Below are 288358 nucleotides of genomic sequence, written 5' to 3'. Positions count from 1 at the left end.
CTAAAGCAAAAAACTAAAATCCAAAACTGACATCTAACCTAGAATTATAGAAGTAACAGAACAAACTGTTAATTTGTATTTGTATTTATGGATGTACACTTCCCCAGGTCAAACAGTAACCAGAGGGGGGAGAACCCATAGATTGATAATTTCTGACACAGTAAAAGATACAATCCATAACTACTAACACAGCACCACTTTAACCTCAAAACAAAGTATTGTATTGTAATTAAATATTGTAGTGATAAAGTGTGTTTAATGGGCCCATATTGCCCAAGCACATGGGCCCACTCCAGTTTTTGAAGTCATTTGAAGTTGCAATACCAGTAATTGCCCACAAGCAGCAGCAGGAATCACAGTTATGTATTGGTGAATTCAGAATGCACCAATATAGTTTCAAAGTCCTCCGAACTTGACTTGAAGCCAAGAAGGGAGCAAATAACCCCCCCCCCCAAACCTGCAAAGTACTTTTAATAAAATAGATTAGGGGAAATGGCATCACTAATGACGTAAAGCATACTTAACTCAACCAGCCTCCTGCCATCCCTCAGATATGTTTTATTCCCAAGATAAATAACAATACATTTCAATATATCTTACATTAGATATGTTAGATATAGTTAAATAATTTAGATTATCCATACAGCGAAAACCCTTGAATCCATTCCATTCGCTGGGATGTCTGGGACGAAAACATTAATAACATTGAAATATTTCAAATTCCGTGAACAAACAAATATCTAACTAAATATCTACCATGTATTTGTGCTCTACATGAGCAAATTGCCCATTAATATTGCTATGCAGACTTGTGAGTTTAATTAAAAGTTGCTTGTTATCTACAGCTTGGTCACCATGCACTCAAGATGTCAAAATGTGGCTTTTTCTTTGGGAACATGGAAACATTAAAAAGTTTACAGTAAACATTAAGTGTACTTGCCTCGAATACATTTCCAACTATTTTCCCTTTCTTATGAGCTGCAGTCCTGGGCTAGTTGTACTAAAATTAGCATTGCGTGGTTGCTCAGCTGGCTGTTCTATTAATTATGAGGTCATGCTCTAAGGTTAGTGAGATAAAGAGAGAGTGCCGGAAAGAGAACAGATGGTAGGACCACCACACTTCGAGTAAGTGATGAAGTCTCAGGCAGTGGACTTCGGCCCGCTGTGCTGACCTTACAATGTTCCACAGGGTCAAAACTTCTGGTTAAACTTCCCTGACAAGGCTTCAATTAAAATGTAAGATGTAGAATATAAAGTTCCGAAGTTTTCGGTTCTGTCTCTTTGATACTTTGTAGTAACACAGCCCTTATAAATCTGTTCTCCAAAGCCAACGCATCCCTTACTACTTTTTTTTTTTTTTTTTTTGTCATTCCTCTATCTTCGTTTCTTCTTGACTCAGTCTGACCACTCGTTCTCTTCCAGCTCAGAGTCTTCATCAGATTCGCTGTACTCCACAGCAATGCGACGTGATAGTATGGTGGCCACGTCGTTCCCTACTGGCTCCTTTTTTGCTTCCTGCTCCCTCTGTTCCTGCACTTTACGCAGCTGGATCCCTATAAGAAAGAATATAAACACAGACAGATTTGCCTGAGCATTAATAAGAAAACTAAACTTGTTTTAATTGTTTTTGAATGTAGTTAATTTCTCTTACCCCGTTGGCAAATAGTTTTATTTTTCTTGTTTGAAGCTTAAACCTCTAATTTACCCACTAAATGTTCTTAGATTTCTCTGACAAGACCTAAAATCCTGGCCTTATTTAAGAGCATTTGCGCTAAGCACAGCACTACACTTGAAGTCATACATGCAAAGTCAATGGGCATGGCCATGAAGTTTTGGTATTTTCATGCAAGCCTGTGCTAAGTCCAGGCCCAAGTGGGTTTGGTGAAATTGTGCGCACAAAGCGCTAATGGGCTGGATCAAGTGATTTTTAATTCTGAGGTTCTTCTCCGGTTATTCCACCATCTGCGTCCAATTATATAATCCATTCCCTGTCAAGCGCCAGTGATATAAACAAAGACAGCACATTCATAAGAAGATGGCAGTGTAAATGGACTGTATGCAGTGAATTAGAAGAATAGAAATATGGACTTATGTTCTTTTGTGCATTTACTGCGTACTTGTATGATAGTGACACAGTGACAGAGATTGAGGATTTAGGTGTACGCTCCGTTAGATTATAGAGAATGTAGGTATTATTAATCATATTGATCAAGTGACACACAAATCATGGCTAGTATTATTATTGATTGTATCAGCCTTCCAGTTCAGGCTGTGGATCGATACATTTAAAAATGTAAAAAATGTAATTCATTTATTGAAACACAAAAAACCTAAACCAAAAAAAAAGTTCTACATTCAAATTACTCCTCAAAATAATGAAGTGGTCAAGAAAATAATTTATAACATCCTCCCAAATTCAAAAGGTTATGAATACAATTGTAAATATAAACATAATAATAATAAAAAATAATAATAATAATAATTGAAAAATAAACCATGAATTCTAGACAGTTTAACACAAATCTCATAAATTTTTGTTTCATAAAATGGCTACAACTCTGATTGTCAGGGACATAATTTGATGTTTCACTATATTTTCAGAGTTTGGACATTAACTTTATTACCACCTGCTGGTGGAATCTCCAAACTGCAAATGCAGGAACTGAATTTTGACATTGTGCTGAAATTAGACGTTCTTCCCAATGTCTTAGCGTAATAACCTATATTCAGAAAAATAGCTTTGCGCCACTTCATTAGCATACAAAACCCATAGTTTGTGCGCACAGACCCACATATAGCACAAACACTCCCACCCATGGCCACTTGTGCTGGCACAAAAATTTAACTAAGAATTAGCAATCTCAAAAAAAGGATAAGACGTATGGCAGGGTGGTTGTACGTAGCGCTGCGCTTAGCCCGGCCATGAAAAAAAGAACCCCTTATGCTAATTTCCTTCTCAAGGTTTTTGTTTTGTTAATGCCATGTCAGCTTCTATGGCCTTTTCATAATGAAATCCAGTTTAAAATATATACATTTTGTAAAACAACTAAAAATCCATAAAACCCACAAGATGTTTAAAAACCATTAAAAAACGTATTCTAGGCTGACTTTGTTAAAAACCTTTTTCTTCATTATCGAAATTAAATGTGTCTTGTTTTAAGGATGTTTAGATATTTTCCTGAAAAACAGTAAAAAAAAAAAAAAAGAATAAATAATACTAAGACATTGATTTAAAAAAAAAAAAACATTTTTTTTTTGCAGTGTGGGGTGATGTAACCTGGACATGTTTTTGTGAGATTCAACCTATAAGAGGATGAATACAAAAATATACATTTGTAATTCAGAACACAAAGAACCCCAATTTATGTGTGAACTCTGACCTCGTCTGATGGCAGCCAGCAGGTCGCTGCGAGCATCGCTCATTGGGATCAGGGGTACCTGGCCCTTCCTGGGGACAACCGGTGCTTCTGCCATAGCCGTGGGCATGGTGTGTGTATGAGGGTATGCATGAGGATGTGTGGGTGGTCCAGGTGGAGGTGGAGGGGGGGCTGCAGTGGGTGGATGGGTCGGAGAAGGGGTGTAGGAAGCAGGAAGGGCAGGAGTGGGTGGACAGGGGTTGTAGGATTGGGTGAGGGATGGCACAGCACTGGCTGGGGCAGAGGAGGGGCCAGTGGGGCTGTCGAAAGCTGTCTGGGCAGAAGGAATGAGAGGAGGAGGTGGAGGAGGTGCAGGAGGTACAAAATACTCTCGATGCTGAGACTGCTGACCACTGAAATAGAGAGAGAGAGAGAGAGAGAGAGAGAGAGAGAGAGAGAGAGAGAGAGAGAGAGAGAGATTATTCAGACACATAACCTTATACAGTATAAGATCAGGCCCACACAGAATCTGTGGTCGCAGAACTCTAGAGAAAAGCTCTGCGATTTCCACAGAATTGGAATGCCTGCCATTTATAAAATTCTACAAATCCTCCACCCCATGTGTGAATATTTATTAAAAATGTTGGCTAATATGATTATGCTTTCATCTCCATTTAGCACATTTTACCAGGCTTACATCCATTCTGCACAAAATTTCCACACAAAATCACAAAAATAGAAAAAGGTGAAAAGGTCTGGGTCTACATATGAGGCCATGCTGAGATTAATATACAGTAACATCCTATATATAGAATATAAAGAGTAACATCCTATGTGGTAGGGGTAACAATAAAGTACACATCGGACCAGTTTCAATCTCTCTTGCGTCTCATAGAACCGGCTCTGACCGCAAAGAAATGAGTTTGTGCTTATTTAGACAACCTGCTTCTTTAATAATTGAATTGTAGGAAATTATATGAACAAACATAAATAAATAACAAATGAAATAAATAAATAAATATAAATATTTGGATGTAAAGCATTTAGGCAATATTTTTAGAAAAGGAATTGTGATGATATATCGGCACAGCCATACTGCTTGGTATTTTACAGTTTACATTATTCAGACTAAATACATGAATAAATTGAGCTGCATACTGTAGAGTACATGCTCAATTACCATGACACCATTTTCACAATTTAGATCAGGGTTTCCCAAGTGGGAGTTTGTGATGGAACTGGAGGTGGTTTGTGTTATTATGATAGAAATGCAAATGTCAAATTTGTGATGCATGATTAAAAACGATTAATCTAATATTTCACTATTTATACAGTATATATATATATATATATATATATATATATATATACTGTATAACAGGATCAGAAATTAACTTTTCCATTAAGGGGCAATATTAGCCCACTGGTTTTTATTTTCAGGGGCATTCTGTACCTTTAAAGGTCTTTTTATTTCTATCCAAATAAAAAATAGACAGTGTCACACTTTTTTGTCAAATACTTACATTTAAAGAATCATAATTTTTGTCCCCATATTTTGAATTTTTGGGACATTTTTGTTACTTTCATTGGCATTTTTGCCAGGAGCCTCCCTTTAATTTCAGACCCTGATATACACCGATCAGCCACAACATTAAAACCACCTGCCTAATATTGTGTAGGTCCTCCTCATGCCGCCAAAACAGTGCCAAACCGCATCACAGAATAGCATTCTGAGATGCTATTCTTCTCACCACAATTGTACAGAGTAGTTATCTGAGTTACCGTAGACTTTGTCAGTTCGAATCAGTCTGGCCATTCTCTGTTGACCTCTCTCATCAAGGCATTTCCATCCACAGAACTGCCGCTCAATGGATGTTTTTTAGTTTTTGGCACCATTTGGAGTAAATTCTAGAGACTGTTGTGTGTCAAAATCCCAGGAGATCAGCAGTTACAGAAATACTCAAACCAGCCCATCTGGCACCAACAATCATCCATGCGATTATCTAATCAGCCAATCATGTGGCAGCAGTGCAGTACTTAAAATCATGCAGATCTGGGTCAGAAGTTTCAGTTAATTTTCACATCAACCATCAGAATGGGGAAAAAATGTGATCTCAGTGATTTTGACCATGGCATGATTGTTGGTGCCAGATGGGCTGGCTTGAGTATTTCTGTAACTGCTGATCTCCTGGGATTTTCACACACAACAGTCTCTAGAATTTACTCAGAATGGTGCCAAAAACAAAAATACCCAGTGAGTGGCAGTTCTGTGGACAGAAACGCCTTATAGATGAGAGTGGTCAACAGAGAATGCCCAGACTGGTTCGAACTGACAAAGTCTACGGTAACTCAGATAACCTCTCTGTACAATTGTGGTGAGAAGAATATCATCTCAGAATGCTATTCTGAGATGCGGGTTGGCGCGTTTTTGGTGGCACGGGGGGGACCTACACAATATTATCCAGGTGGTTTTAATGTTGTGGCTGATTGGTGTATATATACAGTTGAAGTCAGAAGTTTACATACACTTAGGCTGAAGTCATTAAAACTTGTTATTAGTAATATTAGTAATCTATGGTTTTTGCAAGTCGTTTAGGACATCTACTTTGTGCATGACACAAGTAATTTTTCCAACAATTGTTTACAGACAGACTGTTTCACTTTTAACTGACTATATCAAAATTCCAGTGGGTCGGAAGTTTACATACACTAAGTTAACTGTGCATTTAAGCAGCTTGGAAAATTCCAGAAAATTATGTCAAGCCTTTTGACAATTAAGTAGCTTCTGATTGGAGGTGTACTGAATTGGAGGTGTACCTGTGGATATATTTTAAGGACTACCTTCAAACTCAGTGCCTCTTTGCTTGACATCATGGGAAAATCAAAAGAAATCAGCCAAGACCTCAGAAAAAAAATTGTGGACCTCCACAAGTCTGGTTCATCCTTTAGAGCAATTTCCAAACACCTGAAGGTACCATGTTCATCTGTAAAAACAATAGTACGCAAGTATAAACACTATGGGACCACGCAGCCATCATACTGCTCAGGAAGGAGACGCATTCTGTCTCCTAGAGGTGAACGTAGTTTGGTTCAAAAAGTGCAAATCAATCCCAGAACAACAGCAAAGGAAACAGGTAGACAAGTATCTATATCCACAGTAAAACAAGTCCAATATGGACATAACCTGAAAGGAAGCAAGGAAGAAGCCACCGCTCCAAAACCACCATAAAAAAGCCAGACTACAGTTTGTAAGTGCACATGGGGACAAAGATCTTACTTTTTAGAAGAAATGTCCTCTGGTCTAATGAAACAAAAATTGAACTGTTTGGCCATAATGCCCATCGTTATGTTTGAAGGAAAAAGGGTGAGCCTTGCAAGCCAAAGAACACCATCCCAACTGTGAAGCATGGGGGTGGCAGCATCATGTTGTGGGGGTGCTTTGCTGCAGGAGGGACTGGTGCACTTCACAAAATAGATGGCATCATGACGAAGGAAAATTATATGGATATATTGAAGCAACATCTCAAGACATCAGCCAGGAAGTTAAAGCTCGGTCGCAGATGGGTCTTCCAAATGGACAATGACCCCAAGCATACCTCCAAAGTTGTGGCAAAATGGCTTAAAGACAGCAAAGTCAAGGTATTGAAGTGGCCATCACAAAGCCCTGACCTTAATCCGATAGAAAATGTGTGGGCAGAACTGAAAAAAGCATGTGCAAGCAAGGAGGCCTACAAACATGAATCAGTTACACCAGTTCTGACTGGAGGAATGGTCCAAAATTCCAGCAACTTATTGTGAGAAGCTTGTGGAAGGCTACCCAAAATGTTTGACCAAAGTTAAACCATTTAAAGGCAATGCTACCAAATACTAACAAAGTTATTGTAAACTTCTGACCCACTGGGAATGTGATGAAAGAAATAAAAGCTGAAATAAATAATTCTCTCTACTATTATTCTAACATTTAGTTAGAACATTTCTTGAAATCTCAGGTGGTACATAAATAGTTTAGGTCATAGGAGCTCAGCTTACAAAACAGTTTGGGAAAGTTAGGATTTACAAAAAAAAAAAAAAAAGAATCACCTGTAGTCTTTAGCCTGCAGTGGGCGTGGTCCATTGAGGGCAGGGTCTGTGATTGGTTGTCCGTGGGAGGTCTGAACCCTGCCAGTGGTCTGTCTCCCAGTGGGAGCAGAGGAGGAAGGAGCCGGGCGGTAACCACGGTCCAACGACTGGGTCTGGACATGAGAGGGGGCCATGAGGTGATCTTTGCCGTCGGAGGTGGAGTAGGCACTGGTCATGGCCATCTGCTGACCCAGGTGACTTGGGCTTCCTGGGTAAGAGTGTTCACCCATGTCTGAGGCAACAGACCTGACGAAGAAAACATTATTGCAAATATTTTCAAAAAAGTAAAAAAAAAGTTAAGCTCTAGGAAAAGCATCTGTGGCATACCATTGATTACCATAATAATTCTGAGTGCTTGTAAAACATCATGTTTTCAATATTGAACATATAATGGAAGTCTATCAGCAGCTGCTGAAAGAGCTTAACTTGTCTTGAACATTCCTTTTCCCATCTGGATTTCTATCCAAATACTCTATCCTTGTCCAATACTTTTAAGAATCTCAACCAATATCAGACTAAGATATGAACAGATGTAAAGCTTTAGGTTGGCAGGTGGTGCTGAATGTCTTTATGAACACAAAAAGATGTTGTCGCAACAAAGTGTCAACAGATTGCAGCAGTTAGCTTTCCTATGACAGCCGGACTAGCCCACTTTCATGTTCACGTGTTGCCATGGAGATCAGGCAGAGTGAAAAAGATCAGCAACCTGTTGTCAGGTGAAAGGGAGCCCTCTGATGACATGCCGTGGTATGGAGAGGGTGTGAATCGTGCATCAGGGCGGAACTCCTTGTCATACGCCATAACGTTCCACTCCTGCCTGCGATTACGGGCTTTACGGACCTTTTTTACTTCACGACTGGGATCCTCCACCTGCTTCTGCTGCTCCTGAGTGAAAGAGACAAAGAGAATGCCAGAGAGAAGGAGAGAGAGAGAGAGAATGGGTGGGTGTGACATGGGAGGTCCAAGATTTCATCCATAGTTTGTGAGAGATTTGCAGTGGAAGCGGAGAAGGTAGTGAAGTTGCATGATTTTGTCTAGAGCAAAGACAATTTGTTTTTTTACACTCTGGAGTGTCGTGTTCTCTTGCTTGAAAATCACCGCTCTAGCAAAACAATGCAATCGCATATGTGCATAAATTCACTGTGTATTAAACAGTGTTATTACACTGCTCTCTGGAATACTTGATTCTGACTAGTCGCACTTCCAGGCACAAATGTTTTCACCGATCATCTGGGTATTGCGGGTAATATTTCCTATTGACATGATTTGCTCCTGTCCTCGTATCACTCTGCGATCTCTATGAGTAATCTGGAGACTCTGCAGTCTCTTTCTTCTTAGATAACAACATAATTTCAATGCAAATCAATATTTCATGTCCATGTATTCATCAATTTGCTAAGTAGAACTGTACTAAGTGGGATAATGTACAATAATACAAATGTTTAGTGAAAATTAATGACTGAGAGGGCAAATGTGAGTGAACTGTAAAGAAAACCAAAGATTTGTTGTGGAATTTAAAAAGATGTGTCGAGAAAACAAAACAGATAGTCTCTATCTATGTGTTATCTCTGTTCAAAATTTCACTAAATCTTATCATCATACTAAGACCATGTCCACTCTAATCTGTTTACATTTGAAAACTCAGTTTTCAGTTTCCTAACATCATTCATTTTCTTAAAGGGATAGTTCACCCAAAAATGAAAATTCTCTCATCATATACTCAGCCTTACGCCATCCCAGATGTGTATGACTTTCTTTCTTCTGCAAAAGGCAGCATAAAAGTAATCCATAAGACTCCAGTGGTTAAATCCATATCTTCAGAAGCGATATGATAGGTGTGGGTGAGAAACAGAACAATATTTAAATCTACACTTTCACAGTCACTTCCACATTTTGGTGTGGAAGTAACTTTCACTTTCACATTCAGCCACCTACTGTTTGGAGCTGGTCAAAGGTGGAGATTGATGGTAAAAAAGGACTTAAATATTGATCTGTTTCTCACCCACACCTATTATATTGCTTCAGAAGATATAGATTTACCCATTGGAGTCAAATTGATTACTTTTATGCCTCCTTTGTGTCATTTATTGACCTTATGAGCTCTGGTCACCATTCACTTGTATTCTATGGACCTACAGAGTTGAAATATTCTTCTAAAATCTTCATTTACTGTATCTTCTGCAGAAGAAAGAAAGTCATACACATCTGGGATAGCATGAGGGAGAGTAATGTTGAGAGAATTTTCATTTTTGGGTGAACTATCCCTTTAAGTATGTGGTTATGGACATCGTTTAGAAAGTCTCAGTCTTCGGTGGAGAAAAACGTCACTATATTGTGGATGAGAGGGGTAAACATAGCAAAATTGAATCGTGTGGACGTGGCTTAAAGCATCGCCTTTGTGATTGTATGGAAATTGCTCAAACATGACTTCATACAATACATCTTGTGCCCAGGCGTTCATGACATCCAAAAAAATAACTTTAGACAATGCAGTGATATTTAAAAAAAAAACTTTATAATGATTAAAAAAAAAAAAACTATATAAAACTTTACAGCAGAGCAGTATTTGGGTGCAAATTTATGGAGAGAATTTGGGGTAAGGAAAATAGAATATCCAGAGTTAAGCTGGAGTGGAATGATTACAGAATGCTTAAAGTGAGGTAGTGAAATAGCTGTCTCTCCAATTCGCTCACATACTCTGGTTTCATCACAAATCACGTTTTGTGAAAGAAAGTTTTAGACAGTCAAATTAAAAGAAGTAAAGCTGCACACATACACACTATAGTATCCACATCTTTCAAAGTGCTGTAAAGAAGATTTTCTATGTGATTCAGGAAATGCATTCAACATTCTCACACACACACACACACACACACACACACACACACACACACACACACACACACACACACACACACACACACACACTGCTCAGTAGAGAGGTTAGTGAAGAGACTGGAGGGAAAGTAAGTAAATGACTGAACAGGTGTCAGCACTGAGAGGTAGTGGATGAATAAAAAGACTGACGGAAATGCAGGTCTCTTACGGAGGACAGAAGGGGGCTTCTGAGAAGGGCCTGCCTGGAGTGGGACTTAGTCTGGTCTGTATGAGTCTGGCCTGAGCCGCTGGTCTGGAGAGAAGGGGCAGAGTCTGGGGGGGTTAGAGCTCTCATTCATGCAGACACATGCTTCTGATTTGCAGATACATTAAATCTGCGACATTAGTCTTACTGGAGACCAATAACTGCTGAGGGGTGGGGGATTCCAGCTCTTGATGATGTCATGAGTCAGTCTTACAGTCTTACTTATGTTAGTTAGTACATGATAAACACAACAATCAGAGCACCATTATAGGCACGCAAAGTGCTAACATATAGACACACACACACACACACACACACACACCTTCTGTCTCTTTTTCTCCTTTCTTTTGTCCTCTGTGGCTTGTAGCATTTTCTCCCTCCACAAGTTAAAAAAGTAGGAGGGATCTGTGTAGAACTTCAGCGCATCCTTCTTATCATCTCTAGACAGACAGATAGATGATAGATAGATAGATAGATAGATAAATAGATAGATAGGGTTAATGTTGTAGCATTTGAAGTGTTTATATAACACGATATGTAATCTTTCCCCTGGTGTGATGTGAACTGATATGAAATGTGCAATAATACAGAAGTCAGGTTGATGATGGTGAACATCTCACCTGTAAGTGCTGAGTATATTGAGTGGTGGAGGTTTGTCTCCACGATGGTAGAGTTCAAGGACAGGATTAGGAATTGAATTCCTGGAAACCACCTGCTGATCTTGAATGGTGGAGCTCTTGAAGGCCTTTCGCATGTTGATATCTTGCAGAGAGACTGCAGATGGGGAGAGAGAGAGAGAGAGAGAGAGAGAGAGAGAGAGAGAGAGAGAGAGAGAGAGAGTTCAGATGTCATGCATACATTTTCAACCATTGCTGGACAATAAAGTAAACTAAGCCAACCTAAAACATTCCATTATCCAGACTCGCTTTTCTGTAAGGGAAAATGAGCATCTCTGTAGAGAATCTAAGGTTAATTCTTATTTGTCTATTCTATTCCAGGTGTACACTCCTGGGCAAAAAAAATGGGCCAAACCCAACATGGCAAAACATTAAGCTTTTTATGGTCTTAACCACAAATCATTGTTCAGGAAATTAGCAAGAATGGAACAAATACTTAGTATTGTCAGGATTCTGGTTTGATTCCCATTTTTCTTTGTGCTCAGTTCCCTCTAATGTTTGATTTTTTTTTTCTGTTACCTCGTGACTCACACCTGTTCCTCCTCTCCCTCTTGATTTTTTCCCCTATTTATTCTCTCTCTGTCTGTCATCCTCTGCATGATTGTCTTGTGCCATTGCCTTGTCACTCTAGCTCTCTAGTCTTGTTTGTTTTTGTCCTGTTATCTCCAGCACTCTGCCCAGTCTTGGTCTGCCCCTCGCGTGCTGATCAGCATCCTGCTCCTGCCCCACCCTGTGATCCTCTCTGCTTGGTTCCTGACTTCCTGCCTGTTCTCCCTCCCTGAGCTCGCCTAGCCCTCTGCCTTGGTTGCCTTATTGGACTGTTGCCCCAGACTTTTATTGCTTGTTTTTCCCTTTTCGTTTTTACTTTTTCATTAAAACCCTTCCCTTCAGCTCTGCTTCTGGGTCCTCTGTTACTCGTGCCTGACAAGTATGGGATAGTTTTCCCCTTCGATTTCTGCAATATTTTCCTGTACTCCATAGCATTAATTGACTTTTCACAGTGACGCAGCTAACCAGTACCAGCAGCTGAAAAGGCTCCCCACACCATGACACCTCTTCCTCCATGCTTCACTGTGGTAGAGATGCATTCATTATTGTATTTCTCACCAGATCTTTAAAGAAACCTCTCTGGAGCATCACCATGCAACACAAATCATGACTGATCACTCCAAATAGCTTGGCTGAACCACACTGATCTAAACTTTCCATATTCTGCCAAAAACTTAATTCTGTCTTTGATGCTTTTCTGAGACCACAGAAAACACATCTTCTAGACACAAAACCTGCATTAGATAACCTTCTGGTTATTGTTTTTATTGAAAGAGTCTTGTTTTCTGAGGTCTTGAATTCTGCTGACCATTTTTGTAGGCTTCTTTTGTCCTGTCTTTGAGAACTGTACATTTCAGCAGGTGGTCATCCCTTCATGAAGAGGCTTTGGGCTTTCCAGATCCTTTCTTTCTGGCAACATCACCTGTGGTTTCAAAGTGTTGACCTATTCTCTTAATAGCTGATAGAGAAATAGGGATTTTCTCTGCCTTTAGGGTCTTGTAAATTTCAGAATAGCTACAGTTGGTCTGATACAGACCAGCTTTGCAGTTTCTGACAGAAACCCCTGCATGATATACAGTATAGCTTTGGTTTTTTTTTTTTTGGAGAAGATTTTCTCACTCCTTTACCTTGGGACTCACAACACTGCATATTGTAGGCTAGTAAAAATGACTTTGGAACACCACTAGCCACTCAGAAATTTCACTGTAAATGAAACTGGAGAGTGTAACTGCATGCATTTGTTTGGAAATTTTATTTGAATGAGAGTGATATGACTTTAGCAGGACACAGGCCTAATGAATTAAGTCACCTCTTAGAATTTCTCAAGGCAAACAAGGCCAGTCAGAACAGGAGTAGGATAGAACAGGAGGAAAACTTGTCAATAATTTGTCCAAAATTCTTGGAAGCTCATACTTTAGACTTATTCATTCTAAATTGTACTTGCCCTTATGAAAGTTCACCACTGTTCTTCCTTTGTTTAACAGTGGCATTTGTTATACAAAGGGAATTACCACAGGTAAGAAGGTTAATGAAGTGTTTCTAAAAAATAAACTAGTTTTTGTTCTGAAAAAAACTAATAGTCTAAACACTTTTAACTACAACTTTCACTGTGGTGATACATTTTTTGTTTTTGTTTTAAGTCTAATAGATTTGCCATAATAGATTATACATGAATCTATACCAGTTCGTGTTACTGCAGTAAAATGTTTGATCAACTTCAGTAAGGGTGATGTGTAATTTAAAATGCCTTTTAATTTACAGTATTTTGATGCATGGCACAGTGTTGTTTCCTCTTTACCTCATCAGTGCAATAAATAATGTTGGGGCTGTCTAGCAGTTTGAGAGGTTTGATTTCCTCAATAGCACTTTAAAGTAGAACATTCTCTGTAGGAATCAAATGGCTCACATAAGGTTTGTTGTCACCACAGCCATTTGACTCACACAAGTTAATCTTTGCGCTATCCTAGAGCTCTGGCTATCTTATCTCTGGAGCACGCTGGTGTTTGTGTTGTGGTGGTTTGTGCTAAACCACGCTTCGTTTGCAATGCACAGTTGTGCATGTCAGATATGAGAGACATATTTAGTGTTTATAAAGTGCTGAATGTGAGATTAATAAAGTAAAATTTGCCATTGGCCTGACATTCAGATAATTTTCAATGCAGGAAAAACCCTGCAAACATCACCCGCCAAAGTGGCTAGTAAGAGTGACAGAGTTGCCGGCCACTGCCATGATCTAAATGCAATTGACGAGTGGACAGGTGTTAATGTCAAGCCCAGCTTGTAGGGTATGTTGAGTGCATTGGGCCATATGATAGCAGTTATCAGTCACACTTGGAGGTCTGGATAAGGATAAGGCAATACTTTTAGTCATTAACCATTATACTGATCTGACATCAGTTTAATGTCTTTTCTAAGATGATTAAGATTTAGGTTTGACTAAGAAAAGCTGTCCCTCGATCAGCATTAAGAGTTAAGGGCTTAAATCAGAGCTGTGTAAAATCCCTGCTTAAGTCTCATGTGTGTTTGTAGAGAGAGAGAGAGAGAGAGAGAGAGAGAGAGAGAGAGAGAGAGAGAGAGAGAGAGAGAGAGAGAGAGAGAGAGAGAGGACAGTGCTGTCCAGGACACAACAGATGGTCATTCTCAAGTTCACACACTCTGCCTCTCACCCAGGACTAATCCAGAATGGCACAAACACAGACAATCAGTGATGTGACCTCAGACTTCCCTGATGTGTAAATCTAGCTAGGCTCACACTGCCATGGACCTTTTCCAGTAGATTGAATTGTAAGTCAGTGACTTTATTTCTTTTAGATGTACTTAATATATCCAATATCATCCAAATGAAAACAAAGGCAAAGATCTATACTCAGTGCACACTACACAAGTTGCTAACAAAAAGTAGCTAACTATACTACAGCTATTTAAAGGTGCAGTATGTAAGATTCAGAAACCCTTGCTATTAATGACACCTGTGGCCGTTAAGTGAACTGCAGCCAGCTACCTGTTGCTCGTGCTCGCGCTCGTGCACACGGTCCATAGGGACGTCAGCGAGCGAGCATCGGCCAAAACAATGACGTAACATACAAAGAGACAACGTGATTCACCGGCATAATACTGACAGATGAGGTAGCATAATTAAAATTACACAGTTATGATTGTTTTACTACAAATTTTGAGACTAAACTAAAACTACTTATCAGCTAACATAGCATACTGATACACACATACAGCTACATACTACCGAACTATACCAGACAGTTACTGTTACACTGCACTGTTATGTTGCACTATTGTATGTTTTGTATGTCATATGTTGTACTACGATCAAGAAACCAGCATATTTGCTTAAATTTATCCTGTATACCTGACTTTTAGTATAAAGAGAATATCATTGAAATTATTTGAAAGTTATGAAGCAAGGTAGCTTGCAATCCGTCAGCGTTAGCAGGCAAGATCAAGTCAGCTAAAATTACACAGATCAATCTTTATGGCAGTATATTTCACATGCTTTGCAGTTATGTAAGCTTACCTGTCCAATAAGAAGAATGCCAATTCAAATTTCAGTTCAAAATTTGTTTCAAGTTTAAGTTTGTTTTTGAAAGTCACTAGTAAGTTATGGATCACAAAAGCAAAAAACAGTTACAGCAAAAGTTCTTTAATTATTAATCTCCTCCAATAGAATAAGCATTCCTCTATGAAAGTGAAGTGGCTAGTCATTTAGTTGAGATAAAAATTACAATTTTGTACCTCTCAAATCTTATCCACACTTGTGAACATTCTAACCTTTTAAAGGGGTTATGACATGGCATTTGTATTATTTTAATATGTTCCTTGAGGCTCACTTATAGTATTAGTTAAGATTTTTTGTACAAAAATATATATTTGTAAAACATGATAATTTTCCACCCTCGTTCTGACCCTCTGTCAGAAATGCTCTGTTTTGGTGCTGTTTCTCCTTTAAGACTTGACAGTAAACGCCCACTGTTATGATTGGCTCTTTGCTCATGACTGACCTGCTCTCTCCATGCCATCTCACTGCTCACTGCTGCTGGGCGGGGTTACAAAAGTAATAAGGTAAATTAGAGGTTGATTTGTTGTTGTTGAGGTGGTCAGTGTCTTCCACAGTGTGACATCACAATGTAGAGGAAGTAGGAAACGAGTCATTTTGGCAACTTGGTTTAGAGAAATGCTCTTTTTGCAGTAAGGTGGAAGTTTTGAGTTCAGAAACTTTCAGTGTGTTTTTACAGTACAAAGACCTTTTATATGTTAAAAGAAGGAAAGAAGGAAAATTTGATTCCTTATACAGTATCATGACCCCTTTAACATTCTGGGCCCTATTTTAAGAGCGCTGAGCAAAAAGGTGCATCCCAAACCGCACACTTCTGCACTATTCTACGCCATTTTGTAGTGTAAGTAGTGCGAGTAGTACGTTTACACTGAAAATGCAGCAAAAACAAGTGTACTTTAAGTACCTGGATGATGCACTTTTTCATCCGTCGGAACGGAGTGTGGAATGTTGGACACTTCATGCACTCAGCGCACGCGGCTTGCCATACATAGCGAAAAGGGGCAGAGTTACCTGGCTGCACTGCTGGTCTGACAAAACAATTGTAAATAATGAAGAATGTAGCAGCTGGCGAAGCTTCAGTGGATACAGCACTTTACAAATGTGAGTTGAATGCTTTACCATCACCCCAAGCTGTGTGGATATGTATGTATGTTGTTTAAGATACAAGCAGAGGTGTATAGTAACGAAGTACAAATACTTTGTTACTGTACTTAAGTACAGTTTTTTTCTCCAGACCCTTTTGACTGAACACCGCAAAATTTTTTTAATAAAACAATAACAGCTGTATGTGCAAAAATGCATGCAGATCGGGGATAGTGATGTGTGATTCGTTGAAAGAATCATGAGTCAAATCTTTTAAATTTGATTCCTTTGAACAAAAAGATTCAAAAAGTGGTCTGAATGATTCATTTAGCGAATCATGAATCTGAATCAAAATGACAAGCAAAGCACGTGCCAGATTATGTGTTCCGTCGTCTATCTCCACTGGGGAAGACAATTAATTTGATACGTTTACGCTTAAACATTATGAAAGCTGCTAAATAATAAAGTTATGTGCGATCAGTGTGCCTTTCCTGTTCATATAAAAGTCAATCACATGCGTTTACATTTTACATTTAAACAAGGTGCGATGTGTATGAATAATTACCAGCGCTTATGAAAATGTCCAACAATATTTAATTTAATATTTTATGAAGATGGATGAATGGTCTTTGCCTGAGCAAAACTAGTTTTCTGGTGGTTGCTAAAGTGTTATATTTGCTTTGTAGCACATTTATGCTACAGTATGTGGTAACTAGGGTTTTCTGGATTGCTAGTGCATGCTATGCAGTTGTCAAGGTGATCTCTGCTGTGTGTTTGGCGCATTGCTACTGTATGTGGTTGCCAGGTTGTTACTATGCTGTTGCTAAGTTGTTTTGTGTTTTTAGCACATTGCCATGCAGTTGCTAGTGTGTTCTGGGTGATTGCTTATTGGCAGGGTTGGGAGGGTTACTTTTTAAATGTACACCACTACAGATTACAGAATACATGCTGTAAAATGTAATTTGTAACGTATTTCGTTAGATTACTTAAGGTCAGTAACATATTCTAAATACTTTGGATTACTTCTTCAGCACTGGTAGATTTTTTTCACTTGTTTTGACTATAAAAACTCTGCCAGTACAGTAAGACAAAATACACATGTTAAAAAAACATTCTCTGAAAAACCTAAATATCTTATGCAGTGTTGTTTCTAAAACAAGATCAATCAAATTGATCTTGTTTTAAGGATTTTTAGATATTTTTACAGGAAAACAATACAAAAACTATTATCAAGAATAAGATTTTTGCCCTAATATCAAAGGTCTTACTAGAAAAAAAGAAATTATGATCCAATGTGAATTTTCTTGATAAAAAAATATGATCGTGTCTGGTAACACGTGCATGTAAAATGGCTAGAAATAGCATTTTAGCTTAGTGTAAAGCTAACAATTTACACAAGGATTATTTCTATTTCTTCTGCTCCAAACTTACTTCAAACTTACTTCTTTGTCTGCTCGTATGAATGTAACACATCATAAGAAAGTGTTTCACCGCTGTTCAAATGCACTTTGGATCGCATCATTTATATGTATAAATGTTTTCCATCTGAAAGGACTAAATATTAAATGAAACAAATGACAATAAAATGCAAAGTAATCTCTTCAGTATTCAAAATACTTTTTGAATGTAACTGTATTCTAATTACCAATGATTTAAATTGTAACTGTAGTGGAATACACTTACTTATATTTTGTATTTTAAATTTGTAATCCCGTTACATGTATTTTGTTACTCTCCAACCCTGCTTATTGGCCCAAATGAAAATAGCCCACCCCCACAAGTCTCTGTTCTGGTCACTAATATGACTCAACTCCCCCCTTCAATGTTCCAGTTTTTATGGACTGTGGTGATCATTTACACTCATCCCATAAATATGATAATTCTGATGTGACTTGAATGTGCCATTAAAGGGATAGTTTGTTTAAAAATGAAAATTCTCTCATAATTTTTTCCCCCTCATTCGATCCAAGATGTGTATGACTTTCATTTTGTTTCTGCAGAACACAAACAAAAAAAAAGATTTTCAGAAGAATATCGCTGTTATGTATGTCAGTTCAATGTAAGTGAATGGTAGCCAGAACTTTGAAGCTCAAAAAAGCACATAAATGTAGCATAAGAGTAATCCATAAGACTCCAGTGGTTTCAACCAATGTCTTCTGAACAGATCCAATTGGTTTTGGATGAGAATAGACCAAAATATAACTCGTTTTTCGACCATAAATCTTGACATTAGCAGTCTCCTTGGCGATCAGGATTTCAAGCTCGATTACACCTCCTATAGTGCCATCTAAGGCTCTGCACATGTGTCAAGCACTAGAAAATGAAATCAAGCTTGAAATCCTGATCATGCCTAGAGATTGTAATGGCAAGATATTCAGTGAAAATGAATTACAATTTGGTTTGTTCTCACCCAAAACCAACTGAATCCCTTCAGAGGACATGTTTAACCACTGTAGTAGTTTGGATAACTTTATGCTCCCTTAATGTGCTTTTTGTAGCTTGAAATGTCTGGCCACCATTCACTTGCATTGAATTGACCTATAGAGCTGAAATATTCTTCTTAAAATCTTTGCATGTGTTCTGCAGATGAAAGTCATAAACATCTGGGATTGTGTGAATGTGAGTAAATGATGAGCATCACCAATCAAATTAGTTGCCATGGGTTTAATTAGCTGTTCCGTAATTTATGCAGTTTACTTGTACTTTTGATACTTATGTAAATTTAATATCAGTTACTTTAATACTTTTACTTAAGTCATTTTCTCATGAGCTACTTTAACTTTTACTTGAGTCAGTTTCCATGAAAGTAACTTTACTTTTACTCAAGTATGACAAATGGATATTTTATACAACACTGGATGCAAGTGTTGAACTGATGTTGGCTAACCTGCTAAAGCTAGTGGCAACACATCATGTGCCTTTGAAACGTCACTTCCGTCAGCTGTTAAACAGCGAATGCTTCCATGTAAAACCGTTAAGTGTTCCATTTGGGATGATACTACATTTTGAAAATTCATACACTACATGGCTGAGTGCATAGTATATTTTAAAAGTGCACATTTTACAGTGTGTCATTTGGGACACAGCTAAAGTCTTTCTAGCACTGTTGGCCATCTTTGGAATGCTCTCGGGAGACTATTTCCAGTCATACCAGTGCAGCTCCTATCTACTTGAATGGAAAAAAAGACCAACATCTCAAATACGGTTGGTCAAGACTACGATCAAAGAACATTTCAAATCAGCAATAAAATCTGACAATACTAGTATCATAAATTGTGCTTCTATACCTCATATTACGCAAAAAAAAAAAAAAAATTCCCAGCTTGTATAGCTAATGCGCATGCACGTTCTAGAGTTGATTGACAGGTGATGTCCGTATCTAAAAGATGATTGGCTCTTTTAACTGTAAGGCAGGACATCCTTTCTACAGCCATTGACCGTTGGGCGCTTAGAACTCCTTGATTGAGCATTCCAATTTCTCCCATTCATTTAAATAGAAATGTCCCATCTCTGCTAAATAATCTCCAGCTAAGCGCAGCACTATGCAATGCATCATACACGCAAAGTCAATGGGCATGACCATGAAGTTATATAGTCCATTCAATCAAGCACCAGCGATATAAACAAAGACAGCACATTCCTAAGAAGTTGGTAGTGTAAATGGACTGTATGCAGTTAAACAGAAGAATAGAAAAATGGACTTGCGTTCTTTTGTACATTAACTGCATCCTTGTTGAATGTCAGTTATAGTTCAAGTGACACACTCCTTTTATACGCATGAAAAATGTGGTTCTCTTGAATGCATCTCCATTAAATTATAGAGAATGTAAAGTATTATTAATTCAGTTGATCTACTGACACACAAATCATGGCTAGTATTAACAGTGATTGTATCGGCCTTCCAGGTTAGACTGCATGTAGATCAAGGGATCTTTTTTTCTACCGGTCAATTTTGCTTTAAAAAATTAAATTCATTTATTGAAACACGAAAAAACTTAAACCAAAAATATTCTAAATTCGAATTTCAAACTAAATGAAAATATCATTAAAATAACAAAGTGGTCAAAAAAAGACTTCTTTCACTGGCCACTTTGACGTAAAAATCACTCTACTACAACAGATGGAAAAATACCTACAGTATAATAAATTATATCATAAATCCAATTGTAAATATAAACATAATAATAATAATTGAAAAATAAACCATGACCTCAGGAAAGTTTATATATTTATATTATAAGTTTATTGACATGATTTGATATTCCACTATATTTTCAGAGTTTGGACATTAACTTAATTACCACCTGCTGGTGGAATCTCCACATTGCAAAAGCAGGAACTGAATTTAGACTTTGCGTCGAGTGTACACAAGCTCCTGAAACTTCTTAGCACAATGTCCTATTTGTCAGGAAAATAGCAAATTGTTCTTTGTGGCACTTCATTTACATACAATACACACATAGGCTGTGTCTCATTTGGAAGGCTGCATCCTCCGGAGGTTGCATTTCTCGGCTACATACATAATCGAGGCTGTCTAGTTTCAGAAAAGTGAGTAGGACACTTCGAATGCAGCCTTCGAATGCGACCTTCTTTCACGGGAATTCGAAGGATGCATGAGGTGTATCCTTCGTCGGCACTCACAACCCACAACTCTTTGCTTCAACAGAAATGTCTAAAAACAAATAACAGCAATTTGCCCGTAAATATGATGTTCAAAGGCAAGTAATGTTAATTCCCAGGTTGAAGTACCTCAGTAGATGGGTGCGGAGTATATAATGTGTATAATTATATTAATATATAATTAAAATAAAGTATTAGACTAAAAGTACACCTGTAAAATCCATTTTCTTTTCTCTTTACATCATTATAACTCTCCTAAAATTTACCTCACACATTCCCTTCTAAAGTGACTTTGTTCCCTTCTCACTCGAAGCGCTTGCGCTTGTTAAAGAGTGGCGTGCTTTCATAGCAACCATGTTACGTTCCGTTTCCGTTTGTCCTACGAAGGCCGTCTCGTTTAAATGAGATTTGTTTAAAGGAGGACGCTCGGTATACTGCAGCCTTCAAAGGATGTGTCCTATCTAGCACGCAGCCTTTGAAATGAGACACAGCCATAGTTTGCGCACATACACCCACAGCCACTTGCATTTTGCGCTGGCACAAATATTGCACTTAGAATTACTTTATTAGCTATGGACCAGTGAAAAAACCTGATGTACTGAATAATTTATTAGGGTTTCCTTCATTAGGCGTGTCTGGTGCCTGTTTGTCATTGAGGGGGAGGAGTCTGTTTTGATGCAGAGAATGACTGACTGCCTCATAATCACTCTCTAATTATGTAAGCCACTGGAGAACACTCACAATATTAAAGCACTGACTGCACTGCAGGGGCCACTGTACTGTTTTATTGAGCATTAATAATGTAAGGCTGAGCAAACCGGCTGATCTGATAGCAGAAATGGGGTATTTCAGGTCAAACCTGGGACAGCTCATAAAAGGAGGTTCTGTTTTTCAGAAATTTAGTATGAGCAATGACCCACAATGCAATGCTGCTGTAATGGAACAAAATAACCTGTTTTTTATTTTTCCATTTGTTCAAATAAATAGACATACTCTCAAAAACATTAATGATGCAGCTCTCAGGACACCAACAAAGATAATGTTTGTTTTAAATGACAGACACCATTGAAAAGCTTAGTTAAAACTTAGGTTACAGTCCAGGACTACGCTTAATCTCTGCCTGGGGTGTCAATGGTGGATATTTATTCTTGCGCTTAAAATCATCCTCTTCCATTCAGAAGTGATTTGTGTCAAATTTACCCGCAATCAGGATGATGTTACTGATCCCAAAATGGCTGCTCAGAGACACAACTGAGCCATATTGAAAGCCATGGAGAGGCTACCCTCTGATACATGGCTCTACACACATCACATATCGACTATAGGCTTCATTTTATTCCTTTTACCCCCCCTTTAATTTATCATTCATGTCCATAAATACCCCCTTTGTCCTTGTGTATGGAGTGTGTCTGAGACCAAAAGAAGCTTAGTATTAAGTCTATATGGCTGGTTATAAATTAATAATTAGTACAGACGATAGGAGGGGGGATGGGGTGAGTTTTGGATCAGACCCAGCCATGAATGCCAGCAAACCCCATTATCCTCTGATCTTTCTTTCTGTGAGATGTATCAATATTCAGAGACCATCTCATTCTCTGTCCTGTTTCTTCCTCCTCCCCCTCCCCTTCTCCATTATTCACACAGCGTACATAAACTCCAGATCACCATCAAGTCAGGCAGTCACACACATTAGAGAGCTATAAACACATGCACGCAGAACAGAAACCACACACCGTGAATTCCCAGCAGGCCTTGCTCTCAGCACGGGTGTGGTTGAGAGGTCATTGCTCATTCTAAAGAGAACCAGGTGATAATGGAAAACTTGGACTATAAAAGAAATGTCGATGTTTCTTCTCCCTCAGTGAGGATTCATGAGGGAGAACCCTCTTTATTGGCTCTCCAGTTAATCGATTGTTGCTGGGCTCAATCTTTTAAATAGATGAAGATATCCTGGCTACGTTCACAAACCAGAAGAATATAGCTGTCAGTCCTGTTTTAGGATGTTTGCAGGCCAGTTTTTTGTTTGATTTGTTCTGAAACAGGAGCTAAAAATGTTACAATGTTGCAGTTTCTCCTAATGCGTTAACGCTTGCTGTGTGTCCAGCAGGAACATTAAAAATCAAATCAAATCAAATCACTTTTATTGTCACACAGCCTTATACACAAGTGCAATGGTGTGTGAAATGCAGTTCCGATCAACATAGCAGTCGTGACAGTGATGAGTGACAGATATTGTCAATTTACAATAACATCAAATTAACACAACACAATTTAAAGTCTAATATACACATAATCACACACAACACAATATACAAATAATAACATACACTGTACAGTACAATACACACAATATAGATACACATTATTCAATAAAAAAAAGTATATATAGTATATATAGAATGTACAGTAGGTTGTATTGTACTGTATTGACATTCAGGCTGTCGGTTGATAGTAAGTTGTTAAGAGAGAATATAATATAATAATAATATAATTTATGACAGTCTGGTGTGAGATATAAGAGTAATAAAGTGCAGTGCTGATGTATTTGATCATGGGAGATCAAGAGTTCAAAAGTCTGATTGCTTGGGGGAAGAAGCTATCATGGAGTCGGCTGGTGCGGGTCCTGATGCTGCGATACCACCTGCCTGATGGTAGCAGTGAGAACAGCCCATGGCTCGGGTGGCTGGAGTCTCTGATGATCCTCCGAGCTTTTTTCACACACCGCCTGGTATATATGTCCTGGAGGGAGGGAAGCTCACCTCCGATGATGCGTCTGGCAGTTCGCACCACCCTTTGCAGTGCTTTGAGGTTGTGGACTTTGCTATTGCCGTACCAGGCGGAGATGCAGCCAGTCAGGATGCTCTCTACAGTGCAGGTGTAGAACCGTGTGAGGATGTGGCGGTTCATTCCAAACTTCCTCAGCCGTCTCAGGAAGAAGAGGCGCTGATGAGCCTTCTTCACAACGATTTCAGTGTGGATGGACCATGTGAGTTCCTCAGTGATGTGGAGACCCAGGAACTTGAAGCTGCTGACTCTCTCCACTGGTGCTCCATTGATAGTGATGGGACTGTGTTCTCTGTCTTTTCTTCTGAAGTCCACCACAAGCTCATTTGTTCACTTACTGACGTTGAGGGAGAGGGTGTGTTCTCCTGACACCAGTGTGTCAGAGTGTGCACCTCCTCTCTGTAGGCTGTTTCATCATTGTTAGTGATCAGACCGTCGTGTCGTCGTGTCATCAGCAAACTTAATGATGGCATTGGAGCTATGTGTTGCCACACAGTCATGCGTGTTCAAGTAATACAAGAGTGGGCTGAGAACACAGCCCTGTGGGGCTCCAGTGTTGAGGGTCAGTGATAAGGAGATGTTGCTGCCTATTCTAACCACCAGGCATCTGCTTGACAGGAAGTCCAGGATCCAGCTGCACAGCGAGCTGTTTAAGCCCAGAGCCTGGAGTTTCTCATCTAGCTTGGAGGGCACTATGGTGTTGAATGCTGAGCTGTAGTCTACAAACAACATTCTCACATAAGTGTTCTTTTTTTCCAGGTGGGAGAGAGCAGTGTGTATTGTAGATGCAATAGCATCATCAGTGGAGCGGTTGTTGCGGTAAGCAAACTGCAATGGGTCTAGAGAGAGAGGCAGCACAGAGCAGATGTAATTTCTGATTAGTCTCTCAGAGCATTTGCTGATGATGGGGGTCAGAGCAACAGGATGCCAGTCATTTAAGCAAGTGATTTTTGATTGCTTTGGAACAGGCACAATGGTGGATGTTTTAAAGCATGTGGGGACTACAGACAAAGAGAGGGAAAGGTTGAAAATGTCCGTAAAAACACCAGCCAGCTGGTTCACGCACACTCTGATGACGCGGCCCGGAATGCCGTCTGGGCCCGCTGCTTTGCGGATATTCACCCGTCGGAAGGATCGGGTTACATCTGCTACAGAGACGGAGAGTGAACTAACCTCTGTAGCTTCAGCCGCGAGAGCTCTCTCCGCGAGGGCGGTGTTATTTCCCTCAAAACGAGCATAAAAAGTATTTAGCTCATCCGGGAGAGAGGCAGCAGTGTTCATGGAGGAGTTTTTATTCCCTTTAAAGTCCGTGATGATATTAATTCCCTGCCACATGCTTCTAGAGTTGGTGGTGTTAAACTGTCCTTCAATCTTGCTCCTATACTGGCATTTTGCTGTTCTGAGTAGTTTTTCGGAGGGCATAACTGGCTTGTTTATGCTCCACCGCATTCCCGGAATTAAAAGCGGAGGTCTGCACATTAAGTGCCGTGCGAACATCGCTATTAATCCATGGCTTCTGGTTCGGATAGATCCGTGTTGTTCTGGTCGGAACGACGTCCTCTACACATTTTCTGATGAAACACATTATGCTATCAGCATAAAGCTCGATGTCATCATCAGAGGCGGACCGAAACATCTCTCAGTCTGTGTGATCAAAACAGTCCTGTAGCGTAGAGTCTGATTGGTTCGACCAGCACTGGATCGTTCTGACAGTGGGTGCTTCCTGTTTCAGTTTCTGCCTGTAAGTGGGCAGAAGCAGAATGGAAGAGTGGTCCAATTTGCCAAATGGTGGGCGGGGGAGGGATTTGTAGCCATCCCAGAAGGGAGAGTAGCAATGGTCCAAAACCCGGTCCCCTCGTGTGTTGAAACTAATGTGCTGGTGGTATTTTGGTGCGACTGATTTGAAACTGGCTTTATTAAAGTCCCCAGTCACAATGAACGCGGCCTCAGGGTGCGCGGTTTCCTGCTTGCTTATAATCCCATACAGTTCCTTGAGTGCCCGGTCTGTGTCGGCTTGTGGGGGGGATGTACACAGCAGTGATAATGACCGCTGTGAATTCCCTCGGTAGCCAGAATGGTCGACACAGAAGCATGAGAAATTCCAGATCAGGAGAACAGAAAGACTTGATGGAATGTACGTTCCTCTGATCACACCAGGATTTGTTGATCATAAAACATACACCACCACCTCTGCTTTTACCTGAGAGGTCTTTCGCTCTCTCCGCTCGGTGCACGGAGAACCCCGCGGGTTCAATGGCTGAGTCTGGAATTTCCGCAGACGTCCAAGTTTCCGTAAGGCAGATAATGCAGCAGTCCCTCGTCTCTCGTTGGAAAGAGATCCGCGCTTTCAGCTCGCAGAGCTTGTTATCCAGAGACTGAACATTTGCCAGTAGAATACTGGGTAGCGGGGGTCAATTTGCGCGGCGTCTTTCTCTGATGAGAACGGCGGCTCTGTTTCCCCTTTTCCTCCTGCGATTCCGCGGCCGTGCAGCACAGACAAAGGGCTTCGCTTGCGTGTTTGTAAACAGCAGGTCGGCATTGAGGAATTTGAAGTCCGGTTTATGGTGTGTAATTGCTGAACCAATGTCCAAAAGTGTTTGTCTGTCGTAGAAAATAAGGCATACAGCATCCAAGACAAAAAACATAAGAACTGTAAACAAAACAAACAAAACACTACCTAGTGTTCTAGTGTGTACACTAGTATACACACTAGAAAAGAAACACACAACAGTGATTCTGTGCCGCAGAAAGGTCCTCTTATAAAACAAATACTGATGGGACTTGTGACAAAAGTTAAGTTCTTCACGTCTTTTGTAAGTCAGCATTTAACCACATAAGCATGTCAGTTTTTACAAGCCTGCGGCTCAGCTTGTTCTCCTGTGGAGGGGTCTGTTGATGCTCTGCTCAAGTTATAACATAATTTCAACTTTGCACCAGAGCTTCTGAAGCGTCAGCTAATGATTACCAGACAATTAGGATTAATTATATTTCCATTGGCAGTGCCAGCGCTAACAGCAGACCAAGACACACTTTTCATATGGAGTTCAACGTGGCGCTTGCTGCCCTGAAACAAATCATGTGGATTCCATATTCAAAGTGAAAAGGCAGCCCGATGACGAAAAATATTGTGGAGGATGAGGGTTTAAGAAATTTAATGTGCATTGCAATGAATAGTAGCTCTATCAATCAGTCAACATCCCACTTAAACTTTGGTAAATGTTTAATGTTGAATTGTGGAATTATTTTTGTGAATTTCTGTCTTTGTACTGTGGAGTTTGGAAAATGTTAATAAAGCATTATTGTTACATGTTGTTTTGTTCTGTTGTGTTGTTCTTTCCAAAGAAGGAAATAAATGCATTTTGACAGGAAATAAATATATACAGAGTAAAATTTCAGCACTTTTAAAATCTGAGATTAAAATCGCGATTAAATGTGCACTCAGTAATTCTAATCCAGTACACATTTTGTCAAATTCTGCAAATATCTCCTCACAGTCTGCTAGCTGCTAGAGGTTGTTGGTAATACCCAAAAATCTTTGTGCTTGAATAATTTAAGCATGCTTGTTTGGTCAAAAGGGACTTATTGGGGCATTTAATTAGTTGTTGTTAAGCATTCATAGAGATTTTAGCTATTGATGTTGTTTTACTGTAAATAGTTGTTTCATGTAAAGTCACCATTAGGGTACCGTAATTAGTGTTCCATAAGTGGTCATCTTGGATCCTGTTCAATCCATGTAATTTTTCCTTGTGCATGTGAACACGCAAAGCTGATGTGCAGCTTTATCTACTCAAATTTAATGACTGATCTCAGTTTTTATTTTCTTTAGAGCCAATATATTAAGAAGAAACAGTGATATAAATGTTAATTTGAAACAGCTTGCTTTTAGTTACTAAATCTTATTTGTGTGACATACATTTTTAGTAAATAAAGTTGAATAACTGTTACATTTGTGTATACTGTATCTAACAAAGGTTTTGTAGTTGTGCTGACTACCGTAAGCTCTTGTATGAAAATGACACATTTTGAATGAACATATTGTATGAACATGTATGTGTATGAAAATACATGTATGAACATAATTTTGACATTCACACCTGTTAGTAAAATAAGGTTGTCAACCCCAAGCACTGACTGTGTGAATGTGGCCCCTTGATAATAGCCCCTTGATTCTGAGTATGTAACATAATCTTGATTATATGCATATCATGGACAGGACGTTTACAGATGAAAATCTTTTCTACAAGGGGCATCAAACACGGCCTAACATCAGAGAGTCATGCTGAGCTCTGCTATCAATTTCATATATTAAGACAAGAAAGGGTGCCACCAGCCACTGCATTCTTGTATTGCACAGAAAGAAAAGCAAAAAAGAGAAAGAAAGAGATGAGGAACAGAGAAAAAAAGAGATAAGGGAGATTAGAGGAAAAGGAAGCATAGGGAGGAGTAAAGTGATACAGTCTGATGTCTCTCTCTCTCTCTCTCTCTCTCTCTCTTTCACAGCAATACAGGACAGCACTGTCGGCAAACTGTTTCTGTACCTCCATCATACTCTTTCCAGCTGCTACCTGCTTCAGCTAAATATCGGACAAAATCTAGAGATGATTTAGAAATTAGGCGTAATGCTTGTTGTTACCCTCTTCCACGGTGGAGTCCAACTGGGTGACTTTGATAGCCAGCAGGTCCACCCTCTCCTGCAGGTTATTCATACGCAGGTAGAAATTGTTGGCTTCATTAAACAGCTCCCCGAAGATGTCCTCCGCATGACGACCTGTAAGACAGACAGCGAGAAAAACAGAGATTACCCTGCTGTATGCCTGGGTGGTATGATGGGACAGTATATACAGTATCATGTGACAGCAGTAATGGTGTAAACTAGCAAAGACTTTGCTGTACCATTATATAATGTGGTGGTTGTATTTGTACGGTTTTCAGTGGGCACTGCTTTGCATAATTTAGACATGAGACCAACGAACAAGAATCATGGAAGAATCTCTACACTATAGAGATCACACTACACTATGTGCTCCATTCACACGTATTCAAACACATCCGAATGCTTTCCAAAAGAAGTGAAAGTCACACATTGACCTCTTGGCTCAATACAAAGAATTAATATTGTTTCTATTGTTGCAGGTGGCTATTATCTAATGTTTTTATTGTTGCAGGAAAGTGAGTAGATGGTATATTTGATTGTGTTGAATATAATATTATTTGTTATTTGTGATTTTTTATTTACTAAAAGTAGAAGCGCTTGAGCTTGACATCTTATCCTGTCCACTGCAGTGTCGGAAATTATTTAGTACGCTTAAAGTGTAGTATGAACACGGCATTATATAGAATTCAAATGATGTGCGGTACCAGATGCGTGTCAAAATAAGCAACAATCCATGAAGGGCCAAGTGTTACAGGGATTTTATCACAGGTAAGAGGTGCTCCTAAACAAGACGCAGAGCGAAGATGTTTAATTAATTGGTTTATCCAAAAATAGGCATTATAGCTTGGTTACTTCATATAAAGCATTTCTTAAGCAAAATGAACTATACTGACTTTCTATACAAAAGTTCAGCCAAGCAACCCTATGTGGCACAAGCTGATAGGTTCTTAGAGCTTATTATCTGTTAGCCAATGGGCTCGCTCAAGGCAAGGCAAGTTTATTTATACAGCACATTTCATACACATTGGCAAATCAAAGTGCTTTACATATAAATGATAAAGAAAATACAAGATAAAATAAAATTTAAAACCAATTAAGAACAAGAAATGAAAATAAAAAGTAATAAAATTAATTTAAAAAATAAGTAAAAAACTGAAAAGAGTACAGAAATAAAATGGTGCAGTGCAATCAGCACAGTGCTATGTCAATAAATGCACAGTTAAACAGATGTGTTTTCAGTATGGATTTGAATGTGGCTACTGTTGGAGCACATCTGACCTCTTTTGGAAGCCGGTTCCAGCTGCGGGTGGCATAATAGCTAAACGCTGTCTCACCTTGTTTTGAGCGAACCCTCTCTATGGGTATGTCTAACTGACTTGATCCTAATGATCTGAGAGGTCTGTTAGGTTTATATTCAACACGTATGTCTGAAATGTATTTAGGTCCTAGGCTATTGAGCGATTTATAAACGAGTAATAGTACTTTAAAATCAATTCTAAATGTAACTGGAAGCCAGTGTAAAGACCTGAGGACTGGAGTAATGTGACATGTTAAGCCAATCAGCTCACATGATGTAAGCTTATTGGTCCTTTGACATGAAATCGGGAAGGATACAGAAAGGAATAAGCAATTTATTAAAAGAAAACAGAAAATAAATACAGAATGCCACTGACTCAGGCTGCCCAGCTGTTTGATGATGGCCGCCAGGGTGCTGTTGGTGACGCACTCCAGCTCACTGGGCACTCCATCAGGCAGAGCTCCTCTGCACAGGTGCTTGGGCTCGATACTCCTCTTAACCAGCGGCATGACTGACTACTGCTGAAAGAGAGAGAGATCAAACTACTGCAAACCACTTCAGGCACAAAACAAACACCTAATGAACTAAACTGAATTCCAAATGAAGAAGAACCTTCAAGAGCAATACATTTCAAGGGGTATAAAATGAAATCCATTCAAACTGAGTGGAAAATGTATCCAGAATCATACAATATGGCAATTAGATGCAAGCTGTACACACTGAATAATAAAAAGAGAAACATCCACTATAAGTTCACTGATATGAAAACGGCTACACTTGTACACTTGTTTATCCCCAAATATTGTTTTTGTATTTATTTATTGATTGTTTACAGTGGAGTAATAGTACTGTTTAGAGTGTCTGTAGCTTTCACAGACCCACATTGTGTGCATGGTACAAGAATATCCAGCTAGAATAACAATAAACTTGACTTAACTTTTCTTTTTACCTTTTTTGGGGGAACAAATGAAAGGCACTCTTGAGAGTATGTCGAGTTTACTATTATGTCAAGTGCAAGAAAATAATAAAATATAGGCTAGTTTCACCCGAAACTACAGTGTTGGTATCTCGGAAAATGAAAATAAATAAATAAATAAATAAAAATCAGTTCTATGAATAATTACACAATGCCTTTTCTGCTGAACTAACATGTCCTAAGTGTTTTGAGTGTAATAGCCTAATCGTTTGTTTGTATTTAATTCCACAGGCTTCTGACAAAACTAGATCTTTCTTTCTGAAGTGGGACCTACTGCGATCTGCGCCTGTTTACAGACCACCACTGTCCACAGACGAACATTAATAAAGACATTCACTGGCATGTCACACACATACGCATGCAGGCGAAATGGTTCAGTGACCCGAGTACACAGATGGCATCACCTGGCAACTAAAGTGTACTAGTATGATGCTTATGAGACATGAAAAAGAGCACTGTTACAGCCTAGTGGAACAGCAGACATTGTGTGTGTGTTCCTGCTGACTAGTTATTGTTGTGGTCTATATGTGAATAAAAACTTTATGGATAATAAATGTAAGAAAATCTATTGAACTTATCAAACAATTGTGTATGTTAGGGCTGGGTATCCCCAACCACCTCACAATACATTACATATTGCGATACATAAGCCATGTTTCAATATATAAAGATACATCACAATATCATGCATTGGATTGCAATTTAAATTGTGGCAAACGTATGAGAGAGACTCGTGAGAGAAATGAGTGAATCTGTGGGTTCAGTTTCAATTGCTCTCATGTCTCATAAGCAGCTCTGATATCACTGAGAAAAAGTATAACGATATACCTGTGTATGATTTTAGCGAAACAGCTCTTGTCTGTGTGTGTTGTGCTCAACCAATTTAAATATTTTTAATGGCCGATGCCGATATCTAGAGAGGGGAGTGGCCAATGGCTGATTATTAAAAATATTTGATAAAAGAAATTGTTAATAATCCTTTGACAAGACTGTTGGTAGATTTTGGAACTGATTTAAAGAATAGCCAACATAGCCAATAGTGCATAGTTAGTGGCCAATGTCGATCTTAAAGAAATATTCCAGGTTACAACACAAGTTAAGCTCAATCGACAACATTTGTGGCATAATGTTGATTACCACAAAAATTCATTTTGACTCGTCCCTCCTTTTCTTAAAAAAAAAAACAAACAAACATCTAGGTGTCTGTGAGGCACTTACAATGGAAGTGAATGGGGCCAATTTTTGAATGGTAAAATACACTTTCAAAAGTATAGCCACAAGACATAAACAATGTGTGTCTAAACATGATTTTAGTGTGATAAAATCACTTACTAATTTTTCTGTGTAGTTACATCCAATTTTACAAATTTGTTGCCATGACGATGTAATGTCAACAAACCCTACAACAACTATAAAAATTAAAATTTAAACAACTTATCAGCTCAAATATTACATGAGTTTTAACAGAAGAATTAATGCAAGTGCTTTTATAAAATTATAAGCTTCACATTTCTTCCTTTAAACCCTCCAAAAATTGGCCACAGTCACTTAGTTGTGCTCAAAAGTTTGCATACCCTTTGAGAATTGGTAATATGTACCATTTTTAAAGAAAACATGAGTGAGCAGGCAAAACACATTTCTTTATTTCTTATGGGATTCATATTAAACTGCAGGTTATAACAGAATGGCACAATCATAAAACAAACATGGCAACAAAGAATAAAATGAAATGACCCCTGTTCAAAAGTCTGCATACCCTTAGTTCTTAATACTGTTTATTGGCACCTTTAGCATCAATGACAGCGTGCAGTCTTTTGTAATAGTTGTCTCTTGCAGGTGGTATAGCTGCCCATTCATCTTGGCAAAATGCCTCCAGGTTATGCAAAGTCTTTGGTCATCTTGCATGAACCGCACATTTGAGATCTCCCCAGAAGAAGCAGTGCATACCCCTGGAATGGAAAAGGGCAGTGGCCATCTTTATACCCAAAGAAATGAATGCTCTACTGAATGTGGAGGGAAAGATTTTCTTTTTGTTGGTAGCAAGGAGGATGTCTGATTACCTCCTGAAGAATGGATACATAGACACAAGCTGCCAGAAGGCAGGCGTACCAGGTTTTCCTGGATATGTGGAGCATGTGTCAGTAATATGGGAGCTTTTGCCATGGGCCAGGATGAAGATCATGCCAGCAAAGTCAAATAGCCTTTCTATTCGTAAGGGGATTAGAAACTACCATATATCGTTTGAGGTGAATGCTGAAAGAATCTGTCAGATAAAGAGAATACACAGCAGATCTGTCAGATAAACACATGGCAGGGTTGGTTCAGAAGAAGCTGAAAGAGGGCTTGGATAAGATTCAATTTTCATCTCCCAGGCAAATACAAGGTCTGGTGTTACTAATTTACATTGTATCATTGCCTGATGTGGCCGCTAAAAATGTGTCAGATCACTGAAGCGGCAAGGATGGACACTAAGGCCAACAGTTACATCAGGAAATGGATGGGCTTGCCGCGTTGTCTTTCAGATGTAGCGCTGTTTGGAAGAAATGCCTTACAACTGCCACTAAAGTCCATTACCCTGGGTTACAAGCAGGAGAAGACCAGGCTGTTCTTAGAACTAAGGGAATCAACAGATCAGTCAGTGAGGGCTTGTCAAGCCCAGGTCTGAACAGGCCATGCCTGGAAGGTAGGTTAGGTTGTAAACAGGGTGGTTTTAAGACTGAAGCAACAAAAGATTTTTGGAAGAACCCAATCAGGAAGAGCAGGCATTGGATGGGGGATGGCTCCCAAACTGTGGTCAGCAGCCTCTAAGAAACAGAAGAAAGTGATGGTAGTGACAGAAGTAACTATGATGGAAGAGGAAGGGTATATGATTCAAGCAGTCAGCCAGCAGCAGCAACGGCACTGCACAGTATGGGAATGTGCATCTAACCTCTGGAAGATACCCTAGGACGGGCTAAGTTTTCTAATGCACCTATGACACTCTTCCAAGCCCTGGAAATTTGTCTCTGTGGTATGGTAAAGAGGAGAGTTGTCCTCTCTGCAAGGCCCCAAGACCAAATCTGCAGCACTTGTTGGCTGGGTGCAAGATCGTCTTGGCACAAGGATGGTACAGGTGGCGGCATGAAGAGGTTCAGTGAAAGCTGGCAGAGATCCTAGAGGTGTGTAGAATAAAGGTGAACAAAGGCCATCATTCTCCTCAGAGGAAGTACACTGAGTTTGTTAAAAAGGGAGGTAACACTCAAGGCACGGCACGGAAGGAGGAAAGGTCAATCCTGTCACATGGAAGTGACTGGTCAATGGTGGTCGACCTTGGCCAGCAGCTAATTTGTATTGAACCCTGGTTGTATGGAATGTCTCGACGAGAAAGGAGGAATGTCTTGATGGGAGAGCAAGAACGAAAGCCAATAGAAAGGATCCGGTGTCCAGCTGCAAGGGGTGGCAGGGAGATGTCCCTGACCACTACCCCACCACCAGAAGATGTTCTGGGATTAATGGGGCGAAACATCTGTGATAGGTGGCTCCACATAGCTGGACAACTGAAGACACCATTGGAGGTGGGGCAGGCAGTAATGCCCAGCAGGTTTAGACATCTACTTGTGCATCTAAACTCAGAATGGGTAGATCTGTGTGTTTTGGGGGGTCAGTAAAGACACATGGAACCTCAAAATAATCAGAAGCTGGACAGTTCATCATGGCTGTGTCAGACCTTGTGAGCTGCCTTCCTATATTAATATTTATGCATTTGGGATATTATCCAATGTGAATTTCAATGCATTCAAGGTATGCTTGTTACCTGCACGGCTTAATCATAGCAGCACAAGGACAGAGCAGGAGCGGAAACTCGCTGGAGTGGAACAAAATATGATGCTAACATTATACAACAAGACAATACAAGAACTGACAAGGAATGAATAGAACTGGAGGGTATTTATACACAAAGGTGCTGATAAGGGAACGGAGAACAGGTGAGGAGGATTGGGAACAGTTGGCAGTGATGAGGAAAGTGCATTATGGGAAGTGTAGTCCAGGGGAAACTAAGGATGACACAAAAACCATATCAAAATAAGAGTCCACAGAACAGAACGGTGAATAACTGTGACAGCCTTCAGAAATTCCAAGACATGACTGTAGTTCAATTAGTAGGAGCCTGGTGAAAGGAATCTGTAAAGATGACCCAACTTATTCACTGTCAGAATATTTCAATTTAGCCATATAAAAATTAGGTGTTTTTTTCCACAGATGTCACTGTTGTTAATATCATAATTTTCATCTGCATCCCAACCTCAAAATCAGTGCTGTACTGTCAAATTTGTACAATGCACATAAAATAAAGCAGGTGCTAGTGCCACATTTTCAAAGGGCCCTTTGAGGGCACAAATAAACCCTGATGTGACCCAGGCTGAAATTTGAGTTTTACACCCTTGTTTTAATCTATTCTTTGACCAATATGCACTAATGCGGGTCCGGCGATGCAGGCTTGTGGACGTGTGCACAGCACCGCTGCTGAAGAAGCATTAATTCATTACAGAAAGTGTTTCATAAAATTACTGGCAGTTCACACTTTCTCCTTATTTGTTGTCTTCATGAAACAACTGGCTTGAACCCCTAAACACAAGCTGTCAAAATATGTGATGGTGAGAGAGAGAGAGAGAGAGAGAGAGAGAGAGAGAGAGAGAGAGAGACCCAAAAAGAGTGCCACCTTGCCAGTAGGGGCCTTGGAGTTGTTGCCATGGCAACAACACTAAGGAGACCATTTCTGAAAAAGACTGAATTACTGAGAGGGACACAGAGAGAGAGAGAGAAAGCGAGGAATGGAGAAAGACAGAGGAGAGAAAAATTCTTGCAGAGAAACTGTTCCCAGATTATACAGTTCACCCCAAAAGCATGTGTTCAAAATTAAAAAACAAACAAACATCAGATTTATTTCTACCTCCTTTCTCTTATATTCTCTGCATTCCAGCAACAGTGTTTAGGAGGAAAGTATGTTTTGAAGGTTTAATCAAAAGGAACAGCCGAGCTGCATTTGCAGGTCGATCTGATGAGCAGACGCGTGTTTATGCTGCTCAGATTCCAGAGTCCCTGATTCCTCTCCACCCCCCTTTTCCACATGGGTTCCCCTCACCCCTTTAATGTCAGGATCAACGCTGTGAGCCCTCTGGGAATCATGCTGATAAACCCCAACACCATGAAAAAAAAGAAAAAGAAATGTGATTGGCTTCTCTGTTCCCTTGTCCAAATTCAGACCGGTTTGGAATACAGAATAAGAGCACCATTAAAATGGAGGAAGTGTTGCCATGGTTTCCTTTCATGCCTTCAGATTGTGATTTTTGCATGATAAAAAAAAAACAAAAAAAAAAAAAAACACAACAACAAAAGAGCAGAAGCCAAACACAGACAAATATGTAGGGAGACAGACAGATGTTTTTCTGCAAATCCAGAAGTTTCTTGTCCTGGATAATACAGTTGTACACTAAGATGATGCAATTTGGCACAATTCTTTTAGATCAAGGTTTAGGAAAAGCTCTTTTCTTACTTCTGAATTAAAATAAGAATACATTTATTAGGACAGACCTGAATGGGATTGACAGAGAGTTAATAATTATCTCTCTCTTTCTATTTCTCTCCCATGAACTCTTCTCACTCTGTCACACACAATTATTCAGTGCATTCAGCACAATCAGAAAAAATCAGCCAGGCGCCCATGTGACCTGGAGTCCTAGCTCCCCAGTGCACCCACCCCGTGGCAGGGCAAGGCCAAGGGCAAATGGGGTCACTCCTGGAGCTATGCATGTACTCCGTGGCCTGTTCTGATCTGGGACTTGTTTTGTTTATGGAGTTCCATTAGCTGAGGGTGAAATGAAGATGAATAAGAGAATAAGAGTTAGAGAATAAGACTACAAAGGACTAGTCAACTAATATTATATATATTTGGGCAGGAAAATTTAACGCGTTCATTTCTGTGATTAATATTTTTTGCTAAACATGCAAAAAATTAACAATTAATGCAGTATCTGTTTTGTTTTTTGCTTTTCCTGAAACTTCACTCGATTGGAAAAAGGTGTCCTGAGTTGTTCCTGGCAGGCTACTCAGCCACAGGTTCCATATGGGATGAAGATGTTCTCATTATTTACCCTCATGATATCCCCGGTGTGTATGACTTTGTTTCTTCACCAGAACACATTTGAAGAAAAATAGAACAATTTCTTAGCTCAGTAGATCCTTAAAATGCAAGTGAATGGCAATTTCTCTTTTGAAGCTCCAAAAATCACAGACAGTCAGCATAAACTTTATCCATACAACATCAGCTGTTAAATTAATGTCTTCTAAAGCGACACGATCACTTTTGGTGTGAAAAAGATAAATATTTAAGTACTTTTTTAAACTCTAAATCATGCTTCCGGTCGGCAGCGTTACGCGTGTGTGACGTAATCGCATTGGCATTTGAAACACGTGAGAACTGACGCATGAGTGCCACAGCTGGAAGAGCAGTTTGGAGGGCCAAATAACCTTTTATTTCTTTAAGCGTAATGTGTACAGAGGTTACATGTAAAGACGAATTTCATGTAAAGACGACATAACATGTGTACGTGTTGTTAGGGTTGCACGGTATACCGGTACTACGGTAGTATCACGATACCAAAGCTTCAAAATACTGCCGGTGCCACGGTATTTTTTAAACGGTAGTACAGCTAATACGGTAGTACCATAAGTTATGTTGTATGTGCGCTAGTAAATTTTATTTTCGCTAAAACCCTTACTTGAATCAGACCTATGTTTGCAATAAAATAAAAAAAATATAGTCTTTTCGAGTGGCGTCCCCTTCACGCAGTACCCTTTAAGAGCGCAAAATGTTGTTTAGAATTTGCCCCTTATATGGTATTGTTTATTTTTCAATAAGTGTTTTTCCCATGCTTCAAACACACACACACACATACACCTCTGAAACCCAGCATCTTAATTTGGTGGTCGTGTCTCCTAATGGATAATATGGATTTAAATAAAACTTGTGAGAGTGAAAAGCTTTTTAAAAAACACAATTCACGTAACAAAATTTGGAATTAGTATTGGGTTTGTCTGATTAGGCCAGGAAAACTCATCTGCTGTGAATGCCTACAAAGATTTCAAGCCAAAGGGGGAAACACCAGCAACCTTATTAAACACCTTTGGACACATCCCACTGCTTCTGCAGAATACACACGGGTTAGTGCCACTTCATTTAATCTAACTGCTTTATCTTAACATTTACAGATTTACAGTTTCTCTGTAAAATCGAATGTTGCACTTTTTTTTTTTTTTTACAATTACAAATGCATGGTGGTGGTAACTTCGCACTTATGATCAGGGCTGCTTTTCCCAAACGCATCATAAGCCTAAGTAGATCGTAGAAACCATTGCCGCCAATGGTCTCTACGATCAACTTAAGCTTGCGATGCTTTTGGGAAACACGGCCCAGGTTTGATCATGTCCCCAAGCCGTGCGATCAAACCAGTGTGTGTGAATCTGCATTCACGCTGCTGTATACGAGGAGAGAGGGGCTGAAGCGGTTGTAACAATGAAACAGCTGTTCAAACTTTTCAATGTTACAATATCTTTATTTTTATGTTACCAACATTCAAATAATTACAGAATAATGGAATAAAAGTTTAAAGCCGTTGCCGTTTGAACAGGCTGTTTTGATGCGGTGACGTTTTTTTTTTTTTTAACATCAAACTAAGAATGTATTAGGTAACAAGTTGGTCCATTTGAGACTTCTCCCTGTTCATCCATTGGTTATTTTCACCACTTCCGGAGCAATAAATGGAATGGCTAGTTTCTAAGAACCACTATGACATATATGTATGTATGTATGTATATATATATATATATATATATATATATATATATATATATATATATATATATATATATGTATGTATGTATGTATGTATGTATGTATATATATATATATATACACACATGTATATATATATATGTGTGTGTGTGTGTGTGTGTTAAAAAACGTCTCGGTTACGTACGTAACTTCGGTTCCCTGAGATGAAGGGAACGAGACATTGCGTTTATTAACGCATATGGGGAGTGCCCTCTTACACGACCTAGTTGAAACCTCTCTACAATAATGCCAATATTCTAATATTGGCTATGGTGTTTGAGCCCCGCCTGTTTTGGCGCAAAACTGTCCGCTATAAAAACAGGTGCACAAACACCATATACTCAGAACTCTGAATCTTGTAGTGTGGCTAGTGTTCGCAATGTCTCGTTCCCTTTTTCTCAGGGAACTGAGGTTACGTAAGTAACCGAGACATTCCCTTATGGCTCAGTACACTTGACATTGCGTTTATTAATGCATATGGGGAACAGAATCCCATCATGCCACACTAAACGACATAACCTCCCCGGAAGGAAGCATGATGTCGCAGTCTTGTGGGACGGCGACCGACAAGAGTATGCCACAGTGAGTGCCCCTCGTGTTGGGCCAGGAATTAAGAATTAACTCCTTCACGAACCCAGTCGGGAAGGGAGTTTATTTATAATGTAAGTGCTTGTGACTTAAGGTAAATTACAACGGCCTAATGCAGGCGGTTGTGTAAAAGATGGGGAGCTTGTCCTAAAAGGGAGGAGCATAAATATATATATTTGGCCAATGGACAGCAAGCGCTCTAAACAGAGAGGACTTGTGAAGAGAGAGACGTTACGTCTAGGTTGTAAAACCTTGCGAATGTGTTTTGAGAGGACCATCCTGCTGCAAAATATATGTCCTGTAAGGACACACCATTTGTCCATGCCCATGAGGAGGCCATGCCTCAAGTTGAGTGTGCTTTAACACCAATTGGGCAAGTCTTAACCTGCGACTAAACCAGGGCAATTGCATCGATAATCCAGTGAGAAAGATTTTGCTTGAAGATGGACATTCATTTCTGCATCCTCCATAGCATATAAAGAGCTGATCACACAGTCTGAACTGGTGTGTACGCTCAATGTATGCATGTAGTGCCCTCACAGGGCATAACAATTGCAATTACTGTTCCTCATCCGAATTAATGGAAGAGGGAAGAAGGCCTGAAGGGGAACCACCTGCGCTCTGAAGGGCGTGGTTAAGACCTTAGGCACATAGCCTTTTCTGGGTTTGACAGTGGCTCTTGAAAGACGGAGCCAAACTCCAGACATAAATTGTTGATTGCTAGTGCATGTAAGTCACTGACCCGTTTTACTTTACATAAATTACGTTTAAAGGATGCCGTCGCCATAAATCCCAATGCTTTCTGAAACAGCTTTAATGGAAGTGTTCTTCCCCGTTTGAATGGAGACATACACTGTAGAATGGCCTGAATGCGCTCGCTCGAGTTGCGCGCGCCCGTTCATGGAGTCGAGGCGGACTCCCAAAAAGGAGATAAGATCTGTTTCTGAGTAATCATTTTGAATGGCTGCTTTGTGAGTACACGATTTAAATGTCTCAGATCCAGGATCAGTCGAAGTCCGCCGTCTTTCTTTGGAACAAGAAAATAATGGCTGTAAAACCCTTTTTGTGCTAGACAATTTGGCACAATCTCTATCGTGTTTTTCATGATGAGATTGTGTATTCCGGCTCATAACACTGGCGCGTCTTTGGGTGAAACCGTGGAAGGCAGAACACCGTTGAAACGGGGTGGCCAGCATGCAAATTGGATCATATAACCACGTTCGATCATTTTTTGCACCCATTCTGAAATACCCGTTAGGGCTCGCACGCGTCCGAGTAATGGGACAGAGGGCAATTTGGTTTGTTTACCATATGATATAATGCGTCACTCACGATAGGGAAGTGGTTGCGCATAATGTGTGTGCTTTGAAGAGGAAAAGGGGCTCTTTATTGAGAATGTGTGAGCATCTTGTGCATTTGCAACAAATGCTGCATTTTGAACAATATTGTGAAAAACAATATTCCTTTCCTGGCAAACAGTAGTGGGGAGATGGGGAACAATGTTTTGTGTCTCCAACCAAGCCTTTTTTGGAGCAGACATGGAGGGAACCGTGGGCTCTGCTTTCTGCTTCAAAGGGTTGTGCCCGTCAGGAGCGCTTTTGCTGCATGTGCTGATATGCAGGTGCCGGTGAGGCAGCAGGTATGGGGCTTTTAGTCAGGCACTGGCTCGAAACAGAGTGAGGGCGAACCGGCTGTTATGTACTCCATTTGGGCATAAAGTGTCTCATAGCCTGTGACTGCTGCTGAATCGCAATGTAACACCCAGCAAACTTACTCACAGAGCCACTAAAATGGCTGGCTGGAGACACTGGAGCATCCAACAGAGTGGCTTTTTCCTTATCACTCATTTCTGTGAGGGTCAGCCATACAGTTGGAAGTCAGACGTTTACATATACCTTGGCCAAATACATTTAAACTCGGTTTTTCACAATTCCTGACATTTAATCATAGAAAACATTCCATGTCTTAGGTCAGTTAGGATCACTATATTTTAAGAATGTGAAATGTCAGAATAATAGTAGAGAGAATGATTTATTTCAGCTTTTATTTCTTTCATCACATTCCCAGTGGGTCAGAAGTGTACATACACTTTGTTAGTATTTGGTAGCATTGCCTTTAAATTGTATAACTTGGGTCAAACATTTTGGGTAGCCTTCTACAAGCTTTTCACAATAAGTTGCTGGAATTTCGGCCCATTCCTCCAGACAGAACTGGTGTAACTGAGTCAGGTTTGTTGGCCTCCTTGCTCGCACACACTTTTTCAGTTCTGCCAACAAATTTTCTATTGGATTGAGGTCAGGGCTTTGTGATGGCCACTCCAATACACTGACTTTGTTGTCCTTAAGCCATTTTGCCACAAATTTGGAGGTATGCTTGGGGTCATTGTCCATTTGGAAGACCCACTTGCGACCGAGCTTTAACTTCCTGGCTGATGTCTTGAGATGTTGTTTCAATATATCCACATCATTTTCCTTCCTCATGAAGCCATCTATTTTGTGAAGTGCACCAGTCCCTCCTGCAGCTAAGCACCCCCACAACATGATGCTTCCACCCCCATGCTTCACGGTTGGGATGGTGTTCTTCGTCTCGCAAGCCTCACCCTTTTTCCTCCAAACATAACGATGGTCATTATGGCCAAAAAGTTCAATTTTTGTTTCATTAGACCAGAGGACATTTATATATGCTTTACCAAAAAGTAAGCACATTTGTCCCCATGTGCACTTGCAAACTGTAGTCTGGCTTTTTTATGGCGGTTTTGGAGCAGTGGCTTCTTCCTTGCTGAGCAGCCTTTCAGGTTATGTCGATATAGGACTGGTTTTTACTGTGGTTATAGATACTTATCTACCTGTTTCCTACAACATCTTCACAAGGTCCTTCTCTAGGAGACAGAATGCGTCTCCTTCCTGAGCGGTATGATGTCTGCATGGTCCCATGGTGTTTATACTTGCGTACAATTGTTTGTACAGATGAACGTGGTACCTTCAGGCATTTGGAAATTGCTCCCAAGGATGAACCAGACTTGTGGAGGTCTGCAGTTTTTTTATTTTTTTTTAGGTCTTGGCTGATTTCTTTTGATTTTCCCATGATGTCAAGCAAAGAGGCACTGAGTTTGACTGTATGCCTTAAAATACCTCCACAGGTACACCTCCAATTCAGTACACCTCCTATCAGAAGCTAATTGGCTAATTGTCTAAAGGCTTGACATCATTTTATGGAATTTTCCAAGCTGCTTAAATAAGGCACAGTTAACTTAGTGTATGTAAACTTCTGACCCACTGGAATTGTGATATAGTCAATTAAAAGTGAAACAATCTGTCTGTAAACAATTGTTGGAAAAATTACTCATGTTTTGCACAAAGTAGATGTCCTAAACGACTTGCCAAAACTATAGTTTGCTAATATTAATGGAGTTGCCGATGGCCTGCGCAGTGACTTTTGTGCCATGCAGCGCTAAGTCTGTAGCAGTGGACCTCTTTGAATGTCTCTGGATCGAAGCCGTGCACATCTATTTGCCTGAGGAGCTTGACTTGAAATACCTGGAGCACCGCCATTGCGTGGAGTGCTAATCCAGCTTGTCCTGCCACTGAGTAAGCTTTTTCCACCAGTGCAGGCTTTGTTGACATGGTTTGGAAGGATAAATGGGCCGTGATTTCCACGGCCTGTTATTTGCTGGGCAGAGGTGTGCCGCTACTACCTCCTCCACAGGGGGTAGTTGGGCATAACTGTTCTTATCTTCACATCTTCCCTGTGATCCACATTAGAGAGGATGGTGTCACTGCGCGAGTGCACCGAGAAGGGTGCATGCGAGGACTTAGACAGTTTGTTATGAACTTTTGGGAGGAATGGGGCAGATTTGCGAGATGCTGCCTTTTGACGGCGTCTGAACTGCAGGAACCAATCATTGAGGCAAGACAGTTCAGGTTCCTCTGGGGTAGACCACTCAAGTTTAAGCACTTCGACTGCCCTTGTAAGGATGCAGAGCATCTCCATCAGTGGCACATGCACGTTCCTCGCCCTCGCTGGCGGGAGGGGCAGCAGCATCATCCACTGACCACTCGCCTGATGCAGCAAGAGACATGACATCATCATTATTATCCCCAGCGTCAGAACCGCTGAACGAGATGAGGCTGCCCACTCTCCCAGAAGGTCAGAGCTCGTCTCGCACACAGTGTATCGGAAAACATGCACTTCGTAGAGATTGCGGACCTGTGGGGCGTATGCCGCCACGAGGACCACCTCAAAGTCATCCTGCTTGACCTCACGGCCCCACAGTGCCTCCTCGTGTGAATCCTTGGGTATCACAGAAGAGGTGGGTGGGAGGGTGCGTGAGGCTGAATCGTCCCTCAGAACGAGGGCCATTCGCGAGTGAAGCATCTTGAGACTCATGCCCTCACAGTGAGGACAGTCTGTCTCCATGAGAGCTGACTCTGCATGGGCGCGGCCCAGACAGTAAACGCAGCTCTCATGCTGATCTAATGGCGGGATGTGCCTCTCGCACAAGTAACACTTACAGAAAAACATCTTTAAAAAGACACGTACACGTAAGTGACTCTTTTAGATATATCAATATATAAATAAATATATATTTATATCACACAAAATACAATACACAATATACAATTGCTTTGTAAGGATCCACAAAGCGCTGTGGGGAAACAGGGTGCTGAGGCCTGTTCACCAGCGAAGCGTCAAGCAGCGAGGTAGTGTGATGTTCGCCGGAGCGCTGCAGGGGAGCGAAAGTCTTCCCGTGCAAATTCCGCCCACTGGGCTTCTAGACAAGAGATGATCGCTGTCTTGAAGGAAGAAATTCTGAGGAAATGGTGTTTGTGCACCTGTTTTTATAGCAGACAGTTTTGCGCAAACACCATAGCCAATATTAGAATATTGCCATTATTGTAGAGAGGTTTCAAATGATTGAACAAAACATTAAATAAATGTCCCTTGTATTTAAATTTAGCACTAGGCTATTTCGCGTCCATTTTATTTTTTAGGCTTACATTTATGGATGAGCTTCGTGTCTTCATTATTTAACAGACACTTATCTAAAGCAACTTACAAATGAGGAATAGAATATAAAGGTCAGTTTAAGGCTGTTGCTACACAAACATAGATTTTGTTCATAGCTTGCTTATTTGTTGGTAACCTAAAACTAAGGTCTGTAAATTATTTCTTGCAAATTGTAACATTTTGTTCCCCTGAAGTATTTCAAAGACAAGATACATAGACTTGTTCCCTTCGATCCAAATTCTTCACAATCTCATCAGGGTATAAATGTCCGACTTCAACTGGCCCCTGAATTTGGAAAAAAGTAAAAAAATTTGAATCATGGGTGGTATTGTGACCTTAATTACCCCATAGAGAGACCAAGAATACTGATAAATGTGTTTTGATCTTAAAACATAGGCCTTAATTGACTTGCTATCTTTCTGAATGTTGTCCATGTCATGATCAAAATGTAAAATATTAACATTTTAGGCCCCGGGGCCTGGGTAGCTCAGCGAATATTGATGCTGACTACCACCCCTGTAGTCGCGAGTTCGAATCTAGCGTGTGCTGAGTGACTCAAGCCAGGTCTCCTAAGCAACCAAATTGGCCCGGTTGCTAGGGAGGGTAGAGTCACATGGGGTAACCCTCCTCATGGTGTCGCCATTAGTGGTTCTCGCTCTCAATGGGGCGCGTGGTAAGCTGTGCGTGGATCGCGGAGAGTAGCATGAGCCTCCACATGCGGAATCTCCGCGCCGTCATGCACAACAAGCCACGTGATAAGATGCACAGTTTGAGGGTCTCAGAAACAGAGGCAACTGAGACTTGTCATCCGCCACCTGGATTGAGGTAACCACGCTACCATGAGGACCTATTAAGTAGTGGGAATTGGGCATTCCAAACTGGGAGATGCACCATGTTTGTTTATGTCTGAGGTAAAAAAAAAAAAATTTAAAAATAATGTTAGGCCCCAATGCATGACGTAGAGTACAGTTTATAGAAATGTTTTACTGTATTCCAACTGTAGGGTCCAATCTGTAAAGAAAAAAGGGAGGAAAAAAATTCCACGAGGAGACTCTGAAGCATGTGGATTGGAAGGGAACAAATGTATCTACCAATTTGTATGAGGCCAGCAATCATAAATCTTGAGATATCATTCAAGATGTTTTGGCCTGAGAGAAATAAATAATTCAGAGAGCTGAAAAAGATATGAAAATGTACATGAAATATTTTACGGTTCCAAACAACACATAAACAAAATATGTACAAAATCAAGTTGATGCAGCAAACACTTCTTTAATTTTGTCTGATTTCACAAGAATTAGAGTTAGCATTAATAGGACAGATCAATATTTTGCCTTCTTGAATTTTAACTATTTGATACACAGCTCATGAAAAAAAAAGATCACATCATCTAGTATGAACTGATAGTTCTTGCAAATGTTTCAACACCTTGTTTGTTTCAAGAGTTTGGATTTTCATTTGAAGTCTGTAGTAAAAGTACATTCATATGGAAGACAAAATTACTCGAAATTAAATATTTAAATAAATCATCAAATACATAATGAATTAATAAAATGCATAATTAAATATTTAAATAAATAAATCATTAAATACATATAGTGAATTAATTACGTGACATTATATAATTAACTATATAATTAAATATATAATAAAATTGTAAAAACAAAACTAGAAAAATATTAAATGATTGAACAAAACATTAAATAAATGTCCCTTGTATTTAAATTTAGCACTAGGCTATTTCGCGTCCATTTTATTTTTTAGGCTTACATTTACGGATGAGCTTCGTGTCTTTTTATTTTCAAGGTTATGGTTATCAGCATGTCGCTCAGCTACAGTGGGTGTCAATTTTAAAATTGATTTCTTTGGACCTTCTGGTTAGTTTAGGCATGCTTTTCTCACAACACAATTATGGCTGGGCTTGGTACAATCAAAGATTCTTACTGACTCTTGCAGATGAAGTTGCTAACCAAAATGCTGATAATGACAGCTTCTGTCTCTTCTTCACTCTTTATCAACTTTGGACTGCTGACATTCTGAGCCAATGAGAAAATCTCAAAGGAGTGCTGATTACACCCACCTGCTTTGATTGGCATGTTGCTAATTCTCTTGCTTAAATGAAGATCCCAAAGCAAGCTCTTAAATGAAAATGAATGAAGGCAGAGAGCTATTGTTTAAATGAAATTGATTCAAAGCCAGTGCTGAAATGAAATACATGGGAGATAATAATTTATAATTTAATAATTTCTATAATGATACATTTAATTAATTCATTATGTATTTATTGATTTATTTAAATATTTAATTGTTTAATTATGTATTTAATCAATTCAATATGTATTTAAATATTTATTTAAATATGTAATGATTTATTTAATGATGCATTTAATGATTTATTTAAATATTTTTATTTTTATTTAATGATTTAATTTTGAGTAATTTAGACCTCCATACATTCAAACCTCATGTTTTATTTTAGCAATGTTTCTTTTTATTTTATTACAAACATCATTTTAACAATGGACATTTCATAATATTTAAACAAAAATTTTAATCAGAGAATTTTTACAATCAATTCAATGTGTAACATTTGGTAGAAAGCAGCATGTAAAAGTCAGTTTGCAAAATGTATAGAGTAACTTTAATTCCAGTGTTTCCCCTAGGATTTTTTTCAGCAGCGTTGCTGTTGTGGGTGCGTCCACAAGCCCACAATGCTGGACCCGTATTAACGAGTGTTGGTCAAAGAATAGATTAAAACAGTGATGTCAAACTCAATTTCAGCCTAGGCCACATCAGTGTTTATTTGTGCCCTCAAAGGGCTCATTGAAAATGGGCACCAGCACCTGCTTTGGTAGCACCCATGCAATTATCAATAATATTACATGTTATGTGCATTGTAATGCACATTTGACAGTACAGCATTGGTTTTGAGGTTGGGATGAAAATGAAAATTATGATATTAACAACAGCAACATCTGTGGAAAAACGAACACCTAATTTGTATATGGCTAAATTGAAATATTCTGACAGTGTGAATAAGTTGGGTCATCTTTACAGATTCCTTTCATCAGGCTCATACTAACTGAACTACAGTCATGTCTTGGAATTTCTGAAGGCAAACAAAACAAATTACATTTTCCTACAATCAGAGAGCATTACAGGAGTACAGATTTTACACAGATGGAAAACTGATAGCTTGGTCAATAATTATGAAAATTCACCATACAGTCCATCCGCAAAGTATTCACTTTTTCCACATTTTGTTATGTTACAGCCTTATTCCAAAATTGATTAAATTCATTATTTTCCTCAAAATTCTACAAACAATACCCCATAATGACAACATGAAAGAAGTTTGTTTGAAATCTTTGCAAATGTATTAAAAAATATATATATATAAAAAAACAAAAAATCACATGTACATAAGTATTCACAGCCTTTGCCATGACACTCAAAATTGAGCTCAGGTGCATCCTGTTTCCACTGATCATCCTTGAGATGTTTCTACAACTTGATTAGAGTCCACATGTGGTAAATTCAGTTGATTGGACATGATTTGGAAAGGCACACACCTGTCTATATAAGGTCCCACAGTTAACAGTGCATGTCAGAGCACAAACCAAGCCATGAAGTCCAAGGAATTGTCTGTAGACCTCAGTGTCAGGATTGTATCGAGGCACAGATCTGGGGAAGGGTACAGAAAAATTTCTGCAGCATTGAAGGTCCCAATGAGCACAGTGGCCTCCATCATCCATAAATGGAAGAAGTTTGGAACCACTAGGACTCTTCCTAGAGCTGGCCGCCTGGCCAAACTGAGCGATCGGGGGAGAAGAGCCTTAGTCAGGGAGGTGACCAAGAACCCGATGGTCACTCTGACAGAGCTCCAGCATTTCTCTGTGGAGAGAGTTGAACTTTCCAGAAGAACAACCATCTCTGTAGCACTCCACCAATCAGGCCTGTATGGTAGAGTGGCCAGACGGAAGCCACTCCTCAGTAAAAGGCACATGACAGCCTGCCTGGAGTTTGCCAAAAGGCACCTGAAGGACTCTCAGACCATGAGAAACAAAGATTAAACTCTTTGGCCTGAATGGCAAGTGTCATATCTGGAGGAAACCAGGCACCGCTCATCACCTGGCTAATACCATCCCTACAGTGAAGCATGGTGGTGGCAGCAACATGCTGTGGGGATGTTTTTCAGTGGCAGGAACTGGGAGACTAGTCAGGATTGAGGGAAAGATGAATGCAGCAATGTACAGAGACATCTTTGATGAAAACCTGCTTCAGAGCGCTCTGGACCTCAGACTGGGGCGAAGGTTCAGCTTCCAACAGGACAACGACCCTAAGCACACAGCCAAGATAACAAAGGAGTGGCTCCGGGACAACTCTGTGAATGTCCTTGAGTGGCCCAGCCAGAGCCCAGATTTGAACCAGATTGAACATCTCTGGAGAGATCTGAAAAATGGCTGTGCACCGACACTCCCCATCCAACCTGATGGAGCTTGAGAGGTCCTGCAAAGAATGGGAGAAACTGCCCAAAAATAGGTGTGCCAAGCTTGTAGCATCATTCTCAAAAAGACTTGAGGCTGTAATTGGTGCCAAAGGTGCTTCAACAAAGTATTGAGCAAAGGCTGTGAATACTTATGTACATGTGATTTTTTTTTTTTTTAATAAATTTGCAAAGATTTCAAACAAACTTCTTTCACATTGTCATTATGGGGTATTGTTTGTAGAATTTTGAGGAAAATAATGAATTTAATCCATTTTGGAATAAGGCTGTAACATAACAAAATGTGGAAAAAGTGAAGTGCTGTAAATACTTTCTGGATGCACTGTAGTTCTAACATAGTATCGATAGTTTTAACAATGATATTTGTAATAGTTCATGGCAAAGGTAAAACCATGCATGGCTCCTCACTACCATGGTTAGTAACTATAGTTTCTGTGTAAAGAACTATGGCATTTTTGTAATGAAAAACAGCAGTCTAAATACATTCAGAAAGATTTTCTACCACAACTACCATAGGTAATACAGTACAGTTAGTGCTTCTACATTAAATCCATGGTAAAGTTTTGTAAGCATTGTGATCTGTGAATTGAAAAGCCTTCAAATTTATGTTTTCTCCTGTTTTCTTTGTCAGTGCCGTTTAGAATGTTGAGGCTGTTTGTTTTAAACTAGTTTCATCACCGAGACATGAGTTTTGCAACAGACAAGTCCGTACCGCATTCAAACGGGTTTCGCAATCCCCGCCGCGCATTTCACTGGTTCACAAGTGCATTTAAAATAGTCTGTTGTTCGGCTGAGATCAGTCTGCATATTACTGCACCTGCTCTGCCCTCGTGCTGCTATGATTAAACCGTGTTGATCACTGACCTGTGTAACGCTGTTTTATTCTGCTTTTGAAGTGAGCAAAATGCGCTCTAAAACATACAGATGACAAGGGAAGGCTCATTTATATTAATGAGGAAAGCGCTATCTGATTATTCAGTGAGATGTTGCAATCCCCTGCCATCCTACGTTTCAGAAATGAGCTTGCAGGCCACTTGAAATGAAGCGAGTTTTACACGTGTTGTTATGCAGTGACATCATTATGAGTATGAGTATGTGTATTTGTGTGTGTGTGTGTATGGTGGGGTCCCTTTCGCAGTTTATAAAGTGCACAGCTGACTGGGGCTGGCATGCATTATGTTGCATAAATAATATTAATTTAACCATTTGAAATTCCAACAGCAGCGCTCATAATTCAGCAGTAGTGCAGCGCCGCTGCAAAATGCATATAGGGGAAACACTTTATTCTATGAGACCAGGCTGCAGCTCACTCAAGGGATGTGGCTGTTTTTATTGACATTATGCTAACAGCCCACAAGGTGGCGGTATTGCATTGCTTTTTATTCAAGGACCAGTGAAATACATGAGTTTAGCATTAGAAAGCGGCTTGTCTATAAAAGAATCTGTGAAACCAAAGAGTACAATTTCATCGAGATGAGTCTAGAACACTGAACATTCCTATTGCTTGCTTGTTACAAAGTGAACACAATGAACATACGGGAACATATTACAAACTATACAATTTATATTTATGTCTCTCTTTTTTATAAATTTTTGCAAATAGCAAACTTCTGGAAAATTATGTAATGTTTAAGATATATATGTTCTTTAAATCTTATTTTGGATTTGATATTTCTGGGGTAATTATAATGTAATATAATATTAGCAATGACAACATATGTTATTCTTGCTGCTGTCTTTTAGTAAAAGAGCATACATCATATTGTTTTTAAAGACAATTTATTCTTACCAATTGAAGTTTCCACAGGACCAAAAGAGGGCACATTGTTATACTGATATTCGCCAATAATTCAAAACTGCTTGTGAGAACCAGAAGGAATTCTGGGTTAAATAATTTAAGTATAAATGTGTGGCGAGCAGGGCGGGGCAGAGCGGCGTCTGGGCAGAGGGAGGCTGGGAGATAAGTGGTGAATGAGGTCCTCCTGTGTGCCACACCGGTCTCGCGTTCCAGTGAGGGGCAGCGGGAGTATTTAAGGAGAGGAGACGCACGAAGCTGTCTGTATGTGTGTGTGTCTTTGTGTCAGTGCGGTGGATGCTGAAAAGTAAACCTTTTGTGTACTTCTGAAAAGCAGTGTCTTATTGTGTGTGACTGAAAAGTGCAACAATAAATGTCTACATGTTTTGTCAAGCCGGCTCCAGCTTCCTCCATTCCTTAATTGTTACAAATGGGTAATTATATTAACATTACATTTTTTGATCCTTAAAAAATAAATTTGATCAATGTAAACATGATCAATGTTCTATGAAGATTAAGTTAGATTTGTGTGATCGTGAGAAGTAGAACAGTACAAAACAAAATAAAATTAAAAAGAAAACTATCAAACCTTATAAATCATCAATAAGTAATTGATTGAACTGTGTCCTGTCTTGCACATGACAGGATTCTCAGGATTCTCTTGTGTTTAGCAGCTACTGAAAAATCCCAATGCCATGTTCACATTGCCGCTGGTATTTTGAAATTCTTTCTTCCTGGTTGTATTACAGCATCTTCATCACGTGACCCTTGCACATCCATGATGTATGACGGAAAGCTCAATGACATAGGACTCCATGGGAAGACATGTTGATTTAACGTGTATTATTCATGAATTACTCATGGTTTTGTGGGTGTTTAGATCACCAATATATGTTTAATAAATTTTATGCAAATGTTTTCTAGCTCACCACTGTCTAAAATATGGAAGCCTCTCCACAAAATTTCATGTTTAGACGCAATTACACGTACACAAGTTATGTTGTCTGTGCACGTTACACCTAAACAAATAAATGGTTATGTGGCCTTTCACAGAGCAGCGCTGTTTACAAGTGAGAAGGAGGAACGCTGTATAGTAGCTTGGTTGATTTTGGTTTAGATCTGTTATTATCTGTTTCTTTACTCACAATGGTGCGTTTGTGTGCTTGTCCTGGATGTCTCAACCGAGTGGAGAACGTGAGATTACGTCCATATAATGGCAACGGAATATGTAACACGAGAGACCGCTTGGACTCCACCCTCTCCTGAAGCATTGGATTACAGTTAAAAAGTACTTAAATACTTTTTGTGCACCAAAAGTGATTGTATCGCTTTAGAAGACATTAATTTAACCGCTGGAGTCGTATCGATGATGTTTATGCTGACTGTCTGTGATTTTTGGAGCTTTAAAAGAGAAATTACCATTCACTTGCCATTCATTTTAAGGACCTACTGGGCTAAGAAATGTTTCTGTTTTTCTTCAAATGTGTTCTGGTGAAGAAAGAAAGTCATACACACCTGGGATATCATAAGGGTGAGTAAATATGAGAGAATTTTCATTTTTGGGTGAACTATCATTTTAGGTGGGGGCGGGGTTAGGGCATCTGCTGCCTGCTAGGAACAAACCCAGCACCTTTGTACAATGGGCGAAACTTCACTAATGTTTTCCCCCACTTTCTGTGGCTAATGGCATTTATAAATGTTCAGGAGCTACATGTTCAACTCAGCTGCCCATCCAAGAACTGAAACTGATTGTGTGGAGCAGCGCACGCTTATTCATTACATGCGACGCAAGCAGTGAACCAGGCATGTGAGAGATATTGCAGCATTGCCAGAAAACGCTCCCTGACTTTCATCTGAACCACTGTCAAAAGCGAAAATGACTGTGTGACTGATAGCCCTTTTCCACTGAAATTTCAATGGTTCTCATGCTAAGCCTGTGCTCCGCTGGTTCATGGCCGGGGCAATCTGGAGCCTATCGTAAACCGGCCGCACTTTTCCACTGACCTGAGAGCCGAACGGTTACATAGTGGGTTACTGTCTACGTGCTAGTTTCACATGACTACCTCAAATATAAACAAACATGGTGCATCACAGCTATTCCTCTTGTTTTTGATAACATATTTAAACATACGGATTAATGCATTCCATCGTTATTACAATGCTCAACAATATTGTCAGAGACAACAGCTACACAAAGATGACGGGTAATGTAATTACATTATATTGTATAAACTATGGCTTAACTTGCTAAGTTCTGTAAACTGTTACAGTGGAATCAGTATTAACAATGGTGTAGCAGATGGTTGTATTTGGATTTTTGCCATAGCATATAATATTATTGATTGAGAATCCCACCGTTTTACTTAACAGATAGCCACGATCTTCCAAACTTAGTGAGTAGCTGGTCAAAAATCCCCTTACAGAACAAAACAATGCACAAAATAAGATGATAACAGTGTAAGAAAAGCTAACAAAGTTGGCAAATATAAAAGCTTACTGAGATCAGCTGCAGAGGACACTGGCGATTCACTGTTTATCACAAGTGTTACTGGATGAATTCAATGCACCGGTTAGTTAGCAGCCAGAGCCAGAGCAAATTATAATTTTGAGATTTTAAACTTCAGCAAATTAAACTTCAGCATTCAATGTTTTATATCTGTATGTATAGTATCTAATAATGCACTGGCAATGTTCACTTAAGTTTCTCTTGCCAAAAGTTTTAATATGAATTGAATCTGCCCATGTGAACCTATTATTTAAAAAAGTCCACTGTTTAATCGTCGTTTCAAAGGGGTTCTATGGTTCAATAACTGGTCTAACTCATAGCCTGTCTGAGTCCAACTTGTTCATTTCGAACTCTCAGGACTCGTCATTTTAGAATGTTGTTGCTTATACATAAGTTAATGAAATTCTGATTTCTTGAAAATGCCCATCACAGTTAGCTACAGAATTCATTAAGTCTAATTAAAAAAATACAAACAACTAGAAAACATATTATTAATAATCTGTATTAGTAACGTCGAGTAAAATTGCCAATGTCATTCTCGAGACCTTAATTTGCAAATATTTTTTAAATAATTGAAAAATAACACAGAAAGAAACATCTTTAGGTTTATAAATGTTTTCGGCTACTGCCATTAACATCTCAACACATAGCAAGTTCTCGGTAATCCTCTGCAAACTTCGACAGTTCGTGTGACTGGCTCATTTGGTTCTTTTTGAGTCGGACACGAATGAAAACGCTGACATCCAAATTAGCGTGTAAGTTCAAGTCGTTCATTTCGAGCAGGTTCTTTGGTTCAATAACCGGTCTAGTAACTTATAATAGCTGCCTAGTCTGTATGAGGCCAACTCATTCATATGGAACTCGGTCTCAGGCTACTAGTTGTCTGCATTTAGCGTCATTTTGGTATGCTGTTGCTGATACATAAGTTAATGAAATTCAGCTTTCTTTAAAATATCTATCACATCTAGCTACACATTTCATTAAGTCTAATTAAAAAATACAAACACAACTAGAAAACAAATATATTATTAATCATTTGTTTTAACATCATCGAAAAATGCCTCCTTAAGTCTCGAGACCTTCATCTGCAACACTGTGACAGCACTCAGTGTCTGTTATGAAGTAGCCTACATAGTTTAAAGGGTAGGTTTAGTTTGCAGAGCATCCGAGTAGAACAACAACTTTCATGCTGTTCTGGAATCTATTCTTCTCTAGATTTTTATTGACCATAAACATAAACTAAGATTTCAGATAAACTCTAAAACCTCAAAAGATCCCAGGCACCATCCAGGCACAGTGGCGAGTTTTTTAATACCAGGCTGAGATTGATGACATGGGACAGTGGATTGGTTTACAACATCGATAATCACCGCAGTGACACCCATGTAGAGTTATTGCCATGGCAACATAGCATTGATCACACCCTATTGCTAAGTCAACTTGCTGGCAGTTTGTGTTTATGTGCGTTTTTGTGCTTGGTGCAGCCAGAACCAAAAGTCTCACTGCAGTAACTACTCATCAGCTGTTGACAATTTAAGTGAATGAAAGACAAAATGAGAGAGACAGGGAGTGAGAGAGCAAGACAGAGAGGCATAGTTTAGTCTTGTTGTCTAGTATCCTGATTTGTAGTGTGACCTGGATAGGCCTTTCAATGTCTCAATAGGCCATGCTTGCATTTCCTTTTTTGGTGGGAGACAACAAAAGGCAAATGCCACACAAAAAAATAGCAGCTAACAGCACTTTTACACAGACATTACCTTTCATTTGCTCACAAACAAAATGGAGGGGAGAGATGGCCTGCTATAAAAGACAAAACAATATGCTAAACAGGTAACACTTTACAATTAGTTGTAGTTAACTGAGTTTCTAGAGATTTTTATTTTTTACAGCATTTATTAATCTTTTTCCGATATCAGAATCGGATCGGAAGAGAAAAAGTGGTATCGGTGCATCCCTAGTTCTAACTGTAGAATCCTCCACTGTGTGCCTCAGAGGAACATCAGCAACTATCTGCATTGATTTTTGCAGATATCCGATAGTTCCAAAAAGCAACTATAGGGCACTGATTAATCAGAATAACCAATATATAGATCTACCTCTAGTATATTGATGTTTCCAAATGCTACTTATAACTGAAAAAGTAGATCCGCACACTGTTGTTTTATTCCCTTTTACTGATTATCAATAAAAGGGAATAAAATAACAGTGTTCGGATTTACTTCTTCAGTTATATTTTAATGCTTTTTGCCTTGATCCAGCACCTGTTGAAGAAGTGTTGAATGTGCGTGCATTTTTCCTCTTCCAAATGTTACTTAACCAGCCAGCAAAGGTCAAGGCAGTGAGGGACCCATAGAAGCACACAAAACATAAATACAACCCTGGAAAACTCATAATAGAGAATAGCGCTCCAACTACACAATGGGGTGGAGATTCCAAATTCAACATTGTACAGGGCTAACTGGTCAACAACATGACTCAACTAAGCATGTTGACATTACAAGGCCAACCTACTACACTCCTAAATTTTCTGGGCTTGGTTGCAGCCAATAGCCTATAGGCCCTATATTTGCATGAAATTAGATGAAAATGTCAGTTCCTATTTAAGCAGAATCCAGAACTGTACAAGAATACCACTGCACAACCCCACTCAACCTTTAAACATTGTACTTGAGAACACACACACTGACTCCACACTGACTTTCCACAGTATAGCTATGTTTACTCCCAGCTTATTCCATCCTATTACTACACATTTTACAAACCATCACTGTGTTGTGTGTACAATCAGTCCACTGGAAACTGTAAAATGATTCTGGGAGCCAAGCATATTGCATATTATTTGCACATCACCTATGAATATTGTGTATATTTTGAAAACATTCTATACAGTCATCATTACTGACATTCCAATTGTAACTGTTTAACATTGCACATGTATTCTATGTATTAAGTGTATATTGTGTGTTTTGTACATGCATGTTTATTACATGCTCCTTTGCACGACTTCAGTGTTGTGGACCATGCATGCACACACCCAAGAATTTCACCCATCATTACATTTGTGTACAGTATATGGTGAACTGACTCCTGAAAAATGACCTTTTGAACACTTAAAACCATTCAGCAAATACAAACTGTCATTATCACTTACTGTGCAGAACCGACCATTTACTTAACAAATATTGTTATCTGCTCAATTTAGTTTTGGAGAACAATTCATAGTTTACAGCGTTTAAAACCACAGGCCTGTCTATCATCACTAGCATGGGAGTCAATGAGTAACTCATTGCCATACTGATAACATGGGTTCACTGACATCATGGGGAAACTGAAATTTCCCTCCTTTGTCTTGCCACTTCTTTGTTGTGCTTGGTGTTTGGGACGCGTGGACGAGGGTGAGGCTTTCCGTTCCGTCCCACTCAAGGTGAGGGTTGTAATGCAAAGTGCGGGTGCAGAGTTTGTTGACATTCTCAAATACAAATGTACCTTTTTAAATGATCATGAGCACGGAAAAAATAAAATCCTATTGCACTTTCACGATGAATGAAGAGTCTATGTGAAATGTAAGTGTCCACAAAATTCTACTGAACTAATTTACAAATGCATGCCACTGAGTTCAAAGGGTTCATTTAGCAAATAATGTGAATTCAAAATGTTTCTAAGTAATCAAAAACACTTAAACGTAAATTTTATAATATAATACAAATAATGACATTCAAAGCATTACTTAAAGATACTTACATAACATATCTTTGTTACACTAAAATGTCCAATCATCATCCAGGGGTTGGTGATCTCAACTTATATCAAGGCAGATGGCTGCACTACATGACTGAGCATAAACAGAATACTATTCGGAATACTAACAGATTTCTTTTATCAGTAAGTTAAAGGTGTAAACAGATCGATTCCGTCTCGCGCTCGGGAACATCAAAGCGCGGACAGCGTCACAATCAAATGTGACGTTTTAAAGTTGGCAAGCACGCGGCGGTGGATGCACAGAAATAATTTCGATAAAATTAGCATTAAAAGGTTTAAAACAGTTGAATAATCAATTCCTATATAAACACTGAACAATGAAATACATTTTCAAGTGTCGTGAACCAAATATTTTGCTTGGTAAGAACTGTACACTCGACCCACAGTACAAAACGTTGTTAAAAGCCCGTAATGTTTACTAAAATGCCAACTGGTATATTGTCATTTCACGTTATACTTATGTTAGCAGACGCTTTCTCACCAAAATAAGTTACAATACAACTGCACGGTGATTATATTAGGACAAAATTGCCATGATTCTTAATTAATTACAGCTACAGTCAAAATAACGTGCGCACGATGTTAGCGTTAGCAACTCAGCTTTGTCCAAGCCCCTGACAGATGCAAAACCGATCAAAATAAAAGACCGTTCGCTTTACCTGTGTTGGCTGGCGCTTCGTGTCGATCTCGGTCCTTCTATTGCACTCTCTGACTGTATGCTTTTACATCGCACGCCTTGCTCACTTGTAGCGGATTTTTTACACCGCCTAATGTAAATAACACCGCGCGAGACAGGCTCAGTTGTTTATAAATCTCAGAACGATGCGCATAGCGTGCGCGTTTCCTTGACAGCGTCGAGTCTTCTGCGAGAGCGCAGTGGTAAACGCTGCCCTGAGCGCATGCGCACACTGAAGTCCAGACCACCTCCCACCAAAATAACGGTTGACTGGAGCGGCAAAGGTACTAAGGTTAAGGTGGAAAAATAGCACCCCAGAAATCAGAAGTAAGTGCAGATGATGGCCAAGTAAGACTGTCTATATTATCAATTTTTCCATTATCTGTTGTAGTTAGATAAATGACAGAGTTACTTGTAATGCCATCGTTAGCAGCACAAACAGACGAGAAACGAGACAAACGGAAATTTTTGCGATGATGTTGGAGTAGGATTCTATGCAAATTCCAGTTTATGAAACACATGCCTTGTTTATTAATGCAAGGCTTAGAGGCCATGTTACTGTATGTATTTTTGTGTCCTATTTCGTATTTCTGTCAGTAGATGGCAGTATCGTTTCAGGCTTGGTCAAAAATAGGGAGGGCGCGCCTACAGATAAAATACACTATGTCTTTATAAATCTATAAGACTTATATATATATATATATATATATATATATATATATATATATATATATATATATATATATATATATATATAATGCATAATATTATTTCCATAGTAGCCAACATATCAATGTAATAATTTTTAGAGTAAAAAACAAAACAAAAAGAAATGCATGTGTCATTAGTTTAAACTGATTCCAGACTTTCTTTCTTCTTGCGCACACAAATTAAGATTTTTATAAGAATATCTCAGCTCTGTAGGTCCATTCAATGCAAGTGAATGCTGACCAGAACTTTGAAACTCCAAAAAGCACATAAAGGCAGTATAAAAATAATCTATACGACTCCCGTGGTCCATGTCTTCATAAGTGATATGATAGATTTTAGGTGAGAACAGATCATGATCACGATTTCAGGCTGGATTACACTTTCTAGTGCTTGACGCATGCGCAGAGCGCTAGATGGTGCTAGGAAGGGTAATCGAGCTTAAAATCATGATCACCAAAGAAACTGCCGATGTCAAAATTTAGTTATTGATTACATTTAGTGATGTTAAAAGGATTTATATTTTGGTCTGTTCTTAGCCAAAATCAATTAGATCACTTCAGAAGACATGCATTAAACAACTGGAGTCTTTTGGATTACTTTTATGCTGCCTTTATGTGCTTTTTGGAGCTTTAAAAATTTGGTCACCATTCACTTGCATTGTATGGACAAACATAGATATTCTTCTAAAAAATCTCCATTGGTGTTTGGCAGAAGAAAGAAAGTCATACACTTCTGGGATGGCATGAGGGTGAGCACATTTTCAATGAAGAGAGAATTTTCATTTTTTGGGTGAACCATTCCTTTAACATGTGGTGTAAATAAATTGTTTGGTCTATTCATTATTTAAATGAAGAAAAAATCTAAATACAATGAAAAGATGGTGTTCTTAAGACAGTTCCTGGCCACCACCTAGCTGACACTGTCCATGGTCCTGAATCCTTAAAGCAATTTGATTCCATTCCAAGTAAATATCTTATATTCAGTTTATAATAATATATACAAACTCTTTAGAATTCACTTTACAGCACAAATATCACTGACCACCAGAACAACGCATACTTCAGAATAAATGATAACTGTCTTTTATTTAAATAAATAGCAGCTTCACAAAATGATAACATTGTGAGTAGGATGGGTTTTAACAACAACAACAACAAAAATCTGGTAAAACATTCACAGGCTATGGTGAAAGTGGCAGTTTGAACATAGGCAGGTGATACAGGAGAATTTCTAAGGTTCTACACATAAAAAGAGCAAAAATGTACAGCTTTATACATTAAATGTTCCTGGACATTCTGAAATGAATATTTTCAGTCTTACAGACCAACATCTATTGTCATGGACAGTCCGTCCATATAAAGTAAACGGTGTAGTACTCTTGTGCAATGTTGCTTCTTCCCTCACTCATTCATAACCACTAGATGAGGCATCTCACAACTAATCCAACATTCAGGAGAGAATGTTCTCCGTATTTAGAAGCTGTTACTTCAAATTAGAGGAGGGGAAAAAACATTCTGACAAAATCCTAAAGAAGCAATTTGGACTTTTCAGAATTGACTGAATGAAACCCTTCTCACTTGAGATTCAATACTCAAGCCACATTTGTTGTGTCTTAAGATTTAAGATGTACACCAAAATCAGTGATAGGATTTTTTGTTGGGTTTGAATTTCACCTCATTCTGCTGTTTGGTCCAGTTTGCTATGCCACTGTGAGAAGTGGTAAGGAGAGAACTGGTGTTTTGTAGTAATTTCCACCACACTGTAAGGCCAGGAAAATAAAATATGGTTTCTTACCATGCTATTGTGTTTCTACAACTCCCAAAGAATCCAACATATATTACTGAAGATGTTTACAAGCTACACATACAATAATCCGACTTGCAAGTGTATTTAGACAGTATAACTTCATCCATATTTTAATGCAAATAGCTTGGATGAGAGTAAATTTATTTTTCATGTTTTTGGGTTTGCACTGCGTCTTTTGTATTTACTCACCTGACCACAAGAGGATGCTGTGACCCTACCTGTCAGACTTTGCTGCACATATAGTGAATTGCAGTCTTAAGGTATCGGTAATGCTCATATTGTCCAATGCTGCTTTAGTTAGAGACTGGGCACTCATGCAATACTCATTGGCATTCAGGCATCTGAACATGTTCACAAACACCCATACTCTGCATTGACATTCTCTTTCCCTTTCCCAGCACTGACACAATGTCTCCTGACCTTGGTCAGTTTATTGTTTCTGTCAATAACTCAATAACAATAACTGTGATACAGCTGAGGTTGTGGAGACAGCCAATCACAGTGCTGTTATGAGTTATTTTAGGTGTGACATCTCCTTGAGACATATTTAGGCAGATCACTTGGAGTACAGTCACACCCCGTCCTAGTCTCCACGTCAGATTCAAAGATACTTTTCAGACACTGCTGGTGTGTTCTGTTTGACTATGGCTGCTGTTGATGGAAAGCTCTGATATTCCTGGTTTCAGTTCCAGTCCGGGGTCAGTGTCCGTGTCATGAGGCTCCAGATTCCGGATTCCATTCCCATCCCCATTTCGGCAGTTACTATTACGATCAACAGCAACTTTTTGGCAGATTAGGATGGGCGTGACTGCCGCAAGGGATGGACAAGGAACATGTATAGGGATGGGTTTAAGCCCCACCTGTCTATACTGGCAGTGCATGTAACTTGAAAACGCCCGTCGGTAGGTCTTGTTAAACAATGTGTACACTAAAGGGTTAACCCCTGATGAAATGTACCCCACCCATACAAACACATTCAACAGTTCTGTTAGTAGTGGCTCATTACATGCTCCATGGCAGAGGACATATAGAACATTGGTGATGAAAAAGGGACACCACATGATAAGGAAGAGGAAGAACACCACACCCAACACCTTGGATGCCCGCCGTTCATTCTTGATGGCCTGCATCATGCCACGCCGCCCGCGGGCTCCACCCGGGTCCCGCCCAGCGGGTGAATTCAGCTGTGAGGGAGCTTCTGAACTTGGGATTATTGAGATGGTGTCCGAGGGCGTGGTCAGACCGAGGGTGTTTCCATCACTGTTGCTGATCCGAAGATAGTTCAGGCTGCTGCGACGGGATGGAGCAGAAGTTGTAGCGAGCTGGGAAGTGGGCGGAGCCGGTGACTGCAAAGGCTGCTGAGAAGAGGCTTTACCCTCGTGGAGGAAGACCGTGGCCTGACGCTGAAGCACTTGGACAGTAAGACAATATGTGACCACCATGATGACCAGAGGAATGAAGAAGGCAACAAAAGAGCCGACCAGTATGAAGCGTTCCTCGTTCAGAGCACAGTTGCCATTTATAAAAACCTTCTCTCTATTACGCAGTCCGATCACTGGGATAGGCATTGAGATACCTGCAAGAGAGCAAGAGAGAAGGGATGGGGTTTAGGGAGAGTGAGTATATTCAATAAACTAAATGATCTATCTACAAAAGCAGAACAAGCCTTGCAACCCAGCAATATTATTTTCCACTGACAGGAGAAGAGCAGGGAGCGAGACTGACAGAGAGCGAAACAAAGAGAGAGGTGCAAATACAGGAGTGTGTCAATGGAGCAACAAACAGAATTTTAAACCAAAGGATAAGTCAGACTGACAAATGAGAGAGAAAACTGAAAAAAAAGATGTTGGAGACAAAAGCAAAAAACAAACGGGCCCAGTAAAACAGACTCAGAGGTCTCTTTCTGAGACAAATACATTTTCTTATCCAACCAGATCAGTATTCCTGATGGTTGAGAGAGGGGATATTTTATTTAATTAGAGCAGATGAATCAGACTGTCAAGGCAGATGGAGCCTTAGTACTGATTTGGATCCAGGTAAGAATCAAATAAACATTGGGCTCACATTTAAATGGGAGAGAGGTTAGATGTGTGAACTTTCTGTCATATGCACTGTCATTACTAAGTATTTTTAATATTAGCAAATGAGACAAGATCCCTCTATGGAGAAAGAGAAAGAGAGATGAAACATAAGATATGAAGAGATATCTAGAGGAGGGAAAAGAAGCAAACTGTGCTTTCTTGTTTAGTAACTTCTCCTGGTGGTACTGTCATTAGTTTGTTTTTGTGCTGTATGCATGTGTGTATTATGTATATGTACTTTAAATACATACAGTACAGCATGTGTGACCATGTCTGAATACACTTGCATCCATTGCTATGAGCAGGGTAAGAAAGTAAATGAGGCTTTTTATCTTTCTTACCTTGGACAATGAAAGGCAGAGAGAGGGGGGAAGAGGAGAGAGTGAGGTTAGTGGCAGAATGAGATTCTCCGTTTTTTTTTTTTTTTTTTCTATACTAAAATAATTAAACCTTCAAGCACAACTGCCAGTGATATCAATCAATACAGACTGTAATTTCACTTATCTCTCTGCTGTTAAAACAGATCAGTCATGGTCACTCTATATTGAACATCACAAGTCTGACTATAGAGGGCGCTAATGCAATAGTGCGCCAAGCCCTTAGAATTCCATACAAATTACAGTATGTGAAAAGTTGACTTTCTGTGGTTTACTTTGAACAGTAGGTGCCGATCGTTAATACAGATAAATGATTTCTGGAATAATCTTCAACATTTAATTACTCAATGCAAGAACAAGCTCTTGGAGAGCTGCTTTCATTGATGGAGAAAATCACAGAACAAATTGTAAACATTTTCATTTAAAATATTTTTATTATTGCTCTATTGAGTGGTCTCTAAAACACAGTTTGAGGCTCTTGTTTTAACCTTGAGAAAACCCACAAAATAACTCAGAATAAGTTCTCAGGGGCCCTGTGAAATACTAACAGATTCCAATGAATTCAAAAGGACAATTGGTTGCAGTGGACAGAAATTGACTTTACTGGGTATGAATGATTTAAAAGAACTGTTTGATCAAAAGGCTTACATGACTTTGTAAATTAATGGTGTTTGTCCCTTTTTCTGAACTTAGGCTACAAGGTATTTTCCAGCATTTCCTGTATGCTGGTAATTTGGGGTTGCTGCATCATTCCCATTCAACCTCATGATCATAATCGAAGGAAATACAACATTTTATTCAGTTTACCAGATAATTGGATGTCTTTTAAATGTTTCTCTGACCTATTGAAATGGTCCAGACTGCAGCGATCTTCAACATGGCCTTGGTGCGGGAGTTGAACCGGCTGTGCTCGATTGGATTGCGTATGGCCACGTAGCGATCGAGAGAAATGGCACACAGGTGCATGATGGAAGCAGTGGAGAAGAGCACATCCAGATATATCCAAATAGGACAAAGAGCACTGGGCAACGGCCAAGCATAATCTAGAGAGAACAAAAGGGAGATTTCTTTGTAAACATTCTAAATTAAACAGTCATACCAATGAATAATTACATTAAAAAAAGAAAGAAAGAAAGCAGAGAGAAGATGACAGACATAAATAGAAGGTAAAATGGTCATACATAATGCAGCTAAAAAAGGCTGTGTTGTGTCAGAAGACTTGAAATAACCAACATTAAGTCCCAGTCAGGTTATGTAAAAAGCAAGTCATTTAAAATTGTGTAGGTTCAAGGATGAGAGAGAGAGACAGTGAGAGAAATACAGAAAGAGAGACAGTCATACTGGGTCTACAGTGATAAAGCCTGGAATCATCTAATATAGTGGTTTGCTTAGCAACACACAGAGAATAAACTAGATTTTTACATTTTCTGAAGAAAATTTGAGTGGTGCTTGCCTGTGCAAAGTTACCAGGATGCTAGGCTATTGTGGGGGGTGCAAGTTATTGCTTAGAAAAGTAATGGCACTCCTCTTCTCAACAAACTGTATGAGATACCATTTGAGGTACCATTCATGTCCACAACACAAACATTTACATTTACATTTATGCATTTGGAAGACAAACAATGCAAGACAAGTTTAATACTTAGGGTTGAGGGTTTGTTCAAATCCCTGTCACCAATTATGAGTAATCAACATGATCACACAGGCTGCTTCCAAAAATGAATTCAACCCTAACCCTGAAATCAACCCCATTAAGCAGAATTACTGACTATCAGCCCCTCAGAGACATTTCTGCATCAATTTAAGAGTGAACACATTGAGCATGTTGCATGAGCAGCCTCAGAGACACAGGTTCTGGTCCCGTGGGAAGTAATTATATGCACATTAACAACAGTTAGTGCAATTTGGAGGTTGCATTTTCAGTCTGAAATAACATTTTAGCCCACTAATGGTTAGGTTTAGGGGTTGGGGTTTGGGTTAGGGAGTAGAGTTAATAAAATATGCATTCCTGTTGACTGTATTACATTATTTACAACAAACAATACAACTCACTTTTGGCTTCACTCTGTGGACATTTTACTGGAAACTGGAGCTCACATGTTCAACAACACTTCCAGCTTTGGCCATTGAGGGCCGGTGATTCAAATTTAGGCAAGCACAGACCGATTTCAGCAGCAAAACTACCTACTGTTGCTGAATTCATAGTGTGATCGAACTGTAGCAAAAGTTTTAATGATGTTTGCTCTTAGCAAACAGCACTAAAAATATTGAAAGTTTCTAAGGACCAACATTCAACTTTTGCTAACTTTTAGTTCAGAAAACATTGAACTTAACAGATGGGGACAAGAGATGGTACCTCTAATACAAAATTTCAGCCTTAAATTGATAGGCTTTTAGAGGACAGAAGTGGCAAAATGAAAACTTCTCTTGGAGAGTACACACTCTAATGCAGGTCAGGTACTTTTAAAGAAAGGTCTACAGGTCTAGAGGGGCATGTATGAGGGTTGGGATGACATTAGCACCACACAAGATGTGATTCACTGTCAATTTAATGTTTTATTGGAGCCAAGGGCAAGTGAAGGCACTCCAGTCATGGGCAGAATTAAACTGGACCAAATCCAGACATCACTGTGGAGCTCAGGACACCTGGTCTGGAGATTTGAAGGCAAGTTAGTGAAATTAATGATAACACAGTTTCTTCGCCAGCATGAGAATGGCAAGTGTTTTGACACAGATGGTGAGAGAGGGGTTTTCCTTTCCTCGTTTATTTGTCCATATCTCTCCAGGTGGTCCCATTCATACTCTGCTGTCCACTAAAATAGCCCACAGCATATGTGATTACACTTCCCCTAAATGAGAAAAAATGACTGCAGCAAGTCCAAAAGGTTACAGATTACGTGGTTAAATAAGAAGCGAGAGTAAGTGATAGATTGGCATATAGAGGTGTTGGAGGTGTGGTGGATGGTGGAAAGCAGGGGCCAGGAGATTAGGTCAGTTCAAGCCCCAAATTAAGGTTTAATTCCCTCTTAGCCAGTGGTGTAATAGTGTCTGAAGAGGTGGGCATACTGTGTTTTGAGATGCTATTCCTGTCACCACAATTGTACAGAGTGGTTATCTGAGTTACCATAGACTTTGTCAGTTCGAACCAGTCTGGCTATTCTCTGTTGACCTCTCTCATTAACAAGGTATTTCCGTCCACAGAACTGCCACTCACTGGATGTTTTTTGTTTTTGGCATCATTCTGAGTAATGGATGGAAATGCCTTGTTGATGAGAGAGGTCAATGGGAATGGCCAGACTGGTTCGAACTGACAAAGTCTACGGTAACTCAGATAACCGCTCTGTACAATTGTGGTGAGAAGAATATAATCTCAGAATGCTATTCTGAGATGAGGGTTGGCGCTGTTTTGGTGGCACGAGGGGGACCTACACAATATTAGGCAGGTGGTGTTAATGTTGTGGCTGATCTGTGTATATATATATATATATATATATATATATATATATATATATATATATATATATATATATATATATAATCTCTACACTGCTAAGATGGTAACTTGATTGTTAATACTTTAGAATTGATGCTTTTGCATCAGCATTAGATGCTGGAAATGTCCTGCCCCTTACTGAAACTGAAAATATGATTGGTTAGCAAACATCTAGTCGCATCTGAAATGAATGTTCTGATTGGTAGATCAGCTTAATCCGACTGTCTGTCTTGTCCATGCCATCAGTTGCGCTCCCACCTCCCGCTGCTCCATGCGCATTTAGAGAGAATCTCTGTACACTTAAAAAACACACACACACACACACACACACACACACACACACACACACACACACACACACACACACACACACACACACACACACACACAATTCACTCAATGGTGCTGCGGCATCGAGTTAGTAGTTTGAAAAAGTTCTGGGTCAAAAGCCTACTTGTTGTTCTTGCGGCCATACTTATCATCACTTATTTTAGGTGGGTATATGCAAAATCCTAAGAAAGATAGGTGGGCATATGCCATATGCCTGCATATACCCTAGACTACAGTACTGCTCTTAGCTCTCAAATGGCTGCACATTTTAACAGGAAAAAGGAACAGAGTATCCCCCTTGTATCCAAACAGTGTTGCAATATTTAGAGTGTTGCAATATTTCTACTTGTAGACATAAAGACTTGTGTGTTTACTAGAGTTGGGGTACTCGATGCATTTTTACTCGGACTTGACTCGGACTCAAGCCTTTGGGACTCAGGAGTCCAGCCAAGTCCATGGCATTTGAATTGTGATGCAATGAACAAAATAAATAAATAAAAATAATGAAACAGAAATAAATGGACACTCTGTCTGCAAGCAATTGTAGAACCCCCTGATGTCGTAGACGTAGTCAGAGTTTGTTTCACCATGTTGAGCAAACACACCTGCAGAGCGGCACACTCAGTCAACCAATACGCTTGAATGTTACTACAGAGACTGCTATACAACATCGATTACCAAGGTGGCTGGCACGACGAACACATAGAGACAGGTATGTAGCCAATGTACTAGAAACTACAAGGCAGTTTTGCATGGCACGGGACCTGACAACTGGTTAATTGAACTGGTAAAAAACACAGCATTTGTGCAGCCAAGACGGTGCTCGCCTCACGGTTTTGTCACCCACATCATGTCTCTCTCAGTTTACTAAAACAACATATAAAAATTAAAATTCTGAAAAATATTATTATTATTGAGCTATTAAAGCTACACTATGTAACTTTGTTAAAAAATAAAACTGCATGCATCTTGCGGAACAACATTGTTTTGGTTGTGCTTCGGCTCTGCTCGTCTGCGCAGATGAATGTGGTTCGAGGCACCACTGTACACCTGGATACAGGGCATCTTATCAGAGTGAATGGAAAAATAAATAACGAAAGAAAGGAAAAGACGGATATCTGAAAACATATCATCTGAGCAAGTAAGTGGCATGTCTTATGCTGTTGTTTTGACTTATTGGAAACACTGATGTTTTGAAATAAATGACGTTACAAAAGTTAGTTCATTAATGTTCATTAACATTAGACACAATGATTGATAGTCTGATAAGGTCAAACACTGTAAAGTTTTTATAACAGCAGGATATTCTGGCCAAATAGACCACGGTATTAACTAATTTATAGATTGTCATTGTTACCAACCAGTGGTCAACATAATTTCAAGACTCACATGTGCTTGGCAAGCCTGGGACTAAAGGATTTATTTATATAAATTATTGCCGTTATACAGAAAATTCACACGTGCTAGCAAGTGAAAATTTCTGCACAGATTACAGTATAATTATTGTATTTCACTACACACACAGACGTGAGTGTAGTGAACTATACATAAACCATATCAATAAAATATCTTACCTGTTGAGTAAGAAAAAAGCCATCTCTGGGTCGCTTTTAAATCCTTTCAGTTATCGCCACCTCTGAAATCCAAGCTGATGTTGATTCGGGTTTAATTGCGGACTCTGTTGCTTTCCCTTTTTGCTTGTAGACTCTGCTCTGTTCGGGGTTTCTTTGTTTTTACAAAGTGATTCCCTGGAGGTTTGTTGTTTTGAATGATCCATGGTAAATTTTTCTTGTTCGTTGTGACAACAAACTTTCACTCCCTACAGTAACCGGAGCTTATTTTCTCTGTGTACGGATATGACGTGAACATGTGAACACGCACGGGTGAATGACGTATGCATGCAGCTCTTAAATATAAATCATTGTTATAGGTTTATCAAAGTGTATTTGGGTAAAATAAGATGGATGGTTGCACTCATTACTCATCTCATTAATAACATTTTGTTATTTTTTAACAAAAATAAAAGTGACAGTGTAGCTTTATGTCTTTTTACCCATGTAGGCATCTGTAGTCTCTTGTAGTCCACGCAGTGTTGTCAACTTAAACTGGTCCTTGATGAATTAACTGTAACTTTTTAAATGGTCGGAAAATTTTTTTATTGCTAAAGCAGACTGCAACTAATAACCAGCACCTATTTATTGTTTTTCTATTTTAAAAGCATTGACAAGCTGCTTAAAATATGTTCTTTTACAGTTTTTTCCACAATTAAATGCACAATGAAATATGAAGTTATTTTGGGCAGCGAAATGTTTTGTTTATAATTTAATTATAGATTGGGTGACCAGACGTCCCGGTTTATTACACAGGACAGTCCCGGTGTTTGGTAGGGTCACTGATTTTTTTTCTTCTTTAATTAAATATCCTCATTGTCCTTCTCGCTATTGTCTCTGGTAACGTTTGCAGAGAAGAAATGGGTCTGGTTACCATGGCAATGACGTCATGCGCTCTATGTTGTCCTGTCAGTCAGCGCAAATGCCCAAAATAATGCAAAAATGCATTTTCAACAATGAGCTGAAAGAAGCTGACCCATGTCTTCGTGCATGTGAAAATGTAAGTGGTGTGTTTTCTGAATTTTCATTTTAGCCGCAAGCATGGAAGTAAATCAGACAAGTGTCACATTCAGACAGATACACTGTAATTTTTACATAGTACATACATCGTCCCTCCTTTTCTTAAAAAAAAGAAGCAAAAATCGAGGTTCCAGTGAGACACTTACAATGGAAGTTAATGGGGCCAATTTTTGAATGTTAAAATAATCACTGTTTCAAAAGTATTACCATAAAACACAAACAATATGCGTGTTAACATGACTTTAGTGGGATAAAATCGCTTGCTGAACTTTTCTGTGTGAAGTTATAGCCAATTTTACTACATCGTCATGGCAAAGAAGTTATGTCAACAAACCCTAAAATGACTGTAAAAATGACTATTTAAACAACTTTACAGCTCAAATAATACATGTGTTTTAACAGAAGAATTAATGCAAGTGCTATTATAAAATTATAAGCTTCACATTTCTTTGTTTAAACCCTCCAAAAATTGGCCACATTCACTTTTATTTTCCCCATTCACTTCCATTGTAAGTGCCTCGCCTCAACTCGATTTCTGCTTTTTTTAAGAAAAGGAGGGACGAGTCAAAATTAATTTTTGTGATAATCAATATTATGCCACAAATGCTGTTGATTGAGCTTAACTTGTTGTTAAATGTTGAGATGTGGGGATTGCATTTTGAATTTTAGTTTCCAGTGTTGTGAAATTTGCGTTAAAATGTGTACCTGACATGACAAGTCTACTCATAATTACACATGCAATATGAAATTATATGGATAGAATAGGCTACATGGAATTTGTAAATAAAAATAAAAAAGCTAAAATGTGGTTAAATAGTGAAAAACAAAATATAAAATAAAATAAACATTTTCACAAACTATATATTGCAGAAGTTTGCATACCCCTTTTGTTTTAGGCCTATACGTTTTCACACCCCTTTCAGAATGTATGCAAATATAAGAGATAAAAGACTATATGTTTTATGTAGTACTTTTCTTTCAAAAGCTACATTACACAAAATGTACTGTAATCATCCTGTTCAAAAGTTTTCATCCCCTTGGTTCTTGTGTTTCCTTCTTGAGCATCAATGAATGTTTTGCAGCTTTTGTAATAATTGTGTGTGAGTCCATCAATTGTCTTAAGTGTCAAAAGATTGATGTCTATATCATTTAGCCACTGTTGGGAAGAACTCAAATGTGCAGAAGATGCTGGGAAACCAAAGAATGTGCAGTATTTTTCTTAAGAAAAGTGGGCATCTTCACTGCTCAGAATTATTACACAAACAGTCATTAATCATAGAGAAAGCAACACACCATATTAAAGGGTTTGCTATCGTGCCAGTAGCTCTAAAGCTCACGTGAAGTCAGTCTCATGAACGTGCACAGGAGATCAATGGTCGGTGAAGAGTTTCACTTAATAATACATCGGATTTCGGTTTGTTTCTCACCAAACCTTATCATATTCCTTCAGAACATGACGAGTCGCATATAATAATTTGTTAGACTTCTGAATTATACTTTTGCGTCCTTTTGAAGCTTGAAGAAGTGGTCACTATAAACTGCCATTGTATGACATCACTGAGCACAATTGTTTCTTTTTTTGTTTTTTTCACAATTTCTCCCTTTGTGTTAAGAAAAAGAAAGAAAATCATATGGTGTTATAACACCACAAGGGTGAGTAAACAATGATTGAATTTTCATTTTTGGGTGAACTAATCCTTTTAGAATCAAGGGAATGTAAACTTTTGAACTGGATCATTTGTTTAAATTCAGTTACTATTTTTGTCTTGTGGAATTTATGAGAGTATCTGTTGTCAAATAGCGTCTTCAAGGCAGTACTAAATACATTTTTATGATACCTCTTATTTTTTTTAAATGATAACACACGGACACATCAGGGTTTTAGGTGCACAAGCAGTGCATAGAACTGCCCCAAGTTTTCCACAAATTAACAATCATGTCCGTGTTAAATGGCCCTATTATTAGCAGTGGGCTTTACCAGTGTTTTCAGATGTAGCATTTGCAGTCAAGTCGTGAGATGTAACATCTCAGCGAGTGCTAATTACTACTGTGTTGACTCATTATTTTCCTAAACTAGTCGGCAGATAGAGACAAAAAAGAAATCTCAAAATATATTATTTCTTTAGATAGGGATCATTTTAGATAAAACTAAACTAAATTGAAAGGACAAATTGAAAATGAAGTAGCAATAAAAAAAACACAATTTAAATTCAAAACAATAATAACTCTGGTTTTAATGACTGATGCAGCTTTCAATTTCTTTAGTCTATGTTTGAGTGGAGGGGAAAAGCAACAAATAACTGAAATGTCAACAGAGCACAATAAGAAGTGTGCTGAAGGACAGTTCCCTACCTGTCACTCACTCAACGTTGTGTCGATGTAGTGACACTAGGAGTCACTCTTGGGAGCCCGAGACACCTCTGGTCTTTGATAAAAGGCCAATGAAAATTGGTGAGTGGTATTTGCATGCCACTCCCCCGGACATACGGCTCTCGTTATCTCTCGCCTTCTGACGGTCACGATCACTGTCTTTTGTGTCTGGGCACTGCTCACGCGGAGACAGCGTTCGTGGATGGGTCATGTACTCATTGCGAGAACATATCCATGGCAACGATGCAGTCGTGGCTTACCTTTGTAAGAAAACAAGCCACCCCAGAGGCTCCCCGCCTCGGTCCTTCTACCCACGGGTATGAGGCCAGTGCGGTTAGCACTGGGGGTGATTTGGGGACCCCAATGGGACCGCCTCCGCCGGGTATCCCCCCGTGGACCTCCCATTCCCCAGCATGCTCGTCTGCCCCAATCGGGCTTCCGGATGAGTCCGCCGGCTCGTCTCACGGCAAGTTCGACCTCTTATTCGGAGCCCTCGAAAGTGATGAGCTCTCGAGTGCAGCATCGGAGAACGGGCTCGTCCAGTCAGACGCGGAAGCCTCAGCTGGGCTCCTCCCTTTGGGTGTGGTCGCCCAGTCACAGGCTGACACGGAGATGACGACATTTCCCGGGCAGCCGCGAGCATCGGGCTAGAGTGGAACCCTCCGCTCTCCCCTGAACCCTCGCGGCTCGATGATTGGTACCTGGGCTCGCGGCGCAGCTCAAAGCCATGCCCCGCCCCGTTCCTTTCTTACCGGAAGTGCATAAAGAGCTAACAAGGTCATGGTAGGCACTTTTTACTGCTCAGTCCCGATCTTTCAGCTTCCCTGCCCTCACTACCCTCGATGGTGGGGCGGCCAAGGGCTATTCGGCAATCCCCCCGGTGGAAAAAGGCGCTCGCAGTGCACCTATGCCCACAGAGCGCCGCCACCTGGTGCGGGCACCCAAAGCTCCCATCCAAGGCCTGTAGGTTTATGTGGTCTCTGACGGCCAAGGCCTACAGTGCCGCTGGACAAGCCACCTCCGCCCTGCATGCCATGGCTCTCCTGCAAGTCCACCGAGGTGCTAAAGGAACTGGGCTGGGAAGTTCCCCCTGCGGTGACTGCACCGGCTCCGCCGCAGCCCACCCCTGCGGCCCGGCCCCGGCGTGGAGTCCATCACAGGAAGCAGACGCCACCCGTCTCGCGGCCACCAAGAAAGGCTTCGAAGCGACCCTGAGACGGGCGACCCAGGGATGATGAAACCCGCTGCTCTGGAGCTGGTAAGCAGACCACTCCATCCCCCAGTCGAGGGCCGGGAGGAGAATCTTTTGTTACCTTTGCATTTAATTGTGCTGCATGCCCAAGTGGCTGCAGTACTCAAGAGTTCAGCAAGAGCGGTTTACTTGTTCCCTGGGTCACATATCCGATGTGTATGGCCGTCATCACGACCACCGTCCACCACTCTATTTGGCAGGTTTGGCGCTCCAGCGGCGGTCTCCCCACCCCTGAGCACCCAGCTGTGGCACAAATCCATCCCCGATGTGACAGTCTCCATGGGTAATGAGGGCAGGCCTCTTCCTCCCCTGTCCCAGGCTGCTCCGGGGGTGGTCACAAGGAGCCATGTAGGTACTTCGATGTCCCTGAACTCAGCACGGCCACGACATGGTGTGGCACTTCGAGCTCTGCCCCGCTGTGAGGCCCCACCCACCGGTACATCCGACGAGATTGTCCCTTTGGTCACCCTCTCACGGAGCTTGGATGCGTGGCTTGCACTTTCCAATCTGTCGTGATGGCTGATCCGGACCGTCCAACTTGGCTATGCGATTCAGTTCGCCAGGCATCCGCCCAGGTTCAGCGGTCTCCACTTCACCTTAGTGAAGGACGAAAACGCTGCTACCTTGCGTGTGGAGATCGCTACCCTCCTATATAAGGGTGCGATAGAACCTGTCCCTCCGGCCGAGATGAAGAAGGGCTTTTACAGCCCCTACTTCATCGTACCGAAAAAAGGCAGTGGGTTGCGGCCAATCTTGGACCTGCGAGTACTGAACCGGGCTTTACACAGACTCCCGTTCAAGATTCTGATGCAAAAATCCATTCTGGCGAGCGTCCGGCATCAAGATTGGTTCGCGGCGGTAGACCTGAAGGACGCGTACTTTCACGTCTCGATTCTACCTCGACACAGACCCTTCCTGCGGTTTGCATTCGAAGGTTGGGCGTATCAGTACAAGGTCCTCCCTTTAGGTCTGTCCTTGTCCCCTCGCATCTTCATGAAGGTCACAGAGGCAGCTCTTGACCCGGTAAGGGAGGTGGGCATTCGCATCCTCAACTATCTCGATGATTGGCTAATCCTAGCTCACTCTCGGGACATGTTGTGTGCACACAGGGACTTGGAAAAAGAGCAAGCTCCTCCTGGTTCAGAGCATCCCTTTTCTTGGTTTGGAGTTGGACTCAGTCTTGTTGACAGCGCGCCTCACAAATGAGCGTGCACAGTCGGTGCTGGCCTGTTTGAAGGCGTTCAAACAGAAAACAGCGGTTCCACTGAAATTCTTTCAGAGGCTCCTGGAGCATATGGTATCCTCAGCAGTGGCCACCCCGTTCAGGTTGATACATATGAGACCGCTTCAGCACTGGCTTCAGACTCGAGTCCCGAGATGGGCATGGCACCGCAGGACACATTGCGTGGTCATCAAGCCGGTCTGTCACCGTCTCTTCAGCCCTTGGACCGACCTCATGTTTCTACAGGCATGCATTCCCCTAGAGCAGGTCTCCAGGCACTTTGTGGTCACGACAGACACCTCCAAGACGGGCTGGGGCGCCGTTTGCAACGGGCATGCAGCCGCTGCTTGTGGACGGGCCCGCAGCTGCGTTGGCACATCAACTGCCTCGAGTTGCTGGCAATTCTGCTCACCCTGCGGAGGTTCCGGCCGTTGATCCAGGGCAAGCACGTGTTAGTTTGGACAGACAACATGGCAACGGTAGCATATGTCAACTGCCAAGGCGGTCTGCACTCTCGTTGTATGTCACAACTCGCCCGCCGTCTCCTCTGGAGGCAGCAGCACCTCAAGTCGCTGCGACCCACTCACATCCCGAGCGACCACAACACTGCAGCGGACGCGCTGTCACGGCAGGTTACCCTCAGGGGAGAGTGGAGGCTCCACCATCAGGTGGTCCAGCTGATCTGGAGTCGATTCGGACAGGCACAGGTAGACCTGTTCACCTCTCAAGAATCCTCCCACTGCCCGCTCTGGTATGCCCTGACCGAGGCACCTCTCGGCATAGACGCGCTGGCACACAGCTGGCCCCCTGGCCTGTGCAAATATGCATTTCCCCCAGTGAGCCTACTTGCACAGACTCTGTGCAAGGTCAGGGAGGATGAGGAGCAGGTCGTCCTGGTAGCACCCTACTGGCCCACCCAGATGTGGTTCTCGGACCTCACGCTCCTCGCGACAGCCCCCCCGGCGAATTCTTCTTTCTCAGGGACGGGGCACCATCTGGCACCCATGACCAGACCTCTGGAATCTCCATGTCTGGCCCCTGGACGGGACATGGAAGACCTAAGCGGTCTACCACCTGCGGTGGTAGACATGATCACTCAGGCTAGGGCCCCCTCTACAAGGTGCCTGTATGCCTTTAAGTGGCGTCTGTTCGCTAAGTGGTGTTCTTCCCGATGGGAAGACCCCCAGAGATGTGCAGTTAGATCGGTGCTTTCCTTCCTGCAGGAGAGGTTGTAAGGGCGGCTGTCCCCTTCCACCTTGAAGGTGTACGTTGCTGCTATAGCAGCACACCATGACACAGTGGACGGTAAGTCCTTAGGGAAGCATGACCTGATCATCAGGTTCCTGAGAGGCGCCAGGAGGCTGAACCCCTCCAGACCGCACCTCATTCCCTCATGGGACCTCTCTGTAGTTCTTCAGGGTCTATAGAGAGCCCCCTTTGAGCCTTTGCAGTCAGCCGAGCTTAAGGCACTCTCCTTGAAGACTGCTTTCCTGACTGCGCTCACTTCCATCAAGAGAGTAGGAGACCTGCAAGCATTCTCTGTCAGCGAAACATGCCTGGAGTTCGGTCCGGGCTACTCTCACGTGATCTTGAGACCCCGACCGGGCAATGTGCCCAAGGTTCCCACAACCCCTTTTAGGGACCAGGTGGTGAACCTGTGAGCGCTGCCCCAGGAGGAGGCAGACCCAGCCCTGTCATTGCTGTGTCCGGTGCGTGCTTTACACATCTATTTGGATCACACGCAGAGCTTTAGGATCTCTGAGCAGCTCTCTGTCTGCTTTGGTGCACAGTGAAAAGGAAGCGCTGTCTCCAAGCAGAGGATCGCCCACTGGCTCATTGACGCCATAGATTTGACATATCATGCCCAGGACATGCCGCCCCCGGTAGGTCTACGAGCCCATTCTACCAGGGGTGTAGCGGCCTCCTGGGCCCTGGCCAGGGGTGCCTCTCTAACAGACATTTGCAGAGCAGCGGGCTGGGCAACACCCAACACCTTGTGAGGTTCTACAATCTCCGGGTGGAACCGGTTTCGTCTCGGGTAGTGGCACGCAATACAAGTGGATAGGCCCGGGATAGCCGGCCGGGTGTATCGCTTGCACATAGCGCCTTTCACCTCCTCTGAGCTGAAGACATGCGCCATTAAATCCCAGTAGTGTTCACAAACAATGTTCCCTGGTTGACTTCCTCCGAGCCCTGTGGCAGTCGAGTTTTCAGAGAGACTCGCTGCCGGCCCAGTACACATGCTAACTAAGAGCCCTGTTCTGGGGTAGTGGCTCCGCATGTGGCAGTTCCCTGTAAGGTAACCCCATGTGATGTATATCTTCCGCTAATTCGTTTCTCTGTTGGCAAACTGCATCTTCCTTGGGCAGAGCCCCCTCTGCCACAGTCTCCATGTTTGTAGTAACTCCTCCCCCATTGGGTTGGATCTACCATGAGACTTCTCTACATGATTGGCAAGACCATGTGACGTATTTTCCACTTAAATATCCCCCCCCTCCCTCTGGGCGAGGTGTGTCCTCCGTGAGGGACACCCCCCGACTAGACCTGGTCGACCCAGTCAGATAACCCCCTTTTTTTTAGGGAGTGAAAAAAAAGAAGGGGAAAAGAGGCCACGACTGGGCTAGCCTGTCTCTATCTTTTGGGTAGTCGACTTGTCCCCAAAGGGCCATTTGACACTCATAACTATGTTGGGGGAGGTTACATGTCGGCCTGGTGCGCTGGCTATGAGGCACACAGTTGTCTGCCCGTCACACACCACCAGTTCACGTAACACAGTTCAGCCAGTTGCGGCGTTTTGTATAGGGAACCCTAGTGTCACAACATCGACACAACGTTGAGTGAGTGACAGATAGGGAACGTCATGGTTACTTGCGTAACCTCCATTACCTGATGGAGGGAACGAGACTTTGTGTCCCTCCTGCCACAACACTGAACTACCCGCTGAAATGGCCGGACCTTGTCTCGGTTCCTCAGCATAAAACCTGAATGAGTGGTTGCATACCAGCTCCTTTTATACCTGTATGTCCGGGGGAGTGGCATGCAAATACCACTCGCCAATTTTCATTGGCCTTTTATCAAAGACCAGAGGTGTCTTGGACTCCCAAGAGTGACCCCTAGTGTCACTACATCAACACAACATCTCGTTCTCTCCATCAGGGAACGGAGGTTACGCAAGTAACCATGATGTTTTGTCTTCATACACCAAAAGCATATGCTTTCATTCTGAAACCACTTTGTAGTTTGTTCAGCAGGAAACTAATCATAAAATATAGAGGTGTTTTTGTTACATTTATATTGACAATTGTGTTTTCTTAGTTATGAAATTTAAAATAAGTTTAAAATACTGATGTTGAGTTTACGGACTCGATTTGGCCTGTTATGGACTCGGTCTTGAGCTGACTCGGCCCCTTTTGAATTCGGACTCAACACGGACTCGATTGTATAAAGACTCGGACTTGACTCAGACTTGACTAAGGTGGACTCGAACCCAACACTAGTGTTTACTGGTCTCTAAGTCAAGCCTCAAGTCAATTTTGTGACTCGAATCAAAGTCTCATATTCAGTTTTCCATCTCTGAGCAAAAGTGCTTGATTCTAAATGTGACTGGAAGCCAGTGTGAAGACCTGAGGATTGTGGTGATATGCTGTTTTTCTCGGTCCTAGTTAGGATCCAGGCAGCAGCATTCTGTATGAGCTGAGGCTGTCTAATGGTTTTTTGGAAAGGCCAGTGAGGAGCCCATTGCAGTAGTGCATCTTGCTGGTGATGAATGTGTGAAGAAGTTAATGTAAGTCACCTAGGCACCTAATTATTGCTATATTTTTTAGATGATAGTAGGCTGGTTTAGTTATTTATTTATTTTATTTTTTTGGTATGACTACTGCGACTAAGATCTGATTCAAAACTTACCTCAAGATTCCTGACAGATTTTTAGTCTTTAGATCCCTGGAGTAAAGGTAGGTGTTGAAAATGTAGTCTATGATGACTTCTGTTTTGTCTTTGTTTAATTGAAGGAAGTTAAGGCACATCTGACTGTTAATTTCATCATCAGTGGACATGCTGTAATATTCTGAACTGTGGCACTGTGGCTGTGCAAGGGAGGAGACATGAACTGAGACAAGAAGGGGTGAAACATAATTAACATGGCATGGGGTGTTATACCCTCTCATGTCACATGTGACTTAATCAGCCTGTTGATGATAGAAAACACACACACACATTCTAATTGAACTGCCTTTCATTGCTTGATTGGTCCAGCTGCCTACAGCCCTTTGTATCTTGCTTTGATTAATTGAAACAACTGATTAATTTCTTTCTCAGTGCAGACAGAAATAGAGAGTGTGTTGAAACATTATAGAGAAACTAACAATTTTCTCTTTCTTTTTATGCATCACTGATTGAACTGACCGAAAGGCAATTAACTCATTGAGCTCTGACTTTCAACATTTTAAGACGTCTGCGATAAACAGATTGGCTCATGGCTTTGTTTATAACTGACACACACTGCCCACAAACAGACACTCACGCACTTTCACTCAGTGAGCGTGTTTACATGCTCGTTTATGGTCATGTTAATGCATTAAAAGGCATTTCTTTAAAAAAGTTAGACAAACTAATCCAAAAGCAGCAGTCATAACTAATGGTCTTAATCAACATACATCGCACTGTCACGTGGAACTAGACAGGGTTGCCCACTTTCACTCCTTTTCACAATTGCCCAGTCGCTCTCTGATGCCTGTCCACAATGGGACTCAGTTCCCTCCGCCTCTCGTGTGACGTAAGCACATTGGGATGTTCACGCGAGAACTGACATGATACAACTGGAAGTGCAGCTCAATTTGTTTACAAGAGAATACTGTTCACAAGCTTAATTAGAAAGTCCCATTCAATAATCTCACAATAAATTACACATTAATTAAAATGAAACCCAGTAATGTAACGACAGGAACGCTGCCCATTGTAATGAAGTAAAAGGAAATTTTTTTCATTAGAAATAGCACCCACTTTTAAACCTACTCTAAAAGTAAACATTTTTCCAAAAGTTATTCAATTAAATGTAACGTAGCGCGTTACTACCCACCTCTGATAATACTGCTGGCATTGTGAAATTCCCATGATTTTTTGAATTGGGCCCCATAATTCCCTGGAGTGTGTTATAATAGGATTACATGCCTCATCCCATTTGTACCACCAATGTGAAAGAACCTCAAGAGGTTCAAATGCTTGTGTTAGTTCCTTCTCTGTTACTACCCAATTCAGATCTGTGTCTGACACCAATATCTGGAAAGTTTTGCTATGTCAAAAGAGTAATTGTACAATTTCACATCTGGAAGACTGAGACCCCCTTTATCTTTCACATTTTTTTTTTACTCAGCCCCATTCCATCCCAGATGTGTATGACTTTCTTTCTTCAGCAGAACACAAACGAAGATTTTTAGAAGAATATTTCAGATCTGTAGGTCCATAAAATGCAAGTGGATGGTGATCAGTACTTTAAAGCTCCATAAAGCACAGATAGTCATAGTAAACACAATCCATACGACTCCAGTGGTTAAATTAATGTCTTGTAAAGCGATATGATCGCTTTGGGGGAGAAACAGATCAATATTTAAGTCCTTTTCACTATAACTGTTTACTTTCGGTCGCTCTCCATTGCCTGTCCACAATGGGACTCGGTTCCCTCCAACTCTCACGTGACGTAAGCACTTGCATGTTCAAATGAAAGCAACGGAAGTTCACAGCTGCGGGCACTGTCACAGATTGGCACTCAAGCCAAGTCCATCGCTGCTGCAGCATCGAGCTCTTCTAACTAAGTGAAACACTTCGCTCCGCACAGTGAAAAAAGAATAGTTTCATCATGCAATGCCTTCATTTTACACCAAGACAAGTGGATATTTCAAGATTAAAATTTAAGCTCAAATTTATGGCAGCACTCTGAGGTAAGCTGCGGCTCTAATGATAATGCGGGCTTTTCTGTGTAATGAGATTTCCATTTTCAGGGTGATTCTGTAAATATGGGCTCTTGAGACATCAGTTTTTAAGTGTACATTTTTAAATCAGTGCAGCGATATATCAGTGCATTTTGTCCCGCATCCCGCATGTCATGAGCAGTATTTACGCATTTACCCAGTGCCCTCGCAGGGATACTGGCAACTATCGTAGCCACTTCAGGCTGATTAATTATATAAATCCACGTAAACAACCAAGTTAAGTTTAAATATGCCTTTTGCTCTGCCGTTTTTGTAATTGACAACTGGAGTGTGAACAGACAGCATTTCTGTGAGTGCACAGCGAGGTGCGCGGGGTGTGAGGTGCGCACGAGAGATGTGCCGCCGCGAGGCGATCGTATGGCGAAGAGAGTGGCTGTGCCCAAAATCGTTCACTCATTCACTATTTCCTATATAGTAAATGGAAGTGAGTGCACTATATTTCAGCAGTGAGTGAATTAAATGAGTGAGTGAATTTGGAGCTCTGGGGCTGTCGCAGAAACAACGTCACATATGAACTTTTAAAATACTTGGGGCTTACTTGTTATTCTTATTAAATAATATGTTAATACAATAAATCTTCATTCTGTTTGTCATTTTTGAAATATATGTTAATATAAAGAAGAAACACATTTTATCAAATGTACATTATTGTATGTATTTGTTATACTTTAGTATCTTTAAACTCAAATACAAGCTGGGTATTGTTTCTGGGTATCTTCTCATCCGAACAAATTATCATAACCTACACGTTATAACCAAATATATAAATCATCCACAGTATTATCATTTCCACTGTGTGCAGTCTCCTGAGTTAAAATAATATCCCCTCAGTGAATTATTTAGTAAATAAAGAATTCTTCAGCTTAATGGCAAAATTCTGTATAAATATTAATAAAGAGTGCATTTTAAAATGTATCTGTATGTTTTGCCTCTCTGTTTGTTATTATGATATTTTAATCAAGTAATGATTTGTCAAAAAGCAATTTAATAGTTTCAGCATGAAATAAAACATTGCAGGAGTGAATGAAGCAGTAAACTGGCGTCTCTCTCTCTCGCCCGCTCGTGCTCACGCTTTCACCATAATAATTACTAGAAAGGTTTACAAACCTCTCTTCTTACTGACAAATTCATTCCGATCTGACAAGCACCCTTAAAGGGCTAGTTCACCCAAAAATGTAAATTCTCATTATTTACTCACCCTCATGCCGTCTGCTGAATACAAATGAAGATTTTTAGAAGAATTTCTCAGCTCTTTTGGTCTATACAATTATGCAAGTGAATGGGTTCCAACATTTTAAAGCTAAAAAAAACATCACATAAGTCAGCATAAAAGTAATCCATAAGACTCCAGTGGTTAAATTAATATCTTCAGAAGTGATGTGATTGGTGTGGATGAAAAACAGATTACTTTCACATTCTTCTTCTTTTGTTTTTGGTGATTCACCAAAGATTCACCAACAAGAATGTCTAGCAAAAAATGACAAAAATGTATCTGCTTCTCACCAACACCTACCATATCACTTCTGAAGATATTGATTTAACTACTGGAGTCTTATTGATTACTTTTATGCTGCCTTTATATGCTTTTTGGAGCAGCAAAATTTTGGCACCCATTCACTTGCATTGTACTGACCTACAGAGGTGAAATATTCTTCTAAAAATCATATTTTGTGTTCTGCAGAAGGAAGTCATACACATCTGGGATGGCATGAGGGTGAGTAAATGATGAGAGAAATTTCCCTTTAAAGTGATAGCTCAGCCATAATTTAATATTCTGAAATAATTTCCCTATCCTCATCTTGTTCCAAACCCGTGTGACCTTCTGTATTCTGTGGAACACAAAAGATGTTAGACCGAATGTTAGAGACTGACAGTCTCAGTCACCATTCACTTTCAAAGTATGGAGAAAAAAAAAATTCACTGAAAGTAAACAGTGACTCAAGCTAACATTCTGTCTAATATCTACTTATTGTGTTGCATGGAAGAAAGAAAGTATACGGGTTTGGAAAAACATGATGGTGAATGATGACAGAATTTCCATTAATAATAATAATAATAATAATAAAAATAATTCTGTAATACAAGTTAAATGTGTATTATGTAATGGAATATAGGGGAGTAAACATCTATTTTACATGTGAAAGTAACGAGTTACTCACTAATTGAGTATTCTTTTAATTGGATAGTTTCTTACTCTTACTCAAGTAATTATTTATGTTAGTACTTTTACTTCTACTTGAGTAATTTATTATTATTATTTTTTTAAGTAATTGTACTTTTACGTGAGTACAGTTTTTGGCTACTCTACCAACCTCTGAGTACTATGTTTCACTCTGGTACAACCGTAAAATATCTATTTGGAAAAATCAGTATGCTGAAAAGAATAGAACAGTTCTGGAATTCATACAATTGGTGATTTATTTCATTATGTGGTCTTAATAGCCTTTTCAGTCTTACTCAAAAAGTATAACCTTAGGAATAAAGGAAACGTTTGGAAATATCATCAAATTAGAGATTGTTTAACCACTAGATATAAAGTGAATAATCATGATAATCAGTAATGTAATTTTTACAGGCTTCCTCCTGAATGTCATAAAGCAGCAGTGTGTTACAGAAATTTTAATGGGACCTTAAGGAATCCCTGCAGCAATCTTATACTTGTATGGCAGACAGATCTTGATTGTGAGTTAGAGGAGGGAGTGTGGCGACAAATGGTTACAAATAGGGTGGTACATAAGAGATGCAAGAGGAAAGTTTACTCAGTACAAAACCTTGCACAGGTATTATCTGACTCCTGAAAAGCTGTGCAGAATGGGTCTAAGCAAAAGTGAGGAATGTTGGAAGGGGTGTACAGAAAAAGGACATACAGTGCATTCAGAAAGTATTCAGACCCCTTCATTTTCTCACATTTTGTTATGTTGCAGCCTTATGCTAAAAGGCTTTAAATTATTTTTTAATTAAGTATTCAGACCCTTTGCTATGACACTGGAAATTTAGCTCAGATGCCTCCCATTTATCTGGATCATCTTTGAGATGTTTGTACACATTGATTGGAGTCCACCTTTGGCAAATTCAATTGATTGGACATGATTTGGAAATGAACACACCTGTCTATATAAGGTCTCACAGCTGAAAATGCATATCAGAGCAAAAACCAAGCCATGAGGTCAAAGAAACTGCCTATAGAGCTGAGAGACAGGATTGTGTCAAGGCACAGATCTGGGGAAGGCTTCAAAAAAATTTCGGCTGCACTGAAGGTTCCCAAGAGCACAGTGGCCTCCATAATTCTTACATTGAAGAAGTTTGGAACAACCAGGAGTCTTCTTAGAGCTGAGCAATCAGGGGAGGAGGGCCTTGTTAAGAGAGGTGACCTAGAACCCAATGGTCACTCTGGTTGAGCTCCAGAGATCGTATTTGGAAATGGGAGAAACTTGTGGAGGGACAACCATCACTGCAACACTCCACCGATCTGGGCTTTATGGCAGAGTGGCCAGACAGAAGCCTCTCCTCAGTGCAAGACACATGAAAGCTGGCTTGGAATTTGTAAAAAAAAAAAGTATCTAAAGGACTCTCAGACTGTGAGAAACAAGATTTTCTGGTCTGATGAAACGAAGATTGAACAGTTTGGTCTCAATTCCAAGCGTTATGTCTGGATAAAACCAGGCACTGCTCATCACCTGCGCAATACCATCCCAACAGTGAAGCATCCTTTTATACCCGTATGTCCAGGAGAGTGGCATGCAAATACATCATGCTGTGGGGGTGTTTTTCAGCAGCAATCAATGGTAGAAAGGAAAATGTATGGCACAAGATTTTGAACATGACTACAATTTGTACATTGTATTTGTGTGTGTGTGCTTTGTTTTCTGTTATTACTTGTTGTTTTTTTGGTAAATCTGTGAAAAATTTTGTAAAACATATGAATTCTAAATGCCGTTCCTTTATTAGTGTAAGGTTATAAACAGCGTAAGAATAAACCAATCAACACAGGTATATGTTTGCTCATTATGATTTTTGGGAGTAATCAGCGTATTGGTGTGCATGTAAAAGGGCTCAATGATAAATGTGGGTTCTCTAATTCCCTTTTCCTCCAAAATGGCGATGAGGGAACCCCTCTCAGAACCTCTCTCAGAACAGCTTTTAAGATAAGCCAGCTTTCCCAGTGACTTAAAAGTCAAACTATAATGTAACTGACTATAAAATTATGTAGCCTGCTCACAGACAACTACAGTGCATCACTGTCTTTGTTTTCAAGTCTTATAGTTTGATATTAGTTTGAGATAACATATTTTAACCTCCAAAGAAATTTAATTCAGACACAAACAGGAAAGAGGTGTGTCACATCACAACACGTTGCATCAGATGCTACTGGTTTAGAAAGTTGACTAAAATGGGAGCCATCCAGTTTTGTTTGCATCAGTCTAAAGGCCTTTGCATACCAAACACACATTTATAAATCGAAACAATGGATTCCTACGAAACCATTTACAACTGGAGTGAATATTTGCACGGCAACAAAGCAAGTTTTTTTTTTTTTTTTTTTTGCTGCCACGTTATTAAGTAAATGAGTCCAATCGAGGCACGAGTTCATCCATCAGATCATAATTAACTGACAGTGGCTTTGAATGCTTTTTAACAGTGTGCAGAGTGCAGCTTTTGTGTTGCACAGCTCTGGTGGGAGACAGCGGTTGGGTCTTCAGATGATACAGCTTATTTCTTCATGTCCATGAGTTAACGAAACCCAACATAAAATACATGAGACACACTCGTGTACAGTGTAGCATGGCTCTCACTGTACATGACATAACTAACAATTAGTTCTCCAGTGCGGTTCTGTTCACACAGCACAGGTTGCGGTTGTGAGACCTGAAAATTTGCGGGTGTCAGTTCAGTTATAGAATGCGGTTGTCACTCTCGTATATAAACAAACTGTGTGTGAACGTTACCGTATTAAGCACTCAAAACAGGTCTGACAACCGTATTCTGCTGCTGTGTGAACGTGGCCATGCAGTGTTCTAATTGAGGCAGAGCTCTATGGGGGTCCTTACAATGATAACCCCACCCCCCACCATCATCCAGCTAATAATTGTAACCTTTGTAATAATGGACTGATAGTATCTTTATCACACTATCACACTTTATCTCCTTTATCTTGGATTTCTCTTACAAAACAACAGGGCACCACATGTTTACCTGACCACAAACATCACATTCATAGTTTAACTGATTCAGCTGAGATTTTGTTCTGGAGAACCCCAACGCTTGAAATAGTTTCTCTGCTAAATTGTCTCTGCTCCATTCTCTCTGACCATGTCACTGCATTGGCACTCAGCAACTCTAATGGATCAATAGCATTAATGCTGGGAAAGATGACGGTATCGTGGTAGAAAAGAGTTCAGGGTGGCAGAAAAAAATTTGATAGCCGCTAAAGCACAAGACTGCTTACCTTGTTTGAACTGAATAATTACACGACGCACAGATGAGAGTCAGAGTCCATATGTGAATACCTACCAAAACTTCACAGAATAATTTTATAAATTTATTACAATTAGTAAATGTTTTATATTTTAATGAGTTATAAGATTAAGCTCAATAATATACAATAATGTTTTCTATTTAAATTGGTCACCGTGGCTGAGATGTATAATGCATTGCTGAGTTATAAATAAGATGTAGATCCACAGTAATTATTGTAATAATCTAATTGAACTGTTTTCTCTGATCATTATCATTTATAAGTATGGCTTATGCATTTAAAGATATTGAGGGAGAGAACCACTGGTCACAGGCACAACATATTAAATAGACTAAGATATTTCTCAACATCGCATCCATGTGGTAACTTTACAAGTGTCTGATAGTAAGCTAGCATGTAGTGTTAGATAAAACTTACCAGCAAATCTATGCGCATATTAACTGCATTCATATTAATTAACCTCTAGCAATGGTTTAATTCTAAGATAAAAGATTATTTAATGTTAGTAATTTAGAAGTACCAACAATCATGTATCAAAGGAGACATATATCTTACAATTATTGTGAGATGAAAATGATGATTTACTCTGCCAGTGTCAGTCTGTCATCATCTGTAAGTTCCTTCAGAATACTCAGATATGTAATGAATTTTACGACAATTTCCGTAAAAAGTCTTATTTGAATTATTTATGAAACTGGGACAGATAATGGACAATGTTGCATTGTGTCACAGTAAAAAAAAAAAAAATATATATATATATATAATTTATTTTTTTTTTTTCTAGTTTTCTAGTTTTGATTAAACACCAGGGGACTGCCCAGGTTACATTATTTTGGCCTTATGAGGGGTCCCTTAACTCTTATCGGGGGGCCGGGACCCCCCAAACCCTCCCTCAATTCAAACACTGATCACAGGCCCCTGAATCGAATCGTATCGAACTCACATCGCAGCAAGCTTTGAGGTAACAGCAAACATCGTGTCGCTGGCTAAGAGAATCAATATAAGATCGTATCATGATAAAACTTGAGATTTACACCCCTAATGTGTATTTCATTTGCATCATATGTCTTCAAAACTGAAACATATTTTCTCATATGGGTTCTCTTAACATGTTAATTATATTGCTACATACACTGCCTTGCATCCCTTTAAAAAACTCTCTGATCTTATGTGGATTCTCTTCATAATTTGTTCCATCTTGCTGCATTGTTTGCCTTTGCATTTAATCTTGCATGAGTTCTCTTATATCATAAGAGAATCATAATTTCATATAATACAGTATATTGCAGCATATTTACCTTTGTATCGCTTTTTTTAATAAACAACTTTACGGATTTTATGTGTTTTTCTTCGTCAAGTAAATGAATAATTTTAATACTATTGCTGTGAGTTGCAGTGCACTCTGTATGCCTTTGTATAAGAAAAACTATATTTTCCCAAATTGAAAATATAATCACTCTAATGCTTTTCTATGATCTTATTCTCATCACCCTATCTGACTCCATCCTTGTCCCTGTTTCTCTGTCTCTCTCTCTCTGATCCACAAAGATATTCCTCCAGTCAGTAATACGTATGAACAAGCCATGCCTCTCCATCATAAACCCCAAATCTCACCCTCTTTTTTCAACTCTTTTTGGTATGATACACTGGAACTCAAAACCCGACTCACACACAGATTAAACTGACTGAATCAACCTCCAAGGTCAGATGGCTGTTTCTTATGAAAGTCTCATGCCAGCTCAATCACAATGTCTGTCCCCCCCCCCCCCCAACACACACACACACTATTAGACATTGTAAATGAAATGAGGAGAGTGAAATCCATCATTGTCGCATCCACTGCAGTGGAAAATAATCTTTATGTCAGTTTGTGTGTGTGTGTGTGGGCGGGTTTGGGTGGTTTACGGGGACTTTTTTTAGGTTACAAACTGGTAATTACAAGGGTATTATGCTGCAAATGTGGTTTATGAGGACATTTCTAGTGCCCATAATTCAAATAGCTTAAAAAACATACTAAACTATGTTTTTTGAAAATGTAAAAATGCAGAAAGTTTTTTGTGAGGGTTAGGTGTGTGTGTGTGTGTGTTTGTGTAAGGGTAGGCATTCCTGAGTGTATGAGCATGAAAGCATTCATTCACGTGTGTATGAGAATGTGTGCATATGCATGTGGGTAAGTGTACACTTTCACACAATCCAACAGTTGATGATATTTTGCTCTGACAGCTTGCCTGTAATGGCCATCACAGACTTTCTGCTTATGACAACAAGCAGACATGCAGCAGAGTTCCTCCACTCCATCTTTATCTGTTCAATCAGTGCGTGCATGTGTGTGTGTGTGTGTCAGTGTATCTTTCTCCTGTGGTTGTAAAAAGCCAAAACCCAAGAAGCCCATGGGTACGACACAAAAAGTTTACTATTATTATGTATATGTACAGTGGGGTCCAAAAGTCTGAGGCCACACTGAAAATCTGCATTTTTTAATTTATTTTTTATTTATTTAAACCTGGACACAAACAAAGTTTTGGCATTTCGAAAACATTTAAACAAATAAAAGTTAATACAGTAAATTAAGAATTAATACAGTAAATGAAGAATAAATATCAAAGACTCTGCACTCTTTCTTTAGACTGTCACTAATAATTTTAAGCAAATTTGTGACATTTACAATGTTAATTCCTTTTTATAAAAGATTATGTTGCTTCCCTTGAAGCACAGTTTGGCACATTCTCAGATTTTACTGGGATATGCATGGTCATGCATGTGGATCAGGTTTTGCACAAACTTGTGAAGTGCATGCTGTCATTAACCCAAAAGAGGGGCATACCAAATACTTAGAAATTCTGAAAGAAAATAAATTGTGTTAACTTTTCACAAAATTGCTGATAATCTAATTTGTAATGTCTGTTTGTATGTTGAATGCATATTTACATTTATGAATAGATGCGTCTACTATATGAGGTATGTGTGTGTGCACATGTGTCTGTATGTATGCCGGTGTGTTCTCTCTTGCCTCTAAATTGCTTTCCAATGTTCTCTTTGCTCGAAGGGTCTGCGGGCTGTTGAATTGATCAATATTTCTCTCTGCTAATCAATAATGTCGTCTCCTCTCAAACTGACAAATGCAAGCTCATCATGTGCACTATCTACAGCTGACATCAAGCTATGATCATTTAAAGCTAGGACATTTTCCACAATCAATACGGAAGGGAGTCTGAGAGAGTTTGCCTAACCCACTCGGTCCAGAGATTGGCGAGACAGAGGGTAAACAATGCATCCTAAAAGTACCCCCCATGATTGGGGAGAGGTGGACATTGTGGCCCCCTCTATAGAATGCAAGATCCAGAAATACTCTGAAGCAGACAGCTCAGTTGCTAAGAGGCGGCTGGACCATATGCGGTATTTCTGTGGGCTTCTAAGCAAAGCAATGCCAAACAAGCTTCTGTCTCTCTCAGTGTGCCCCCCACAGCCTCTCTCTCTCTCTTTCTCTCTCTCTCTATGTCTCTACAGTAATTCTGTCTCTCTCTCAACCTGTAAAGAGAGATTTATGTAATACTATACATAGCTATAAAGCCATTAAGTCTTGCCACCTCTGGCACTTTGCTTTTCTAACTTTGCCGGTACCATACACAATTAAATTCATGTAAAATCTCCACACAAAATCAACCTTCTTTTCTTTGTAAAAAAAAAAAAAAAAGAAAAAAGAAAAGCAGTTAAGGGTATCATCTGTTGAGTTTTGAGACCAATTAAATGTGTTATTTAAACGGGGTAGATTATGTCCTGTCATTTGTACAATGAGCCATGTTATTTGGAAGAGAAGGGCTGCCTTGCACAAGTGAAAAGCCCCTGGGTCTTAATGGGAAATGCCACTCCGGATGTTACATCATGGAAAAAGTGGCTTTTAGAAATGCAAAACTTGATAGGAGATAAAAAACGTCCTAGCGGGATGCATTATTTTAAAGTTTGCATCCCATTTGCTTTATTATACTAGTTAAGAAGCAGTTCCTCATAGGTCTATGCACAAACCTAAAATATTTAGTAACATCTACCCACAATGCAGTGATGATGTCAACCAGAGTGAATGTGAATTGTGTGCTTACCATACAGGATGTTAATGAGCGAGATGGGCATGACCAAGATGCCCACCAGCATGTCCGCCACTGCGAGTGAGCGCAGGAAGAAGTTTGTTGCATTCTGCAGCTTTTTTTCCAGCGAAACGGCCAAAATAACTAAGATATTCCCTCCTATCGTCAAGAAGATAATCACCAGTATCAATAGGGCTGGCCAGTTCTTTTCCTTCATCTCCTCCCTTTCCACCCCATGAGGCGAGGATGAAGAGGAGGAGGATGCGGAGAGATTGAAGCTGTAGTCAGTCCCGAAGAAGCTCTGGTTCAGACTCACGGTGGTATTACCAGGCCAGACCATCCAGCCGACGAGGTCTAGGGAGGATGTTGTAGAACCGAATCCACCCAGAACTGGCCTGCCAGGTGCCCCCATACTCTGAGTGTGGCTCCTTTCTCTCTCCTTTGTCCCCGCTGTATCAGTCTGAACTCTTTCCAGTCATGGCCGTTGATGGCCACTTACAAAAAAAGAAGTTTAGAAGTTGTGTACAAAAAGGGCGAAGCAATCCACTCAAAATGCTATGTGAAGGAGAAATCTACTGCGTAAAGGATATCCATCGCATTTCCTGTTTCTAGTTTGAGCCTCAGGATCTTGTTCAAAGAGACCATATCTGAAAAACACAGATATTGACATAGAATGATGAATACAAAAATATATACTTTGAGGTTACAGACACACTATACAGAAACTATAACTTTGATACAGTTATAGTTTCTATAACTGTATCACTGACAGATGCTAGTATGAAATATTAGTAGGAAGCAGAGCCCCACAAAATAAAGGGCTGTGATGAGCAGTGTTGTCGCTTTAGGTTATGCATACAGGGTGACCGACAAGCACATTTGACTCGGCTTTCAGAATTCATTTTCAGTTGTCACAGTAAGGATATCTCCATCGTAATATTGAAAGAGACACAGATGATCAGTTACGGTAAGATCCATCTCTTTTGGAAACAAATGGCGCCCTGCCCTCAGGGTAATAGAGGCTAATTGAGTTTGCAAGTTAAAATTATATGCTACGATCCAGGTCTCCGCTAACCTGTCGCACTTCACTACAATGGCCTAATGAGAGCCATAATTTACTAAATCTGAGGTTACTCCTCATTAAATTAGCAAGTCTTAATAACTTAAGACATCTGTCAAAGGTAATGTGATGTAATTATGATGTAATGTTATTATTATTGTGATGGACAAGTGGATAATTGTCACTACGTACAGCCAGTCACTTTGCGCTTGAACCGAACGGCATGTCTAATAAGCTTCAGTAATTGCAGTGCTCACCCAGTCGGTTAGCCTGTGCATTATAGTGGCCGGAGACTGATGGCATGTTACGCGCATGGGAATAACAAGCACCCACAGTGTTCTGTGGGCCACATCAAACCATACATACTTTAATTAACAGAACACAACCAAAAGAGATTAGGGTTGGAAATGGGCTACGAGATGAATCTCGCCCTGTGCAGTACGGCTGTGTCTGAAATTTGAAAAATCCTTAACAGGCTGTATATAGTGGTAGGAAGGCATCAAGGCACATCAGAATCCAATGTTAGTGTCACATACTAACAAGGGTGTCATTTACGGGTGGAATGGGTGGACACTTTTTGCCTTTGGTAATTTTGTCCCCACCACTTTTTGAAATAGCAGGAAAGTATTTAATGAGGAAGAAATATCTCCAGTTTTTAAGCAGGAGTTTCCATTTCGTTTGTGTGTATTATAATAATTGACAATTCAGCACTGGAGTTTGTTATAATGAGTGCTAGTTGCAGCTGTTATCAATGATGTTGATTGACAGCTGGCAATGTTCTCCTGCACCAATTCGTGTGCTCAACTTGCTCCGCTGCAGCTCGCGCTCCTTTACAGTTAAATTGCAAAGCAAAATGCAAACAGAAGTGTCCCCACTAAGGGCAGAGCGCGTGTATGCCTCCCCTGGCAACATGATCACACGGGAAGTCGGCATGCTGTTTCTGAAATTTCCAGTACCCCAGGATCGGCAACAGTATGCCGACTCACTGACATGCCTTATCTCCCATCGGACATATTTGGAACGGCTCAACAACAATTGCTTTCCCTCATGGCACGACTGTTAGCGCATTGCGTAAGTTGCATGGGAAACCACGTTTCAATCCCCATTCAAACGAAGAAGTAATCATGTTTGTATAAACAATCAAGAGCATGATAAGGAGATTGCATTTTTATCCCTAACATTGCATTTTGTCTCTATTAATGGTTAGGGTTAGATTTGGGTTTTGCTTGGGGAGTAGATTAAATAAAATAAGCATTTCTCTTCACTGTTTTACACCCTGTTCAGCTGAAAAAAATTCTTTTTACAACTGGCTTCTGGCAAACTCTGTTTATATGCTCTGAAACACTTATCGCTTTAGCCTCTGGAGGCAGTGTTTTCAAATTCGGTCAACGTATACCGATTTCGGCTAAAGAAAAATCGGCACACACTTGCCAAATTTTATGTGAGATCAGGCTGCCCCTGGCAGGGGCATAGGGCTGCTAGGATCACCGTGACAACCGCCCAACAGCGGTGGTGGAGTGCCACCAGCGATGAAGTGCATGTGAACGTAACATCTTATTAAACCTAGGAAAACGTCCTGGTTACATTCATAACCTCCGTTCCCTGATGGAGGGAACGAGATGTTGTGTCGATGTATTGACACTAGGGGTCACCCTTGGGAGCCCTGAACACCTCTGATCTTTGAAAAAAGGCCAGTGGGAATTGGCGAGTGGAATTTGCATACCACTCCCCTGGACATTCGGGTATAAATGGAGCTGGCTTGCAACCACTCATTCAGGTTTTGTACTGAGGAGTCAAGACATGGTCCAGGCCATTTCAGCGGGTAGTTCAGTGTTGTGGCAAGAGGGACACAACGTCTCATTCCCTCCATCAGGACAAACCGCTGTGTGCCTCGTAGCCAGTGCACCAGGCCGTCACGTAACCTCCCCCGATGCTCCTACGAGCGTCGAATGGTCCCCTGTACTTCGGGGATAAGTCGGCTGCCCAAAAAATGGGGAAAGGCTAGCCCAGCCATGGCCTCTTCTCCTCTTTTTTCTCCCCAAAAAGAGTGGAAATCGTTTGCTGACTGGGGGCCATAAGTGTCTGTGTCGGGGGGGTGTCACTCCCAAGGGGAAGACACCACAGAGACCACATCCTGCCCGGAGTGGGGTGGGGGGGGGTATTTGAGTGGAAATACAACACATGGTCTTACCGAGTTTTGTCAGAAGTATGTCATGTGGAGAAGTCCCGTGGTAGGTCCTACCCGAGGGGGGAGGAGCTCTACAGACACGGTGACCAGGGGCAGAGGAACCTCTGCCCAAGGAAGACCAATAGGGAAACCATTTCGCGGAAGATACATCACACGGGGTTACCTCGGGGAACCAGCGCATGTGGAGCACCTACCCCAGTACAGGGCCTAGTTAGCACACGTACTGGGCTGGCAGCGAATTTCTCTGCCAACTCGCCTGCCACAGGGCTAAGCGGTACACCTGGCCAGCTCTCCCAGAACCTACCTGTTCGTACCTGAAAACACACGGGGCGAAACCGGCTCAACCTGGAGATTATAGAATCTTGCAAAGGTGCTGGGTGTTGCCCAGCCTGCCACTCTGCAGATGTCTGCTTAAGCGGTGCCATTGGTCAGAGCCCAGGAGGCCACCACACTCCTAGTAGAGTGGGCTCATAGCCCCAAGGGGGGCGGCATGTCCTGGGTGTGATATGCCATAGCAATGGTGTCAATGACCCAGTGGGTGATCCTCTGTTTGGAGACAGTGCTCCCTTTCTGCTGTCCACCAAAGCAGACAAAGAGCTGCTCAGAGCATCTAGAGCTCTGCGTGTGATCCCAATAGATGCGCAAAGCATGCATCGGACACAGCAATGACAACGCTGGGTCTGCCTCCACCCGGGGCAGCTTCGCTTGCAGGTTCACCACCTGATCCCTAAATGGGGTCTTGGGAACCTGGGGCACATTGCCCGGTCGGGGTCTCAAGATCACATGAGAGTGACCCGGACCGAACTCCAGGCACATTTCGCTGACAGAGAACGCCTACAGGTCCCCTACCCTCTTGATGGAGGTGAGCACCATCAGGAGGGCAGTCTTCAAAGAGAATGCCTTTAGCTCAGCTGACTCTAGGGGCTCAAATGGAGCTCCCCGTAGGCCCTGAAGGACCACGGAGAGGTCTCACGAGGGGATGAGACGTGATCTGGGGGGTTTTAACCTCCTAGTGCCTCTCAGGAACCTGACGATCAATTCGTGCTTCCCCAAATACTTACTGTCTACTGCATTGTGATGTGCCGATATAGCGGCTACATACGCCTTCAAGGTGGAGGGGGACAGCCGCCCCTCCAGCCCCTCCTGCAGGAAAGAAAGCACTGATCCAACTGCACAACATGAGAAAGAAGGTCCTTGCTCAGGGGAATTTGCCGGGGGGAGGGGGGGCTGTCGCGAGGAGTGTGAGGTCTGAGAACCAGGTCTGGGTAGGCCAGTAGGGCGCCACTATGATGACCTGCTCCTTGTCCTCCCTGACCTTGCACAACGTCTGTGCAAGTAGGCTCACTGTGGGGAACGCATACTTGCATAGCCCCAGGGGCCAGCTGCGTGCCAGTGCATCTGTGCTGAGGGGAGCCTTGGTCAGGAAATACCAGAGCGGGCAGTGGGAGGATTCCCGGGAAGCGAACAGGTCCAAGTGCGCTTGACCAAATCAACTCCAGATCAGTTGTCCTTCCGGACCAACACGTGCTTGCCCTGGATCAACGGCAAAAGCCTCCGCAGGGCGAGCAATACTACTAGCAACTCGAGGCAGTTGATGTGCCAATGCAGTCACGGAGCAGTCCAAGGATCGGCGATTGCGCACCCATTGGACACGGTGACCCAGTCACGCTTGGATGCATCCATCGTAACCACGACGTGCCTGGAGACCTGCTCTAGAGGAACCCATGCCCATAGAAATGGCAGGTTGGTCCAAGGGCTGAACAGACGGCGGCAGACCGTTAACGGGGCAAGGGCTGCCTCTGCGACCTTCGTGAAGGCGTGAGGTGACAGGGACAGACCGAAGGGGAGGACCATGTACTGGTACGCCTGGCCCTCGAAAGCAAACCGCAGCAAGAGTCTGTGTCGAGGTAGAACCGAGACGTGGAAGTACGCATCCTTCAGGTCTACCGCCGTGAACCAATCTTGATGCTGGACACTCGCCAAAATGTGCTTTTGCGTGAGCATCTTGAACGGGAGTCTGTGCAAGGCCCGGTTCAGAACTCGCAGGTCCAAGATTGGCTGCAACCCACTGCCTTTTATGGGTACGATGAAGTAGGGGATGTAAAAGCCCTTCTTCATCTCGGCTGGAGGAACAGGCGCGCAAGGCAGCAGCGGTCTCGCCTTTCACCGCAGTGAAGCGGACGCCGTTGAACCTGGGTGGGCGCCTGATGAACTGAATCACGTAGCTGAGTTGAACGGTCCTGATCAACCACTGTGATGGGTTGGGGAGTGCAAGCCATGCCCCCAAGCTCCGAGCGAGGGGGATGAAGGGGATAATCGCGTCAGACATACCGGTGGGTGGGGCCTCGTGACGGGGTGGAGCCTGAGGTGCCACGTTGAGGGGGCTGGAGCCCCGACTTCGTGGCCGTGCTGAGTGTGGGAACATCTATGCACTTACCTGGCTCCAGATACCCACCATAGGGCTAGTCAGGGAGGGGGGAGGAGGAAAGTCGTCCCTGCAGTCCGTCAGAACCGGCCTGGTGTGGGCATGTTTGTGCCACAGCTGGGCATGTAGTGGCAGTGGTGCCGCCCTTGGAGCGCCATACCTGCCATAAAGTTTTAAAGCTAAGGCAGCTGGCTTAATGCCACCCTACAGGCGCTGGACGGGGGTCTCAGGCGGCCCCGCCAGGTGGCGGCGTTTTGCGGGCACAGCTGCACTGCATCCGCCTTATCCACCTGGGGAATCACCGAGTATCCCCTGGCAGCCCCACCATAGAGGGTAGTGAGAGTGGAGGAGCTCAGAGACTGGGTCTGGGCAGTGAAAGGTGCCCACCACGACCTCGTGAGCTCCTCATGCACCACCGGGAAGAAAGGGACCGGGGCGGGGCGCAGCCGTGAGCGGCGCTCCGGGCCCAGGAACCAATCGTCAGGCTGCGAGGGTTCGGGGGGGTGGAGGGTTCCACTCCAGCCTGACACATGCAGCCGCCCAGGCAAGCATGGCTGCCAGCTGCGCGTCAGGCTGCGACTGGGTGACCGCACCCGAAGGTGGGAGCCCAGTCAAGTCCTCAGCGTCAGACTGGACAACCCTCTCTCCGATGCTGCAATCGAGAGCTCATCCACTTCGCGAGTGCCGAAACAAGATCGCGAACTCGCCCTGAGAAGAGCTGGCGGTCTAATCCCAGCGGGGCAAACAAGCGTACTGGGGAATGGGAGGTCCGTGGGGAGTTACCCGGCGGAGTGGCTCCAATTGGGGTCCCCAAATCGCCCCCAGTGCTAACCGACGCGGCCTCAAACCCGTAGGTAGGAGGACCGAGGCGGGGAGCCGCTGGGGTGGTCTTTCCCTCTAACAAAGGTAAAACCACGACCACAAAGTTGCCATGGTCACGCTCTCGCCATGAGAACATGACCTGTCCATGAGCGCTGTCTCCGCATGGGCAGCGCCCAAGCACGTAAGACCGCGATCGTGGCCATCGGAAGCGGAGAGGTAACGACCGCAACCAGGAAATACAAACAAACGGAGAGTCATTTTTTAAAAAGACGCTCTTTTAGAAGGGAAAATATACTCTTTCAGTAGGAAGAATATACTCTTTTAGCTGCTGAATCACCCAGGGGCATCTCTGCACTTCACCAGTGCAAGAAGGGGAGAAGCCACTGTAATGCATCATAAATCCAACAGCTTTTCGAGGTGAATGGATTGGCAGAGTAATTCAGCTCGCTGAACACAACTGCTCGGACCTTGTCTCGGCTCCTCAGCACAAAACCTGAATGAGTGGTTGCGAGCCAGCTCCTTTTATACCCGTATGTCCGGGGGAGTGGCATGCAAATTCCACTCGCCATTTCCCATTGGCCTTTTTTCAAAGATCAGAGGTGTTCGGGGCTCCCAAGGGCGACCCCTAATGTCACTACATCGACACAGCTTCCAGTGAGTGACAGATAGGGAACATTGTTCTCTCATGTCAGACTCTAAATGAACCAAGAACTGTTACTGTGTTATGTGTACATAAGGCTTATAAGTCTTCAATAAGTGTATTTACTGGATAGTTGTTGCTATGACAATGTGTAATTAAAGGTATACATATTCAGTTTTGTTTTAATTAGTGGTATTTTATACCTGGGACTAAAAACTATATGTTTTTCATTTCATTTTTTTCTGAGCAAAAACGGTACCATTCTTTTCCAAATGGTAACCAGTTAGAACAAAATAAAAGAACGTTTAATAACGTTCTTTTAAAAATGACAATAGTCTGTGCTATGGGTGGGTGAAATACCAATAGCAGTGTTGCCAGATCTTGCAAGAAAAACAAGCAACCTGGTCTGGAAAAACAAGCCCAAAATAAGCCATTTGCCTCACCAAAATAAGCGAAAATAAGCAATTACATTTTTCCTATGTAGTGGATTTATCAGCATAGAAATCATAACAAACAAACTGTTAATTAACAGTTAAATATAATTTTAATTACAGATCTACTTCTCAGTCAAAACCCGGAGCATCAAATCTGTATTAATGCATCATATCTAACAATAATTCAGTGAAAACTTGGAAACAACTGAGAAATATACTTTTTACATCAAATAATGTTTTCATTGTATCTGGATTAGCCGTGCATGTACAGTATAAGTAGTAATTATACATAGTTGTTAAAAAAAAAATTCATACACAGAATGGAACATCCACAATGGGCAATTAGGCAAAGAAATGTGTGATGCAGCAGTTTCCTTCAAGATCAAAGCACGTTTCATTTTTTTGGGCAACATGAAGTGGTGTAGTTCCAAAAAATGACTGTAATAAACCCTTTGGCCTTTGGTTTCATGAAAAAATTATTGGAACAGAAAATTTAAATTGAACAATTTTTTGATCCCATTTTTGTTTACGTTCTGCAAATAATTTAATTCGTTTTCAGTTTTCGCTTTCGTTCCTTGAGCCATTTTTAGTGGAATTACTACAAATTCATGAATTAACAAAATATCTTAATTAAAAAGTCTGAGTACACATCTTTTGCACAAATCTGTTATTTATAATTGTGCATATTAAATCATCTCATCATTTGAACAGTAAATCCAATAAGAACTGCATTTCCAAATATTTCTTCCTCAAAAGTACTAAAAAAATATTTAATGGAACCGTTAAGGATACGGAAATGTTAAGAGGAATCAAAATCAGAAACATTTCTTACAATTCCCATCCTTACTTGAAAGGATTTCTGAAACCAGCGTCCTCACGAGGGGCCTTCATATGCAAAACGCTACCTGTGAAGTCATTGACTGACTGTGTAGTGAGGCATTAAGCCAGCTGCCTTAGCTTTAAAACATTAGGTTGTTGAAACCTTTTCCCACTCCTCCATGAGTGAAAGGTCAATGGGGTTATAACATAAATGAGTCTATGAGATTATCAGGTTTTTTTTCTCCATAAAATGAAAATACTGATTGGTTGCCTCTTGCAGTTTGTTACAAGTAAAGTGAAAAGAAGAACAAAACAACCAGTCTAAGTAAACCAAGGTGACTCAAAACCATTTCTCTCTTAACTGCAGAGATTGTCTCTTATAAACAGAAAATGTGAGTTATGCAGAGAAATATGACACAACCTGACCTGGTTTCCCTCTACAAAGCTAAGAAATAGGTTTATTCACTGCAGGAGACAGCAGTTTTCTGATATGCAGACATGTTCCCCAGCTTCTGAAGAGAGAATAAAATTGCAATGTTCCTCAGACGCAGCAGAGTCCTCGGTAGTTCACCTTCTCTCTGGAGATCAGAGATAATGCAAACACCAGCAAAAAGTAAAATGGCCCTACAATAAATAAATTACCATATACTCACCCCCCACCACCACCCCACTCACACACAAACACAAGACACACATAAGAGCATCCTAAATTAAAGAATATACAGGTATAAAGGAAGTGCATAAAAACCACAAGACTTCAAATTCACAGTCAGCCCTGAATCTTAATGCTGCACTTCAGGTCCCATTATAAAATAATAAAGGATCCTTTTTGGAAGACATGCTGCTGGGTGCAGAGGAATAATGAACACCATGGGGTGCATTATGGGCTCAACAGATGGTCAGTATTAAGGGCCTCTAAAACTTTAAGTAGAAATCAGAAACATTGTGCAGCCACATGCGTGAATGCAATACCTTCTAACTATGCAAGCATGATTTCACATAACGCGCCTTGCAAAACGTTTCAGAATGCAATTTGTAACAAGTAAATGGCTTTGCCTGTCTTCTTCTATGGCTAGTTTTTTTTTAGGCCAGTTTGAAGACAATCCCTACATCCGACTTCGCATACTTCCCCACTATATAGTATGCCAAAAGCAGTATGTCAAAAGAGAAGGGTGTCCGAATCCTCAGTATTCATAATTATTCAATAAAGGCAAAAAATACTCGGATGAACTTGTATTCTGAAGTGCGCATCCACTGTACTATCTGAGAAGAAATCATATTCAAACAACAGAAAATGGCAGAGGACTGCGAGTCAGGCAGCACCTTTTTAACTGTAATTCCTGTTTATACCAAGACAGTTGTTCCTTGAGGTTAAATTTGACTTGTCTGACAAAATCAGAGTAGATTATTTTCACAATTTTTGCTATTAGAGTATACCGTCATAGATTCGGGTCATGGGACAATGTCCACGTTCCAAGATGAAGTACATTATGTCTGGGAATGCACTCTACTAGTCACCTGCATACTTAAAGAATGTACTTCATTAATAGCAAAGAAGTACGGTCTTCATCAGATGCAATTCAAAATCTGACAGTGCGTGAATTCGGACACAACTAAACTTGCTGATTAAGTTAGATCTTATAAACATGATAATGACTCCTTGTCTCCACTCCATTTGAATAGAACAGCAATTGAAAATGCTTGGCAACAAAGCAGTTTCTCTAAATTCTGACAAAGACATTGATAAAAAAAAAAAAAAAAAAAAAAAAAAAAAGATGGCCACAACTTTAGGACAGATTTGAAGGTAACTCTATCCCCCTTTAAAGTACTGAGGCTTGTTACAGCCACAGAAATATGCAAGAATGCTAAGTAACAGGACCATATACCTGCAATGTCTTGACCAAACATTCATGTCTGTGTTTGTGTACTTGTGAAGAGCATGTTTCTGTCTTTTTCTCTCACTGTATGTGTCCCTGAAACTGATCTGAACTAGAGCTGATGTGCAAAAAAAGCAAAAAGCAGTAAGCTTATTAGAGAGGACACTGAAATATGAACTCAGGTAAATGATGCTGATTATGACTCTAAATAACACCTAATGAGAATCCTAATCTTGGTCTCTCTCTCCCTCTCTTTTTCCCTTCAGACATGTCTTCATCTTCTATTAATGAAGTGGATGAGAGTGCACTCACACAAACTAAGCGAGATTCTGCATTCCAACAGTGGGTAATTAGCCCAAGCAGAAACCAATCAAGAAACTGTAAATTGGGTTAAGTTAGCATGAAATAGAAAGGCTAAAGGAAACAGTGACAAATGCACACACACCTTTCAGCAATTCAAGCATTTAATCTTGTAACGACCAGTGTTCAGCTAGAAGTTGAAGACAGGGTTGGCATTTGGGTTCAGGTAAGGCTATCTCATCCTAATGCAATCCCAGATGTGTATGACTTTCTTTCTTCTGCTGAACACAAACAAAGACTCTCTCAAATCTCTTAATTTATTGTTCTGTTTAACTCAGCATTGAATTTCATAGCTGAGAATATCATTCTTGTCCACAAAGCTAAATTATGGCATAAAGATTAAGAATGTAACCAGCAGGCTTGAAAAGCCATTTGCTCACAGCCGTTCAATGCAGCACATTAATGGAACAGAAAATAAATTCCAGTCTCAATGTATCCTTGTAGGGTAAATTGTGGCATAAGAACTGAAAATTCATCTTTGTGGAAGTCGTTGGATTCAAATTTCAGGGGGACTACATTATGAACTGCATCTCAAAACACTTGAAAAAGACGATAAAACAAAACCAAACAATAAACAGCTGAAGCCAAACTGCTCCACTTACGGTTGCCCACGACAATTTCTCTTCAGTTCTGTTCTCTTAGCTTGCTGTTATCAGGTGAAATAGTTACTTTGTGAGAGTAAAGGCCTTCTTAACACAACCACAAATACTTACTCTATCAATATATATATATATATAGATAGATAGATATAGATATTGTTAAAAAAATATGTAATCACAGTCAAATATTTGTAATGATACCCTGATTGATCTCTAGCACCGCTAGTGTAACATTTTATCTAACAGATCTGTCTCTACATCAACAATCTGCTTTTTCAAGTTCAGAAAGCCATACATATCAGTCCATTTCTCCCTGTCCTTCATCAGGAGAAGGTCAGGCAACTAATAACTCAGCTAATGTAGGAGGTTTCTTACAGGAGCTGTAGCTGTACAAAAGCTGGTCATAATTTTCAAAAAGTCTTCTGTGGCCGTATTACTGAAACATTCTAACTTTAGAATCCTACAGTATCTTATCTGTTATTACCCATGGCGAATTCAGTTAGGATGCATATAAGTTCTCATTAACTTCTAAGATCTTAAAGGAATATTCCAGGTTCAATACAAGTTGGCCATGTTCACACAGCAGCAGAATGCGGTTGTCAGTCCTGTTTTGAGTGCTTAATATGGTTACATTCCCACACAGTTCGGTCATTTACGAGAGTGACAAGGATACACCTGTAAGTAAATACGGTTGTCAATCCCAAATACTGAATGTGTGAACGTAGCCGTTAAGCTCAATTGAGAGCATTTGTGGCATAATATTTATTTACCACAAAAATTCATTTTGACTTGCCCCACCTTTTCTTTAAAAAAAGAAAATCTCTAGGTCACAGTGAGACACTCACAATGGAAGTGAACGGGGGCCAATTTTTGAACGTTAAAATACTCACTGTTTCAAAAGTTTAGGCACAAGACACAAACAATAAGCATGTTAACATGATTTATGTGATAAAATCACTTACTAACCTTTTATGTGTAAAGTTATAGCCAATTTTACAACTTCATTGCCATGACGATATAATGTCATCAGAACCTAAAACCCTAAAATGACTGTAAAAATGACAATTTAAACAACTTTACAGCTCAAATAATACATGAGTTTTAACAGAAGAATTAATGAAAGTGCTTTTATAAAATTATAAGCTTCACATTTCGACCCTCCAGAAATTGGCCCCCATTCACTTCCATTGTAAGTGCCTCACTGTAACCTCGATTTTTCCTTTTTTTAAAGAAATGGAGGGACGATTCAAAATTAATTTTTGTGGTAATCCGCATTATGCCACAAATGCTGTCGATTGAGCTTAACTTGTATTGAACCCGGAATATTAATTTAACTTTAGACTTCAGATAGTTGTGAGGGACTTGACATGGAGGCGAAGGTAGAATCCAAATGCAGGAAGTTTATTTACAATCAGCATACAAATCCAAAACACAAGGTAGAGACATAGTCGTGAAGCAGGCAAAGTAGTTGTTAACAGGTAATCAGTCCAATCAGGCAAACAGAGCAAAACAGTAATCCAAAATCAGTAATCCAATAAAGCAGGCACAATGGTCATAACAAGCAGGCAATGAAACAGACAATGAGAATAACGCTTGGTAAGGCAGTGAAACTGGCAATACTTCACGAGGTCACAATGGCAAGGCATGGCTATTTAAACAGGAAGTCACCATAGAAGAAACGGTTCAGTGTCAGTATTCGGGATAGGGCTCCCTCTGGCGGTCAGCTGAAGGGGTACCAGCCTCATTCGTTACAAAAGTACGTTTCAGTAATACGGATTGGTTCCTAAACTCTAAAGTGTGATAAGAACACCAGTCCCATTCATTTGATGTCTTGCCTCAATGGATAAATGCAAGGACAAGTAATCTTATCTAAGAAACAAGGTACCATCAACAACAACAACAAAACACTTTAAAAGCACAGCTCCATTTTAGCATCACTGGTGTCATTACTGGAAGTTCTCTTTTATATGCGGATCCCAGACCAACATTCTCAGACTCAAAATCTGTCCTTGTGCCTATTGCAAAATAGATGTAATATAAGAAAGAATTCAAGCAAAATCTCACCAAATACCAAACAAGAAACAGCCCATTGCATTTTGGGACTTTTTTTTTGTGTGTGTGTCCTTTTTAGCATTCCATTTCGAACTCTGCATTTTTTCTATTTCTTTTGTGGTGAAGTCACAATGGCCATCAGCATGCCTCTGAGCGGCACATCTGTTGCTCTATGAATTATCTTAATTTACCTACCAAAACAAGTAAAATACTGTAAGTCCTCTGTAAATTTATGTATGAGTTCAGGTTGGATCTCTGACGTAAGCCACTCGTGATCAGCGATTTGAGGGTGAGGTGCAGAGACTGAAACTTCTCTTGGAGGAAAACATTTGTGTGTCTTGTCACAATGTGAAGAGTAAGCTTTAAGTGTTAACTTATCTTGTCACTGTCCGGTTACCTTGTCAAGTTGAGGTTCTACCTGACAGGACCGTGGCAGTATCGGCCTGCCTCTGTGTTTTGTGTTCCCCCTTTGTGTGAGCGCACGTGTCTGGTTGTTTGGGACCGTTGTGCGCGTTACCGCTGTGTGCTCTCTGGTGATGTCATGGCCCTATCAACCAGTCAGGTTGGGCTTTGTCTGACGAGGACCAGGACATCATTGTCCCCTGTCTGTCTTGTGTTTCATGTTCGTGTTTTTGCCCTCCAGTGATGTCACAGTCCTCCACAGTGCGTGTTAGCCTGTGGAGGACTGTGGCATCATCGCCCCTTGTCTGTTTCTGTCAAAGCATGTTTACGTTTTGCCCTTATGTGTTTCAGAGGTTGCTGGCATGCTGAATCAGCATTTCCATGGCATGGGAACCCTGATTGTTTCCATGGGAACGCTGATCATTACAACCTTCAGCTGCGAGCGACACCTGCCCTGTGTTTGTTTCTCTTATTTAAACCCCGCGTGTGTCATGTCTGATGTCGGATCATTGTTTACTGCCACTGTGTGTGTTTACTGTTACTGTGGTGTCTGTAATTGTTATTGTTGTGTTTAACTGTGCTCTCATGCAGTAGGAGCTGGCTGCGGTTAGTTCCATAAGAGGAGTTACCTTCTGTGCTCGTTGGCTGCTGCCTTCGCCAGTTCGGTGCCCAGTTGTTGAGGAGGAGGATTCCTCAGATCTCTGCCCATGTCTCGGGGGAGGATCAAGTTTGCCTGGGCTTGTTTGATTTGAGTTTGAACATATCTATACTTTGGAGCAGGGACTAAAAAACAAAACGTTTTTCATTTCGGTTCGTTCTGAGCAAAAACTGTATTTTTTTCGTTCCGGTGTCTCTTTCTAAATTTGTAATCGGTTAGAACGATGTAAAAGTATGGTTAATAATTCTTTTTTTATTTGTATTTATTTTTTTATTTTTTTTATGACAGTACTCTGTGCTAAGCGTAGGTGAAATACCAGTTTCAGTGTTGGCGGATCTCATAAGAAAAACAATCGACATGGTCTGGAAAAAATAAATAAGCAATTAAATTTTTTCCTATGTGCAGAAATTAGCAGTATAGAAATCATGAAAAGCATAACATACAGTAGCCAATGTAAAATCACATCTTTTCAATAAATGAATTGTTAATATTAAATATGTCCCAAAAATATTAAATTTCAAATATAAATCTAGCCATCTTAAATAAATTAATAGTCTAAATCACTTGTACACACTATGTGGGGACTAAACGTCACCTTATGCTTACACACACACACACACACACATATACACAGGTGCTGGTCATATAATTAGAATATCATCAAAAAGTTGATTTATTTCACTAATTCCATTCAAAAAGTGAAACTTGTATATTATATTCATTCATTACACACAGACTGATATATTTCAAATGTTTATTTCTTTTAATTTTGATGATTATAACTGACAACTAAGGAAAATCCCAAATTCAGTATCTCAGAAAATTAGAATATTACTTAAGACCAATACAAAGAAAGGATTTTTAGAAATCTTGGCCAACTGAAAAGTATGAACATGAAAAGTATAAGCATGTACAGCACTCAATACTTAGTTGGGGCTCCTTTTGCCTGAATTACTGCAGCAATGCGGCGTGGCATGGAGTCGATCAGTCTGTGGCACTGCTCAGGTGTTATGAGAGCCCAGGTTGCTCTGATAGTGGCCTTCAGCTCTTCTGCATTGTTGGGTCTGGCATATCGCATCTTCCTCTTCACAATACCCCATAGATTTTCTATGGGGTTAAGGTCAGGCGAGTTTGCTGGCCAATTAAGAACAGGGATACCATGGTCCTTAAACCAGATACTGGTTGCTTTGGCACTGTGTGCAGGTGCCAAGTCCTGTTGGAAAATGAAATCTGCATCTCCATAAAGTTGGTCAGCAGCAGGAAGTATGAAGTGCTCTAAAACTTCCTGGTATACGGCTGCGTTGACCTTGGACCTCAGAAAACACAGTGGACCAACACCAACAGATGACATGGTACCCCAAACCATCACTGACTGTGGAAACTTTACACTGGACCTCAAGCAAAGTGGATTGTGTGCCTCTCCTCTCTTCCTCCAGACTCTGGGACGCTGATTTCCAAAGGAAATGCAAAATTTACTTTCATCAGAGAACATAACTTTGGACCACTCAGCAGCAGTCCAGTCCTTTTTGTCTTTAGCCCAGGCGAGACGCTTCAGACGCTGTCTGTTGTTCAAGAGTGGCTTGACACAAGGAATGCGACAGCTGAAACCCATGTCTTGCATACGTCTGTGCGTAGTGGTTCTCCCCCACATTTTTGAATGGGTTTTGTTTCACAATCCTCTCCAGGGTGCGGTTATCCCTATTGCTTGTACACTTTTTTCGACCACATCTTTTCCTTCCCTTCGCCTCTCTATTAATGTGCTTGGACACAGAGCTCTGTGAACAGCCAGCCTCTTTTGCAATGACCTTTTGTGTCTTGCCCTCCTTGTGCAACGTGTCAATGGTCGTCTTTTGGACAACTGTCAAGTCAGCAGTCTTCCCCATGATTGTGTAGCGTACAGAACTAGACTGAGAGACCATTTAAAGGCCTTTGCAGCTGTTTTGAGTTAATTAGCTGATTAGAGTGTGGCACCAGGTGTCTTCAATATTGAACCTTTTCACAATATTCTAATTTTCTGAGATACTGAATTTGGGATTTTCCTTAGTTGTCAGTTATACTCATCAAAATTAAAAGAAATAAACATTTGAAATATATCAGTCTGTGTGTAATGAATGAATATAATATACAAGTTTCACTTTTTGAATGGAATTAGTGAAATAAATCAACTTTTTGATGATATTCTAATTATATGACCAGCACCTGTATATATATATATATATATATATATATATATATATATATATATATACACACACACACACACACACACACACACACACAAAGGTGTATGGTAAATAAGGTTGTCGGAGGTGATAAAAATTAGAAATATTTTAAAAAGCTGGTTTAAAACACGTGTCAAGTTCCTAGACATGTAATCTTTTAGTTCATGTTGTTTTTACAAATTGTTTTGAAAAACATTTATTGCATTTTGTACCAAAAAATTGATTTAATGACTTTAAAAATGTAATGTGGTGCAACCATCAAGTAAAAGGTATTAAAATAGTTAAAATAGTTTCCTTGCACCTTGAATTCATGCGAGTATACACAACTTCATCATTAATTAAAAAAAAAAATAATAATAATTTTATATATATATATATTTCTTTATTTTATCTTTATACTTATATAAATAGAAGGGAGCACACACCCATTGATCTTGGCTCTTTAGCTGTAAAAACCAATATTAAACTGAACAGTATCACAAAGTAAGGCCTAAATAAAAAAAATATTATAAATAAACTGTATGGATAATTTAATTTTAATTAAAGTTCTGCTTCTCATTTAAAACCCAGAAGCATCAAAACTGTATTAATGCATCATATTTAACAATAATTCTGTGAAGACTTGAAAACAACTGAGAAATTAACTTTTTACCTATAGTATTTTTCCTTGGATATATTTTCCGGATTAAACATGCATGTATAAACTGTATAGTTATAGTTTATAAAATCTTTAGCATGTCATGGAAGGCTTCATCCACAATGTGCAATTAGGCAAAGAAATGTGTGATGCATCAGTTTTACTTCAGGATCAAAGCACATTTTTAATGGTTATTAATCGGTTACCAGCATATAAAAATAATGTTATCACTCCGCAACAAGTGAAAGGCACTTCATTCCCATTTTAGGTTATGTTCTGCAAAAAATTCTGTTTGTCTTTGGTTTTTATTCTTTAAACCATTTTTAATCCCTGCTTTGGAGACAAAATCCCCAGAAGTTAGCTAAATCTGTCAAAATCTACCTTTGGGCACATCAAAGGTAAAATTATTCATAAATAATATGTGTTTTTAAATGGATTGTGGAGACTTTAAATTAAGGCTCTTTTTGAATGTGGAAATAAAACAATGTCTAGAGACTGTGGAATGTGACGACATTACACTGAGTAGAATTCTACTTAACTTTTAACTCAGGTATCTCCAATATTACTCTCTTTTTCTCAGTTTAGTGCATTATTAGTTTTTGCCTATTCTTGATATCACTTAATGAGTCATGAGCCAATTCATCCAATTCAATTCATCATTATTTTTGCAGGTCTCAGGGGGATGTTTATGTAGGTATCCAGGGAGACATCATATTCTTTTTAATCTTTCACTCTTTCATACTTTTCAATTCGCAATCTCACCTCCGCATTTCAGGAACATTTGGTGAAGTGCTCTAGTGCTCTATGCCCTTGACTGAGCACATCACAGTAATTTCAGCCCCATCGCTCCCCACCCTCCAAGTATCATTCCCCTCCCTCTCCCTTCCCTTTTCTCCTTCCATCAAACAGAGAAACACTTTTTGCTTCTTCTGTGGGACAGCACTCTCTTACGTCCTTTACTTTTTTCATGATTTTACTCAATTTATTTGCCAGCCTGTTTATATAACACGTTTTTATCTCAAAATAGCAAACACACACATACTTTGGCAAGAACATTATTGGTTGACAGAGTCTTTTGGACTACGTGGCTGATTGTTCCTCTCATCTCAGTTTCATTAGCAGAGTTAGTCTTTTACATCATACACAAACATGTACTATATACCCTCCTGAAGCTGCTCCACCTGCCTCTCTATCCTCTTAGACTCCCACTCAACACTTCTGATAATTGCAACTCTTGTTTGCAAGTAACATTCGGATAAACAAACTTGCGTGCCATGATACTTAAATATTTTGTTCTGGGTGATCTGTAATCTGTTTTTAGTGCTTCAGAATAACAAAACACGATCAAAGACAAATAACATAACAACTTTACTTGTCCAAAAATCAGCACTTTAATTCCTTCACTTCCTCCCCATGACCCCCAGCTCAGTGATGAAGTGATGCATTTTACTATCCTTCATTGTCTTTTCCATAAAGCTAATTCAATGACACTTGAGCTGCTTGGATATTCAAGGGCAATCAGTGAAGCATCATCACTCTGAGCACTACAGTGGCCTCTACAGCGAGGTTTAACAGGAGGAGTCATCTGGGTTAATGTTAATACCACACTTATTGAAGTATCAGTGGTCTTGAGGGAGGCGAGGAACCCTATGGATGGCTTCTACCTTTCTGATTGACCTATTAAATCATCTAAAAATGTCTATGGGAACAAACATTCAGTGATATGTGGGGATATGATTGTAGGGCCAGCTTCTGTGTGCACACCAAAGAGATTCTTCAGAAACAGCAAAAGAAGTGAGTTGGGTGGAGGGCAGATCTCTATCTGTTGCAATGGATGACATGTTGGAGGTCTACCATCTGTCTGTCTAACTTGCTAATATGCTAAAAAGGCATGTATACACATACGCCAAATGTATGATGCTAAAACAGTCAACGTTTTTTTTAAGTGTCTGGCCAAGGGGCAAATTATTGGCCTGCATCAAGCAAAAAAAACAACTAAAAAGATTGCTGAAATAACTGGAATTGAGTTAAGAACTGTCCAACGCATTATAAAAACCTGGAACGATAGTGGTGAAACGTGATCTTCATGGAAGGAATGTGGTCGGAACAAAATCTGGAATGATCGTGATCGGAGATCGCTAAAATGCTTGGTAAAGTCACATCGTAAAAAATCAACAGTAGAACTCACGGCTATGTTGAATAGTGCAAGGAAGAGCATTTCCACACACTCAATGTGACGAGAACTTACAGGATTGGGACTAAACAGTTGTGTGGCCACAAGAAAGCCACTTGTTTGTGAGGCTTATCGGAAAAAATGACTTCAATTTGCTAGGGAGCATAATTATTGGACTGTGGAGCAATAGAAAAAGGTCATGTGGTCTGATGAGTCCAGATTTACCCTATTTCAAAGCAATGGCCGCATCAGGGTAAGAAGGGAAGCGCATGAAGTGATGCACCCATCATGCATAGTGCCCACTGTACAAGCCTCTAGAGGCTAGGTCAGGTCTAGGCTCAGCAATGTTATGCAGCAATAAAATGAAGTCAGCTGACTACCTGAATGTACTTAATGACCAGGTTATCCCATCAATGGATTTTTTCTTCCCTGACGGCACAGGCATATTCCAAGATGACAATGCCAAGATTCATCGGGCTCAAATTGTGAAAGAGTGGTTCAGGGAGCATGAGGACTCATTTTCACACATGAATTGACCACCACAGAGTCCTGACCTTAACCTCATTGAAAGTCTTTGGGGTGTGCTGGAGAAGACTTTACAGACTCTCCCATCATCAATACAAGATCTTGGTCAAAAATTAGTGCAAATCTGGACGGAAAAAAATGTTGTGATGTTGCATAAGGTTGTCAAAACAATGCCACGACGCATGCGCTCAGTAATCAAAGCTAATGGCGGTCCAACGAAATATTAGAGTATGCAACTTGTTTTTGGGCCAGGCAGTGTAACTGATAATTCTGCTCAAAATGTTGTGTTTGTGCTTAGATAAAATTTCAGTTGCTTCTGGGAAAAACAGCACAATTTATTCACACATTCTTTGTCTTTTCTGACTTTGTTGTGCTTTAATGTCATGCAGTAACACACTGACATATATATCGCCTTGAATCAAAGACTCTCCCCTTGAAATCCGATCACAAGTGGTCACAGGAGACCATATGTGATCGGATCAATGAGACACATCTTAATACCAGGTGTAAATGGGGTCTAGGGGAAGAAAATGAATGTAGCTGAACGTGTGGGCCATGTTTAAAACAAGACATTTGGCCCTTTCTCATGATTTTGATCAATGTTCCCCAATGCATTGAAATCTATGGAGCAATGCATCACGCTACAACATTAACCCTGTGCAGGTCAAGCGTTGTAACGCGATGCTCAACCTTGACCCTATTTGCTGCTGATCTTTCGAAGTGCAGACAATAATAATCTGACAGTTCACATGACATAATATGTGAGCAGTGCCGGTGCAAAAATAGTTGGAAGAGAATAGTTGTGTGCGACACAACATCAAAGGCGTGGAATGACATTCAGAAAAAAAAAGTGATGCATTGCAGAAAGTCGTATATGCTAAAAAAAAAAAAAAACCTGAAACCAGACTAAGCTGATTTGCTGGTCTCCGAGCCTGGTCTAGTATGCTAGCATTAGAGGCGTTTTGGGAAACTGAGCTGGGAGACCAGCTAGAACAGCTTCAAGGAATAGTTTTCCAAAAATGAAAATTTTGTCATTATTTAGTAAGTTCACCCAAAAATGGAAATTCTGATTTCATTTTAGAATTTTCACCAAAAAAGCCATTATATACTCACTTTAACCTTGTGCGACCCCGGGTCCTCCTGCGTGGACATTGTGTTTTGTCTTCACTATATGCTATGCATCATTTTATTTAATTTAAACTGACTTATTTCAGTTCAGAACACCCTGGGCGGTCAGTAAAGGGTTAGACTTTATTTTCAAATCATGTGACAAATTTTCGAGTCAAAGTTTGTCTTTGGGACAAATGCCAACAAAATGACATCTAGTAAGAAATCTAATTAAGTTTTTACATAAAATCCTGTTGAGTCAAAAGACTAGTCTGTAGTTTAATTCAATATGCCATTTTGAAAATTTGAACGATTTATGGAGAAACGGCATGTTCTTAAACACATTGACTACTGACGTGGACTATAGATCTTTTTATCCTGAAAAATCCTATATTTACTGTGCATCTTCACATTGAGGAAATTTTTATAGACCATTTTAAGAATGTAAACAAAAACAAAAGAATTAGAACAGTCCAGACGTATTTCCGGATACTTTCAACAAAGTCTCTTTTTCAAGGTAAGTCAGTCCACTCGGCAGCCTTTTCTGGAACGTTCTTGGGCAGTTTTGGCAGCTATTTTTCTATGTAAACAAGCGACATGAAGGTGCAGCTCCTATCTACTCTAATTGAGAAAGACCAAAGTCTTCAAAACGGTTGGTCAAGATTATGACAAAAGAACATATTTCAAATAAGCAGTAAAATCTGACAACACTGCGCAGCTTCACTTGAGCGGCCTGGCTTCCCTGGGCCTCGGCACTTGAGGGGAATAGTGGCCCGGGGTTCGGGGGTGCGGGTCCGGTGATGCACCTAACTCGCACCGGGCCTTTTTTGCTCTGAGAATGTAGATAGGCCAATCAAACACAGAACACTGAAATATTTTCAAATTGTACAAGAAATATCTGAAAGCATATAACTTTTCTTAGGTGTTGGACCACAATCAAACTACATCTTCTGGGCTAGCCTTTAGCATGTAGTAAAACTAAGGTTGTCTTTACTCACATCTTTCACACTGTCCTTGTGCACAGTTCCCTGTGATGTTCTTTTATTAATGTGAGTTTCAGAAGCATCTAATATGAGCAAAAAAAGACCAGCATATAAATCCTCATTAGTAAAAAGCTTTTGTCGTGGGTCGTCCACTGCGCCCTCTGCATACTCCCATGGCATGACAAAACAGCAACAGGACAAAGACACCTTGCATTTCATTAAGGACACAACTTGTTGCTGTGCCTCAAAGTGTAACATTCAGAAGCACACATATGGCTGAGAGATTATCATGGTAAATGTGAATTTAATTTAATTTTCAAGGTTATTTTCAAGCAGTGGCGCCTGCAGCTGTACAGCCGTATGTACTGTGCGTACCATGAGCGCTCTGACTGACATGAGAAACATTTACTCTCAGAATATTTCACCAATCATTAAATGTGTCCCGTATTTCTGTTGGCTGTTTAAAAGAACTAACAATGCCCAATTTGAGAATGAATAATTCTTTTGAGTCGGTTCTTTTCAGTGAATTGGCCAAACAGGCTTGCAAAATGGTCTGAATCGATCAGAGCGCTCTCTCACTAAATCATTTGGAGCGGTTTCTCACACAGTAAGACAGTATTGGGATATTTACGAACACAGAACAAACAGCGTTGGATACAGTGTAAATTTACCTACAATCAACTGAAACTTTGAGAAACTTCAGCAAGTGCGGTGTCACGTGAACAAGGGGCTTGTAACAAGGTAAAAGGGAAAGGAGGAGGCGAGAACCGGCTTAACAATATAAATAATATTTAATGGTTTAAACAAAAAGACAAACTTAAACACATGCAGGGCAGCTGCCCGTAAATCTCTCTCTCTCTAACTGCCACCTCCAGTCGCCTTTATCCCCCTCGAGGGCTTGATTAGCCTGATTAGGGGCCGGGTGTACAGCATCATGACCCGGGTATAAAAGGAGCTGGCTTGATTATCTTTAGAAACAAAACAATACTTATATACTTTTTAACTACAAATGTTCACTTCCGTACATCTCTGTGACGTGCGCTCATAAAAGATGACGTAAACTCATTGGTAAGGTCATGCATCATGTGGAGGAGGAGTCAGGAAGCGCGTCATTGTTTACAAGAGAAACTTGCACTGTGCACAGACCAAGCGCCATTCACAAACCAAAACAGTCCAAAACAATTTCAAAACAATATAAAATAAAATACAAAATAATTTCCATATAATAATAATAAAAAAAACAATATAAACAATGACACGCTTCCTGACTCCTCCTCCACTTGATGCGTGACCTTACCAACAAGCTTACATCATCCCTTTCATGAGCGCACGTCACAGAGATTTACGGAAGCGAACATTTGTAGTTAAAAAGTATTTAAGTATTGTTTTGTTTCTCAAAATAATCAATCGTTTGGGTTCAGAAGAATTTTATTTGTCGACTGGAGTCGTGTGGATTATTTTGATGCACCCTAAATATGCATTTTGGACCGTCAAAAAATGGAGTACATTCACTTGCATTGTTTAAAGGAGGAGGCCTGAAATGAAATCCTAAAAGTCTTAAATTCTGTTTTGATGAAGAAAGAAACTCAGATACATCTTGGATGGCCTTGAGGGTAAGTTATCAGCAAATTGTCATTTTTGGGTGAACTATTCCTTTAAAAAGAACTTCTTCAACTGATAAAAATGCGTCTAGAGACACCTGCATTCTTGGATGGATTTCGGGTCAGGTATGGGTCAGTTTTTCAAGTAGGACTTCGGGTTCGTATGAATGAAAAAATAAACAGGCCTACCGAACTTGTTTCGTGCATGCACTCTCACTCACAGACACACACGAATAGATGAGTAAGGAGCCGTTCACACTGAACGTGTTTTTGCGCGCATCTGTTCAGTTTTCCCATTGTTTAAACACATGCTGGGCGAATGTCTTGGACATTTGCACCACGTCTCGCTTTTTCTTCTGCGTCCCGCGCAGGACTGGCACATTTTAAACACCATGTCAAGTCAAAAAGAAAGAAACCTGCACTCTGTTTCATTCTTTGCGCTGTGTCTAGATTGTTTTTAGCGCAGTTGTCACAAAGATTCAAAATTCTAAACAAGTTAAGGCTGCATAGAGGGGAATGTTACATTCTTTCATAATATCCCAGATTGTTCTGCACCAAGAGGGGATGGTTGCAGTGTTTCATTTTATTCCAGATTGTTCTGCACCAAGTGAAGTTTCATTAAATAAACACTAAGTCAATGCTTTTTTCCCTTCTGCTCTAGTGTACTAAGGGGCTGCTGTGCCTTGTTAAAACAGTGTATGTTTACTGTTTCAGTACTGTTACAAATGTTGCCTATATGCTTACATAAAATACAGCCTATTGCAACAGTACTTACTAGGAGAAAAAATTAGGTAGTAAGAGATTTCGGGTTCGGGCTTAAAATCTGATGGTATCCTATCCTTCGGGCCTGGTAGGGTCGGGCCACACAGTCTTGGGTAAGGGTCAGGTTTCATTTTAATTCCCGTGCTGACCTCTAAGGCAGATTTCTGTGCATACCCTCAGATTAAATCCTGCAGGCGCCCATGTTTTCAGGCATCTCAGGTAAAATGACAGAGGGAGAATTGTGGCACTGTGGCAGCAGTGGAGTCATTCAGGTTCCTGGGCTCTACCATCTCTCAGGACATGAAGTGGGACACCCAAAAAGACTCCACTGTGAAGAAGCCTCAGCAGAGGTTGTACTTCCTTCGCCAGCTGAAGAAGTTCAACCTGCCACTGGAGCTGCTGACTCAGCCTTCATTAAGTCTGTCCTGTGTACATCTATAACTGTCTGGTTTGATTCAGCCACCAAATCAGACAGAAGGAAACAACGGACAGTCAGGACTGCTGAGAGGATTATTGGTGGCCCCCTGCCCACCCTCCAAGACTTGTACGTCTCCAGAATGAGGAAATGTGCAGGTAGAATCACTCTGGACCCCACACACCCTGCCCATTCTGTTATATGTCCTATTATTTGTATGTCTATTTATACTATTACCTTGTTTTATATTATGTGTCTCACTGTAATGTTCTGTGTACACTTTTTTCTCCTATCGCCAAAAAAATAATAACCCTGGCAATAAAGCTCATTCTGAGCCGAATACCTTATTCAGAAAGGCACGAATAATGACTTCAAAATGAATAACAAAATTTGTTAGACTGATTTTCCAACAACGAGCACAGGGATAGAGCAATATTATAAATAAACATGACAATGCAATGGTGAGTCTGTGAAGCCAATACGACTAAAGTATAAACTTTATGAATGAAAATGTTTATAGTGTGATTTCAAGTTTAAATCAGATGGTCGTGTTTATTGTGCATGGCTCAGAAGAAATATTTGTTAGACTGATTATACAACAAGCACAGGGACAAAGTGTTATTCATAAAAAAAAAAAACAAGTAGGACACTGCAAGTAGGATTTCGCTTATGCTCAGAAATGGCACTGCTCACTCACTCCTTAAGCAGACAGTGTGTAAGATGAGGGAGGGGTGAGGTGATTTCTTTCCAAAACAAAGCAAAACCCAAGTCACCTGCAAAGAACAAGCATGGACTGCAGTGCTGTATATTGTGAATATCGCGATGATGTTTAATTTGATTTCCTAAAGAGTGCATCATTAGACTAATTTCACGATCCTTCAAGTCTGCACAATTAATCTAACAACAAAACCGTGATACAGTCATATGTGATTATTAATAGGGATGTGTGAGACTAGTCGACTAAACGGTTATGATGCTAGTCGAAACGTCCTGAATACTTTCCTGATGGAGGGAACGAGACGTTGTGGCGATGTAGTAACACTAGGGGTCACTCTTGGGAGCCCGAAACACCTCTGGTCTTTGAAAAAAGGCCAATGAAAATTGGCAAGTGGTATTTGCATACCACTCCTCCGAACATACGGGTATAAAAGGAGCTGGTATGCAACCACTCATTCAGGTTTTGTGCTGAGGAGCCGAGACAAGGTCCCGGCCATTTCAGCGGGTAGTCCAGCATTATAATATCCGGTTACATCAGAATATCAGAAATAAATGTTCCATTCCAACCGATAGAGATACAGGTTTGGCTTCGCTGAACCCCTGTAAAAAGTATAGCCCCAATCAGTTCTACACAGTAAGGTATAGACATTTTAAACTGATCAAGAAAAAGTGGTATCAGATTGGCCAATACTCTAAGTTCAGGTGTCACAATTAGTATTGGTAAAGAAAAAGGGTATTGGTGCATCTTTAATGGTAATACCATGATACTTTAATATGGTACAGAATGATTACCATATTCATGTAACAAGGTATTTACACTCAATGCAAAGGTTCTCAACCAGGGGGTCGGGACCCACTAAGGGGTCTCAGCACACTTCCAGGTGGCCTCAAAATCTCTTAAAATTATATAAAATATGATATATTATTATAATTTTTATAGAATTATTATAAATTCAACTTACTGAAAATGCTAAAAATGTAATAACTCCCTTCAACAGCTTGCTTTTTATGAAGAATATACAGTTCTAGACATTTCTGGAATCACAAGTTTTAAGGAAATAGCTTATAATAGATATATCTTATAATATAAATATCTAATAGCCTACATGGGGGGCCTTCGAATATTTTCTCCGACAATGGGGGGCCTTGGAGTCAAAAAGGTTGAGAACCACTGCTCTAGTGTACTTCAAAGAAACATAGTACCATGTCAAAAACAAATATATATATAATAATAAAAAACAAATGACAGTACCATTGCCTACCTCTTGGTACTATTTGTTAGTATCATAAACAGAAAGATAAGATTTGATTTTTGATAATAATACTACTACTAATAATAAATAATACTTAATAATAACAATGTAAAAATAACAATACAAATAATAAAATTATAAAATTACTTAATAATAAAATAATATTTAATAATAAATAGTAAAAATAAAATATATTTTTGATAAAAAATACTACTATTACTACTACTACTACAACCAGTGGCGATTTCTCAGGGCCAGCAAAGCCTTCTCTGCTGGCGTAACATGCCTAATAAATAAATATTGTTTCATCCTTTCATTCTCATTGACCTTTTTGCCTATGCATTTTCAATCACTTTCTACTCATAATTAATCTACAAACGAATAGCAAAAAAAAAAAAAAAAAAAATTGTCCAATCAGAATTTATTCCTCGATGCTTACAAGCAAAGTGTGACAACTGTTTCACAAATCACATGCCCGAAGCCGTGCTCCTTTGCCGAAGTAGCGCGTAAGTCTGAGCACCACCCTGTCAGGCCTTCAGAATTCCACAGAATCCCTCAACAGTGCAGTGAATAGGCATCTAAAGTCAGATTGTCAGATTCATCAGCCAGTCAGGTTGATTTATTTGTTCTTGGTGGGTGTGGTCTTTAGGATATGTCCCAGTCCAGGCCTTCTAGCTGGCCTTGAGTGACGCAATCACGCTTTAAGTGATGTACATAATTTGAAAGCGAAGAGCGCGAGATCTTGCTGACAAGACGGCTGTCATCACTGCTGTTATTGCTGTTGAGAAAGAGATCCTTATGGATTTAAAAACACGAGATGTTCTGCATGACTGTGTGATTGCTTAATTTATTAAACAGGAAAGGAGGACTGATTTTCACTTCAAGCAAATTGGTAAGTGCATTTTGCATTGTAATAGCAACATCAGGAGTTTTCTTAGTGTAAATTAGGCTGCTTGAGCATTCAGTGTCGGATCAAGTTTTGAAAAGTAACCATGTACCCTGACGAAACAAAATTTATTACAAGCAAAATTTTAATCGCAAATATTATTAGAGAGCTTTTTCTTGGTATTAGATCTCCTTGGTTCTGGCTTTCCTGCATGGACGTGTTTTTAAAATTTCAATTGGTATTATTAGTTGACTGCCATGTAATGCATGATCGGCATATGGTGTCTTATTCATTGTGAAACTGTGTTTTCTTAATGGCATGAATCGCACTGAAGGCCTAGACTTTAAATGCATGGGCCGCAGCTGACTACTACTAACTAATAATAAATAATACTTTATTGTCTGATCTCTCAGACATAGGTACAGACACCACCATCAAGCACAAATAGAAGGCAATTTATAACATACTGGACTTGTTACCAAACAGAAGCATCCAATAACATGAGAACACACAGTAACAAAACATGTACAACACACACACACACAAACTTTCTCATTAAGCAATCTAATGAACTCGCATTTGAATTTCTATCATCTTTGTTGCCATATCCTAAACCCTTCCTGTAGAAGTTGGTATTCAAAGTGTAGCACAAGTACAGTAGTCTATCACCAGTGATGTTTTGTACTGATCACAGAACACTCTGATGGTATTCATTTTGAAATATCTCTTGAACTGAAACCCCTACATCTTACAATAGCGATACGGTTGAGAACTGAATTGAAGCCCACTTGTTAAAAATCAGAGAGACATTTAATGAGAGGCTGTGTACAGTAGTTGATAAATATGCCCTTTCCTTTCGGATGTTCCTACCTTGTATCTCAGCGATCTTTTATTATAAATGGTGGCAGTTAAATTGTGCCTGCCACTATCATCGGAATGGGATGATTAATGAGGGGAGAAAAAAATGAAATGAATCTTTTGTGAAGAAGAGGAGGAAAAACAATAACGTCTGGAGTGGAATCCATCGATCAGCCCGAATCAGACAGATGGTGACGAGACTGATGACAACTTTCATCTCCCACTTTGTCTCTCACTCTCTCTATTTTCCATTCTCTGACTTATAGCGGATGTTAATTGTTGAGATAATGGTTCAAGCTTTTGTTTGAGGATGAAAGAAGGAACTAATGACTATTATCTAACACACACATCATTAAACACACACATACTCAAGTGAAACATGTGGTCTCAGCCCAGAAACAGCCATTTATTCTTAAGGACAGCATCTCTATCTTAGCAGTGAGGGACAGACATTTGGAGGACAGACACGCTCTGGTCTGATTACCACGCCATCACAACCTTCATGAATCATCCAGGAACCGACAAGTCCTGGTATTTTTGACATTCAGGCTGCCTAAGACCATAATTATGCTGCAAGAGTGTGTTTGCTGTGCAATGTTGTGAGAGACTGTGGTAATTAGGATTTGCTTGTTTGTTAAAAAAACTTTACTTTCTGACACAAATTCAACAGCTTTCATTGCCCACACACAAACCTGGTAAATAAATAAATAAAAAAACGAGCAAACAAATAAATGGTTCAGAAATAGCACTAAAAGTGCACTGAAAATCTAAAGCAAAAAAAACAACCTTGTGTTCTTTCAGTAAACTAGCCACTTGAAAGGACACTTGACAGAACATATAACAATTTATCTTCATGAAGGCTTTGACACAGTTTGCAAGTTCTGCCTCATTCTACCACATAGCCAATTCCACTCAGATTTCAGATTCAGTTTCAGATTCAGTCCTTTTACCACTCCTTTTGACTCAACACTGACCGTTTAGCTCTAAAGAAAACCTTGCATGCTTACAGCACAGTTTCTCCGACACCTTTCACTCAAGTGGAAAGAGCTGCTAATTATTTTACTGAATTTAATAATGAAAATAAATTAAAGTAGGTTCATCTAACAGTCTTTCAGTGATTTTGCTTCACATACACAATTGTACTTGTTCAGTGTCATACAGTGATGCAAAAACACTTACTCACTCATTAACTGAATCAATTCATACATGCATCCATCCATCCACTCACTTTACATGCAGACTCACTCATTTACTCAGACTTCATTTACACACTTTAATTCATGAATTAATACATTTGTTTGGGAATTCTATCACTCACTCATTCTTTCTTTTATCCATTCATTCATTTTCTACATTCATTCATTCACTGACTTACTGACTTATTTATGCATCCATTCACTTACACACTTTTTCATTAATTTGTTCCTGAATTAGTTTCATTCATCCACTCACTCTTAACTTTTCTTTACTCTCTTATTCATTTTTTTAAAATAATTCATTCACTCACTCAATCACAAGTTTTTCATTTATTCATAAATGTATGAATTCATGTATTCATTCATTCATGGATTATTTCACTCACTTGTTAATTTTCCATGAATTCATTCATTCACCCACTAACACTTTTTCTTCACTCACTTATTTATGAATAAATTCACTCACTCACTCACTCACTCACTCACTCACTCACTCACTCTTTTCTTTACCACTCATTCATTCGTCAATCCTTCATTCATTCATTCATTCATTAAACTATTGATTAATTTCCTTAGTCATTCATCTATGTATTCACAAACTTAATAATTTTCTTACCCACTCACTCCCCTTTACATGCTTACTCATTCACTCTCTGACTTATTCAAATTCAAATGAGCTTTATTGGCAAGACTGCATACAATGTACAATGTTGCCAAAGCATTCTGTAATAGTAATAATAAAAATAAATAAATAAATAAATAACATGTATTACATACTTAAAATAACATACAGGTAAGTGCACAAATTGTAAAGAAAAGTAACTACAGATAACAATGAGTAACAATGAGTAACAGTAAATTAAACTGACACTTTCAGTATTTAGTGAGGGGTCACCCTCTCTCCATCAGATCACGACAGGAGAACACATACTCTGCTGCTAAATCTATAAAAATATAATCTATATACATTCCCTCAATGATTTACTCATTCTGTCATGCATTACCTCACTTGCTCAAACGATCACTCACTCACTCACTCACTCATTCACACACTCACAATCATTTACTTACACACTTCCATTCATCCATTCATGTAATCATTTATTCTCACATACTCTCACTCATTCATTTTTTCATTCATGAATTTACTCACTGACTTACTGACTTATTCGCTAACTCATTCCCTCACACATTCATTCATTTTACTTACACACTTGTTCATTCATGTGATCATTTGAGTGAATTATGTCATACACTCACTCACTCACTCACTCACTCACTTATTCATTCATTCCTTCACTCACCCAAACTTTTCTTCACTCATTTCTTAACTAATAAATTCACTCACTCACTCACTCACTCACTCACTCACATCCGTTTACTTACAACTTCCATTCATCCATTCATGTAATCATTTATTCTCACATACTCTCACTCATTCATTTTTTCATTCATGAATTTACTCACTGACTTACTGACTTATTCGCTAACTCATTCCCTCACACATTCATTCATTTTACTTACACACTTGTTCATTCATGTGATCATTTGAGTGAATTATGTCATACACTCACTCACTCACTCACTCACTTATTCATTCATTCCTTCACTCACCCAAACTTTTCTTCACTCATTTCTTAACTAATAAATTCACTCACTCACTCACTCACTCACTCACTCACTCACTCACTCACTCACTCACATCCGTTTATTTACAACTTCCATTCATCCATTCATTAATTTAATAATTTATTCTCAAATTCTCTCACTCATTCATTCTTTCATTCATTCATATGCTCACTGACTAATTCACTTACTCGTTTGCTCACACATTCATTCATTTTACTTACACACCTATTTGTTCATGTGATCATTTGTGTGAATTCTGTCACTCACTCACTCACTCACTCACTCACTAATTCATTCATTCATTCATTCTCTCACTCACTCACCCAAACTTTTCTTCACACTTTTATTCACTAAATAATTCACTCACTCACTCACTCACTCGCTCACTCGCTTACTCACTCGCTCACTCACTCACTTAACCTTTTATGTAATCATTCAGTAAAGCAACTGATTCATTTCCTCAGTCATCTATTCATTCACTTATTTCTCACCCACTTACTTCCCCATTTACATGCTTACTCACTTACTCACTCACTCACTTACACATTATCTGAAGAATTTCCACCCTAATTCAGTTTCCCTATCCATCAATTCATGCTTCAAGGTAATTAGTAGGTCATATGATCTGTTCCCACATTGACTCATCCTATAATATTTCAGTAGTTCGTATGTTAATGTAATCTTGTGTTTAAGTGGTAAACGTCTTTGGCTTGTTGTCCATATACTGGAGGGCTTGGAGCTCAAGACTCGACTCGAGTCCTGATTACCCCGTCAGGGGCTTAACCACTGTCAGCTGTCAATCAAAGCTTGCTTCAGAGTCTCTGAGTTAAGAGCTGCCCGCTGAGGTAGATGAACACACTCACTCTGATGCGGCTCAGTTTAATCATCACACACTCTCCTCAGATTTCATTCTAACCCTGTTGAGCACTGCCCTTCACTGACATGCAGACAAACAATGGATCAACCCCACCCTGTGCAAAATATTCATCACATATTTTAATGAGATGCTAAGCGAGTGTCAAGGGGAAGTTATGAAAGACAAGCAATTAAAAGAAAATGGGAAAGTTGGAGCCACCTTTGCCCCTCGTTAAAAGCCCAGGAGCCAATTGCTTTGTCAGCCCATTTTTGATCCACTTCCTTTTGAAATACAAACCATTAAAGGCCAGAAATTATTTGTAAAAATTAAAAAGAGCAACCGCTTTGAAAGCCTGTGATCATTTATCTTTCAGGACACTTTAACAAGCCTTCGGGGACAACAGCGTTTGAATATCTATGTAAATTAGCAAGCCTATTTGAAGCTGAGAAAAGCAGTTGACAAGACTAGCTGTTGTGTTTTACAACAATTAAACCGTGTCTTGAAGTTTTCCATCCACAGAGAACAAATCCTGCTGTTATGAGCCTAAAAAGAGAGCGAGTCTAACTGAGAGGGGTTCAGAGAGAAAATACAATTTTATACATTTGCTGAATTAGAGAAGAGAGCAATGTGTAAATTGCATTCATCTTCTGTTTTCATGCCTGTCTGAGGAAGATAGTTTAGCAGGGAATGGCTTAGACTCTCTCTGTCTCTCTATCTCCCTCTCTCTCTCTCTCTCTTTCCACTGTAACAGCAGACCTGTATTTGTTCATCAGTTGCTCATCTCCCTCCACAGCTCATGCACAGGAAAAACGTCATGGTTACTTGTGTAACCTCCATTCCCTGATGGAGGGAACGAGATGTTGTGTTGATGTAGTGACACTAGGGGTCACTCTTGGGAGCCCGAGACACCTCTGATCTCTGATAAAAGGCCAATGAAAATTGGCGAGTGGTATTTGCATGCCACTCCCCCGGACATACGGGTATAAAAGGAGATGGCGTGCAATCACTCATTCAGGTTTTATGCTGAGGAGCCGAGACAAGGTCCGGCCATTTCAGCGGATAGTTCAGCGATGTGGCAGGAGGGACACAACATCTCATTCCCTCCATCAGGGAACGGAGGTTACACAAGTAACCATGACGTTCCCTATCTCTCACTCACTCGACGTTGTGTCGATGTAGTGACACTAGGGGTCTCTATACGAAATGCCGCAACTGGCTGAACTGTGTTACGTGAACTGTCTGTGTGTGATGGGCAGACGACTGTGTGCCTCGTAGCCAGCGCACCAGGCCGACACATAACCTCCCCCAACATAGTTATGAGTGTCGAACGGCCCTTTGGGGACAAGTCGACTACCCAAAAGATAGAGACTGGCTAGCCCAGTCGTGGCCTCTTTTCCCCTTCTTTTTTCCACTCCCTAAAAAAAGGGGGAATATCCAACTGGGCCGACCAGGTCTAGTCAGGGGGTGTTCCTCCCAAGGGGAGGACACCATGGAGACCACATCTTGTCCAGAGAGAGGGGGGATATTTAAGTGGAAAATACGTCACAAGGTCTCGCAAAACTATGTCGGAAGTATGTCATGTGGAGAAGTCTCATGGGAGATCCTACCCAACGGGGGAGGCATTATTACAAACATGGAGACTGTGGCAGAGGGGGCTCTGCCCAAGGAAGACGCAGTTTGCCAACAGGGAAACGAATTAGCAGAAGATAGACATCGCATGGGGTTACCTTACAGGGAACCACCACATGTGGAGCACCTACCCCAGAACAGGGCTCTTAGTTAGCACGTGTACTCGCACTGGGCCGGCAGCGAGTCTCTCCAAAAACTCTACTGCCACAGGGCTCAGAGGAAGTCAACCAGGGAACATAGTTTGTGAACACTACTGGGAATTAATGGCACACATCTTCATCTCAGAGGAGGTGAAAGGTGCTATGTGCAAGCGATACACCTGGCCGGCTATCCCAGGCTTATCCACTTGTATTGCGTGCCGCAATACCGGCCGGAGGTTGTAAAACCTCGCAAAGGTGCCCGTTGCAATCAGCGCCCCAGCCCGTTTTGGAGGCGTCTGTCGTGACCATGACGTGCCTGGAGACCTGCTCTAGGGGAATGCCTGCCCATAGAAACATGAGGTCGGTCCAAGGGCTAAAGAGGCGGTGACAGTCCGGCGTGATGACCACGCGATGTGTCCCGTGGCGACATGCCCATCCCAGGACTCGAGTCTGAAGCCAGTGCTGAAGTGGTCTCATATGCATCAACCCGAGCGGGGTGGCCACCGCTGAGGATGCCATATGCCCCAGGAGCCTCTGAAAGAGTTTCAGTGGAACCGCAGTTTTCTGTTTGAACGCCTTCAAACAGGTTAGCACTGACTGTGTGCGCTCGCTCGTGAGGCGCGCAGTCAATGAGACTGAGTCCAACTCCAAACCAAAAAAAGAGATGCTCTGAACCAGGAGGAGCTTGCTTTTTTCCCAGTTGACCTGAAGCCCTAATCGGCTGATGTGCGAGAGCACTAAGTCCCTGTGTGCACACATCATGTCCCGAGAGTGAGCTAGGATTAGCCAGTCATCGAGATGGTTGAGAATGCGAATGCCCACCTCCCTTTTTTCTGCCGAAGAGCCTGGGGGCGTTCTCTGCAGTGCACCAGTGCAGAGGAGGGAGAAGCCACTGAAATGCGCCGTCAGATCCAGCAGAGGTGAATGAACATTCAGCACAGTAAAGATCGACCGTTTGGCTCCGAAGAGAAAATCTGAATGAGTGGTTGCACGCCAGCTTCTTTTATACCCGTATGTCCGGGGGAGTGGCATGCAAATACCACTCGCCAATTTTCATTGGCCTTTTGTCAAAGACCAGAGGTGTCTCAGGCTCCCAAGAGTGACCCCTAGTGTCACTACATCGACACAACGTCGAGTGAGTGACAGATAGGGAACAGCTCTCACCACTTAATGTCACACAGTCAACAGTGGGAAAAATGACTCTGCTTTTGAATAAATTTGACTTGTGTTCCAACCCCTCATGTATAATAATAATGTTCATAGCACACATGCACACACACACACTTACACACAAAGGTTTGACATATGCCAGAGGCTTTGCTGAGTGTATATAACAGGTGGCTGAAGACAGACAGAAGCACAAATATCTAGGGCAGGTGTGTCAAACTCAGTTCCTGGAGGGCCACAGTCCAGCAGAGTTTAGCTCCAACCCTAATTAAACACACCTGAAGCAGCTAATCAAGGAGCTAGTCTTCAGGAGTGCTTGAAGATTACAAGGAGGCATGTTGGAGCAGGGCTGGAACTAAATTCTGCAGGGCTGTGGCCCTCCAGGAACTGAGTTTGACACCCCTGATCTAGGGAATGCCAACATCTGTAAACCTTTGAGTGTTGTGGGAGAACATCATATTTAGCAATATCACACAAGCAAGAGGACTGTTATTCTGAATATCAGCACAACTGTGATTCGGCCATGCTGATGTACAGACCAACAGCATGATTGCATGTGTGATTTGGCTTTTATACAAACATTCAGCAAACAGGTAAATAATAACTTTCAGACAAAAATTGGCCAATTAGTTTGTGCAGCAAAAGTGGTTCCAAAATGAGCCAAAACATTAAGCACAACTTTGCTCTGGTTTCGAACTAGTGTTGTTTTGTTTGTAAATTAAACTGTTTTTGAACAAATCTTTTAAGTGAATGAATCATTCTTGCTCACTTCTATTGTTTGGGTTATGAACAACTGTCTTGTTTAATGAACCAGATGAGTCAATGACTCAAAGACTCATACACATTTTGGCTGCAACTCTAAGTCTCTCCATGAAACTACACCTGTCACAAAAATGTGAAGACCCATCATGATTTTATTCCTTATATTTAAATTTTGGTGGCTTAAAGGGATACTTCACCCAAAAATGAAAATTCTCTTATCATTGCCTAACCTTCATGCCATCCCAGATGTGTATGACTTTCTTACTACTGCTGAACACAAATGAAGATTTTTAGAAAAAATGTTTCAGCTTTGTAGGTCCACAATGCAAGTGAATGGTGATCAGACCTTTGTAGTTCCAAAAATCACAGGAAACACAAAAGTAATCCATATGGTTCAATCCATGTTAAATCCATGTCTTCAGAAGTGATATAATCTACACAGTCTCATGGCGAAATCGTAAGGATTCACACAACTTTTCTAAATTTGGCCAATTAGTATGATATCGTACGACTGCACTAGTATGAATTCGTATGACTTTCATTACAACCAATGACGTCGCTGGACATTGTTTCCATCTAAAATGTGACAATTACTTGCTTCTGTCACACACAACAGCTTCCTATCATGTTTACACACTCTACTGATCGGTTAGGTTTAGATATGGGGTTTGGGTAAGGGCATAATATTAATAAGCATGTCCTCGTGTTCAAAACTCGTGCTTACTTCTGCATTAGACATCCGGGCATTTGCACGTGATGACATCGTACAAATTTATACGAATGAAGTCGTACCAATTTTTTTTTACTATAAATCTCCACTTTAACTTTCACGCACCACATGTGACATGTTACCACAAGTGAAAGAGAAAAGTGGAGATTTAGAATAAAAAAAGGACTTACATTTTGATCTCTTTCTCACCCACACCTATTATATCCCTTATTCTGAAGATATGGATTAAAACACTGGAGTCATATGGATTACTTCTATGTTTTCTTTATGTGATTTTTGGGGCTACAAAGGTCTCATCACCATTCACTTGCATTGTAAGGACCAACAGAGCTGATTCTTCTAAAGATCTTTGTTTGTGTTCAGCAGAAGAAAGAAAGTCATACACACCTGGCACGGCATAAGGGAGAGTAATGATTTTCATTTTTGGGTAAACTATCCCTTTAATGCAAGGAATATTCCACTTACACTATAATGACAAAAGTATGTGGACACCCCTTTTAATTAACAGGTTTGGCTATTCCAGTAATTCCATTGAAAAGAAATCTTAATGCGACATCATGCAGTGACATTCTAGAGAATGCTGTGCTTCCAAATTTGTTGCAACAGTTTAGGCTGGATCCTTTTCTGTTCCAGTATGAGAATGTCCCTGTGCACAAAGCGAGGTCCATTAAAAAAAGTGTGAGTCAACTGTGAAAGAGTTTCATTTGCCTGCACAAAGCCAAGATCTGAACCCCACTGAACACATTTGGGATGAACTGGAACTGCAACAATGAGTCAGGCCACCTCACTGCACGTCAGTGCCTGACATTACTGATGAAGTTACTGGCCGATTTGCGAGTAACCATTTAATTACACTGCATTCTGGAATACTTCATTCTAACTGGTTAATCACAACATTTGACAGCTTAATATACCCTTATGATATGAACCTTTTCTCAGGCAACCAATTTCAAGGGAAGCCAATGTATAATCGTATTTGGCTCACATTTTTACTCACATTTTAGGCCGTGTGTGTGTGTGTGTGTGTGTGTGTGTGTGTGTGTGTGTGTGTGTGTGTGTGTGTGTGTGTGTGTGTGTGTGTGTGTGTGTGTGTGTGTGTGTGTGTGTGTGTGTGTGTGTGTGTGTGTGTGTGTGTGTGTGTGTGTGTGTGTGTGTGTGTGTGTGTGTGTGTGTGTGTGTGTGTGTGTGTGTGTGTGTGTGTGTGTGTGTGTGTGTGTGTGTGTGTGTGTGTATAAAAGTATTCTCCACCAAGGAGTGGTGGTGGTGTAGTGGACTAAAGCACTAAACTGGTAAGCAAAAGGTTGTTGGTTCAGTTCCCACAGCCACCACCATTGTGTCCTTGAGCAAGACACTTAACTCCAGGTTGCTCCAGGGGGATTGTCCCTGTAATAAGGGCACTGTAAGTTGCTTTGGATAAAAGTGTCTGCCAAATCCATAGATGTAAATGTATTCATACACATTGCTTTAAAGGGATAGTTCACCCAGAAATTTAAATTCTCTCATCATTTACTCACCCTCATGCCATACCAGATGTGTATGTCTTTTTTTTTTTTCTTCTGCAGAACCCAAATGAAGATTTTTAGAAAAATATCTCAGCTCTGTAGGTCCATATAATGCAAGTGAAGGGTGGCCAGAAATTTGAAATCCATATCTTCAGAAGTGATATTATAGGTGTGGGTGAGAAACAGATCAATATCTTCACTTTCACTTCCACGTTCTTCTTCTTTTGTTTTTTGGTGATTTGCATTCTGTGTGCATATCGCCACCTACTGGTCGGTGCAGGTCAAAGGTGGATATTTATAGAAAAAAGGACTTAAATGTTTATCTGTTTCTCACTCACACCTATCATATCACTTCTGAAGACATGGATTTAACCACTAGAGTCTTGTGGATTACTTTTCCGATCACTGTTTACTTGGATTGTATGGACCTACAGAGCTGAGATATTCTTCTAAAAATCTTAATTTGTGTTTTGCAGAAGAAAGAAAGTCATACACATCTGGGATGTCATGAGAGTGAGTAAATGATGAGAGAACTTTTATTTTTGGGTGAACTATCCCTTTAAATACAGAATATTATTTTTAATTTTTATATTAAATCCCTTGTACTGTGAAAACCAAACATGTCTGCAGCTCAGAGGATCTTAAAGACATGTGATGTCAGAATCAGAATCAGAATCAGCTTTATTGCTGGGGCAGGGGGCAACCAATAATCCTCTCAGCAGTCCGAATTGTCCTTTGTAGTCTTCTGATGTCTGATTTCATAGCTGAACCAAACCAGACAGTTATTGAAGTGCAGAGGACAGACTCAATGAGTCTGAGTAGAACTGTATCAGCAGCGCCTGTGGCAGGTTGAACTTCCTCAGCTGGCGAAGGAAGTACAAACTCTGCTGGGCCTTTTTCACAATGGAGTCAATGTGTGTCTCCCACTTCAGGTCCTGTGAGATGGTAGTGCCCAGGAACCTGAATGACTCCACTCTAAACAGTGTTGTTTAGAATGGTGAGGGGGTTCAGTGTTGGGGTGTTCCTTCTACAGTCCACAACCATCTCCACCGTTTTGAGCGTGTTCAGCTCAAGGTTGTTTTGACTGCACCAGACAGCCAGCTGTTCAACCTCCCTTCTGTATGCAGACACATCGTCATCTCGGATGAGGCCGATAACAGTGGTGTCGTCTGCAAACTTCAGGAACTTGACAGAGGGGTCCTTGGTGATGCAGTCATTGTTGTGGAGGGAGAAGAGTAGTGGGGAGAGCACACATCCCTGGGATTTTACAGGTGCTGGAAGTGAGTTTTCCCAGTCTCACAAGCTGCTGCCTGTCTGTCAGAAAGCTGGTAATCCACTGACAGATAGACATGGGAACAGAGAGTTGGTGTAATTTATTGTTGAAAGCCAAACTGAAGTCCACAAAAAGGATCCTTGCATATGGCTCTGGTCTGTCCAGATGTTGCAGGATATGATGCAATCCCATGTTGACTGCATCATCCACAGACCTGTTTGCTCGATAAGCAAATTGAAGGGGATCTAGAAAGGGTCCAGTGATGTTCTTCAGGTGAGCCAACACCAGTCTCTCAAATGATTTCATGACCACAGACGTCAGGGCAACAGGTCTGTAGTCATTAAGTCCTGTGATTTTTGGTTTCTTTGGGACAGGAATAATGATTGAGCATTTGAAGCAGCATGGGACTTCACACTGCTCCAGTGATCTATTGAAGATCTGTGTGAAGATGGGGGCCAGCTGGTTAGCACAGGATCGAAGACATGCTGGTGAGATGCCATCTGGGCCTGAAGCTTTCCTCGTCTTTTGTTTCCGAAAGACCTGGCTCACATCATCTTCACAGATCTTAAGTACAGGTTGAGTAGCAGGAGGGGGGAGGAGGGTGGTTGCAGGAGGTGTTGGTGTTTGTGTGAAGTGAAGGTCAGAGTGGGTGTAGGGTGTGAGATTGGGCCTTTCAAATTGGGCCTTTCAAATAGAACACATTCAGGTCGTCAGCCAGTTGTTGGTCCACCACAGGGTTAGGGGTAGGAGTCCTGTAATTTGTGAGTTGTTTAATGCCACTCCACACTGATGCAGGGTCGTTAGCTGAAAACTTGTTTTTCAGCTTCTCAAGAGTATCTTCTTTTAGCCACTCTGATTTCCTTGTTCAGTGTGTTCCTGGCCTGATTGTACAAGACTTCATCCCCACCCCTGTAAGCATCCTCTTTGGCCTGACGAAGCTGCCTGAGCTCTGTTGTAAACCACGGTTTGTCGTTGTTGAACTTTAAATAAGTCCTAGTATGAATGCACATATACTCACAGAAACTGATATATGATGTAACAGTATCTGTGAGCTCATCCAGGTCTGTGGCTGCAGCCTCAAAAACACTCCAATCCATGCAATCGAAGCAGGCTTGTAGTTCCCGCTCTGCTTCACTGGTCCATCTCTTTACAGTCCTTACTACTGGCTTGGTTGATTTTCATTTCTGACAGTAGGTTGGAAGAAGATGAACCAGACAGTGATCAGAGAGTCCCAAAGCTGCTCTAGGGACAGAGCGATATGCATGCTTTATTGTTGTGTAACAATGATCCAGTATGTTCCTGTCTCTGGTGGGGCATGTAATGTGCTGTTTGTATTTGGGCAGTTCACATGTGAGATTTGCTTTGTTAAAATCCCCAAGAATAATAATAACTGAGTCCGGGTATTGTTGTTCTGTGTCTGTGATTTGATCAGTCAGCTGTTGCAGCACTGTGTTCACACATGCGTTTGGCGCGATATACACACTCACCAGAATAAACGAGGAAAACTCCCACGGAGAGTAGAACGGCTTACAGTTAATAAAGAGCGCTTCCAAATTAGGACAGCACATCCTCTTTACCGTTGTTACATCTGTACACCAACTTTCAATGATGTAAAAGCATGTTCTACCGCCTCTTGTTTTCCCCGTTAATTACGCGATGCGATCCGCTCTGAACAGCTGAAAGCCCGGCAGATGTAAAGCGCTGTCCGGAATGGCTTCACTCAGCCAGGTTTCTGTGAAGCACAAGGCAGCAGAGTTTGAAAAGTCCTTGTTTGTGTGGGTGAGGAGATGTAGTTCGTCCGTTTTGTTAGGAAGAGAGCGGAGATTCGCTAGATGAATGCTTGGCAGTGCTGTTCGAAATCTGCGCCAACGGAGCCTGACCAGCGCGCCTGCTCGTCTCCCTCGCCTGCATCTCATAGCGCGTTTAAACAACACACTGCTAAAATGTCCAGCAAAACGTCTGAATATTCAAAAACCGGGAAAAGGTTGTCTGGTATATGCTGCCGAATGTTCAGCAGTTCGTCCCTGGTAAAACTGACTGGAAAAATATTACTAAACACAGGACAAACAAACAAAAACAACAAAAGAACTGAAGAGCTACACACCGTGGCGGCCATCCGCAGCACCATCTTGATGATCTATTTTGTATAAATCGTGGGAGCTGGTCGGGTCACAGATGTTTTTATGTAGTGTGTGTTGAGTGAAGTGAGTTGATTAAAATACCAGCTTTGATATAACAGGTGGAGGAAATCCGCCCTGCTAACACGCATCCATAAAGCACTTACACAAGATCCTGCAGCTCAGCGAGAGAGCAGTTGTTGTGATGACAGATATATGGAAGACAGAGAGAACAAAATTCTTTAAGAAAAGCAATACAAGTGAGTGAGGGAGAGGGAGGGAGAGAGAGAGAGAGAGAGAGAGAGAGAGAGAGAGGGAGAGAGAGAGAAAGAGAGAGAGAGATACTCTGTTTATGTGAGCACTGTAACAGTGTATGAATGCAGAAAGTTACAGCAGACTGAGATTTATTAAACTTTTACACTTTTGGCAATACAAAAAACCACCACTGTTTCACAAAGGGGGGTGACCCATGGGGCTAAGTGTGTGCTGGTGAAACCAGAGGGCTTTTCATGTCTCTGCTACAGAAGTGGTCCAGTGAAAGATTAGGCTCTCATTAACCAGCCCTGTGCTGCACCTCTCAGAAGACATTGGGGTCCTCTGGTTCACTGAACCAAAATCAGCCCTGGGAGGGCTAGAAAAATATTCTTAAACAACCATGATTCACCTCATACACGAGGGTGATACAGTATTCATATTACAGAAATAGATGTAAATGAATAAATATAGTGTAATAGGATTGAAATGCAGCAGAGAGAGAGAGAGAGAGAGAGTAACAGAGGTAGACAAGATCAAAGATGAAATGTTTGTAAGGATTTGGCTTGAACATTGGGGGGGGGGGGGGGGGGTCGCAGCATGAAGCATTTCGCCATGTTTCCATTGATCATGGTATAAATAAGGGTTGTACTTGCTTGTTTTGATTATTGAGGGGGTTACCTCCTCCCCCATAACACCTGGAATCTACGCCCCCTGGGTAGAGGGGTGCTTGAAGTAACTAATTAACTGCAGAGACAGATTTGACCTTTCACTCAGTCTACATCGATTCCCCCTACAGCAGCCCGGACACATGCCTGCACACACAATCAAAACACACAACAATAACAGAGAGACAGAAAGAGAGAGAGAGAGAGATAAATAGATTGATAGAGCAGGAATGGCACGCTATATAACTGACAAATAGAAGAGAGAGTGAGGTAAGGGTGTGAGATAGAAATATTGCATTGAATGCGAAGCCATGAGTACATAGCCACATAGAGTAAAAGCACACTCATCTGTCTATCAGTATGCCAGGAGCATACATTCACACACGCACACACACACCTTGAGTCAAGGTTTCTTGCACTAAAAACAGTTTCAATTTTGGGCTCTACATCTTATCTATCATTAGTGCTATGTGAAACACAGTGCTGGCCAGGTAGATTACTTCAGAATTGTAATCAAGTACTGATTACAAATTACATGACTAAAAGTGTCATTAGTAATGCAATCTCCTGGATTACTGTTTTTTTTTTTTTTTTTTTTTTTTGGTAATCTAATATGATTCCTTTTGGATTAATTTTGGATTATGTCTGACTTTTTAATATGATGTCACATGCATTTGAGTAGGATAACCTTGGTCCATTTACAAGATGTTCCTTAAATGCAACGTGTTTCACTCACTATTTGTCTGTTAATGAGTGAAATAATAAGGTACTTTAAGGGTCATGAAATACAAAAACACATTTTAACTGATAAGAATAATTAATCAACATACATATTTAGAAGAAAAACATGCATTTCTTATGGGTGAGTATCTAGAATTATGGACAGGTTTTCCGGGACTTGTTGAGCAGATGTGGTCATACTTCAGCAATTTAAGCATTATAAACGCCATCCACGTGAGGTAACAGATCAAACCATTTACATTTGTGAATCAGTATCACAAAAAACTGTCTCAAAAGTTATCTTAAAAGAACATTCATGTACATTTTTGAGTACAAAAGCAATTTGTGCAACAGTAAAGTTTTTGCCCTGTGTCTCCTTAAAAGTAAAATGATTTTTGTAGTCGAATGTGAGACGCTTCATCAACAGTGTTATAGTAACCTGGCCAGTCGCTAGTATCATGTCTGTGTGTGCAGTTCCACAACTGCCCTTCCCCCCTCTGAAAACACTCAAAGACTTACCAAAGATATATCAGCAGTAGACTGATTTAGAATACATTTTTTAAAAAGAATTAGGGGAATCAGTCAATTATTTACTGCCATTTTCTGATAAACATGTAATCAAGTAATCCATACAAAGGTAACTGTAATCAGATTACAAGATTTTAAAATGTAAATTACTCGAATTACAATTACTTGATTTTTGTAATTTGATTACATAATCCAGATTACATGTAATCAGTTACTACCCAGTACTGGTGATATGCAGGGTTGTAAAGTAACAAATTATAAATACTCTTGTTACTGTAATTAAGCAGATTTTCCTATTAATTATACTTTAAGTTATTTTAAAATGGGATACTTTTACTTGAGTATATTTCAAGGGCTGTAACTGTACTTTTACTGTGCTATTTTCCCACTGCCTGTGTTCGCTACTTCCCTGTCCTGATTAAAATAGTTTATAATTATGTTCAGCCTTTATACATTTTTTCTAATGCCTGATAGAAAAGTATCAACCTTTATAGAGCAACACTTCAGGCCAAATAGTCCCATCATCAGTCACAAATACACTTCAGAAAATTGCATTAGAATGAGAACACAACTATTTCTAGGCTTAAAAGTGCTATAAGCAATTTTAACATTCTGAAGCTTTCACGTGACTGATCCGTTGAATTAGCCACACCCCCTCATTCCAAAACCCCGCCCACCAAAGATAATTTTGAAACCGAAACCATGCAAAAGAGCAGCATTGTTTGTTCCTGTTGCTGTCAAATTCAACAGTGGCATAATAACGGCATCAACTGACAAACAATGTGAATCATAGCCTCAACGATCCACTTCAAATACAACACTATGAGAACAAGCAAAATTATTGACAGGTGAAAAGCGTCAATGTCCACGGTTCGCGGACACATTATTGTCTACTGCTGTCACAAAGACCAGTGAGATATCTAAGGACACTTATTTCATTAATATCTTTAAGGGAGTAGGAACAATTTTTGCATATTTTCCATGAAAAAATCATTTACAGCACCTACAGAAACAAGAACTAAATCTATGCAGAACATTGTATCTCAAAAGGAATACAGTGTGGCCCCACCCCTGCTCTATACCCCCCTATAGTGCGGGACATGACATGCCAACAGCCAATGACAGTCTTTTTCTGCTTTACTAGTGGTTTTTGCATTCTTTTCACTTTTTTGGAAATAATGTTTTATGTGCAACAATAACTCTCTCTGTCTGCATTAAGTGAAATTTAGACACTACACGTAAACTGATTTTAATGTAATTGTTTCATACATTACGATTTACAGTAAAATGGTGATCAGTGTATTCAAAATAATTTTTTCATCTTTTCATCTCTGTAATCATGTCTCCCATTTATTTTTTGGAATCAGATTCATGTAGTGTTTATCATAGATAAGTGATGTGTTTTAAAAGTTGGCAGTCATTCTTTCCGGCAAACAGCCATAAAAGGGAATGTAAATTACGATTTGTGTTCTTCATTTTGAAATTGCAGCATACAGTGTTTATTATAAGGGGTCATCACATTCGCTATTCTTTTACTCGCACTTGAGTATTTTTTAAGGACAGATACTTTTACTCTACTCACACTAAATTTTTTGGGAAGTAAAAGTACTTTTACTTGTGTATAATTTTTCAGTACTCTTTCCACCCCTGGTGATACATCATCCGCACAAAGTTAGTGGGCATGGCCAAGTAAGTCTGGTATTTTCATGCAAGCATGCAATAATTCAAGGTGTACATGGGTTATTTAAACTGCATGTACAAGTGATTTATGTTTTTGTAGCTGAATGCCCTAAACAATGGAGAGGAACCAGGAAGCGATACCAACTGACAGGTGAAGGATACAATTTTATTTTTTATATTTGCATTTAAAGTTTTTACAAATGGTAAGCAAAGGATTCAGACTGAAATAACATTTTTACTTATATCAGATTAGTTTAAATTTAAGATTGAAAGGTTCACTACAACTGCAGTTTTCAGCAACACAAAGAAAGGAAAGATTAAAGATCATCAAGACGCAGCATTTCATCACCACTGGAAATGAACAGTAACAGATCAAACATCAATATATAAGACTATGAAAAAACTGACTGACTGTCCCACTGAAAAATGCACTTTTGAGATCACCTGCTGGTGGAATCCCCAAATTTCAAACGTGTGGACTGAGTTCAGACTTTGTGCTGAGAATAGACGTGGTTCTCAGAGATGATAAGTGCAATGACTTTTTTTTAATTGCACTTTAAATAAAAATCCCCCCAAAAATAGCAAATTAGGATTTGTGCCACTGCAGTTACATGGGCTTCCCATATATTTTTGCGAATACGTCCACTGTTTACGCGCATACACCAACAGATGCTGTAGCGTGAACACTCCCACCCATTCCCAGGTGATCATTGCCCAGAAACGGAAATTGCACTTAGATTTAGCGCTCTATAAAAAATGGGATAAGACGTAGCACATGGTCGTAGCGCATAACGCTGCGCCTAATGCAGGCATAAGAATAGAGCCCCTTAGTGATAAATGACCATTTTACACCCTCTCTCTGACCCTTAAAATTGTGTCTACAGTATTTGCACCATGGTGTTAATAGCATCTGCCACACAGTGCAGCTATTTTCACCCCAGTATTCTGGTGGAACCACAGAAATTTATGACAAACAAACATAAGGTGTCACTGCAGTTGTGTGGGGTGTAAAGATGGTGTGAATGTGTAGTGTTGTCCTAACGACCGTATTTTCTCACTGCCATTCATCACGATGGTCCTAGTTGCTAAATACAACATGGGTGGTCATATGTGCTCATGGTTGTAACATCATGACCCATTTTTCAGACTGATCTCATGAATATAACATGACTGTGACAACATTTTTGCAAAATATTGATATTTCGTGGTTCATTTCACAACTCATAAATTCAAAATTTCCACTGTGTGGTGCTAAAAGTAAGTGAAATTTTCTCCCAAACAGATGAAGTTTTTAAGGTTAATGCTCTGAGTTTTAAATCAACAAAACCTAAAACCATACCCTAAACCTAACCGATAATTGTCATAAAATTAAATGTAGGATGAAAAACGCAACTACTGAAGCAACCACATTTCTGTGGCACTTCTAAGGCACTTTTGGCTGTGCTTGTAAATGTAGTTGTTTATGTATTGCAGACGTTAAACTGTATCACCTATAGTAATGTATAGTAATGTCATGTTCTATGGTAAAAGTGTTTTGATGACATAAAATAGCACTGTTTAAGCAACAGGGTGAAAAGTGTTTATGAAATAATAATCTGCGATTTTACTTGTGATTTGTGTGAAAGGAAATCAAAGTCATTGTTGTTTTAGCTATTCATATAAATACAGAGATACCTACGAGACACATGAAATTAGTTTTGCAAAAATGTACGTATACCTGTAGTAATGTGATTCTGTGGTATAGTAATGAGAATCTGTGTGACCAATTTGCATTTTTTTTTTTTTTTACTTTCCGCAAATGGTCTGGTAGGACTGCAGAGAGAGCTTTGCATTGTGAACGTTACAAGCATGTTTACATACTACATCAAACTCTTTTATTTCTAAAAAGCACAAAGAAAATCCATGATATGTTCCTTTTTAGTGATATTTATTAATTCCTGCACATGTGTGATACCTGCCTCACTCTTGTAAGTCTTCAGTAAAGTAGCAACTAAAGCAAAGTCAGCTCAAACCAGCTGTTTTGTGACTGAGTCTGACCCGGGTCCAGATCCCGTCACTCTGCGTGTGTTCTGCAGGGGTTTCTGGGTTATGTCAAACTCTGCTGGGGGAGAGCGCAGTGCCCTGCGGTGTTCTTATCTCAGCTGAGTCTTCTATTAAGTGTGTGTGTTTACTCTGTTAATCTAGTAGCCTACAAGTGTGTGTGATTGTGAATGAGGATGCTGTGAATCACAGATGTGACTTTGCATACTTTGCATTCTCTCTCCCTCACAAACACACGCGCTGTCTGACCAATCAGAAGCCATGTAATGTGGTGGTGATTTTGATTTATTTCAGTGACTCCAGTCTTTTGAATCCGTTCACTGACCATTTCTGCAAATTATGCCTTTGCACCTGTAGATGGCGCCAAATGACTGTTTAATTGCATTGAACCAAAAGCAGGGTCATTCATGACGTGTCTACAATTCTAGTACTTAGAGACTTCAGCACTTCTGCATTATAAGCCTTTCCCCACAAATGTTGCTCTATCTGCTGAGCACGACTTTTTATCAAGCTATACCAAAAACAAACAAGTGCGTTCCACTTCACTTTAAACATCCACTACCAAACTCCCCTAGCACTTCCTCTCAAAGTAATCCTGACCTCCATATTGGAAGTCTGTTTCACTTAGTTAAGAGGGTGAGGGAAGTTTCTGCTGACACGCCCCTTAACCCCTTGATTTTGACAGAGGGAGCGAGCCTACTCAGATGTACGCTTCAAGCAGCTCCATATCCCACAACACAACTCGGTTGTGACGTAACACAACAACGTTATGAATGATATAATGGAAGCAGTTTACAGCTGTAAGTGAAGTTGGGTCAGATAAGCAGTTTAGAAGAGTTACATTGAGATTTAACCACATAATACTTGTAGCTACCTTAACTGACACAGTCATTCATAATTTACGTGTTCATCTCAATGTTTTTTTTTTAATCCCCTTTTCTCCCAATTTAGAATGCCCAATTCCCACTACTTAGTAGGTCCTCGTGGTGGCGTGGTTACACAATCCGGGTGGCGGAGGACAAGTCTCAGTTGCCTCCGCTTCTGAGACAGTCAATCTGTGCATCTTATCATGTGGCTCGCTGTGCATGACACCGCGGAGACTCACAGCAGTGGAGGCTCATGCTACTCTCCGCGATCCACGCACAGCTTACCATGTGCCCCATTGAGAGTGAGAACCCCTAATCATGACCACAAGGAGTTTACCCCATGTGACTCTACCCTCCCTAGCAACCAGGCCAATTTGGTTGCTTGGGAGACCTGGCTGGAGTCACTCAGCACGCCCTGGATTCAAACCCGCAACTCCAGGGGTAGTATTCAGCGTCAATACACACTGAGCTACCCAGGCCCCCTGTGTTCATTACAATGTTACAATTTCTGTTTGTGTAAAACTTGATTAATCATTTCTAACAATTCATTCTAGTAAAAAGTTAATTTGTACATGACAAATTTATACAAACGCCACTGAAATCACAACTAAACTTTACCTCAATCTTGGATTGCATCAGTCTCTGAAGATGTTGTTTTCTCAGGTGCAAAAAGTCTCAACCCATTCTATGGGTTCTGCCAGTAGTGAGCACTCGCGCACCGTAGGTAATGACGTACATCCGAGTCTATGAGACGACGAGAAGATAGCAAGGGGAGGGTGTAAAATTTTGAAGTTGAATGCAGCCTAGTTCAGTGAAGGGCCGTATTCCTTGAGAGGGTGAAATCAATGATAAGCTCCTTCACAGCCTACTGCTACTGGCTCGTGCTTTAGTCTTTAAAAGTAAACAAAGCAACACAAATATACAATTTAAAAATAGGGTAAAACACCATATCTGTTTTCTCCACAAATGGCAGGTCTTATTTTTCAATATTTTGTCAAATACTGGGCTTAACTTTTACCAAGACATAGAAAAAGTTTAAGAAAAGCCTAAATATTTTACACTGTGCACCAAAGCACAACATTTCCATTGGTAATTTATGTCCTTTTAACTGTCTGGACTTTTGTCATTTTGCACATTAATAAATTGGGTATTATGTTTGTGTATACCTATAAACTTGTCTTAAATGCATTTCAGCCCTTTCTTTCTTAGTTGAACACAACTGACTCACATGCCAAACTGAACGAATAACATGCCTCCTCTCGTTCAGTCAATCAGCAGATCCTCGTTCACAAATGAGATGACTGAGAGATTCATTCATTTTGTTTGCAAGCCAGCATACCAGTACATTCAGTTCGTTCATGAAACGAAACATATTATCTCATTCAGACAAATACAACTGCCACGCCTCCACCGGGCTTCTAATCACCTGCACCTGCACACAATTTCACTAGTGATCAAGGACAGCTCAAATACTCGCCACAGCCACACAATCAGAGTCTAGTCTCCATTAGGATCACACAGACCTTACTGCTCTTCCACAGAGGAGCTCGTATGAATGTTTTGGTTTTTTCCGCTTTTCTACTGTTTCATCTGTGTGTATTTTGCCTGTTGCTGCTGGCACCTATCTCGAGTCTGTGTTTGTAGCCTGCTAGCTTTTTTAGCATCGCTTATCTATCTGTTTTCAGCATTTAATCCTTAACATCTGCCATTTTTCACTGTGCATCGGATTTCCCCCCACATTATTCTCTTATTGTGATTCAACTGCGTGCATTTTCCACGTGCATCTGCTTTCTATTTTTATCGCGATTAAACGCACCTATTTTTCTCCTGTGTTACACAGAATGTTGCATCGATCTCAAAGCACCGCTTATCAAGAACAACCATAACAACAAACAATTGTGTGAGGGATTCACACTGATCTCAAATCCTCACCACTCAGGAACAACAAACAACAACAAAAAATTCCGGTAAGTCATGGCATTCGCTCATGTTATTTCTTCCCGCATTGCATGTCACATGTTTACTATGGCGTCTTCCGTCAGTAGTGAGGGAATTAGTCAGGCTGACGGAGAAGGTTAATGAGTTAGAGACGCATCCGAACACTAGTGGAGGTCAGTGAGAAAGAGAAGCCGGTAGATACTGTTTCAGATGCGGATAGTACAACGAGCAACATACACACTTTGGTTCCAGCTGTAGAGCCCCGCAGCAGGGTGTTGGGTGACGTCTCGGTGGCATACTCACTCAGCAAAGCGACACCATTCTCCCATTCCTGTTAGGGTTTCCAGTCGATTCTCCCCACTCAGTGAGAAAGAGCCCTAATAATTGGTGATTCTATTGGCATCTGACATCAGATCAAATTTAAAAGTGTTGGCTAATGCTAAATGTAGATTTAAAATTGTTATTCATGTTGGCACTAATGATGATCTAGAGATCACTAGAAATAATGTTATAGAGGTGTGTGAACTTGCAAAAACAATGTCAGACACTGTAATATGCTCTGGCCCCCTCCCTGCTCATTGTGGTGACAAGGTTTATAGTAGATTAGTGTAATTGAATGGCTGGATGTCTGATTGGTGTCCGGAGAATAGCATAGGATTTATAGACAATTGGAAGAGTTTTTGGGGTAGACCTGACCTGCTAAAGAGAGACAGACTCCATCCCTCCAGGGAATGTGCCGCTCTCCTTTCTAGTAATTTGGCTCATAGTCTTAATAATGATAGTATCTGACTGTGGCAGCGGGGGCGTGGTCAAGCATCTCTCCGGAGAGAGAGAAAGTGGTAAGGGCGCTTACACCTGAGTTAAATTATGTCTAACACCTGTCTCTAATTTCAGTGAGCACGGGGAGAGCGGCATAAATAGAGCCACACAGCAGGTAGACGAGAGAGAGAGCCTGGGCACCAGAGACCAGAGTATGAAGCAAAGACTTAATTATTGTAAATGTCGAGAGTTTATTTTGTGAAGTGGCTTACTGAACAACATAAAAAGCTCTAAGAGTGTACACCTGCTGTAGAGAGGGAAATAAAAATCCTTACCTGAACCAGGAAATCTGTTTCTCGCCTCCTCCTTCCACGGAGAAGTGTTACACTGGTGCCGAAACCCAGGATATTAAGTTTGGTTGAAGATGGATGGAAGTCGCCCCGTAGAGTCCTCCCAGTTGACGGAGATCCTCCAAACCCTCGCTGGCCTACATCAGAGCCATCAGCAAACACTGCTTGAGCTCCGACAAGATCAAGATCGCCGGTTTGTCGAGCTCCTACACGCTCAAGCTGAGGACCGGCAGGTGATCCGGAGCCTCCTCAGCCAGGAGGCGTCCCCAGCCGCGACCCTGGACACACACACCATTACCCCCGCCCACATTACAGAAAATGGGGGCGACAGACGACCCCGAGGCCTTCTTGGATTTGTTTGAGCGGACCGCCGAGATCTGGGGCTGGCCGCTTGGCCAATGGGCGGCCCGACTTATCCCACTGTTGTCCGGGGAAGCCCAGCTCGTGGCTCAACAACTGCCATCGATGAGCCTCCTGGCCTACGGAGACTTAAAGAGAGCCATCCTGCAACGGGTTGGTCATACTCTGGAGGAAAGTCGTCAACTCTTCCGGAGCTTGAAGTTGGAGAGTTCCGACCACCCATTTGCCTTCGCCCAGAGGCTCCGTGACGCCTGCCGATGATGGTTGCTAGCGGGGGACCGCGACGTCGACGGAATTATCGACCAGGTGGTACTGGAGCAATTAACTCATCGACTGCCAAAAGGGACGGCAGAGTGGGTTCAGTGTCACCGCCCGGCGTCACTGGAGGAAGCCGTCCGGCTTGCGGAGGACCACATGGCGGCGATCCCGAGGGCAAAAGAGCCCTCCTACACTCTCTCTCTTCCCCCTGTCTCGTTACCCTCCCCTATCTCCTCTCATTCTGCTCTCTCTCCAGGTCCCGTTCCTGCCCCACGCAGACGAAGAGGACTTCAGCCATTGAGACCAGTTCCCCGGGTGTGGGAGCGACACCTACCCCTATCCCAATGCCCCGCCGCTCTCCCCCTCAGGGGGGGCGCCCGCCGACGCAAGTGCGGGCGTAGCACCTGGTCCAGCCTGCTGGAGGTGCGGAGACCTGGACCATTTCCGGGATCAGTGCCCTCTGATGGAGCTGGGGATGGTGGTGCAGGTCTCTGACCTCCCACAGGCTGCCCCCGACCGGGCCGAAATGTGTGCACGGGGATATTCACAAGTTTCCGGTGGTGACCCTGACGATTAAATTCCGGGGAAAAAAACATAGAGTGGAGGCCGCGGTTAGTTCCTGCCTCACCCATCCGCTGATCTTGGGGACTGATTGGCCTGATTTTAGAGTTTTATTAAAGGGAATTTGCGCGGATGGGTCCTGTACAAAATTAGGGAGATGTGTAATGTGCGATGCTTTGGCAGGGGAGGCGGAGCTGGGGCCATCCTCGACAGCTCCACGTCATAATGACGAGAGAGGGGGAGAGGCTGCAGCCCCTCCCCTTCTCAGGGAATTCCCTGAGGGGGATTTCCCTTTGGAGCAGTCACGAGACGAAACCCTCAAACACGCCTTCGACCAAGTGAGAGTCATCGATGGTCAACGACTCCAGCTGGACATCGCCCTTTCATACCCCTATTTTGCGATTATAAATGAGCGGTTGTATAGAGTGACACAGGACACTCAAACTAAAGAGGATACAACCCAACTTTTGATTCCAAGGAGCCATCGGGAAATGGTATTCCAGGCGGCTCATTATAATCCCATGGCAGGTCACTTAGGAGAAAGGAAAACACTGAACCGTCTAATAGCCCGTTTCTATTGGCCGGGCATTGGCAGCAATGTCCGCAGGTGGTGTGCGGCGTGCCGCGAATGCCAACTGGTTAACCCACCGGCCACCCCAAAAGCGCCATTGCACCCTCTCCCTTTGATCGAGGTCCCCTTTGAGAGAATTGGAATGGACCTCGTCGAGCCATTAGAATGGTCAGCACACGGATATCACTTTGTATTAGTCCTAGTGGACTATGCAACGTGATATCCGGAAGCAGTGCCTCTTCGCAACATCTCAGCACGCAGTGTTTCGGAGGCACTCTTCAAAATAATCTCCAGGGTGGGGATTCCGAAAGAAGTCCTCACCGATCAGGGCACAACGTTTATGTCACGGACACTACGCGAGCTGTACGAGTTGTTAAATATTAAGTCGATTCACACCAGCGTATACCATCCTCAAACGGATGGCCTGGTGGAATGATTTAATAAAACCCTCAAAAACATGATTCGTAAGTTCATGCACGATGATGCTAGAAATTGGGATAAATGGCACGTGGTAGGCTCGAGGGGCGAAGCCATGGAAGGCAGAGCTGTGGGAGGCTCAACGAGAGCTGGCAGCGACTGGGAACTGACCACCATGGCTGAGAGCACAGGCAGTGACTGCGGAATGGCCTACATGGTCGTGAGTGCTAGCATTGACTAGGGAGCAAAAGTCCTTTTCCTTCTCCTCTTCCTCTTCTGGACAGCTGGGAGCGCTGTTGCTGGAATGGCCTCCATGGCCAAGGACACAGGCACTGGGATGCCAAGGCTACAGGCGTTGGCTCTGGGACGGCTGAGGCTACAGGTGTTGGCTCCGGGACGGCCGAGGCTTGCAACGTTGGCTCTGGGATGGGCGAGGCTTCAAGAACAGGCTTTAATGTTGGACGTTGGCTCGTTGGCCGCGGCAGGCATGGACGTTGGCTCGTTGGCCGCGGCAGGCATGGACGTTGGCACGTTGGCCGCGGCAGGCATGGACGTTGGCTCGTTGGCCGTGGCAGGCCTGGACGTTGGCTCGTGGGCCATGACAGGCCTTGACATTGGCTCGTGGCAGGCCTGAACGTTGGCTCGTGGGCCGTGGCAGGCCTGGGCGCTGGCTCGTGGGCCGTGGCAGGCGTGGACGAAGGAGCTGTGGAAGGCGTGGACGAAGGAGCCGTGGAAGGTATGGACGAGGGAGCCGAAGATGCAGGTTTTGGCCCTGGGTTCCCACCATAATCCACTGTGTAAGGGGAACTGCAAAGTTCCAGAGCCTTCTCCACATATTGACAGAGTGTCCAGTGAGGATCAGCCGGAGGCATCAGTTCCTTCAGTGCATTATTCAGACCAGTCGGGAAGAAAACCACCAGAGGGCAATAGCGCACTAAATTAGCTAATTCTAAAAACTCACGGACGTGATCCTCAACTGGATGGTCCCCTTTGTTGGAGAAACAGAATTCTGACAGCCACTAGATCCATGTTGGTCAGTCTTTCTGTAAGGTGGCAGCCAAGGAAGGAGGATCTAAATGCAGCTTTTAATAAAACAATGATAAACAAAGTAACTCGGAACACAAAGAAACCAAACACAGGGAACAAAGCACCGAGCATAGCATAATACATGTGAAGACTGACAAAGAAACCAGTGGAAACAAGGGCTTAAATACACAAGGGAAAACAAGGCAACGAGGAACACCTGGGGAAACAATCGGGGTAAACCAATCATAAAATGAAACTACAAAAGAACTAAAAAAATAACACAGGAGACAGGAACGAGAAACTAAACAAGAATTTCAACAAAAGTCTAGTCACAAGCAAGGAATATGTGACATGAATTTGCTAAAAAAAAAATAAAAAATTAGCAGATTGTGTAGTTTCTGTAGATGGAGCTTTAATTGTTGGTGACTTCAACATTCACATAGATAATGAAAATGACACATTGAAATTAGCATTTATCGATATTCTCAACTCTCTTGGAGTCAGACAAAATGTGACAGGACCAACTCATCACCATAATCATACGCTAGATTTAATTCTGTCATATGGAGTTGATGTTGATACTATAGAAATTCTTCCACAGAGCGATGACATCTCAGATCATTACCTCGTTTCTTATATGCTGCAATCAGCTAATTTTACTCAATCTACACCAAGCTATCATTCAGGTATAACTATTCTTTCGACCACTAAAGATAGCTTCACTAATAATCTTCCAGATCTATCTCATAAACTTAATAAGCTCCAAAGTCTAGAACTTGATGAAATAACAGAAAATATATATACAGTCTTCTGTAGCACTCTTGACAGTGTCGCCCCTCTTCGATTAAAGAAAATTAAAGAAAAAAGCCCCCCACCATGGTACAATGATTACACTTATGCTCTCAAGAGAGCAGCTTGGAAAATGAAGAGCAAGTGGAAGAATACAAAATTGGAGGTTTTTCGCAGTGCATGGAAGGATAGTGTCTGTAGCTACAGACAGGCACTAAAAGCTGCCAGGTCAGCATATTTTAGCAAACTCCTAGAAAATAACCACAACAATCCTAGGTGTTTATTTAGTACTGTGGCTCAATTGGTTAGAAATAAAGCCTCAACTGAACCAGATATTCTGTAGCAGCACAATAGTAATGACTTGATGACATGAATTTCTTTACTGATAAAATTGAAATAATCAGAAATAAAATTGGAACTATGCAATCATCTGTCACATTACCTCAGAAAACAGTGTCTCATAATTTTCCTCACGTGCAACTTCAATCCATAGGTCATGAAGAGCTAACAAAACTTAGTAGAAGTAGAAACATCAAAAGCCACAACATGATAGATCCAATACCAACTAGGCTCTTAAAAGAGGTATTCCCTGTAATCTAAGAACCTCTTCTTAATATTATTAACTCATCGCTATCCTTAGGACATGTCCCAAGAAACTTTAAAATTGCAGTTTTATAAAGACTGCTTATTAAGAAGCCACAACTTGATCCTGGAGAACTGGCTAATTATAGACCGATTTCAAATCTCCTGTTTATGTCAAATACTAGAAAAGGTAGTGTCCTCCCAACTATGTTCATTTCTACAGAGAAATAGTATATATGAACAATTTCAGTCAGGATTTAGGCCCCAGCACAGTACAGAGACTGCACTTATCAGAGTTACAAATGACTTGCTCTAATCATCTGATCGCGGCAGCATTTTACTTCTAGTGCTTTTAGATCTTAGTGCTGCCTTCGACATGATAGATCAGGACATTCTCTTGAATAGGCTAGAGAATAATGTTGCCATTTGTGGACTTGCATTAGCATGGTTTAGGTCCTATTTAGCAGACCAATACCACTTTGTCTATGTAAATGAGGAATTGTGAAACCAAACCAGTTAAGTATGGAGTGCCACAGGGATCAGTTTTAGGGCCTCTGCTTTTCCCCTTGTATATGCTTCCCCTGGGAGATATTATCAGGAATCGTGGAATAAGTTTCCACTGTTATGCCAACGATACCCAACTTTATATTTCTTCAAAACCTGATGAAATTTCACAATTCTCCAAATTAGCAGAGTGTATCAATGAAATCAAAGATTGGATGGCCAGAAATGTCCTTCTACTCAATTCCGACAAAACAGGTACTAATTATTGGACCAAAAACCTCTAAAAACAAGCCGTCAAAATATAATTTGACTCTCGATGGATGTACTGTTACATTGTCTTCAACAGCAAAGAACTGGGTGTTATATTTCATACCAATCTGTCCTTTGAAAATCAAACTGCCAATGTTTATAGAACAGCATTCTTCCACCTAAGAAATATTGCTAAATTACAACACATGCCCTCTGTTGCTGGCTCTCTGGTCTGTTAATAGTTCCTAGAATATCAAAATCCACAAAAGGAGGTAGATCCTTTTCATATTTGGCTCCTAAACTATGGAATAGTCTCCCTAACACTGTTCGAGGTGCAGTCACACTCATTCACTCAGTTTAAGTCTAGACTAAATACTCATCTATTTAGCCAAGCAACCACCTAATTTATCCTTGATCAAATCTAATCACTTTATTGTCACACAGCCATATACACAAGTCCAATGGTGTGTGAAATTCTTGGGTGCAGTTCCGATCAACATAACAATCGTGACAGTGATGAGACATATACCAATTTACAATAACATCAAATTAACACAGCACAATTTAAACATCCTTATATACACATAATTACACACAACAATATACAAATAATAACATACACTGTACAGTATACAATACGCACTATATAGATACACATTATTCAATAAAAATAAAAATAAAAATAGATAAAAAAGTATATATGTAGTATATATAGAATGTACAGTATTTTACTGTATTGACATTCAGGCTGTCGGTTGATAGTCAGTTGTTAAGAGAGAATATAATATAATAATAATATAATTTATGACAGTCCGGTGTGAGATATAAGAGTAAGGGTAATAAAGTGCAGTGCAGATGTATTTTGATCGTGGGAGATCAAGAGTTCAAAAGTCTGATTGCTTGGGGGAAGAAGCTGTCATGGAGTCGGCTGGTGCGGGTCCTGATGCTGCGATACCGCCTGCCTGATGGTAGCAGTGAGAACAGCCCATGGCTCGGGTGGCTGGAGTCTCTGATGATCCTCCGAGCTTTTTTCACACACCGCCTTATATATATTTCCTGGAGGGAGGGAAGCTCACCTCCAATGATGTGTCTGGCAGTTCGCACCACCCTTTGCAGTGCTTTGCGGTTGTGGGCGGTGCTATTGCCGTACCAGGTGGAGATGCAGCCAGTCAGGATGCTCTCTACAGTGCAGGTGTAGAACCGCGTGAGGATGTGGCGGTTCATTCCAAACTTCCTCAGCCATCTCAGGAAGAAGAGACGCTGATGAGCCTTCTTCACAACGACTTCAGTGTGGATGGACCATGTGAGTTCCTCAGTGATGTGGACACCCAGGAACTTGAAGCTGCTGACTCTCTCCACTGGTACTCCATTGATGGTGATGGGGCTGTGTTCTCTGTCTGTTCTTCTGAAGTCCACCATAAGCTCCTTTGTCTTACTGACGTTGAGGGAGAGGTTGTGCTCCTGACACCAGTGTGTCAGAGTGTGCACCTCCTCTCTGTAGGCTGTTTCATCATTGTCAGTGATCAGACCTACCACCGTCGTGTCATCAGCAAACTTGATGGCATTGGAGCTATGTGTTGCCACACAGTCATGTGTGTACAGGGAATACAGTAGTGGGCTGAGAACACAGCCCTGTGGGGCTCCAGTGTTGAGGGTTAGTGATGAGGAGATGTTGCTGCCTATTCTAACCACCTGGCATCTGCTTGACAGGAAGTCCAGGATCCAGCTGCACAGCGAGCTGTTTAAGCCCAGAGCCCGGAGTTTCTCATCTAGCTTGGAGGGCACTATGGTGTTGAATGCTGAGCTGTAGTCTACAAACAGCATTCTCACATAAGTGTTCTTTTTTTTCCAGGTGGGAGAGAGCAGTGTGTAGTGTAGATGCAATGGCATCATCAGTGGAGCAGTTGTTGCGGTAAGCAAACTGCAATGGGTCAAGAGAGAGAGGCAGCACAGAGCAGATGTAATCTCTGATTAGTCTCTCAAAGCATTTGCTGATGATGGGGGTCAGAGCAACAGGACGCCAGTCATTTAAGCAAGTGATTTTTGATTGCTTTGGAACAGGCACAATGGTGGGTGTTTTAAAGCATGTGGGGACTACAGACAAAGAGAGGGAAAGGTTGAAAATGTCCATAAAAACACCAGCCAGTTGGTTTGCGCACGGTCTGATGACACGGCCCTGAATGCTGTCTGGGCCTGCGGCTTTGCGGATATTCACCCGTCGGAAGGATCGGGTTACATCTGCTACAGAGACAAGAGTGAACTAACCTCTGTAGCTTCGGCCGCGAGAGCTCTCTCCGCGAGGGCAGTGTTATTTCCCTCAAAACGAGCATAAAAAGTATTTAGCTCATCCGGGAGAGAGGCAGCGGTGTTCATGGTGGAGTTTTTATTCCCTTTAAAGTCCATGATGTTAATTCCCTGCCACATGCTTCTAGAGTTGGTGGTGTTAAACTGTCCTTCAATCTTGCTCCTGTACTGGCATTTTGCTGTTCTGATAGTTTTTCAGAGGGCATAACTGGCTTGTTTATGCTCCTCTGCGTTCCTGGAATTAAAAGCAGAGGTCTGCACATTAAGTGCCGCGCAAACATCGCTATTTATCCATGGTTTCTGGTTCGGATAGATCCGTATTGTTCTAGTCGGAACCACGTCCTCCACGCACTTTTTGATGAAACACATTACACTATCAGCGTAAAGCTCGATGTCGTCATCAGAGGTGGACCGGAACATCTCCCAGTCCGTGTGATCAAAACAGTCTTGTAGCGTAGAGTCTGATTGGTCCGACCAGCACTGGATCGTTCTGAGGGTGGGTGCTTCCTGTTTCAGTTTCTGCCTGTAAGCGGGCAGAAGCAGAATGGAAGAGTGGTCCGATTTGCCAAATGGTGGGTGGGGGAGGGATTTGTAGCCATCCCAGAAGGGAGAGTAGCAATGGTCCAAAACCCGGTCCCCTCATGTGTTGAAACTAATGTGCTGGTGATATTTTGGTGCGGCTGATTTTAAACTGGCTTTATTAAATTCCCCGGTCACAATGAATGCGGCCTCAAGGTGCGCAGTTTCCTGCTCACTTATACTCCCATACAGATCCTTGAGTGCCCGGTCTGTGTCGGCTTGTGGCGGGATGTACACAGCTGTGATAATGACCGCTGTGAATTCCCTCGGTAGCCAGTATGGTCGACACAGAAGCATAAGAAATTCCAGATCAGGAGAGCAGAAAGACTTGATAGAATGAACGTTGCTCTGATCACACCAGGATTTGTTGATCATAAAACATACAACACCACCTCTGCTTTTACCTGAGAGGTTTTTCACTCTGTCCGCTCTGTGCACGGAGAACCCCGCGGGTTCAATGGCTGAGTCTGGAATCTCCACAGACATCCAAGTTTCCGTAAGGCAGATAATGCAGCAGTCCCTCGTCTCTCGTTGGAAAGAGATCTGTGCTTTCAGCTCGCAGAGCTTGTTATCCAGAGACTGAACATTTGCCAGTAGAATAGTGGGTAGCGGGGGTCGATTTGCGCGGTGTCTTACTCTGATGAGAACGCTGGCTCTGTTTCCCCGGCCATGCAGCCCAGACAAAGGGCTCCGCTTGCGAGTTTGTAAACAGCGGATCGGCATTGAGGAATTTGAAGTCTGGTTTATGGTGTGAAATTGCTGAACCAATGTCCAAAAGTGTTTGTCTGTCGTAGACAATAAGGCAGACAACATCCAAGACAAAAAACATAAGAACTGTAAACAAAATAAACAAAACACTACTATGTTGTGTCGGAGCTCGCAACGCAGCAGCCATACTCGGCGCCATCTTGAGTATGTACAAGTTGTTCTATATACAATATGTTCAATATACAATAAAGTTCTATATGTTGAGTATAGTTGATCTATAACTCTGCAAAAAATTGAATGGCATCTATACTAATATTATTCTATTTGTATCCCTGTCTCAACCTTGGGACTCTTATCCTGAGGTCACCAGAACCGGCAGGATCCAGCTCCATTCCTGCTTCGTGTTGGACTCCACTGCTACTTGTCTCTGAGTGATGACGACAAAAAGCAGCCGGTGCAAGCCAAACATCACTTTAGTCTATTACAATGGACTTCAGAGGATGAACTGATGCCAACTCCAACCATAAGACATCATATATGGGATACATCATATGTCATTGCCTGAACCTTGGACTTTAGATAGACCTCAACAAAATGACTGGCCGGTTGAACTGCGATGCACCTCACTGATCTCTGCCTGCATCACCTTGGTCTAATGATGGACTACACTCTTATAATGGAATACATAGACTATCAATTAATTACCTACAAAACCCTTCATCAGTCAACTAACAAAGGACAATGCATCTATGTGAACTTCTGCAGTTAATCCAGGATGAACTTCAAAGACATTAGTCATTAATCTTACAATTCTTACAAAACCTTTGTTTAAACACTGATCCTTAACACTTGCTTGGTTTTAATCATTTTAAACCATGACCTGCACTATACATAAGTAATATTGGCATTCATGATGTTAGCCAGAGGGGAACTGGCCCCACAGTGAGCCTGGTTTCTCCCAAGGCTATTTTTCTCCATTAACCAACATCTTATGGATTTTTGTGTTCCTTGCCACAGTCGCCTTTGGTTTGCTCACTGGGTTTCTAAATACAGTTATTTAATTACACAATTCACAATCGTATTTTATCATACTACACAATGACACTACGACATAGATATTACAGTTTCATTTTTTTGTTAATGCATGATTTTCTGTAAAGCTGCTTTGAAACGATGTGTGTTGTTTCAAAAGTCGTACTCTCTTCACTCATGTGAATCGATCATCAGCAACTATCAGCTACAGTCTTTATTATTCTGAACCAGCTAAGTTAATTTACCATTCTACTCCCCTGTTTACTTCCCTGTGTTTCAATTAAGCTCCCGCATCTGGGTTCACCATCCATCTGCGTGTTTTGCCTTCCTAACAGAAGACTAGACCACTATTATGGACCCAGCAGGAGAGGATCTTCATCTCACCTCCGACAACATTGAATCGCTGGTTAATCAGTTTTGTCGAGCCCTCACCATGTCATCTGCATCCACTTCAATCTCTCATACTACTAACCCATGAGAGTCTGCCAGTGCACAGCCTTCAGCCTCTGCTCCGCTTCCTCCTTCCTCTGCCTCTTCCTCGGTGTGTTCAGCCGGTCCCTTAGTCTCTCTAGCAACCTACTCTCATTCAGCGGAGGACTGCAATGGCTTTCTACTCGTGTTCACTCGCTATGGAGATGCAGCCCCACAGATTCCTTACTGAGAGAGCTAAAATAGCGTTTATCATCTCTCTCTTCACCAGGCGAGCTACGCAATGGTCCACCACTATATGGGAGCAGAATGGATCTGTCACTCAATCCCTCGACACATTTGTCACGCACTTCAAAGAGGCCTTCGGCCGTGCCGTTGGAGATTCCCATGTTAATGAATAGCTCTATCGCCCCCGACAGGTTAAGCGGTCGATATCTGATTATCCTATCCGGTTCAGAACCTTAGCGGCAGCTAGTGGATGGAATGAACCGGCCCTCACAACCACTTATCACCAAGGACTCAAACCTTCTTTGAGGCTGCAACTCTCGGCGTGTGACGACACAATGGGGTTGGAACGATTTATTCAACTTTCCATAAGAGTGGCGAATCGTCTGAAATCCTGCCTGTCAGAAAATATTCCTCGTCCATGCTTGCCATCTTCTGCCCATCAGACCCATCATCCTGAATCCTCAGAGGAACCCATGCAGATCGACTCTTTCAGTTTAACTCCCTCAGAATGCCAATGCCGCATTCAACTCCATCTTTGCCTGTAATGTGGAGCTGCCTGTCATGCCATCCCTGAGTGTCCAGTCCGTCCGCCAAGTTTAACAGTGAGCTCCATAACCTGTTCCCCAGTCATCCACTCGCCACTGAGCACCACCGTGATTATATCTTCTGCCTCGGTTTCCCTCATAGTTAATGCCTTCATCGACTCAGGCTCTGCAAGGAACTTCGTCCCAAGGGCGCTCTGCCGCCAACTCCACCTCCATACAATCACTCGCCCTGTCTAGCTCCCGATCCACCCAGTAGTAGGCCATCCATTGGGTAAAGGTCTCATCACTCACAAAACTGCCCCAGTAAACCTTTGCATTGGCTTCAGCCATTATGAAAGCATCTCCTTTCTGGTGTTGGATGGATCCGCTGCAGATGTATTCCTCAGCAGGCCCTGGTTGGTGCAACATTTTCCTGTGATTTCCTGGGCATCTGGAGAGATCCTGTCCTGGGGTGAGTCCTGCTTCCGGAGATGCCTGGCTCTTCCTCATTGAGGCCCAAGTGCCACTACCCACTCAGACCCACCATATCCTGCATCTGTCTTCGCCACCTCCATAGAAAGCCCCCTGAGTGATCGGCAACTTGATATCCCTCCAGTCTTCCTGAGCTATCAAGACGTCTTTGCCCCTCAAAGAGCTTCACAGTTACTACCTCATCAACCATGGGACTGTGCCATCGATCTGCTGCTGGGAGCTCCATTATCATGAGGCCACATCTATCCCCTCTCACTCCCTGAACAGAAGGCCATAGAGGAATATGTGGAGGAGGCACTCAAACAAGAATACATCTGTCCTTCAACATCCCCTGCCACTTTCAAATTTCATATTTTCTTTGTAACCAAGAAGGACCCAGAACTCCCTCCAACAACCTGCCATGGGGCTAACTCCCTTTCTATGCATGCTCGGCTTTCAACCTCCCTTGTTCCCATGGTACGGTGAGCCATCCGAGGTCCCAACAGTTAATCACTGGTTTGAAGAGAGCGAGAGGGTCTGGGACGCAGCTCACGTCCACCTACAGAGTGCAATCCAGTGCCAAAAGAGAATGGCCGATGCTCAACTCTTCACCCCACCTCCATACCAGCCCAGGCAAAAGGTCTGTCTCTCCACACAAAACATCTGGCTCCGACTACCCTGTAGAAAGTTAAGTCCCCGATACATTGGTCCCTTCACCATCACCGAACAGAAATCCAGTCACATACCAGCTTCACTTACCCTCACACTACCGTATTACACCTATCTTCCATGTTTATCTACTTGAACCTCACCAACCTTCTTTGTCTCCCTCCTCAGAGTCCAGTGGGGTTGATGGTCCTCCTCTGCCACTGCTCCTTGATGATGGCCTGGTGTACGCTGTACAGGAGATTGTGGACTCCCAGCATCGGAGGGGACATCTTGAGTACCTCGTCGACTGGGAAGGATACAGCCCAGAGGAGAGGTCTTGGGAAGCCAGGGACGACATCCTGGATCCGGCCCTGATTACCAACTTCCACGTGGATCATCCCAATTGTCCAGCTCTGCGTGGACTGGGTTGGCCGTGGCATCGGGGGTCTCGGTCTTCCGGAGCGGCCTGTGGGGAGAGGGGTACTGTCACGTCTCCAGCGGACTTTTCCTTTCCATCACTCTCCCCGAGCTTCTAAGCACCTGCACACAATTTCACTAGCAATCAATACAGCTCAAATACTCGCCACAGCCACACAGTCAATGTCTAGTCTCCATTAGGATCACACAGACCTCACTGCTCTTCCACAGCGGTGTTATTCATCTTCATACTCTCTTCGCTTGTGTGAACCGATCATCAGTGACTATCAGCTACAATCTTCATTACTCTGAACCAGCTAAGTTAATTTACCATTCTACTCACCTATTTACTTACCTGTGTTTCAATAAAGTTCCTGCATCTGGGTTCACCATCCATATGCGTGTGTTGCCTTCCTGACAACAACCCACTCGACTGGTTCAGTGAAGGGGTGTATTGGTTCATGGGGTGAAACCAAAGATATGCTTCACAGCTCACAATCAAATGCTACTGGCTCATGCAATAGTTAGGTTTTTCTTGCCTTTATAGACTAAGCAGTCTCTCTCTTCAGACCAAAGTCTCATTGGCTTTGAAAGGGAGAGATGTCAGTGAATGAAAAATATGTGTCAATGTATGGAGCTAAACAAGAACGATACATTCACTTAAAAGATTCAACCATAAAGACTGATTCGTTCACAAACGAAACATCACTAGTAAATGGTCATGTGTGAAAGCTTAAGAGAGAGACTATTGAGCAGAGATGGGCCACTTCTATTAAAATAAATCGGAGAAATTGGAATGCACAATGGTCAATGGATGTGGAAAGGAAATCCTGCTCTAAAGGTACAGTAAAAGTGCCAATAACCTTTTAGATATAGACATCGCCTGTCAATCAACTCGAGAATGCGCATGCTCATTTAGCTATACAAGCCAGGAATGTTTTTTTTTTTTTTTTTTTTTGCCGTAATATGAGGTAAAGAAGCACAATTTATGATACAGTTGTTGTCAGATTTTAGTGCTGATTTGAAATATTTTCTTTGATTGTAATCTTTACTAACCGTTTTGGAGATTTTGGTCTTTTCCCCATTCAAGTAGATAGGAGCAGCACTGTCATGCTGCTTGTTGACATAAAAAATAGCTGCCTGGGAGCGTTCCCAAGATGGCCACCGAGTGACATGACTCGCTAAAAAGACTTTGGCTGTATCCACCTGTCTGCCCCTGCCTGTGTTTGTGTATATTGAAAGGACCAAATATATGCACAGTTCCAGATAACTTAACTGTGACAAAACCTCCCTTTGTGGATGTCCTCATTTTGTAGAGTTGGGGTTAGTCTATGTTAATTATAATTAGAATAATATAAAAACAATAGGAGTCTGTGATATGTATGTACTCATGAAAGAGCTCACCTAAAACTAAAAACTTTTTCATTATTTACTCTCTAAATGGTGCTTCAAACCCTTTATGACTTTCTATCTTCCATGGAACACAAAAGGAGACATTTTAAAGTCTTCACAGTGTTTATTTGCCATATAATGACAGTAAGTAGTGACTCTGACAAAAACCCCATAAAACTAACAAACAAACAAAAAACAAAAAAACAAAATAAAAAAAATTATTCATGCACTATATTCCAAGTCTTCTAAAGACATTTGATTACTTTGTGTAATGAACAGAACCAAATTTAAGCCATTATTCACTCTAAAATAAAATGAAATCATTAATAAAGTGCTGAAATCAGATTAATCGATAATATCAAACCTAATTTTTGCAACATGATTTCATGATGTTTGGTCACAAGATGCGATGATGTATTCAGCAAATAACTTTTAAAATTCACCTATAAAAATAAAAAAGTCATACAGGTTTGAAGAGAAATGAGGGCTAGTACATAATGACAATTTTCTATTTTGGGTGAACTATTCCTTTAAGATAGCTAATGTGTGTGGGCATGAAAGAGAGATGTGTATTTGTGCATTGGATGTGTACATTTGGGTGTGACTGTAAAAATGTGTAGGTCTTAGTGTACAAGCATATGATTATCTATAACATAAATGCCTATGTATGAGGACATGTACAAATGTGCGTGTGCGTGTGTGTGTGTGTGTGTGTGTGTGTGTATGTTTATGCATCTTTATCAGATGAACGCATTGCTCAGGTCAGTGGGTGAAGACTGCAGAAACATGGCTGTCTGCACACGCTAACAAGAGCTTTCTTAATAAGCCCAATTGGTCTTAAATAACTAACGCTGTTGTGGCACTGAACTCGCTAATGAACCATTCCACCCTTCCAACATACTTTGCCAGTTTTTTAGTTACTTCTCTATCATTTCTTCTTTTTACTCATGTTCTCAATACTGTCTCTTTCCTTCTTATGAAGAATTATGCTCTCCATGTTCCTCTATGGTTTAGTGAAGAGAATTACGAATTTGGCAAATTAGAGATTGAGGCTATAGTTGTATTTATGTGCTGGTGTGTGATGATGCTATCTTTTGTACAGTATGTTGTTAAGCAGGTCATTCTGAAGTTGTTGAAACCATGAGCATATTAAAGGCAAAGTTCACCCAAAAATGTAAATTCTGTCTCATGTTGTTACGATATTCTTTCTTATGTGAAACACTCGATCACATTGGCTTGGGTGTTCACGTGATTACTTTGCACTAAACACTACAAGTTCTCGAATCTCAACTGAACGCGAGTCACAGTGAACGAGCTTCTCTTATTGCATTCTTGTCAAAGTGCAACAGACCCCAAGATTGCACTGAAAAATTACATAAAATTTGAGTTGTTTCTTACCAAAACCAATCGTATGTCTTCAGAAGGAATACTGTATAATGCACTAGTCACATGCTGTAGTATAGCCTAGCACATACGCAAGTAGACGCCATATGCTCACCTATCTTTCTAAGGATTTTGTGTATGCTCACCTAAAATGAGTAATGATATGAAAGGCTGCCAAAACAACAAGCAGCATTTTGGCCTGTAGCTTTTCAGTTAATTGAATAGTGAGGCCATGCTGCAGCACCGTTTAATGACTTGTGCTTTTTTTATTTATTAATTTATTTTATATTATAAGTGTACAGAGATTCTCTCTAAAAGCACACAGAGCAGCATGAGGTGGAAACGCTGAACTAAAGGCACGGCAAGATAGACAGTCTGCCAATAGGAACATTTAGTTTCAGCCGAGATAAGATATTTGCAAACCAATCATATTTTCCATTTCAGTAAGGGTATATTTGTAGTGTCTACAGTAAAATACTGATGTGCCAGCAGTGATAGAATCATCATAATTTTCTCTGTAAATTTACTTCACTGCTAAACATGAACATATGTTTGCATTGAAATACAAATTATACTATTTAACTTTTTGAAAATATTGTCTTTACCCGTGTTAGTTTTTATGTTCTTCACAGATGCTGGCCAAGTTAACTGACTTGTCCTGTAATTATATCAAATGTAATTTTTTGCTGAACAACAGTGTGAACTATGCTATACTATGCTAAAGTTAACCAGTCATAACAGAGGTAATTTACATACAGAAGTCTTAAAGGTACAGTAGCAATATAAGCCTGCCAAACAAAGGGTCAGAGAGAGGGTGGAAAATGGTAATGAAAAACTAAAGTTGTTGGTGCAGTAAACATTGACTAACATTATAAGTGGACGTCATGGGCAAAAATATAATGCTACAAAGTGTAGAATATGTTCTCTTAAAAATTCTATGAAATCAAAAGGAGTCCATATGTTATTGTCTAAACTCACATCTACTTAAACACACACAAGCATGCATGCACACACACACACTTTTCTACCTGGTCCACTAATGCTTGACTTTGTGCTGTAAGTAAAGTGATTTGTCTTCACTTTTCTGTTGTCTCTGCTGGACACATCCATTTCCCGGCTTCTCTGGAGTGTTAATGCAGACAGAAGCATCTCTTTACCTCTAAGTGGTTTGTTCTTCTAAGTGATTTGATTTGTTTTTCCATTACTCTCTCCCACTGTGTTTGTCTACAAAACCTTTGTTTCATCCTCTCTTACATCTATTTATTTATTTCTCGTTGCCACCAGATGCTTCCTTTAATCCTCCTAGACAATTTTCCATCAATTTTCTTTTTCTCGGGGGTGCCAACACCTCTCTGTCCATCCGTCTGTTCGTCCATCCGTCTGGCCATCCATCCATCCATCCATCCCTCTGTCCATCCGTATGCGTGTTAGGTCTGACAGGTGTAATTTCCAGAGGAATTCTTAGAAGGAGAGCCCCCAGAGAGACAAGAACAGTAAGGTGTTGAATTTCTCTGTCCATCACTTTTTTCTTTTTTCAAATATTTCCATTTGTTCAATCAGCTCTGATTTTTTTGTATAAAATTTAGAATGGTGTGCTACAGAAGGAAACAGCAGAGCATTTTTTCCCCCAGGGGTTAAACTGCTCTTTGAAATGGAAATCTACAATTCACACAGCAAGTATAGCAACAATAACAGGGCCAAAAAGAAGGAATCCCAATACCACAAGCATATCAATACACAATGACAAAAAAAAAGGCTAGTCCTTGTTCTTGCGCTTGTTATCATCATTATCATTACAACCCTATCATTATCATCATCGTTACCACCCCCATCATCATCATTAGTGGTGTTTGCTGAGGCAAGCATCACTATTACTATTGCTCATATATGTTTAGGGATTTCAATTAAACCTTAAGCATTAAAATTCAGCATGTTAAATGTCCTGTACTGTATGAACAACGGACATAAATGGTACCATTATATCACGTGGTCCATTGAAAAGAGGTGTGCTACTAGTTTTCTAAGCAATCAGACTTATGGTTTCACCTTGCAAACGATAAAACAGGATAGACAATCCCACAGACTTTCTTTGAAGGAGTACCCAAGCCATATTCAGGCACCAGAAGATCAAAAAACATTTTTGACTAGGGCCTGTATGCAACTACACAGCAATGCGCAAAAGACCACTCATAACATCCTAGCATCATGGCTATGAGTTTTGCTTGGGAAATCACCACTCACAGTTTCTTCAGAAAATGTAAAAAGCTAGTTACCATCAACACCATCATCTCTATCAGCACAATTACCATCATCATCACCATTTCAATCATTCTCTCCAGTTTTCAAAGCCAGTCTCTTTCTTTTTGTCTTAAACTTTCCACCTTCTAATATGACACACTTTTCTCCTGCAGCTGTCTTTCATGTGTAATCAATCATTCTCTTGTCTTCTCCACTCCTTCACTCCTTCCATAGCTCTGTCTATACAGGGACAGTAACTTGAGCTCAATCAAATGCCTCTTTTCAGTTAATGATCCTTTTTTTTTTCTTTTGCTCTCCTGTTCCTTAATCTCTCAAGGCGAGGAGCACCAGTTCTCTTAAATCGCCTACAATCCCAAACTTTGCAATCAGCCTCAGATAATTTGAGTGAGTGTGTGTGTGTATGTGTGTGTGTGTGGCGTTACCTTAGATTTTTGTGTATATGTGTAATATAGGGTCTCTGTGAGAGCAAAGGTAGTGCTTCTTAATGTAGCTTTACTATTAATAAAATAAGACTACAAGTCAGTGAACAAAAATTAAAACTGTGAACACCAACCCTAGCCAATGAAGTCTACAGAAGACAAGAGCTGACAAAGGCAAACATGAGCGTAAATATAGTGTACATGGACAAGGACTTATGCTGTGTTCCATTCAACTCTGAAAGTCCTACTTTCAATGTCCAACTTGGAAAGTGCAATGGAACACCACATGAAGGTGAGGGGGTCTCAGATGACAGCTGAAGGTAGTGTAAATCATTGTAAGGTAGATACACGTAGTGCTGAATGTATGACTTGCGTGTGACAATGACCAAGGAGGAAATAGAGACATTTTTCATTTGTTGAACTTTTCTGTGAAGTGTTTTTAGAAAGTAATTTAAAAGTAATGAGGAGCCTAATGTGAATATTTTTTCAATGAACTAATCAGTCATGTCAGTAATCTAATTACAGTTTACAAAAGTAATTTTTTTAAATGTATCAATGAGTTAAAATTCAGATTCTACATGATACAATAAAACTTGTTTAGCAAATATTTCCAGAAGCAGGTCTGTATAATATGGTAAGTTCTTGTCTCTTTTGACACCTTTAGGACTTACACCTTTATAACAAATGCTAGCATTGCCTAACATCGCGTATCCTCCACAATTCGGTTGCCTTAGTGTCACATCCCTAGTGTCCCTGTAATTCAAATGGCTTAAAAAATTTACTAAATAATGATTTTTTGAAAATGTAAAAATGGCAAAAAGGTTTCTGTGAGGTATAGGTTTAGGGGTAGGGGTAGAATTAAGGTTAGGGGATAGAATATATAGTTTGTACAGTATAAAAATCATTATGTCTATGGAGAGTCCTCGTAATGATAGGAGTACCAATGTGTGTGTGTGTGTGTGTGTGTGTGCGTGTTTGTGTGTGTGTGTGGTGTCCTCCACACCTACAGTATCTCCGTATTCACAGCACGCTGCTGTAATTACTAGTTGTCTGAGACTAAACTTTAGCTCAATACTCTTTTCCTCCAGAACGTATAAAAGCCTAGACAGACACACACGCACGCACACACGCACGCACGCACGCACACACACACACACACACACACACACACACATTAACTTACTAAACCCACACATTCAGTCAATACCAAACCATATACACCATCAGAGCCAGTCATATTAACAAATATCACACTCTATCACACATAACACAAACACAAATGAAAAAAAAAGAAGAAAAAGAAATCGAATAGGCAGCAAGGCTTCGGCAATCACTGAGTGCACTGTAAAGAAAATCAGCAACCGGGAGCCCAGCTGTGTGAGGTAGGACCCGATATCGATCTGTGCTTTTGAAAAAAAAAAACCAACAACAAAAAAACACAGCAATTAAGAATATACAACTCCACTTAACAGTGAAAGTATCAACAGGTTTATGCCAATGTATTTACCTAGGACACCTTGGAAGATAAATAATTAACTGATGTTTTTTTCTGACAGCTGGTTTGAGACCTGTTTTCAGGCAATTGTACAGACTGCTAACACGCAATACTTGTTCCTTCACTGTCCGTAAATCAGTGTTGGGCAAGCTACTCAAAAATTTTAGCAAGCTAAGCTACCAACTACTCAATAGAAAGATTAGTTAAGCTAAGCTAAAAGGTACACTTCAGAGAAAGTAGCAAGTTACACTACAAGCTACACACCAAAAGTAGCTTGCTATATTTAAGCTACTTCATAATTTTTTCAAACAGATGCACAGAGCATACTGTCAAAGACAAAGCATCTAAAAGACTCATTCACATAATGTTTATCAAAGCTACGGTACAGCATAGTACAGTATAGTGCAATATAGTACAGTATCAGGTATGCAGTATGGTGCAATATAATATGTATGTAAAAAAAAACAAACAAAAAACAACATTTAAATTCATATTTATACTACTACCTTGACAAATCCATACTCATTTGAACATAATTTCCTTCGCACATTCCTGTATAAAAAGTCTGTACATATACTATTCATCTTATCCTGTAATTCTGTGTCTAGCTGTTGTATTTCTGAAGCTTCTGATCAGGGGCCAAATTCTTTGTGTTTAAGCACATCTGGGTAATAACAATGTGATTTCTGATGGTATCAGATGGTAATACCATGGTAATTTGAGATACAATTACCATATTTAGGTACTATTCTGTATTTACATGGTGCTTCAAAGAATACCATGTTACTACCATGGTAATTTGATATATGATTACTACATTCATATACAATTGAATGTACATGTTGCTTCAAGATCATTCAAAGAATACCATGGTACTACTATGGTACTTCACTATACATGACTACTTTATTAGTATACCACTGTATTAACATGGTGCTCCCAGGTAATGGTACATGTCCAAAAAACATGGTAATGCCATGGTACTTTTTTGATGTGTTTTCGTGTAGGCTACTAAGTGTTTTGATACCCTTTTGGTGGTAAAATCTTTATCTGCAGTGCCATTCAAGCTATACAAGTGTTGAACTTAATAAAGAACTTCTTCATCACTGGCAAACGATAGCACGCATTTGCAGGTTTGGTTTCCATTGATTGTAGATCCACTGCAACCAGCGTTATTTTTATTTTCCATATTTTAAAATATTCCATGACCGTGTTAGCAAGTGAGAGTGTGTCATGCACCAAATGATTCAGTAGCACGCGCGTGAGCTTTCTGAGTCATTCAGATTGAATCACGAACCAAATCAGACCGCTTAGCTATAATGTGTGACCAATTCATTGTAAAGAACCGTCTCAGATGAGCGATTCATTTGTGAGTCGGACATCTTTAGTTCTGATTCAAAAGTGGCTGTAGTAAACAACATCTACACCGCTACATCATAAAGGTGTGATGTATGATGTAGCGGTGTAGCTTTTGTCAAAGCTACGCTGCTACATAATAAAAAATATATAGCTTCCCTACTGAAAAGCTTCTTGTTTAAAAACTAGCAAAGCTACCACCTCAATACTCAGAAATGTAGTTAAGCTAATAGCACAGCTATTTGTAGCGAAACTTCTGCTCATCACTGCTAGAAATAGAGAGAGGACGGGAAAGTGTTTTACACTGTTTTTTTTTTAATTTTTTTATTTTTTTAATTTCATTAGTTTGATAGTATTATTTAGGAGTTGTACATGTCTTTGAGCTGCTAAGTAGGTTCACTAAAATGGCTATGAGATCTTCCTGCCATTACTAACAGTAGGGAAACAAATTTGGGTTTATACTTTTGTTTGTTTGCTTTTGTTTGCTTGTGTATCTGACATGTTTTTGCCTGAAACTGCAATAAATAACTGGAGGCAGAAAAGGTTGTTGAGGTAACATCATTGTAATTTTATTTTTAGATTGTGCTAGCCATCTGAGTACTTTATTTTGCTTTTCCTCCTTTCCTCTCCTACTTAATTTTGCCGGAACTCATTAACATGATAGCTCTAAGTGAGTGATTGACCACTATATAAACAAGGCCAATTAAATGGCCAATTTTTTTGACATTTTCTAATTGTAGGCATTGGCTAATACATTTTCTACTGTATTTATATTCAGCAAATCTGAAATGCTATCACAAAGAAAGACCAGCACTCAGCAAAGGTATTGGCAGAACACAAGTGAACCACTACTGGGAAGATCATGGAAATGTGGAGTCAGGCCCGGTTCCAGATTAAAATCACTGAGGGTGCTTCTGAAAATAGTGGGGGTGCTCTGTTTAAAGTGGAGAATTAATGTAATAAAAAAATAGATGAAAACATGTTTAATGCTTCCAAAACAATGTAATATTTAATCCAGATATTGTATTGCCTTCATTTAAAGGAATAGTTCACCCAAAAATGAAAATTCTCTCATCATTTACCCTCATGATATCCCAGATGTGTGACTTACTTTCTTCAGCAGAACACATTTGAAGAAAAATAGAAAATATGACAGCTCAGTTGGTCCATAAAATGCAAGTGGATGGTGATCCGACTTTTGAAGCTCTAAAAATCACAGTCAACGTAAATGTCATCCATACAACTCCTGCGGTTAAATTAATGTCTTCTAAAGCAACTTGATCACTTTTGGTTGAAAAAGATTGAAATTTAAGTACTTTTTAACTCTAAATCATCGCTTTCATTCAGCAGGGTATGCACATTTGACATAATCGCGTTGGCGCTTGAGACACGGAGAACTGATGCACGTGCGTCACACCCGGAAGAGCATTGCTGTTTACAAGTGAGTAGGAGGAATGCTATACAGAAGCTTAGTTGATTTTGGTTTAGATTTATTACTTCGTTGATTTCTGTATTTATCTGCTTCTTTACTCACAATGGTGTGTTTGTGTCCTTATCCTGAATGTCTCAACGGAGAGAAGAATGTAAGATTACATCTCTAACATGCCAAAGTGAACATGTCACACCAGAGACCACGTGAACTTGGTGCTCTCATGAAGCTTACCAGAAGCGATTGTTTATAGTTAAAAAGTACTTAAATATTGATATTTTTTTCGCACCAAAAACGATTATATCGCTTTAGAAGACATTAACCGCAAGAGATATATGGATGACGTTTATGCTGACTGTCTGTGATTTTTGGAGCTTCAAATGTCATATCACCATCCACTTGCATTTTAAGGACCTACTGAGCTAAGATATTTTTCTTCAACTGAGTTCTGCTGAAGAAAGAAAGTCATACACAGCTAGGATATCATGAAGGTGAGTAAATTATGAGATAATTTATTTAAAATGTACACATATTTAATTGAGGGTGCTCTAATGTTCCTTTGAGGACCCCTGTAGAACCGGGGCGTGTATGGAGTAGCTTTAGCACATGTACACCAGGGTTGTGGACTCAAGTCGCGTGACTTAGACTTGACTTGGACTCGAGTCACAAATTTGATGACTTGCAACTTGACTCAACATAATCAAAGAAGACTTGCGCTAGGGTTTCCACTTTTGAAGTTTTAAAATAAGGGACACTTAAATGGGGGGATCACACCCCTAACCATATCCTCCACAGTTTTAGCAATAAATGTGTTGAGTTAATATGCGTTATTAATAAAAACTGTATATCCTTTCTCATATGCTAAAATGAGAACTTTCCTGACCCCTGTCTTATAAAAAAAAATACATCATTTATATGTTAAAAATATATTTATTTTAATTTTTTAGATTATTTGTCTTCTTTATCTTATTAATGTTTACATTTTGTATGGTTTATACATATATTTTTTTTATTTATTTTTTTAATAATTGTTATTTATTTTATTTGTTTATTTTTTTCCTTCACCTGTACTTGTCTTTATGATTGTATTCATACATTGTGTGATCTTATTTAACATTTATATAGAAAAAACTCCACAGTTTTACCACCATTTGTGGACTTTTCAGATGGTTCCTTACCACACCCTCCACAGTTTTAGCATGTTTTAGCACAATGTGTGGACTTTTCAGACGGTCCCTTATCCACCATAGGCAAATATTCCAACTTATATCAATGTTAAATTGACGATCTGGAACAATTTCACTGTGACGCCATCTGACCAGCTTAAATACGGGACAAATCACGTCCCGTATTGAATCAGTCATTTTATCTTTAAATATGGCACAATCCCACATTTTACTGGATGGGTGGCAACCCTACTTGTAACTCGACTTAGACCTTGACAACAGTGACTTGCGACTTGACTAGGACTCGAGCCCTCTGACTTGGAAAGACTTGATACCTTCTAAAACCAAATATCAGAGCAAATCAACGATTCATTTTACCCAATAAACAATTCATTTGATTTTCAAATCTACATTTCCACGATCCACATTCAACCAACCAGACAACCAACCAATCAGCTTCCACGAGAGTAGGACCAAGTTTGAAGATCACGCATTCAAGGACAACACAGCCAAAATGATACCAAAGGTAATTTCATTTGGATATAAAGAATACAATATCGAAGGCAACAAAAGGATTGCAACATGTAGAACCTGTGGTTCAAAAATTACAGTCGCTTTATCAACAATGTCCAGTTTTGTGAAGCATCTGAAAACCCAGAGACAGAGGTATGTTGGGATTGTTAACTTTTACATGTCAGCTATAGTTCAGTAGCATTTAACTTACCGTGTTAGCTGGGTTAACCAGGTAGTTACTAGGGATGGGACAATATATCGAATTCTGATATATTGCAAACCAAAAAAATGACAAATCATATCGAGGCAAAACTCAATATTGCTAAATTTGCAACAAACATCAAACATCATAATCTCCCTATCGCTTGATTGACCCCTACTGCGCTTTCTACACTGTTTACAGGGTTTGCACAAGGCCCCTGAAGTGCTAAAAGTTAGCTTTTATAAATGTAAGTACTTTAATACCTGGAAAATCTCCTTTTTTGTTGAAAAGTGCTTGAGATTAAAACAGAACATTTCTTCTGTGTAATGCGTCCATCAAAGATTAGGCACACTTCACTTTTATTGAAAAATGTGTCTTTCAATATCCTTCCTGTTCTTTACAGCCAGATAAAAAATTAAAAACAAATTTTAATTTTAATCACAAATTGCATGGACGCGCTAAAAAAAGAGAGTCTTATCTCTCGTTAATAAACCAGGGCACTTGTGCGAGTCTGTGAGATGCTCGTTGCTTGTTAATGTGACAGTACCATTTTTGTGCTTGTTAAAGGAATATTCCAGGTTCAATACAAGTTACGCTCAACTGATAGCAGTTTGTGCCATAATATTGATTACCACCAAAAGTAATTTTGACTTGTCCATCATTTTCTTTAAAAAAAGCAAAACTCTACAATGAGGCACTTACAATGGAAGTGAATGGGGGCCAATTTTTGAAAGTTAAAATACTAACTGTGTCAAAAGTATAGCCACAAGACATAAACAATATGTGTATTAACATGATTTTTGTGGCCAATTTTATAACTTCATTGCCGTGACGATGTACAGTAATGTCAACAAACCCTAAAACCCTAACATGACTATAAAAATGACAAATTAAACAACTTTACAGCTCAAATAATACACAAGTTTTAACAGAAGAATTAATGTAAGTGCTTTTATAAAATTATAAGATTCACTTTTCTGTTTAAAACCTTAAAAAATTGGCCCCATTCACTTCCACTGTAAGTGCCTCACTGTAACCTCGATTTTTGCTTTTTTTAAATAAAAGGAGGGACGAGTCAAAATTAATTTTTGTGGTAACCAATTGACATTATGCCACAAATGCTGCTGACTGAGCTTAACTTGTATTGAACACGGAATATTCCTTTAAGACAAACTTGTAACTTTCAAGCACATCCCTAGGCAGACAAATTGAACTGAGATAGATCGGTGCCCTTAGTGAAAATATACAGTATATCTCAAATTATATTGAATTGGGAAGTGATGAACATATTTTAAAAGCCTTCCTGATATAAATTTAATATAGTAATTAATACTCGGACACTAATTTGGGCTAAAAGCACTTATTACTTGTTTATGACTTGAAGCTTAAAGTTGAGGACTTGGAACTTGACTTGGACTTGAATGCAAAGACTTGAGACTTACTTGTGACTTGTAAAACTATGACTTGGTCCCACCTCTGATGCACACCACCTCATTCATGAATTCGATTCTCAGGAACTTTTGAAGACATATCTGAAATCACAGAAAAACTTCAAATGTCTTTGGTAAGATATCAAAGGCTTTAAAAACAATGTTGGCCTAAAGCAAACTCAACAACTAAAAATGCTAATGTATACACACTATCGACACTATCTGGAAACTGTCCCAAGGTAACACAGAGGGCTCTGAGATCATAAGTCTTTGATTCAGCTTTTCTTTACATTCCCATGTCAGTCAGTCCAAGTGGAGAAAATAATACTGTCAAAAATAACATAAGGGTTCACAATTAACACTCTGAAAGCAACAAATGCAACTCAAAATTGGCTTTGGCGAATAAATAAAAGTCTGTTGGCTAGATGATGGTAACTTTTTTAGGAATTGCAGCATAATGCAGGGTTTAAATTGTAATATTTGTTAGCATGATAGTTGTTTTTATCTCTTATTAAATGGTAAATGGAGACAAATGGTTCACTAAAGAAATTATCAGTGACTGTTCCGCATCTTCTAAAAAATTTCACCTCAGTTGACAGTGAACTGAAGTGTGAAGCTAGGAGCTATGAAGCCAAAAGTTGTTTTGTCTTTCTTTTATTGTCTTACCATCACAGCTCTATGTGCTGACATATTCCTGGCATAGAGCCAACAAAAAATATTACAAAACAAAGTCACAAAATTTCTTTTTACTGACAGGTGCAGTTTCACAGAGAGCCCAGCTTAAATGTGATGCTGCGAGCATCACAGTCATTTGCACTGTTTGACGCAAATATGCAAAGGAAAACAGCTAAATAACTCCTTTGCCTCTGGCAACAACAAAAAAAAAAAATAAATAAATTGAATGAAATAAAAATACAGGCGGAAAACAGTTTAAAATATTTTATTAATGAGCCGTTTGTAGGTAAGGCAAAACGATCATTTTGGACCCTGCTTATATGTATATACAGTAGCAGGACATTTGTTATTTGGCTTTAAAAGCCAATAAAAATGATCAATCTATAACAAAACAGTAGCAGAGCAGGACTGTTAGTTAATATCAGTTGTAGGCATAATCCCTCCCCACAGCAGCCTGACATTAAACCCACAATCTATTGACAGTTTATTCACTAGACTCTGTTACTCCTTAACATTCTACCATTCTGATCAACATCTGCAGGGTTGAAAGTCAGACTGTATAGTGTTTTCAAGAAGACAGCATGTAATGAAGAGTAATTTGGAGATAATTTAGATTACACCTGTGATTCTTGTCGGGATGAAAACAACAGTAATTTTGGATCAGTTCCGTGCTCTGTTTAGTAATAGAAGACTAGCGTGACATTTCCATGTCTCATTTAATCTCATTGATAATAACAGCTCTGGTCCAAAAACTAGCATGCAGCCTCATTCCCTACTGCCTACATAGACAGTCAAAAACCCTCCTGGGTAGTATCCTAACCTTAATGAAACCTCATAAGTGACTGATTTGAAACTAAATAAGCTCTTCATAGACAGCAGGTCTATCACACGTGACACAAATAGTGCTCCTCATGTGAGGTGCATGTAATTCACTAACACCCAGTGCTGGGTAGTAAAGGATTATATGTAATCTATATTATGTAATAAGATTACTAAATAAAGTACTTGTAATTAGATTGCATTTTTAATATACTTGTAATCATATTATAGTTACTTTTATGGTTTACATGATTACATATTAATCAGGCAAAGGCAGTGAATAATTTTTTATTTTTTTTTCCTCCCCTTTTCTCCCCAATTTGGAATGCCCAATTCCCAATGCGCTCTAGGTCCTCGTGGTGGTGGAGGATGAATCTCAGTTGCCTCCGCATCTGAGACCGTCAATCCACGCATCTTATCACGTGGCTTGTTGAGCGCATTACTGTGGGGACATAGCGCGTGTGGAGGCTTCACGCTATTTTCCGCGGCATCCACACAAAACTCACCACGCGCCCCACCAAGAGCGAGAACCACATTATAGCAACCACGAGGAGCCTACCCCATGTGACTCTACCCTCCCTAGCAACCGGGCCAATTTGGTTGCTTTGGAGACCTGACTGGAGTCCCTCAGCACGCCCTGGATTCGAACTCACGACTCCAGGGGTGTTAGTCAGCATCTTTACTCGCTGAGCTACCCAGGCCCCCTCAGTAAATTGGTTTATTGATCCCTCTAATATTTTTCATTTGAAATATTTTACATTGATCATTCTAAAGCAGCTTACACATTGTCCTGGTTACTTTCGTAACCTCCGTTCCCTGATGGAGGGAACGAGACGTTGTGTCGATGTAGTGACACTAGGGGTCACTCTTGGGAGCCCGAGACACCTCTGATCTTTGAAAAAAGGCCAATGGGAATTGGCGAGTGGTATTTGCATACCACTCCCCCGAACATACGGGTATAAAAGGAGCTGGTATGCAACCACTCATTCAGATTTTGAGCTGAGGACAAGGTCCCGGCCATTTCAGCGGGTAGTCCAGTGTTGTGGCAGGAGGGACACAACGTCTTATTCCATTCATCAGGGAACGGAGGTTATGAAAGTAACCAGGACGTTCCCTATCTGTCACTCACTTGACGTTGTGTCGATGTAGTGACACTAGGAGTCCCTGTAAGAAATGCCACAACTAGCTGAACTGTGTTACGTGAAATGGCGGTGCGAGACAGGCAGACCACTGTGTGCCTTGTAGCCAGAGCACCAGGCCGACACGTAACCTCCCCCACTGTCGCGAGGAACGTGAGGTCCGAGAACCACGTCTGGGTGGGCCAGTAAGGTGCTACTAGGACGACCTGCTCCTCGTCCTCCCTCACCTTGCACAGGGTCTGTGCAAGTAGGCTCACTGGGGGAAATGCATATTTGCATAGTCCAGGGGGCCAGCTGTGTGCCAGCGCGTCTATACTGAGGGGTGCCTCGGTCAGGGCGTACCAGAGCGGGCAGTGGGGGGATTCTCGGGAAGTGAACAGGTCTACCTGTGCCTGCCTGAATCGACTCCAAATCAGCTGGACCCCCTGAGGGTGGAGTCTCCACTCTCCCCTGAGGGTAACCTGTTGTGACAGCACGTCCGCTGCAGTGTTGAGGTCACCCGGTATGTGAATGGCTCGCAGCAACTTGAGGTGCTGCTGACTCCAGAGGAGGAGATGGCGGCGAGTTGTGGCATACAACAGGAGCGTAAACCGCCTTAATGGTCGATGTATGCTACCGTTGCCGTGTTGTCTGTGCGAACTAACACATGCTTGCCCTGGATCAATGACCGAAACCTCTGCAGGGCGAGCAGAATTGCCAACAACTCAAGGCATGTGATTGCCAAGGATGTTGATGTGCCAATGTAGCCGCAGGCCCATCTCGGAACTCGAGTCTGGAGCCAGTGCTGTAGCGGTCTCATATGCATCAACCCGAGCAGTGTGGCCACCACTGAAGACGCCATATGCTCCAGGAGCCTCTGAAACAGTTTCAGTGGAACCGCTGTCTTCTGTCTGAACGCCTTCAAACAGGTCAGCACTGGCTGCGCGCGCTCGTTCATGAGGCGTGCCGTCATCGAGACTGAGTCCAACTCCAAGCCCAGAAAAGAGATGCTCTGAACCGGGAGGAGCTTGCTCTTTTCCCAGTTGACCCGAAGCCATAGTCGGCTGAGGTGCGAGAGCACCAGGTCCCTGTGCGCACACAACACATCCCAAGAGTGAGCTAGGAATAGCCAGTCGTCGAGATAGTTGAGGATGCGAATGCCCACTTCCCTTAACGGGGCAAGGGCTGCCTCTGCGACCTTCGTGAAGACGCAAGGGGACAAAGACAGGCCGAAAGAGAGGACCGTGTACTGATACGCCCGACCCTCGAACGCAAACCGCAGGAAGGGTCTGTGTCGAGGTAGAATCGAGACGTGGAAGTACATGTCCTTCAGATCTACCGCCATGAACCAATCTTGATACCGGATGCTCGCTAGAATGTGTTTTTTTGCGTCAGCATCTTGAACGGGAGTCTGTGTAAAGCCCGGTTCAGTACTTGCAGGTCCAAGATTGGCCGCAACCCACCGCCTTTCTTCGGTACAATTAAGTAGGGGCTGTAAAACTCCTTCTTCATCTCGGCCGGAGGGATAGGCTCTATCGCACCCTTCCATAGGAGGGTAGCGATTTCTGCGTGCAAGGAACCTGGGCAGACACCTGGCGAACTGAATCGTGTAGCTGAGTCGGACAGTCCGGATCAGCCATCGTGACAGGTTGGAAAGTGCGAGCCATGCGTCCAAGCTCCGGGTGAGAGGAGATTCTCCTCCCGGCCCTCCACCGGGGGATGGAGTGGTCTGCTTACCAGCTCCAGAGCAGCGGGTTTCCTCACCCCTGGGTCGCCCATCTCAAGGGCGCTTCGAAGACTTTCTCGGGTTCTTGGCGGCCGGCTGTGAGACGGGTGGCGTCTGCTTCCTGTGGTGGGCTGTGGTGGAGCCGGTGCAATCACCGCAGGAGGATGCCCTTGGCGATGAGCAGACGGGGTGCGGGATCTTGAGCCGCGCTGGGGCAGGATGTGTTGGATAGCTTCTGTCTGCTGCTTCACTGCCGAGAACTGCCTGGCGAAGTCCTCGACGGTGTCGCCAAACAGGCCAACCTGGGATATGGGGGCATCAAGGAACCGTGCCTTGTCGGCCTCTCTCATCTCGACCAGGTTGAGCCAAAGGTGGCGCTCCTGGAACACCAAGGTGGACATCGCCCACCCGAGAGACCGCGCTGTGACCTTTGTCGCCCGGAGGGCGAGGTTGGTCGCCGAGCGCAGTTCCTGCATCAATCCTGGGGTGGAACTACCCTCGTGCAGTTCTTTTAGCGCCCAGCCATGGCTTGCAGGGTGGATGTGGCTTGTCCAGCGGCACTGTAGGCCTTGGCCATCAGGGATGACGTAAACATACAGGCCCTGGATGGGAGCTTCGAGCGCCCTTATCCACTGGGGGGATTACCGAATACCCCTTGGCCGCCCCACCATTGAGGGTAGTGAGGGCGGGGAAGCTGAAAGATCAGGACCGGGCAGCAGTAAAAGGTGCCTCCCACGACCTTGTCAGCTCCTCGTGCACTTCTGGGAAGATAGGAACTGGGGCGGGCGTGGCTGTGTGTGAAACAGTGCACCGATTTTATTTGCTCTTTCTTTGTCTTTTATGACTTTTTTGCAGCTTATTTTCATTCATTAACACACAGACATATTGATTGATGTATGTCGTCATGAAACAGAGACCCTCCCCTTGAAATCTGATCACAAATGGTCATAGGAGACGCGTTTAAACAACCATGTGTAAACAGCGATGTGTCTCACCTGACCACATGTGATTGGATCACCCGAGATGCATCTTAAAACAAGGTGTAAATGGTTACAGTACTTGAGTACATTTTTCTACTTTTTTAAGTATAAATAAATAATAGTACTTTTTATTCAACCTCGCTACAGTTATTTTTCACCTCAATTACAAAGTACAAAAAAATACATAATATTTCTGAATTTTTGGGAAGAAGAAAGTTATAAGCACTAAATCTGTTTATAAACTAAACGTGCTGTGCGCGGCACGATGGAAGCCGTCAGAGCACAGCATCATGAGCACAGCAGCTTTCATAAACTGCTGCCGATGTCCTCTCTTCTCTAGTTTCTCCAAGACTTTCTGCCCTGTCACTATACAAGAACTGTAATACTGTGATTTTCTGCATATTTAATTTTATTCTGGAAAGGAGCCGTTCATTCAGGCACGAGGGAACCGTCTGAACACGTTTAACCACTGATCATACTTCACTTGTTTGTAAGGTAGGCGAGGTTTTAACTGTGCCAAACATTAATACAATGTAGTTTGACACATACTGTATATGGGGATATCTTGTTTACCTGCTACTATATGTCTAAAACAAACTTTTTAAATACCTTAGGAAGATACAATGCCAGTAGTGTTGGAAATTAACAGGGACCAAAATTAACAAAAAGTATCCCTGAAATTAAAAATATGGAGGCAAAAAATGCCCACGTAACGGGTTCCGGTGTTTTATAAATAATATCTGATATAGTTACAATTACATACATTGCAATCTCCTTTTGACTTTTCACTGAAAAAAATGTTAAAAAATTTCCCACCGTCCGGTTCCTCGCACCATCACGCGCACAGACGGACTCTCCAATTCTATCAATCTGCATCAGTTCGGCATTGTACTCCCACGTTAAATTCTGTAACCATTCGCCCCTCTTGTTCAAAATAAACTGTCCTAGCAGGTAACACTCTCGCTCACGGTACTGTACTGTACTTCCCTGCCCTGTGCTGCTGTTTATCTGAAAAGCCTCACCCGCTAGAGGCCAAAAGTGTGCAAGGGATGGATGTTATATAAAGAAGGTATGAGAAATCACAAAACATAATGTAACCAAACGCTACAATTTACTTAATAATATCTCAGTATGTTAAATAACCATAATGTTAGTTAAGACTTTATTATTACAACTGTAATACAATAATACATATACAGATCAACCACTTTTAGTGTTTGAATTAATCATATCTCTCACTAAACACTGTGTGAAATGTTTATTTTTGCCTTATTTTATTCAGCTGGCATGTAGGAGTTGATAACAGTTTGCTTAATCTCATTCCATATCTGGATAATTGCTGCAATATCATAGAGGATAAATTTCCTCATCTATGATATTGCATTATATTACCTTTGTACAGTATGTTAACTTAATAGCCAAAATACTTGGACATATGTTGATGAGAATAAACCTGAAGTAGGAATGTGTTTCAGTCACAATGCACATTGTGTAGTTTAGAGACGATTTAGAGACATATAGAATGTCACAAATGTCTACTTCTATTTAAATAAATGTTGTATTCTTAAAATAGTCTATTTGTCCAAGAATTCTCTTGCAGCAATGCAGGTCTTTTGCATTTAGAAGCTGCTAGTTTAGGACCTGTGAGGAGTCTGTTTCTCAAACTAAAGACTCTGATTTACTTGTCTTTTTTTGTGCATCTGGGCTGTCCACTTCCCTCTCTATCCTGTTAGAGATTATTTTATCAAAACAGTTATGCATGGAATAGCCTTCATCTCTCTAAAACAATAGACTTTAGGAGAAAATAGAATTTCAGGAGAAACGTGTTTCTATTTGCTTGTTTTTACAACCAAAAATTGGCTTGTAAATGTAAAGGAACTCAATACCTGGGAAAAACTCCACTGTATAGTGATTTCCGCATGGTAGCGCAACCATTTTCAATTGTTCTAATAATAAGAAAAATTTTCTTGAGTACCAAATTAACACTTTAGAATGCTTTTGTAAGGAATAGGTGACACAGTATATGTTTGCCAATACGGGTAAAGAAAAAATTGAATAAATATCACTTAAAACAATTATTTCAAACTTGATGATTTTGGCAGTGTTTTTGATCAATTTAATGCATCCTTGGTGAAAGGAAGCATCCATTTCTTTCAAGAACAAAAATGTCTTTGTGTTCTAAAAATGGAAGCGTATATATACTATATATAAAATAATTTTCATAAAGTAACTTGTAACAATTACTTGAGTAGTTTTTTTGGCAAACTACTTACTCTTACTTGAGTCATAATATTTCTCAGAACTTCTACTTGTATTCAAGTGAATTATTTCTAAAGTAGTAGTACTTTCACTTAAGTAAAAAAAAAAAATCAGTACTCTTTCCACCACTGAAACGGGGCCTATGTTTTGTCTAGGTTGGCAGTTTTCGAACATAACTACTAGGACTAGCTTTTATTCTTTTGGGGTTATACACTGAACCGCTCTCACTCTGTCAAACAAGCAGAGTGTGCAAACATCTGTCTGCTCTCACCAGAAAACAAAGTCAAAGACTTCCAGTTCGCAGGGTCATGAAACGACAAAGGCCCCACTGGGTGGTAACACTGAACTCTGGTTACACAATGCTGCTCAGTGCTGGAGAGAATCTCTACAATGAATTATTCAGACTGGTGGTTTGCGTATGCATGCCAGGAAAAGAGAATACTGGCAAAAGCCGTCCTCAGGCATAAAGGACCCCAGAGCCCTCAATATGCCCAGGATCTCTGACAGCATCCCCCCACCCCTCTTCTCTCTCTCTCGTGTGTGTGTGTGTGTGTGTGTGTGTGTGTGTGTGAAGGTAAGGATCCCATCAGTAAATACTTCTACTTTCCACTGCAGTGGGTGAATGATGAAAGAAAGGGAGGGATTGAAGGAGGGAGAGTGAGAGTTGGTGGTAGACACAGATACAGCTTTTCAGAGAGAGGAAATGTTCTCCCAAATGAAGATAATTAAGTTCACCCATGTTTCAAGTCTTCTAAACTTATACAATAGCTTTGTGTGAGGAAAGGACTGAAATTTAAATTGTTAATCACTGAAAATTCCTTGCCTTCTGCCTTAGCTTTTTATGTGTCCTTCACACTTCTGCACATTCAAACCTGAAGTATCATGATCGGTCACAAAGCATGGAAGTAACAATGACATTTGAGGTCAAACCTGGTGCTATATGCCTTGACGTGTCAGTTTTGAATGCAAATGACATTTGAAAGCAACAGTAGAGGGCATGGTTTTCAGCAAATAATGACTTAAATTTCACAAAGCTATTGTATGGGATTAGAGGACTAAAGAAAGTATCGCACAAGTCACAAAAAAGTACAGTCTACTTTTTTTTGTAGTTTTTATGGTGTTTATTTGTTATCTTTGGAGATGACAGTCACAGTTCCTATTCACTGTCATTGTATGGAAAAGTGCAGCCAGGACTTTCTGCTAAACATCTCATATTCTCTTTCATAGGAAAAAAAAATAATACATACAGATTTTAAACTACTGTACATGATAATGAGTACATGACAAAATTTTTATTTTTGGTTGAACTATCTCTTTAAGAATGCTTTCTACTCTACCTAAGAAATGCTCTACCTAAAACTCACTTATCTGCTTGAACAGACCTGCTGAGATGTAAAAAAAAAAAAAAAAAAAAAAAAAAAAAAGAACTCCCTCTGAGAGAATGAGCAAATGGGGAATTGAATTTTTAATCAAAAGGGAGGAATAGTTATCTGGGTTTTGGCCCCAGAGTGTTTGTTTCCCATGTGTTTTGCGAAAACTAAAGCTGTTTAACACGTGTAAAGAGTTTCAGACGTGAGATCAATACACTGAAAGTGATGGAGCCTTCACAGTGAGTGATGTGTAAACACACACACTGTCTCAGAGGAGAGGTGTGTCACACTTTGTAACTGAGGTGTGTTAAGCTAGGCCGATGCGACAATTACAATATTTTCTCCATTAATAATTAATTAATAATTTTCTTTATAATGTGTGATAAATAAAGAAAATTATTAATTAATTATTAATGGAGAAAATATTGTAATTGTCGCATCGGCCTAGCTTAACACACCTCAGTTACAAAGTGTGACACACCTCTCCTCTGAGACAGTGTGTGTGTTTACACATCACTCACTGTGAAGGCTCCATCACTTTCAGTGTATTGATCTCACGTCTGAAACTCTTTACACGTGTTAAACAGCTTTAGTTATTCCCCCATCTCCATTTAAGATCTCTCCCTATCTCTCTCTGTCACACACACACACACATTGGTGCAGATATCCTTATGAGGACACTCCATAGACATAATTATTTTTATACTGTACGAACTATAGATTCTATCCCCTAACCCTAACCCTCACAAAAAACTTTCTGCATTTTTACATTTTCAAAAAAACATAGTTTAGTATGTTTTTTAAGAGATTTGAATTATGGGGACACTAGAAATGTCCTCATAAACCACATTTATAGCATAATACCCTTGTAATTACCAGTTTTTAACCTAATAAAATGTCCTCGTAAACCACCCAACCCCCCACTCCCCACACACACACACACAAACACACATTTCTATTCAAAATCATCCATGTAATTGCTGTAAAATTGTCTGCTGTAATGAAACCCGTTTAACAATAAGAGACCACAGGGATTCAGTGCATTTGTTTGCAGAGAACGGATGATAGAATCGGTGATCAAATATCGACAGAGAGATTTGTGCTTGGTTCAGTGGTTATGCAAACTCCTGACATTCTGAGTCTGCAACTGAAAAGAGTAAAAACAAATGTTTATCTATCTATCTATCTATCTGTCTGTCTGTCTGTCTGTCTGTCTGTCTGTCATCCAAAGTTTGGACACACCTACTGATTCTTTATTATATTATTATTTTCCACATTTGAAAAAAAAGCAGAAACACTAACAGAAGTAAATTATGTAGTAACTTAAAAAGATTAACTTCTTAAAGTAGCCACTCTTTGCCTAGATTACAGTTCTGCATACTTTTCCATCTTTTAAGGATAAGCCTTTAGATCAAAAAGTATTTTAAATCGTAAGAAACAAACATTCAGTTAGATTTACCTACTGTATATACGGTATATGACATGTTTATATAAGGTTTACTTTTGTGATGCGTCCTTGGAGAGAGTGTGGAAAAAAAGCATGTGAAAACATCGATGAAAGAGTGTGAGCTGATTTGACGTGAGAAGGGCCAGACCTTGGAGAATGGGAGTGAAAGAAAAGAGCAGACTGAGAGAAGGGGAATGAGAGAGCAGGATTTCTTTGTGTGTAGGTAATGAAGTCTGTCTGCAGCTTGCTGACTCTCTGGTGTAAAGATCCTGATGCAGCTCACTGAACAGATATGATGGACTAAATCTGTCACCATTCACATTGGTTCCCTGGACAAAGATTTAACCAAGACCAAAGCAAAGAAAGAACCCCCAATGGAAAATCAGTACTGACCAAGCAGTTTAATGACAACCAGAGCCGACAAGATTCTTGTCTATTATGTATACATTACTCTCTCTCTTTCACTTCTTTTTCTCATAATACTTCCTCACAAATCTCTCAATCCCCTATAGACATTTACAGAGGGCTCTGTGGTGCCTACAATGTAAGGTTCTTATTTTTTCTCACAAGTGTTCCTTTTGGCTTTCATTTCATTGTGGGGAAAAAGTGTATATGTGTCTGTCATGGAAGATAGAGAGAGAGATAGAGAGAGGAAAGAAGAGCATGTTATGTTGTAACATCTAAAGTGTTACCTCTATAGACACAATACGATGAAATGTACTGTCTTCACCATCAAGTGGAAGACTTTTCTAATGCCCTGAGCTAAAGTTTTCAAGTGGATCTGCAAACCAACACACACTCAGACACACACATTCATTTTGAGTCGCCCGTATCAAACAGGAGGTAAAACTATGAGTCATCCCAATGTGTGCTCAATGAATGAGAGTCTTCAGCCAGCCTCACGTCCAGAACCTGTTATTACAAACAGGAATTGATCCTGTCAAACTGAGACAAGAGAGAAAATTACAGTCTTTCGCTTTATCCGTCTACCTCTTTTTCTCTCTTCGTGAAGAATGATGCAGATAACCTGCTGTATTACAGCAACAGGATTCAATATTTAAATGATTTTCATAAACACAGTCATTAGGGACACTAGTCTGACAGGACTGCCCTGACATTTCCATATTCCTGCTGAACAATCACTTCATTACCCAACATGCATTTTTTTAACATGTATTTCCCATCTTATTTCATGCACTTGGTTCATATGTTTTTTTGTCAATAGATGGTTATATACTGTAGTTACACAGTGATGCATTTGCATACATATAACAGTACTCCCAAAATTAGCGCTTTGCCTCCCTTCCTGCTGTCACAGATGTCTTTGCTGCCACCGCTGCATACAAAACTGGCTCTGAAACAGAGAAACACCCTTAATTGGCCAGCGATATCATAAAATTACTCCAGCAACAGCCTTCATATAGTGTACTTGATGTGGCTATCTACTTACAGTATAATTTCTGCATTTCATTTTCCTCCTCATCTCTGTTTCCTTCACTCTTGCTTTAATTATAAACCTACAAAAATCCAGCAAGGACAGCACGCTTGATCACGCACACATTCTCACTCTTATCTTGTTAGGCAATTGGTGTCTGATTAACATTAATGTTACTTAATCTGGTTCTGATACAGCAGGTTATTTGAGGTCTATCTCTGGGGGGAGAAGAGGTGCAGACTGAGGCCTGGAAACTGACATGGTAATTTACAAACACGCCCCAAGGTAAATCTGTACAAATATGTATTGCACTATTGTATTGCACTAATCCCAATGGTAGTGCTTCTTTTTCAAATCTATCATTATTTGCCATTATTACATAGCACTCTGGAAATCTTGATTCTGATTGGTCAATCACTCCACCAGCGGTCAAATATTTCTGAACAAAAAACGCACACCTGCACATCCTACTTTTTGTCTCACTTTGCATTCTTTTAGTAAGCTAATACAATTATTTAAACTCCAAACATTATTTCATGTCCATTAATGTTTGTTTTTTTTTTTGTTTTTTTTTTGGCAAGTAGTTAAATAGTGGGATAATAAGCAGCAGACGATAATTTTTGCAAATTTTTCTTCAGGGTGATATTTTGCGATAACGACCAGGTGACTATAGATTATCCTTTACTTATTGCCTAACCTTTATTACATTAATGTTAATCGACATTTAATTACTTAGTTAATTATAGGCATTAGGCAAGGTATAAGAAAGGCTGCACCACCTACAACAGTAGCCTAAAACAGTGTCTAAATAGCTATTTGACTTTTGGTTACAGTAATATTAACCAATAGTTAGGGTTAGGGTTTTGTGGCTTAAGGATGTTGTTTCAGAGGCTGAGCAAGGTATTACACTTTGGTGGAATATTACAAAGACAAACAAAGACAAACAAAGACAAACCTTTTTAATGGATAAATAGCAGAATTGTGTATTAAGAAATGGACAGTTTTTAAATAATTGTTTTTAAGTATAAGCCTGAAATGTTTTTTTCTCACCAAAAAACAGGTCTTATACCTCACTAAATTCAAGGATTAGACAATATAATGCTACACACAATCTAACTGTTCACAAGAAATATCTTCCTCTTCACTAATTAAAATGCTGCACAGAGAGTTAGTTTCAGGGATAGATCTAGCATAGATTTTTTTCAGCACAATCCAAAAGTTATCTATATATGCCAGTTCCCCTTCTGTCACTCACTCGACATTGTGTCGATGTAGTGACACTAGGGGTCGCTCTTGAGAGCCCCGATCACCTCAGATCTTTGAGAAAAGGCAAATGAGAATTGGCGAGTGGAATTTGCATGCCACTCCCCCAGACATACGGGTATAAAAGGGAGCTGGAATGCAGGGTTCATTCAGATTTTTTCTTCGGAGCCGAGCAGTTGTACTATCAGCGAGCTGAATACTACTGCTGTTCCATTCACCTCTTAAGAAGCGTATGCTTTTGGATATACGGCGCATTTCCAGCGGCATTCTCTCCTTCTGCACGACGAGTGCAGATTTCGCCCCTGGGCGCTTCGACAGCGCTAAAAGAGTGTATATTCCTGCTAAAGAGTATATTTTCTCTATTAGAGCACACACATTGACGTTGAACGACTTTTTAAAGATGCGTCTTTTTAAAAATGCCTTTCCGTCTTTGTGTGATTCCTGGATGCGGTCGTTATCTCTCCGCCTCTGACGGCCACGGGCGCTGCCTCATGTGTCTGGGCAGCGATCACACTGTGGCAGCGTTTGTGGATGGTTCATGTTCTCATTGCGAGGATATGACCATGGCAATGTTGCGGTCGTGACTTTCCTTCTTCCGAGGGAAAGCCACTCTAGCCGCCCCCTGCACTGTGCCTTCTACCCACGGGTTTGAGGCCGGCCCGGCTGGCGCTGGAGGCGATTTGGGGAGTTCAATGGGCACAGTCTCGCCGGGTAATTCCCTGCGGACCTCCCGTTCCCCAGCATGCTCATTTGCTCCCATCCGGTTCCGAAATGAGACCAGCCCGCCTCATGGCCGGCTTGACGTCTCTTCCGGGGCCCGCGAGCAGGATGAGTCTTCGATTGCTGCATCGGAGAGCGCACTGGCAATGTCGGATGCCGAGGACTCGACTGGGCTGCCACCTTCGTGTCTGCCCGCCCAGTCTGAGGCCGACGCAGAGCTGACCGCCATGCTTGCCTGGGCCGCCGTGAGTATCAGGTTGGACTGGAACCCTCCAGCCTCCCCTGAGCGCTTGCGGCTTGATGATTGGTTCCTTTCTTCCCGGAGGTGCATGATGAACTCACGCGGTCATGGAGGGCACCTTTCGCTGCACGAAACAGACTTCCGGGTTCGTCCGCTCTCACTACCCTCGATGGCGGGGTGGTCCACAGGTACACGGAGGTCCCTCAGGTGGATCAGGCAGTTGCGATGCACCTGTGCCCGCAAAACGCCGCCACCTGACGAGATCGTCCGTCGCTCCCCTCCAAAGCCTGTAGGAATATCTTGTCTCCGGCGGCCAAAGCCTACAGTGCCGCTGGACAGGCTGCCTCCGCTCTGCATGCCATGGCCTTCCTGCAGGTACACCAGGCCAAGGCACTAAAAGAACTGCACGTGGGTAGTCCTGATCCCGATGTGCTGCAGGAGCTGCGTTCAGTGACCAACCTCGCCCTGTGGGCGACGAAGGTCATGGCGCGAGCACTCGGGCAGGCGATGTCCACCTTGGTGGTCCAGGAGCACCACCTGTGGCTGAATCTGGTCGAGAATGAGGGATTCAGACAAAGTACGCTTTCTCAACGCGAACATCTCCCAGATTGGACTTTTCGGCGACACCATTGTGGACTTCGTCAAGCAGTTCTCGGTGGTGAAGAAGCAGAAGTCCATCCAGCATATCTTGACCTGGCGCGGCTCAAGATCCCACACCCCATCTGCTCGCCAAGGGTGTCCCCCTGTGGCGGCGAAAGCCCAGACGGCTCCGACTCAGCCCGAGCCTAGCTCTCGGCCCCAGCGTAGAGCCCCCCACAGGAAGCTGACGCCCCCCATCTCTCGGGCCGGCATGAGGACCCGGAAGGCTCCTAAGTGCCCCTGAGACGGACGACCCAGGGAGCGAGACGTCTGCTATGGAGCTGGTATCCAGACCACTCCATCCCCCACTGGAGGGCCGGGAGGTAAATCATTTGTTTCCTTTTCTTTTTTGTTCGCCGCACCCTGAACGGGCTGCAGTACACAAATTGTCAAATAAAGAGCGGTTTCCTCACTCCTTGGGTCACATAATCGGTGTTCACGGCCGCCATTGTCATGGCCGCCAGACACCGAGCATTCGCAGCCAGGGCCCCGCGAACCTGGCCCCCCCGCCTTTGCGCGCCCGGCCGCGCCACACCTACGGCCAGCCGGTTGTGACGAGTCTTGAGGACGGCCCAAGAGGCCCTCCTCCTCAGTCGCTAACCCGCCCTATGCCAGGTATGCAGAGCAAGGTAAGTGCTTCATGCACAGACCCTGTGCAAGGTCAGGGAGGACGAGGAACAAGTAACCCTCGTGGCCCCATACTGGCCCAATCAGACTTGGTTCTTGGACCTCACGCTCCTCGCGACAGCACCTCCCTGGTGGATTCCCCTGAGTTAGGACCTTCTTTTTCAGGGATAGGGCACCCTCTGGCATCCACGCCCAGACCTCTGGAATCTCCATGACTGGCCTCTGGATGGGACACGGAAGGTCTAAGCGATCTACCACCAGCAGTTGTAGACACAATCACTCAAGCCAGAGCTCCCTCTACCAGGCAGCTTTATGCCCTAAAGCGGCGCTTATTCGCGAATTGGTGTTCTTCCCGAGCCGAAGACCCCCAGAGATGTGCAGTCGGGTCAGTGCTCTCATTTCTGCAGGAGAGGCTGGACAACATCTCGTTCCCTCCATCAAGGTACGGAGGTTACGACAGTAACCGGGATGTTTTTCAGTGTTACAATACTTTCTTCTATCCCAACTTAATATGCACGGACAACTATAAGTAAGCCATTCATAGGTTAATTTTCTCAAAAACTGTAAACTTTCTTTCTGTGGCACATTGAAAATTGTTCTGTTTGTTTTGAGTGACCCGCTTAGGGGCTATCTCTTTGTTTGACCAACGGCAGACAGGGGTGTATTCAGAAAGCTGTTTGAAAACAAAGTTTATTTTTGCAATTCCATTTAGTGGCACTAACGGTGCAGAAATTGCATACTTCAGCTTTAAATACACCCCTTAAGATAAGAATGCCACTAATAACACTAAAGTTAGAGACTCAAGCACATACTGTCTTTGTCTGCTGAGAAACAGAAGTGCAGAGAAGAACAACTTACAGTGCACTTACATTAGACACAATCATATCAAACGTTTTGACTCCCTCACTGGATGAATCAGTGTAATACTAAATATCTATACCAGGCATGTATGAGTATGAACAGTAGGAGAAGCGAATGTGAGGTATTATGGAAAATCACCAAATAGATTTGAATGGCAGAGAAAGAAGTTTATATTCTGCTCTTCCTCTGGTGACTGAACACACTGCCAAGTCCAAAAATCTTTTAAATGAATCTTTTGTAATGGAGTGACTATAAATCAATTGCCTTTTCTCAGGCCAGTATTTCAGCTCCAATACATCAATTATTTGTTGAGGAAGTGATCGCCTCTGCTGGCGTACCTCCAGATGCTCCTGGCTAACTTTCTCAACCAGGGGTGGATTTAGGCATGGGCGACATCTTGCAGGGGGTGGCACGAGGTGCCCACACAAAAATGTAGGTGCCCTGAAGTGCACCAGCCATCTTATCTCAAACCACCCACAACCCCCCACCATAAACAACTTTTGTTACTTTTGCTGAAGGGGGGTTTCGCCAAGGGCACCATACAAGCTAGAACCGCTACTGTTCTCAACAATGCGTGTGCGTGTGTGTGTGTGTGTGTGTGTGTGTGTGTGCGCGCGCGCACATGCAGGCTTTGTAGAAAGGTAGTCAATATCCTGGCCTGTCTTTCTGAAAATATAAACTAAACAAAAAAGAGGCACCATAGTGGCAAAAGGTTATTAAAAGAGCATTAAAAAACTGAATATTCCCAGTAGGTTTACATGAACTTTAATGCATTAAGCAATTCTAAGAACTACTTAATTAGTGGTGCTTGCTAAGGTAAGCATTGTTATTACTATTGCTTATACTTTGTATTGTGTATTTTTCAGAACCCCCAGTGGCGACTCTATATTAGGGACCTGTGGGGCATCTGTGGTGCAAAATGTAATGAATGATCATTAATTAATTTGAAAGAAAAATATAATTTATTTTGCAAACTAAATGTTTTACATTCCTTACACATTTCAACAGTAGTGTGTGTGTGTGTGTGTGTGTGTGTGTGTGTGTGTGTGTGTGTGTGTGTGTGTGTGTGTGTGTGTGTGTGTGTTTGAAATCCTATTTCTTAAACGGTAAGCCATATGCCTTTATTAATTTGCTCAGCATGGGGCTGGCCTGGCATCAGCCTTTATAAATCAATGGGAAAAGTGAAGAACATCTTGGACATGTGCAACAGGCTTTCAATGATGGCATCTGATCAAGTGACAAACAGCAGGTCATCGCATTGTTTACATTGTTTACACTGTTCTGTAGTCTTCCGGTCATGGACCACATTTACATCAATATAATCACACAGGAAATCAACATTTAGCTTCTGAAAGTTCAATTACGGACAAGCACCATCACCTATCAGATATTTTTGCATCATTTCCACTGTGATTACCTTTCCCTCTAGCCATGGATGTGGGAAGTGGGGGTGCTGCAGCACACCCTGTTTTCACAGGATTGTAAAGGTTAAAATGTTAAAAATTGTTTTATAAAAAAAAAAAAATCAGACTATGCCGTATAAAATCCAGACTAAATTATGCCTGCTCTGACCCACCTCAGCCCCTATCAAAGGCAGTTCTGATTCTGCTGTGGTTCTGTGTAAATTAAAAGCAGCACCGGAGTAGCCTGAACTTTATTGTTGTCATGAATTAGCATATATTTCACAATTTAGTACAATATTTGAAAGTATAGACCCTAATTTCATATTTTTATCTCATATTTCTATATTCAGAATATATTTAAATCTCATAATGCATTTATGCCACCTCTGAGCAGCATTAAACAGTCTGTGTAAATACTGTACAACTAAATGGCATTTCTGATGTAGCTTTGAGCCAACTTTGCAGTGTAAAGATGGCTGTTCAAGTCCAGTGTTGGCGTTGCAGGGGGGCCTCAGTGGGCCATGCCCCCTCACTTCAACCACTGTGCCCCCTCACTTCGAGTACTTTCCCACCTCCCCATTCTTTTCCATGTGTTTTTTTGTTTAATACCCATGATGTGCAACTCCATTATGAAATGAATAGGCCAAAAAATCTGTGAATTAATTTAATAATTTGAGCACTTGTGTTCTAGTGTTGCAGAGTTCTCTAGGTCTGCACGCAGTGCTGTGTGCACTGACAGCTCAAGGTGCGCCCTCCACAGATTAACGGATTGTGCCCGTTGTCTGTTCCAGTGGCAACCTCTCATTAAAAAGAATTGTGACATCGCTCCATTTGCTTTTACGTGCGTCGACCCTCTCACTACTGCTGCTGTCTGTACCATAGAATAGCAATGTGCCCATGAACGTCTCTTCAATAGAAGCCAAAAATAGATAGTAAGGATGACAATTGCGCCATGCAGTACAGGTCAAGGTAATCACAAAATAAGATGTGCCGCTGTGCCTAATATACAGCTCTTAACTTTTTTTTTTTATATATAAAAACAAGAAAAAAGCATGCCCATTGAGTGTTTGAAACTTTTCATGTTGCGAAGTTCATATCAGTGAAAAGCTGTGTAAGAAAATTATACTCTTTCATATTTAGCCTATAGTTTAAGAAATATAAATTTTCTCTGTCTTTATATAAGAGAAAATGCTCCAAAATGCATGCTTGACACTAACAAAATATGAGTACATTCAAATTCCTATAATAATTTTCATGGTGACACTATTAAAAAGGGTTAAAACTTTAAACACTCTTTAGGGGTTTTAAATTAAAAATGAATTCATCGATGGACTGCATGATCTCAGTAGGGGAGTTTCACACTTCTGTAAAGTTTGCACAAATGAAAGGTCATTGTGCATCATTTCTTTTCAAATCAACTGCATTGGTAGGTCAAGCTGATTTAATGTGAGTGCACTGTTGATTGGCTGTGTTTGCATCGATCATGTCATTGAATAAAAATAAATAGCTTTTGAGACATTAATGATTTGACTCAATAAATGGATAAGTACATTTCAAAGAAATTTTCAAAATAAAAAAGTATTTAATCATATTTGCTTGATATTAAAGGGATAGTTCACCCCAAAATTAAAATTATCTCATCATGTACTTACCCTCATGATATCCCAGGTGTATATGACTTTCTTCACCAGAACACATTTGAAGAAAATTAGAAAAAATATTTTGGTTCAGTAGGTCCTTAAAATGCAAGTGGATGGAGATCAGACTTTTGAAGTTCCAAAAATCACAGACAGTCAGCATAAACATCAACCATACAACTCTAGCGGTTAAATTAATGTTTTTAAAGCAGCACGATCGCTTTTGGTGTGAAAAAATTAATATTTAAGTACTTTTTAATTCTAAATCATTGCTTCCAGTCAGCTGCAGTATGCACCTGTGATGTAATTGCGTTGGCACGTTCATGCGAGAACTGACGCATGTGCGACACACCCGGAAGAGCAGCGCTGATTACAACTGAGTGGGAGGAACGCTGTGTAGAACATTAGTTGGTTTTGGTTTAGATCTGTATTTGTATCTGTTTGTTTACTCACAATGGTGCATTTGTGTGCTTCCTGGATGTCTCAACTGAGAGGAGAACATGAGATTATATCCATAACCTGTCAACGCAAATGGATCACATGAGAGACCACGTGAACTCAGCACTCTCGTGAAGCATATCGGAAGCGATGGTTTATAGTTAAAAAGTTCTTAAATATTGATCTTTTTCTCACCAAAAGTGAACGTAAACTTAAGAAGACATTAGGGGTGTAACGGTGTATCGTGGCACGATACATATCGGTTCAAAAACGTGACAATATGCATCGTGGAGATTGGACGGTTTTTGTTTGCTTATGTTTTTTTTATTATTATTTTACAAGCAACTGTATCAAATATGCGGGACGTCCTACGCCTACATAACGTGGGCATACACATGGAAATCACTTCAATGCACAAAAGAGCTCTAAAATGCAATTACTAGCTGAAAGTGAAACCATGTAAGTGAATGTGAGTGGGAGAGAAGCACCTTTTTTGCCAGGAGGGATCTGGAGGCATATTACATAAAACTTCCTATCTTAAATTAAGATTTGATCAGTTAATTTAGGACCTTTCACAAATTCGTATTACAGAAGCATTCTTATCTTATCTTACAACATCGTATTTTATCTCTAGTTAGGAAATCTTAAACCACTCCATCGAGTTTGAAAATCAACTCTCATGTCTGTTACCAAGCAACCAACGACGCACAAAAAACTGCTGTGAATCAAAAATTAGACAAATGAAAATGGAGAAACAAAATTGATGCGCTTTTAATTTCAAGATTGCAGAAGTAGAACATAGTTATCTTTCATAGTATTGTAATGTGACTGTAACCGTCGGCTTTCAAATACGTTTTCAGTTGTGGGGTTGTCCTAGTTAGGACACTTATTTAAGATTTTGGCAAATTAGGATGCTTCTCCGAGTGAGAGAAAATGATGATAGTGCCATATTAATCTACTATATATAATGCTGAATATGTATTATAATTCTATGCTATGTCAAATGTCATGTCTGATTTGATTTCATCAGTACATTTTAGTAAGGTTTTAAGTAGGGACATTATTTAACTGGATAAGTATGCACTTCCAATAAATATGTATTTTTTTAAAGAATATTTAGCTGTAATCAGAGACAATATTATTTTAGAAAAATACAGCTTTAATTTAAAATATTTTAAAGTGACAGTGTGTAAGCAGCATATCAGCCAATGATCTAATATGACAGCTGTTCGGTTAAGAACGTTACCTAATAACAGTTGCGATGTAAAAAATAAAAAAATAATAGCTAGGATAGAAAAAAATAGGCCTGTGCGAAATGTATGATAAACCAAATGATTTGTTCTAAACATGACGTGCATACAGAATAAAAGATAGTTTAACCAGTTAAGCAGTCGGCACATCGTTGAAAATTGCCTTCAGGGTAATAATAATAATAATAATAGTAATAATAATAATAATAATAATAAATGGCATACCTAGCCTAAAATAGTCATTTTCTAGGCTACTTCCTCAGAGTATTCATTTCTGATGAGCAAAATTTACATGTCAACATGGTCAGGTGAAAGGCGGGACCTGCACTTGAAAAAGCCTGCTCGGAGGGAAAATAACTTGCAAGCATGCACAGATTTAAAGAAAACACAAATGTGAAAACATTCATAGCGACTTGCAAGCCAACGTTTCGGAAATCTACTTCCCACACCACCACCAAATTGATTTCATAGCTACTTTGCTGAGTCTGCTTGTCTAGCGAGAGGACAATTGCCTGCGCGCACTGCGAGTAAGAGAGGGAAGAAGCACGCGCAGCCTGAGGTGAAATGAAACTTGGTATACGTCTGCTCCAGATATCCTTTTTTAAAATAATTGTATTATTAATTATATTTAAAATGTAACATTAACATGACAGTAATTCAAGCGCATCCTACTGTATGTAAAATTTTAAGCCAAATGTGTGTAAAAATGTTGAACAGTTTAATGGGGAAAAATACTGACCGACTAGTAAGAACTGACTAGTAGCATTAATACCATTTAATCGACTAGTCTTGTGCATCCCTAGTTTATGCTCAAATTATGAGTTTGGCTTGTCAATCGAGAGCCAGGGTGAGATGTAAGCTTTAAGTAACGCTTGCAGCTTTGGATTGCATGTGATGTGGTAAAGATGGAGAACAGTTAAGAACAGATCCCTGATGCACATAGGTGATAATGGTCTGGAGAGAGAACATTTCCCACTGGCTAGGTATGATCTGTCATCCAAGTACAGTCAAACCATGAATGTGCAGATGTGGGGGTACCAGTCTCTGGCAGCATGGGGATCAGCAGATGGTGCTTGACAGTGTGAAAAGCAGAGAACTGATCCAGGAGAATCAGAACGGTGTCGGTGAGGACACCTAAGCTGACATAAGTGCTGCAGACACACACACATACAGTACACCCAGGGGAATTATCACTCGCACCTCTTTCCTCAGGTGCATAGACTGAGTCTCTGTGAGCAGTTTATCTGACAGTGTCAATCTCACCACATGCACTCTCACCTGCTCCACACAAAACAGACAGAGGGGGAGACTGCAGCTGACACACAGCATGATTCCAGGCAGGGCTGGGAGGCTCAGAAAGACTGGACAAGGCTGATTTAGTTCCTTGGTCACTTTAACAGAAGCCTTTATATAATGTAGAAGAATGACTTTCAGCAGACCGATTGCAGGAACATTCCTCATAATCAGGCCCAGATGGAATCTGCTGACTTTTTTTGCACTGTATGCACTGATTTTTGGTGAAAATCTGCAGAATTCTGCAGAATGGATTTAAATATGGTAAAACAAGTTAAACAGAGCTGAGAATACTTCAGTCCTATCAGTTGCTTATTGGTACACTGTAATTTTTTTTTCTCCTTTTCTAAATCTAAATATAATACGTCTTGAGAAGTGCATGCTGTAGATGAAACTGTGTCATTCCCAAATGACCATGTTTCACATCAGTAACTTTAATTTGCAGTTTCCAGAGTTTTTAATCACGTTACTATGTAATTAGTAATTCCTTATAAGATAAATGGCCGATGAAAATGCTTTGCAATGTTAATTCACATAAGAATAATAGACTTTCCTTTGAATTTTTACCACTTCATGAGCACATTTGACTGAAAATCAGAAAATCGGTTCAAGGAAATCCCTAATTCATTCCTAAGAGATGATCTGTAATCAACAGGGGCAGAGCTCAGCGAAAGGTCTATCTTAAACATATGAGGTTAAAGTACAAATTTGTTTTGTACTTCTTTTCTTGCTTTCTTCTTTTTCTTCTCACCCTTGTGTCTACAGTAGCTCCCCTTCATTGTCTCGACATACACATTGTCTTGTTTTCTATATGCCCACCGAACAGAAGAGCAAATAACAACTGCATTGAAAAAAATAAATTGCAATATGCCTCTCACAACTTTGTGACTTTGGTCCTGCTGTACATTCTCTCAAGGGAGAGAAAATACAGGGATATAGCTGAGGAAGGACTTATTTGAACTAGTGCTTCAAACAAACTACCCCAATTAATAATTCTGCCTGGAACACATCGCTTCCAATCAAGGCTGAGTCTTGAGTTCTATTACATTTAAAAGCAATGTGACCCTCAATAAAGAGCATGAGGACCCAGTGAAAAATAACCAACATGGAAGGGATGGGGTTTATTTATTATTTTTTATTTATTTTATTATACAGTATCTAAAAAGCAACTGGTTTGGCTCTGATTTTTACAGTATATATGGTGGCCTATATTGTATGTAATGTATTACTATTACAGCATTAATTATTCTCAGTTAATGTTAATTCCAGCATTTACTAACACATTTTTTAAATCAAAAGTTGTATTTGTTAACATTAGTCAATATACTAAGAACTAACATGAACTAACAATGAACAATTGTATTTTTTATTAACTAACATTAATATAGATTCATAAATGCTGTAAAACCTATATTGTTCACTGTTTGTTCATGATACAAATGCATTAACTAATGTTAACAAATGGAACCTTATGTGCTACCATTTTTTAACCATGTTTTTTCCTGAGGTTCACTTATAATGTAAATCATATTTACATTTTTCATAACCATTTTTTCTACCCTCTTTTTGGCCTTTACAAATTAACAGTCAATTATTATTATTATTATTATTATTATTATTATTTCTTTTTTGCTTCTGTGCTTTTAAGAAATGCCCTCTTTGCATAAGAAATTAGCAACAGTGTCAAGTGCTGTGCTCCGGTGCTCAGTCTCATACACCGACTGTGAGTTTGCTGTCAAATCCAATATAATTATAATGAATAAATCTGCCTCAATCTTCAATAACAGCTTCTTTATAAAACCTGCATTACACTGTAAGTTTCATAAAGAATTCCATGGTAAAATGTGGTGCACAAGCTGTTAAAATCAGACTGAAATGATCAAGGAACTTTTTAAAAACAAGCTTCAGAAAATTGTTTCAAAAATTGGGATCCTTCAGACGGAAATGCAGGGCAGATGATGCTGCACACAGGAACAGCACAGGGTTTAATAAACTTTCCCACATATTATTGTTAGTTCTTCTGGTGTTTAGGAATTGTAGCTTTATGGAGCTTTATTCTCATTAGCTCACCGTGACTGGGCATGCCAAGTTTCTGATCACCCAGTAGGTATCAATGATGTGTAAATGCATTCATCCATGTGACATCACAAAGCTAGTTTTAATAAATACTCTTTTTGGATCTGAAAGGAAGTTCTGAATTTTAAAGTTACAGTATGTTTTATCTCAAAAGATCAAGGGAAAATTTGATTCCTTATGATATGACCTCATTTAATAAACTTCTTTGCAATAGGTTTGGAGGAGGTTTAGGAATTTAAAAAGATCTTTCAATGCTTTAATTAAATATTTTATAAAATGGTTCAAAAGAATAATCAATATGTACATTCTAGTTTTGAGAAAAACTTTGATTAAACAGATAAGTGACTCTGTTGTAACAGTTTGAATGTTTGACAAATTTTATTATACAAAATTTCTCCCATTCAGCCATTTTAATGAAACTGCATATGAGAAAACAGGTGTTTGAAAACATAATTTCACTTCAGCTAAAATACAGATAGCACTTACTTTGTACACTGATAATACGTTCAAACCAATTTTCATCTGAAACTGCCTAGGTCAACTGCGTGGCTGACTGACACAAACCACACATTTAATAGATGACAATGTTTCTAAGATTGTGCCCAAAAATGAATGAGGGCAGGGTTTTGCATAAATCTAATTAGCTGGAGTTTTCCCAAGCTACATTAAAGCCTATGTAAAATATAATGGATATGGTTGACCTTAGTGACAACTGTTGTGTTGAAGTTGTTGTGTCTGTGGTTGTTAATTTGTTGTCTTTGAGTCCCCTGGCCTCCACATTGCAGGCGCTGTGAGGACCCATGAAGACACACAGCATGCACAATGAGGAGACCAGAAAACCCTTCACTGGCACCTTGGCTCATAAAGCGATAACTAATGGGTTAATAAGCATATTAATTGCATAATACTTTTAATGGTGATACACACAGAAAAACATGTCTTTTGTAGAAAATAAAATAGAGTTTTTGTTGTTGTTGTTGCTTTATGTGACAAAAAAATATTAGTCAGACTGTGACAAATTTTCCATAGAAAGATTTTAAATGAATATAAATGTATGTTTAAATTACTATTTCCAATAATTTCTAATTCCTGGAAATCAATGAGAAGACATTTGAAAAGCTAACCCTCATGAAAATTACTTCAATTATAAAGGTCAAACAGAGGATTACCTTTAGTATGATCAAGGTTTCAAATAGTCATTTCAGATGACCTTCAAAAAATCTTTGATTGGACTTTAATGACTAATAATATCTTTGCACCAACTTGAACCACACACACACACACACACACACACACACACACACACACACACACACATACACACAGGGCCGTAGCAAGGGATTATGGGCCCCCTGACTATATATTGCTCCCTTTCATATGAAAATATACAGTTTAAAATTTGTTGTGGGCCCCTAGAATCGTTACCACCTTTCACCCCATTTGCTATGGCCCTGCACACACACACACACACACACACACACACATAAAGGTGTCAACCAATAAACAGAAAAACCCCCCCACAAAGGTACGATAATGATGACCATCATTATCTGAAAACACGTCTTTGACCTCAGATCAGTGGCATGGTCCAGTTAACTGTCTCAAATGGACCATGAATTAATTAAAACATGCTCGTTTACCCCTGAGTTCCATTATGCACATAGTAAATGAATCAGTATTCGATTCAGTAATGGATATCTTTGTGCTCGAGCTCCAAAGATCCTGGCAGTTTATATAGTAGCCTGCAATTACTCTGAAACATTAAGTATATTTTAAATGTTTTTTTTTCTAAATTTGTGCTATTGAACGGACACAGGTCAAAACAGACTTAATTTCACAGCCTGTTTTCTTTAATAACCTCAGGCTGTTGCTTGACATGACATGACAGTTATTGAAATTTTACTTTTTAATTGGAGGGCAGTGTCACTCGAGTCATGGCTGACCTGTTATTAGACATAGCATTACACCCATCCCCTTTTCCCTCTGAGAGAGCAGTTTATATCACAGAAACAGAGAGTGTTGATTCAAGCATGTTTGATCCATCTACAGAAACATTGGGTTACTGTAGGGTCTCTTGATAAAAAAAGCTCTGTCGACCTGTTCAGTCAGTTTCGCCTGCAAGATACAAATAAAAGTAAAGGGAGTCAGCATGGTTCATTAGTCACTGGACGGAGGTGAAGAAGAAAGAAATGACAGTTTAATGGTAATACTTTCCCTGGCATAGTCAGCAAACACATCATCAACCATCTCTATAATGATCAAACAAGTGTTGAGAAAAAACAAAAAAACAGACTATTTGCACTAGGTGTAAAGAGCATCTGCAACACAGTGCAGCTTATTTGCACATAAATAGACTAATAGAAACACAAAAATTATAGCCAAACTGCACCTTAAAGTGTTGCTGTAATGGCATTGTGTATAAAGACAGTGTGGATATGTTTTTTTTTTTTTTTCGTGCAGAAGGACCCAGGTTCGATTTCCCCTTTTTTCACTTTTCCCCATAATTTCCTTTAATACAACTTATAGGAATAAACAAAAATTAATATAAAGTTTGATTGCCTTGCAGCGTTTTGGTCACAGTGACAGTCGAGGATTTGAGAGAAAGATTTGAGAAAAGATTTGGGTAAAATGGTTTTACTATAGTAATATTGTTGTAACCATGTTTTTCGGCAGAAGCCATAGCTTTAATAGAAATTAACCATGGTGTAACTACAGTAATATGGTGTTAATGCAGTAACAATGTTTAATTTCTGTTACTATGATTTTACTACAAAATACTATGGAATACTATGGCTACAGTAGTAAAACCATGGTTCATTTTTGTAAGGTAAGGTTAGGGTTAGGTTTCGGGGTAGTGGTGAGTGTATGGTAGGATGTCTGTAAGATTCTAAATTAACACAATAAACAATAAACACACTGCTATTTAATTTGAGTGTAAATAGTACCTGCCACTATTTGCACCACGGTAATGGCACACTATTTGCACTTAGTGCAAAGAAGATGCTTTTTGTATCTATCACTATTTGCACTTAGCACCTATTGTCGATTATTGCCTCTGCAAAATAATTTAAAAAAGCTTCAAAAACCTGTAGCATTTTATTTTTGTGCAGCTAAAGTTGACCCATGACAACCATGGAAAAGAGTAACTAAGATGAGTGATCAGCCCCAACACCTCAATCTCTTACACCATCTGGAAACTTTCAAAACCTTCTCTGACCTTCTGTAACTTTTGGCCACCTTCTAGTGCTTTCCAGACAGACATCAAGCCAATCAGTGTGTGTTCTGTCCCGAACGAGACTGACACCAGAGTAGGTACTCGCCTGGGAGAAAGAAGTCAACCAAAACATCACAAAATTAGACAAAGATACTGTATGTGTTTCAGCCTTGGATGCAAAATCACCTTCTTGTGTGCCTTTTTACTATCTTTTTTTTTTTTTTTTTAGCCTGCTGTCAAACACTTCAGTAAGGAGACAGTTTTAACGCCTACCCAGTCCATGGCCGGCTTCACTCTGACACTCAAACAACAGCTAATGAAAGCGAACAGCTAGCTGTCTTTGCTGATAACTGAGGAGCCAAAAATGGGGCACAAACTGAACAGGTTGAGGGAAGCTCCATGGGAGACTGAGTGTATGTGTAAATGTGTGCCCATCGAAACAGTCAAAATTCCCTTAAAATAGGGTTTTGTGCAACAACAACAAAAAAAATAATAATAATAATAAAAAAAAATAATAATAATAATAATTACTGCAAGTTGGCAGAGTTTTTTTTTTTTTTCAAAGACAATTTAGAAAAAAATTTTCACACCACTATTATTTAAAATATTTATAATAATTCTGAACTTTTTCAGTTGTTGTTTTTACAGCCAAGGCAAACTCTACTGAATTCTGAATAACAATGACTTTTGTATTACCTACATTTATTTTCCATCTTAGATGTTCTTATTGCATTAGGATTATTGTTAGTACACTGTAAAAAATGCTTTGTCAGGTAACCTAAAATGTGCTTCATGTGGTAACATCTACAGTAGTGTAGTCTAGGGCATACGCAGGCATACGCCATATGCCCACCTATCTTTCTTAGGATTTTGCGTATGCCCACCTAAAATAAGTGATGATACGTATGGCCGCCAGAACAACGAGTAGGCTTTTGACCCGGAACTTTTTCAATCTACTAACGTGATGCTGCCGCACCGTTGAGTGAACTGTGTTTTTTATTATTATTTTAAAAAGTGTACAGAGATTCTGGGCGTTTTCCGAACGGCATTTTTGTGGCCTCGAAGGGCACTTCGAGAAGGGTACATCACTCAAAGGGTCGTTCCAAACAAAATTAATAAAGTAAAAAATTTTCACAAAGGGCCCTGTCACAAGACTTTTAGTGATGGCTATATTCAAACTGTAATGTCATGCTCCCTTCAGAGTGCCCACATCAAGAGCTCTGTCCTTCGTAGTGAGAGGGGCATAGGGATAACCACTTTCTATTGGAATTTGCCCTCTATCTAAATGCGCATGGAGCAGCGGAAGCGCAACTGATGGCACATTGCAAGACAGACAGTCCGACTAAGCTGATCCACCAATCAGAATTCAGGCGTGACTGGATATTTGATAACCAATCATATTTTCCATTTTAGTAAGGGGCGGGACATTTCCAGCTTCTAATGCTGCACAAGCATCCCTGGAGTAACCATAATTTGTGCTGTAAATGTATTTCCCTGCTAAACATAAATACTATGTCCCGTAATTATATCAAATGTCTTTTTATGTGAGCCTTTTACTGCTGTCGGTTGAGCCTTTTCACATAATATGATATTAAATCATTTAAATGTTTATTTCTAAGTAAGAAAACAATTTCACTATACACAGAAAAGCACATAATAGTGCACACATAAAACAAATAACCATTATTTTTTATATATTATATATGGTAATACAAGACAACATGTTAACGTGAACATTACTACACTCATATTAGCTATACAGTGCTTAACAGTTTATTGCATATTATGTATGAATTACATTCAGTAACAGAACAGTATTATAACACTGCATTACCAACCATTTGTCTTACATTTATTTGTTACTGAACAGTATTTTGAAGTCATAAAACAATAAACTGACTTTTAACCTGATATTTTCTATTTTTGGAAATCATATTACCATGTAAAAAAATATAGACCTACCTGCTATATTTTCCGGTATAAGACGTGTTTATTTTTTATTTTATTTTATTTTTTTCATCATCCTAATTTCCTAAAGGGTGACTTATTGTCCAAAGCTACTTATTTACATGATACTTACTGTAATTGATGTCAGCTGGTCAAAAAGGTTGTACACCAAAACATATGCATACACACAAACATGAATATCAGTCATAGAGACAGTAGCGTTGTAAAGTAGCCTATTCAGAGTATTTTGCCTTTATAAAGTATTTTATGCAACCAGTTTTATTCTGTTCATCATAACATTATTGCCAACAAACTCTACCTGCTGTAAAATGCATCTCCTTCATGCCCACAAAATCATGTTTCATCATAGTAAAAACATTCAGTGAACCGGATAATTAATGCATATCAAAGAGGTTGCAAATATCAGAAATATCCACAGAAAGATCGTCGCTAACGTTAATGAATGAATAGAATATAACAGGCATATTGTTTTACTCACAGACTAAAAGCTGCTTATTTGTATACAGCGTAGTTATATATAAATAGACGTGGCATTTTTTTCATGAAACATGAACAGAATATGAAAAACTGTTACACACCATTACTTAAAGCAAATTCTACCGATTAAAACAAGGCCAAATACTGCGTGATACGATGTACAGATGCTGAGGTAATGTTCACGGATCGTGTCTTGAAATTATTCTGAGTGACTGAAGGGAAGTCGGGCAGCAGTTCCGGGTCTTAATGCCTACCAGATACAACCTCTGTCAGTGCAACTTATACACAGTTGCAACTTATCTGTGTTTTTTCTCTCTCTCAACAACGCGATTTTCAAATATATTTAAAATTATTCTACAGACCCCCTGCAATTACGGCACAGACAACTAGGGGTCCGCAGACCCCCGGTTGAGAAACACTACTCTACAACATGCCAGCAAGAAACTTACACTGATATAGGCTACATTTTCATGTTCATGTTTTTTTTATTTATTTTTTTTATGAAAAAAATATATTTCTTACACATTTCACATATGTACTGTATATAAATGTAAATAAAACACATTTTTATAGGTTAGATCATGTTGAAATAGATGTTTGAGGTAACGATTGGAGGTTACCAGTTTTTTTCAGTTATGCATGAAAAATGTGCTTCATGTGGTAACATCTCATATAACTGGTTTTACTCAAGACAAGAATATTATTTAACATCACTGAATCAACCTAAATACATTAGGTGACAGATATCAACAAAACTCATTTTAAAGGGTTACATCAAGTAAATAGCTCTTTAAGGTAACAATTGCAGGTTGCAGCTTTCTACAGTAGCTATGTTTCCATCCAAGTTGTAATATCCACAAACACCAAGCGAATAAAGCAGTATTTCCATCCCATGTGTTCAAAAGAAGAAAATCGTCACTTCCAGAGAAATTTTAGCCACTGTGACTGTTTTATTAATAAAATACTCACGGTTCAGAACATGCAGACAAAACACTGGAAAGAACTTGTCTCATGTCTGGGAGCGACAGTGCGTCACACAGTTCTGAGAGCACTATGTGTGTGCATTCCTCCATCCTCATGACTTAGCCGTGCGGATTTATAAGATATTTTTGTCAATGAACCTGCCCTTCAGGACAGTTTGTATTTGAATTATTTGCTCTACAAACTCTAAGCGGGCTTTGGATATTCTAGCCACTATTGATTTCAGGATGACCGGAGCAACATTTCAGATTCAATGACTGGTCCACTGGTTAGTCCAGTTATGAACAAGTTATTCAGTCACATTACTTTTTTGATGCGCAGCTTGTATTCATAACACATTTAAGGAGGAGTTTATTTGGTAAAAGTGTTTCCATCATAGTTTACGCGTATCTCTTCTTATCGATTAAAAAATGAATGCACCTCAAGCGAGCAAATATGTTTTTTATGTGCATTTTGGAAGTTTTATTTGCATATTAGTGTTTCCATCCATTTTTATGCAATATCCCAAAATGCACATAAAAATACGTGGATGGAAACCCAGCTACTGAAAGTCAACATGTGAGTTATTAGACAGTAACCAAGTGTAACGACCAATAAAACACCATTTAAATTACTAATAAAATCTGCTGACTACTCAGAGTGCTGGAAGTCACTAACAATAACACAGAATCAGAATCTTTTTTTTTTTTGAAAACCTTTCCAACATTTTCAAAAATCAACAGAGAAATGGACAGATGGAAAGACCATCACCACGGCTAAGGTGAATATTCAGAGGAAGAATTTCCAACAGTTCCTTCTCTCAGAAGACAACAATTCTCATTCAATTCATTATGATTACAGAACTCCTTTAATTAAACTCACAGTATGAAGCACAAGTGCTGCTATCAACCGAAAACATATGTTGCATTGGTTCATGACTGTGGAACTGATATATCAGATACACTGACACACTCGCATAATTTAAATTTTACTATGCAAGCATATATCATAGTGTGATAAACACCACAAAACAGATGGCGTACAAATTGGATCTCTGTAAATAACAGCAAAGTGTTGTGTTTGAATGTTCGCTTAAAGAGAATCAAATAGTCATGATCTGTCACACACAGACATACTTTCTGTCTGCCTCAAAGAGATCCCATTACGTGGATTTCAATTACATCTCAACCATACTGGATCTGCACATATACACTCTACTCCAATATCGACCTGCTCTATATTTCCTCTATATAGAACAATAAAATTGCATGTCCTGAAGGTCACCAACGCAATCACCCCTTCAGCCACCTTCGACCTGCCACACAATGTCAGGGCAATGGTGAAGGAGCATTGAGCTATGTATCGATTACAAGGGTGCAAATTATTCTCCATTTGGCGAAATTCACCATTTTTAATTGAAAATATGTCATATACAGTATACGTGATTTGTATGTCATTCATAATTGTAAATGTGAAAACATTAACGGAGCAGTTTTCAGCGAATCAGGCTTAAAACAAAGAGCGAATGTGTGTATATTGTAGAGGAATTTAATGAATGTGGTAATCTGGCAAGCTTTTGAAGTAGCTTTTTAGAAAATTCACTTGATATTTTCTAAAAAAAATGATCACCCAGATCAGAACTAGAACATGGTAAGACCTGTGACTTGAGACTTCTATTGTGCTTTTAGGTTTTGGCAAGGACAGTGTCATATATTCTTAATGCAAATGTTATTAGGTAATAATTTAAAATCAATTTAAGATTTTCTAAATCATTAATTTTTGTCTTTAATTAATTCAGAATTTTGTCCAGCATCTCCAAAGAGTCTTCTTTTTACTTTCAAAATTTCACTTTGAGTGAGCACTCTGTGGTCAAAAAAATTAGCCACCAGTTAAAGTAGTTTACCAAAAATGGAAAATGTACTTTTACTCACTCAATTACTCACCATTATGTTGTTCAAAACCCATATGTGGTTACTTTTTCTTGGAACTTAAAAAATAGATCTTTTAAGTAGCTCTATTCCATAGAATAACAGTTTATAGAGAGCAGGAGCTGTCAAGCTTCACAGAGGACAAATAGCCTACAATAAAGCACTAGTAAATGTTCAGTATAAAGACATCATACCAGTAGTCCATATGACTCATGCACTATATTCAAAGCTTTCTGGAGCCTTACAACAGCTATGTGTTGTATGGACTACTTTTATGGTATTTTTATAATGATTTTTAATTTGTTCTTTTTTTGGACCTTGACAGCAGTGGTCAATATGAACTGTTTTGTATGGAAAAGAGCAGCGTTAGGATTCTTGAAGAAAAGATTGAGTTAAGATTCTACTGGGGGAAAAAAACAATGAGGGACAATTTGTGGGTAGTAAATAATTTTGTGTATTTTCTTTTTGCTTACCAGCTGACACAGTCATGTCATTTTACAGATATATCAATGATGAAAAGAAATTCAAATTATATTAATCTTTTCTTTGAGACAGTACAAAAAAGAAATAAAAGATGACTGAAACAGGCAAATTGCTACCAATGCAGACACAGTGTTTTCTTGTACTGTGTGAACTTTAAAAATACATGTACCTTTTAAAACCCAAATTATCAAATTTTGGGCCTTTATCGAATTTAAAGCCTTTATACAGAAAAGTATTGCATTCAGCACCTTTACTATATTAAAAGACCAAAGAGGACAATTATATTTGTGACCTCAACACCCGCGACCCCCCCACCCCCAAAATGGTTTGGTCCCCCTGATGTTCAAGAAATGGTTACAGCCTTGTGTTGATGTTGAAGTCATCTTTGACTTTTGGGGCAAAGATGAAGCTCCGGGATGGAGAGAAAACGAGCAAACAATCCCTTCATTTCCAAGACTGCTTGTGCTGAACCTGATGTGCCCGCAAGGATGCGAGTCATTCATCTCCTCATGGAACCACAGAAAATCATTAATAGTGGAGTCTGTTCTGCTCCTTTAAGTGAATCGTTTAATCACTAAGCGGAATTGTGGGCAGGCAGAGTAAATGGATGGATGAAAGAGTGATTTATCTGTTCTGTTTGGAAGCCTGCAGGATGAAAGAGAAGTCCAATCAAACTATTTACAAGGGAATTAATAACTGATAACTCAGGAAAACAGATGGATGGATGGATGGCTGGATTGATGGGTGGAAGAAATGGTGGAATAATCTATCTAATCTATCTTTTATGTATTGCAATACTTTATTTGACAATACTGTATCAATATTCTCATGTCAATAATCAATATTTGTTTTATTTTTCACATGAATATTGAAATTTTGGGGGAAAGAATATTGAGCAACACTCAGAACTAGTGTGAGACAATATGAAACATCCTATATTATTAAGTCAATGCACAATCAATTATTTCTGTTCTACTAAAATTTTAATTCAGAAGGATTTAAGAATATATTGTGCAAAGTACCGAAGTTCAATGCAGATGAACAAGAAAAAAACTGAGAAAAAGATAGCAGCATATCAGTTTTAACTCACAATACACTAAACATAACATATTGTTACCTAGATAACAATAGTATTGTTTTGGATGGATGGATGGATGGATGGGTGGGTGGGTTTATGGTAGAGGAGGTGAAAAATCAACATTTCTAAGTTAGTCCCAATTGCAATATTTCACCTTGCTAGATTGTATCGATACTCTCATACCAAGAATCAGTATTTTTAGTTACATTTTTCACATGAATATCTTTGAGAAAAAGGAGATCCCCACGCAGAAAAGGAGAGCACCACTCAGAACAAGTATGTGACGACGAAATGTATTGTGCAACATGACCACACGGGAGGTCGGCATGTTGCTACTGAATGTTCCAGTAGCCTAGCAGGGTACTGACAAGGGCCATCACCCATCAGACATCTTTGCATCAGTTCAAGTTTGTTTTTACTTTCTCCTGTGACTCTTGTGGGAGACTCGGGTTCTTGCCCCGTGTTGAATCCAGGGAGTAACTGAGCTTGCATAATCTGTGATGAACACGATTTGGAGGTTCCATTCTCCCTCTAAGAATACATTTTTACTCCACTGATGGTTAGGTTTAGGGTTGGGGTTTGGAGAAACAATATGCATTCCTCTTCACTTTATTACATAATTTACAACTTAAAAACTCGCTTTTGGTGCCCCTCTGTGGACATTTCATCTGGAAACTGAAGCTCACACTTGCCCAAAGGTTCAAAACCACTTGCTGCTTTGGCCACTGAGGGCAGTGCTTTGAATTTTGGTAAGCACAAACCAAGTTTAGCGTAAGAAATGTAAACTTTTCCCAAATTCACAGTAAGATCTTTCTATACTACAACATTGGGTCAATGCACAAAATTAAATATATCTGACAAAAGTCTAAATTTCAGAACAAGTTAAGAACATTGTTCAAAATGCTGAAACGCAATGCAGATGAATGAGAAACAAGTTAGAAAAAGATAATAACGTATCACAGTTTTGAATGTTCCACCGCAGCTATCATCCCCTCCCAGCTATTTACTGTGACTCAATTTCAGCCAGTTTCTATAGCACATCTATCTGATCTAATCTCAAAGATGAAGTGCTCAAAGTGCAAGATGGATGTTCTTCGTTCTTGTCTTTTCAAAGATGTTTTTGCAACAGTAAGAACTACTGTGACAGCTATTATCAACAGTTCTTGAGCTAGTGAAGTAGTACCAGCCAGCTTTAAACATGCAAATGTGCAGCCTTTGCTTAAAAAAAACCCATCTCGATCCAGCTACACACAATAACTACAGACCAATTTCAAAACTGCCTTTCATTTCAAAGCATCTGGAGAGAGTTGTGTATTCTCAGCTATACTCTTATTTGAATTCATTTGATATTTTAGACATGTTCCAGTCCGAATTTAGATCCTTAGTACTGAATCTGCTTTGTTGAAGGTCACAAATAATATCTTACTCTCACTTGACTCTGGCTCATGTGCTGTTCTGGTTCTATTGGATCTCAAAGCTGCTTTTGATATTATCGACTACAGAATTCTCTTGGATCATCTGGAGTGTGTGGTTGGCATACAAGGTCTGGCTTTGCAGTGGTTTGCCTCTTACCTGAGAGAAAGGACTTTCAGAGTAAACTTAGGGAACTTTTCATCTTCGTCTGACCCCTTATCTTGCGGTGTCCCTCAGGGATCCATTTTGGGTCTGTTACTGTTTTCCCTTTAAATGCTCTCCCTGGGTTTCATTTTTAGGAAATATAATATTTCCTATCATTGCTACGTTGATAACTCCCAATTTTTTTGACCAGTTAGACCTGACAGTAGCTGCCCTTTTGAGACTCTCTTTAATTGTCTTGAGGACATTAAATGTTGGATGACAAACAATTTTCTTCAGTTAAATGATAGTAAAACAAAAATTATTATTTTAGGCTCTCCCAGGCCCTCCCCTGCTCTTGAAACCTGGTTAGGTTCCCTTTCCTCTAACATGCATAAGCATGTTAAAAATCTCTGTGTCATTTTTGACACATCTTTACTTTTTGATAAACAAATTAGCACTGTTGTCAAGGGAAGTTTCTTTCATTTAAGTTCCATTGCAAAATTAAAACAATTTCTTTCAAGTAAAGATCTGGAAACCGTGATCCATGCACTACTTACATCATGGCTGGACTACTGTAATTCTCTGTATATTGGCCTACCTCAAACTGCTCTATCTCGTTTGCAGATGGTGCAAAATGCTGCAGCTGGATTTTTAACAGCGACTAAAAAGAGGGATGTTTTTCACATTTACTGGCATATCTTCACTGGCTTCCTGTTAAATTCAGATTCAGAATTGATTTTAAAGTTTTTTGTCTATGTGTTTAAGGCCCTCTCTGGTATTGCACATCAGTACATTAGTGACCTTCTTCATCCATACTCTCCTACCAGAATGCTCAGATCTTGTAATCAGCTTCTTCTGTCTGTCCGCCCTTGCCGTTATAAAACAAAGGGTGATCGAGCCTTTTCTCACGTTGCCCCCAAACTCTGGAACATTCTCCCCTTTCACGTGAGGTCCGCTCTTTCTCTAGTTGTTTTTAAATCTTCACTAAAATCGTATTTTTACTCTTTCGCTTTTGACATTGTTCAATTAATTGTTGTATTACTTTTTCTTTTTTTTTTTCTCTCTATATTTATCTTTTAAAATTGGACTGTACAGTGTTTTGGATCAACTGCTGTTGATTTTTAATGTGCTTTATAAATAAATTTTGACTGGACTTGAATGACAATACACTAAAAATAAAGAAGCGCAATATTATCGTATCTGGACTAGCTAGCTAACGATGGACGGACAGACAGATAGATATATTTAGATTTTAAAATTTAACTGTGAGACTGTATCATTTCCGCACCAAGAGGTACTAAAACCTTGCTCACAGATTCAGGCCTGGGGCATCAACTGCACTCAATCCCCACTTTGTCTCTGATGTTTAGGTGTGTGAACCCATCTGCCAGATCTCTCATTTTGATTCACAAGTAATGATTTTCATCAAGAGATTTTGCATTTCATGTTCCTCCACAATTTCTAATGGTTACACTCCAGAAGTGATTTCAGAGAGTGTAGTGTGTTCTAGGGTCCCTGCCATCTGTGTTTATCTGTGAAGCATTTAAATAGAACAGAGTCCATAGATAGGTTCCTGTTTCATAGACACCGCTGAGATGACCTTTTCGTGATCGTGCCATTGTCATGCATGTTCTGGGAGAAAATGAAGATGAAATTTTAATGGGCTTATTCTCAGAGAGAGAGAGAAGCAGAGAGAGATTATAGATAGACCAGAACAAAAATTTGATCTCAGACAGGTTCTACTGACCCAAAACACCCATTCCATTAAAAGACACAGCACCTTCACAGTGGGATGTGCACTTAAGGTCGGATTCCATCATCTCACACCTGTGTGCACATACATAGCACAGACAGACACACACACATGTTGGTGCAGCTATCATTATGAGGACTCTCCATAGACAATGATTTTTATACTGTATGAACCATAGATTTGATCCCCTAACCCTACCCCTAAACCTAGCCCTCACAAAAAAACGTTATGCATTTTTACATTTTCAATAAAACATTGTTTAGTATGTTTTTTAAGCGATTTAAATTATGGGGACACTACAAATGTCCTCATAAACCACATTTATAGCATAATACCCTTGTAATTACCAGTTTGTAACCTAAAAAAAAAGTCCTTGTCAACTACTTAAACCTGCCCCCCCCCCACACACACACACACACAATTTCTGGATAAATATCATAAAGTCTGTGAAGAATATCTCTGTGTCATATTTCACTCCAAAATAAAAAGTAAAAATAGAAAGAAAATATATTTTGGAAGAAAGAAATTGATGCCTATTTTTTGGACCATTAAGGTTTGTTGTTGAAGGTGATAATCATCACCTTCATGATAATTAAACACATTCAGCTGAAAAAACAAAACAAAACAAAAAACAATGATATATTATTTAACTTGTGGAGCATTTATATATCATGTTAGTGTTATTATACTTCAGTTACGATGATTTAAAAAAAAAAAAAAATATATATATATATATATATTATATATATATATAAAATTGTGTCTGGAAAGGGTCATTTTTATTTCTGTATTACAATAATGAGAATTTCATGAGAATCATCATCAAGAACAAATAAATTATAAAGTAAAATGTAATGTAATGAGAGGGAGTCCTTTGCATACTGTCACAATGCAATTTTTTTTAGTGATGCTAAAAATAGGCTTCAGTTTCTTTATGTAAAACATAATTTATAATTTCTTATTCTATCCTTCTGATTTTGGGATGAAATATGGTTAGGGGTCGGTTGCATAAACATAGCCATTAACTTAAAACTGCGTCTAGCAAATAGTCTGACTAACTAAAGATGTCTGAGAAAGCCTGCTGCAAAAAACAGCCTCACAGCTGTCATTAGTAAGACAGTCTAATTTGCATTACATTGTGGGAGAAGTAAGACACTGAACAACTTTAAACTAAATGGTAGACAGTGGACGCTCAACACGGTTTTCCTTCGCTGAAAACATTTGCATGTTAATAAATAAAATCCTTCAAAATCTATTCTAATAAACAAATTTAGTGATTTAACGCAAACAACAAAAAACACAAGAATTTTTTTTTTGCCATCGTAGGAGTCAAAGTCTTTAAAAGTCAAAAAGGTCATTCAACAAAGTCTCAACTTAAGCTCTTAACTTGCTCAGCTGACAGTTATTTTCCATAGCAACAAGGGCCAGAATGGCTAATCGGGAGAACCGGGAGAATTCTTTGTAGGCCACTCAAAAAATGGGCCAGCAGGTCCGCATGTTGATTAATAAACTTTTCGTCGTGTCGCATTACAGTAGCCAACCGTCCATATCATGGTATAAGGGATCAGAATTGCGTTCCGTATTATAGCAAATGCAGTCTCTACCGTATTTTATTGTCTGACATCCAAACAAATGAGAAAATGGGCTGTGAGAGACGAAACAATGGCTGTTGCACCATCTCACGAAAGCTTCACTAGACAATGGGGGAAGGATCATGGAAGGTCCAGCGAGAACAGATACCATTACCTAAATGAATAAAAGTGCTTCAGGTAGCAGATCATCACAAGTTCAATAATGACTGTAGTCTCACAATCTCAATCAGTTAATCTCTGAAATCCTAATTCCTTGCAGTGCAGAATGACAATAACAATATTCTTTATTGTCACAAAATAAAAGAATACTTAAAGTGAATCAATACAGATGCAAACGCATGACACGGTACGAAAATAAGGGGACTTTAAAGCTGTCAAAAGATTAAACTCAATGAAACAAACTGTGCAGAGTGCTTTCAATATTGTATCGATCTTTTTAAAGAGACAGTAACCATATTGACGGTGTCCATAACATTTACATTCCAAGTACAAGAAAAGTACAGATTTGTTTCTTTTAATCCTTTGGCACTCTTATTGTTGGAATTTGGCTTTTTTTTCAATGCATGTAAAATTTTAAAAACAATCACTCAAACTTCAGAAAGTTTCTTGAGCATTTAATTGCTGCACATATTTTTACTGGATCTGTTGCTAATGTAGCAGGATGGGTTAAAAACCTGCTTGCATTACTGAGTCGTGTCACATTGTTGTCTTTTCATTTGATAGCTTATCAACGCACTTTTAGATAGTTTGTCTTTGTGTGCTGGCTGCCAGGTATGTGGTTGTCCTCCAGGTATGTGGTTTTAATTGTTAAAAAATCTTTTAGCTTAGAGCCTATGTTGTGCCGGATAACTCACGCTACTGTTTACATTCCAGCTTGGTTCGTACAACTCGCATATCTGTGACAGGATGCTGCAATTTATACTCTTAGCAACTGTATATATAGAGACTATTTTTTGGTATGTACTGTATGTTTACAGTTTTTATTATCGCTGGGTATTGGGTTCATTTTAGTTTTAATAATTTGCTTTTGTTTCTGATAGTTTGATCCACATGTCTAAGGGTGTCTTCTCTCTCTCTCTCTCTCTCTCTCTGTTTGAGCTGTGGGATTGAGTGCCTTTAACATCAGATGACACCACTGTTGTGACGGTGCTGCTGTTTTGCTATTGTTTTGTTGCATTTGCTTTCTTTTGTGTGTTTTATGTGTATGTATATACATACACTGTAAAATGTACCTGTCAATTTTCAGTAAATTACTGGCAGCACAGATGCCAGTACATTACTGTAAATAAGTTGTATGTTACCGTAATTCTAATTTACAACAACTTCCCGAATATCAAATATATTAGCTTACTGTTTTATATAGATTAATGGATTTTACAGACGAATCCTGTTTAAATACTACTTTACCCAAATTTTATCAGTATTTTACCTCACTTTTTTCTCAGGAATGCATGTTCCCGTGCCTGTAATGATTACCATGTCTTTGCGCACACTCACAATGTGAAAAAGGCGCTACTCAGCTGGACACTTGTGGTTGCTAATGCAACCACAAGACATTTTTCTGGAGCGTTTATGTGCGGGCGCTCAGATAACCTTTATGTTGTAATGATGCTGCATATTTGAACCTAATTTCAACCTATATTTATTCAGTTACTGCATAAGATAAAATAATTTAAATTAATTTCATATTGTTCTTTAATGCATACTACTCCATTGTTGTTCATGTAAATGAGAAACAAAGGATTAGTTTTCTTCTGGTTGGTCGATGTAACAGAAAAGGATAAAAAGCAAAGAGCATAAGCACATAATTGTTTATTTTAATACATATTATAAAAGTATAAGTTGGTTTGAATCCTGATGTGTGTCCATATCCACACAATCCATTTGCATTGAACAACGTCTCCTTTAATGTCCTTTGTGTTCTTTACAGTTAGTTGTTACTTGTTACTCAAAAAAATAAAAAATAAAAATAAATAAATAAACAGTAACATTATTCCCTAATCACACATGCACGCATACGGTCAAAAAACACATTCGACTCTCCTAATAATGCGCTAAACTCCAAACACCAGTGACCCTGTTTACACCTGGTGTTAAGATGCATTTTTGGTGATCTGATTGCATGTGGTCAGCGATAAATACAGGTCTAAACAGGGTTTTTGTGATGGGATCACAAAAACCATACACAAATGTGGTCAAAAACCAGCAGCAGCAAAGCACCACCCCTCACCTGTCAATCAAACAAGAATTTAAAGTTTGCTGGTTAAGAGCAGCTTTAAAAGGAAATAATTGTCAGAATGGAAAAGTTTCAAAAGTAGATACAGTACATACACAAACACAATAACTTCACGGATCTTCTTCAGTGTTTCTGAAAACAACATGCAGGGACTTGTGAGAAGCACAAACATCTGCAGCTCAGGTTAATAAAGGTCATCCACTAAAATAACAGACAATTTTACTCGAAATTTTACGTCTGTGCTTAGATTAAATTGCAGCTGCATCTGGGAGAAATAGCGTGCTTTTTTTCTTTGTCTTTTCTGACTTTGTTGCGGTTTATTATCATGCAGTAACACACTGACAGAGTGATTGATGTACAGTATGTCATCATAAAACAGAAGTGTAAAATACCAGGTGTAAATGGGGTCTGTGTGCCCCGATGGCTGAGCTGCCCACTCCTCTTAAAGAGCCAGTACCATTTTCAGTGCCAGCTAAACAATCAACACAAAATCAATGTAAAACTTGCAAACAGTACAGATTATGCATGATAACTACATAAAATATCTAAAATGCAAAATACATTTGTAAATATGTAAATATTCAAAGGGGAAGTGATCAATTATGAAATATATGGACTTCTGAAGGCTACTGAATTATGATGACTTCACTAAATAAATCTTTTCTCTTTACATCATTATAACTCTCCTAAAATGCACCTCATAGATTCCCTTTCAGAGGGACTTTGTTTCCTTCTCACTCAAAGTGCTCGCGCTTGTTAAAGAGTGACGTGCTGTCATAGCAACCATGTTACGTTCCATTTCCATTTGTCCTAGGAAGGCCATCTCGTTTAAAGGAGACATGTTTAAAGGAGGACAATCGGTATACTGCAGCCTTCAAAGGACGCGTCCAACCTAGCATGCAGCCTTCAAAACGAAACACAGCCTAGGTAGATTAGCACTCCGCTAGCTTCTTCTCCCCTTCATTTTCATCACATTTCTCCTTACTGTCGCCACCTAGTGATACGGCGGCACGATTGTATCCAAAAGAACTTATAATTACGGAATATTTCTTTTTTTTTTACTTTTCATTTTTTAATATTCATGGTTAGGGTTCGGTTTAGGGGAAGGGATAGGTGTAGGATTTATTGGCCTCTGTGATATATCGGTCGACCACTAGCATGCAGTTTTACATTTTGGTCTTAAATTAGAAAGATGTAAGTTTTATGCAACTGACTGAAAAAGTGAAGCCCACTCTTAATAAAAATTTTAGACAACTAACTTGTGAAACTTGTCTAAAACAGATTTATGCAACCGGCCCCAGGAGCCAGTAGCATAAACATAGCCATTAACTTAAGATTTCATCTAAGAATTAGTCTGACTAGCTAAAGACACCAGAGAAAGCCAGGGAAAAGTAAGACACTGAACCAGAACCCTTCTAATAGGGAAGCCTACAAGCTTAGCCTAAAATAGCACAACGCGCATGCTCCCATAGACATTCTGTGGTGGTACACTGGCGAGGAGACAAGAGGCCGTTCTTTTTGAATGGATGTCTATGGAGGAGATGCTTCAGTACACTGAATAAACTGCTTTTGTGAGAAAACAGCTCATCATTAAATGAATTAACAGATTTTCAGCTAATCTTCAACATGTTTTACAATAAACAATCCTTTTGGAATGAACTATGTGTGGAGTTTACTATGATAAAATTGCTGTTTTATAAGAGAAGTCACTGACAATTTTGCGACAGGTAGGTGTCACTTTAAGGCTCATCCCATTCATTTGTAAGGTAATCCCAAATTGACTCACAGTCGTAAGACACTAGTTGAGAGTTACTAGCCGTTACTCTCTCTCCTATGATAGAGCCGCAGAGGTTGTTATCTCCATACATTATATAAAAGAATCTTTACACTGAACAGCTTAAAAAATAGCCAACAGTGAGCGGTCAACAAAGTTTTCCGTTGCTGAAAATATTTGCCAGTTAGAAGAATGTAATGCTTCAGAATGGATTTTAATGAACAAATTTAGTGATTGTAACCCATATAATAAAAAACTTAAGGAATTATGCTACCATTTTAGAAGTCAAAGTCTTTTACAAAGTCTCAACTGAAGCCCCCATTGGCTCAGCTGACAGTTATTTTCCATGGCAATGTAGAATGTAAGCAAAAGTTAGCTTAGGGGTCTCCTGTCTGACATTTTGGTCTTAAATTAGTCCGATCTAAGTTTTTATGCAACTGACTGAAAAAGACCAAAATTTTAGACAACTAATTTGTAAGACTAGTCTAACAGTTTTATGCAACTGGCTCCAGGACATGTTATTCATAAGATTAACTCTACTAGCCTTTCTTATTCCATCTAACACACACACACATATGCTAAGCTACCTAAATGGGGACATACCATAGACTAGAGGTCTGCGCGGGACTGTTTTTTTTTTTTTATCCCGCCCCCGCCTGTTCTCGCAATTTTCTGTCCCACGCCCGAACGCTCCTGCTGAATTATACTCGACGTTCACCCGCTCTCTGATTTTCTTCCCGAGCACTCCCATTCCCGCAACCCCGCTTTTGTTGTTCACATAGGGCAAAAGCCATGCAAATAGAAAACAAGTGTACACAAAGAACATTTTATTTGTCTGTTATTGCTATATTATCAGATGACGCATGACATAATGCACATCTGACTTGCACCTTTGATGCCACAGTGTGTCCACTCTTTACTCTGCCATTCTTCTAAAGCACCATTGACTACCTGCATAACCTGCTCTAAATATTGAATAATTTGATGCACGTGCTGTGTGCACATTTTTACGTTGCATTTTCTGTTTATTGTTATCAATAATAAATTACTTGTAAAATAACATAATAATTTTTGTTTTTTTAAATTCAACAATTAATTATTTGTCAGGCTCTTCTCTGACCATCCGCTCCTGCCTGCAAATCAGAAATTTAATCCTGCATCTCAAAAAATCGAATCGGGTCCCGCGGGTCCATGCAGACCTCTAACTTAGACAGGGGTGGGCTGGGAAGAGAGATCGGCCCGGGATTTTACATAGAAACTGTCCCAAAAGTTGTTGAGAGGGGGATGCCCCCTTCGGCATATCGCGGCGCCGTTTTGTGGCCCGTTCTGCATAACGCGGCGGCTCATTTCAGTTTATCATGGCCCATTCGGCCTGCTTTGCGGCCGGCCCAGTTCTCCCGATGGCCAGACCGCCCCGATCGGCTACAAAGTGTGTCGGCCCACTGGGAAAATGCCCGGTATACCAGATTACCAATCCAGCCCTGACCTTAGACTTCTATTATTTTTTATATAAAGATAAATATAAACAACATTTTATATTCAGTGATTGCTATAGGCTTTATGAAATATAAAGGTGGAGATGGAAAGGCAGAGTGATGCCGGAAGAGTCCTCAATAGAGTGGGGGAAGCAGCGGCTTACATATCCTTGGGACATGATTGGCAGGCCTAGATGAACACGCTCCTCCCAAAATTATGTGCGGAACAATTATATATGGATTGTTTTTCCAAATGAGAACACCCCAAAATGTCCCCAAAGGGACATTTTACTTGATCACTTGAGGATACTAATCTGTCCCCAAACTATAGCTAAGTATGTAGACACACACACACACACATTATTTGTTCTTTTCATCTCCCTCTCTTTTCTCAGTGGTGCACACAACACGACACAAGAGCAGTTGAAAGACAGATGAACAGCTCCTCGCTTTTGCCATACAGCAAAGAGGGAATATATTAAATGTAAACAAAATCCTTTAGAAGCATCAGTCACTGTTAGAAACACCTATGGGACACTTACAGAGAAAACAAACTAATCTGACTGTTAACAAACACCTGCAGTATTCCCATTAAATCATTCTTTTGGCTCAGACTGGAGACGTTAAAATGAGTGTAAGTGTCCTGTGGTGTGTGTGCGTGTGAGAGAGAATAGGGAACCACCTAGCAACCACCAAGAACACCCTAGCAACCGTATAGCAATGCCCTGGCAACTACTTAGAACACCCTAGTATGTTTTCTTCAGAAAATGAAAAATCTGGATGTAATTGTATTTGTGAATTTAAGTACATATAATTGCTGGTATGTTTGTGTGCATTCTTACTTTAGTCATTTATAAACTAAATATTTTACAAAAGACTTTTTAGAGATTCAAGCATTCTTATAAAACATAACAAATGATCCACAAAATGAATATTAATTCATTTCAACAAATGCTTCTTTCCATTGACTGCATGTTTATTGACTGACTTCCAGTTTTCAAATCAAGTGAAGTAGTGAGTCTGAGTGAACTGAATGCAATTACTCTTAAACAACTGTTTGCACTTGTGTGGAGATTCATTGAGTAAATTGAAATAGGTGACTTCTGAATTACGCTTGACATTAAAAAGCTGATTAATTTAGTGCAAGTTGGTTGTGAATTACTCTTGAGTAACTCTTAGCATTAGTGTGTAGGATCACTCAGAATGTGATGGTTTAAAAACTCCTGAATGACTTCGTGCATCACTGGTCTGATGGAGTAGGCGGTGGGGCATGTAATTTAAGGACACACACAAGTTCGTAAATTTTTCTTGAAAATTGGGGGGGGGTGGGGGTTGCAGCATGAAGCATTTGTATGTTTCCATTGATCATGGTATAAATATTGGGGGTGGGGGGTTGTACTTGCTTGTTGTGATTATGGGGAAGTATATATATATATATATATATATATATATATATATATATATATATATATATATATATATATATATATATATATATATATATACATATACACACACACACACACAAAGTGTTCTCAAGATAGGCTATAGGTTATAAAGTTAAAGAATCTAACTATACGCTACTTGACACATTAATATAGAATTATATTATAGTAATATAGAATTCAAATAAAGATTCTTAGGCTATTTTATCAGATTTAATTTCCTATTTGTTTCGGAACATGGCATCATCCAATCAGAGTTTATAGCTAGAATTATCCATCTTATAAAGATAGATAGATACTGTAGATAGATAGACAAACAGACATACAGATAGACAGGGTTGGGAGGGTTACTTTTTAAATGTATTCCACTATATATTACAGAATACATGCTGGAAAATGTCATTTGTAATGTATTCTGTTAGATTACTCAAGGTCAGTAACGTATTCTAAATACTTTGGATTACTTCTTCAGCACTGGTAGATTTTTTCATTTGTTTTGACTATAAAAACTCTGCCAGTACAGTAAGACAAAATACACATGTTAAAAATACATTATCTGAAAAACTTAAATATCTTATGCAGTGCTGTTTCTAAAACAAGATCAATCAAATTGATCTTGTTTTAAGGATTTTTAGATATTTTTACAGGAAAACAATACAAATATTATTATCAAGAATAAGATTTTTGCCCTAATATCAAAGGTCTTACTAGAAAAAAAGAAATTACGATCCAACATGAATTTTCTTGATTAAAAAATATGATCGTGTCTGGTAACAAGTGCATGTAAAATGGCTAGAAATAGCACTTTAGCTTAGCATAAAGCTGACAATTTCCACAAGGTTTATTTCCATTTCTTCTGCTCCAAACTTACTTCAAACTTACTTCTCTGTCTGCTCGTATGAATGTAACACATCATAAGAAAGTGTTTCGCCGCTGTTCAGATGCACTTTGGATTGCATCATTTATATGTATAAATGTTTTCCATCTGAAAGGACTAAATATTAAATGAAACAAATGACAATAAAATGCAAAGTAATCTCTTCAGTAATCAAAATACATTTTGAATGTAACTGTATTCTAAATACCAATGATTTAAATTGTAACTGTAGTGGAATACAGTTACTTAAATTTTGTATTTTAAATACATAATCCCGTTACATGTAGTCTGTTACTCCCCAACCCTGCAGATAGATAGCCAGATACTTTAGACAGACGGACGGATGGATGGACAGACAGACAGACAGATAGATAGATAGATTTGATTCCCTATCTGTCACTCACTCGACGTTGTGTCGATGTAGTGACACTAGGGGTCACTCTTGGGAGCCCCAAACACCTCTGCTTTTTTTAAAAAAGGCCAATGAGAATTGGCGAGTGGAATTTTCATGCATAAAAGGAGCTGGTATGCAACCACTCATTCAGATTTTCTCTTCGGAGCCAAGCGGTTCTATTCATTGAAGCTGAATTCATCCACGAAGTTCATTCACCTCATTTGCTGGATTCTACGCCGCATTTCAGTGGCTTCTCCCCCTCTACACCTGTGGAGTACAGAGAACGCCCCTGAGTATATTCTAAAAAAAATATACTATATATTTTATATAGAGTATATTTTCTTTCTAAAAGAGCGGCACACATGTAACATCTTTTTAAAGATGCCTTTCCGTCTGTGTGTTATTCCTGGTTGCGGTCGATATCTCTCCGCTTCTGACGGCCACTATCGCTGTTTTACATGTCTGGGCGCTGCCCACACAGAGACATCGTTCATGGATGGGTCTTGTCTTCACTGCGAAAACATGACCTTGGCAACGTTGCGGTCGCGGCTTGCATTCGTAAGAAAGCAAGCCACCACAGCGGCTCCCCACCTCGGTCCTCGAGGGTAGTTCTGACCCATCTCATGGCCGGCCGCCAAGAACCCGAGGAAGGCTTAGAAGCGCCCCTGAGATGGGTGACCCAGGGGCAAGGAGACCCGCTTCTCCGGAGCTGGTGAGCAGACCACTCCATCCCCCGGTGGAGGGCCGGGAGGAGAATCTTTTATTTCATTTTCATTTAATTTCGCCGCATGTCCAAGAGGCTGCGGAACCCAAAAATTCAACAAAAGAGCGGTTTTCTTGTTCCCTGGGTCACATGTTCGGTGCGCCCGGCCGTCGTCACGACCACCGTCCACCGTCCCATCTTTGCAGGTATGGCGCCCCAGCTGCAGTCCCCCCACCCCTGTGCGCCAGTTGTGGCACAAACACGCCCACGTGGGATTGGGTCCAGTGGACTACGGGTACGAGACTCCTCCTCCCCTCTCCTTGGCCAATCTTATGGTGGGCGGCAGGAGCCAGATAAGTGCTTCGATGTCCCTGGACACAGCATGGCCATGGGGCTCAAATCCCCTCGACGTGGCACCTCGAGCTCCACCCAGCTGCGAGGCCCCACCCGCCGGTACGTACAACGTGATAATTTCCTTGGTCCCACTTGCCCGGTGTTTGGACGCGTGGCTCGTGCTTTCCAACCCGTCGCGGTGGCTGACCCGGACCGTCTGACTTGGCTACGCGATTCAGTTTGCCAGGCATCCGCCCAGGTTCAGCGGCGTCCGCATCACCTCGGTGAAGGGCGAGAACGCTGCTACCTTGCGTGTGAAGATCGCTACCCTTCTGCGCAAGGGCACGATAGAACCTGTCCCTCTAGCCGTGATGAAGAAAGGGTTCTACAGCCCTTACTTCATCGTACCGAAGAAAGGCGATGGGTTGTGACCAATCCTGGACCTGCGAGTACTGAACCGGGCTTTGCACAGACTCCTGTTCAAGATGCTGATGCAAAAACGCATTCTAGCAAGCCTCCGGCATCAAGATTGGTTCACGGCGGTAGACCTGAAGGACGCGTACTTCCACATCTCGGTCTTACCTTGACACAGACCCTTCCTGTGGTTTGCCTTCGAAGGCCAGGCATACCAGTACAAGGTCCTCCCCTTCGGCCTGTCCCTGTCCCCTCGCATCTTCACAAAGATCGCAGAGGCTGCCCTTGCCCCGCTAAGGGATGTGGCCGTCCGTATCCTCAACTATCTCGATGACTGGCTAATCCTAGCTCACTCTCGAGAGTTGCTGTGCGCACACAGGAACCTTGTGCGCCTGCACCTCAGTCGACTGGGGCTTCGGGTCAATTTTGAAAAGAGCAAGCTCTCCCCGGTTCAGAGCATCTCTTTTCTCGGTCTGGAGTTGGACTCAGTCTCAATGACAGCGCGCCTCACGAACGAGCACGCACAGTCATGCTGAACTGTCTGAAGGCGTTCAGACGGAGAACAGCGGTTCAACTGAAACTTTTTCAGATGCTCCTGGGACAACTGGCCGGGTGTACCGCTTGCGCATAGCGCCTTTCCCCTCCCTTGAGGTGAAGACGTGTGCTCTTGACTCCCAGTCATGTTCACAGACTGTGATCCCTGGATGACTTTCCTCCTTAGCCCTCTGGCAGCTGAGTTTGCAGGGAATCTCGCTGACCGGCCCAGTACGTGTGCTAATGAGCCCCTGTACTGAGGTAGGTGCTCCACATGTGCTGGTTCCCCGAAGGCGACCCCATGTGATATCTTCCACAAAATTGTTTCCCTGACGGCAAACTGCATCTTCCTTGGGCAGAGGCCCCTCTGCCCCCGGTCACCATGCTCTATAGAAACTCCTTCCTCTTCGGGTAGGACCTACCATGGGACCTCTCCACATGACATACTTCCAACAAGACTCGGTAAGGCCATGTGATGTATTCCACACAAAACACCCCCCCCCCTTTTTGGGCAGGGTGTGGTCTCCGCAGTGTCTTCTCCTTGGGAGGGACACCCCCCGATGCAGACACTTATGGCTCTCAGTCAGTTAACAAATTCCACTCTTTTTGGGGAGAAAAGAGAGGGAAAAGAGGCCTCGGCTGGGCTAGCCTGTTCATATAGTTGGGCAGTCGACTTGTTCCTGATGGACCGTTTGATGCTTATAAGAGTGTTGGGGGAGGTTGCCTATGAGGCACACAGCAGTCTGACCGTCACACACCGCCAGTTCACGCAACACAGTTCAGCTAGTTGTGGCGTTTTGTATAGGAACCCCTAGTGTCACTACATCGACATAACGTTGAGTGTGTGACAGATAGAGAATGTCCTGGTTACTTTCGTAACCTCCGTTCCCTGATGGAGGGAACGAGACGTTGTGTGCCTCTTTCCACAATGCTGAACTACCCGCTGAAATGGCCGGGACCTGGTCTCGGCTCCTCAGCGCAAAACCTGAATGAGTGGTTGCATACCAGCTCCTTTTATACCTGTATGTCCGGTGGAGTGGCATGCAAATTCCATTCGCCAATTCTCATTGGCCTTTTTTAAAAAAAGTAGAGGTGTTTGGGGCTCCCAAGAGTGACCCCTACTGTCACTATATCGACACAACGTCTCATTCCCTCCATCAGGGAACGGAGGTTACGAAAGTAACCAGGACGTTTTGCATGCTTTGATGTGTACTCCTGACACAAATGAAGAAATTACTTTCAATGTGGCATTTCTGTCATAAAATAGTGGTCTAATTTCAAAGCTGGAGGACTGGAGTATGAGCTTTCTAATGATAATGTGAAGATTAAATAAGAATTTTTAGTATGATAAAAGTACCTACTTCTTGCTCGATTGTTTCACTTTACTGGCACATTTTCACCTTTTTTTTTAGTTCCTGATGTGTAGTAGCCTTAGCCATGCCTATCTGCTATGTTACACATCTCATTACCTGGTGCATGCAACAGGCATACAACAGGCATACTGTTTTACTTGCAGACTAAAAGCTGTTTATTTGTATACATCATAGAGTTACAAAGCATAGTGATGCACAGGTATGTGATTATTACATTCTTTATTACAAATAATATGTCATGTTTTGATTTTGCATGCTTTGATGTGTACTCCTGACACAAATGAAGAAATTACTTTCGATGTGACATTTCTGTCATAAAATAGTGGTCTAATTTCAAAGCTGGAGAACTGGAATATGAGCTTTCTAATGATAATGTAAAGATGAAATAAAAATTTTTAATATGATAAAAGTATCTTTTCTTGCTCGATTGTTTCACTTTCATGGCACATTTTCTCCTTTTTTTTTAGTTCCTGACATGTCGTAACCTTAGCCATGCCTATCTACTATGTTACACATCTCATTACCTGGTGCATGCAACAGGCATGCAACAGGCATACAACAGGCATACTGTTTTACTCAGAGACTAAAAGCTGTTTATTTGTATACAGCATAGATTTATAAAGCATAGTGATGCACATTTCCTGAGGTAATCTTCACATTGTAGCATGTTTGGCATGTTGCACAAAGGGAAGTCGCGACTCGGGTGGCTGCTCCGGGTCCTAGTGTCGGCCTTATTTAATCTTCGTCAATGTGATTTATACAGAGATGCGACTTATCTGTGTTTTTTTTTTCCTCTAAACAACCTGATTTTGACTAGGTGTGACTTATATTCAGGGGCGACTTTATTTCCGGAAATACAGTACACGGATCGCGATGTCGAAGCACCCACCTGGCCCAGAGTGTTGTGTATCAGTAGGCTACAGCACAACGTTCACCAAGGTATGTGTTAAAACTGTCCACAAGTTTTGATGTAAGTAGAAAAAGTTGCAATGTAAGCCTGTTATAGGATGACACTACGTTTTTGTTTTTCAGTCTAGACAGGATTTCTAAATTGCCTAAAATGCCAGGGTTTTGGCTTTGTTTTCATATAGACGTGCACTCAATAGTCATACATACATATCATCAATTCTTTCTGTGTATATTTGACGTGGCTTGTCTCAAAGAGATTTAAAGGCAGATTTCAAATATAGTATTTTATGATTTAATTTTTTAGGGCTCTATTTGAAGAATGCTAGCGTTAAGCGCAGCACTATGCCATAAGACATAAGCGCAAAGTCAGTGGGCATGGTCATGACATTTTTATAATTTCATGCAAGCATGCGCTAAGTCTAGGCGCAAGTGGGTATGGCGAAATCGCACGTGCAACACGCAAATGGGCTGGATTAAGCGCAATTTAATTCTGAGGTTTTCTCCAGTTATTATTCCACTGTCTGCATCCTATTATATAGTTCATTCCCTCAAGAACCAGTGATATAAACAAAGACAGCACATCCATAAGTTGATAGTTAGTAGCGTAAATGGACTGTATGCAATGAATTGAAAATTGGGTTCTTTTGTGCATTAAATGCGTCCTTGATGATTGTCAGGCATTTTCTGTGACAGTGACATGCTCCTTTTATACACATGGAAAATGTGATTCTCCTCAGAATTTGGATCTACGCTCCGTTAAATGACAGAGAATGCAAGTTTTATTATGAATCATTTTCATCTACTGACACAAATCATGGCATCAACAGTGATTGTATCGGCACGCACTTCACTTCACTTCTACTGGTTGATTTTGAAAAATAAAAATAAATTTTAGAAACAAGAAAAAATTTAACCAAACATATTTCTAAATTGAAATTACACTTCAAATGAAACGAAAATATAATCAAAATAATGAAGTGGTCAAAAAATCATAGCCTACCAATTCCAAACATTTTACTCTATCTAACTTGTTTTTCAGTGACTTAAAAATCACTCTATGACAACAGGTGGAAAAATACCTTTAGGCCTACAAATTAGACCATAAATACAATTGTAAATTTAAACATAAAATAATAATAATAACTGAAAATTAAACCATGACCTAACACAAATCTCATACATTCTTATTTCATAGAAGACTCTGACCATCAGGGACATCATTTGATGTTCCACAGTATTTTCCTAGTTTGGACATGAACTTTAATACCACTTACTGGTGGAATCTCCAAACTGCCAATGCAGGAACAGAGTTTGAACTTTGAGCTTTAAACTTTGAGTCTTAGCACAATAACCTTTTTCTCAGGAAAATAGCAAATTGCGCTTTGCACCACTTCATAGCGCAAACACGCCCACTTGTGCTTTGCGCTGGCATAAAAATTGCGGTTAGAATTAGCGCTCTCACGAAAATTGGATAAGATGTTGCACACGGTCGTTGTGTGTAGTGCTGTGCTTTGCGCACTCATGAAATAGAGTCCTTAAAATGTATTCACTGAAATTGACATGACTTTCTTTTAAGCCAGTAGGCACAATTGAATGTTTGGGCATACAAATATGGCGACGCAGTGGCTTCAAATTTATGATGTCATCAGCAATGCAGTTCTATATTATAGAGTGGGTGCCTCTCACACAAAAATGCACACATATAAGTCTTCTCCTTGGGGATAAAAAAGGTAAATTACCTGACTTTGCACTTAACACACATCCACACAAACACAATCACAAAACAGAGGGAGAATGTTCCTTGGGGTCTGCACAGATCATTGGTTTGTCATTGAAGTTATCTTCAGTGAAAGACAGAGGTCAAAAATCTGGAGTCTGACTCCACACAGTGGTACGGCTCAGTCGTGGTTTAAGCTTGGTTGTGACACATCAGAGTGACAGATCCAGTTTAGCTGACAGGCAGCATGTGCTTGTTTTTTTAGTGTCACGTAGATGTGATAGTTCAACTTTGTTTCTCTGGAAACCAACCCAATGTGTAAAAATGGTCCGATTTCTGGCCAGCAACATAAGCCCTAAATAAAAGTAAAGAGTATTAAATTAAAAACTTTATTGCCATTAATACACAAGCATGGCTGAGATCTCTGAGATGGAATGAGGCCTCAGCGAATGGGGATGAAATTAGGTGCGACATCATAAAAAGGGTCTTCAACAAATCAAATTTGGCACTGTGTGCAGAAAATTTAGAGCAGCAGTTCATTTGTCTCCCAAATGTATCAATTCACATTAAAGACATTAATTTGGAAGAGACAAGAGAGCACAGAACTATTCAAATTATATAAGCATTTGGCGCACACATACACACAGGGAGAAAAAAAATACTCAGCATCATTCCAAAAGCAAAATATTTTGTTTGGAGTAACCTCTTTATATATTTATATCCCATTTATAGTCTCTTTAGTCAATCAATTTCAGCAAAGAAGAAGAAATAACAAACAAAGACACTACGCTTCAATGGCCTCTCCAACTACACTCTCTTTTCATATTGTAAATCTGTCTCATATGTCTCAAAAGTGATACAAGTTATTCTGCATAAAACTGACCTGATTTGATTTTGGTTTGTGATTGTCTCTGTGATGGAGGTCATTTCTACTGACCTGAGACCAGTGGCATGGCATGGTCTCATTTCTCATGGGATGGTTAATGCTAACATGTTTGAATTAAGATGTAAAGTATTGAGTCTGAGATTAAGATCTCTCTCTTCTACACAGTAGAAGTTGTTGTGTAATTCATATTTTCTGCTCACATTTAAGATCATGGAATCTGGGATCATAGTACAGACTGGATCTTAGCTGCAGGTTTCTAGCCACTTTGCAACCTTGTTTAATAATGATAGGCAATATTTTTACTTGAAGTTTGATGTAATCTTGTACCAGCTTTGAAGTTTTTCTGTGAAGAAATCTGAGCCCACACTTCAAAGTAAGAAAAAGAAAAGGCATGAACTCCAAGGGTAATAGTTACAGACAAGTGACTTACACAGTCACAAGACAGGGGTCAGCGAACCTCCTACAAGAAGGAATTTAAAGAACAACAATAGAAATTGCAAGAAAAATAAAAGCCATATAAACCCTTAATTGCAAAACAACAACAACAACAACAACAACAACCACAAAAGAATAATGAAACCTATTTCTCAGTTTATTATTTTTGATCAGACAATCCAAGCTGTGATCCATGATTTTACCATCATCTAAGATATACATTTTATGTCATAAAACCTTTAAATGATCTTCCATCAATGTATAGTTTTCCTATGTTAGGCCTTGTTTACAGTAATATGTATTATGTGGCCTGGAAGCTGTGGAATTTTATCATGAAGAATTTTGGATTTGCATCTCCATTTTTTCAGTTTCTGTTACAGTAACCACAGAGTTTGTTTTTGTTTTACGGGAAAGTCGTGTGACAGTTCTAAGATGTCACATTAAAAAATTTCCACCCATTTGACTTTATTCTTTCCCCAGAATCCTTTTTACTCTATATAATCTTGTGCTTTCCCTCATTTGGGCATTTCGAGGGTCTCACATCTAGCATCTACTTACCTTTCCTGATGCATAAGAATAATTCACGAGTACACATGTTTAGAAGGTAAACAGCATTAGCTTCAACATGATCATATGGAAAACAACATGTTACTTCCAAAAGTTTATCTACGTTGAAATTAACCTCATTCAGCTGAACTGACAGGACTAAATACACTAGCTCTTCCAGCAGCTTTGTTTAAACTCCATTAAAATAATGTGATGCATAAGAATAATTTGATTCTGTCCATCTTGTCAGTATACACCCATTCTTCTGCTTCTGAAATAAATCTTATTGGGCCACATACAGTTTGGTAAAGGTTTGAGACTTCCCTGGGTCTTCCTAGGGAATTTTCCAAGGGTCTCATTAACTTTCTTTCTAAAGATTCTTATCTCTGTGATGATGACACTCAAACCAGTCTCTCATGTATACTAAAAAAACAGCACAAGGGAACAAGTTCATGGACACTGACTAGTCCAGCCCTCGACTCAATATTCTGATTATTGGTGTTTTTCTATGGAAATCCTTTGTTCTTAGACTAGTCTAAGAAATAAAAAGGCCCAATGAAACATGAGATCAAGTTCAAGACATGTCCAGGATGCATTTCATTACACATCTGAGCACTGGCTCATTCATCAGTTTGACAGTGCTAATCCCTTTTGGTCACATTACAGAAATATCTGTGGTTTGATGGCCAGTGGGAAGGGACCAACAGAAATGGAGTTCAAAAAACAAGATTTACTGCTGCCACATGACAAAACGTCAAAGCAGAGCCTATGTGTACGATGTGGGAATATGTTTCATGTTCCACTGTTAAAGTTTTTGAAATGATCGCTTGAATGACAGTCTGCAATGTCTGGCACATTCTTTCCAGATTTCCTGAAACCTGTGTCTGTGTGCTATTCACATATAAATACACTAAGACACACACAGACACACATACACACATACACAAACAACATACACACACGTACGCGCACACAACACACACACACACACACACACACATTTATATGCAATTAATGCACCCCCCCCCCCCCCTCAAAAAAAAATCAAAAAAACAAACGTAAAAGCAAAGTGGTGAGAAAACAAGATGACATCAGATGTTAATGGAGAAACACAAAGTCAGACAAATGACGATGGCTATGGACTTTACTTATGGAATTGTTCAGGCCAAGATCTCTTACCTCACCTAAGATCCTAAGAAATGGCATTTTGGTCTCACAGAGCCAAACCTTTTTGGCATTAAGTCTTATCAACTTTGCAGTTATGATTTTACAGACACAACTCAGAAAACTAAGTGGAATACACAATTATGCTGGATATAGTTTATTTGCAATTAAAGGAATAGTTCACCCAAAAATGAAAATTCTGCAAGACTCAGTGCTTACTCACTCATAAAAATTAATATTAAAAAAATTAATAAATACTTACAAATGCTTAATATGTATCTTTATGGTCAATTTCAGTCTTCTTAGTTACTATTGTAACCCAGCTGAATATTATATTATTCACTGCCATGTACTGAAAATCCGACCCACAATATTCACTAAAAATCCATAAGTATCCAAAATAATTATATATATATATATATATATATATATATATATATATATATATATATATATATATATATATATATATAAAATTTACTAAAAATCCCCTTTTGTGTTATACATAATAAAGTAAGTCATACGGTTTGGTACAACATGAGGGTGAGATAATTATGACTGAATTTTTTTTTTTTTTTAAACTATCCCTTTATGTGCCTCAAACAGAACTCTAGTATTTTTCAAAGATTTAATATCACTAACCTGGCAAACTTTGCCTAATCCAGTGATTAGCCTAGCTATTGTAGCATCAGAGTACCAGTGGACTGATAAAAAAATTATAAAACATTCTTATAAATTGTACAGAAGTCAGCCAATAAGATTGGAACTGAAGATTTCAACCTGCTCTTGCCATATATGTGTACTGTACAATATGCATCAGATGGTCAGTGAAAGGACTGTGAGCGGTCCATGGGACAACAGTTACTTTCACACATACTGCCTTTTCCAGAAAATAAAAAGCAATTTACTGTTTAGAGGAAATGTGTGAACATACCCCGTTTTGAAAGCACTGGTAAATCAGCTTTGGCAATTTCCCTGAAAGAGAAGTTGTATCATTACCTGAAAAGTTCATTTTTAATGATTTCTTTGAAGAAAGCCGTGAGATAAAAGATTATTCTAAAACTTGGGAACTAAACATTTTTGTCAAATTGGACAGACAGTGAAATAATTCTACTTAGTTGGAGGATATCAAACATGTTTGATATTTTAGAGCCGACTTTAGAGGAATCTTGTAGGTTTGATGCTCCACTTCTCAAATCTCAGCTCATACAGTGAGCAGCCAATGAAAATCAACCATGCAAGGCCATGAAACTGGACTTTGAAGAAAATAAGATGGCGAACAAGCACTCAAAATGGACCTCAACTTTAAACGCCACTCACAACTAACTTGTGTCGCATTCCCTGTATTTCCACCCAAGAACAGCAACATCAACGGCAGCATTTCTGTTCATCCATGTTTGTTTACATCTGTCATATACCTGTATGTCTTCTGGAACAGGACTGTGTGTTTCTATTTGAGATTGACAGTCAGAGTGAACCTCAGTCATTTAGCGTGTTGCCCAGTTTGTGTCTGTAGCTATTTACATACAGTAGTAAATATGTAATACCGATTTTAGAATCTGATTTTAGAAGTTGTGTGGTGTAATCATGCCTTAAAGTGCTTCTCTTCATCTGAGCAGATTAAGACATTTGTTGACTGATAAAATAACTAACTACATCTCAGAGTGAAATGGCATTTTGTTTGGCATGTGTGAATGGTCAGACTGAACTCACAGTGAAATCAGAAACAGTAGGTTGCTTTTCTTTAGCTAAAATCAGCCTGTGCTTGCCAAAATTCGAAACACTGCCCACAGTGACCAAAGTAGTAAGTGTTGTTGGGCATTTGGGCACGCTGGAGCTCCATTTCCTGGGTGTAATGTCCACAGAGAGGCAGCAAAAGCAAGATGTGAAAGGAGTCACCCAACCCAAACCTAAATCTAACCATCAGTGGAGTAAAAATGTAATGTTAGAGGGGCAAATTCAACCTCTGAATCACACTCTTTACTGATTATGCAAACGCATTTGCTTTCTAGTTTCTAGTATCCGAACCCAGGTCTCCCACGCTGCTGACGCAACGTGCTTCCGGTTGCACCACAGGGCAAGGTAAACACATTGGAGCCAATGCAAACATGTCTGATAGGAGATGTCCCTTTTCAGTGAGTCAGCAGAATGTGGCCGATCCTAGGGTACTGGAAGTATCGTAAACAACATGCCGACCTCCAGTGTGATCATGTTGGAATGGTAGCAAAACAGAAAAAAGATGGAAAGCTGTTACATGTGTAAAAAGCATATGTGGTACATTTACCAGTAAAGGCAATTCAACAATTTTACTGCAACTTAACAGTTTTCATGTGTGAAAGTGGATAATCTATAACCTAAAGTGAATCATCAGTTATGCAGAGAGAATCACTGGCAAATTCATGGTGTTTAGTCTTCAGCAAGATAAGAGGTCATATTGAATTTCATGCAAATGAAAATGACATTCAATACAGTGCTCTGAAAAGTATTTGCCCCATCCTGATTTCTTATGTTTTGTTGTGTATATCTCAAACTAAATTGTTTAAAAAATTTTAACAAAATCTAACATAAAACAAAGGCAATCTGAGTAAACACAAAATAAGTTTTTTAAATGATAATGTTATTTATTGAAACAAAAAAGTTATCCAATACCAACTGGGCCTGTGTTAAAAAGTATTTGCCCCCTTAGTTACTAAATCCACAAATCTATGAAACTGCATTCATAATGGGGTTCATCTGGACTGGACACACCCAGGCCTGATTATTGCCAGCCCTGCTCAATCAGATCAACACCTAAATAGAACATATTCAGCAGCATGAAGATGGCTAAAAGGTCTCACCCAGTAGTAGCACACTATGCCAAGGTCAAAAGAAATTCCAGAAATGATGAGAAAAAGATGATTGAAATACATCAGTCTGGGAAGGGTTACAAAGATATTTCAAAGGCTCTGGGACTTCAAAGAACCACAGTGAGAGCCATAATCTACAAATGGAGAAAATTTGGCACAGTAGTGAACCTTCCCAGAAGTGGCCGACCTTCCAAAATTCCTCCAAGAGCGCAGCAACAACTCATTCAGGAAGTCACAAAAAAGCCAAAGACAACATCCAAGGAACTGCTGGCCTCTCTCACATCAATAAAGATCACTGTTCATGACTCCACTATCAGAAAAACACTGGCTAAAAATGCCATCCATGGAAGAGTGGTGAGGCGAAAACTACTGCTAACCCAGAAGAACATTAAGGCTCTTCTGAATTTTGCAAAAAAACACACCTTGATGATCCTCAGACCTTTTGGGAGAATGTTCTGTGGACTGAAAAGTGGAAAGTGGAACTGTTTGGAAGACAGGGGTCCTGTTACATCTGGCGTAAATCAAACACAGAATTCCACAAAAAAAAACACCATACCTACGGTCGAGCATGGTGGTGGTAGTGTGATGGTGTGGGGATGCTCTGCTGCTTCAGGGCCAGGGCGGCTTGCAGTAATTAAGGGAAACATGAATTCTGCTCTCTACCAGAAAATCTTAAAGGAGAACATCCAGTCATCAGTCTGTGAGCTAAAGCTCAAGTGCAACTGAATTATGCAGCAAGATAATGATCCAAAGCATAGGAGTAAGTCCACCTCTGAATGGCTCAAACAAGCAAAATTGAAGTTTTGGAGTGGCCTAGTCAAAGTCCTGACTTGAACCCGATTGAGATGCTGTGGCAGGACCTTAAACGGGCAGTTCATGCTCGAAAACCCTCCAATGTGGCTGATCTAAAGCAGTTCTACAAAGAAGAGTGGGCCAAAATTCCATCACAGTGTTGTGAAAGACTGATCTCCATTTATCGGAAGCATTTGGTTGCAGTTGTTGCTGCTAAAGGTGCCATATTAAGTTTAAGGGGGCAGTTCATTTTTGACATGGGTGATTTAGGTGTTGGATAACTTTTTTGCTTCAATAAAAGAAATATATATTTTAAAACTGTATTTTGTGTTTACTTATGTTGCCTTTGTAAATGTTATATCTCGTTTGAAGACCTAAAACAATTTAGTTTGAAAAATAAACAAAAATAGAAGACATCAGGAAGGGGCAAATACTGTATGCTGTACTGTTACATGGTTGTCGATCATTTAGCTGACAAAGCATTAAAAATACATTTTTCCACAAATTTTTAGTGGACAAAAAAAAAAAAAAAATGCTGCATGTTTGGCATACTGTTGCTCCCAAACAAATTTGAATAATCCTTTTTTTTTTTTTTTTTTTTTTTTTTTTTTTAAGATCATATTGCTCGAAATGTTAACTGTTCCTTTGAGATTCATATACTTTTTTTACTCATGCACCAGTTTTAATTTTGGGAGGTTCATGCATCATGTCAGTATTTGACAATGAACAAAAAACTCAGGAAAACATGGCTTGAGACAGTACAACAGCAGTACTTCTGCCCCGCACGGCTTTGTTAGTATTTGTGTTAATTTCAATACAGTGTATTCTTTGACTAAGGCCTACTGTGTGCTTATTGTGATCTTAAAATCAATAAAAACAAGTCAAATTCCAAATATAAACTTACTTGACAAATAAACTTCTGTTCTGGTGCATCATCTATCCCACAAAATGAATAAGAAACGCTGTATATGCCTTTCAGTCACTGACACAAATGCCTACTGCAGAGAAAGAGAAGGTGAAATAACACTGTTAATCCTCAGATTGTCTCCTGTTCTCAGTGTCTCTTCTCTAGAGTTGTGGGTATACACTTAGTGATGCTCATCTGCATGCCGACAAGCAAATGACAGATTGTCAGAGAACTTTTCTGCCCATAATCCTCAGCGGGGCTGCTGGGCGAGGTGCGACTGTTGAATGACATTAGGGTGAGGAGGGACATCACAGAGTCAGTGAGGTGTTTGTGCATTTGTGCATGTGTGTGTGAACCCCCGCAAAAGATAGAAAGAGCAAAACAGGATATCACAAAGTCAGTGAGCTGCCTGTTTTTAGGGGGAATGATGGCAAAGTATGTTTATGTGTTTGTGTGATTTCTCTACAGACTCACTATTTGTTGCACAATCCAGTGTACAACAAGTTTAATCCAAACTGTTATGCAGCAATCCTAAAGATTCAGTGTCTCTCTGAGACTGTGCAATGGAGGTCTTCCTTTTCTGCCATCCGTAAGACAGAATGATCACAAAAGAAAGAGGACTAAGTAAAGTAGGGCTGATACGATTAGTCGACGTTATCGACAACTTCGACAATAAAAAATGTCGACAAAAATTTTCGTTGCCGAATAGTCGTTTGATGTCACTTAACGTAACATGAGATCATTTGAAACTATAATGATGGCATGCAAGAGCAGCACTACAGCTCACGCCTGACTGAGGAGAGGAAGAATTACACAGCTCACAGTCCAGATGCACTTTAAACTTTCCAAACAGCTTCAGGTGATGTAGATTGCAAAATATGAGGGAATTATACAAAAATACCAAATAAGTAAATACAGAAGCACTCTCGTTGTGGAATAAGCAGAGCCGGAGCTGCCGCTCCGCTGAAGCAAAACTTGCGTGTTGAGCGTCTTTAAAGGAAACACCCTGGCGTTACATCTTTAATGCAGTTAAATTTAATGTGTTATAGTTTTATTAAAGTTTGAACTTCAATATAAGTATATTTTGTCTTTACTGCACTTGCAGAAGTATAAACAAGTAAAACAAAATCACTTACATGCAAAATACACTTATATTTTAGATGCATTCTCTTAAAGCAAGTCTAAATATCTTATTGTAACAATTCAATGATGGCAAAGGAGGAAGCTGGGACTAGCTTGACAAACATGTAAGACACTTTAACGTGGCACTTTTCAGTGTACATTAAACACTACAACACTTTTCAGCAGCTGCAACACATATTGCTTTTCAGCATTACACCATCGACACTGACACACAGACAGACAGCTTCGTGCGTCTCTCTTTTCCCATCTGCTGTTGTCTCTTCTCCTAAAATACTCCCCCCGCCCCTCACTGGAATGCAAGCCCGGTGTGGCACACAGGTGGAACTCATTCACCATTTATCTTCTTGGCCTCGCTCTACCCAGACGCCGCTCGGCCCCACCCTGCTCGTCACACTTATATGTTGCTTCTCAAGTAAATTATTTTGTTTTAAGTATTTTAGACTATATAAAACAGAAAACAAGACAAAAACACTTGATAACAATAGGATTTTTTTGCAGGGATTTTTTTTTTTTTACCGAATTAAAGTTAATAAAAAGTTTTTTTTTTTCCTTTAATTCAGTGAATGTCATTTAGAGGTATTTTTAAAAGATGATTTGTCCTCTTTATTGTTAGCAAGCATGTTTAATACAACCTTTTAAGTCAGGGCACAAGCTGAATAGTCGGTTAAAGGCTAATGAATTAATCATTGCAATAATTGCTCGAATAGTCGAATAATCGTTCTAATAATCGTTAGATTAGTCAATTATCAAAATAATCATTAGTTTCAGCCCTAAAGTGAAGAGAGGGCTGCTTCACGGTTAGGATCAATAGTTAGTATTTGTTAGTAGAGTGTGTTTTGCTCAGATTTGTGAGGCTTTCCTGTACTCATCTTCAGAGCCGGAACTAGCTAAAGGCAATTGCCTAGATTTAATGCATTAATTCAAGGTGATTATATGGAGTGCCTATTTGCAACCCGGTATAAATAGCATGTGCCACACAGGGCAGCTATTTGTACCCAAATAGTCTGGTGGAACCACAGAAATATACGAGAAACTAACCAATTGATGTCGCTGCAGTGGGTTGGGGTGTAAAGATGTGGTGTGAATGTGTAGTGTTGTCCTATCAACCGCGGTTTGAATTAGCATTTTGTCCCACTCTTTTTCCTATCAGATTTCCTGTTTCCACTTTTAATATTTCCTTTAATATTACTTAAAATAATATATAAAAATATTGATTTCATCACAGTGATTTGGTCATGGTGAATGTTGGGATGTGCAGAGAAGGGTTTGATCCAGAGACAAGGTCTGTCGATCAGACTCGTTCCCACGTGAAACTATGGTTACTGTAGTAAAACCAAGGTTATTTTTCTAAGGTATGGTTAAGGTTATGTTTAGGGGTAGGGGTAGGAGTTAATGTAGTTTGTCTGTGGGATTATAAATAAACAATAAACACACTGCAGTGATGCACATACTGTATTTTAGTACTTAAATATGGGTGCAAATAGTATCTGACACTATTTGCACCAGGGTACAATAAGTATCTACCATTATTTGCACCAGGGTTGGGGTGCAAATAATATTTGCCACTATTTGTACTAGGTGTAAACAGCATATATCATTATTTGTACCAGGGTGCAAATAGGATCTGACACTGTGTGCACCAGGGTGCAATTAGTATCTACCATTATTTGGGGTTGGGGTGAGTGCAGTGAATGAGTGCAATGAATCATTCTCCTTGACTATACGTAAATTCTGTAATTAGGAATTTTTCTACAAATGGGCAATTCAAGCTTGAGGTACCACCTTCATGTTCCCTGTCTGTCACTCACTCGATGTTGTGTCGATGTAGTGACACTAGGGGTCACTCTTGGGAGCCCGAATCACCTCTGGTCTTTGATAAAAGGCCAATGAAAATTGGTGAGTGGTATTTGCATGCCACTCCCCCGGACATACGGGTATAAAAGGAGCTGGTATGCAACCACTCATTCAGATTTTCTCTTTGGAGCCGAACGGTCATGCTCACTGAGCTGAATTCTCACGACTGTTCATTCACCTCTGCTGGATCTGACAGCGCATTTCAGCAGCTTCTCCCTCCTCTGCACTGGTGCACTGCAGAGAACGCCCCTGGGTGCTTCGGCAGAAAAAAGAGAGTATATGTTCCTGAAAGACTATATTAAAGATGCGTCTTTTTAAAGATGCCTTTCCGATTGTGTGTTATTCCTGGTTGCGGTCGTTACCTCTCAACTTCAGACGGTCACGATAGCTGTCTTTCATGTCTGGGGGCAACCCACACAGAGATGGTTCGTGGATGGTTTATGTTCTCACTGTGAGAACATGACCATGGCAATGTTGCGGGCACGGCTTGCTTTCGTAAGAAAGCAAGCCACCCCAGTGTCTCCCCGCCTCGGTTCTTCTACCTACGGGTTTGAGGCCAGCGCAGCTAGCACAGGGGGCAATTTGGGGACCCCAATGGGATCGCCTCTGCCGGGTATCCCCCCGCGGACCTCCCATTCCCCAGCATGCTCGTCTGCCCTGATCTGGCTTCTGGATGAGTCCGCCGGCTCGTCTCACGGCGAGTTCGACCTCTTGTTCGGATCCCGCGAAGCTGATGAGCTCTCGAGCGCAGCATCGGAGAATGGGCTTGTCCAGTCAGACACAGAAGCCTCAGCTGGTCTCCCCCCTTCGGGGTCGATTGCCCAGTCACAGGCTGATGCAGAGATGATGGACATGCTTTCCCGGGCGGCCGCGAGCGTCGGGTTAGAGTGGAACCCTCCACTCTCCCCTGAAACCTCGCGGCTCGATGATTGGTTCCTGGGCTCACGGCGCCGCTCAAAGCAGCCACGCCCCGCTCCAGTGCCTTACTTCCTGGAAGTGCACGAGGAGCTGACAAAATCATGGGGGGCACCTTTTACTGCCCAGTCCTGATTTCTCAGTTTCCCTGCCCTCACTACCCTCGATGGCGGAGCGGCCAGGGGCTATACAGCGATTCCCCTGGTGGATAAGACACTCACGGTGCACCTATGCCCGCAGAGCGCTGCCACCTGGCGTGGATGCCCAAAGCTCCCATCCAAGCCCTGTAGGTTCACGTCATCCCTGACGGCCAAAGCCTACAGCGCTGCTGGACAAGCCGCCTCTGCCCTGCACGCCATGGCTCTCCTACAGGTCCACCAAGCCAAGGCGCTAAAAGAACTGCACGAGGGTAGTTCCGCCCCAGATCTGATGCAGGAACTGCGCTCGGCGACCGACCTCACTCTCCGAGCGATGAAGGCCACGGTGCGGTCTCTCGGGCAGACGATGTCCACATTAGTGGTCCAGGAGCGCCACCTTTGGCTCAACCTGGTCGAGATGGGTGAGGCCGACAAGACACGGTTCCTTGCTACCCCCATCTCCCAGGCTGGCCTATTTGGCGACACCGTCGAGGACTTTGCTTAGCAGTTCTCGACGGTGAAGCAGCAGATGGAGGCTATCCGGCATATCCTGCACCGGCGCGGCTCAAGATCCTGCTCCCCCGTCTGCTCGTCACCAAGGGCGTCCCCTTGTCTAGACCTGGCAGCCCAGCCAGATAATCCCCCTTGTTTTTAGGGAGTGGGGAAAAAAAGGAAGGGGAAAAGAGGCCACAACTGGGTTAGCCTGTCTCTATCTTTTGGGTAGTCGACTTGTCCCCAAAGGGCCATTCGACATTCATAACTATGTTGGGGGAGGTTACGTGTCGGCCTGGTGCGCTGGCTACGAGGCACACAGTTGTCTGCCCGTCACACACCGCCAGTTCACGTAACACAGTTCAGCCAGTTGCGGCGTTTTGTATAGGGACCCCTAGTGTCACTACATCGACACAACGTCTAGTGAGTGACAGATAGGGAATGTCCTGGTTACTTGCGTAACCTCCGTTCCCTGATGGAGGGAACGAGACGTTGTGTCCCTCCTGCCACAACACTGAACTACCCGCTGAAATGGCCAGACCTTGTCTCGGCTCCTCAGCATAAAATCTGAATGAGTGGTTGCATACCAGCTCCTTTTATACCGGTATGTCCAGGGAAGTGGCATGCAAATACCACTCGCCAATTTTCATTGGCCTTTTATCAAAGACCAGAGGTGTTTCAGGCTCCCAAGAGTGACCCCTAGTGTCACTACATCAACACAACGTCTCATTCCCTCCATCAGGGAAAGGAGGTTATGCAAGTAACCAGGATGTTTTTGCAAGTCGCAGTCAGCCAGGGGCAGTCTGCACAACTGCAGCTGTACAGGCAACAAACCGACAGCTTTTTAAATTTTTCAAGTTTTAAGCTGCATTTAACTTCACACTGTGTCCTTAAAATATGCCGTTTATGGATAGAGACATTGAAAAACAGAAAAACATTGCACGACACAACTACAGTGAGATGCTCCACAAAAGCATCTGATGCATGTGTACATAAACAAAAAAGCACAGGTAAATGCAAGAACATGTCCTGTGAATACAGCCCTGTCTTCGGACAGATTAACAAACTCAATTGCAAAATGAATTACTGTGGCTGGTAGGCCTGTCACAGGCTTATTTGCACTGATAAAATGAGTAATATAAAAAAAACATTATTTTGACTTCTAATGCCACTTTTTGTTATGTTCGATGCTGTACTCCTCTGCCACAATAATGACTATACATGATCTGAATTATGTATATATATATATATATATATATATATACTGTATGCAGGGTGTAAAGTAATGAATTACAAATACTCACGTTACTGTAATTAAGTAGTTTTTCCCAGGAATTGTCATTTTTTAAGTAGTTTTTAAATTTGATTTAAAACTTTATACTTTAAAGGTTTAAAAGTTTATACTTTTACTTGAGTACATTTTAAGTGCTGTTACTGTACTTTTAATGTGCTATTTTCCCACCGTCTGTGTTTGCTACTTCCCTGTCCTGATTTTATTTTTATCTATCAACATGATTGGCTAGGGAGAGTGACTCCCGTCAAATCAAATCACATGTAAAAAACTTGAACAGCAGCTGTAGATCTGGCGCCAACTGTTATGGATGTGGAGGATGCCTCAAACACAGTTCAACACCTGAACATCACAGCCGCACCTGAAAGGGCTTTTCACAGTGAAAAAGACCAATTGCTTGACTGTGTCATGTGAGTTTAACTTGCTCAAACCAGATATCAGCATTGATCCTGCCTCTAATTTGAAGAAACATATCGAGGTAAATTTCATATTTCTGCTTACTAGATTCTGTGTGTCTATAATGTAGCCTGTAATTTAGCAATCTATCACTGAGATAATTTGAGTTGATGTGAGAGATTAAGGCAATGGGGATGGGCGATAAAACAATCTTGATGTTTTAGATCATGTCCTCGATATCAATGTTAAACTTTTGAGTAATTTTCTATACTTAGCCTATGTTCTACATCTAGACCAGGGGTGTTCATTACACTGATCACGATAGCAAGACAACCACTGGTTAGTTGATCTAGATAAAATATAAAAGACTGACTTTTTATTTCTAGGCATCTGTAGCTGCGTGCTGTTTGATTGACAGGCGGCTAATGTTTGTACGCTTTACATGCGCGTGTGTTCCAAGAGTGCTAATGCGGCATGCGCCTAAACAGTCAAATACACTTAATAATTCCGCCAATGCCTGTCTTGGTGAGACATTAATGTAAACGCAGTCGGTTTGGTCTAAAGTGAATGTAAACAGTGGGACAAAATGCGTATTTGCATCAAAATGTTGGACTTGAAGTGTACATGTAACCGAATTGAGCACTGTCTAGCAGGCTATGTCATTTAAAGGCTATTAATCAAACAACAATAACAAGGAAACAAGAAAACCACTTACTACTTTTGGCTGAATAACTTGAGTAGCTTTAAAAATATTAATGTAATAGAATAAAACAGTGACATTTTTAATAATAATATTTTTAAATAATATGGTTAGTTTTTTTTTTTTTTTTTTTAAATAATACCGACCCCTGATGCAGAGATTGTGTTAATTTGTATAATAAATTACCAGGAAAGTAGAGAGGATAAAATAATTTATCAAGTTTTTTCTAATGCCTGATAGAAAAGCATCAAACTTTGTAGAGCAATACTTCAGGCAGACCATTCCACCAGTCACAAACTTCAGAAAATTGTACATCATGCATTAGAATGAGAACACAACTATTGCTGGGCTTAAAAGATACAAGAACTAATCAGTGTGGAACACTGTATCTCAAAAGGAGGACAATGTGGCCCCCCATGTGCTACTTACTGAAATTTGAAATTCCGCCTGAAACTGACATACCCAAATCTGAAGGCTTCTCTTACCCACAATCAGTGAAGTAAATGTAAAATTTTGGTCTCATTTTAAAGGAAATGTAATTATTGTATAATTAATAATTATCAATAATCAATAATTGTTATTGTATGTGTTCAAACTACTGTAATAAACACAAAAAAATAGGCTCTTTTTGATTCTTTTTCTTTGAATTATGTCTTTGAAAGTGCATAACTCAAGCCCTGGGTGCTCTTTTTATATCTGGCAAGTTTTGTTTGATTCCACTAGATGGTAGCAAACACTGAAAAAAATATTTTTTTCTCTATCATTTACCATTCAAAAGGTATTACTATGAAACTGAAGGGAGGCAAAGTGGCCATTTAGTGTCTCCAAGGTCCCGGGTTATCCAAAATGCAAAAACAAGCTATTACAAAGAATATTACACCAAAAATCCTACTTTTACTATTTGGTATACATGACAACAGCACTTACAAGGATTCCCAAACAGGTTTTCTTACAGTGCAACCGGAAAGTATTCACAGCGCTTCACTTTTTCCACATTTTATTATGTTACAGCCTTATTCCAAAATGGATTAAATTCATTATTTTCCTCAAAATTCTACAAACAATACCCCATAATGACAACGTGAAAGTAGTTTGTTTGAAATCTTTGCAAATTTATTAAAAATAAAAAAATGAAAAAAATCACATGTACATAAGTAATCACAGCCTTTGCCATGACACTCAAAATTGAGCTCAGGTGCATCCTGTTTCCACTGATCATCCTTGAGATGTTTCTACAACTTTATTGGAGTCCACCTGTGGTAAATTCAGTTGATTGGACATGATTTGGAAAGGCACACACCTGTCTATATAAGGTCCCACAGTTAACAGTGCATGTCAGAGCACAAACCAAGCCATGAAGTCCAAGGAATTGTCTGTAGACCTCCGAGACAGGATTGTATTGAGGCACAGATCTGGGGAAGGGTACAGAAAAATTTCTGCAGCATTGAATGTCCCAATGAGCACAGTGGCCTCCATCATCTGTAAATGGAAGAAGTTTGGAACCACCAGGACTCTTCCTAGAGCTGGCCGCCTGGCCAAACTGAGCGATCGGGGGAGAAGGGCCTTAGTCAGGGAGGTGACCAAGAACCCGATGGTCACTCTGACAGAGCTCCAGCATTTCTCTGTGGAGAGAGGAGAACCTTCCAGAAGAACAATCATCTCTGCAGCACTCCACCAATCAGGCCTGTATGGTAGAGTGGCCACTCCTCAGTAAAAGGGACATGACAGCCCGCCTGGAGTTTGCCAAAAGGCACCTGAAGGACTCTCAGACCATGAGAAACAAAGATTGAACTCTTTGGCCTGAATGGCAAGCGTCATGTCTGGAGGAAACCAGGCACTGCTCATCATGGCCAATACCATCCCTACAGTGAAGCATGGTGGTGGCAGCATCATGCTGTGGGGATGTATTTCAGTAGCAGGAACTGGGAGACTAGTCAGGATCGAGGGAAAGATGAATGCAGCAATGTACAGAGACATCCTTGAAAACCTGCTCCAGAGCGCTCTGGACCTCAGACTGGGGCGAAGGTTTATCTTCCAACAGGACACCGACCCTATGCACACAGCCAAGATAACAAAGGAGTGGCTCCGGGACAACTCTGTGAATTTCCTTGAGTGGCCCAGCCAGAGCCCAGACTTGAATCTGATTGAACATCTCTGGAGAGATCTGAAAATGGCTGTGCCACTTTCAACCTGATGGAGCTTGAGAGGTCCTGCAAAGAAGAATGGGAGAAACTGCCCAAAAATAGGTGTGCCAAGCTTGTAGCATCATACTCAAAAAGACTTGAGGCTGTAATTGGTGCCAAAGGTGCTTCAACAAAGTATTGAGCAAAGGCTGTGAATACTTATGTATATGTGATTTTTTTTTTTTTTTTTTTAATAAATTAACAGAGATTTCAAACAAACTTCTTTCACGTTGTCATTATGGGGTATTGTTTGTAGAATTTTGAGGAAAATAATGAATTTAATCCATTTTGGAATAAGGCTGTAACAACAAAATGTGGAAAAAGTGAAGCGCTGTGAATACTTTCCGAATGCACTGTATCTTCTTTTCAAAGACACACAAAATATTACTGTTCCTTCGCCAGCTGAGGAAGTTCAATCTGCCACAGGCGCTGCTGATACAGTTCTACTCAGCAGTCATTGAGTCTGTCCTCTGCACTTCAATAACTGTCTGGTTTGGTTCAGCTACGAAATCAGACATCAGAAGACTACAAAGACAGTTCGGACTGCTGAGAGGATTATTGGTTGCCCTCTGCCCCCCCCCCCCCTTCAAGAACTATACACTTCCAGAGTGAGGAAAAAGGCTGGAAAAATTACTCTGGACCCCACTCACCCTGCCCACTACATTTTTGAACTGCTGCCTTCTGGCCGACGCTTCAGAGCTCTGAGCACCAGAACCGTCAGGCACAGGAACAGTTTTTCCCCTCAGGCTATCCATCTCATGAACAGTTAAATTGCAATAACTATGTGCAATACATCATTTAGTCTTTTTTGTATTTATCCAACACACCCAACCTCTTCTGCCATTTCATTCCTCTAAAAAAAACAAAAAAAAACATTTGCACTGTACATAACAGATTGTATTAGATTTGCACTATGTATGTGTATGTGTGTATGTATGTATGTGTGTGTCTGTGTGTGTATGTACGTATGTGTATAATTGTGTATGTATGTATGTGTGTGTCTGTGTGTGTATGTACGTATGTGTATAATTGTGTATGTATGTATGTGTGTGTCTGTGTGTGTATGTACGTATGTGTATAATTGTGTATGTATGTATGTGTGTGTCTGTGTGTGTATGTACGTATGTGTATAATTATTATTATTTTTTTATTATTATTATTGTCTTGCTGCTGTTTTTGTATTGTTTTTGTATTGTTGTGTACTGGAAGCTCCTGTCACCAAGACAAATTCCTTGTTTGTGTAAGCATACTTGGCAATAAAGCTCATTCTGATTCTGATTCTGATTCTGAATATTAGTAATGGGATAGATGAAAATTAGACCTGAGACATGAAAATACTGAAGATGTTTTTATTTAATTATTTATAATATCATTACAAATGTATAAACTAATAAAAAATGTAAAACAGTAATATACTGTAACAATAATACAAAATGCAAAAGTACAAACATGCAAACTTTTCTATAGAACAAGCAAATATTGAGTGAAAAAAGACATTTATAAAAGACAATAAACAGCAATATAAATTGCAAACACAAACTATAATATATAGACAGGCATACTGTAATATACTGTAACAATGAAATAAAATGCAATAAAATAAATACAATAAAATGCAAAAAGTGCAAACATGCAAACTGCAAACTTTTCTTTAGAACAAGCAAATATTGAATGAAAAAGACAACAAACAGCAATATAAATTGCAAACACAAACTATAATAAGTGTTTGCAATTTATATATTATATAATATAATAATCCAGTTGCTCTAAAATGGCCTCAGCACCAACAAAAACTCTCTTTTGCTGCAAGTTTTGCTTTTTTGGAGCCATATTGAGATAAATAATAAACTATAAAAATAAAGTGCGTGTCTGCGTGTGCGTCTGCAAGTGCTTTGGTAATACGAAATGCGTCTCAAGTGAACGCACGTTACAGGCCTCGTGTTGACGCCCAATTGCACACAGACTATGATGATGATTATCTCAGGCTCTGATTGGTCGGGAGGTAAAGACTGACATATCTTTGGACAGCTTAGATCATCAGCTTCATAGCTATTATTCGTGGACGATACCATATTTTGCCGATTTTATGAAAATAACTACCTATGTTCTGCACTACGGTGTTTACAAATATAATAAAAATAAAATTAAATAAATATACATAATCTGGAGAATGAGAGCTTTTGTTTGATATATGGCTTGTCTATGTTCATCAAATCTGAGCGATATGAAAACTATTCAAATTCATAATCATACTTGATTTTTATCTGTATATTGGTTGCGGAAGTGGGAATTTAAACATTCAAATGCTGCGCGATGTAAAATAAATAAAAAAATGATGGTTTTGTGTGAAAAGTAGAGGGTCTAAGCTTTGTAATGATACCACATATGACTGTTAATGTTCCATCAGGACATATAAATATTGAAGGATGATCGTGATTATATAATTTTCAACCCGGGGGCGGGTTTAAGAGTTGAACAGGAAATAGTTCACTCAAAAATGAAAATTCTCTCATCATTTACTCACCCTCATGCCATCCCAGATGTGTGTGACTCTCTTTCTTCAGAACACAAATTAAGATTTGCAGAAGAATATTTCAGCTCTGTAGGTCCATACAAAAGTGAATGGATGCCAAAATTTTGTCACTCCAAAAAACACATAAATGCAGCACAAAAGTAATCCATGTGACTCCAGTGGTTAAATCCATGACTTCAGAAGTGATATGATAGGTGTGGGTGAGAAAAACATCAATATTTAAGTCCATTTTTACTATAAATTCTTCTCTCTGCCCAGTAGATGGTGATATGCATGAAGAATGTGAATCACCAAAAACAAAAGAAGAAGAAAGTGAAAGTTAAAGCGTAGATTGACTGAGCAGGGAGGAGAATTTGGACTTAAATATTGATCTGTTTCTCACCCAACCTATCATATCTCTTCTGAAGACATGGATTTAACCATTGGAGTCACATGGATTAGGCTACATTTATGCTGACACCCATTCACTTGCATTGTATGGACCATATTCTTCGAAAAATCTTAATTTGTGTTCTGCTGAAGAACGAAAGTCATACACATCCGGGATGACATAAGGGTGACTAAATGATGAGAGAATTTTCATTTTTGTGTGAATTATTCTTTAAAAGTCCAATGTGGCCCCTGTACCAAACAACTGCTCTACTGCCTCTATTGTGCAGGACATGACGCTCCAAGTGACCAGTATACGCAGTATTTTTATTTTTTATTTTTGCATTCCTTGCATTGTTTTGAACATGTTATTGCGCAACAATAACTTTCTCAGTCGGAATTAAGGAACATTTAGACCCTACACATAAACTGATTTAATGTAATTGTTTCATACATTATGATATTGAAAATAACTTTTTCATCTTTTTATTTCTGTAATCATGTCGCCCTTTTATTTATTTTTTAAAATCAGATTCATTTAGTGTTTACAGTATCATAGATAAGTGTTGTATTTTAAAAGCTGTCAATCACAAATACCTATAAAATACCTATATTTTTTATTCTTTCTGGCAAACAGCCATAGAAGGGAATGTAAATTACGTTATGTGTGCTACATTTTTAAATTGCAGCATTGAGTTTTTATTATAAAGGGGCATAGCTTTCGCAACTTAGTACTCAATACTCACTACTCATGAGTACTTTTAAAGAGCTACTCTTTTACTCTTACTTGAGTAGTTTTTAGGACAGGTACTTTTACTCTACTCAAACTAAATTTTTTAAGAAGTAACAGTACTTTTACTTGAGTATTATTTTTAAGTACACACTGGTGACCAAAGTTTGGAATAATGTACAGATTTTGATGTTTCGGAAGGAAATTGGTACTTTAATTCACCAAAGTGGCATTCAACTGATCACAAAGTATAGTTAGGACATTACTGATGTAGAAAAATTGATGATCAAATCTAGACAGGGCCCATTTCCAGCAGCCATCACTCCAACACATGGTACTCCAACATTTGGTACTAGAAAATCACTTGCCATTATATCAAACACAGTTGAAAGCTATTTGGTTCGTTAAATGAAGCTTAACACTGTCTTTGTGTTTTTTTTTTGAGTTGCCACAGTATGCAATAGACTGGCATGTCTTAAGGTCAATATTAGGCTTTCTCTAGAAACTCGTCAGTCAATCATTGTTTTGAGGAATGAAGGCTATACAATGCTTGAAATTGCCAAAAAACTGAAGATTTCATATAAAGGTGTACACTACAGTCTTCAAAGACAAAGGACAACTGGCTCTAACAAGGACAGAAAGAGATGTGGAAGGTCAGATGTACAACTAAACAAGAGGATAGTAAATCAGAGTCTCTAGTTTGAGAAATAGATGCCTCACATGTCCTCAGCTGACAGCTTCATTGAATTCTACCCACTCAACACCAGTTTCATGTACAACAGTAAAGAGAAGACTCAGGGGTGCAGGCCGTATGGGAAGAATTGCAAAGAAAAAGCCACTTTTGAGACAGAAAAACAAAAAGAAAAGGTTAGAGTGGACAAAGAAACACAGACATTGGACAACAGATAATTGGAAAAGAGTGTTATGGATCTTAACCCCATTGAGCTTTTGTGGGATCAGCTAGACTGTAAGGTGCGTGAGAAGTGCCCGACAAGACAGCCACATCTACAGCAAGTGCTACAGGAAGCATATATATATATTTATATTTATATATATAATAATTATACAGTATATTAATATGTATAATTATTTTCATTATTATGTATTGAATTATCTTTATTTGGGGCCTATTTCGATTAATTTGATTAATTATTCTGCATTTTGTATAATTATTTTTGATAACAAATTTTGATTGATTGACAGTCTGTACATATTTGTACATATTTCAATTCTACTATTATTTGGAAAAATTTATGTTATGAACATTCTGAAATATATGTTGCATATATACTGTATGTACAGTAATTATGTGAATTTTCATATCAGTAAAAACCATACATTTTCATACATATTATACAGTATATATGTTTTACCTACTGTATATTCCCATTAATCAGATATCTGTATGTGGGGAAGCAACACACAGCATACAACTCACATTCACAAACACATACATATGATCGATGTACAAAATGAGGAACATAAGCAATTTGTCATGCAAAAGCCAACAATATCCACAGTATCACACTGCTAAGTTTTATTCGTAGGTATAGTAGTACAGAAATTAGAACAGAAGAAAGACACAGAATAAATAATATATACAAAAGTATATATATACTTATGTTTGTGTTTTTGGACTGATTAAGTGCTCATGGAAGATGTGTCTTCAGCTGTTTTTTAATGTTGAGAAGGTTCATAACATATACAGTTCCCTGGACAGGAAGAAATTACTAAACAGCGATGGAACATTGTTACAAAATTTCACTTTGTAGATAGTACCCTATGCCAATACAGCAGGTACTATTCTGAGAACGGTTAGGTGTATCTGATTAGGTGTGCAGGTACTGTTACAGATACAGATACAGGCAAAACAAGCCTTGATAAATGGCCTTTCAACAAGGGACAGAGACTGATCAAGATACAGAGTGACCCTCTTTATTCAATAATTTCTCTGATGGCTGACTGCCTTCCTGTCCTTTAACCTGTCTTTCATCCTGCCCTCTCTGTCTGTCTCATTCTCTCTCTCTCTCTCTCTCTCTCTCTCTCTCTCTCTCTCTCTCTCTCTCTCTCTCTCTTTATTTCACAGCATAAATCTGACCTCAGATGTACCATAATGTCCTATTCCAAAGCCCTGAACTTAAGATGAGCAAAGCCTCCTGCCCTTGACAATGTTACTTAATTTACTCTGCACTGTTTGGATCTCTGATTCACACCAACCAATGCAAAAGTGTACAATAGCTAGCACATAATAGCAAGTAGTGAGCAGTGATGTCACAGAGGGCACACAGCAGGACGGGAACCGAACATTTTGGATCTATTGATGCCACCCCAGAGAGAATGTCAGCTCCCCACAAAGGCACAGATAGGAGATATGGCAGTGTGATGACCGCTTGTTTATCAATGTACAGAAGAGGAAAGAAAGAGAAACCTTTAAATGTGAGCCTTAGTCATTTAGAATAGTATAGTATAGTATAGTATAGTATAGTATAGTATAGTATTGTATTGTATTGTATTGTATTGTATACAGTAGTATAGTCAAAGTCTTTCTAGTAAGTCAGTCCACTGTCTGCCATCTTTGGAACACTTTTGGAAGGGTATTTCCAGTCATGACAATGCAGCTCCTATCTACTTGAATGGGGAAAGACCGAAATCTCAAAAACGGTTGGTCAAGAGTACAATCAAAGAACATATTTCAAATCATCAATAAAATGTGACAACACTGGAATTATAAATTGTGCTTCTTTACCAGATATTACTCTTAAAAACACAATTTTCCCGGCTTGTATATTTAATGCGCATCCGCGTTAGCGAGTTGATTGACAGGCGATGTCTGTATCTAAATGGTGATTGGCTCTTTTACCTGTAAGATGGGACTTCCTTTCAACATCCGTTGACCATTGGGTGCTTAGAGCGAGTACTGACGCTGACTACCACCCCTGGAGTCGCGAGTTTGAATCCAGGGTGTGCTGAGTGACTCCAGCCAGGTCTCCTAAGCATGGGGTAACCTCCTCGTGGTCGCGATTAGTGGTTCTCGCTCTCAATGGGGTGCGTGGTAAGTTGTGCGTGGATCGCGGAGAGTAGCATGAGCCTCCACATGCTGGGAGTCTCTGCGGTGTCATGCACAACGAGCCACGTGTTAAGATGCGAGGATTGACTGTCTCAGAAGCGGAGGCAACTGAGACTTGTCCTCCGCCACCCAGATTGAGGTGAGTAACTGTGCCACCACAAGGACCTACTAAGTATTGGGAATTGGGCATTCCAAATTGGGGAGAAAAGGGGATTAAAAAAAAAAAAAAAATTAAAAAAAAAAAAAAAAAAAAAATATATATATATATATATATATATATATATATATATATATATATATATATATATAAACATTGTTAAACTGAGTTTAGCAGAACTGAAGGTGTCAGAATAAACAGGGTTTAGAATGGCAAACTACCACACTGTTCTTACTATTTCTGCCATATATGGGCATAATAGAATGGGTAGTATATCATCGCGAACTCAGCCCGTGAAACGCACATCATCATTGGCATCGTATATTCTGGCCAATCGCCAGGGCCGTTTCTAACTATAAGAGGTAAAAGCAGCCGCATAGGGCCCCCGAACCACCAGGGGGCCCCACAAAGCAATGTCGTTTTTATTTATTTATTTATTTATTTATAAACAAAAAGTTGCTTATAGGTTTAGCATTAGGGTTAGATTAGGGTTAGGTTAAGGGCCTCCAAGTAGGATTTCACTTAGGACCCTCATATACTCAGAAATGGCCCTACCAATCGCAAGTAAGCTGTGTCATCATCAGAGTTTGTGCAGCTGCTTTTGAGCAACATCACTGGCTGTGCCTGGCAGCTGGTCTTGAGTCGCTCTCGCTGTACTTTTATGGCAAACATCAAGGTGACATAGCAGTGGCGCCGACTGAAGTCAGACAAAATTTCTAACTGACATGCACTGCTTCCAGTCAGATGCTGCTCGGTCTCCGCAGCCATGAAGTCGAACACACCTAAACTGTCCAATAAAAGAGCTGTTACTAAGATTAAGTGAATGGTTTTCAGCTGGTCATGTGATCCTTACATAGACCTTATTCACGGTAGCGCCATCTTTGATTTGTAATGGGAATGACAATGAGGCTGTGAGGGATAGACTTACAGTCTCTTCAATGGCACACATGGTATAAAGCTATAAAATGCTCCTTGATCACATCTGATTTTCCACAACTCATGTTGTCTGGAGTTTTTTGTATACTGAATGTTCTTAGAAAGATATTTTGTTCAATATTTTGTCTGCGGAACGATCCAAAAACACTGCAGTACAGTCCATTGAAGAGACTGTAAGTCTATCCCTCACAGCCTCGTTGTCATTCCCATTTAAAATTAAAGATGGCGCTGGTGTGAATACGGTCTGTGGTGGTCCTCATGAGGGGACCCTCTCCATGTAGAATAAAACAGCTTTTATAAGTTTACTGATATGACTGGAGTCTTGTGGTCATAATTTCATTAATATATTTCAAAATTACAATTTATTTATTTAGGATTTAAAAACATTTAATCAAAAAAAAGAAAAAAGAAAAACACATATACATTTACCAGCCATGTAAAAGCCAGAAAAGCCATAAAAAAGACAGTATGGGTACATGAGTGCAGAACAAGAAAATAGGAAGACAGAGGACAGCTCTCTCAGAGGACAGAGGATTGAACTGAATTGAACTCTCACACCTCCTGTAATAGTCTGAGAAGCATTTTAAAGCCTCAGCCTGACACCCCTATCTACAGAGATTCTCAATGTCACTGTAAGGGACACAGTGTGAACAGAGATGCACTTACACTGCTCTATACGCTTGATGCTTTTACTGTATGACACAATGAGTGTGCACACAAAAACGCACAAACACAACAGAATTCAATGATCTTAAAACAGACATATGACCTGAAAATTCCAAAATATCTATTGTGGTCAGTATTATTTCTCTTGGACTGTTTAATTCACAAAAGAACCTCTGTAGACAGCATAAGTGTGCGATGAAGTTCCTCACTTACTTTTTAGGATGAACATGTGAGTGTTTGCTAAATCAATATAGAGTTCATAACAAAAGTTTGGGCAGAGCATGTTCATTTAAACCAACCAATAAACGCTGGAGTAAGTGTATTTAAGGCGCCGCTTACCTCTGTCCTTCGCCAGTTCTTCTGGCATCCCTCCACCACCCCAACTCCACCTTCATGGCTAGTTACCACTAAATCAGATAAGGAAGTCTGGTCGGGGGGTACCTCGGGCTCGGGTCGAGTCTCGAGCTCGAGCCCTCCATTATGGACAGTGAGCTAAATATGTTTAACTTCTCTTCATTCATAGATTGCATGAACACGTGAACTGGTTAAATTTCATGGTATGAATGCTCTCCATTCAAAAAATATATATATTACTGTTCGCATAGATGTTAAATTCTCTATTCTCATTTACTAGCAAGTCTGAAGCCTTCCTTATATGATGTTTTTATGGGCGTGGATTATGATAATTGTGAATGAACGTGCTTGTACAATGCATATTTTATTAATAGAACTATAAATGTAATAGTTACATTAAAAAAATGGGTGTTTCATTTAGTTTTGACACACTTCTGGTTTAAGCCACGCCCACATCTGGTTCTATCCAGATAATTTTAGGATCGAAACAGATACATATAAAGATAATGGATTCGCTGCACACCCCTAATCCCAAGCCTTATCAAGGGACCAGGATATCACTTTGGGGTGAGAAACCACCTAGCAACCACCCAGAACACACTAGCAACCACACTAGCAAGAACACCTTAACAAGCACATAGCAAAGGCTTAGCAATCACTTTGAACACCCTAGCATCATAGCGACAAGTTTTGCAAGGGTAAGCATTAGTTTGGAATGCTCTTTCAAAGGAGGTGAGGTTTCTACACAGATCTGGGGGCTGCAGCCTGTCTGGGAAACACTTATTTCAGAGCTCTTCTGTGAAGGGGTTTGTTTTTGGAAACTGTTTACAAAGTCTATGGATAGTGCCTCTGGAGACACAATAAAAATAATGGCTCTACATGGCCCTGCTCCATGCTTCACAACTTCAGGGGGTTCAAGCATTTTCTGCTTCGTAAACTAAATATACTTGCATTTTTACGACTACCAGGACACTCTATAGGTTCAGCTGTAACACAGATGCTTCACTAAGTTGATGTTTGTCAGTTGTGACTACACTTTGTAAGGAGGTAGCAACATGGCACAAGTTGCAGACACTATAGATTTAATAGAGGACCTATATTAGTCCTTAGTCCTTTTGTTAATTTCAGAGACCACAAAATCCTACCTGCTTCTGTCTGTCTTGATGAGATTTGCTTTCTCTTTGTGAGATCAATACACCATTGGCAAACAAATCAATGAGATTCTAATGTGTATGAGTGTCTGCTCTGTATATGGCGACACTGTTGATACGTTGGGCTGCATTGTGGTCAAGCTCTTATGCTTTCCATGTGACAGTTGATGATTTATACATAACTAACAGCCTTCGCAATTTAAGCCCCACACATATTGTACATACAAGGTCCAAAGTCATGTGCAAAGCTGTGTGTTTTTCCAAAGCTGGAGCTTCAACCCCCTCACTCAACATGTGCACAGAATGCACATGAGGAATTGCTGTTGATACCAGCTAAAGTATTTCCAGTAAGAACCATGGAAACATTGTCAGGAACAGATTCGGAATGTCCAAATTTAAAATTAGAACATGATGAAAATAGAACATCTGAATGAAATTGTGAAAAAAAAAAAAAAAAAAAAGAAAAGTAAAAGTAAAAGAAATGTTCAAGACCATTGTTTGGTGTGTTTATAACATAACAAACATTAAGTAAAACAGGCCATCAGTAGCAACTGAACTTATGTCATGATCCTGCCATTTTGATGTTGTTTTATTCTTGTTGTGGCAGGGTCATGACAGTTTTCTCCACCCATTTCTCAGTTTGTTCCATGTGCTTGTGTTTTCTTCTGTCCCTCGTGTTTCGCCAGGTGCTGCTCAGCAGTGTAATCAGCATTGCTATGGCAGTGCTGATTAGCGCTGCTTTTGTTTATGGGCAGCACCTGGTTTCAATCCGTCGTTTGCTTTATATTCTCTCCTTTGTCTTGTCTTTGTTGTCGGATTGTTTTGTTTCCCTTGCCCAGTTGGTTTGTGAGTGTAAGTTCCTTGTTCCCTAGATTTCTCCCGGTTAGTTATTATTTGATCTGTTTTTGCCTTGTTGTTCATTATTTTTCTCCATCGTGAGTGTTTTTGTTTCCCTGTTTGTTTTTTTGTTTAATAACATTTTAGTTATCACATTCCAGCACTTGGATCCTCATTCTCGTTACAAATCTTTGACATAACGATCCGACCAGAACTGGACCCAGTAGGAATTAGTTTTTTTTAGAATAGTAACTTCCCCTTGGACTTGTCCCCTTAGAGCCACACAGGCCGAAAGGCACTTTGAGCTTCAGCAGGGGGAGAAGTGAGGGAGTATTCTGTGGAGTTTTTGGTGCTATCTTCGGGCTTGTGTCACAATCAGACCAGCCTCATGCAAACTTTTAGGGCTGGTTCGAGTGAGCCCATAAGATCTCGTGTGCTTGAAGAGGGTGAAGGAGGAAGTCTTTCTGCCACCATCAAGTTTGCGATGAATTTGGATGAGTTCATTTCCGTTTGTGCTTCTGTAGAATTCCTTCCTTCATCCCAGCCTGAAGACAACATTGCTCCCTCACTGGCAGTGGGCGCCTCTCGGGCTTCTCGACGGCGTCGTCAGAGGAAGCACGCTGCCGACCGCCAGGAGGCAGCGGCCATTCCCGTTGCCGACCACCAGGAGGCAGCGGCCATTCCCATTGCCGACCACCAGGAGGCAGCGGCCGTTCCCGTTGTCGACCGCCAGGAGGTGGCGGCCATTCCCGTTACCGACCATCAGGAGGCAACGGCCATTCCCATTGCCAACCGCCAGGAGGCGGTATTGGTGTAAAAACCAATTGTCGAGGTAATTCAAAACACACACACCGTTCATTTTCATTGGGACGAGCACCGCATCACTACATTTCGTGAATGTGCGGGGAGCCAGAGAAAGACCGAAAGGAAGGACTTTGAATTGATACGTAGTTCCCTCGAACGCAAATCTCTCAAAAAACGCCTGTGACGTGGTGTAATTGGTACATGAAAGTACGCATCCTTCAGATCTATTGATGCAAACCTGAGGACAGATGTATGATAAGATCTGTTTCTGAGTTAACATTTTGAATGGGCGCTTCGAAAGTGCATGATTTAAATATCTCAGATCTAGAATGCGGCAAAGCCCGCCATCTTTTTTCGGAACGAAAAACTAATGGCTGTAAACCCCGCTGTGTGTCGCAGACTGAGACAGTCTCTATCGTTTTTTTTTTTTTTTTTTTGTGAGGAGACTGTGAATCTCTGCGCGCAACACCGGCACATCCTGTGGTCGGACCACAGATTGCAAAACGCCAGTGAAGCAAGTTGGCCGACGTACAAACTGAATCGAATAACCATGAATGATCATTTTTAACACACAGTCTGACATTCCTGTGAAGGCTCGCCACGCATTCGTGCAGCAGGCTTATTGATTTGCTCGCTATAGGAGACAGAGCACTGCTCACAATAGGGAAGCTGTTGAGCATAATGTGTGGGGTGTATGATACGTGAAGAGGAAATGGCCCTTTTTCTGAGAATGTGTGAGCATCCCGTGTTTGTACAATGGGTGCTTTTTTCACTTTTGTGAGAACAATCTTTGTTTAAGTAATACACACAGAAGCAACATTTTGAACAATGTCCCATTCCCGATGAACAGTATTGGGGAAGAGAGGAGAAACACTGTGTGCCTTGAATCGAGCATTCTTCGGCTCTGGCTCATCCATTTGTTTAAGGAGCTTAGCTTCAAAAACCTGGAGCACCGACATGCTGTGGAATGCTGAACCAGCTTGGACCACTGCTGTATAAGCTCTTCCAGCCAGTGCGGATGTCAGTCGACACGGCTTGGAGGGGTGGGCGGCGCGGGATTTCCATCCCATGGCAGTATTATGGCAGAGGTCAGAGGATTGGCGTGAAATTATAAGGATTTCAACAAGGTCATGTAAAAGGACACTCCCCATAGTGCTTACAGCATTGTTGAGTGAACTGAATCGAAAGGGAACTGTGTTAAGTATAATCTTGCCTTGCTTTAGTTGTAATTTAGCAGATGCCTTTATCCAAATGCCTTTAAAGGGTGCCTTTAAATTTACTTACAGTACACTGAAGCACAAAAGTGTTCCTAGCAACTAGTATGGCTTGTCTCCTCTTATGTGAATGGGTTTCATTCTAAGGGAACACACAAATGCATAAAATGTGTAGCCTGAATTCACCGTACGTTGCTTTGAATAAGAGTGCCTACCGAATAAATGGTATAATGTAAATGTAGTATAGTGGTAATAGAGATAAACTGCTAACACAGATAAACTGAGTTGCCTGGCTTGGTGCTGATTTGTGAGGTAACATTGAAACTGCACTTTCATTTGGGACCATTACAGTATTGACATTAGAAGGTGTGTTCACTGATCTGTGTGGGTATTGCAAATAGATACTAAACCATTCAGCATATGGACATTAATATTACTCAGAATGATTTGGACAAACACACACTGTCTTGTGTGTGACTATGTCAAAAGGACAGAGAAGCAATACTATGGATTAGCCAGCATACTCATGTGCTCACAATCATGCAATCTTTGTTTTTTGTTTTTTATATAGATTTAATCTCATGTATACAAAACAGATGAAGTATGTGGGAATAGTCAGACTGTATGCATGCAAATACACTCAGACTCACAGTCAAACTGATGTTATGTTCATATGTATTTTCTAAGTTATTCCTGATAGCTATAAGAACAGGTTCTACAACAAGACTTCACCATGTTTTAACAGCGGGTACCTTACTCACAATTGTTCTTGGCATACTGTATGCTGGCATCTAAATAACTTTGTTCTTTAAAAATGTATTTTCATTTTAACCAAAATAGATCAGTAAATAAATCCTGTAATTGCATTGTTATGAGTGCCCATGCTTGTGGTGGCAAGATATTACTTGATATGGATTTGTTTGTTTGTGATTATACCCTAGTGGACTGTATTGAGGTAAAAACACCTTTTGTTTTTTTGTTCTAATTGTGCTAATGGTAATGAAACTGACTGCAGTATAAGCTACATTTCAGGCCAACACTTCATTCTACAATCCTTCCTGAAGTTCCTTACCTGAACTACTGACACAGGTTTAACAACTGGAAACTGGAAGGATGGGGAAGATGAACATGGGTCTCCACAGACATGTCACATCAAAGGAACACCTCACTCGCCAAGCCATGTGAAAGGCTCTTCTCCACTTATGAATACTGAACTGAAGAGGAATAGTCACTACATTTTTCTTACCCTGGTCAGACAATTACCTTCAAGAGTGAAGCAGGAGCTCTTTGATGATCCCTCAGACAGAGGGCATGAACTCATGAGCTGGGGTGTGTACTTTCTGCCCCACTAGTTCCATCAAATTGAATTGCAAAAATAAACATTGTTTACAGACAGCTTTCCGAATGCTAACAGATCATTCCACAACTCATGCCATTGGTTGAGCCAATGTTGTTGTGTCGGGCTAGCCGGGCATCTTAAACAATCAGAGGAACGTTAAAAGTGCCATAGAGCCACGGTGTTTACACTTATCTGGGAAAACAACCTATGAATAGTTTACTTATGCTTATCTCTATTAAGATTGGATAGCAGAAAGCATTTTAACATCGGGAAACAAGATTACACACATCAGCCACTCCACTCAAATCTTCAGAAATAAAAGTGTTTTGTCAAAAGTGAGTGGCAAGTGTATGCCCCTCTTGGCATCAAGAATGCTCCTTTGAGTGATTCATCCCGGCACTGATGCTACCAGGGAAGAAAAGTGACATATGGGGTCTCACCTGTATTTTGACACCTACAAAAGACAGACTCAGGGAGGGGAAGGTCAGAAAAACTCCCTTACACTGTGGCAAAGAACCTGGGATGTCTATAGTCCCCAGGGAGTAACACTATGACAGGTGGGTTATTTCTGAAGCTTGTCTCTGGGGCTGTAATCCAGGGACATGGGTACCGAAGTACACGATGACAAGATCAGATGAGATGGGTGAATGTGAAAGACAGACAGAGAGGAAAAGGCAGACAGGCAGAAAATGAATTTCCCCTTGTGAATGCATGCAAATGTTTGCCTGGCAGGAAGCATGTAGGCCTATATATTCCTGTGTGTTTTTCTGTTCAGTGGATGTCTGGACAGCTTTTGTTTTACATAAAGTAATTAAAGCGATTCAGAGGTTCACAATAATGTCAAGAAAAACAAATGGTTACGCCAACAAAAGTAACAAATCACAACTACAGTCCCCCAAAACTATTGGTTTGATGGTTTTATTTATTTGTGGTGGCGAGTCCTTCCAACTGGGTACAATCAGTTCTGACAAAACATTGACTAAACACAGTCCTGGGCCCTACTAATACCTGCACCAGGCACTCCAATTCATATTTATGAGACAAGCCCCACAGAGAATCAAGACATAAAGCATAATGCCCCTCCACCCGAATGCACTCCTTTGCAGAGTCACATCATCAATTTATCTCCAGTGTGTTGATTTTAAATCAGTTGTCTTCCTATCTACATTACCTGATGTGATCAGAAAGGGCATTGTGGAAGTTGATTCCAGATCAGCTAAGATGTACAAAATAGGCTTACATTTTAAGATGTATGAATTAAACAGAATCACATGCAAAGAAATATACTCTTTACATATGGAGTCTGCAGGTGTTTTGGGTTGGCTTGTGTGTGTGTGTGTGTGTGTGTGTGTGTGTGTGTGTGTGTGTGTGTGTGCGTGCGTGCGTGCACGCATATGTGTTTGTGGATGTGTGTAATTGTTGTATAAAATATCAGATTGCAAGCAAAGTACCTGAGCGATGACAACATCGATTAACAAAGTTAATTTAACGCTCCATCTTCAATTGCCTCACGGCTGGTGTTTTAAAAATTCAGTAGCAAAAATCCAGCATTAACACACACATTGAGACACACACACCTTCCTCTAATACAATGAGATAAGGTTTCAATCATTTTCATTTTCAAAAAGCAGACTTAAATGTCTGGATAAATGTTTGCAGTGTAAACATTTCAATAACACGATGTCATGCAACTCATTTCCTTCATTTTGGTCTTAAGCGACGTTAAATATTGCGCTATTATGCATGAAGCTCTGCATTCCGATGATGTCAGCCGTATTGCGTCATCTCGTCTTATTACATTGTCCACTTTTTTACCTAATGCCCGCGTCTCGGGTGCGCACCTGTCCAAGTCCCAGTTACGCATAACTCCTGCTTCTCTTTCCGTCGGAAAGGAATGTGGAGACATAATGTTGCAAAATCTCACCACACATAGTGATTCAAACACGAAAACGCTAGCCACGAATCCACAACTTACGACAGATGCTCAAAACGATCCCACTTATCGAACCGAGTACGCACAAGCTCATTAATCAGTCATTACTTTTAATCAGCTCAAGGCAAACATGCCTCAGTAACAGCTCATGCAATTAACATGACATGCTGTTCATGCTGATCAATGTGCCTCTACATATCATTGCATCTGACATGTAAAACTGGATTTCTTATAGCAAAGACGCAGCATTTAAATGTCACAACAAGAGGATTCAATTTACACTCTATTAACAGTGAATTGTGAATAACTGTGTAGTGAGTTGTATAAGGTCATGACTCTATTTCATGCAAATGTTTGACTTCATTAGTTGAAATTACTTGATTAATAAGATGTGTAATGGATGCGCGGAGCAAAGACTAAAGTTCTGTTACACATCACAGCGCATATCTGTACAGCCTCGGGCTATGAGCTTAATCTCTCAACTACATAACAGCAAAACTCCAATAATGCAAGCATTAAAATTAGCTGTAATGGCATTTCCAACATGCATTTTAACCTGCGCAAAAGGACAATTGTCAAACCAAGAGAAGCCAAACAGAGTCATATGAAATGGCTATATTTAAAAAGTCTATATTTACTCAGTAGATTAACGTCTATTAAAGTGTTCATCATTTGCTATTTGCTTTTCAAATGAGACTTATTTGCATGCACAAGTAACTATAAACCATGTATCGTTGTGGCTTTCATTTACTTTTTTATTTTTATTTTACAAATGAGTCACCGACCACATGAAAGATACCAATTGCAGTTGTTTAAATGATTATTTACAAAGGACGAGGTAATGCGAAATTATAAGAAAACATCTTATAATCCATCTAAAGCGAATCATACAAATAGACACAGCTACAAGTGTTTTCTCGCACGTGCAAAGCAAAATGTTGTAGTACTGCTTAACTTACCCATTAAAGAATTGTGTTTCCCCTCTCTCCTGCTGATCATGGACGCATTCTCGCGTTTGTCCTCTCTTATTTGGTGTTCGTTCACTTTAATTTATCACGAATTCCTCAAAAACGCGAGCCCGTGGCAGGACGAGGCTCGTGCTCATTCAGGCTGAAGAGCGGCGAGAGAGAGCGCGCGCGCGTCGTCATCGTCTGCAACCAGCCGCATTTCAAACAGACGCGGTGGTCCACCAGCGTTCTGCTTTGCAGCTGCGTTCTTGCGCATGACCGCGGGTTGCGAGGGTGGTGGCCAGACAGAGTTTATATTGAACGCATCTCACAGAACTGGACGGTCCGCTTTAATTACTCGGAATGTGCAATTAGTGCACGATTGAGGACTTTTTGCACCATTTAGAATATTGCAAATCAAACAGAAAGATCATCTGATAATAAGTCTTACTATTTGTGCATGGAGTGGAATTGTAGTGCCAAGTTTGAGATTGGCACTCCCATTATAATCCTCATTACGTAATGCAAGTTACTCAGTGATGACTCTCATTAGATTCTTGTTACTGCAAAATAACTGGTTTACAAAGATCTTTTGATTTAAATCAGCATAAATTATTGTTATTACAATTAAGATTCTAAGATTATAATTATATTATAATTCTGTTCTATAACAAATAGAATGCATAATAAAGTTTAAACTAAACTAAAGATAAAAGTCCATAAATATTAATTATATAATAATAATAATAATAATAATAATAATAATAATAATAATTACGGTTATTATGATTTTTATTACATAAATTATTTCATATTAAAGTAATAAGAATAAGACTCCTCTCTTTATGTTAATAGGGATGGGGGAAATGAATGTGTAATTAATGAATACAAATTCTTAATGATCATGAAAATTGTCACAATACAGAAATCTTAATGGTCCTAAAATAGGTTTAGTTTTCTTTAAGAATGTCTTTTATTTTATTTATTTTTTTATTTATTTTTCTATTGATTGATTGATTGATTGATTTTGGCATGAAATATGATCCGGACCTTTCTTGATTGGTCACACCCCTAGAATCCAATGACACCCCAAATTCTGAACAATGATAGTTACTTTCCCAAGTTGGAGGCAGGCCTTCAATACAACTAGAGCCATGTTGGTTTAAATCGGAGTGGAAAGCAGTGTCAAGAAATTACAGTTAATCAAGAGGACTTTGGTGAAATACCGCGAACAGTCATCCGAAATGAAATATGGCTTGATTGCACACCGTAGATCGCATGACATGTCACATGATCAGTGAGACTGTGACACTGAAGCGGACCCGTGAAGCGGGCTGAAGAAATCGGGAACTATTTCACTATAAACAACGGTTCCATTCACTGCAAACACCGTACAACAATTTATATCATAAACCGTCCCGTCACCAGTGTTTGAAGTGAACAGGCCAGTAGCCTACTCTCTTATATCCCAACTAGGGTGACAAGTCCCCTATAAAACTGGGATGGTCCCGATTTTACGAGCCGTTTCCCACATCCCGATGGAGTTAGAGTTGGGATGCCTTTTGTCCTGTTAATTAGACTTAGCCTTATGTTTTATAATCACTGCTGTACTTCGTGCTTTTTCTGTCATGAGCATTTTCTGTCTCAGCAGTGCATTTTCTGTTGTGCTAAACTTTCCTGTTCACCGCCCAAGTTTACTCACCTGCTAGAAGACATGGAGGAAGGGATGATAAGAGCGTTGAAGAGCGCAGGTCAAAGTAACAAGGATGTGGGGCAATGTAACTAGAGCTTCTCTTTGATTTTAATCCCGTCCAAAGCGGTCATATCAGTAATTTTTCCAGACTTTTTCTGGACTGCGCGTTCCCATGACAGTAAAGATTTCAGCGTCTTATCTTCTATCAAATGCCTTGAAAGAATAATCCCAGGCAAATGTAGTCCAATTCGAATTGACATGCTGGTAAGCCAGTGAATCTGTGCTGACCTGGAGCAATTTAACTATTGTTGTTTGGTTTCTGAAGCTCTGCAAGTGTCTGAAGTTAATGTTTGTCAATGATAAGACACCAGAAAATGAAAAGACGCATTTCACAACTTCAGATTATGCTGGCTGTTGCATTTGAATTGAAGCACTTTATTCTGTATAGCATTTATTTATTTAAAGAGAAAATAAAGAGAAAATCTTTTGGTTAGGAAAAGCGCAGCCTCGCATTTTGGGACATGTTTTCCAGAAGTATAAATAAAATAACATAATATGAATGGATTGTCCATCTTTTTAATTCTAGAGAGTAAGCATTACAAACACAATTACACTTCAGTTGTTTTTTGGCAAATATTCCTATACATTTCTCCTAAAAATCCTTATATATACTCAAGTTTAATATTATAAATTAATCAGCACAGCTAGTAAATGCATTTTCAGATAGATTCATGTGTGACACACCCAGCTCTGCAATTTCTACAGGCATTGCTTATAGTCATGTTTTGGAGTTATCCAAATTAATGGGCTCAATTTGTATTTTTTTCAGAAATTAACTTTTTATACAGTATAGCCTATATTTATTTACTTTCGTAATATAATGCATTCAGTGTTAATTCATCTAACCTAGTATGTCTCTTAAGAAAAGTATCAAAATACATTTTTGGGGGATCAGAAAACAGTTTTAATATAAAATTAAGTAAATTAAGTTTTTTTTTTTTGTTGTTGTTGTTTGTTTGTTTTTAAAGCAACGTTTAATGAAATAATCAAACTACATTTGGCAGTCTCAAAATATGGCTATATTGAGTGAACAAAACTGAAATCTATGCACATTCTTTATGTGTAGGCCTATGATAAGATTACGAAATACCTTTAACATCTTAACTGTTTCAAAACAAAACAATTGCCTACTTGATAGAATTGTGTCACACCAAGGTTGATTCATCCCTCCAAAACTGCACAGAACTACCCTGTATTCAATGTTACATGATGCGCTGTTCTTAAAGAGACAGTGACCATATTAGCAGTGTCCATAACATTTATGCAGTTTTAATAGACACTACATACATAAAAATTATGCTGAAAATAAATACATAATTAAAAAAAAATTACAAGCTATCTGGAGTCTACTGTGTTTTGCATTATTTACATTTAATAACAATTATTCAATTATTCAACTAAACATTCGAGTATTGAAATTCCTGAAAATGTACGTATTATTATTATTATTATTATTATCATCATCAGGGATGTTGAGTTACGCTTCATAACACCCTTGAATGAGTCTGTGCCCCACATGGGCCACCCCAGTCAGAAAAGTCTGGACACCCCACTGGTGTGATTCACCCAAATATCAGAGTGACTCAAGTGTGGTCAAACCTCTTATGGACAAGAGCGCTAGCTCTCTTATGGGGTATGACTAATCATACCTAACAAAACACATTTTAAAGGAGCCAATTATCAATGACTGCATGGTGCTGTGTATAGCGGAATATGATTAGATAAGATCTGCAGTTGAGCATTTTTGCACCGGCCAAGTGCTGAGTGCTATGTGTTAAATTATACAGACCAGCATGGCTCCTACGAATGGCTTCTTCGTGCTCCTGACATATCATTTGTGACAACAGCAGGGACCTGAACTTCACGCTAAAGCCAGACTTGGACAAATGAAACTCCGCAAGGGTTGGAGGGCATGAGGAGTAGAGCATTAAACTTGAGCAGGTTTATGATATGAATGAAGATTATAGGATTTGAAAGGTCATTCAAATCCAACTCAAATGTCTCAAATGCAATCATAAAAGCCAGCACTTATTACTTGCACTACAAGGGTTTCAAAGTTGTGAAATGGTCCTAAGTATGCATGTACACATAATGATTAAAGATTTTGGTGGGGGGCGGGGGGGGGGGGGGGGGGGGATTGTCCCAAATGATCATAAAAGCGGAACTCCTACCTTATGAAGAATAACTCCATCAAGTGCTTCCTACTGTATGCATTAACGTCTGAGTAAGTGGCCTTTATGCAAGGTGATGAGTGCAGACCCCTGGAGACCCCAGGTTGCCTGTAAGTCTAATGGGCCGGACCTCACAGGATCATCTTCCCTGACCACACGCACTAACACACACACTCCCACACAGAGCACATCAAAATGGCTGAAGAGTAATCCTGCCTCCCTTTCCACCTTAGCCAGCAGACAGGATCATTAGACTACTCAACAATGACGAGGGATATTTGAAGGCAAATTTTCCCCATTTTAAGGAAAGGTACATCAAACAACTCTTCCTGTTTTCCACCCCCAAATGCATGCACTTGTGCACACATCCCATTGACTCCCTGCTGCACACACACCTATCATTAAGGGATTTGTAGAAGGATAGGACATTCCAGAGAAATAAAGGTAGAGATCATAACCTTATTCCTTGGGTTCCCTTTTTTCCTGTTGCAAATGGCACTATAGACCTTTTTTGGGCCCACACAGATTTATGTTAAAGAAGCACATTAAAACCCGTAGGGTAAATTCTATGGGTGAAGTCAGTTATAGAAGCAACATTTTACACATTATGGTACCACACTGTTTACCAAGGAAATGTAAAGATGCCCAGAATTGTAAAAGATGAGGAATAATGGCTTGTAATAAACAATCTTCGGTCTGAAAAGCCACTCTCTCCCAGACACCTGAAGCTATGATTACAGCTTTCTTTTGCTGGCTGAACCCATTGCCTTATTCTGCAAATAGCCCAAAACAGTGGCAAAATGCTGGAAAACGGTGTTCACACAATAACTGTGTTCAGGATGGGAAAAGAGTATTATATTCTCCACGCTTCTTAAATGGTCAGGCTGGCGGTTTTAGGTGATTCAAAGTTAACTCACACCTAGAAAACACAAATGAAGTGAGCTCTCAGTTTATGTAAGAGAGGAAATCATGAAAATGGGCTATCTTCTTGGAATAGTAATGATGAGTAACTGGACATAATTGTTTTGCTATCATCCTTTTTTGGCCATCTAAACAGAAAAAATTATGTTGTTTTCATCTGAGCATGTCATCCGAGGACATGTCTTTATGTCGCACTTACACATGCCATGTATAGCCTATTATCTCGTCACTGAGCTAATTTTACAAATAAACATGTTATTTCAGTGAAGGCTCAGTACAGAGACCGTGCCCTGCAATTCTTTATTAATAGTGCTTTATTTTGCATATAAAACTCTGGATTTGTCTTCATGCTCATCCGTGAGAGCAGAGCACTCATGCATAAAGGATCACATTTGGACTCTAAATCAGACCAGGGCTGACTGTTTACATAGCTTTTCTTTAATGCAGATCTGGGCTCAATTTTATAGTCAATCCTTTACTGATTAAATGCTCAGAGTGTGATTAGCAGAACTGATTCTGGAACAGCCTCTACCAGGCAGCTAAGTCTGTGCCCTAAGGGCCTGGTTTCATGCTCAGCACTGCAAAAAAAACTTTATAAAGTCCCACTGACCCTCAACCCCTTCTTCATGCACAACTGAATACACCACAGGCGAAGCATGCAAACCCAACCACCACCCCATTTAATGGATGTCCTCATTGATCTCCTGGAAGTGTTTTCCCAGCTGCAGCAATACATGGCATTCAGAATGATTTGTGTTACAGAGAAGCTCCTCATTTGAATAGGGCATGCTTGAGGCTTCTTCACTGGCAAGCAAAATGTACAGAGAGGTGTGTGTGCTCATGTGAAAGGGAGAGAGAGAGAGAGAGAGAGAGAGAGAGAGAGAGAGAGAGAGGGAGAGAGAGAAGAAAGAGCAGCAGGGAGAGAGAGAGAGAAAGAGAGAAAGATTATTTGTCACAATGCAAATTCTCCCCTTCTACCTCCTCTCATTCCCACCCAAGTTGTCTCACATGCAAATATATCATACAAGAGAATAAAACTGGATATACCAAAGCTCTCGGCATGTTCCAAACACAACAAAGCCTCCATGTATTCTAAATATTCTAAAGAATATTTCTCTGTGTAATATAATAGCACAATTATAATGTCCTGTCACAACATTTAAGATCGTCCATGTTATTATGGTCATCAAGATGTGGGTTTGAATCCAGTCTGCATCATGCACTGCAGAACAGGACATACCTTCATACTTATCATATCTGAACCTTTTTTCTTCTCGGTTCCCTTTCTTCCCTGTCGTATGTGACTCAATAGGCCTTTTCTGAGCCCACACTCTAAAAAAATAGCATGGTAAGCATTGGGGGTGAATTCAGTGGGTGAAGTCAGTGACAGAAACAACCACCTCACACACCGAACAACCTTAAACACACACTCTCTGTTTGAGCACAGTGATTAGTGTATGTGCTCTTGACCTAGTGGCAGATTCGAATAAAGTTAGTAATATTAATATTCACTTGGAATTAATAATAATAATTATTATTATACAGTCCCAGTTATTATGAGAATTCACAACAACAATAATTCAGCAAATATGGAGTAGAAATTCATACATATGATTTAAATATGAAGGTTTTGCCTGTGCAGAAATAAATGATACAGTACATGCAAACATTTTATCACACAATTAATTACAAATACATTTTGTGATATGTTTGTAACATGAATAATAATTTCTGACTTCTACATTCATAACCGTCCAATCTGTCGAAGTAGCAGGTGTTAGACAAAAACTGTTGATATTTCTCACTTTGCGCTCATAGATTTTAATGAATACATCACAGTCGAATGAGTTGAAATATTTTAACACATCCAAACTTCAAACCAGGTCCGAACCTCAAATTCTGCATCTGCATCGCAGTCGGATTCCCATTTTCTAACTATGTTGCCATGACAAAATAATGCTGTAAACCCCATTATCCTGATAACGACAATTAAAACAACTTTTCAGCTCAAATAATACACAAGAATTCACGAGTGCTTTTATCAAATTCTAAGCTTCACTTTTCTACCTTTAAACCCTCCAAAAAATTGGCGACATTCACTTCCATTGTAAGTGCCCCACTGTAACCTCAATTTTTGCTTTTTTTAAAGAAAAGGGGGGAAGATTCAATTTTTTTTTTTTTTTGTGGTAATCAACATTGTGCCCCAAATACTGTTGATTGAGCTTAACTTTCATTGATCCCTGAATATTCCTTTCCCTATCTGTCACTCACTTGACGTTGTGTCGATCAATATCAAATATCAAGTTCATCAGGCCAAGGCACTGAAAGAGCTGCACGAGGGTGGTCCTGACCCGGGAGTGATGCATCAGCTGTGCTCGATGACCGACCTAGCCCTACGGGCGACGAAGGTCATGGCGCGGGCTCACGGGCAGGCGATGTCCATTATGGTGGTCTAGGAGCGCCACCTGTGGCTTAACCTGGTGGAAATGAGGGATGTCAACAAGGTTCGCTTTCTTGACACCCCCATCTCCCAGGCTGGCCTGTTCAGCAACACCGTTGAGGACTTTGCCCAGCAGTTCTTGACGGTCAAGAAGCAGACGGAGGCTATCCAGCGCATCTTGCCCTGGTGTGGTTCAAGATCCCGCACCCCATCTGCTCATCACCGAGGGCGTCCTCCTGTGGCAGCAACACCGACTCTGCCACAGCCCATGCCAACAGGTTGGCCCCGGCGTAGAGCACCCCACAGGAAGCTGACGCCCCCTGTCCCACGGTCCGGCGCCAAGAACCCCAGGAAGGCTTCGAAGCGCCCCTGAGATGGGCGACCCGGGGTGAGGAGGTGTATGTGGCCGCTATAGAGGCACACCACAATACTGTGGACGGTAAGTCCTTGGGGAAGCACGACCTGATCATCAGGATCTTTAGAGGTGCCAGGAGGTTGAATCCTCCTAGGCCGTGCCTCGTTCCCTCATGGAATCTCTCTGTGGTCCTGCTGGGCCTGCGGAGTTCCCCGTTTGAGCCTCTGGAGTCAGTCGAGCTAAAGGCCCTCTCATTGAAGATGGCCCTCCTGACTGCGCTCACTTCCATCAAGTGGGTTGGGGACCTGCAGGTGTTCTCTGTCAGCGATATGTGCCTAGAGTTCTGTCCGGCATACTCTCACGTGATCCTGAGACCCCGGCCTGGCTATGTGCCCAAGGTTCCCACTACCCCTTTTAGGGATCAGGTGGTGAACCTGCAAGCGCTTCCCCGGGAGGAGGCAGACCCAGCCTTGTCATTGCTGTGTCCGGTACGCACTTTGCGTATTTACTTAGACCGCACGGAGAGCTTTAGACACTCCGAGCAATTTGTCTCTTTTGGGGGACAGCAGAAGGGGAAGGCTGTCTCCAAACAGAGGATTGCCCACTGGATCGTGGATGCCATCGCTTTGGCATACCAGGCCAAGGGCGCGCTGTCCCCCCTGGGAGTACGAGCACACTCCACTAGGAGTGTGGCTTCCTCCTGGGCCTTGGTGAACAGTGCCCCTCTAGCAGACATCTGTAGAGCAGCGGGCTGGATGACATCCAATACCGTTGCGAGATTTTATAATCTACGGGTTGAGCCAGTTTCGTCCTGTGTGTTGGCAGATATGAACAGATAAGTATGCAGGCAGCTGGCTGGGTGTACCACTTACACATAGCGCCTTTCCCCTCCCTGAGGGGAAAACATGCGCTTTTTTTGCCCACGTGAGTTCCCGGGACTGGTGAAACCTGGATGTCTTTCCTCCTCAGCCCTGCGGCAGGCGAATTCGGCAGAGAAATTCAATTCCAGGCCCAGTATGTACGTTATTATGCCCTGTCAGGTCAGCCCCTGTACTGGGATAGGTGCTCCATATGTGTTGGTTGCCTGTGGGTAACCCCATGTGATGTATTTTCCACGGTACGGTTTCCCTGATGGCAAACCTGTGTCTTCCCTTGGGCAGAGCCTGCTCTGCCACCAGTCGGCACGTTTGGAGAGTTCCTCCCCTCTGGGTAGGACCTACTGTGGGGGCTTCTTTCCACATGTGGTACTTCCTGGTTGATAAGGAAGCAGCATATCAAATGAAACTAGAAACGCTACTCTTTATAACAAAACAGGTTTCAGTGTACAAATTAGAAGAGGTTTCTTACCAGAGGCACTTTTGTTGGCGCTGCACCCATAGAAGCATTTCACGGAAATCAACGCCATGGTGTTTGGTCGTGTGACTCCGTGCGTCAGAAGTTTAACCCTTAAATGACTCCTTAGAGTGTCCTGAACAGTATGCAATGGGTTTAAATTAATTTAAATTATGCGTTGCGTACAGCAAATCCAAAATAGCTAGTCCGCAGGGTCGCACAAGGTTAAACTGAAAGATTGAACTCATTTGTAAATGATTTTTAATACAAGGTAAAACATCACACAAAATTTTTTTGTTGCCTACCAAGAAGTGAAATGTCATTTTGCCTCCATTTGTCTCAGAATCCTATAATTTTTTTTAATGTTTTGAGAATCTTTTAACAACTTCATTTGATTGCAGAGCAATACTCCATGTATTTATGCAAATACTTTACTGGAGGTGAGAACTGAACTATACCAATCACTGAGCCAAGGGGCTCGACATTTTCATTCATCTTAATCCATTCCAGCTGATCCTAAACTCCAGTCAAGACTCTGACAGTGAGACCTAGGTGAGCATGCTGTCAGTGGTCTGGAGAGCAGAGCTTATGTTGGACTCTTGAGTTCCGGAGGATAATAACATTGTAATAAAACCCTTTGTATCAAAAATGCATTACCTGCTCACAGTGAAACAAATTTTTGATTATTTTAAATTTAAAATGTTGAAAATAAGAGTATCTGAGTAAATCTCTAATAAAGTGTGTTGAATTAAAGTTTATTATCAACATGATGAGCTTCAGCAAAACCTTCAGAAAACCTAGTACAACACACCCAAAATGTCATTCCAGACCTCTCCCAGTTCAGATACCAGTCCTGCCTGGGTAATCCTCTCAGATGCAGAGGATTATTTTATATCATGTGGGGCATCTATGGGTAAACCATCCTGTTTAATCTCTACAGACCTTTATGTTAGATACATTTCAATGTCCTTAACCCAAAAGAAACCTGCATACGTCACTATTTATGTGTATGTCTGTGAAAGAGATTTAGAATCTCAAAAATGGATTATAAATACCTGATTTTCTCTCACCGTATTTAACTTGCCAAATGCCCTTGCAAGAACTCTGGCCTCGCTGAGGTAAACACAGAGAGTTATTTTTCTCACATTTGAATGGGTCACTACATTATCTCAAATCATCCACTGCAGACTTCATAGATAAGAGACTGTCCTAGTTTTGCTTCCAAAGGAAAATAATGGATAAAAAAAAATTAAAAATGGGGGCACACACATTAAATGTATCTAAGCAAAACCACGCAGAGTCCTCCATACACAGGTTTCTGGGGCAGACAGTGGTTAAGCCCTGAATTGCCAGTTCTTCTTGCCACTAGGGTCAATTTGCACTTTCTGTAGAACGGTAGAGTGCTTAAAGAAAGATAGGAGTGAGGTAAGAACAAAAAGAAGATAGAGAGAGATGAAGAAGAAGACCTGTAAAAATCCTCTGCAAGCGCACTGTGTTGTAATTTGGTTTGCTCCCCTAGGACAGATTCACCAGTGCAAGGAGAGAAAATGAGATTAAACAACATGTACTATTAAATCTGACAACACGGCAGCTTATTCAGCTCAGACACCAAATGCTTCCTCTTTCCTATCTTAGATTCTGTCAAAGGAAAGGGCAAAAATGTTTATCTAATGTGAACTGAGTTTGCATTACCGTTTGATCTCTGATTTCAGGTAACTGTATCCATGTGTATAGACACACACTCCACAAAAGGGTATGTTTGCATTATACGGTCATGCACGAAATCTGAACAGAAAGGCTGAATCGCTTAAGCAACAAAAAAAATTAAATATCCAAAAAATGTTTCCAGAAAGCCCTACACTGAACCTAACAGATGATGAAAAAATTATTATTAATAATAATAATAAAACATTGAGGGCCCATCCTATGGAACAAGAACACCTATGTCAATTTATATTTTATTTTATTTTTACCTTTACCCTTTCTTTTAATTGCCCCTCATTCTTACATTTATTTATTTACATCACCTTATTTAATTTCTGTTTTGTCTGTTATTGTACTATATACACTTGTATATACTTGTTACACCTGCTGCGCCTGCTATCTCTCCTGTACGCCACCAGAGGTCGCCATCTCGAGAATACTAACATTTCACAAACTACATTTCCCATAATCCTCTGGTCAGACTGATTACTCTCCCACCTGTTCCACATTAACTCTGTCTATTTAAGTTCCCTGTTTATACCATTCATTGTGAAGTTTTGTTTCCCTGGCCTGTGTTTCCCTGTGTTTCCCTGTGTTTCCCTGTGTTTCCCTGTGTTTCCCTGTGTTTCCCTGTGTTTCCCTGTGTTTCCCTGTGTTTCCCTGTGTTTCCCTGTGTTTCGACTCCTGCCTGTTCTTTGTATTTCCCAGCCTGCTAGTGTGTTTTGGGATTTATTGCCTGTTTACTGGATTACCCCACTGCCTCTCAGATTTACTTGGTTTGCCTTTCTAGACTGTCTGCCTGTGTACTAAACCCTTGCCTGCCTTTTGTTTTTCCCTTTATTTTGCTACTTTGTTTTACTATTTATACTGTTATTAAACTGCATTTTATTTTATTATTTTATTGTATTATTTTTACATTGTCTTTTATTTTTCCCTTTATTTCTTATATTTCTTTTTCACCTTTTTATTTTTTATATTGTCTGTTTTTGTACTATACATACTTTATATGCTTTGACAATATTGCAAACGTTAGCAATCATGCAAAAAAAAAAAAAAACAACAACAAAAAAAACGCTTTGTTGGCTCTGAAAAAAATACATTCCAGTTATGAAGAATGGACAATGAACGGTCTCTGCAGAGAAACAGCTGTGTTGTGTCAGTCAGTGTATGTGTGTGTGTATACGTTGCAGAAAGTCAGCTTTTCTCTACCAGACCCCTGACAACGCCCACCACTGTACACAGACTAATTCTTATTCTCGCTTTCTCTCACACACACTGCCTGTTTCTTTGTTCCCTTATCAGGCAACCTGATGTGATTAGTTAATGAGAAAATATGAACAGGTTCCAGATGTCATTTTGTCAAGATGATCAGAGTGCAGATCCCATGTTCCATTATTCTAGTATGAAAGCATGAGCCCATATCAGTACAGCCCCATGCAATGGCTCCCATTGGTCAAACATGCTATCTGTCAGACAGACCATACAAACCACCACACCTCCATATCTCTCCTCTATATCTGAATAATAGCAGAGCCAGCTGTGCCAAACAATGATACAGCACATGCTAAAACAATACCTGCTTCAAGCATCATCCTCAAAGTGAAACCCAGAATCCCAGCATCCCACTAGTGGGAGGCCAGCCCCTCCTGCCTGGTTGGAGATAACAACTGTGACAAGCTCCAGTACACCTGGACCCTGCAGAGAGACAAGGCAAGCCAGCACATCTCTCACCAGAATAAAAGATTACAGAAATAAAATACAGAAATGTAACATGTTGGATGCAATATTTATCATTGTTTTGACACGCTGATGCTCTTCAGGAATGCAATGACATCATCTTGCCACATCTTTGTTCTGTTGGTGTCCGACTTGTCATTTTGTGTTGTATCTCTCTGATTGTGTCACTGTGTGTTGTCTTGCTACATGACTCCTTTTCTTTGTTTTATGCTTTCATAGAGCTCCTCATCCCTCCCTCTCACCCTGTCACTTTTTCTTTTTAGTTTTTTCTTTTTATGTATATCCATATCTGTCTTAACCCTTTTCTTTCTGCTCCTTGCAGGGATATGACAGGTCTTTGGGAGCTGCACAGGAATTGGTGTTGCTTTTGCTTTGTCTCGGATTTATTCAACTGAAATCCCACAGGTAACATCCTAATTCTAAAGAACATTAATTGACTGTGACTTTTTGATGTCTGGGGCTTTTACAAATAGGATATAGCAGAACCTATTCCCAGATATCTGAGATTAAATCAGTTCTCTACAGCTAAATATTTACAAAAATTGGAAATTCTGCTTGTGCTTTGGTGTCTCCATGGTTCATATTTAAGTAGGATTTGTTGAACTTGATCTAAGATACACTGTAAAAAAATGTCTGTAAATTTAACAGTAAAAGACTGTAAAAATGCTACAGTAAAAAAAAAAACAAAAAAAAACATTAATTGCTTAGCGGGTAGTTACCTTAAAATATACGGTAAAACATTTTAATATATTTAAAAAGACAATACATGTAGTTTATGGTAAAATGTTGTAGATGTAAAAAGTATGATTTTCCTATATAATTAACGGTAAAAATGTATATAATTACAGTAAAAAACAATAATCGCGTGTTCCCAGAATTCCCTGCATGACCCATCACATTTCATTATATTTTATGGGAATAGTTATGCTTCTTATTTTTAATATCAGTTACGTACATTGGGGTGTTCTGTTTTATATTTGATGTAGTTTAGTTAATGTTTATTACATTATCTTAATTTCACATGTGTTACCCTGACGGTGTTTATTGTTTGTGTGAGTGACACTGAGCACTGTCTCTACATGTTTATTGGTCATTGCTCCTGGAAGAACCACTATTGGGGAACTTCATGTCGTCATGTGCTCTTCTGTAATTACTACAGTGAGTAACAATACATTATAAAGTAAAAAGCAGATTTTTACAGTTTCAGAAGGTTAATATAGCAAGTTTATCATTTAATACGTAATATAAGAAGCGGTAATGCACCTTAAGATATACAGGCATCAAAATTACATCCCTTAAAGCCTGAAATGTGGTTACCGTATTTTTTACCGCAAATTTCTGGCAATCACAGCTGCCATTTTTTTACCGTAATTTAAAAGGACATTTTTTACAGTGTACTTCTCAGCACTTTTCGTAGTAAAAGGAAGAATATAAATCATTGAATTTATAAAAGCTTGAAACAAGATTTGAAACACGTCCCTACAAGCCAATACATAAACACTCCTTTAAAAACATTTATCTACAAATGTACAAATGTTCAAAACAAGCGATGTGTTTGCAGGCATAGATTAGGGTTTAGACAGAAGGAAGAGGGGCTTATGGGGTTAACGCTTGATACCATCCAGCTCTTCCTGAAGATGTTATGGTAAAACTTATTTAAAGTTGCACTAAGATGTTTTTAATTTTATTTTTAGAATTGAACTAAATTTAATGAATGAGAAAATAACCATGTTTTTGCTTTACCCTGATTCTCTCCGGTAAGTCTACAATAGAGATTTTTATTTAGAGCTGTCAGGAATGATTTGGCGCAAAATCGCCGGTGTACGTTATTCGTCCTTGCGTGGTTATGTCATGTCCGTAAGCTCAAAAAGAAGATCTGGCTGTGGCGCGAGTGTCGGAGAAGCAGGATGCGACTGCAACAGCTGTTCAGCAGCAGCGTGAAATCACTCTCCTCATGGATTTTAACTTTTTTAACTGTTTGGTGAAGTTGTTTACCTGCTGTAATGTTTGCCTATGTTTTCTGGTAAGGTTGTTAAGCATTAATTAATCAAATTTGTACCAGTCGCTATGTGTTTATAAATGTAATTTTTTTCCAGTGAAGTTTCTGTTACATGTTTACAAAAATGCATGACTTCTGAGTATTTTGTAACATTGCTGCCGTTTCGAGATTCCCAAAATGTGTGTCTCTAAGTATGTGTGTGCTGCTGTTTTCTTAGGCTTTTTCTGCTGCTTTTTTTTTTTTTTTTTTTACCTCAGTCACAGAAATGCACAAGTTGCAAGATTATTATTATTGTTATTTATTATTGCATTTATTCATGTATTTATTAATTTATTTCCTGATGAAGACCTAATGGTCTAAATGTTGCAAGCAAGTGTAAGCCAATAAAGTATATTTGGAGCAATAAATCAGTGTACAGACACTTGTACTGTCAGTCCAAATGTAACAAGTACCTTCTATTTCATTAATATAACTCTGAAAACAAAGCATTATGTAGTTTTTAAGTTGTATCTCAAAAATTCAATGTCATGAACTTAAACATTGGCAAAACCAGCAACTAGTTCTTCAAAAGCACCCTTTAAGCACCCCTTTGCACTCTGACTCCCAAATGTTAAACCTGGTCTCATAACATGATGTCAGTATACCTACATTTTTGCGAAATAATATTTATGTGGTTTGTTGAACGTACTGCAACACTTTCAATGTAAAATCAACACTAGAAGTGCTACAGTGGTGGGCAACCTTTTCGACATGGAGGGCCATTTTTAATATTCCTTGTTAATCGCTGTGCCAATATTAATGTATGTATATGTGTGTGTTTCAAAAGTTTGAGCCCACTCGTGAGTTGTAAAAATATTTCCATGTTGCATTTTTCTAATTTAATGCAGCTTATTTATCATAACAAATTATATCATCAGCATAACAGTTTGGATGAAGAGTGCCAAACCTGATGATCCATGTTTTTCTAGCATAATTTGTGAATGTTCCACTGAGGATCTTCAAAAGCAACAATTAAACTATGAAAATGTCATCCATTCAGTGGCGCAGCCTGGCCAACACAAAGTGGATGCATTTACACGTGCAATTCACCAAAATTAATCTGAGTTGTGATATCAGAACCTCATGAACTGTGAATGTTTTGCACACGCAAGTGCAGTTTAATCACACTTTAGGGTTCATCACAATCAAGAGATTGATTGGTATTAGTGATGTCCAGTTCGTGAATGAATCGTTCTTTTGAACCGGTTCTTTTTAGTGAACGAGTTGAACTAGTTCACCAAATCAGACTGAATCATTTGAAACAGTTCGCATCTCGAGTCAACACTGATCCACAAGTTACTCTATCTTAACCTTTCTCTCGGATGTGCCTGACACTCTGAATCGAAATGAGCTGATAACCGGGAATAATATGAACCTAGAACTGGTGATATCTGCTTTTGCCAACTCTTCTTTGCAATGAACCGCTCCAACTAGTTCACAAATCGGACTGAACGCTCAGGTTGTAACAGTTCTCGAGTCAACAGTACAATGAGTCGCTCGTAACAGTTCCCGAGTCAACAGTACACTTAACTGAGAATCACCTCTTTTAGAGGTGTCCGACATTCTGAGAACCGAAGAGCTGCTGACATTGAGCATGTGTGTGATTAAGGGGTGAAATGTATGTTTCAGGTGTATTTTGCTGAACAACAGAGAGTGTAACAAATAAAACATACTGGAAATATGTTTATGACTTGATTGTATCACTGTTTAATCAACGTATGAAGATGATCCAGTCTACAGCTCTCGAGTCAACAGTACACTGAGTCGTTCGCAGCAGTTCTCGAGTCAACCGTACACTGATCCAAGGACAGCAGCTCTTGAGTCAACAGTACACTGAGTCGTTTGCAGCAGCTCTCGAGTCAACAGCACACTGATCCAAGGACAGCAGTTCTCGAGTCAACAGCACACTGATCCGAGGACAGCAGTTCTCGAGTCAACAGTACACTGATCCGAGGACAGCAGCTCTCGAGTCAACAGTACATTGAGTCGTTCGCAGCAGTTCTCGAGTCAACAGCACACTGATCCGAGGACAGCAGTTCACGAGTCAACAGTGCACTGAACTGAGAATCGCCTCTTTCGGACATAATACTGAGAACTGCTGATCAGTGAGCAGCTGATGAGCGTGCATGAGTTGAATGAGGGGGCGAAACGTTTCAGTCGAGATGTAAACAAATTTTACTTCAGAGTATTGTGCATGCAGATTATATCTGAAGTTGTGATGAGCTGGATCATGGTTTCTGTAAAAAAGGGTGAGTTGATTAAGACTAGTTTAATCACTTTTTATGCTTTAAACATGTGTAGAACATCCACGTTTGTAAATCAGTGTCAGTATTGGGTGCTTTAGATGCAAAACTTTAATGTAGGATGTATTGTAAGATCACTGAATGAAACACTGATGACAATAAACACCCTTATAATTATAACTTAATTAAATACCATGTTATAATCAGCAATATGCCCTTACATATGGCTTTATTGAATGTGTTTGTGCATGTATTCTACGACGCCGGCATATTAGCATTATATATAGTGATATTACATGATGATGTAAATGAACGGGTGAATCGTTTTTTTGAACCAGTTCATTGAAACAAACCGTTCAAAAGATCGCAGGTGCGATGGACTTCATACTGTTTAAAAAAACTCCTCTTTCTTGTTGTTGTTCGCATGCAAGGGGTTACCACTCTGTGTGTCAATGGTGGCATGCATGCCATAGGTTGCCGACCTCTGCTCTACAACAACAATGACATTTATTCCCTTTCACACAAATCATAAGTAAAACTTGTGATTTTTCATAAACTCTTATTCATAAGCTCTTAATTTCACCTTGTTCATCACACAATACTATCTTATAACATGTAACACTTTTACTCTACAGCGCATGACTTGTAAGTAGGGTGGACAGACGTCCCGTTTTTCCTGGGACAGTGCCATATTCAAGCACTTTTTCTAGTGTCCCTACTTATTCTGAAAAAATTGTGTTTTGTCCCATATTTCCCCTCTCCTAAAATGTCTCTATCGCCTATGTGGCTTTCTCACGTGAGTATTCTAATCAAAGGGAGCCAAGGATACGGCTTGTAAAACCAATAAAATCACACCGTGTTATTTGAAGTACATGACTGGATTAAACTATCTAATCACAATCCCCTATCAATAGACGTCCAGTTAGTGAACTGATTGAAGAGTCAGTTTGAAAGAGCACACAGATGAAATTGTGGCTGGAAAAATGTCCAGGAAGCATGCATGTATGTTTAATGAGGATCTTCAAAAAGAGTTTACATTTCTAAAAAAAGGAGTCACAGACAGAGCCTATTAAAGTGAGGTGTGAGATTTGTGGAGCTCACTTTTCTGTCGCCTATGGAGGCCACACTGACATAGCGCAGCATGTTCATACAAAAAGGTGGATGCTGCTAAATGTAAGTTTGCCACACCAAGTGTTAGCGATTTTTTTATGAAGCAAAGTTCTGAATCTGCAAGGTGCATGCAAGTGAAGGACATTTTGCTTATCAATCTGTTGTGCACGGCCATAGCTTTGCACATTCATGACCTGAGAAAAGTCTTGCAGGCCATGCTGGAGGAATCATTTATACCCTCTGACATTAACCCAATCCTGTAAAATTAGCCTAAAACGCCTATTCAAGGCATACCCAAAGAAAATTTAAAGTTGTTCATGAACAGTTTGGAGTACATGCATGGTTTTGGTCTCTTTTGAAAGGTGACACTCTGAAATTTTTTCCCCAGCAGTCAGAATCACTGTAAGTGCTACTGGTTTTAAGTAATAGAAGTTTGAACACACTGAAATAGAAGTTTTTTTTTTCTGCCTGATTGTTTTTTTTTTTTTTTTTTGTCCAGACGTTTTCCAAAAATGCCTTTTGGATACTCCAAAGGACCCTTGGTAACCATGGCCACATACCTAGGATAAAAAGCCTACTACTTTGAACACTTTAACGTACAGTCATAATTTTGGGCTCTAATGAAAGTTGACACTTAGAGCTATCATATCCCTATCATATCATATCATATTGCTGACACAGAGTAACTGAAGCATAAAAACATTAGAGTGCTTTTGTCCCTTGAAACTAAACTTTGTGTATATAAAAGAGTCAAAACAAGTGCTATGGTGGAAAAGCAGTTTATATAAGAAATAAACACCAAACTATTTACATACTTTTTACACAACATATTTACATACAATTATACCTTTCACAGGTTTTTGGCAACATGCCAGTCATTGCAGCAGTCACATTTGGGGATAAAGAACAAAGGCACATCACAGGAGGAGCACTTCACTGGTGTCTTTGCATGGCACTGCCTGCACTTCAGCTGACCAGCAGTGCTGAGTCCACTGATATGCACTGGCCTGTGATGTGCTCTGCATGGAGCAGGAGATACGGGTCTGGCTGTGGAGTGAGACCCCCAACTCTGCCAGCTCCTCAGCAAGTGTGACACGTTCCGTCTCCCTCCTGTTTCCATTGACTCTTATTTTGAAGTTTCCCCCTGGACTCCATTTCCCATAGTGCACTGCCCTTATCACAGCCATCTGTTCCCCATCATCCTCACTTGTCTTTCATTCCATCATTAGTTCAGTTTGTGTATATATACCCTCCAGTTTTGTTCTTTGGTTGTAAGTTGTCCTCTGTGTAAAGCTTTTGTTAGTTTGTCGATTTGGTTTATGGCACTCCACTTTGTTTTATATCATCTTCATTAAAGCCTGAAAATAGATCCATCACCTCTCCTTCATCTCTACTACATAAATACGTGACAAAGGGTCTCTTTGAATGCCTTCTGGTGCATAGGTACCTCTCCTTTACCATTTGCAATGTCTTTGTGGAGGAGGAAGACGTTCACAATCGCGATGTCCATGAAATGATAAAAGAACGTCTTGTACCACTTCTGGGTCTTGTGGATGACTTTATGGTAACCTATCAGGGCATCAGAAAGGTCCACTCCTCCCATGCACCTGAATGGACAGAAAAAACAACATTGAGAAAAATATACCAAAACATAAATATCAACCACACATATTATTACATTTCAAAGAGCATAAAACATAGTTGAATATATTGTACAAAGAGACACACACACCTCCCCTAAAGGTCAGCAGCAACACCTAAAGACACAAACACAACTTATATTCTTATATTCAATGTATTTATGTATGTATATATATATATATATATATATATATATATATATATATATATATATATATATATATATAGTTTTTCTTTTCGTGTGTGTAAATATGTATGCATGTATGTAAATTTACTGTAAATACTGTATGCTTTGGCAATGTAAAAAACCTTTATCATGCCAGTAGAGCTATATGAATCTGAAACAAAGTGAAACAAAGGGGTTATAAAACTTCACGCACGCACAAACAAATACAAACACCTCCCACAAACAGTTCAACAGACTCACTGAGGAAACACACGACAAAAGGTAATTACAAAATGTGTATTCACAATTCAAACTAAAGCTTATTTATGTGGCTTTTATTCAGCATTGGTGGATTACCTCCAAAATTGGAGCCGCTCATTGGAGAACACAGAAAAACTTTAGTGGGCCCTACTGAGAGACATCCCAGAGTGGAAAGACATTCAGAGCAGCCTCGAACATTTCTACTCCAGAATCCCCGCTCTCAGTATGATTGACGAAACCACGCTCTTTGATGAGTGGGCTTGCGTGCAAAACATTGTCACTCGTCACATCACTGAGTGGAACATAGTCAAGACGGCTGTGTCTGAGAGATGGACAGATGTTTTTCGTGAGCTGAAGAGCAAGACTATCAACTTCGGAGTCTTAGCCAAGGTCGTGGAGTTTGTTTTATGCCTACCTGGGACATCTGCATCTGTGGAGCGTGTGTTCTCATTATTGAACGCAGCATGGACACCGGATAAATCTCGACTCAGTATAACAGTCGTGAAGGCAATGCTTTTCATACATCTTAATTTTGGACTGGACTGCTCTGCATTTTACAATAAACTCTTGAAAGACAAGCGCACACTGAGAAAAACTGCTGCCAGCGAAAAGTACAAGGTGAAAACAGTTACAGATGCGGATGCACCCTCTACTTCGCATTGATCTCTGCCTAGGTAAGGATACATCAATTTCATTTTTGCTGGGAGGGGGCTGTCCCGTTTTCCACAAGCAGGAATCTGGTCACCCTATTTGTAGGCAAGATATTTTAACATTTGCTAACATAACCAACTGCATTTACAAACTTGTTCGGTGGGATGAAATTGTGCAGTGGCTCAACTGATTAAGCAATGCACTTGCAAGGACTGGTGTATGAGTCCAGAAGAGCACACAAGTCGATATGTGAGGTGAAAGTGTCATAGAAGCAAAAATGTATTGTCATAAAATGACATTTGTATTTTTCATGTCACATTTGCTTTTTATACCACTATTGGTTAGGTTTAGGTTTATGTAGGGAGGTCGTTTTTTTTATTATTATTATTATTAATTTAAAACTAGATACAGCATTAACTTTCAAAACCTGGGAGAAATGTTTTTAATCTGTTGGGAAGAAAATTGAATTTGCTCTTAGTGCCACACAGTGCACATTTCACCATGTAAGGAACCACATAATATAATTTTGCAAAAATGTCACCACAGTCACAAACTATGTAATTTAATAATTTAATGTCTAATGTAATTTTCATGAGATCAGGCTGAAATTGGAATTGGTGATTTTTGCAAATTCTTGCCTTATTTTGTACATCAGATATATGCATTAGATGGTGAGGAGTCCATGAGTGTGCACTGAATCTGAGACAAAACTATCAATAATATTGAAAAATGATATTCTAGAGAAAAGCGCTTTTGACATTTTTGACCTAATATTGACCTTAAGACATGCCAGTCTATTGCATACTACAGTATGGCAACTCAAAAACAAAGACAATGTTAACCCAAAAATTTTAAATTGCTGATAATTTCAGTTTCTTCATCAGAACAGAATTTAAGATTTTTAGGATTTCATTTCAGGCCTCCTCCTTTAAACAATGCAAGTGAATGTACTCCATTTTTTGACCTTCCAAAATGCATATCTAGGGTGCATCAAAATAATCCACACGACTCCAGTCGACAAATAAAGTTCTTCTGAACCCAAACGATTGATTATTTTTAGAAACAAAACAACACTTACATACTTTTTAATTACAAATGTTCACTTCTGTACATTTCTGTGACCCGCGCTGATGAGAGGGATGACGTAAGCTCGTTGGTAAGGTCACGCATCACGTGGATGAGGAGGCAGGAAGCGTGTCATTGTTTACAAGAGGAGCGCTGTACAAAAGTTTAATTGTCTTTGCTGTAGATTTGTATTTGTATAAGTGTATTGTTCAAAATGGTCGTTTGGCGTGTGTATCCTGGATGCTTCAACCTTCAGAAACCCCAAACAAAATGCACGCTGGAAAAATATAAACTTTTCATCGATTGCCTATACATGAGCGATTGAAGCTCTGGCTTATCACGCTGAACCTGGATATCAGTACACCCCTACATTCTCTCAAATATTGAAGGGTGTGCAGTGAACATTTTACCCCTGAGGATTTCAGACCATCGAAAGAAACAAAGGGTCGATATCTGAATTCATGCCCGTGCTGTTTTTCCAGCAAACTCAGGTATGTGTGAAAACTTTGTCACGCTTCCCTCAGGTTCTGCACCTCCGTCAGCGCTCCGCTCCTCATAACCCGATTTCTAATTCACCACACCTGCATTCAATTCACTCGCTCATCACTGCCTGCATAAATACCTCAACTTCACGCCACTTCACTGTCAAGTCTCACACAAAAGACTTGCAGTGTTTATTTACCTGTCTGTATTTGCTCTTGATCTTCGTCGATATCTGTTTAGTGCTTACTCTGCTGTTTCGCCAGATACCTCTTCTTCAGTTTGTGAAGCTTCCATTTTGTATGATATAACCTGTACCATTGATCTCATTGTGTAAACCCTGTAAATCAGTAGTGGGCCATGCATTAAAAGTCTAGGCCTTCAGTGTGATTCATGCCATTAAGAAAACACAGTTTCACAATGAATAAGACACCCTATGCCTTTAGGCATCATACATTATGTCGCAGCTAACTAATAATACCAACTGAAAAAAACATGTCCACGTACGAAAGCCAGAACTTGAAACGACACTTAATACTCAAGCAAGCCTAATTTTAACTGCAGCATGACTGTTTTGTGAAATTAACGTCTCACGAACAGACAATCAAAAATCATAATTTTTCATATGAATCTACCAAGGAGGTCTATAATACCTGGAAAAATCTATATAATAATATTTGCAATTTAAATGTTGCTTGCAATAAATTTCGTTTCGTCAGGGTACATGGTTATGCTGCGTTCCGTGCAAGTTGGATGTGGGATATTCCTACTTGATATCTCCGACCATAAATGCATTCAATTCCCCGATATTCAGAACTGCAACACTCCTGTTAGCTTATCAGGGGTTTGACTCTCATTAGAGATGTCTCTTAGCAACCCAACTGATAAACAATGCTGCAGCGCAAGCATTTGTGCTTCAGGTGTATGATTATCAAAAGAGATTATAATGTTTTATACACCTGTTTCTGCAAGCCTTTGTTAAACAAGCTTTAATTTTTATCGATATTACTTAAAGTGAATGTTTATCACTTACTTTGTATATCTCCCTGAGTGTCGACATGTTTGTGTGACATCATGCCCCTGCATCTTGGCGGAATCGGAATTTCTGCATGAGCCTACAAGTTGAAATTCTGACTTCAAGATGCATTCAATTGCACTTTTCCTTGTAGGAAGTTGTAAAATCGGAATTTCCGAGTTGAATGGAACGCAACACTAATTTTCAAAACTTGATTCGACACTGAATGCTCCAGCAGCCTAATTTAAACTAAGAAAACTCCTGATGTTGCTATAAAAATGCAAAAAGCACTTGCCAATTTGCTTGAAATGAAAATCAGTCCTCCTTTCATGATTAATTAATTAAGCAATCACACAGTCATGCAGAACATCTCAGGTTTGTAAATTCATAAGGATTACTTCTCAATGGTGATAGTGGCAGTAATGACAGTTGACTTGTCAGCAAGATCTCGCGCTCTTCGCTTTCAAATTACGTCACTTAAAGCGTGATTGCGTCACTCAGTGCCAGCTAGAAGGCCACGACCAGGACATATCCTAAAGATCACACCCACCAAGAACAAATAAATCAGTCTGATTGGCTGATGAATCTGACAATCTGACTTTGGTTGCTCATTCATTTGCACTGTTGAGGGATTCTGAAGAAATTCTGAAGGCCTGAGGGGGTGGAGCTCAAACTCATGCGCTGCTTTGGCTAACAAGCTTGGCTTTGGGCATGTGATTTGTGAAACAGTTGTCACGCTTCGCTTGTTAGCATCAAGGAATAAATTCTGACTAGATAAACTTTTCGTTTTTCTCTATTTGTTTGTAGATTAATTAAGAGTGGAAAGCAATTAAAAATGCATAGGCAAAAATGTGACTGAGAATGAAAGGATGAAAAATATTTATTTATTTGGCATGTTAGGTCAGCAGAGAAGGCTTTGCTGGCCCTGAGAATTCATCACTGCTGTAAATCCTGTGAATCTCAGTAAACACTCTCGCACTTGGTTTCACTAACTACAACTTGTGTGGCTTGAATTCCTGACAGTCATATAGCCTATATATATAATTTAAAAAAAGCACAAATAGATAATGCAACGGCATTGCTCCGAAATAAAGGATGGTTATTTGCTGCAGTAATGTTTTTTTATTATTATTTGGAAATTATTTTTTTATTATTGTTTTATATATTTTTTTAAAATTGTTTTGGACTGTTTTAGTTTGTGAACAGCGCTTGGTCTGTGGTCTGTACATGTTTCTCTTGTAAACAATGATGCGCTTCCTGCCTCCTCCTCCACCTGATGTGTGACCTTACCAATGAGCTTACGTCATCCCTCTCATGAGCGCGGGTCACAGAGATGTACGGAAGTGAACGTTTGTAGTTAAAAAGTATATAAGTATTGTTTTGTTTCTAAAAATAATCAATCGTTTGGGTTCAGAAGAACTTTATTTGTCGACTGGAGTCATGTGGATTATTTTGATGCACCCTAAATATGCATTTTGGACCATCAAAAAATGGAGTACATTCACTTGCATTGTTTAGAGGAGGAGGCCTGAAATGAAATCCTAAAAATCTTAAATTCTGTTTTGATAAAGTAAGAAACTCAGATACATCTTGGATGGCCTGAGGGGGAGTAAATTATCAGCAGTTTTAAATTTTAGGGTGAACTATTCCTTTAACATTGTCTTTGTTTTTGAGTTGCCATAGTATGCAATAGACTGGCATGTCTTAAGGTCAGTATTAGGTCAAAAATGTTAAAAAAGCTTTCTCTTGAAACTCGTCAGTCAATCATTGTTTTGAGGAATGAAGGCTATACAATGCTTGAAATTGCCAAAAAATGGAAGATTTCATACAAAAGTATACACTACAGTCTTCAAAGACAAAGGACAACTGGCTCTAACAAGGACAGAAAGAGATGTGGAAGGTCAGATGTACAACTAAACAAGAGGATAAGTACATCAGAGTCTATAGTTTGAGAAATAGACGCCTCACATGTCCTCAGCTGACAGCTTCATTGAATTCTACCCGCTCAACACCAGTTTCATGTACAACAGTAAAAAGACTCAGGGGTGCAGGCCTTATGGGAAGAATTGCAAAGAAAAAGCCACTTTTGAAACAGAAAAACAAAAAGAAAAGGTTAGAGTGGACAAAGAAACACAGACATTGGACAACAGATAATTGGAAAAGAGTGTTATGGATCTTAAGCCCATTGAGCTTTTGTGGGATCAGCTAGACTGTAAGGTGTGTGAGAAGTGCCCGACAAGACAGCCACATCTATGGCAAGTGCAACAGGAAGTGTGGGGTGAAACGTCACCTGAGTATCTGGACAAACTGACAGCTAGAATGCCAAGGATCTGCAAAGCTGTCATTGCTGCACATGGAGGATTTTTTGATGAGAACTCTTTGAAATAGTTAAAAATTTTCAAATTGTAATAGTAATTTTTCATATTATTAATTTCCTGACTATACATTGTGATCAGTTGAATGCCACTTTGGTGAATAAAAGTACCAATTTCTTTCCATAAGAGCAAAATCTGAACATTATTCCAAACTTCTGGCCACCAGTGTGTGTATGTATGTATGTGTGTATATATATATGATATATATATATATATATATATATATATATATATATATATATATATATATATATACACACACGGGGTTGGGAGGGTTACTTTTTAAATGTATTCCTCTACAGATTACAGAATAAATGCTGTAAAATATAATTTGTAATGTTTTCCGTTAGATTACTCAAGGTCAGTAACGTATTCTAAATTCTTTGGATTACTTCTTCAGCACTGGTAGATTTTTTCAACTGTTTTGACTATAAAAACTCTGCCAGTACAGTAAGACAAAATACACATGTTAAAAATACATTCACTGAAAAACTTAAATATCTTATGCAGTGTTGTTTCTAAAACAAGATAAATCAAACTGATCTTGTTTTAAGGATTTTTAGATATTTTTACAGGAAAACAATACAAAAATTATTATCAAGAATATGATTTTTGCCCTAATATCAAAGGTCTTACTAGAAAAAAAGAAATTATGATCCAACATGAATTTTCTTGATAAAAAAATATGATCGTGCCTGGTAACGTGCATGTAAAATGGCTAGAAATAGCATTTTAGCTTAGCGTAAAGCTGACAATTTACACAAGGTTTATTTCTATTTCTTCTGCTCCAGACTTACTTCAAACACATCACATAACACATCATAAGAAAGTGTTTCACCGCTGTTCAGATGCACTTTGGATCGCATCATTTATATGTATAAATGTTTTCCGTCTGAAAGGACTAAATATTAAATGAAACAAATGACAATAAAATGCAAAGTAATCTCTTCAGTAATCAAAATACTTTTTGAATGTAACTGTATTCTAATTACCAATGATTTAAATTGTAACTGTAGTGGAATACAGTTACTTATATTTTGTATTTTAAATATGTAATCCTGTTACATGTATTCCATTACTCCCCAACCCTGTATATATATATATATATATATATATATATATATATATATATATATATATATATATATATATATATGATCATATTAGCCCCATTTTATCATCGTTACATTGGCTACCTGTTAAATTTTGTATTAATTTTAAAATTCTGTTAACTACGTACAAAGCTTTGAATGGTCTAGTTCTGCAGTACTTAAGTGACCTTCTACCACACTATATTCCATCACGTTCATTACGGTCACAAAATTCTGGCCTAGTTCCTAGAATATCAAAATCCACAAAAGGAGATAGATCCTTTCCCTAATAGGCTCCTAAGATAAGGAATAGTCTTCCTAACCCTGTTCGGGATTCAGACACACACTCTCAGTTTAAGTCTAGACTAAAAACTCATCTATTTAGCCAGGCGTATACCTAATTTATTCATCAACTCCTGGAATCCATTTTGGAAAAATCGGAAGATCTCGAAAATAGGAATCGAAGGAGCAATATTCGAATTGTTGGAATTCCTGAGCATGAAGAGGGCAGAGATATGGTGAAATTCCTGGACGAGCTCTTCCCGAGTCTGCTCGACATAAGCCATAAACTGGAAATCGAGCAAGCTCACAGAGTCCCTGCTCGCAGATCTGCTGAGGGAGACAGGCCCCAATCAATTCTGGCCAAATTTCTGAGATAATTAGGCTGCTTTAGTTAGGTCTGCCAAAACCACTTCTCATAATCTATAAATCTGCAATAAACTGAATGGCATCAACTCTATTCTATTTGTTTCCCTGTCTCAGCCTCGGGATCCAGCTTCTATCCCAAGGTTACCAGAGCCGGCTGGATCGAGCTCCGTTCCTGCTTGGTGTCAGACTCCACTGCTATGTATCAGTGATGATGACTAACTGCAGCCGGTGCCATCCAGACATCACTCCAATCTACTACGATGGACTTCAGAGGATGAACTGATGCTAACTCCAACCTTAAGACATGGGATACTTCATATGCCACTGCTTGAACCTTGGACTTAGGATGTACCTCACCGAACCTCACCGAAATGACCAGCCGGTTGAACTGCGATGCACCTCACTGATCTCCGCCTGCATCACCTTGGTCTATTGATGGACTACACTCTTCAAAAGGAATACATAGATTATCAATGAATTGCCAACAATAGCCTTGATCAGACTAACAATGAACTAACAATGGACAATGCATCTATGTGAACATCTGCAGTTTATCCAGGATAGATTTCAAAGACATTAGTCATTATTCTTGCAATACATATAAAATCTTTAAGCAATGACCCTTAAAACGTAATTAGTTTGCTATTTTTAAACCATGACTTACACTACACACAAAAAACTAATATTGGCATGTATTTATGCGGTTTAGCCAGAGAGGAACTGCACCCCACAGTGAGTCTGGTTTCTCCCTAGGTTATTTATCTCCATCAACCAACATCTTATGGCATTTCGGCTTGCTCACTGGGGTTCTAAATACAATTATCATTTACTTATTTAATAATTATAATTTTTTTTATACACAATTTACAATCTTTTTTTTAATCAAACTACACAATGATGACTCTAAGACTTTATAGATATTACAGTTTCATTTTCTGTTAAAGCATGATTTTCTGTAAAGTTGCTTTGAAACGATGTGTGTTGTGAAAAGCACTAATAAAATTGACTATATAAATACAGCCCCATCGACCGTTTTTTTTTTTTTTTTTTTTTAGAAACAGCCGTCAGAATAAAAACCTCAATTATATTTTTGTATTCTGTGTGGTTTATTCATAACCCACCGGCTACAGTAGTAGATAATTAAAAAATGAAATGTCCAATATTTGAAAAGCTGGCAATTAAAGCAGCAGCGCAGATGATTTAACAGTATAATAATTCGAACCATAATTGTCAGACTGATTTATGTAAAAAAATGTAAGTTAAAAGCTTATATGCTGTATATTATCGATGATCAAAAAGTTAATTGCAATGGATCTAGGGCAGTGGTTTTCTAATTTTTTGTTCACAAATCACTTTTTTGTCACTTACCTTCATCATTCAAAACCAGTATGAATTTTTTCATCCGTGAAACACAACACTGAGGGATGAGAGGATTGTGATTGTGACTGTCAAGCTTCAAAAGCACATAAAAGCATAATAAAAGTCACCCATATTACTTGTGCGCCATTCTTCAGCGCAATTCTTCAGATGCCATATGAGGAACAGACCAAAATGTAACCCACTGAATCTTGCGTGCACGCGAGAACGTCTTTGTTTACATACGTGTAGCACAGTCAGTGCACCTGATGCCAAAAATGCCTGCACTGACAGGCGAAAGTATAAACAAGGCTTGAGCAGAAAAGGCAGAGGAAAAGAAATTGTTTCTGGGCGTATATTGTCACAATTTTTATTTATTTATTTTTTTATGTGTGGGGCGTATTACCCCCCTGAGAATATGACCCACACTTTGAGAACCACTGATCTGGGGGATTAAAAGGTTAGTTTTAGTGGTTAGAAAAGAGACCAAAGCAATAATAATTTTGTCCTCAACCAAACCATTGCCCCTGTTGGAAGGGACACACTGATACAAGCCTATGCATGTTTTTTTTTTTTTTGGGGGGGGGGGGGGGGGGTTTAACAGATTTTAAAAGGAAAGCAGCTTCTGACCTGCATGAATACTGAAACAAGAACATCTCCCTATTCCATTATTCAGAGTGTGACTCTGTCAATCTGCCTCTTAATGTCATTACTGATTTTAAGCATGAATCAAACTGATTTTAATTAATTGCTGTCAGACAGTGCAACAAATTAGTTGTGACAGTGAACACCAATGGCCACTCAAAGGTCAGCTACACAAGGCAGTTTTAACCATAAATCTGGGTTCTCTGATTAAATTTCTTCATAAAGATTGATTTGAGGAAATACATTTTAGCCTCTGCTTAGCAAAGTGAAGAACAAATATATAAAGAAAGACAGACCAGACAGTTACAGAATATATTTCTTTCTCTCTTTCTGTCTCTCTCTTGCTTGCTTCGTCTAACAGCTTAGCTCAAGAATTCACTGCAGTCCATCTGGACGGTATCCCACAAGCTCCCTCTTCAAACAGCCTGTGGCAGCCTGTATGAAGGGAGGCAGGAGTGAGGGGAAGAATGAGGCGAGAAAAAGAAAACAATAAAATTCCAGTCTAAGTTCCCTCAGATGCTCATGGGAATCTTTACTGCCGTATTGATGTGCTGTTGAAAGCACAAAACTGCCCCTGGTTTTCCTCAGAGAAGCATTGTTGTATGGGAGTATTCTCCAAAACATACCACTCTCTGGTAGGTGAATCAACACTCAGCTGAACTCAACACAAGGATGATCCAGAACCCTTAAAGCAATAGTTTTACCCAAAAATGAAAATCCATTATTTACTAGCCGTCATTACTTTCTTTCATCCTTTCCAGGTAGCATGTAGTAATCGACCCAAGGTCGGTAGCTTAGTGGTGCCTACGGCTCAGACTCTGCATCGGCAGGTATAATCCGGGCTGAGTGATCCCTGCAGCCAGCTGTCTCACACGTTTTTTAGTTATGCCGTTGAAGTACTATTCTGGCTCAACCCAGCTGGGCCAGATCAGGCCATGTTGTCTGGGCCACTTCAGGAAATTATTCGGCTTGGATTGATCTTTATTAGTCTGCATTATGTGTCTATCATAAAATGAACATCACACACCTGTAACGTCGGATCATTTGTAAACCACGTTTACTGTCGTGAATTTGTGAAAACATAAAATATGCCTATTATATCTAAAATATAAATAAATTCTACAGTATGGGAAATTCACAAATATTTATAAATAGTAAGACGGACATGGTGAGTGACTGCACGAGGGTAATGCATTCTTTTCAGCAATTTGCTTTGTAAAAGCGCACTTTGTAAAATGTGCTTCATTTTGTGCTTTCAGGTACATAACAGTTTCACTCACAGCAGTGGGAGGAATCTCTTTGTTCCTGTGATGGTGGGGGATGAACGCCATGTGTGTGCTGTTTGGACGCAGGCACAACAATGGATTATTTATGAAGTTATGTAAAGATGGGCTAATTTAGAAGAAAACAACTTGGGTAAGCATCAATGTGCATTTACATTTGGTGTATTTTTTAGCAGATGCACTTGAAGGGACAAAAACGCTTTAACTTCATGCGCGAGACTGCCATGACCGTTTAGCTTAGCAACTCGTTTCTGTGCTACTGTACCTATAACCAATAAACAACAGATTTTTCATGTTTAATCTATGAATTGTTGAAGGTAGTGTGTTTTGAGCAGTACGCTGCACTGAAACTAACAGATGAAGAACAATCTGATGATGAGGATGAAAAAAGAAGCATCCAGTCAAATAAACAAGTTGGCAAGTTTTATATGTGTATGTAAAAGTTAAAGGCAGTAAATGTCAGCATGTCTTTATCATGTAAATACCATGTTTTAAACCATGTATTTTTTTATACCATGTTTTTTCAGGCAATAAAAGGCAAGTAAGATTGAAGAGGATTTGTTTATGTACTGGTAAGCAGGGCCGTAGCTAGTGGGGTGAGAGGTGGTAATGATTCTAGGGGCCCAAAGGTCCCGTGGGGCCCACAACAAATTTGAAACTGTATTATTTTAATAGGTAAGGGGCCCAAAGCAATTTATATTCACGAGGCCCAGAATTCCTTGCTACGGCCCTGCTGGTAAGTATTAGAAAATAGTCTTAACATGCTACAAACTGATAAAGACAATAGGCTCATGGCTGATGTAGTGTGCTTGTTTTGTTTTTATATTCAATATTCAAGAAATTATCACTGAGTCCCTGAAGAAATGGCAGACATTATTCTTCAGACACCTGTGAAAACCAAACAACTTTTCTCCTAACTCTGGAGAAATAAGACTGAACTTCATCCTCAGTCTACTTTGACTGAACTAGTAAGTTGTGAATGTGTATGTAAATGTAACAGAGGCAGTACACGTCAGCATGACTTTACCATGTAAATACCAATGTTTTATACCATGTTTTTTTGTTTCAGGGGGTATAATGGGAACCTCAACATAGAAGACTGTGTAGCAGATCATGGGGAAGCTTTGGCAGCTTTTTGGCAAAAGGTGAACTGGCCCGAAGGATTTCTGTACTTTGTAAGTTAATGCGTTAAACATATACAGTACGTGTTTATATGAGGCAGCAGTTAGTGTAGGGATGGTTTACTTTTATTAATTTAGCAGACATTTTTATCCAAAGCAGCTTACATAAGAGGAAAACAGCAACAGCAATTCATCCTAAGGCAATAACATGAGCTGCAATACAAAGTTTAAAATTGCTCAGAGAAGTGCAAGTTGTAACGTTGGTGTCTGGAGTGGTAGAAGAAGAGAGGAGATGCAGGAGTAGAATCTTTATTCCTTTAATTACAATCGCTGGAGTGGAAACAACACTGGAGTAGAAAACACAATAAAGCTTAACAATAGTGATCACTGGCATGGCCCAAACACTAAATTTTAACATAACACTTCAAGAACTGACATTGAATGAACAAAACAGGAGGGTATTTATACAAACAGTGCTAACGAGGGAATGGAGGACAGGTGAGGAAGATGGGGAACAGATGGAAGTGATGAGGGCAGTGAATTCTGGGAGATGTAGTCCAGGAAAACAATTCAAAATATGAGACCTCTGTGAATAACTGTGACACAAGTAGGGAAGAAGGTGAGAGACAGTGGTGAAAGAATGGAGTGAGAATGGATAAATGTTTACTTGGATATATGTTGAATGTGTATTTTTGCTGTTAAAACAAGCCTTGTTTTATTGTTTCGCTATTATTTTTTCTAAACCATGATGATCAGGGGAAAAAAGTGTATATACAAATTTTACTTGATGTTACACACATTTCAATATTAACAATAAATCTTATTGTTAAATCATTGGACTCTGCATTGTGAATAGTCTATCAAAAAAGTTGTTGGCAACACATGAAAAATGGGCCTACCTTTAAATATATTTGATAATATAAGTTTAATTAAATACTTCACATACAATATATTCTGAAGTCATAATATGTACTTCATTTTAAGATTACTCAGTTCAGTGAATTGATTATTACTCAATTTAGAGATTACTTAATTACAGCAATGTGAGTCTTTCATGCATATTTATATAGGCCTAACTGCTGTTTGTAACATTTGTATTTTTTCATGCACATGTAAATATACTTATATGTTTGCTATATGTTGTAAATAAATGTACAGGAGACAGAAGTGAGGTGAGGTGAGATTCTAAACAGAACTGGCCCGAGTGTATTTGCTCCCTGGGTTGGAACACAAAAGGAGGTTTAGAGGTGTTGCTATCAATTGTATTTCACATTCACATACAGTATATACAAAAATAGCATGCATAGATATGTCACCCCAGGTTTGACATCCATTATGACAAAAAGCATTGGCTCCTATATGTCTCGTATCCAAGTGTGACATGCCAAGTATGTATATGTGAAAATGCAAATGAGAGTTTATAGCAAAAGTGAAGGGCAAGATTCATTTATGGTGCCTTATTTGTCCTTTTTGAAGCTTGACAGTGCCTGTACACTTTCACTTTCATTGTATGGAAAAAAGCACCTGCGACAATCAGCTAAATTTCTCCTTGTGTGTTCCACGTAAAAAATAAAAATAAAAAAAATAATTAGGGTTTGGAAAGACATGAGCGATCTATTCCTTTAATAATCATATTCATGTGTCTAAAATGGAAACTTCTAGGTAGACGTAATATCTTGCTACGGGAACTAAGCCTGCCCACACATCCCCTCAAGAATTCAGCAATATTGCTTCACAACACTGTGAAAGTGAAGCTATTAGAGCTCTGTCTACCAGCAGCAATCTAGATTGTTGGACTCCTCTAATCTAACACATTAGAGTGATTTTTTAGCAGGGTGTTTGATCCACCTGTGTCAGACAGCTGTTACTTGCAGTGCCAGGAAATGTCATGAGATTACTGACATAAGAAGAAGCATTGCTTACTGTCAGTCATTAGTTATGGGGTCTAGGGCAAACCGGAAAATGTAACTCCCTTCAGCGTGTATGGAGTGAGAAGTATTATTATGGTTTTGCTATACAGAGATTTCTCCTGGATCAGTATACACGAACAGGAGGTGGAAAACAGATTTCAGCCAAAAGGAAAGGAGCCAAAAGCAATGACTTGCTCACTGGACAGCAGAACAAGGCACTTCCATTAACATAATGGGAATCTGATTTACAATTCTCTAGTTAGTGGCCTGGTTTTACACTCCAATAAAACAAAAAGCATGCTGTGATCACACACGCACGCACACATGCATGCACACAGGGCACCGAGAGCTTGACAAGGTACTATTTATTTGGAGAGGACACAAAGTCATGGTCAAAATCTTAAATGCATTGAACAAACACCTAAAATGCAATCTCACAGCCAAAATAATTTCCCTTCTCCCCTTTTTCACTGCCCTTTCTCCCTTTTTACTCTGCTCTTCCCCTGCTCTTGACTTCTCTTCCCCTGCTAGGATTGGCCATAGGGAACACAGGGACTTTTCCCGACAGCTGTAAAATCCAAGCTTATATAGACCACATACAGTATCTATCTGTCTGTCGGTCGGTCGGTCGGTCGGTCGATCTATCTATCTACTGTATCTATCTATAATTAATCTCAAGTGATTTCCCCAACCCATACATTCATGACCTGTCACGATCATACCCGGACTGCCTTCTTCCTCATGTGTTAGTGTGTTGGTCTTTGTATCGTTGTGCCTGTAAGCAGCCGGGGAAAGGAGAGCACATGGCTGACAAACACAAACAGAGCCATGTGCTCTTCTTTGCCTAACAGCTTTTTCCCTCTACCACACCCCTTCATCTAGTCCTTGGGACATTTTCATTTCTTAAACTGTGCATCCTCATTTCCTCGCTCCTCCGTCCTAATGCCCGTGACCCAAAAACCGTCCACCAGGATGTATCAACTTTTTAAAGTGCACAGCGAGGAGGCGAGGACCAAGGACGGATAAAGCTTACAGAGGAGGTTTCAGCGAGGAAGCACAGGAGAATTCAATGTGTAAGACTTTTTAGTCGAAGCACCTGGTGCTCACATTAATTCTCCTCCCCCTTCACATCTGACACAACAGTTTTAATACATGTTTCACCTTTGAGGATTAAAAAAACCATAGTTGTCTGAATGTGAAAGTGAAAGTGGAGATTTATTGTAAAAAAGGAAATAAATATTAATCTGTTTATCATCCACTCTTATGTCGCTTCTGAAGACATAGATCATATGTATTACTTTTATAGGGTGACCATATTCAGGTTTTCCAAAAAGAGGACACCTTTTTTTTCTGCCGGGGCTGGGGGATTGGGATGGGGTGGAA

General features: G+C 40.1%; 2 protein-coding genes across 6 annotated transcripts in view; both read right to left on the bottom strand.

The window, feature by feature from the left end:
* LOC127440873 (actin-binding protein WASF3-like) overlaps nt 1-57680 on the bottom strand; it is a 58142-nt gene extending 462 nt beyond the window's left edge. The window contains exons 1-11 of one of the 5 annotated variants that reach the window (XM_051697941.1): nt 57457-57680; nt 56780-56870; nt 30166-30307; nt 28472-28606; nt 11178-11331; nt 10880-10997; nt 10522-10605; nt 8182-8360; nt 7437-7721; nt 3381-3769; nt 1-1553 (exon numbers count right to left, since the gene is read on the bottom strand). The exon at nt 1-1553 is cut by the window's left edge and continues 462 nt beyond it. In XM_051697941.1, coding sequence (XP_051553901.1) covers nt 1396-1553; nt 3381-3769; nt 7437-7721; nt 8182-8360; nt 10522-10605; nt 10880-10997; nt 11178-11331; nt 28472-28606; nt 30166-30298 — 1635 coding nt within the window. In that variant the 5' untranslated portion in view covers nt 30299-30307; nt 56780-56870; nt 57457-57680 and the 3' untranslated portion in view covers nt 1-1395. Of the gene's footprint in view, nt 1554-3380; nt 3770-7436; nt 7722-8181; nt 8361-10521; nt 10606-10879; nt 10998-11177; nt 11332-28471; nt 28607-30165; nt 30311-56779; nt 56871-57456 lie in introns of those variants that run through there. The other 4 variants (XM_051697923.1, XM_051697933.1, XM_051697952.1 and 1 more) reach the window with 4 other exon arrangements.
* A 1608-nt stretch (nt 57681-59288) lies between these two features.
* On the bottom strand, nt 59289-253588 carry LOC127440888 (5-hydroxytryptamine receptor 2C-like). The gene is made up of 5 exons (XM_051697973.1): nt 253476-253588; nt 166281-166370; nt 89306-89937; nt 63291-63491; nt 59289-61566 (listed from the first exon to the last, which is right to left on the bottom strand). Exons 3-5 carry the CDS (start codon nt 89700-89702, stop codon nt 60605-60607), a joined length of 1560 nt encoding a protein of 519 aa, XP_051553933.1. The 5' UTR covers nt 89703-89937; nt 166281-166370; nt 253476-253588; the 3' UTR covers nt 59289-60604.
* Between the last annotated feature and the right edge of the window lie 34770 nt (nt 253589-288358).

This window comes from Myxocyprinus asiaticus, chromosome 1 (genome assembly GCF_019703515.2).
Source record: "Myxocyprinus asiaticus isolate MX2 ecotype Aquarium Trade chromosome 1, UBuf_Myxa_2, whole genome shotgun sequence".
Lineage (NCBI taxonomy): Eukaryota > Metazoa > Chordata > Actinopteri > Cypriniformes > Catostomidae > Myxocyprinus > Myxocyprinus asiaticus.
Note: the sequence above shows the minus strand (reverse complement) of the source record. Positions and strands in the feature narration are given on the sequence as shown.

Excerpts from the sequence above, each read along its gene's own strand:
- LOC127440888 (XM_051697973.1), bottom strand. The coding sequence starts at position 89,702 with ATGGGGGCACCTGGCAGGCCAGTTCTGGGTGGATTCGGTTCTACAACA. Across the intron at positions 63,492-89,305 it reads GCTCATTAACATCCTGTATG|ATTATGCTTGGCCGTTGCCC; the intron begins GTAAGCACACAA and ends TGTTCTCTCTAG. Across the intron at positions 61,567-63,290 it reads AGTCTGGACCATTTCAATAG|GTATCTCAATGCCTATCCCA; the intron begins GTCAGAGAAACA and ends GCTCTCTTGCAG.